Source organism: Strix uralensis, chromosome 14, assembly GCF_047716275.1.
Source record: "Strix uralensis isolate ZFMK-TIS-50842 chromosome 14, bStrUra1, whole genome shotgun sequence".
Classification (NCBI taxonomy): Eukaryota; Metazoa; Chordata; class Aves; order Strigiformes; family Strigidae; genus Strix; species Strix uralensis.
This window is the reverse complement of record NC_133985.1, coordinates 10,249,775-10,475,000: the sequence shown is the minus strand read 5'-3', so window position 1 is coordinate 10,475,000 and position 225,226 is coordinate 10,249,775. Positions and strand designations below refer to the sequence as shown.

Genomic DNA, 225,226 nt, shown 5'->3' with positions numbered 1-225,226 from the left:
TGTCCAAGTTTTATAAAGTAATGATAATCACACTATACACCAAGCACAAATAACAGATTTTCCAAGGGCCTTTTCTGAGCAAGTTAAAACTGTGGACAAACAGAAAATAACAGATGATACTTAAAAGAAAAAGAAAAGCAAGCCATTTATGCATCAAAGTTAAAGTGGGTCACTGCAACGTAAAGCACATTTTTAGTGGATATAAATTTAGCAGCTCTCTGCAGCATTATGCGTGACAGCAGTCTTGTGATATTTCAAGTACAGAACAGATCCCTGGAGACACCATGCAATTTATAATGGACTAACCATAATAAACTGTAGCAGTCAGAAAAGGAGCTGGTTCCAATGAAATAAGGCATGTTGGTCTATTTGTCTTATAGGAATGTCCTGTTGAAGATCTAACTTATCTGAGATCAGATAGAAACAATGGGGAGGTTGGTTGGTTGGTAAAAAAAATGCCGAAATGGAAGCCCTCCTTCTTTGTCTTTCAGAGAGGAAGAAATTAAAGGAAAGAAAACAAAGGATCACAGTACACTTCTTCAGTTGACTAATAACTAGCAACCCTTTCCTCCAAGTGCACAGCAAATGCCTTACTGTTTGTTGTGCTGGCAATGCTTTATCGTAATTGGTGCAGTAACAAAATCCAGCAATACCTGCAGGGCCATAGACACTGTCTTCCTCAGCTTTGCTGCAAATTAATTAGGCACCAGCTGTCTACAAAGGCACTCTTTATTTTTGACATATCTGTTACTTCATTATTTCACACAGTCCTCGCAGGTAGACTGTGGGTGTCTGTTTGCTCTGTTCATAGCTACCGAGGACTGATACCTAACAACGTGCACAGAAATATGAGAAATGATAAGAAGATTAAAGGTGCTCATTTCCAAAACACAGGTGTATTTAGCATATCCACTCAGTGCAGGGATCTACACACTCTACAATTAATGAAAAAATTGTTATTTAAGGCCCATAAACTTAATTTATAGACCTTAACTTCTTACAGACCTTTGATGACCTGAGAAACTATAAAAGACATTATTAGCTTGGACCTCTGAAGAGAAAGTTTAACATTCTCCTGTTCTGTCACTTGGTCTTTCAAAATAACAGCAGAAAAGATGTCCAGTTACATGATGTTTTCAGTTATCAGTTAATGATATAATTAAGGCACAGGTATTACAATACTATCAATGTGATACTTAACATCTAATTTAACAATAGTTGAGAGGTAAAGGGCCACAGTAAATCTTGTAGGACCATACTGTTGCAAATTGTTAGCGGGTATCAGTGACCTAGGCAGCGCCACGTCCTCAGTGTGTGACTACAGGGAGTTTGCTACCTTCACTCTGTCACGTAACACCCAACCATTTGGGGACAGCAGCGGGGCACTTCTCTCTCCAAGGAGAGAAGAAGAGGGATGCCACATGATGCAAACCTGAGGCAAATCCCCATCTGACAGCAGGCTTATTATCTGACAAATGTATTTAGAAACCCCAAAGCATCCTTCTAAATTCACAATATGCAAGAACTATGGTAATCTTAATTGAATTCCTCAAAGTAAACTGAGCTGAATGCAACAAACATAGTGCAAAGCAATTGATTGTTTCACAGACATGCATATTCATGGATCCTACCTGTTGCATGTAGCAAGCAGAGTTGAGGAGGCCAAGTCTGCAGAGACATCACCACACAGGAACCTCGTAGTCTCACTTTACCAGGTCTCATAGCTATATCTTCAGCATATCTCAAGTATGAATTTTAAGCTTTTAAATGAAATACCAGCTAAATCAATCAGAAATCAGAAACTTTAAAAGTATGATCATCAAAGCATGCAAACTTTGAAAGTCTAAAAAGATGTCAAATCATTGCTATTCTTGTCTTTTTCTGTATCCTGATTCCTCATCATGCCAAATCTAAGTATTTCAGAGGTAAGCCGACTGCTGAGCTGATGTGTTTAGATTTTATCTTTCCAGACATCTTGATGAAAAAAAATTAAACAAATTTTTAACTCAACCCCCAACATTTGACATGAAAAATGAAAAATATTTTAGTTGAAAGGAAGAATGAAATCTCCCAGAAAAGAAAACCATTTCCACTAGGATATAAAAATAGTGTTGAAAAAAACAAGTGTTAAATAATGTACTAACATGAAAACATCCCTTTCGCACTATGAAAAATACAATTTTGTTTTTTTGAAAAATTTCTTTAATTATTTTATACAAATTTAAATCCAAATATATTGCAAGAGTTTACAATAGTATAAAATATCCACATAAAACAAATACCACGTTTTAATGAGTAAATACCCACAATACATATATTATTCCATACATAATTTTGATAGAACTAGACTCATCTTATTGTAAAAAGAACACTGTGTTTTGTCCATGCAGTCACAACTGAGCAGTCCAATTATTTATGGGGATATAAATTGCCTAAAAGAAAATAATTTTGTGTCTTCAAAAAACGAAGAGGTATGCGGAAAGGTTAAATTTAGACATTTTGTTAATGAAACAAGATCAAAACTCTATTATTTTATGTATTATGAATTACTGACAAAGACACGCTTACCATGTGCTTTTAAGTTAGACAATTACTGGCACACAATTCTCATCCTCTTTCAGAGATGGATCTCAAACACAGAAACTAGTAAGAGGCATTCTGCATCTCTTCCCTGCTAAAGAAGAATGGTGCAGGGGCATTACAAAATGACTTTTTATATTTTCCAATGTCTATATCACTCTATTTAATTAGAAATAAATAATTCACTTTAATTCTGGCACAAATAAGCAAAGCCAACTCTGTTCTCAGTACTGTACAGATTTTGCACACAGTGTAGTTTCCAGTTCAGCAATATGCATGAGTACTTGCAAAATCTAAGCAAAATGTTTGTATTTACAGCCCAACAGATTTGTCTTGTTATCTCACTTATTAATGGAGAAGGATCTTCCCTCCCCTCCTCCAATTGTTTTAACCACTCAAACATTTTTCAGGGTGTGCGCAGTAAATGGAAATGCTTATTTTTCAACAAGGTGCTTAACACCTTGTGAAATCCTTTGGGCTCGAGGCTGCTCACCAGAGTAAAGGGAGCAGAATTTGGTATTTGTTTTCAAGCATTGTCAGATGTAAAATGCGCACCTGGGGAAGAAGTATAGACGTATGCTGGACATCCTTTCCTTTCATCAACACCAGGAGATAGTACCTCATATGACTTTCCTGTAAGCAATCTGAAACAGGAAAACCAGGTGATGGATGGCTAGGCTGCAGTTAAAAGACAGAGAAACATGCTATGCCAGAAAAGCAGCTTGTATTTACTTTAAAATCTTACATCATGAATGACAAAACATCCTTTTCTTTTCATCTGCCTGTTCTTTCCATTTTTTTTGTTAAATTTTTGTTTGGATCTCATATAAAAGTTTTTTTTTTCTTTCTCTCACCCTTAATTAGTTTTAATGTCAAACCTGTTCAGTAATCACATCACTTTGGGTAGTAATGAGGGCAAATAAATAATGCTTAACCTTCCTTAGAGAGATCTGGAGACCCTTCCAAAACCAATTAAGGCTTGTATGATTCACTGGAATTAGCCAAGGTCTTCATGCTAAGTTTCCAAACTTGTGTAAGAAAACATTAAAATTATTGGGGGGGGGGGGGAAGAAGAAATTTGTCCTTCCTACATTCTTAAACCCTTCTAATTTTAAAGTATGTTATGAATGGGTGAAAACAAATTAGGCAATGCAGATTACACTTTGGTGCTGCTTGGGAGTTTGGGAGGGTATTAGCTGGATTTCCCCAAGCTGGTTTTGGTTGGGGTTTTTTTTTTCCCTCCCCTTTTTCTTTCCAATGATTTTTTTTTTTTTTCCTGTTTGGCACATATTTCTAGTTCAGACATCTTTTGAACAGTGACTAACAACAACAATAAAAAAGCCTCAATCTTTTATAACATAAAATACAGCAGAACAGCAAAAACAATCCCAATTTGTCTGCAAATCTTGCAGATAAATCTTGCTGTCCTGACATGTAGGGTTTGGTCTGTTTATTATCTACATTCCTCTGACAATGTTCTCTCACCTAAAGAAACAATTTATTTGCGTAACATGGAAAGGGAAATATGGTCCTTAATAATGGAATTGAACTGATCCTTCTATGACCAAATTAGCTTCTGTGCTGTGGGTTTATCACTGCACATCTTGCCTTTTTTGCTACTGTCAAAGAGCATATGACAGGACTTCATTCCATGTAACCTGAATGACATTGTATTCCTGTGTCTGCCTGTGATCTCTCTTTGCAGTTCCTTCATAACATCAATGCCATAAAATTTTAACAAAAAGTTGAAGATTTAAAGACTGACATGATGCAGTCCGAGTCTTCAGAAAAGATCTTTGGAAACATTTAACAAGGAGATCCCAAAGGACACAGACCAGTTTTACATGGGCTTAGAAAGCATCAGTCTTTAGACATATCAACCAAGCTTAGAAGTGTATGTGTCACTATACAGATCCATAGATATACACATATCTGTACTCAAGTACCACTAGAAAAATAAATAGCACTGAAACTGAAAGTGTGCACAGTTTACATTATTTAGTTTTTAAAGCATTTGTAAGGGAACCTAAGTAAGTGACTCCAAGACCCAAAACTTCAGGAAGATTTTGTTTCCTTGGCTATATTCTTTCTAAAAAAGAGAAAGTTCTTAAAAAGTGGTCTCAGCTGGAAGCATGCCCTTAGCCATTAGAGTGCCAAAATGAATGCAGTATGTCAGCTCTGACAATCTGTCAGAAAAGAGAAAAAATACTTTTGTTCCAAGAATAAGATGTATTCAAAAGTTTTGCCCTGAAATTAAAACCAAAAATGACAAACCCACCCACGCACAAACACCTGCCTGGGTCAGAATCTCAGTCAAGGCAAGTATATCTCCATTTACATAAGCAATTTACATTACCTGAATACCCAACCCCCATTTCTGTACATAACTCTATTTTTTTTTTAAATTTATTGCTTGCCTAGACTCATACGAACATCATAATAAATCAGTCACTCCAAATATCCTTCAAGAAAAAGAAGCATTACGAATTAATAATGTCATGCTGGTCATTAATTTTGATAACCAAAGAATTTGCATTAGTGAACACACTTGTTCTAGTTGTTAATGTTACACTTATTTAATATGCAAAGTTACAATGTGTTCGAAGACAGTTCCCATTATGTGATTCTTTCACAGCTGTTCAATATTTGACAGATGCATAATTTCGTTGTTTAAAATATTTTCCTTTTATAAGTTCTGAACTGTGATACTAGATAATGTCTGACATGTTTTGTTAATTTTAGATTATCAAGATATATTCAACAGTACAATTTACCAGTAAGAAATCAATATTAATATTTCTGATTTGCAGTCAAGTAAATTAAATGAAGGAGAGGCCATGTTACACAAGTCATGAAGTAAGTGTTAAAGCTCAGAATAGAAGAAAGAGAATAAATTATTCAAATACTCTGCAGCACTAAGTCTTATTTTTGTGTCAGTGGATTTGATATAACACCTATTAGGATGTGATAACATTAAATGAATTTATAGATACAGACAGATGAAAAGGTAGATAGACAATTTGCTCTATTTTGATTTGGAGATGACACTCACCAATAAGTATATATAAATATTTTTAGACCCTAAAATCACAAACCAGTTTTAAAGTTGAAATACTTCGCTTTGTAGCTTGTAACAATCTCCGAAAATAAGGGCCAACAGTACATCACATACTTGTAACAAAGTAACTGTGCTGACATTTTAGTCTTTTTTCAGAACTTGGATCTACTGTTCAGAAGCTTCAGAAGATGATGTGATGTATTTTAAACAGTGAAGAGATGAAGTCATACTTGAGTTTTCCTTAACGGTCTGGAATATTTTACTTCTTGTGTTCTATGTCTCCTGATACAGAGCCAGCATCCTGCAAACAGCAGCGCCTCACCTTAGTACCCGCCACAACACTCATGGGTCTTCCCGTCTTCAATCTCTGCTCTTTCTCTGCAGAACTGGTGCTCTTTATCCGCAGAAAAGCGAGACAGAACAGACCAGTCACTAAAACAGTGCTGTTGTGGGGCTGGGAACAAAGAGTAGCCAGGTGGATAACTTCAAAAGGAATTACCAACAGCTGTCTGCATTTCTAGACAAAAATGAGGATTTTGCAGTTTTAGCCTTTGACAACCTTTTGCCTGTCAGCCCTTTGTTCTCTTTTCTGGTGCTCCATCTGCTCTCACTGGTTGGATCAATCAAAAGAATCAAGTTGTGGCAAAAACTTCAGGTATGTACAGCTAAGGCTACTAATAAATACCCCGTCATCTCCCCCACTTGAGGTTTGGAAACACAACTATGAATTCCCTTTTATTAGAGCTGGGCTGGCATAGAACAAGAAAAACTATTAGACTTGAACTGTTCCCTCATCAGAGCAAACAAGTCCACTTCTGAAGTCTATTTAATGTTCAAGATCTACTAGGATAGAAAGAAGCAAGAACAGAACTGTATCAGTGGACATTTTACATCTTGGGAGCACAAGAAGCAACCCAGCTTCCGGTCCCTGCTACTGCCAACACAGTTTTGTACAAAACACTCAGCAGATGGAGTACAGCAATACAGATGCCTCTCATGACGATGCCTGACTGCGCTCTCCTCCTCGTCTGTTAATCTTGAATTGGTTTTTGTGCAACCGAACCACTCCAACAGGAAAATCTGCTAAGGTCACCATCCTGAAAGCGTCAATAATTTGGTCATTCAGAATCTCTCCTGTTAGATGTTAAGTAGGAAGAGGAAGGAATGGAACCTGGGTTTTCCATATCTTAAGTCCACATAGACATACTGAAGACTGTTTAGACCTCTTCCTGTAAAAGGAAATACCATCCCGCCGTGAACAGCTGCTACCATATTTCTATAAAGAGGACACCAGCAACTTACCATCAGTAACAGATTCACAAGAGTTGACTCTGAGAGGGAGTTACTGAACTTCTGAGATGTTCAGCTGTTCCCCTCCTCTCAGCATTTCTTACTGGCTAGCACTAAGCATCTCACTGTACATTGCTTATATTCCCCAGACACGCAACTGCCCCTGACTGCTGCATAGGCAAATTAACACCATGTTACAGCTACCCTTTTGCATTTAATATGCCTACACTTCAGGGGCCTCAAGGCCCAACTTCTGGTGTCCTTTTCTGACCCAAAATCACAGATATTCACTGGAGATGAGAACTGTAATCTTCTGCAGCTTTGAGAAAAGAGCCTGCCCAACATAACACAATTACATATACATCTTTTAGGTTTTCTTTATTTATATTTTTTTAGTTCAAGAATTACACACTAGCCAACATTATTATATATTTACATGCTGAAACTGGCTGCAATAATTTTAAATTCAAGAAAATATCTCTTATGTGCTACTCATTTACAATCATCATTTTACTACCTCATATATCCCAGAGGTTAGCAGTCCTTTTGAGAAAGACATGAAGATCTGATGCAATGATATCCACTAGTATTTTGCATTTTCTAGCCATTGGAAAATGTGCATTATGTGCATATAAGAAAGGCTACAAGGTCATTAGTAAGGCTGATGATTACTACATTATGAAGTAAATAGTACTAAGTAAAAAAAGAGAAATCAGAACTGTGCAAAGACAGTACTAACAGAACCATTTAAACACCCATGCAAATAAAAACGTGATATAAGTCAAATCATAGTCAGCTTATTAGAATTAATCATGTTTCAAATGTTCTTTTTGTCTTCAACTGAAAGTAACAGGACAGACCATGAACAATACAGCCTGGTGAGTATCTGTCAAATGACAGCAACAGTGAAAACATACAAAATGTTATCAAATTGGAATAGATGACCTCATGTCTGAAAAACATTAAAAAAATACAACCCTTAGTATGAAAGTAGAGGTGAGATTTTTCATCATTTAAGTTTCATTTTTTGTCAAAGCACTTACAAAGAAAATAATTTTATACTTATGAAATGTTAGTGTTGCATATTCTTGTAGAGATGATGTATTTCAATTTTATATTAATGGATATTTAAATTATTACTATTTTTACAAAGTAGAATAGGGCAGTATTTTTGATCAACATTCCATCTGCTTCTTAAAAATTTAGACAAAGTTCCTAGTGCATTTTATTAAGCTTTACCTTTGGTGTTAAGCAGTGACTTATTAGATTTCCCTTTTAAACGATTTCTGGGGTGAAGATTCTTTGGCTTTGGGGGACTACGCTATCTAACGACAGTCAAACATCCTTTTTTTTTTTTTTTAAAGAAAATATAAGTCTACTACTAGATACCGTAAGAGATACAGATTTCAGAAACAGACAGACGCAATATGCAGGCTTTCTGTAATGAAATCACCAACAGTCGAATTCTCACTTACCCTGGATTCCTTCACCTCTCCACTCACTGGAGCAACATAAAGGTGCCTTATTGTAAGTGAAAACCAGGCCCTATTTGTTTATGCTAATCTGAGTACTGAGTGCCAAGCTACTGTCTTCTGTTGGCTGAACATTTTAACCATACAAAAGAATCGATTGTGCTAGCAGTAACATTTCCGCAATGGCTATTTTACACCACAGTACTTTCTGTACTTTTTTTATATCTGGAATCCAAATCTGTTTATGCAAAAGGGTGTTTAAATTACTCTGCTAGAGCACTGCAATTATTGTACTTAGTAAAAAAAAGTCACTAAACAATTACTGTATCTATCGACTGCTCATTTACAGCTTATTTAATTATTTACATAATTTTAGGACACATTAACCTAAACCATAAGTAGAATTAGCTTTTTGCCTTACCATAAAGTACAAATTAGAAGTTAAAAATGTTTAAGAAATCTGATAATATTTACACACGTTCAGCTTAAGTTATGGTTGCTCACACTGTATGTTCTATGTACACATAGCAAAATGTTATGATCACTACTGATATAGTATTGTACCCTGGCCATCCCACCCTAGATTATTTTCTAGAAATATTGAATATTTTTGACTTTTTTTTCCTTGTTTCCCTAAGGAATTTGTTGGTTTTGAAAACTTACTAGTGGACAACGCTGTTATAAAAAGAGAGAGAAGAAATAGGCAAGCAATGTGAGGACTAGTCTAATTTCAGATGCTAGGAGGTACAGTACTATCATCATGTCGAATGGTGCAATGCTCCATACGAATTATAAGCACTGATCTGCTGATATAGAAATGCCCAGTTACCCTGTATAGTAAGTTGTTTTTTTTAAATACACTAATAACTTTTTCTCAAAAATATATTCATACACTGGTTGATGGTAGAAACAAAACTATTATTAGCTTATTCCTTTAACACGCCAACATATGAATGTGTGTGCATATATATACTCAGTATGTGTATATATACACACATATGTCCATATAGACATTTAGGTATATGTCCATATGCACATACAGTTGGATAATGTTTAACATCCGTTCACTTATGTTTAGTACTGTGTTATAGTATAGAATTGGAACACAGTCTAATAATTATAGTGAAAATTAATTGAGCTTTAATTTTAATGTTTATTTGTCTGAAATAAATAGGATTTTTTCCCCAGGTGTAAGACCACCACTCATTTTCTCTATGCATTGTGCTTTTGTACCTTACAGATTTTATGTCCTTTTTATTAGAATGTAAAAACTCTCTGAAGAACTCTGCTACATGCTGTTATCTAAGACTCCTGTTTTCCTCCCCTGGGAATGAGAAAAGAAATGGTCACAATGTCATTGCTTGAGTCTTTCTTCCCAGTCATTAAACTGCGATAGGATAGAAACATAACATTCCTTATGCAAACACAGAAATATGTTGCATGAATTTTCAGTTCTGAAAATGTGTATCATACTTACTAGCAGTCATGTACAGTACATATTTACAGATTGATCTCAAAGATTTCATTAAAACTGTGCCATGTTATAGTCATAATTTGCCCATGAATTTCACAAAGATGAAAAACACCTTAATTGCTGGCTATTACATCTAATAAAACAATAAAATGTGCAACTATAATTATATTACAAGGTTTACCTAAATTACTAACTTTGATATTTTGCTTATTGAAACCAACAACAATTAACACAATTAAAAAAGATATAGAATATTCATTTTCGGTCAATTCTAAAGTAAAAGCAAATGATTATTCTAGTTTACCCGGAGGGTAGCACACATAGCAAATCCCACATCTCATGTATGTTGGCATAATTTCTCACTTTCACTCTAGTATCTCAGAAGAGGAGTAAGCGCTCACCTTGAGCTCAAGTTATACTTTTCCCTTGACAGTGCCTCGCCAGTCTTTCTCACCCCCATCTTTTTATATCACAGTGTTAAGCCTTAGTACAAAATGATAGAATCCTTCTCTTTCACTAATTTTATACATCACATTAATAGCCAGAAGAACATAGTAAAAGCAAAAGTGCCCCTTCCCCCAGACAATTTATCTTTCCTAGTGACACCTGAGCAGAAACCAAACATTTTCTTTCACCCTCTGAATAGTGACATCAGAGAGTATTATGGCTTGTACTGTAACTTCAGATAAATTAATGTGCAGTTCTAGGATTCAATCTCTGTGGTTTTCATAATAGCTGATGCAGTAAACTGATGCAGAGAGTCAACATATTCTCTGTAAGGTTTTATATTTGATGTGTATCAACCACAAACGGGCTGTGAGCTCTCTGTATTCACACTACATTTCTGTGGAATAAAAAAGGACTTGGCAGCAATTTGTGAAATGAAAGAAAAGCTTGTACAGAAGAATACTATAAGACTGCTTTTATTTATGATAATTAATACCATTTTTAAAGAACAGAGTTGGAAGAGAAATACTGAATTTTGAAGTGGGAAAGTTTTCTTAGAATTGGGAAAAAATTCCAACATGATTCATACCTATCAGTTGAAATTCCAAATGCCTCTACAAAGATTATTGCGTTATGCATGAAATGCATTCAGAAATTAACTATGTGAACAAAAACCAACATTTTGACTTCGGAAGTTAATTGCATGATGAAAGCCTGTGTCTACATATTGCAGAGTCTGAACCTGGAGGCAGTACGTGAACGTACACACAACTCCCTTGAAAGCAACAGGTGGTGTGTATGCCTTGGCAAATCCCATTTCAGGCTCAAAACTATTCTCTCCCATTTGAAGCAGAAATAAGCATTTGATATGCTCAAAACAAAGTCATAAAATTGGCCTGTTAGTTCCCAGAACTGTTTTCCTCCTATCACCGTCATTTCACTGTCAAATGGGGGAAAAAACCCAACAGATACTTCTAAGAAAATTACTCCTTTAAAGATAGAACAAAAAATTAAAATAAAATATTTTATGAAAAATATTCTCAAGAACTATCTTAAAGTATTGCCAAAGGAATACTTAAATGGGGGAAGAAGTATCTGCCTGAAAAAATTCCTTTATTATTTGGATCATACTTGAATTCTAGCTTCTTTCAGAAATTTGTACACAGACAAGAGGTAGCATAGATACAACAGCTGTGGCTTCTGCTTCATGAAATATTTTGTGTCAAACAATATTGGGGATCTGATTTAGTAAAAGCCATCAGGAATTTATACTTTTTATATAGCTCTTGAGAATTTTTTTCATTACAGAAAAAGGTTTCACAATGGACTAAATGGTAAACTCTACTTTGCCTGTAAAATTCTATTTTTTGTCTATTTTATTTTGCCTATAAGAGTAAAGCTCTATGGAATGAAAAAAACCCATTTATTTTAAAAAGTTTCATAAAGCAAAACTGAAATTTGCTAGTTTTTCAATGGAAATCACCCTAAAGCAGGAAACATTCAAGAGTGTGATTAAACTCTTAAAGTAATGGTTACCAAATTTTTCCCTTTAAAACACGGCATTAGGAAAACAAAATAAAAAGTGAAATGGTATTGCCTAATCCAGACTGAGAAAATACCCCGTTAGTATGTTTTGTACTAAAAGACATACGCTCAGATCTTTACTGTTGAAAGAGGTACGATACCTTCAATCAAACTGGATGTAAGGTGTTAAGCGTAACAAGTGGCAAGCGTAACACTGGAAAGACTGCAAACTTGGAAGAAATCACGCAATTCCACATGAGTATTTCAGACTAAGGTATGTACTGTAACTGACAACATTCATTTGCACAGTATATATATATATATTTGTGTGTATATATATATATATCTCCATACACATACACACATACACTTTACAAATATGTAGCCTTCCAACTCCTTGGCCCTATATTTTATAATTGCTCTCTAGTTCTGTCTACCCTAGAAAGGCAGGGCACCATTGGTTTCCTTCAGCCACCTAGAGAACTAGTATTTGTCCAGCCCAGTTTGGCACTTTGGACAGATGATTTCCTTTCTCCAACACAAAACAGCAGCATATCTACCCATTCAGAGTTGATGCATTTTTACACCATTGCTACATTCCTCTGTTGATCACAACTACAGTCACTGTGACTGTGAGCATATGTTCTCTCTTTAAAATCCCAACAAAACTAGTGCTTTTTGCTTCAGCTTCTGTGCAAACACCCAACCCTAATATTATCAGTCAAAGGTTTAGTTCTTTCAAAAAATAACAGAAAATACCTGAATATGGTTGGGAAACCTCTGACCATCATCATCTTGGAAAGATGATAGGCACTACTTGTTTTCAAGTTTACACATTTAAAAGGTAAAATGTATATGTTTCATGAGCATGATAACAACTTAGTACACTCTCTTAAGTGTAGATGCATGTCTTGGGTATGCAGTTTCCCTGGAAATGGTATGTACTGCTGCTGAAACTAGAACTTGTTTCTCAAATGCCGCTCTGTAATTTGTATCACTGAACTCAAATGGCCATTTAAAAAAAAAAAAAAAAAAAAGGAAAAAAACAAGAGAGAGTGAGAGACAATGAGACAGAAGTGATTGTCAAAATCCAATTTGCCTTCACACTCAAAATGCACTTGTATTTTGGTAAGGGGATATGTCAATACTGCAACTTAACATATTTATGATTTAGCAGATACAACCAAAATGTTATAAAAACAGACCATAGAGTGGGCCAGCAACTAAGGTGTTTTAAAATAACTTTTTGTCCTGAATAGAATTTTTCTAAGTCCCACTTTTGGCTGTACAACCGCTTTGAAGAGAAATCCAGTTCTTGCTTCCTGTGTGGCTTTGTGTCTTAGTTCACATAGTAAAGCCAATAGACAATATTGAAGAAGGAAAAAACAACAGGGAAGAATATGCGCGACCATCGATCTATGGCATTTACATCAGTCAAGTCAGGAATGGTAATTTTCAGTTGAGATGCACGTCTCCGTAGCCTACTTTTCTTCTGTGCCACGTGTCGCTCCAGGGCGTTGCGACCAAAGCTGTGTCTGGGTAAGCCAGCTTTCCGGTACTGGATGCTTGAAGTGTCATAGGCCAGCATAGTGCTTCTAGGGTCCCCAAGCCCCATCACAGCCTCGGAGGCCGCCATCTCATTTTTAATTTCAAGTGTGCTCAACAAAATATTTTCGTGTGGATCCATCTGTAAAAAATAAGAAAGTAGATTTAACAGGAGAGAAAGGAAGCCCAATCAGTTGCAAACTGAAGCCATGCTGACAAGGGCTAGATCTAACATCACTAATTCACTGGACGGCAGCCTGTCTGAAAGACTTTAAGCATAGCCATGACTATATTTATTGTCATTTATTTGTGAACTCAAGGAGCAATAAGGCCATTATAGTAATGGAATAAATGGTATTTCCCTAGACTCCATGTTCAGTGAGCAGAAGCAACACCTGTAAATGGATCACATGCTCAGCTCCTGAAAGTGGGATTCTGCCACTGGGAAGGATATCTGGGGCAAACATTTAACTTTTTGGGCGTTTTGGACGGAAATCAAATGGAAAAGGGTCTGCTTTGTTGGGTTTTCTTCTTTCAAATGAAAGCTTCTGCTTTGACTGTAACTTCAGGTATTCACAAGGTCTCCTGCCTCTAGAAAACAAGGCCCAGAGCACTGCACAAGAGAATGCAAATTTTCAGTCTCTATATTCCAAACAGGACTGCTGGTTACTTAGGGAAAGGCACCAATATAGTCTAATGAATACATATGTGAAAACTCCATTCCCCAGTGCTAATGAATTTCATAAATACAGTGCATGCTGTGGAGACCTGAATGCTGGAATAGCGGAGATCTGCAATTTCAAGCAAGGAAAAACATACAGAGTGTAATCACATCAAATGTACATTGAACAGTTGTTTCAATGGGTAGGTTTAGCTACTATTTTTTTTTAAAAGGCAGTTCAGTGAAAAAAATTATTAATGCATGTTGTAAAGAAACCTCTTCGAAACAATCAAGAGGATTCCAAAGATGAGGAACTAAATTCTACTCCTAGGCAATCTGGAGTAGATACGAAGTACGGTAGAAGAACTTCAAAATAATCCATTTATAGAAAACAAATATAATGTTATGTAGGAGGTTCTAATTCTCCTCAGCCTTCCCTGTAAGTATACACATTGAATTGCGTGATTACAGAGTATAATTAAAAGCAATAATAGCTAATGAGCAGCTAATTAAGTACACTGACTTAGTGATGCTATGTAGTGCAGATATACCCCAGGCCAAATAAGAGATGAAACTGCCCCAGAGCACCTTTAAGAATAACTCAGCCACATTATTCATTTATCATGTACATAATATACACTATGATTATTAATGAAAGTGCACAAACTGTGACTTTTGTGGATTTCTAAACAATAATATGGCTTTAGTGTATTCTGCAATATTTAGAAGCCAGCAGTCAGCACCAGGTACCTCACCGCACTACACAATATAGCACTGTATTTGCCATTATTAAAAAAACCCTTATGTAGTATTTCACACGGCATGGTGAGAGAACTGGGTTGAAAACAGTTGCTTTTTAGTAGCATCCACTGCACATTATGAACTGGGAAGTCGGATACTCACAAAAGTACTTTGGACCTACTGAAACACTGCCATTTGAGTGATTACATCTGTTCAAGCGATGCATAAGAACTGGCATCGCTGAGATGCCAGATTTCCCTCTCTTTTTTTTTTTTTTTTCCAATCTATGTGAGTTTGCACCCCTCTAGTTTCATTATATTTTAGTTTTAGATTAAATGACTCAAGGTGAGTAGCCAAAATCATCTATTTTTGCTTGCTTTCCATTAAAGTCATATCACATCTTTGAATTTTCTAGTGTGTTAGGGAAATCAATCTTTTTTGAGAAGCACTGAAAAAATGGGAAAGTTGAGCTGGAACTCAAGAAAAATTCCTTTAAGAATTCTGTAGTATGATACTGAGCATGGTGAGGAAACACTGTGTTCTAGTCAGGAAGGCAATCAAATCAGTTCTCAACTGCATTAGACAAAACTAAGGCAAAAAGAGTAGTCTGCTATTGTAATACATACAAAAACTAACATGCAAAAGAGCTTATTTTATAAAAGAAGCATATTTCAAATAGATCTCGGAAACTTCTCAAAAGAGCTTTCAAACATTTTCTTATAATGAGTGCAGTTATTTAGAAAATTCTTATGTGATTTTTTGGGTAGAACAAAATTTGCTGTCATTTTTGTTACAAGATCTCAGACAATAATAAGACTTTCAGTATCCTGAAAATAAAAGTAATTATAGACACTTGGCATTCATTGATCCCAAGAATGTCTAAAAACAAATAGGGGAAGTATCTTACAAGAAGGGTGCAAAGCCATTTGGAAAATACACTTTCCATAGTTTCACATAGCCTTAAGAAAAGAATAGACATTTTAGTTCCAATGACATCAGGGGAAAGTTTGACGTAACATCCACTAATGCAACGCTAATTTTACCCCTTAGCACAGAGCCTGGGTTATTTTCACCTCAACTTTGTGCATTCTAATATACTATCTTTGGAAAGATTTTAGTGCCAACAGATTTGTACACATCTTAAATCTTCTTAGAATGAATCTACTTTAAGCATTTTATCCTTTTGATCTGCAATGATATTAGAAATTTGAGTGCTCTTTACATACTCGTATACTTTCTATGCAACACAAATGCAAGAAAAGTTTTTAGTCTACTAGAGTTAGATTCAGACATGTTTTAGCGACATGATATCACTCCTTCAGTTAACTTTTTGCATGGATTCTTTTGTTACTTCTGTTTTCATTTCAGTAAATTTCTTAACACAGCAAACTGCTGCAGATATCTGGTAATCTTGGCAGTAGTTAGTAAGATTAGTGATGCTGGGCAGAAAAAATATTTAGCAATATTCTAAACTATCTTCTAAGGCAAAGTGTCCTCTGCATATATCAGACTGATATCAGAGCTGGAGCACAGCATTTTTCAATATTCCAAGAATTCTTCAGAAGAAATAATGCAAAATACAGTAAAAATTAGTGATGGGCGAACCTTCAAGTGTTAGAATAGCCAAGAAAGCACTGCAAAGTTCAGGTGCTTCTCAAACACTAATTTGACTCTCCTGCATGTGGAACATTGGATTGACCATAACAAGAACTGCATTTTTCATGGTATTTTGAATTCCCAATCTGAAGAACTCCCTAAGTTTCAATCCAGAAGTACAAATAAATGTGAAAATAAAAGAAACAACCAACAACAACAAAAATTCAGAAATAAATTAACCTATCTTTTCAACCTTTGACAAAAGGATTCTTGTCAGATTAGAGAGAGCTGGGAGTGTTATTTTCACCAAGTAGGTTCGCCCAACTCTAAATAAAACATGCTTTTGTAACTAAGTGAAGCCTGAGATAGAATGATCATGAATTACATTTATTGCACACAGCACCGCCCATTCAAAAGGATCCCAAAGCGCTTTACAAGCATTAGAAAGAAGAACCACTTCACTTCCCAGTGAAGTGCAATCACCTCTAAGGCAAAATGTGGTGACTGAGAGTGCAGAACAATATACTATATTTTAGTCAAGGAAATGGAGAATGCTGTAGCCAATTGAAACTATGGGGTGGGTGAGTGGTGGTGGGGAATGTTAGGTAAGCAGAACAGTTACATAAATTGATATTTGGCCAGATGCTTGGTGTTGAGATGACCACAGTATAAAAAAGTGCCATGGGATCTTTAATGACCGTAAGTGGTCAGGACCTGAATTTTTAAGTCTCTGAGGATAAAAACATTAGAAAACAATGAAAGATACCTTTGTTGAATACATTTCTGGACAATGATATGTGCCAATTATTCTTCTGTCCTGTAAGTTAATAAAATCAAGACCAGTTTCCTTAGAGATAAGGCAGCTATTATCTTTCATTTAAAATTAAAGCACTCTAGGGTAATAACAGGACAACTAGTTAAAAGATATAGGGACCTCTAAGCCAACAATTAACAAAAGTATATTCTGGCTTCAGAGGTGCTATTACTGCCTTGCTCTGCTCCTCGAGGTAACATAACATTGTGATGTAAATGTATTTTTTCCAACTGGTCACTTGACCAAGGAAGATATGATGATATGAAAACAATTGTTAAAATTATTCTGGGGGAAAAGTAAGTGTAAAAGTGGTTTCAAAAGGAGGTGGAAGAAGGTTAAAAAGATCTCTTGGTGCTGAAAGATTGTTCAACCATAGAACTAGACTCTTTATGGTGAACAGGAGAGTTCAAACTTAATGGAGATAATTCCCAGGGACAAGAAAGGAAGGGAGGATGAAGATGAAGAAGCAGCAGCAGCAAGTACCATGGAAATAAAAGGTGAAAGCAGAAGTGGAGGAGAAATGACCAGAGCTCAGCAACCATGCAAGAGGATGAGTTTTTTATAAATCAATCTTAAAGATGGATGACAAAATATATTATGCAAATGATATTCACTTATAGGTCCAGGTCAACTGGAAGAAAAGCTGACTCTGGAGCCCTGGACGAGGCCATGACCTTTTTGATGGCCTCAAACAAAGGGAATACAGAGGAAAGTGCAGAAATGTTACCATTATATATTCTTCCTGCTACCTAGAAACTCCAAAATGATGGCTTTCTTGAGGAATTCCTCTTATACTAATAAATTAGCAACTGTAAAATACAAAGAAATTATACTCCCACACACATACATACACACATACGTACATTAGGAATCCTCCAAGGATGACCAGATCTCTGAAACTATTAACATCAAGTAAACCAGCATCTTAGTGATTATGCTCTACTGTTATGCTAAACACAGCTTTATAGTACAAGGGAAATCTATATTGATGAATTGAAAAGATATAATATTGAGCTTTCATTCCTCATATACTGTTCATTTTCATCTATAACTTTTCATTACAGGCATGTACTGATGGCTCATTTTATGGCAGAAAAGCCATGGATAAAATAAGACAGTAGGTTTGGAATTTCTGATGGAAAAACCTTGTGAAACAAAACAGTTGTAAATTTGAACTAAATATCCTTTTGTTAAGCAGGGCCATTAGCCAAAAGCAAAATATGGTGAGCTCAACCATGAAGGGAGAACAGAAGTACCCAGTCTATTACAAAGATTAACACCTGAGATTAGGTTTCAGCATTTATAGGTCCTGTGAGCTGACATTCTTAAGAACTGAAGACAGAAATAAAGACTCCTTTCACAATGAAGACCAACTTGACATGACTAGACATATAATTTAATTTGTTAGAGATAAAGACCTTAGTACTATCTATAACATAGTTTCCCAACTCTTAGCAGGTGAGCTTTGCTTGGAAAACCAGTAACATCCCATTCCTGACTAGTCACAGTAGCTCTGGCAAGAATAGGTGAAAGTATGAAGTGCATTTTACAAGTAATAAGGATCTCCCATCTCATCAGCAAGGTCTGACTTATTGATTAGGAACCACTGATCTCTGGGGACTATACTGACTACACAAGGTAACGTAACAAACATTGCGTTTTCATTGTCTGTACAAAATCGAATTTATTGACAGCATTGCAGTAACTGTTTATGAAACCACATTAGCATGCATTGGCTTGGATTCTGTTATACACCTAAGATTTGGGTCAGGCTGTAAAGCATGCAGTTAGAGGACAGTAAAATTAGGTTGACTTATAATTTCAGGTTCCTTTATTTGGTTTCAGGTCAGAAAATCCAGAGAAACTCTGCAAATTATATCAGGATTTTCTTTATGTTCTCGAGCTTTTTAAAGCCTAAAAATCTATGCAAAAAAACCAAGAGACCTGTAAGAATTTAAAAAAAAAGAAAGTGAGAGAAAATGCAAGATCTGGACACAGAGCTTTAACAGTGCTCTAAGTACTTGCAATTTGATTTCTCGGCACCCAGTTTTACCCTCTGATACATGTGTTTTCTTGATCATTATCTTTAGTAACACATCAGTAACTTAGTCATAAGTATTGTAGGATTCTGGATGAATGGTTGAAAACATTTGCTTTCTTTCGGCATCCATTACTTACAAGATTCCATACTTAAGACATTGCAGAATAAGTACTCACATAAAATGAAAGAGGCTAAAGTATCTTTGGCTTCATGACATTTCAATAAAAATCATGAAATACGAACTTGCTCAAACTGCTGCACAGAATCCAATGCTCTAAACCAAAAGCCAACAAGTGAAATAGGCAAAATCAGGACTGCTGTTTGAATTATGGCACAGAATAGGAAAAAATGGGGAAATGGCTTACTGGTGTCCTGTCCTCAGCTTGAATCTTACACCGACATCTTCTAAAATATTGTAAAAACAACCCTGGGGTTTTTGGAGTAAAGGGGGATAAATTGCCTTAGCCAACCAAGAAAGAAAAATAGAGAGCACGCTATGATTCTGTAGAGAAACATCTTCCACCATTTCGCTTTTGGCCAAGATAATTTAGTCCAAGGCAATCTCTAGTAAAGTGGAAGGAACAAATTACATAAGGCCTTGATGTTGTACATGCAATTTCCATTCCAGTGCAGCAAATATAGTTGACCATAAACATTAAACAGGTATCTGATTCAGGAAATGAGCTTGTAACTTTACTTAAGCAGAAACATTAATGAGATTTAAATAAATATTAAGGTTAGTCAAGTTTTCAAGTGATTTCCTGTGAATGACACTTTCACTCTCAATCCAAAACCACAAATAATGCATGTACACTTAAGGAGGAAACAATTTTTTTTTTAACCTGCAAGGACATATCATAATAGTGGAGCTAAATAATAGTTAAGGAGAATTCTAACTGAGAAGTCTTCATATCTAAATAAGCTTCATATTGATGATATTTAAAGGTAGTTACCCTCCCTTCTAGAAATTTCAAGTACAGACGTCTTTTTTTTCTACAAAGATTGCAAAAGTCATCACTAAGATCAAAACAATTCTTTGTAAGTGGTTCTATCTTAAAAATGAAACACTTCCATGAAAGAAGAAACCTCTTCTATGTTAAAGATAAGTGTCAAAATCTTCTCTAGGAAGGAAGTTGAAAAATTTAAAAATTAATCTATCTGAACTTCCTGAAAGCATTTATTTTTACAAGGCACATTTTTTAAATACTAAAATGGGAAAAAATAATCTATCTTTGACTGAAAATAAACATAAAAGAAGCAATGTAAGTAGAACTGGCATTTTTAAAATTTCAGTTACAATTTTCTACTACTGAGACGTGTAGGAGGAAGCCAAGGCAGGTAATTTGGAATAGAAGTCTTCTGGGGTACCAATTAACAGCAGCTCTAAATTCTACCATTTTGCCAAGAAACAAGGTGTTAGGCAGCCCAGAATCTTACTAATACTGGTCTGATGCAGTATTTGTTATGTATTTGTTAAAATATCATCCCGTTTACATGTATACATTTAAATCTCTTGCAGATAATAGAAATGAATAACACATCAGCAAGAACCCACATCCTAAAAGGTGCTCTCTTCCATCTGTGATAAATAAGACCAAAATTTCATCAAACTTCTGCTATGCCTATAAGCTGTTATTACGTTGTCTTACAAAATCTACTTTAACAGCTATACCTAGCACCAAAAATCTACTACTGAAACACTGCAAAATTACTTATATAAGAAAGCTTCATGAAAAACACATGGAACATTTGACTATCATCACAACAGGCAAAATTTCTAAGGTATGATTTGGATATAGTTATGGTTTTGATATATGAACTAGACAGTAAAAATAAGGCTGATAAAGTTGCTCCTCTAGAACAGACTTCTGTAAAATACATAGATGTTATTTTTCTTGTTTGAAGTCAAATGCAACATGCAAAGAGCTATACAGTACAGACTTGTCATGAGAGTGGGCGGACTGTATGGCAGTCTACCAGCATTTAATCTATCTGACCATGATATACTCACTTGTCAACAAACCTAGGCTCGTGATTTTGGGGAAGACGAACAACGTAATTCATGGGCCCAGCCCAAAGATTAACATGGCCAGAGGCAGCACGAGGTCCAAGGAAAAACTCTGGGACAAAGGCCAGATAAAATACTGAAGAGAAATTGCAATTAATTCAACAAAAAAATGGAAAGAAAACTCTTGAGATTTTTCTATGTAAAAATCACTGGCAAGTTTTCATTATAAAGAAAATAAAGATGAATTTCTAACTTTTGGCAACAGATTTCCAAATTAAAAAAGATCTAGAAATGTACTTCTTATGATCATGTTCAGTGCTGATTTAGAAGCCTGAGATACTGCCAGTTTCACAGTTCTAGATACTGCAAGGATCAGAGGACTAGTCCTGACAATATTAAAATGAAAAGCATTCTGCTTTAGAATAAACAGAAAATCTGAACTTGCTGACTGAATTAGAACATTCCTGCATGATTTACTCATACACTGATAGTCTGCTGTTTTGGGGAGAGTCTAACATTTTGTCACTCATTTAAAAATGAGTGACAAGAATGAAGAAAATTTGCTGCCAAGACATGGTTAGTCATTTCAGATTTGTTTCTAAGTAAATTTCTGTGTATGCAGAACACATACCAGTATTATGTATAATTTCAAATTTTGTATTATACTTAAATTGTTTTTGTGTATGCATTAATTCTAGAGAAAATAAAAAATGTATTATAGTTTCCTTCCTGACATTTTGGTGGCCTTCTGTGCTTGTAAATTTAAACCAAACTTGAGTTTGATTAAAGTTATTATAGTTTTATAGCAATATATCTATATACACACACGTATAAAATATAAATATATGGATAGTAGGAGAATTTTAGAACACATTTATAATGAAGGAAAAAAGACTTTTTTTCTGGCAATAGCGTGCAGTTTGTTCTTGACATAATTTTATGGAGATGAGAAAAAAATAGTTTACTAACATGCAAACATGGTAGGCGTTTATGTAAAATACAATTATGTTCAATGTTATAAAAGTTTCATAAGACGCATTTTAGGAAGGGTAATCTACTCACAACTGAGAAAGCTATTAATGAGCTAATGAGGCCAAATATAGCCTTATTTTTAATTTGAAAGTTGTTATATACTGTATATGCCTCACAACACAGAAAGGAAGAAGAAAGAAAAGCTGAAGAATCATCCCCCACAACAGCTAGCCCTCTTCAGATGGTACCTACATGGTTTTTAGATCTTCTCCTTCAGCTATATTATCATGTATTTTAATAGACAAAAGACCTTCCACGCAACAATTGAAACTTAAGTTTTCCTACCCAAAACTGCTGTAGCTTGAAAGTATAAAATCTCAGAATTCCACCTAGCAAAATGTAAATTAAAATCTTCTACTTCTGAAGACCTTCATTTCCAGTTACCTGCAGGAACCTTTGAATACTCAAAAATACACGGACAGAAAGTGGCCCAAACAAGACATTACATGAAAATAATCATGCTGATTTAGGCTGTGTGACCTTTACTGTTGCATCCTTCAGGCGAGCCCAAAAGCATTACGTTTCTGACAACTAAATTACCAGAAAGTTGAGTTCATTTTGAGGACATGAGTAAGGACAGGCATGCAGGGCTTTTTGTATGTAGCTTTAAGATCCATTAAGTTTAGGGAGAAGGCTCAACAAGCGTTTTGTGGGGGGAAGAAAACTAATTTCAAGTCTCTCCCACTTCTAAAAAGAGGAATGGAGACATAAGAGTAAATAAGATTTAGGCTTCTATGTTTTAATATAACTTTATATCATTACAAAAGGATTCTTAAAAGTAGTATCTAAGGAGTAAGAAAGATATATTCATATATATACACATGTATGTTTGTATATATACACACACATACTTAAATGTAGGCATAATCGTACCAACCTCCTAACCTTTTTCCTAGGTTCTGTGAGAAACTAACTCCTGGTATCTATCTTTCTCCGTATGGGGAATTCTGGGGAACCAGCTAGTATCCAAAAGAATGAGTAACCAAGTGAACTTACCGATAAAACACAGGTCTTCACAGTCCAGCATGACTTTCATTAAATTGAACATACATGTATGCAATACAAACCCTAACATCATTTTAAAAAAATATATATAAGAAAGTATACAATTTCTACATGTCTGAATGGATGCTCAGTTCATATGCTACATCAGTAATATTTTGTTACGAAAACTGCTAGATATGTCATTCCTAGGTTGTTTGGGCTTTTCTGCTCATTAACCTTGCTCTATCTTTATCTTCATGCAAGACTAGCAGTCTCTGTGGCATGCTGCAGAGTGACTGCACCATGTCTCTCCTGGGAATTATAATGTTTCCACTGGTGGGAAAAAGAAAAAAAAAAGATTTTGATGAAAAAAGTATTTTTGAAATATTGGGAAAAAGTCTTTAGAATGTGTTCTAACACAGCAATTTTGAGGGTTTTTAATAGTGTTCAAAGTATTAACTTGCTTCCGTCTAGGTAATCTTACAGAGCAAATGACGACAAAGGTAAAGCATAATTAATAGTTACCAATAGACTAAAGATGGGTAAAAACTATAAAAGAGGGTTTTGAAATATGCATCCTCCTTCTTAACAGTTTGGGATACTATCGTTCTGATTTTATAAACAGATTTTGGATCACCTGAAATAATTTCCCCTAAATTAGATATGACAATTCATTGCTATCTGCAAAAAGAAACCAAACATGATCATTATAGACACTATAAATAAAACAAAGGGGTTGACAAACAGCCATCTACATTATAATAATATTTATACCACTTAGTGCCACCCCAGTGTACACAATCCAGTGATCTCAAGATTCATGAGCACAGCTAGGTTATATCCCCTAGCACATAACATTTACAGTTACAACTTATTTTTTGGATAGAAATCGGCTGACTCATGGCCATTCAATTAAAGCTTGGCAAACTCTTTAGAGCTGATCTGCTTTGGGAAATCAACTCACCAAATTCACTAGCCAGACATGCCTTCTGGACTGCAGCTACATACATTTCTTCTACCTCACTTTACATCATTTGCCTTTTTTGTGCCTTATTTCCCCACAATTTGAAATAATGATATAAACTGCATGAATAGATTTTTTTTTTTTGCAACCAAAAGTGTATTTAATTTAGGGTCACAGGTGGATGGCAGTTTTGTAGATGCACTACAAAAGCAAAAGGGATAATGTGCTTTAAACAACACACTGGTTTTACATGAATTAAACATGGCATTTGAAGGAGCGCGGCTGCAAAAAGAAAACCTCACGCAGTTGACTTGACCTTTATTCAGATGTCATGTGGAATACCACTACGGATTGTGGAAATAAATCACCTTCTGATGGCTTCTGCAAAGTGCTCTGGGCTAAAGTTGGAACTTCCTCAAATTTACTCCTATCAAACCTCTGGTTTCAAGAAGACATGAAGAGGCTGGCCAAGCACTTTGTGCATTGCTGATTGTTTCATATGCAAGTTGCTCCTTGATAATGCATGAATGTAAATTTAGAAGAAAGGCTGAGCTTTTATAATCCATGCCTACTTTTATTACATGTCCTTCGATATACTTCTGTGTAAGGAATGCCTCCTGACCCTGGATCAAGAATCAGTCCGTGTGCAGCTTTACCTGTACAGCAAACAAAAGAAAAACTCTCCTTGGAGGGGAAAGAAAAAGCATGAGTGCTTTCACTGAAATCTGGACAGTGGCAGCATTAGTTCCAGCGATATAAAGAAGTGAGGATTTGAGATTTTAGACTGAAATTTTAAGAGCTTCATGTTGCCTTAGTGTTTTAATGTCCTGTTCAGTTTATTGAGTCTGTTCACATAGCCAGTTTAAAATTCCTCTTTTTTCCAAAAGCTTTTACATCTTGTGTGAACATGTTTTACATGTTTACTCATGTTTTATACTGGAAGTATCTCTACTGCATAGGGAATAAGGTGCAGTTCTATGTATGTAATAAATACTGACTGGTTTTAGGTACCTCTGCAATAATTCTTCCTCACTAGAGGTGCATGACATGATTTCTTCAGATAGAAATGAACAAATATTGCTGTGAACTGAAAAGGCCGGAGGCAAACCAGCAGTAAATCAGAGGGGAAATAAAGGCATTAGCCAAGCCTAAGCTAATGAGCGTTGCTTTGAAGCAAGGTGTATTATCACAGGCCTGTAGCCCTGTTAATGCACCTTTACACCTTGTCTGTTTGCAGTGTGCTGAAAGCTATCACAAGTGGGCCTGCAAAGGGCCACATGTATCTATCAAAGGATTCACCTTGGCTCAAGTTAACACACTCCTTCATCTAATTCCACCCCTGTTTTTCAAAAGAGACATCTATGGACATGACAGTGAAAAAAATGCACAGGCTCTTCCACTTATTCACTAGTAAAGTGGTGAAAAGAATTTTGGAAGATGTCATGGGAAATGGCAGGTAGCAAAGCAATACCTGAGCTGACTCTGTGCCATTTCCAAGTGTGCTACTGTGACGGATGGCATTGCTGACACAATGAAACAAAAAGTGTTCAGTCTTTGTGTTCAAACAGCACACATACATAAGCCAGTGATTCTGAAAATGGGCACCTAGAGGAGGAGGATGCTGTGAGAGCCCCATTTCCTTGCTAGACCATACAATGGCCAGAAACTGTCCATCCTCAGCTTGTCCAGATGCATAGGTGAAATAATTAGGTGCAATCAGTTGTGAAATAGGTAATTGCGTGGTCTTGTTTGTCTTAAAACTCTGACAATGCAGTGGAGTCTTCTGAAAATGAAAGATCTGAAGGGACCTATTCAACTTTTCTGGTAAAACTCGGTCAGACTCTTTTCCTTGGTCAAAAAGTTGTACGGGAAAAACTCAGCATCTGAGACAACTTGAAGGGGAAGAAAGTTACCAAGTTAAGTGCAGCTGAGGGCAGGTTAAGCTTCCATCTGTTCTTTCCTTGCCATCCCATCTCCTGTAGCAACTGTGTGCTAATTTGGATATAACAACAGTGTGTCAGGAGGGCAATGAATTGCAAAGATACCTATATTTGTTCAAACCTTCTTAGATCGCTATTCATTCTTCAAGAGAATATTTCTATTGTGATTCAAATCTATTAATATGCTGTTTAATCTCATTATCATATTAAAATTATGTGTTTTCTACTTGGTATCCAAATTTCTGATACAAAAACGTCATTAGTCTGACACTTTCACTTGTTTGTTACTTGGCACTGTGTAACAGCAATGCACTGTGACTTTCAGGCATGTTGACTGAATGCCTTACGTAACACAAAGACTACTGAGTAAAGAATTACTCATTGTTTTAAAAATACACTCAGTATATTTAAAAAAAGTCTTTGTGTTCAGAGAAAAACCCTTATATAAACATACAGAGGTTAGCAATGTCAGTTCACATTTATTTAAAAAAAGTGACTGAATAAATCTGTATAAACAATTGTATGAAATGTTGTGTAATATGCTGACATTTTCCCTCTCTTTTCCAGAGGGAAATTGCTTTATTAATGTTCACAGGAACAACAGCATGATTGCAAAATCAGAGGTAGTTTTATTTATGTGACTTATGTTATCATGTACTTCAGGTATATAGCCTGTACACTTACAGCACCTCTGTGCTTTAAGCTAGGTTGGAAACATCTAGGCTTCAATCATTACTGCAACTATATACATTCTAAAACCACATTCAGTGATGTATGTACATTATGCACAACATAATGCCACTTCTGTGAAGTGGCAAATCAGATTACTTTGAAAGAATTTAACAAACAAATTTTATATAAGAAATGTTAATTTGCAGTAATAAACTGTTCTAAACCTAGATGAACTAACTATAAAGAAAAAAATTAAAATAATTTAGAAATAATTTAAACACTACCTGAATAACATGCATGTAAGCATTAGAAAGATAGGACTAGAAATGAAAGGCAAGATGCAGCAAGATGTACCATTGGTATCTGGGTTGACAAAATGCAAGTATCACATCCTGTTTCTAGCTAATATCCTGGTAAGGAAACCATACTGATGTCTAAGAAAAGACTGACAAAGGTGGTCCATCAAGGGATGGATCTGTAGCCCTTCTTTTAACAAGAGCCTTGATGTAGGAAGCGATATCAATACTCACAGCGAGTATCATCTCTGCTGCCTGACACACTTGCAGTCTCTGTTGCTTTAGAAGAGGATGGCATACAGCTGCTTTTCCATTATTATCACCCCTTGTCAAATGTACAGATGGCAAGATGCAAGAAGCACTTCTTTACAGAGGAAGAAGAATCAGCCTTTCATTCAGCCCAGTACTTTTAACATGGTCTTTACAGTGACAGTTCTGGTTTCCATTAAATTACCACATAGCTGTAACGGAGTTTTCTGATCTATCCAGAATAACAAATACACAGATATCATTGATATTGAAAAGCATTTTCACCTTACTTACACCTCCAAAGAAGTCAATTAATGCATGTTGTAGTCTGAATCAAATGAGTTACACAAGCAACTGTGGAAAAAAAAGCAATAGAATCCAAAAGATGTAACAACAGCATAAGCAGCAGGTTGACTGTGAATTTAGTAATGCAGGAAAATATACTGAAAATACAGAGCTTGGGAGGCAATCAGACCACAAATCCTGAACAACACAAAGACTAGAAGATGCATCAGACACATCACAGTGATCAGTGTCAGCAAGCCCATCTAAGCCACACTTCCAAGATGGAAACATTCAAGGTAAAATTACTGAGCCTAACAATGTAAGGGAAAATTTAAAAATTAATCAAAAATACCTTTGCTACTGGATTCTGGAAGAAACCTATGGGGAATAAATCAGTACCAAGAAAGCACCAAGAAGCACATTATTTGAACTGCCTTAACAGAAATTAAGTATATTAAAATGGCTGGGGGTCTACATCAGAAATTATTTGCAGTTGTACCAGGCTCTACAGAGATCCTAGTTAGGCTAATCATCTCCTTGAAGACAAAGCCAGGCTTCATAAAGGAGAAAACTTGAAGGGTTATATCCCAGTAGCTTGTTTCCCTCCCCCTGCCCCCTTCTATCCCAAAAAATAACCATTAGAAGAAAAAAATGCCTCATAGAGGCTTCTAGACCAAATACTTCCAGACCATTTTTATGTAATTACAGAATTAATAGATGAAAGTTACATCTTTCATTAAAGTCTTTGACATATTATCTTAAAACTGAACAGATTATATGTCCCAGATATATGTATAAATACCCATAGGAAGACAATCAGCTGAACAATATTGTGAAGCCAGAGGTTAGAATCTGGCCCTACTTTTTAACATGTCTGTTAATCATCTGGAAAAGCACAGCCAATATATTAGATTAGTGCCTTGAGCCTGAAGAAAGATAGTATGAAATATGCCCACAAAGGATTAGAAGGATGTTGATGACTGTCAACATTCCTATTTGAAATAGAAAAATCCACTGAATAAAATGGCGTAACAACAGGTTAGAGTATATGTACCAGACTTTATGACATGTATTAGGTCTTCAAGCAGAAATACAACACTCCCAGTTTACCTATGGCAGTACTATGCTATTCAGAACAGAAGAGATTCAAAAACTTGAGACTATAAAGATAATAAAGGAATAAAGGTATTTGAAGAAATTAACATAAGACAATAGGCTTGAAAAGCAAGGTGAGGAAATTATGTGAACGCTATCTCCAATAAATGAATGGTGTCTAGAGTAAAAACAAAGCCAGTGATTTACCTGTAAGCAGCAATGCGACCATCTACAGAGAGAACAATTAGCCTTGACAAAGTTAACAATGAGTTAGACTAAAGGAATAAACTGCTGAATGAAGCTTGAGAAACTTCAAGAGTGGAACAATCATACACACAGCCATTTTAACCTGAAGTCACTGTAAAGAAAATTAAGCATGTCCAATACGATTTAACAAGTCTGTGATAGTGTATCTGCTGCTAACTGAGTCTGAATCTTCCTTGAGTTTTATGTTCTTTAAATTTCTTCATGATTTTATTACTCAGGTTTCACAATTCAAGAAGCAAATCAAGATATAGGCCCAAACCCTTCTCTTCCTTTCCCTTACCCCAAACAGGGCCAACAATCTTTGAAATATATTAGATTATTACTCCCTTTGAAAAAGGGAGTATATGAAGTTACAATCTTCTGTGATGATTCAGACTAGATAGAAGTATGAAATTTTTTATGATGAGAGTGGTGAAACACTGGAACAGGTTGCTCAGATTGCTGGTAGACACCCCACCCCTGAAACATTCAAGGCCAGGTTGGACGGGGCTCTGAGCAACCTGATCTAGTTGAAGACGTCCCTGCTCACTGCAGGGGGTTGGAGCTAGATGACCTTTAAGGGTCCCTTGCAACCCAAACTATTCTATGATTCTATGATTCAAAAAAAACCCAAACCAAAACGAAAACCACCATACTGGGCATATGACATGAATACAGTATGAAATTTAAAGAAAGATTTGGCCACAGTTTCATCTGGAATAGCCCAGGGGAAGCTCTGCAGCCAGCCTGATGGTGTTTGCTCAAAGGGAAAAAACAGGACGTTCTCCTCCTGAGTCACCAAAATCTCCAAGGGTTTACAATGGATTCAGCAGATACCACAGTCATGGAAGAAGAGCTTCTGCTGTGTTTCTGTACTGTTTTGTAGGCTCTCTAGTATATTCTGAGTAACAGAGAAAAATAGAGAGACTATCAATGTCTGTGCCTGCCCTGGAATCTCTCCATACCAGAGAACAGGGAGTATGTATTAACTTCTACTTTGATTCTGCAAGTAGTTGTGGATGGAAGGACTAATCTATTCACTGCTTTTTGTTCAAAAAGTTGTAAGAGGTGTTACCAAAAAATGCTGTTGGAATCTGAAGAAATCCATTACAGATTTGCTGGTCTATAATATATAAACAAAGATGCTGCACTACAAGCAGCAGTTCCAATAACTATTTATCCACCTTTTTTTACAATGTCTATACTAAATGCAGTAACACAGCTGTACAGACATTTTCACCCTCGTGTTTTGAGGTTTATTACACATGGCATTAATCTTTTCTCACATAGTACCCATTTCTGATAAATTCATAATATTCCATATAGTGATACAAGAGAAATCTAGTAATATCAGAAAAGAACACTCATACTTTGTAAAATTAGTCCGTCAATGTCGGATCCTAACTGAAGATGGAGTGTTTGTTTGATCCCATTTCTAAAATGGGTTTTTACAAAAACCTGCATCTGAACCAAATTCAGCAGTTCAGGACCATTTCTGGTTCTTGTACATGAAAATAATTATATGATATTTGGCCCCCTTTCATACATAAAATATTCACGTCCATTAAATATGAATCTGTTTTCTCGCCGCTGGTCAGACAGCAAGAACAGCTGTCAGCTCCTTTCCTACTCCCCAGAGCAGTCTACGCGCAGCAGGACAACGTTCTCTGATCACTTCTCTTTTCTGATCCTCTCCTATTTGACTCTCTATCTATTGCTTAAGGGATTGCAAACCTGATAATCAGATCAGAGTGTATCTGGCTACCAGAGCACAACTGCCATACACTATGAACCACGCTGGCCTGCTATATTAAGCAAAAGGCTCAGTATAGAAAAATATAAATAATGTAAAGTTGTTCCCAGTATACTGTGATAATCCTGTAGGCTGGTGAATTTCTGCAACAGTTACTGGAATTAATTTACTCTGTTTACTGGATTGGATTAGTACACTAGTTAGTGCTTTCAAATTCTAGTTCATGATTAGCAGTTTGCCACTGGTTTGCCACTTGGCTATTCTGTTACATGGCTGAAATATCTATTGTATGAGTAAGTATATAGAAAATATCACAAGTGAGACATTATACAAAAATACACCTCAGCTAGTGGTGACACTATGACACGTATGGACCTGAAATTTCCATTGATGTTAGAGGAAAGACTTCAGGTCAATGCAGATCTACTCTCATAAAATTACCTACAAGATTTCTTAGTTAATAACTTTGATTGTTTAAAGGGAAACAGATTTTTAAAAAATAAACTTCATAAATTAAATAAAAGCTTGCAGATTTTTCAAATTGCTGAAAAATCACCAGTAGAAAGAAAAAGATTTTACAGTGTCTTCATGAACTTTACAATGGTAAAAGATGATCTATGGTACTATGACATCAAAATTAATCTCATTATTATACATTTGCCTTCATTCATTAAAACACATTTCTCTCAAGTTAAAAAGAAAAAAATAAATTAATGAACAGGTGAAATCTGAGCCATGACAATATAATCCTCCATTTTAAAAGACTATAAACTATAACCTATAAAACTAACTGTTTTATGTTATTGACATGTGATGGATTTTTGTTGTTCCAGCAAATACAGAACAAAATGTTCTTCTGTCTGCAGGCACACTATGGTAGTGCAGAAGTTCTGAACAAACGTGAGAAATTCCACTAGAGCTGTATGAAACTTATGTTTCCACTTCACAAATAATCACTAGGGGTTTTTTCTGATTTAGATGATTTCTTTTTTAAATTCCAATTTATTTTTTTCCGTTGGAGTATCATGCTGAATTACAAATTCCAAAAGGTTCCCGTGCCAAAGAAAAAATAAATTTAACTTTATTTAACTTTCCAATTTTGCATGTCTGTGAAAGTTTATACATTTCACACTGAGTACATTTTAGCATTCAGCCCAGATTTGCCACTGTGTGAAACTCATCCAAAATGGTCAAAGTGAAAAATGACAAGTGCTTTATGATAAGTGCTCCATTTTCATTAGGCATAATGGATACTTTTTCCAAAAGTGTGTATCTTGGCAAATGTATTTTCTGCCTCAATTCTCCATCCCCAGGGAACCATTTTTAGATTCAAAATTAAGTGCACAGCAAGTTGATGCTTTATTTCTGAGCAGTTTCTCATTTAGTCAACAGTATCCTGTGCCATTATATGTTGAAAATATGCAAACTTTTCAAGCTTTAAACACTTCTGAGGCAAATATTTCTTATCCGGGTCATCTGAAAGATTTATGAAAGCAGGTTAAATTTAGGTTTTATTTCCAACGTTCCATACAGCTCTTACTAGAATATCAGCTATAGCCATCATTTTGGATTTCTTCCTTTGGAAACAGATTAGACATGTTTAACTCTACATCCTGACTGAGAAAACATCTCACAGTAAAGCTTCACTGAGTTTATGCTTTAGAAAAGAGTCATTCAGTTTTCCAGGCTAGAGGGCAGCATTCATTGCTGAGGTGGCTAAGTACACTGCTCTGAAGAGCTAAAACAAGATCATAATAATCCCACTCCACTCATTTTCTACAAGAAATTACGTTTTAAAGCTCTGTCTGGCAGAAGTGAAAGTCTGTCTTTCTGGGGCAATGCTAAAAATGCATCCCCATTTCAATTTACCTTATTGACATCCATTCGCAATTTCTCATTGTTGGCACTGGCAGCTTTTTCTGCTGCTTTCTTTTGACGCTGAGGTCCCCTGCCAAAGAAGATGTAGTTGACCAATGCATACTCCAGCAGAGCCATGAAAACGAAGACAAAACATCCCATAAGGTACATGTCAATGGCTTTCACATATGGAATTTTGGGAAGAGTCTCTCGAAGATGGGTGTTAATTGTTGTCATTGTAAGCACAGTTGTGATTCCTGGAAAAAAGAATTGACAAGTCTATTGATTGAATTAATTTTCATTTCCTAGCATAATGGCTCATAATATTCAAGTGCTAGAGCGAAGAAGTCTACATTTTTTTCCTGGTGGAAAACCTCTGTCTATATTCCTTATCTTTGTCTTTAATTTTTTGTACAGCAAAGAAAATTACACGTGTAATAAATCATGTTCAATCAAACAAACAGTAGTTGAATTCTATGAGTATGTTTTTTACCAGATAAGCTGTAACCTTCTCTAATGAGTCTCAGTTACAAATTACCAGCCTAGAGTCACGGTTATCTTGCTTCCTCCATAATTTTCAGGATGTCTGCAGTCTTGAATTATGGGAAAATGCTACACAGAAAGGTCTGGTAAAACTCAGTGTTCTATAAAGTTAAAATGTCAGATTTTCAACTGTATCTTTTATGGTGATTTATTTATTTTATCTCTACGAGAGCTGTACTGGCAGGAATCGGTCTGATTTATACAAAATCTGGCAATAGATACTCATATTTATTTTTGTAACATGCTTGGATCCTCTGATGAGGGGCACAGTATAAACAAACACACGTGGGATTAGTGATATAAGAGTACTCTAGAGATTAATTAGGGAAATGGTTTTGCTTTTAGAATGTAAGGTAACATTAAGGAAAAAAGCCCTCAATTTAAGGAGGAGTTAGCTACACAACCCTGGTAAAACTTTATTGAATTCATACCTGAAAGGAAAAGCAATTTATAATCCATAACAGTGTTGAATGTGTATTCTGGACTGCCATGGGCAAAAGCAAACTAAATACACTCTCTTGGAGAAAAAACAAGCAGTAAACCAACAGAAAATGTTTAGACAATTAGGCTAACTCTGGTTACAATGATTATACAGTTAGCTAATTCAGACATGAAATCACTTTAATTTTTATTTAAATTGTAATGATTTATATGCTGATTCAAATAATACAAAGCTTAACAAGCCAGACATAAAAAGATCTAACAGATTTATTTTTCAAATCATGCACTATCCACTAAGCCAGAAGCAAGAAAAGGCATTCAGCTAATGCACACTGTATAAGATGTGTAAAAATGCCTACCTAAAGCAACTCTTGCAGCTGAAGCATCATAATTAATCCAGAAGGAAACCCAGGACAGGATAGTGATCAGAATAGAAGGCATGTAGGTCTGCAGAATGAAGTAACCAATGTTTCTCTTAAGTTTAAAGCTGAGAGACAGCCTTGGGTAGGCACCTAAAAGAGAGTATTTGGTATGGCCATAATTTTCTTGTATAAAGCCTGAAAACATTTTTCTGTCATTTTGGTTTTATTGTTTCATGCAACATACTGTACACACAGAGTTGAAAGATCCAGGATAATCAGCTGCAGAATTTCTAGCAAGAACTAGGATTAAATAATCTTTTATTCCAAAGTACAAGGATGCTCTAGGTGCATATATGCTGGTAATCATAATATTCAACAATCAACAGCCAAAATACCTTTCAGAGCATCAAAGCATAGAAATGCTTCTTCCTGACAAGCTGTGATATGCCTACTTCAGCATAACCCTTATTCTAACCTTCTCTCCAAGTGGTAAGACGCTCGCCTTTTGTCACTGGAAACCAGAAACATTTCGATGTATGAAACACTTGTTGAAATGGGTGACTAGAGATCACTATTCAAGTCCCATTTCTGCTTGAATAATTTGGGATGCACAGTCCTTCTATACTCTCTCCAAAGATGATTTTATCCATATCTAGAAAGTGAGTTTTGAAGATTTTTTTTTTTTTTACCACACCTAGCAGCTTTCTCAAGGAGGTAGAGAACATCGCATAGTAATAGCCCAACCCAACTCTTGTCTCTATTGAACGATCTGTCATTTAAATGTTCTAGTTGTTTCTTGTTCTGTTTTTTATGAAATCCAAACTTGTTTTCTACTCCTCCTCATGACGCATCTTTTCAGCCTTCAGAAAGTCATATGCTTGCTAGCATAAGCTAAACTATAAATCCTGCGGAACAAGGAATTTAAAGGTTTTACAGTGAAGACAAAATAATTAGTCTAATACATTTACAGCTTGGCAAAAGGAATATCTAGAAATAGCAAGAGAAAGGCTCCTAAATTTTCTACAGGCTGGGTTACTTCTTGTTGGATTTAGGGCGCTGAGGTTGTATAAGTGGCTTAATCAGTTTTCACAGGAAAACAGAACATACAGCTTATTTGACTGAGCCTTAACATTTACTACTGTATCCTCTTCATATGTTAATGAGCGATGCCTTATACACTATGAAAGCTGTAATAAAAACTGCTTTCAAAATTTACAGTTGCTGCTCTAATTTATTCCTGGTTTTAAAATTTTTGCTCAGATCCTGAGCTGCGTGCTAAGAACTAACCCATTTCTAAAAGTCTTCCCAGTGAATTCCCCTTTTAGCTTCCCCTCCACAAACCTGTAGAGAAAACAACATTCTTGGTGATAAGCTTGTAGTCTACAATGGAGAACTGTGGCAGTTCGATCTTTGTCACTCCTGTGACTGCATTATCACCCCCACGCCAGTAAAATTCAATGTCATCTGTTGTATAGCCATCTATAAAAAACAGGAGTAAACAGTTAAGATACACATCTCTTCTGAAATCATGGAGAACAGTCCAGAGAATTAACTTAGAAAATGACTTCAAAAATATTTCTAAAACTAAACTGTTAGTAACATAATAGATATAAACATACAGACAGGCACAGGTCATTCCAAATATAATTTCAAATGGTAATCCTAGGTGTATTTTAATCTTTGTTTTTTTTAAAGATATATCAATATATTAATAAAGCAAACCTTTAAAAACAAATTAAGACTACACACACCCCATATATAGATAGTAACTGTACATTCAACTTAAGGTAACTTCTTATCCCAAGGCTGGATAAAACAGTGTGGGTCTGCTGTAATTTCAGTCCCTGGGCTGAAACAATCAGCACCGGTAACAGAAACATGACCAGGTCACCAAGAGATGCCTGGAAGAGATGCTCTTCTGTCTTGTGCAACATGATCAGCATAGGAGAGGACAAAGAGAGTAATGTGGGTAAAAGAGAAGTTAGGCATACAGTTATCTCATGGCATTTTCTTTGTATGCTATGTAGTTTATAATCTGACTATGGATGAAAAGTACAAACTCTAGTTCAAACCCATTTAGATTTTACTTGCAAACCCAGCATAATTCTTTTTCTGAAAATGGCTTGAATGCAATAAGACAGCCATGTTCAGTGAGGCCCTTGTAAGAAGCAGCTGTAGCAGATGCAACAGCCATCCATCGCTCTGGATGGCAAAAAAACACCCACAAAAAACCAAACAAAAATATCCTACCACCCACAAAAAAATGCAGAAGAGACACATGTTCACACAGTCATGAAACATATGCATGAAATATGAATCTGGGTTTGCCAAATGGCAGCTGAGCTAACTTGCATACTCCAGAATTGGTATAAAAAACTGATCAGTAGACATCAGAAATAAATCTACTACAAAACCAGGAAATAAGACATTCATGAAGGTTTGCAGCCTTTTAAAGGGTTTTGTTGTTGAAAATCGAAAGAACAACTCAGAGATAGAGTAACAACTATGACCTTATGGGAAACTGATATAATAAAATTATATATATATGACCCTGATTTTAAGTTCTCACCCACAGACAAAGGACAAAATTTTATACTAAACACGATTTTAGAGTGCTCAAATAGCCCTTAATTTCAAGGAATAATGTGGATTATGCATTTTGTGATAACCTAGAAACAAACTGTTTCCATGCATCATAAATTTTTGATAATTTAAGTATAATCCAGGTGTACAGCAGTAGCAGAAGGCAAGCGAGTTTGAAGATATGAATCCAGTAATCTGTAAAAGCACTGAAACAACCATAAAATCCTATCCAACATACAGCAAGTTTCAAAGTATTTTGGTAGTTACATTTTTATAGCATATTGATAGCAAGTCCATTTTTTTGTATATGTGACTTTTTTGTTCTCTTTTTCATGAGGCTAGCAGCAAATCTAAAGTAGTTTGAGGGCAGAAAATGGAAAACTCATTTCAGGAATCAGAGTTATCTCATTCATACAGGACAGATTTTGAACAGCTCATCAACATCAAGAATTCAAGATAGAACTCGCTCTGCTTTCAAAGTTGCTGACATTGACAGCAAAACTGATGAGAGAATAATTTTTAAAAATTTTGTGAAATAAGTTCTTTCTTAATCTTTTCATCTACCCAAAGGTTCACTAACTGTAGCTGATGACATCAACCAAAACAAAAAGAGGCTTGTATCTTCTAAATAAGCTTCAACAGTTACAGGAGGAGAAGCTCTACAACGTGGAACATGATATGCTTTTGACATATCCAGAACTTCTTAAGAAACAGAGTTTAAATTCAAACAACAAATAGCTTACATCAATGGTCACTGATTTGCTTCCCCTCATACTTTCTCTTGTTTCACCAAGAGAATCATCAAAGGAATAACTGAATGCAATTTGGACTAATAACTTCCTGTAATATTTAGCTTCCATCCTCTGTTTGGACAGTGCCATCAAAAGAATCTCATAGATATCATAATCTTTGCATTTATTGTATGTTACTTGTTCAGAGTCTAAAACATTTGAGGTCTGAAAAAGAGCCAAAATTACTGCTGTCAGCAGAAGGCCTATCCTCTGTAATCAAACAAGCATTATCTGTGACTCCACAATCATACTGATGCTTCTTACACACTTTGCGATACAACAAAGTATGTTCAAATCTGCATTTTTAATCATCAGAACTCATTAGCTTTAAAGTTGTCTCACGAAGATCAACATGTGATAGACTGAACTTTGCTTTTCGTTTACTGCATCTTTGCATAGGAAAACCTTTAGCGCCCCACACAGAATTGTCTCAGATGAAATTTACAGCACAAAATTGTTGCATGTTGACCAAGAGATGCCATATTTAAAGATAAGAATAGCTTCAGCACAACGATTTCCAATAGCTAAGCAAGGCATCCTTAGTTCAGCCAAGACTCTTGTTAGAACTGATTTTGAATTGTTCTATAGTATCAGTTAAATTATTTTAAAAGAGTCAAATTACAGACTTACCCAGAAGATTGGAATTGTTTTGTTCTCATGAGAAAATAATGTATTTTGCTGCTTAATTATGATTTTCTGAGACTGCCTAATTATACAAGAGCCTCCCTCCCTACCTCTCATTTCTTCAATTAACCTTGTTCTATCTCCTCCACAGTATAAAGATAGCAAAAGGTACACAATGGAAGAACACAATACTTTAAAAGTTTTTTTCCTTTCAAAATGACCTGAAATACTGAGGCACTTCTAACTATTGAACATTTTAAGAAATGAGGAATCCTTGAAAACACAACTTGAAAACCTTTGACAATATATTGTAATCTTTAATTTAGCTTTTTAATGTTCATTACTTCTTGTGGTAAAAGTCTGTAGCAGGTTCTGGCTCTGACACTATTAATGCAACACCTTGGTAACTCTCCTCATCTTCTCTGGTTCGTGGGTGAATGTCTCATTCTGTCTGGCTGCATCCTCTAGTTTTCCAGTGGATACTTGTAAAAGCTGTATTCCAGTAAATGGACTTTGTTTTTGCAAATTGTTACTTACCACTTGTATCCGTTAATAGCAAAAGCTGCTGTCGTGTTCTCAAATACTGCAAGGAAAGAAGGCTCCCTGCCCTTTCTGGGATGTACATCAGACCATTACACCTATTGGTGTACCTTCTCTCAGTGAAGAAGGAGTTGTTTGACAGGATGGGAAATTACTGTTAGTGTTGGGGCACTGGCTGTTGACAAGTTGTTTCTGCTCTCTGCAGGACACTAAATTTTAAGTACCACTAGATCTGCTTCATTTGCTTTAAAATGTACTTTTCCAGGAAGATCAATGGTACATGGACGGAGGTCATTAATGATTGTGTTCATGGCAAGACAGGCCCACTTCAGTAAGACATTTGAAGGAAACACATTTGTGAAGCACAAATCCTTCATTCAGTGCAGCAAGTTCTTTGGTCATTTTTCCAAATGTTACATGGGATGAGGAATATGTGCAGATTCTGCAGACCTGAAAATCATCAGGTTGTCATGGTATCCTTTACTTTTGTGGTCACAAGTCTATCATCAGAAAAAAGGCAGACAGCTTACTTATGTTTCCGTGCCTATCACCACTTCATATTTGTCAAGTCTTACTCTAGGCTTTCGGAGAGAATAATAAAATAAAATCTAAAAAAAAAATGAAGAAAAATCAATAAATTGGCTGATCTTGAGATGTAAAAGCAAGTATATGTTATGAAAAATATAAAAGAACATCCTTAGAGTTTAAAAAAATAATATTACACACTTTGTTGTGAGGGCTTGCTCTTATTTTGTGATATTGATGAGGTTTGCTGATATTCTATCTCAAATCTACCCTGCTCTTCAACAGCAAGTTCCAGATTCTAATACCATTTACTGAACTCGGAGGGATTAATCAAGGTAATTTATTTAATTTTGAGGCAATTTAACTGTTAAACTTCATCACTAATAAATCTTTTATTCTTCTTTCTGGCAAAATAAATGCTAACGTTAGTTACAGCAAGAAAAAAACCACTTTTTTAATGTAAGAGAAAATATGTTTATAAAAAGCCCAAATGGCTCTTTATTTTACTTTTTTAGACCTGCCTATACATGGTTTGGCCTTGAACCACCTAATCATACCAGGGTTCATGTAGGAGAACTCCAGGATTTATGTTCCAGCAGACCGCCAAATGCTCCAGTGTTTCCTCTCTACCAGGAAGATGTGGTTAAGCTTCTCCCTGTATTCTCACAGCCTTAATACTAAGCAAATATTGACAACTACTTCTTGAGGAGACCTGAACTCCTTTGAAAATCTCACCCAAAAGTTCAAACCAAAGATTCCAAAATAGGCAGCTCTGGGCTGCTCTGGAGAGACTGTGCAGAACTCCCTGATGCTTAAGGTACTTACGCTGGGGAACTGCTAAGCTGAAACTTTGACACTGAATGACAAGACTTGTTAGTAGGTATCAATAAGAAGAATTTCAGGAAGTCTCTTCAAGCATTCATTGACATAATTCTCTCTCCTTCCAAGAAGGATAAATTATCCCACTCATTTCATAACATGGAGAAGGAGAGAAAAGAATATCATAGTCATTGGCACATGAATGCTATTTTGTACTGCTAAAGTACCCAAAGATAATTGGATATAAGTCTAATATCTGCAAAACATCTGCCAGAAACAAGAATGGGCCTATTCATGTCTCTAGGGGATGTTTTACAGTTATTAAATTCCAATTACCTGTGGCTATAATAAACTCCATCTGCAGGTATTTGGGACTCAAAACAACTGAACTTACAAGTTAAAATTATTTAAAGACCAACCAATTTAATATAGTAATAAGCAGTCTAGAAAGAATCATCTGTGTCTCTTGACAGGATAAAGTCAGAATTAATGTCAGCTCAATATTTCTAAATTATCAGATCACATGTCAGTAATGTAAAAAGTAAAGCATACTAAACCCAAAAATACTGCAAGTCATTTTTGCAAGAATCTGAGTTTAGCACAGAACACTATTTAGATTGTAAAAGAACTGTTGTTTTACTATATATAAAATTGTATGTAGCACTGCTACCAGCACAGAGAATCTGATTGATTGCTTTCTCCTAAATCATTTATATATCATCATCAGCACGATTTACTTCACATTCAGAAAGTTCAATTTCTCATTTCTGTCACGCATCACACATCGGCAGTCAACCAAATCAATACATTGTCCTGGTAATATGGCACCAATCCTGAGAGAAGCAAAGCAGGCTCCCATTAACATGGACAGGGAGTTTATCACTGTCTGTACTTCAAGGAATGACAGATGATGAAGCACTATAGAAGAAAAACAAACAACCAGTAGAACATAAAATAAAAGCCTCTTCATGCAGAAACTACAAAAGCACCTATTTTCTACCAGTCTATTTAAGAGAAGTGAAAATTTGGGAATTCTTTAAATATGAACAACTTAAAATGAAAGCTGTAGCATTACTGGCTGAGCATGAGAGTATTTAGACAAAAGACAGTTATCAGAAACACTACACAATAGAAAAAAGACGACAACTTTTCTAAAAACCAGGATTTATCAGTAGGATTCACTGCCTCACAATGCCTTTGTTTGTACATGACAGCTGGGCTACGTTTCAGATTGATACGTAGATACACATCCACATCCACAGTGTGCACACTGTGTAGGAATTCAAGTAGTCCGTATTACTAACACTATGGTAGCACCTGGAGACTAAAGATAAGACATTTGTTGATTTGTGGAACAAAAATAATGACATAACCATGCATAACAGTGAAAATGTGGACAAAACACAGAGAGGATTCTGAGGCTGTGCATAAACCTTCCTCTGCTCCAAACCATCAGCAAATTGTCTGAGCACAGCTGGAACAGCATTGGGCAATACATGCATACATTCAGCATCATGCCCAAGCCAAGAAGTACTTCAGCATTAACAGTGAGACAATAGGATCCTGTTGGGAACTGCCTTAATCCTAACCCCATCTGTTTAAGCTTATCCAAAAGAGCGTCCCTCTAGTTACATCTTCTATCAGCAACTCTGGATGTTGTCAACATGGAGGTACAATGAAGCACAATTTGGCCACTTCAACAACATTTTTGCTCAGCAGGTGTGAAGGCTCAGTGAAAGCTAACATTATGCAATCTTTCTGATCACCTGAGGTACTTGTCTTTTGCTCACCAATACAAAACAAATGAGAACTCGGTTTACAGCAGGTTCTGGAATTAAATACTATTATAAAGCAACAATTTAAAAGAAGAATAGCATATACATTTTGGAGAATAACACAGTTGCATTATACACATGGTATTATTGAAAAGAAATCACAAAATTACTTTAGAATATACAAAAATCCATGGACTCATAGGTAGAGAATGAGTGTACCAAGCTACCTAATCTCTCATATCTCTGCTGCTATCGACTGGATTTTCTTTGCCTATCCATTCACAATATAGTAGCTTCTCAAAATAAAACGGAGAGACCTGATGCACGATATCTATACCAGACTGAATGTTTTTATTAAGAATATACAAAATATTCTTAGCCGACAGTCTTAAGACATTAATTTATTTAAATGCAGGCCATAGGCTATCAGACTAATTGAGAAGGTTGACACCTACAGGCCCTGTACCATGAGATGAATGCTATATGGAAATATTAAATGGTTAATCCTGTTTATATAACAGATCGCAGAACACCTTTTTCAGGGATTTCTTCAGCAGTTTTGCGTTTGCACGGAGTGAAGAGCAAAATTACTTATAAAATCTTAAGCAACATGCAAAGCATACTTTGAAATTCCAAAACCTTTCAGAACACTAAAACTTGGTTCACTGCATCATTCTTCAGTATCCACTTAGTTCAAAAACACAGCCACAAAGAGTAAGTTAGAAGTGTTTCTTTGAATTTGCAGAGATCTTCAAAGTTGAGGAGAATACAAGTCACCACACACTGAAATCAGTGGAATAATATGAAGGGGAGAAGAAAAGTCAGAGTTTGTGTGCTGCTGAACACATCTGGCATCAGAGAAACTGGATAAAGCACATCGTACTTGTTTCTCTCTCCTCTTTCTCACTCCCCCAAAGTTCTGTTTTTCTGCATAAAACATTAAAATTCGTTTTACATTTCACTTCAAAGACTTTTTCCCCTAATGCTTTGCAGATCTAGATACAAAAGAGGACGTACAATTTTCTGACTACAGTGAAACTCAATTGATTTTTAGATTAAATTGGTAACATTCTCAGAAAACAATCATCTTCAAGTTGTACCAATGGCTCCTTACTGGAGAGAGTGGGGTAGGGAGAAAAGAAGGGAAGAAGAAAATGTGACTCCATATTTACTGTAGGACAGTATACAGCTATTAAGAAAAGGTGTTTTGATGGACAAGTGAAATTACAAATTGATTCCAGGGTTCAGAGTAGACTTTTCACTGCATTAGCAGAACCAAGTTTCATTTTCATGGTTCTTGCTTACGGTAAGCCTGGTAGTGGTAACTTATGGAATAGGTGTCTTTGGCACAACCCATTAAGTGTCATTGCTGGGTTTTTTCCTAATGATTTCAATGAAAACCATTTGTACTCTAGGACACTTGCTGCAAAATGCTTTCATAAGTGAATTTCCACTGTTACAATACTTCTAGGAAAAGAGAGATCAGAAACAGATAGGGAGAAGAACTGTGACAGGGCAATAATATTCAAAAACCTTCTACCTCCTTGAACTTGGCAATTTCTTGCAATCTTTCTGCTCCCATAAGCTCAGTTACTCCCACCAGTATGAATGATCTAAAAAGTTATTCAACACCATGGAGATCCTGCAAGTCTTCCTCTACACAACAGAGTATATGCACCACAGTGGAGTATATGCACAACAGTATATGCACCACAGTGGAGTATATGCACAACAGTATATGCACCACAGTGGAGCCCGGTGATATGAAGCTAACAATGCCTAATTAGCCGAAAGCAGATGCCACATCAGAACCATATTCTTTCTGAGACTCCATCAACAACTGGGCACCACGTCATCCAGTACTAGTCTCTGCAGTGCTACACACTGGCACTTTCTGTGTAGCTTGGAGTACAGATCTTCCCCAGATCTGTGTGAATTCAGAAATCACATGCAAGAATGCTCCTTCACCTTCTTCTGATCTCCATCATTCATTTGTGCTTGGTGTTTCCTGCAGATTAAGTGCTATGTTTATGTATTAAGTATATCCCAGAACACAATAATGTATAATATATCTGGTCATTTTTATTTAAATATCTGCAGTTCAGGGATTTCCATCACTATTGAAATTACATGTCTGATTTCTGTAGGCAAACAAATAATGTTAGATAACCATACACATTTTATACAGTACCTAGAAACATCCTATCTCATAGTTCTGCCACAGTTTATGTTATCTAATCCACTTACTTCATTTAGCAGAGGACCTCTTCTGAGAATAAGGTTGACGATATGTTGGTTTTGGGCATTGATTAAGTCTGGATCATCTTTGAAGGGGATTTTAGTGTAGCATGGATGACATTAAGAAAATGTTATGTGAAGAAAACATGGGTGGCGACTGCTGCCAATATAAAGACAGCACTAAACCTACTATTTCTCACACTAATAGTAAAATTGTAAAGAAAAAATGCCTCAATCTTTAAATTTCAAAAAGCAGATTAATATACATAGCAATTCTGCAGTAAAGTTTATTAATTCTCTGTTAAACATATCACATAAAAAAAAGAGTTCCTGAACACACAAGTAATTATATTAAACAAATCTGTCTTATATGTAAGACTTCTTAATGAGCAGGGGAAAAAAAAGCTAGTTTAATTTGTAATTAAAAGTAGACTATGGTAGAATACTGGGAAGCTGAATATTAAGAAGCCCAGGATAATGGTCTATCTTCTTGAAGCTCAATATGATTATCAGCTATACAGAAGAACCAAGAAATTTACTTTCACTTCTCATAAGAGTAGATCTTCAAAGACGCAGTAGGAAATTGCAATATACAACTGTGAGGATGATATCAATCATTGCTGAGGAAAGCAACATTTAGGCAGAAATAACAAATTGCTATTTAAATGTGAACTGCAGCTGATGTAAATATGATAAAAATGAATACATCAATTCTAAAGTGATCTATTTCAATGCCATTAAATCACAAAATGAACAGAACTCAAGTGAAAATATCCATTTTGAAAAGACAAGTGCAATCAGGTATACGCAGGGAATGGGTATTTTTTCAGATTAATCTACAAAATGAAAATAGTATTTACTATGTTTCAAGACTTAAGAAAATGTTACTGCATCATCCATAACTATTTTCTTCCACACTTAAGTCAATGAAATCAAGTCAAATAAAAAGAATATCTTCAAAATCAGGCTTTGGCATCAAAAATTGCTTACAGAAAAACGTTGTTTGTTTCACCCAGCTCACAAGATTTAACCTTAATAAGAAACCAAGAACACCTCTGAGGAAGCTTAACTGTGGTATACACATTGAAGGACTAACTCAGAATGCCAAGAGACTACTCAAGGTCTACTTGAACCTTCTACGATACCCACAAACCTCCAGTGTAAAAAGGATGATAACTATGTGCACATATTTAATATACAGAGCTAAAAACTTTCACTTGAACAAAATTCAGTTAATGAGTCATGCATCTCTTAAATATTAATTGACTATATAAAATCCATAAATAAACAGGTGGACAAGAGCTCTGTTTGACTGTGATACTTCCAGCGGATTTGTGCAGTGTTCTATTAACTTATTTCCTAAGGGACTGAATAATTAAACATGCATAGTATAAAAAAAAAAAAATCAAGTTTATAGATCTTTTAAAAGATCTGTGGTACATTTTTTAGCACAATTGGATAATCTGAACATAGTGAGAGCAATATCATCCATGAGAAGTCAGGGGTGTTTGGAATGAGTGAGAGGAAGACACAAATACCTGAAGGAGCAAATACCATAATTCTGGTCCTATACTATTACCCTGGTCGTCTTGTTCTGTTGACAGCACATTTCCTCAACCAAAGCAATTTTGAAGACCTGCCAGTATCTTGAAACTAACCAGCCTCTTTCAGCCTCTGCTTAGTCTTCACTCGGCAAGTTTCTTATGCCATGCTTGCGTGTACCTGCGCAAATTAATTCTGCAGTATCTAACTTGCAGATTTGAGGAAATACCTGTATTAATAATGCCATACTTGCAAAATAGCTAAAAATGGAGTAGATTTTGCATTGGTAGTCTCATCAATCAAAGGATCAACTATGAAATCTCATGTGTTTTTAAATGAGGGATATGTATAAGTAATGATTCAGTTTGAAAGTAGTTATCCTTTTGCATAATATTAAAGATCCAACTTGGGTGCAGAGGGAACAATTTTTTGTACTTTGATGCAAATATATACTGAATTTCTCAGCAGATAGTTTTGAAGATTGATGAAAATGCCCTAAACCCCAGCTTTTTGCATAAAACTGAAGACTGTTTCTGATGTTTGAAAACAATTATTAGCAACTGTCTTCTACTCTTGAATAGGCCATGTTTCCAGGAACAGAACTTTTATAGTAAAATGTACATCCACACTGAGTGGGTGTAAATGACAAATTATTTTATCCTCCCACCTTTTATTAAGAACAAAGACCATGTGTGGAAAACAAATACTTACATTTGCACCCTACCATTGATTTAATCATTGCAACCTGTACTCATCCTCATGTTTTGAGCTGATCCTTACACTTTTATCTCATTTGGCTATATTAACTTGAAATATATACAAAGGAAAATTGGTGTCCAAAACAAATATATATGCTCTGGAAAAGATGAAGGGGCTCAGACATTGAATATTGTTTTCTAACAGGTAGATAAATTTCCCAGTTGTCTTACTTAAGAGAAGACTTCATTGAAAGATTATGTATGTTGGACTTTTGCCCTTTTATCTGGATTAAGAGTTGGTCTTTTCAAAACTGGAAATAGAAGTGAGGGGTATATCCAAACAAATGAAATCAGTAAAGCATCATCTACATAAGCTCAGTTTTTAATACCTTACAACATTTGGTCTTACATATCTAAGTTCCCCACAACCCACTATCAGCCTACATTTTGAATGCTAAAAAAAGAGAGAGGAAAAATGAACAACATCTGGCAACCTTAACATTATTTATAAAACTGCATTAATAGTCCACTCTGCTTAATTATTCCATAGCTGTATTAAAAATCCAAGGCCAGAAGGAGAAAAATGTAATTTGTAGAAGAAAACGTTGCTGTCTGATGCCTGTGCCATTTGTTCAATTTAGAAAAATATTTATCCATTACGATACGTTAGCTTGCAACACAGTGTGAGGCAATGTTCTGGAATATTATTCTGTCCTTACCTGCGGTATTCAGAACATCTTAGTATCTAATCCACTTCTACTTTTAAGTAAAGATATGGTTATGAAAGAATAGGAACACTGCTCTCGTTGACTGTCCAACACAATATGCTAAAACCTGTTATTGATGAAAGCTAGACATCATCAGAACATTAAAAAAACCCACGTTTTCACACATGTAGAATTAAGGTTGGTTTTGGACACTTAACTGAGCTTGCAAAAATTTATTTTCTTTTAGTAATGAGTAAGTTATAATGAATACTCTTCCTAAAGTAATTTATATATAATTTGGGAACTTTTTCTTAATACAGATTCCTATCTGGATAAGTCCTCTGTCTTCTAAAAGCTTTTTCAAGGATAATTACCTGTAGCTTTGTTGAGGAGAATTATTTATACAGTACCATGTGAATGAAGTTTATAGGAATGTTAATTATAGACCCTGATATTGACAGAACTACATCAGTATTTCCTAAAAATTGCAATAGACCTGTAACATTCCTAAACGTCCTTCACATAGCCTGGTTGGTATCAGAAACCACATTGCTGCCTTCCCAAAATATTTCAGTGGGAGTTGTGTGCCTCAAGGCACAGAGGACTTTTCTGTAGCAAACTCTGTTGTCACACCTATATCAGAAAAGGCAGCACAGGTTTGCTGGCAGTATCCCAAATACCTTCCTAGGATGCTGAAAGAGGCGAGAATTAATTCTTTTAACACCCAACCCCCTCCAGGTTGTACAAATCATATACAAAGAAAAGTTATTTGGCGGGTAACAAGATGCTAATGGTTGTGGATGGATATGCACAAGGTGGCAGGAAGTGGAAGTGTTTTAACAGGAGATGGGACAAAGCCAAAGAAGGAGGAAGAATTCTACTTCAGCTCTCTGCATTTAACTGGCACAGAAGACTCTAATCCTGAAGACCCCCAAAGACGCCATTAAATGTCTGTGAAATCATTGACAGAAGCAACCTCCTTTCACATTTTCCTCACTAGAAGAGTTCTCTTACTCTAGTCCAGTTTAACATTTTGGCTTTTATGTACCAGGAAGCCATGGTAAATCCTGCTCTATAGGTAATATCCTCTTCTATGTGGCATCCTGCATTCACCTCTGGTTTGCATTGACGTTCCCAGGTATCATACCAAGACTTCATCACCGCATTTCACATTTCAGAAGTTTTTAAGTTAACAAAATTGTTTATAACTTTTCTAACATTCACTTCTGAGTAGCAACTCAAGGCTATGCCTATTTCTTGAAGTAGATGTGACTGAGACAAGATAATGCCAACCCTTAAAGGAGCTTTTCCGTGCAAGTAGATTTTAGCGCACTCTGTTGACTTTTATTCTGTTTTCCTCTAGCTCTAGTATCATAACTGTGTCAATATGCAAATATGTATTACATAAGGTTGTCTCTTGGGCTGGAAAAGCAAGATATCTGCATGTAAATGTTCATTAAAAAGAATCCAGTACAGTATTTTAACATACATAAAAGGGAATCAGCCTCAAATACAAAAGTTAAAGCACTAATCTTTATGCTGAGAGTCCCATGTGGACTGCACCTCTCTCGTGCCTTTGAAATAAATACCCTTTTTCAAAAAAACTAAAGAGAAAAACACATGAATAATACAATAATGTATAATACACAGTGCAGCAATGGAAAATGCTATTCTTAGTACTTTATAATCACTGTATTTTTCTGACACAACTGCACAGTTTCATTCTTGAAGGAATTATGACTCAAATTCTGTTCCAAACTACTAAAAAAAAAAAATCAAGCAATTTGACAATGTTTTCACATGAGCCTACAGTATTCCATACCTGTGCTTCCTGTGCCTATGTGTTCCCTATTTAAAATGCTTTCTTCCTTGTACAGTGACATCCCTAGCATATCCTTAGAACACAAGGTTTATTTGCATCACAGGTGTCAGTATCTACATTTATATTCCTATTTTCTAACTTTGTCCTTCCTTTGGAAAGTGTTATCCTGTATGTGTCTGTGGGATTCATGAATCAGAAAATTATCATTTGCAGGGAACACATTGCTTCTGTGTAGAAGCAATAAGCTGAAAGTACAGTGAGCTCTGTTACTGTAAACATGAAAATTGGATTCCTCCCCTGCTCTGTAGCATCCTCGGTCTCCAGGAGGCTGTCATGGCTCAGGAGCACACCAGTGCCGCAGGTATCTAACAACCACCTTGTCAACATGTTTATTAAGCCATTTGCCTATCTGTGGTGCTCCCAACTTAGTATAATATTTGAATTACTGCTGCAGTCTGTTTATGTTACAAGTACATATATGCTGTAGTATTTATTAGGAAATATTTTATTATTACTACTGTATAAGGTAAGTATTTGTCTAAAGCTTAGAATGAAAGGCCTCTTATGAGACAAAGAATAAATGGGAATACAAAACACATATCTTTGGAAGGCACTGAGTTGAAGATACTGATCTCAGAGTTTTATCATGTCATTTTGTCACAAGTGGGAACACTGAAGAGCTGAACTGTCCCAAGTGGCTTTTAACAGCCACTTTGACTTGGAACATCTCATGGAGCTGTTAGATGAGTGAAAGGCCACAAACCCAATGTTTTCCTGGGCACAAGGTCTGTAATTACATCCAACTTGTGTGTATAGTGGTGAAGTGGCTAAAAAATACTTTATTAGCTTCCCTGTACCAAGCACTCATATATAAACACAGACTGAGTCTCATTCTTGCTTTGTAAAGTACTAAGTGTTATTGAAACAAAAAATGTTGCCAAGTCAAAGGAAAGTTTCTTCAAGGAAACCAAAAACCATCCCGGTCTGCAAACTTGTAACAACGCAGCGCTGTTAAACAACTGTCAGTAAAGATACATACAAAAATAAAACTAAAAGGACTGAAGTGAAACAGCTCTTACTGGAGGACCACAGGGGCTAGACTCTTCATTTTGATGGAACTGTCTGGCCATTAACAAGAGTAAACACTAGACTAATAAGTGCCATAAACATAAATGCATGTGAACATAAAGGAGAGGGTCATCCTCAATCCCAGAAAAAACAAAGTATCCACATTCCTGTGGTCACAAGCACAGTAATCAGCAGAAGCCCAGGAGAAGGATGGCAAGGAGTATCTCTCACAAGAGGATGCACCACTGAGCTTTAAGCTACATACTCAACCTCTGCACCTCCTTGGGTATGCTGCAAATTCTCCCTGCAGTCTTACTGCACATATAGCTGGAGATCACTGATAAAAAAACCTTTCAATGTCAGAACTATAATTATAAAATAGATCAGTATCTGTAGAACACTTACTATGACAAGTGGGGGAAAAGGGCCCAATAATACTAAATTCTAAGTGGACAGTACTTTAACCGTTAACTTTCCTTCCAAGTTTTTTTGTTTGGTTGCTTGGTTTTGGGTGAAATTGTATACACAGAAGGCAGCCTGCCAGCTTAATTAGAATAAATAAAATAGAAATCTATGTTGCACTGATAAAACTGTTGTTCTCTTCACTAACCCAAATGTATTCATGACCTTGTTCGTTATAACTATTTGATGCATCATTAAATAAGGAAAATAGGACTATATTGTTATCATTTTCTGTAGGATCATCAGCACACTTGAAATAAAGTCTAGATATGGAATTAACATAATACCAACATTTAAAGAGTCTACTGTCAAACTAGCAAGCAATCCATTAAAAAACAGCAGAATACAGGAAAAAAGACATGGAGATCTTTTTTCTGAAAACATATGTAAAAATATGCTGTATTTCTTTTTAAATATCCAGATTTTGAAATGTTTAACCACCATGAATACATGGTCTAATGCATAAAACTATGCATACAAACATACACCTAGCTACATTCTCTAAATAACTTGAATATCAAATATATCATGAAAGATCCCATATAAATAACAATGAGTATCAGGAAAAAAAAAATAAAAGAGCTCTCCGAACTGTCATATTTGTGGTACATGATAATGGCAAAATTGCTGAGGACTTATATCGGAACTGCATATCAGGAATGATACCTTCTTTGAAGAAGAATTTTCACTGACTTTGTTGAGAATAAGCTTTTAAGTGTGTACTGTTTTACCATAAGCAGACATATCAGAAGTCGCACTTACATCATCTGTGTTCTGCAGAGTTATCATATGTCAGTATTTCAGAGTCATCAGTAACTCAGAAACTGCATTAAGAATTTTTTTTCTGAAAAAAGTTAGTCATACAGTGGCAGATGCTCAGATGGTGCTGATTGTCAATAGAGTCATGAGGGTTTATACCTGTTGAGGATCTGCCAATAGATGTTCTTCAGCCCAGAAAGGTGATTGGGGAAGTCAGGCTAACACTGAGTACTTGTTTTCAGTTGCTTTTACCATCATGGCAACACTAGACAGCACTAGACACTCAATCATATGAAAAATGACATTATCAAGGGAAAAATAATTCCATTTTACAAAGACTAGAAGTATTTTAGCACTTAAATTACAGGAAGGCAAAAATCAAACCAAATTTGGAAAAGAAAAAAGAAAAGAAGTAATGCAACAAAGAAAGGCCCTTCTTAAAAAGGAAAATTAATTAGAAGCATATTAGGAAAAACCCAAGGGAAACAATTTTGCTTTCAACCTGTCTGCCTTAACTTCACTTTGGTAGACTATAAAGTGTTATGGCTTATTATTACCTAAATCCAGTTCAAGTATATATTTAAGGTATGTGCAAATTAATCCACAGTGTGTTATGAAGTGCTAACTTGTGAATGGTCTAAAGCATAGAGAAAAACAATTTTTGGTAGCATACTTCCAAAATATGTCTGCCTTATGAGAACAGTGTCTCTGCTTAGTTCATTTTACAATCTGTCTTTATACTATACTCTCTTTTTAAATCTGTTCTCAGCATGGATGAAGTTGGGTTGTGAGTTTTTTTGAAGAAGAAAACACTTTACAGTTCTACCTGTATATTCCCTTGAGACAATTCTCTAACGCCGTTTTAGCCAAATAAACCCACTAGACTAGGGGAAACCGGGAATAAACTCTGCCTGATGAAGATTTTGTGGATTGTAGCTACCAGCAGTAATAAATTTTAAATCACTTTACAAATTAGAAGACACTGTATTAACGGATAAGGAGAATGTCACCTACCAATTAAATGAAGCCATTTAATAGCACAAAGCAGCCTTACACAACAATTTATGGCATACAGTGAGGAATACAAAATCCAATTAAAATTTCAGGGGGAATTTAGCAGGGCAGAATTTAATTAGCAAAGATACAATTTTGCCAAGAGACTGTGGCTAACACCTGTTCAGAAGTGTAAAGTGACAAGGAATATGTAGTAACAAACGTCTGGGTAATAAGTGATGTTACTTTTACTAGACAGCTCCTCTAGTCGCATTTAGATCCTGGTTTCCCTTCGACTGAGAGAAGCACTGCTTTCTCAGTTACCAGCGCTGCTTACAGAAGCCTCTGACTCATTCCAAAATCGTAATGCAACCCAATCAATACCATTGGAACACTGAAATATGCTTATTGTTAACAGTATTTCTGCACACAGTTTAAATCCCACTTATTAGCATCTTTTACCTACCCTTTGTGAAGACCTACAATGCTTCCCATAGGCTGTTGTGAGTGGCCACAGAGATACAAGGATTGTGCCTACACACATGGCAAGTGGGCAAGGAGGTGGTGTGAACTGTCCTGAGGTCTTGTTCCCTTCGGCAGAAAACAAGGTCAAACAGGCAGGAAGATGATCAGTGAATGCAACCGGCTTTCTCATTGTGATACAACTGTAATGCCCCATCTGAGAGGATGGTCAAGAGCACCTTCTCAGCAACATATGCAGAACCAAGATGACTCAGATCCACCGTTATTTCTAAAGTTGACTTGATCTGAGATTTTCTTAAATCCCACTATTTATCTTTTGGATGCCCACAGTGGCAATGAGAACACTGATTTACTTAAAGGTATTAGAACACCTCCTGAAATACGGATCACTATTTTTTTTTTAAGTGTTCCCAACAGTAGAAATCTTAACAATGAACTGAAACAAATAATGAACTGAATCATCATCATTTTCTGTAATATTATTTTGATATTTTTTACTTGCTTAGGAGAAAGTTGGTATTTACTTTGATATGTATGCAAAACATCCATGGAAACAGACCCTTCATTCACAGTTCTAGAAGTGATTGATATCTTGCAAAGTCTAATAAGAGTATTTTCTATATCTGGTAAGTTGTTACAGTTACCAGTTTGGTGAATTAAAATCCAAATTCAATTCTACTAAAATGATTGCAATTAATGTTTTTTCTCTAGATTCACTGGCAACTTCATTAGCATTAACAGCAAGTCACTGGTCTACCTCACTGATGAAAAGACGAAGTCACTTATTAAGCCATTCATTACATCCATCAGCATTATACTTATGAGTTAAAATCCTATCCTATGAAAGGATGAAAGGAAAGGAATAGATATCAGAAACCCAGCATTAATGAACCCTACCGTTAGTAAATCCACATGTAGCTGCAGTGCAGGACAAATAAAGCATCAAGATTAAAGCTTTGAGCTTTGATAATTACATAAATAATGAGAGAGAAAATAATTTTGAAAACCTCACTTAGAAATTCTGGCAATGTCTTTCTAAGTGGAAATGCAAGGAGTGTTTAAAAAATGTTCATCTTTGCCTCAAGGCTGTCCTTTGAACAACAGAAGTATGGAACACCATTACTTTAATTCTCACTCAGCCTTTTTAATTCAATATTGAAAATATAACTTTTCATCATAAAATGAAGGTGTATGCTTTGTATTTCTTACAATTACTTTTATTGAAAGGGAAATAAAATCTCATGATTTGGGAAACTGTGAAATAAATCTATATATTACTGATTCCCCAAGTCAACTGCTACAATTTAAGGCTTTAATATAAAAAAAATATATATATACTGAAAGGTGAAAAAAAGAATTGAGAACTTATGTGACCAGTTCAGCTGTGTATGGTTGAACATGATTACTAAGATTACTAGCCAGATTACTAAACTCTCTTTTTTTGAAAAGTGGAAAGGGAGAAATATCTGGTATTAGATAACCTGCTGTTTTAACTAAAATGTTCTCACTGCATAAAATAGTGCTGTTGAAATAGAAGGGGATGGTCATGCTGTGTATCATGAGGAAGGGTAGAGGTAGTCAATCCTTTAGCTGAAATGTACAAAGTCCCATACGTTAATTATGACAGTGAAAATTCAGTGAACATCTGTAGAAAAAAGTTTCATAATTATTCAGTGCACTAAGAAAACTTGAGGGCGCTTTATATTCTTCTAGCAAACAAAAGGATATTGAAGATGTCAAACTATCTGGTTTTGCCTTATATAAATAATTTATGTAAAATGCATTATGGTCTGACATTTTAATAAGAAAATGTGGATAAAGTGTCAAAGTGGAGTAGGAATGACTACAGACAAGCCTGTCTATGGCCTATCTTTGCCCTACTGTCTACAATATGACACTAATAATAATTTTCTTAACTGCTTTTCCTGGTGGCATAAATAGGGAGAAATAATGCAATAGCTTCTTGCAGAGGGGAGAAAAAACATGAAGAACCAAGCAATAATAGGGGAAAATGTTTAGAGTAACATATCTAATTTGGCTGGAATACAAGCGATCACTGGTACAGATGATCTTGAGTGAAAACAAGAATGTTTTGGAAGTCCATCTCACAAAATCATCAAAACAATAGAAATTACTAAATTTTCTGTAGTGGGTTTATTAAATACATACAGCTTTAACAAACCCAATTTATTTTGTAAACATGTTTGCTTTTGTAAAGTTGCTTTTACACTGGCAAGAAAGTCTCCAGGGCATGATGTGCACTGTGTGAATGCTACTTGTTTGTGCACTGTGGATTTTCTTCCCAACCCACTTCTCACCTAGAGCATTTGGCTAGCCTAGCTCAGCTCTCAGTCAGCAAGTGACATTAATTATCCACTGTAAAGTGGCTGTGAGCTGTTGATTAAAGAAATGACTCAATTCCTGTGTGTGCACCTAGCATCAATTATAACCTGCATCTATAAAATCAGGTATTTCAATTCTTCCCACAATATCACTGCTTTTAAATCTCTGCACTATGTAGGAATCAACACTTTTAAGAGACTAAAATATGACTTAGGATACCTTAAAGGGAGTTTCAGTTCTAAAAGCTTGATTGCTAAGGAACTTCTGAAAAACAGGTCCTGTCTGAGACAGTATCTCAAAAGCTCTGCAGGGTATAATCTGTGAAGCACAGTCCTTAGGACAATGCTTCCATCCTGAAACCTTTACACTTTCCATCAGTCACAGTAAGAGTGTATTTTCCACCTAAAATATACAAGCAGTGAAGGAAGAATGAGTGTAGCAGTCAGGTTTTGAGTAAAGACAAGTATCTAGCACTGGCAGTCCTTCTGAAAAGCTCTTCTCCGGACTTTTTTTCCATTTGTCTATTGCAGTTGCAGTTTTGAGTCCAAGTTTGCTCCAAATCTGTCTGACAAAAGACACAATGAATAAAGAATTATGGTATAGGCTTGAAACTCCACTTTCTGTTATTGCCTTGGCTCCCACAACAGAAGATTTAAGTCTATGTTATGCTGATCACTATTGCTGTCCTTTTCATTGAGCTCCCACTCTGTAGCCACCTGGGTCACAAGTGCTATGATAGTAAAACAAGACTAAGATTACCACAGAAATTATCAGGGGGTTGGAGCACCTCCCTTATGAGGACAGGCTGGGAGAGTTGGGGTTGTTCAGTCTGGAGAAGAGAAGGCTTCAGGGAGACGTTAGAGCGGCCTTCCAGGGGCTACAGGAAAGGTGGGGAGGGACTCGTCATCAGGGGTGTAGGGATAGGGCGAGGGGTAATGGCTTTAAACAGAAAGACTGTAGATTTAGATCAGATATAAGGAAGAAATTCTTCCCTGTGAGGGTGGCGAGACACTGGCACAGGTTGCCCAGAGAAGCTGTGGCTGCCCCCTCCCTGGAAGGGTTCAAGGCCAGGTTGGACGGGGCTGTGAGCAACCTGGTCTAGTGGAAGGTGTCCCTGCCCACGGCAGGGGGTTGGAACTACATGATCTTCAAGGTCCTTTCCAGCCCAAACCATTCTATGATTACTACTGGTAACAGATATGAGAAATTCTAGTGTGTGCAACACACCATTCTTGTTCTGGGAGTTGATGTAACTCGGAACATATGTAGGTACATGGAAGAAACATGCTTCTGGTGCTTTGTCTGGGACTCAATCACATGAAATCGTTTATACATTTTGCTGTGTAATGATTGACACATATAAACAGATTGATAGAGGCATAATCAGAGAGAAACATACAGTATATATATATTTTTAAGTGAGAAGTAACTTCAAGGGGAAAGGTAAGAGCATACTTATTCTAACTTTCATCTAAGTTCAATGAATATAAAATGAAAATTTCTGGAAAATTCTCTCTTCTCTAGTTCATCTTTCTTATTTTAATAAATTATGTCTTTCTTACATGCTTTCTGTCTTTGTTGAAGATGGCTGGTGTTGATGCTACCTGAGAGTGAACCTTTTATGCTTTTAATTGCATGTAATGACAAATGCAAAATGATAAAACAATCTGTAAGCAGCCATTCCACCTTTTCCATTGATTTTCTGTACTTTACCTTTCATAACTAAAAACTAGATTTGTGTATTAGTACAGATACCATTTGCCTAGTACTTTAAATAGGCAACTGATGCTTTAGAAGAAACAAAAATGCTACCTCATGTTAGTTTGTATACATATATGTAGATATATATACTCTGCATATCTTTAACAAAGACCAATTTAAAGGATTTCAACTTATATATATACAGTTTTTTCCCATTGAATATTTACAAATTCCTCTTATTTTCTTAAGACATATAATGAACTCTAGGAGTACATTAAAGAATTTGCAATCACTGAGAAATCAACAGTCCCCCACACTCAGCTCTCCCCACTCCATCCTAATGATGTGCTTGGAAAAAAAACACTAACTCAATTATAAAAGAAAAAAGTACTAATTCCAACTGTTTCTTTTCTGTCTAGAAGTAACCACCACTAAACTGGATTGGCTGTTACTGAAGATTGGAGGAGTTCCACCACATTGGCATTTAGACAGCTTCAATGAATATGCAATGCTGAGAAGTCACTTTAACAAGTTATTTTTTCACATATTGTTCCTTCTTCCTCCTAGTAACAAATTCCCTTAATAATAAAAGGTTTAGCACTGAAATGGGGCAAAGCAGCTGTAAGAAAATTGAAAAATGTGCAAAGAATATGCTTGCACAACTTTGGCTTTATCCATCACGTACTTACAAAACTATCAGATTTAAGCAATAAAGAAATGGATTGATTCATGATGCAACTTACTGACAAGTACTCTATTCCTTTTGGCTTTACTCTTGTGACTCTTAACATCTGTGGCTTTCACACAGTGAAGAAGCCAGCTATATCAAATTTAGCCTCTCTCTGAAATCAAATATTTAAGTATCAGTGATCTCAAGTAAATATGCTTCACACATTCCACATTAATATTTTACTCAGTAAAAATGTAGATAATAGCATAATCTCATCATTTAAATCTGTAACCCAGTATCGAACAGAAAACCTCATACAGTATCTTACCTCCTCTATACCTTTAGTCCTGAATTGTTCTGACCTCTAACCTTTGCTGTCAGAGTTTACACTACAGGAGAAGGAAAATAAAAAAACCCACCCAAACAAAAAAACCAAAGCCCCAACAAACAGCTCTCAAACCTATCCTACAAACCAGATGAAAGCCCTGGCTTGTAAAGATGACAAAATAATTGCAGCATCGAAACCAGCATGACTTTGTTGCTCAAGTTTTGCTGAAAAATCTGACCTGAGGGTTCCTCCTCACTGAAATATTCTAGATCCTCATGTCTCCTTGAGCTCTGCTGCTATTAATAACATGTGCAGCAGGGCTTATTCTGGTCTCTGTTTTGGGGTTTTTTTTGGTGGCTTTTTTTAAAGTTCTACAAAGGAATGTCCGTTTCCTGTGACGAACATTTATTCTCATACTTGATTCTCTACAGTTTTAAAAGAAAAAACATAAAATTCTGTGTCCTCATTGAAGATTGGTTGTGACACAAAAGCATTTTTTCTCCCCCCTGCACTCACATTTTTATGTGCAAATGTCCTCAATGTTCAAAGTGTTTAGTTTTAGTCAATGTCAACCTCCTCTACAGTAAAAACTAAAATGCACCACTTGAACCATTTCAGATAGAAGGAGGCTGGCTTGAGTGTTTCTGAATATTATACTTTCTTAACTGGTATTCAAGGTATTTCTCTGTTTTGTAAGAGAAGAAAAAAAAAAAAAAAAAGTAGTCAAAGAAATAGAGAAAGAGGACCAAATCAGGAATTCATGCATATGTTACATGAATGCAATCAGGTGAAGTGCATTTAAACCCCTGGATTTCAAGATACCTGATCTATTTTTCAAATCTTGTTGATACTGAAAATCTCAATTACCTGAAATAATTTATTTTCCTTGAAAATACACACATAAATAATATCAAATTCCTCTTTTTTAATGCTATATGTGAATACTGATAGGATACAAAAAATATTTTTTATGTAAATGTATCAAAAATATAATACAATCCCTTACTGTGTTCAAGCAGGACAGACACCATATAGCTAGTAATCTTCAGGGAGAGACAAATCAGATTAGTGTACTCATATATTGCCTAATGCTATCAATCTCTGCTTGGAATCTGTAAGAAAGGCAATAAACAATCATTAGAAAATTAATGTGTAAGAGACTATAGCATTATCTTATTATGTGATTTGCACTAATGGGGCCAATCTGTATACAGTGTTCTTTCTCTTGGGGAATCATTAGATGTCTGAATCATAAAACATTATGTGGAAGAACAGACAAAGCTTTACAAAAACAGTTTTATACAAAGAGGTAATTAGATGTAAAGGGCATAATGCTGATAGCAATTATTGCTGATAACCTGAAAATACAATGGACTTCAGTACCTACTCCACAGTAGTACAATTTTCTATTAGAAGCTACATTATATTTCACTTATACCTCTCTTAGTATGAACAGCTTCTTCCTAATATTCGATACTACTAACAACCAAATCATTCTAGATTACAACAGCTTTAACTCTTACACAATGGTTTGTTAGCCAGAGAAATATTAATATAGTAGAAAAAGAAACTATAGCACAGAGAGATGCCACTAGAGGTCACAGAAATGACCAAATTAGTAGTAAATGTAGAATCAGAAATCTGTTTCCCAGTCTGGTGCTATCCCACCCCAGATGCTCACCCTTACTGAGACAAAACTTTCGTAAATGAGTTTCCTTTGAGAGGTACAAGATTTTTGCCAACCTAGTAACTAAAATTAGTGACATGATCCATACAAAGAAATGCATCTTCTCTTACACCTTACAGCAGCACTCATTAAATGGAAACTTTCATCAGGCACAGTCTCCAGGAGCTGGTATCAGTGTGCACTACTTTGAAGTGGGTTAACATATCTGAAATATTTGACGTTTCCTGCTCCTTTTCCTTGTAACAATGGTACTCACATATCAATTAGCATTTATTCACCAATTTCGTCTACAAGATGGTAGACATATTACTAGTATGGCACGATGTCACCAGGTTGGCTTTTAATCTATAAACCACACAGGAGCAAGCTGTAAAGGCTCTGCTCAACACAGAAGAAACAGTGTTGAGTGATGGCCTGTGTTCAGATAGCCTGGAAATTAAAAAACTATCAAGGGGAAAGTGCATGCCTTGCACTTCCAATGTTATTGTATTAGGTCCTTTAGCCCAGATGACCCATCATCATTCTAAAGATGGAATTTGGAACTAAGAAATTTTCTCTGAGACAATCTAGAGATATAAATACTTATAACATAAAAGAGGGGTTTTTTCCTGCAATACAAGAACATGACTGAAGAAGTACAGTCCTTCAAATCATGATTATACCTAACCCAAAACTATTCTCATTTTGAATAAATTACCATGGCTTTAGGATTCAAATATACAAAGGCATGTACTCATGGGCAAGCATTAAGATACACTTTTATGAGGCATTAATGATACGTTACAGCTTGTCACATTACAAATCACGTTCACCAAAAAAATAGCTGAATTCAACAATCTTCTGTAACACAGAGAAATATTTACACTTAGGACTGATACTAGAAACTCACTGTGACCTAAACATTTTTTCCAAGTAATAGCATTTCGATAAAACCAAGCAGCACAGTAATCAAACCCCTAGTTTATAAATTGCAACACACTGAAATAGTTTAGGATTTTTCTTCAGCATCATAAAGAGCTTTTTAAATTCCAGTTCCACTGGAAAAGACCTTCACTTGATTACTCCTATATGAAATTCTTTCCCTCAGAGTTTCCTTTGAATGAAGTTTTGTCTCCCACTTTGGCAAGTCAATTTCATGGTTTTATATTATATTTCTATCATGTCTCTTTGCTGGGCTACACGTGCTAATACCCAGAGCAGCAAACCATGATAACAGAAGACAGCAGCAACACAGATTTCCATACAGCACGTTGCCAGTCTTCAGCATGCTCTCCTTCTGTTTTCATAAATGTATACAAGAAAAAGAAAGTTTTGATTCCAGCACTGATTGCTTTTGAGTAAAACTTGTTCTTTGCATTGTTCTAAAAAGACTGGAACTTTTATTATCCTAATAAATTAACTAAAAAAGATATCTCTGTTGCAATCATGTTACATAAACATCTCACTGATAGAGATATATCATTAGATTATATTTAAAGCTCCCATATGTCACTAGAATTCATGCTGAAACGACCTTACAATGCAATCTTTATGACAGATTTTTGTGGATTAATCAGTTTCCACTTTTCTCTGACATTTTGTTAAAACTTTAATACTCTAAGCACCATCGTTTGACATGCTTTCTGCCACTATTTTTGCCAAGCATGAGCATACATTACAAAACAGTACATGTTGCTCTTTGATTTACATCTTTTAGCTAGAAAAATATTTTGCACTGATACTGCATATTGTGTTAAAAGTACTAAGCTGAATAGCACTTTATTTTATACACGTGCGACTTTGTTTCCATGTTTTGCTACTTTTATCACAATCTGTTTAGATAGAACATGTTAAAAATATGAAACTTACTGTTTAAACATGCCACTACTACCTTTCCCTGTCATGAAAGAAATCTGCTAAGGTTAATCACAGGAAAGACTAAGGAGCAGGACAGAGTACAACACATAGCAGAGAGAAATAAAATGATGATGTTTAAAGACAGAAAATGGACAACCTCTTTCCACTTTCTGGGCATAGATCATAGATCACACCTTATGCAAGTGCACTGGCCGAGGAGGTCCCTGGCATATCCATGTTTGAAGAAATAGTATTATTCTGCCTTCTTCTTGAAAGTTGAAATTTTTTCTTGGAAAATCTTAGGTTAAGAAAGATGAGTCCCAGATTTGAAACAATGGATAATGAGAAACCACATGGCATGAAGAATCCAAAACTAGATTTCTGTTTCATCCCTACATGTTAATCTGAAAGATCCTGGAAATAATTGCTGCAATATGGCATCTTTAAACGATGCAGCATGGCATTCCCTCCCTTGCTGAGTCCATTCTGCAAAGAGAAGTGGAACCACAACATCACCATTTCTTCTTCACGCTAGTCTCCTTTGGGAAATTAGGGCCAGCTATAACTATTACCTGACTCCCAAAAGAATGATGCCTATTAAGAACTGAAAGAACATTAAAGGGAAAAAAACTAATTTCCAGAGCAAAACATTGGGAGCAAACCAGCATTAACAGAAATATATTAGCTCCTAAACAGCATCCCAGCACATTGCCAATTTCATGAACTCCCAAAAGCCAGGAATACTGACAAACTGAACTTGCTCAAAACCAGCAATATCAGTGTTAGCTCCAGAGGACATTAAACAACAGCTTTCCAACAAGTCCACGCTTCCTGGATTATAACATCACATGTTTTAATGGGTTTTTTCTTTCACTGTCATAAGTAACAGAAACAATAAATGAAACACACACAGTACTGAAGCCAGATCATGCCTGCAGGTAGTAATTTCTCCCTCAGAAAAAAACCCAACCAAAACCACTAGTTTCTCTTTTCATTCATTCTCTTTTAAGCTATTTTCATAGCACAGAAATTACACACACAAGATAATTGAGACATGATACCTACTTCCCAGGGCTATTCTGGAGGAAGACCCAACACAAATTTACAAAGTCAAAGGCTGTAAAGCTCAACCTGTTCTGCAGCTCCAATACCCAAAGATGTCTCCTTTATGCATACTTAAATACCACCCAATAGGAACAGCAATATACTTGTTGTTTACTGATCCCTGTATGCATCTCAAGAGGAAGTATACCCCACCACATGCAGAAAGTGTAGATGACCTTCTACTAGAAAATAAAGCAAAACAACCTTTACTCTCTTGAAATCTGAAAAGGGAAAGGAGGGGGGGAGGGAAAGGGAGAGGAAAGGGCAATGATACAGGTTACACTCAGAGATACTTATTCTAGCTCGGCTTCAAACTGGTAGGAGGGAAATGCAAATACAGTCCTTGAGTAAGACATGTCAACTTCTTGAACTGTTTGTCAAGGCTTACTTTTGATTTTTAATCAACTATTTATACAATGATAATTTCATGCTGGTATATCCATCTGCCATTCATGCAAAAACTATTTATCCGCAAGGTTAAGGGCAACTGTATCTCCACAATTCCTGTCAAAGTGGGTTTTTTTGCTTGTCTTGAAAGTCCTCCTGTGGGTGGGCTACAGTGGGTGAAAGAGCCACAGTCTCTCCCTCATCTCACTATAGTTATCATTATTCTTTCTCACCCCCGCCATCTTCACTTTGAACTTTCACTGCTGCAATTTAAGCTCTTTACTTCTTGTACTAACCATCATAGAGAACAGATTATCCTCTTCCTCTTTGCAGTACATTTTGTATATTAGAAGACTTAGCCCATCTCTTCCTTAGATTCCTCTTTACCAGAACAAACCCCATTCAATCTTTCTCATAAATCATGTTTTCCAGATCTTGGATTAACTTCATTGATATCCCTTAGGTATTCTCTAATTGACACAAATCTTCCTTGAGCTGCAGTCCTTGGAAGGACATAGCCTGACCACCGAGTGCTCGCCACTATGGAATGAACAGAAAAATTACTGATTTTACAAATAGCACTTCCATTTATAGATCCTGATGTCAACCTTACCATTGTCACAACAGGCTGATAAGGAATCAGTGTCACATTGCAATCCATGGTATCTCCCCAGGGTTGGCTTTTTTATTTTGTATATTTATTTTCCCACACCCCTACCATGGACTGCCATCTACCTAGTTATTTCCCAGTTCTGAGGTGCCATTCTTAGGTGTAAAATTCAGAATTTCATTTTTTCAGACCACCTCTCTAGCTAGATGAGAACCTTTAAAACCTAACTCTATCCTTTCAAGCTACTCAAATGTTTAGGCAAGTTTTGTAATTTTCAGATCATTAAATGAAAACACTGAAGATGGACTTGATTCAAAATTGTTTCCTTCCAGTAAACTCAATAATCATGTTCATTCTGTTATTTTCCAAATGTGGTTTTATCTAATCTGTGTTTCCCCACCTTGTTTACAAGAATGTCATTCAAGACAACATCAGGAACCTTATTAATGTAAAAATATAGGACATCTACTGCCTCCAGCAAACTACTCTGCTGTTCAGAAATGGTCCAGGCACCACCACATGGGATCCACTCACAAAAAGGGGTGTTAGGTTCAAAATGAAAAGACAGTCACACAAATAGGAAATATTTGCACTGTGGCAGGAGGAAGATATATACAGCTGGCCAGCTTTTCAGACTAGAGTTTTAAAAATAATAATTGGGCAAATAATTCTGTTGCTCATTTAAAATCATTAACATTTCCAACTCTTACTGTGACTGCCTAGAGATGATTTTTCTCTGGAGACTGTGACTCTAATGGTGCCATTGTGCTGGCAGCAGCCTCGAGGGCTCCTCAGTTGGCAGCAGAGGGTGCAAGGTCTCACTGTGCTGCCAGATTTACAAATACTCTGGTGCATGTTTTATTAAAGAAGGTTTGGAATAAGGAGAGCAATCCCTTGTTGATGATTCCAACACAGGAACTCAGAAAACAAATAATCACAGGTTCACCACCAAACTGTCAGTAGTAAAACAGATGACACTCCCCATAATGTGGCAGGGTAGACACGCAGACTGCATTAACTCCTAACATTTGTGCCAGTGCCACTGAGCAGGACATACTGTTAAAGGCAGTAAGGAAAAACCTAGAAATACCTTTTCTGAGTGAGGCATGCATTATTAATCCTCTTAATAGATATACAGGGAGAAGCACGTGTATGCATTTACTCCTACAAAGGAAAATGGTGACAGAAAACAAGGCAGAAAAAGACAGGACAATCAAAAATCCAAACAGTCTAGAATTCCTTTTATGACCAAAAAGGCCACTTGCCAATTTTCTATAGGTAGGAATCCTTTTAGGAAAACCTCCAAGAAAATGTTTCAGGTTTGGTCAAATGTATGGACATACTTCAGAGGACATTTAACGTGTCTGGAGTTACGACACAGGTCACAAGGAATTTAAGTACTCAGCATATCTAGAAATAACATGGGACCATGTGAGTAATCAATTTGGTTTACAGTCGATGGATAACAGCTGCTAAACTGGTGCTAGGCTACCATCCTGACATTGTGGGCTTTATTACCAAACTGTTGGGCTGTGAGTTCACAAGAATGTGGACTTTGTGGAGCTTTAAAAAAAAAAAACAAAAAAACAACAACAGATGCTTTAAGAATGGGTGAAATTTTACAGATACATGTGAGACTTTTTTCACTGGTCTGTGGTAACCCCAGCCTTCTTTTATATAAGAAAAAACAGTGGTCAAGACAGATGTTCCCCCTCATTTGTAGACTGAAGATTAATAAGAATGGATACTCTTAAAAATCTGAGGTTCTAAGGCTGGTACTCTGAAAATAGTTTAACAGAAGAGATGGAAGAATTAAGACTGACCATGTGAAAAGAGTGAAAATGAAAACTGAATTTAAAATGTAAACTTGGGACCAGGGGAAAAAAACAACAGCTAGAGCAGAGGGGAAACTCATGCAGGCCCCTGAAGCAGGGAAACTCCGTAATCTGCATTAAGATCCTAAAAAGCATCTTCTGTGTGTAAAGAGCACGGCAATGAAGCATTAAGTATATGACAAAAACTGACAGAGTGAAATTCCTCCTTGTTATAAACAAATTATGACAGAGTGCTGCTGACATAGGGCTCTCCTCTTGTTCACACAGCCTGCCTCATGACCCTTTTCTTCCCCAAATATCCCAAAAAGAAAACAGAAAACTTGTATTTTTAATTCAGATTGAAAAAAATTATATATAAATTACTTTCTTATATTTGTTTTTAACAACCTGAAAATTCACATCATCAACATCAAGCATACATAACATGTGAACTGGCTGGGCTAGTCTTCAGGAAGATGCTAGCTTTTCTTCATGTTCCAAAAGGGGAATACTGTGTAAGCCATCAACTCCAATAGGCCACCTTTTCTTTCTTAAAACATCCCCAAACCGACAGGACTTTTTTCCCCATTCTTTACTATCATCAATTTTCAGAGAAGTCATACAGAGCATACAGATAGGTAAAAAATGGATGAGGAATGAACAATAACCCTGTCCTATAGCTGAAATATTCAACCATTAGGAAGATTTATAGGAGCACAATCATACTTTCATAAGACAGCATATCTATCCTTGCAAAACAGAAATTTCTGAGATATCTGATCACACACATCCCAAGGTCTTTTTACAGTAGCTTAAACAACTTAAAACACGACAGTATGTAACTGAGCTGCAGACACCCAGTAAATAACACCCAGTAATTTCCTCATCAAAAACAAAGTTACAAATAAAGAGAAGTTAAATTATATTTAAATACGTTTAACTAAATTGTTACATTTATTCTGAAAAACAGACAACACAGTTTTACAAATTAGTATTTATTTTTGCGTTTCTTCCCTTAATCGTAATGCTGTATTGTCAAATGTGGCTATGTTGATCAATTTAGAAATGTCAGTCAAGAAGGATTTCATGCTACGTACACTGAAGCACTAATGCCAAAGTTAGGAGCCTGCTCAGACAGTCACAGGAGACAGGTCCCTCTTGAGGACAAAACAAAGCACCAAAACCTGCCTTGTCCAGATGGCAGCTCAGGGCAGACTAACCTCCCAACTTTGACATCTAACATTAGCCATCATCAAGAGACTGCACAAGTCCCTCTCTGAACAGTAAAAATCTCATTTAGCCACTATATCATACCGATGACAGCAGAATGCTTCTGCGGGTAAAACTCAGTACACTAGTGACATTTTCCCATATTTCACATTCTCATACAATAATGTGGAATACAAATGCGTTTATTAAAGGCTCTAGGTATTACCACACATCAAGAATAACTGGTATTATGAGAGACCAGCAACATTCAGCTCAGAAGAGGTACACACACTTTCAGACCATGTGTTCCAGTTGCAACAATGATGTCTTTAGATGAGAACACCTCTTTTTATAGAAATGTCTTTAAATGGCCAGAGCTTTTAGTCAACATTTATTTGGTCAGATTTTAATGAGAGATAAGGAGTCTACCTTTTTCTGTCATGAACCCCTCCGTTCATATTGATCAGGCATCAGCCAGAATTTTAAAGTTCCACATACACTGTAGGATGCACTGTAGAATGACACTGAATTACTACTGTTAGATACTCCTTTTTGCAGACAGCTGCAATGCAGTGGACAGATACTAAGATAACCAAGGGCCTGAAAATAGCCCAGGTTAAAGTACACAGAGCTCCACATCAGCTCATCTGCCCTTCTTTGAGTCTGCAAGAACAGATGCACGCTATCTGCTAATTATCTTCCTCTGTGCAACTGATTCCGATATTTTGCTCAGATATTTTTACTGCATACTTTGATATTTTTATCATGATTGGAAAAACAATTTAGATAAGGAAAGATCTAACTAAAATGCTTGCCTACCCATCATCCTCATAATTATTTAAGGCTTACATTTATCCTTCCTTTGGAGGCAGTTTGTAATCTATTCTGAATAACTCACCAGGGATGATAGTACTCATGCTGATAGCTGAGCTTACTTCTTCGAAGGTCAGACACTCATGGAATAGCCAATATTCAGAAGCAAATTAGGAAATTTGGAGATATATTTGTCATAACAGAATGATAGGCCCTTAAAATAGCACTTATAGCAAGGTATTATCTCATTTTTAACAGACTGAGTTCATTTTTGGCTGGTCAAGTGGTCTCCTGTTAACTCAGGAACATGTGGAACCAACAATGCTGTATTTTCAGTCCCAGCTGGAGTCTCCCTAGTGAGCTTTGCTCTACCTTCTGGCTAAAATACTTTCCACAATCATCCAAATCCCTGAAGGGAAAAAGGATTAAAAAAAACCCAAACTCAAAAACAATACCATACAAAACAAGCAGCTGCTCTAGGTTGCCTAAATCACTGTATTTAAGGAAAACACACTGCATTCAAAACCATGGTATTTTCCCAGTAAGAGCAAGTGATATCACAAAATTACATTGTTTCTATACAACCTGAGATCCTTCTTATCTCCAGAGCAGCCATGTTAATATCACAGTATTAATTCAAGATAATGCTTTTCTATTCCAAGAAGAAACAAACTTACAGAAGTGGTCACAAGAGCTTGACTCTGTGGGAGGTGCTGCCTTATGCTCAAGCAGCAGACAAGTGCACCAGCCCTTCCAAAAGTTCTTCTTCCAACAGCAGATTTCATACCCAGAAAAAAAGTGCAGTACTCTTCATAAAGCAGAGACAGAAAAGCTGCTTAGCATATAGTTTTACTGGATAGTATCTCACAGGTACAGCAATACAAGAGAACACTTTTTTTTTCATTAGCCAAGTAAATTTTTACCATATCTAACTGCCTGCTTTTCAGCATGATCTTCATACTCATTCTACTTGTAAACCAGTGACTTTATGCACTGAAGAGTGAGCAAAAGTAAGACCACGGTTGGTTCTACCCGACCACTAACAGCACAGAAAGCTAAAACAGCAGGCATTTTCCCTTAAAGAAGACAGAATGACACATGTAGGCTACTGAAACTAGTACTGTGTCTCGAAAAGAAGGAACATGATGATAAATTCCAGCACGTTTCTCCTTGTCAGGAGTAACATTTCCTACTGTTGTCATCAAATCTTACCCGAATGCAAGACTAAGATCACTTCATGCTAAAGGTAGTAAACCAGATAATAATTCTGCTCTATGTTCACAACCAGATTTGAGACAATTACTACACTGGAGTTATTTAAGAGAAATACAAATAACCCCTCATGAGATCCTTGAGCACTGCTGTACAATGAGAGTTGCTACATTTTCCTAATCTCATAAGCATACTCTCAAACTAACTGAGAATATTCAGATTAAATTATTGCTTTTACCATGCCAAAGTCCATGAAAAAACATACACCAGTATCATGTGCCCAGCTCTTCTCTAGTTTGTCTCAAGAGAGAATATGTCTCTAGACATTTAATACTGGGCTGACTTGGTTTTCCTTAAGCATACTGACCAAGAGAGATATTACAGCTGATTTCTTTTGCTTCCAAGACAAAATGCCAAATGAGTTTTATGTTTCAAAGACTGTGTCTGATAGGTACCTTGTCTCCGTACTCCACCTTGGAAATGAGTAATTCTCAGAACCACACATGCCACCCCCCACAACAGTATTTCACCTTCAGAATTAGCCTGTGACACAAACTTGGTTTTACAGCTGAGTGTCAGCTGTAAAAAAGACAAAATGAATGCTGCTGTTCTCATGTGCTTCTGTAGGGAGTGGTGCAAGTTAAATAACTATTCCTATTCATTTGTGCTGATGAAACCACAACACATTTCAGGACTCTACATAGTTACTGTACATAGTTAATTTTTCCTCTAAATATGAGTGCTATGACAATGATTCAAGAGATTAACTTAAAGAACATCTACAGGCTTTTTTTTGTACAATAGCACAGGTACAGTCACTAATCTTTTTTATTAAGTTGTTAAAATATTATTTAGATGAAGCTAAAAATCTTGAATTCATTGTTATTTATAGACTATTTAGCAAGATCTCTCTCTCTGTATCATACAACAGAGTTTAAAACAGAACCAGTATTGGAGTATTTTTAAAAAAAAATGCTTCAGGGAATACTTTTTATTCATTGACTGGACCTTTCAGAGAATTTGAGTAGCTCTCTAATCTTGCTGTCACTGAAATCAGTTGGTGATATATCATTTATTTATCATTTCAGAATATCCCAAAGTACTTTTGAACATTGCCAGAAGGCCAAAGCTCAAGTTTGATTCAGACTAGAGAGCTCCCTGTAAAAGCAAGCAATTTTAAGATACTTTAAAGTATGAAAACGTGTTAAGATGCCTGTTCATATTTGGCCATTAAAACTATGAAAATCATCCTTAAATAGTAATTACATCAATGTATTTACAATTTGATATTTGGTAAAATTATGACCATACCATATGTAACAGGCATAATGACCTTATTTATCAAGTATCTTTTTTTTAATTCCTTAAAATCAAAAGCAAGTTGGCATCCAGTCACAGAACAAAGTGTCTCTGAGTACAGTTTCAAGGCCAAATATGAGCTAGTACATAGGTAAATATGTGCAAATAGCAGCCCACTGTTCAGCTGCAAAAAGATTTATCTTCAAAAAAAAAGTGACCGTCTGTACATGCATCATTCAGTAAACCAAATTGACAGGAATGTGCACAGTACAAATGCTACTTATATTTACATCACTTTCAAGATCTCCCATCCAAAATAAAGATTTTTTTGAAAGATATATATTTTATATAACAATTTTTTATACTTAATTTTTTGTATTTTTTCTATGTAAAAATAGAAAAATCAGCTGCCAAGGATTCCAATCTTGCAGTCATCTTGTCTCAGCAGACTTCAGAAGTTTCCCATGTTTTACTGTGTTCAGAATTCCTTTATACTCATAATGAAACACACAGATACAACAGTTAAAAACACTTTTATTTCTTTCAGAAAGCTAACATATTTAGCAAAAACCTTGTAATTTTATAATGAAAGTAAGTTTCACACACCCATACAATCAATTCCACAGTATTACCAGCAACATATGAAGAGTCATTGTAAAAGAAAAAGAGAAGGCTATGCTGTATCTAGCACATTATAGGATACAATGCAAGTTTGGACACAGCGAGGTATAGGTTTTTCTGCGCTCATAGCAAAGTGTAAACTCCACTTCTTTACTCCCATCTTTCCATAAATGAAGAAAAACAGAAATTAGCAAAAGCTAGTTCTTCTTGGCCAGCAAGTGAACAAACTTTTGATAGGAACTTTGGTAGGTTTTGCAGGAGAAAAGTATCATGCATTTACCTAATAAGACTGTGATCTTTCTGGACTTGCAGAAAATTGTCCTTGGATCCTGAAAGGAAAATCATACTCTAGTTAGTACATGTATACAGCACCACCAACACCAAGTATGCTACAGCAACATAAGCTACTTACAGCATAAATGTATTGCACTTGCAGCACTTTGATGCTCATCTGCTCCCCTGCACGTTCACATTAGCTGTATGTGAAGAATGAAAAAGTTCCTTGGCATGGATACCATCCCTAGGAAAATAATTCTGACAGAATAGGAGTCACCAATGTTAGTGTTTCTATTACTCATTTTGCGTATGCAAAGAAAAGGAGATAGAGAGGGACCATAGGTAAAAAGAATCTACTGTTGTGTTCTCTGCCCCTTTCCAGAATTTCCCCAAAACACTGATAGAACATGTGTCAGGTAACAGGTTATAAAGGTCCAGACACAAAACCCCAAAGGAATAAAAGCAAAATTAACAAGCAAAAACTTAACTTACCAGCATTTCAGTATCACTCGGGTTGTCTGTGTAACATTTTGGTACAGATCAGTCCTCCAATAGTAAGCTGCTAAAGACACTTGACCATTCCAGAAAAAAGAAATTCCCGTTTTCTTGAAGATGCCCTGATATGCACAGATGAGCTCACACACAGTAAGATGCAGGCACCTGCTCTGCTTTTATGAAACTAGATCTCATAGCAGTCCACAACAGGTCTTTGCCTTGCACAAAGCTGTGTCTGCTATTGAACACATGCTCACTTCTAATACATGTTGATTGTCAATTAACTGTTTCAGACAAGAGGATAAAAGCAGTGATTTTACCAGAAAATTGTTGTATGAGGTTATGCAAAAACCGTCACATACTTGGATAATCTCTTTCTCACATCAGTAAAGAACCTGAGTTCAGCACAGTAGTTGATTCCATTCATAACTGTAAAATACTACTGTTACAAGTTGTTATTTCCAATATTACATAGTCTTCTCTAGAGCACAGTACCTGTACACATAATTTCAAAGCGGAAAGGTATGTTCTTAGACATATGGCTGAATACTGACTTCCATCAATTCCTTGTTTTTTCTGTTATGTCACCCTGTTGTTATGTGAGATTATTGCTTAGGCTGAGGTAACATCTCAAAGTATGGCTACAGTAACACATCAATCACTAGATGAGAAGCTTGTATGATAGCAAATGTAAGCAGTGTATTGCCCTGCAGCTGAAGAATAGAAATGTGACATACCACAATTTTCAGAGCTGTAACCTAACCAAATGTATTTCCAATATATACCTGTAAAGCTGACTATTCATATCTGTGCTCCGTACACAAGAAAGATAACTTATACATTGTGCAGTTACTGAATACAAAGAATTCTTTTAGATGTGTATAACAAGAAACATGTTACATTGCAATAAAAATTCTTAGATCATTATTCAGATGAAAAGAATCCTTATTCTGAGAGTTTTGAAAACTTAACAAGAGATTGAGAATGACAAGGTATACAGAGATATTTCAATCTATACAGTGGGAATAGTATCTGTGTAACAATCAAGAGATATAGATCAGATTACATCACACCAGAAGATCATAAATAGAAGGAAAACTATATAGTTGAACTCATTAACTCAAAGATGCCTTTGTCAAATTATGGGGCTACTTGTACAATATATTTATTCAGAGCGTTCTCATGATAGTGTCATTCAGTTATATGACTTACTTTTTTACAGTACAGGTTGCACAGCACTTACATTCTATTTCAGATTAGTAGTGGTAAATACTTATTTCTGAGGCAGATGCAGCATGCCAGGACAGGATAAAACAGATAGACAACGTGGCCCCTTTCCACAATTGCAATGAAAATTCTTCACTGTTAGGAGGGTCAGGCACGGGAACAGGTTGCCTAGAGAGGTTTTGCACTCTCCATTCTTGGAAGTTTTCAAGACCAGACTGGACAAAGCCCTGAGTGACTTGGTCTGACCCCAGAGCTGACCATGTTTTCAGTAGGTTAGACTAGAGACCTCCTGAGGTCCCTTCCATCCTGAATTATTCTTGAAGTATGTCTTGAAATATAAGCACATATTAATAATCTACTTAGTGACTTCTCTTTCCCCACATAAAAAGCAACATTGAAAACAATACACCTAAATTATAATGTAAGAAAAAAAAGCAAAATGCCCCCAACTTTTTTATAAATACAACATAAATGATTGAGACTATGATAGCTATGGTTTCTTTCAACTACTTAGATATCCCTTCCTTTATAAATGTTCTTTCACAAAACATATTTTTGAGGGCATCTGAGAATAACAACAGTATTATTTGCGTTTAATTTTGACTCAGAACAGATGCACATCATGAGAAAGTTTATCTAAGAGAATTTTTCATACATAAAAGATACAACTCTCTTGAATTTCCATCCAAATAATTTTGGAGACTGTGTCAAATACATACTGAATACTATGAGTGGCATATGTAACAGGAATATTTCTAAATCTAGAATAATTTCCTTGTGTAGTATTCCTTTCATGACTTGCACACCAATGCAATGCCTTAGCAAATCTGCAATCACACTTTCTCACATCAATTATAGTAGCATTAGACTGATAGAAGATGACAACTAATTCTAGCACTGCCAAAAGTTGCATAATACTATGACTGAATTCTTTTTAAATGAACTACTACTATGGTAAGCAATACTAACTCTGAACTCAATATATAGATTTAAGACATAGGAAAATGGTACTGCATTCAGTAACGGAAAGTAGCTTTTATTTTCTAGACACAGGTGGAATTTGAACAGTCTGAGCTACCAGTACCAAATAACATGAGCAAGTGAACAAAACTGACTTTGTTTCACAAAGCTCTCATCATTAGAAAGGTGAAATATACTGATCAAAAGAATGAAAAGGTTGCGATGTTTAACTTTGTCAACGCTTCTGCTAGTTCAATTTCTTCTCTGTTGTTCCACCAAAGTAAAATAATGTTTCCCAGGTTTGTATACTTGAAAAGTCAACCCTTCTTCCACTCAAATTCAGTGACATAATCAAAAGATCTTATTCACCTTGGCTTCTATTTGCTGAAACAAAAACAATGAAATTGTTTTCCTTTCCAGTGACCAAAAATGAAATATTTTGCATTTGAGCACCAGTAAGAAAAGTAAAGGAAATTCAGAGTTTGGGAAAAACAAAACAAAAACACCCCCAAAACCACCCCAACCCTGCTGGAGACTACAGATATTTCTTCTCTTTAATAGGAGCCACTGAGGAGGGTTAGGCTCACATTAAGTCCCAATTCCTATTCTAGAAACTTAGGCCAAATAGAACACTATCAATGGAAAGTGACCCAATACAGAGCACACTGCAAGTCTGGTCATTTGGCTTGTCCCTGAAGCAGAAAATTCAATTCTCTTCAAACAGAGGAGTAACCTGAATGAGCATTGCAACATCTCTGACTGCTTTCAGTGGGGAAAGAAGGGATACTGTTTCCCAGTGTAGGGTATGAGTTGTTAGTGTTTTGTTTGCTGTTGTTTTGTAAACAGGCCAAAACTGCTTGTCAAATTTCATCTGAATGCAGTTTTATGATGACTCAAAAGTCCTTCCCCCACTGAAGTGAATCAGCATCAGCATAACTATTTGAATTGCTGTCAGCAGTGGCCAAGTGCTAATACAGATCAGACTGATAACAAACAACTGATTTTAAACATACGTAAACTAATTTGATAAATGAAGGACAATTACAGTTACCCAAGAAAAATACTTCTCATTGCTGAAACATCCTGATGAGTAAAAGAGTACTGGAAGCCACATATAGTACTGCTTATTATTTAAATTCCAAAATCTAAGGTATCCAGACAAATGTTTGTCTCGGTCCTTAAAATTAGGGATAAATACTTAATAAACTATTTTTTGAGATAAAAGGATCAACATTTTGAAACTATTTCTTTGGGGGAGAACCATCAGACAAAGGGGTTTGGGCCATCAGCTACACCTTCATTTGTTTCTCAACTGACTACTCTTTGCTTCTTTGTCTCCAAAAGGTGTCAGGAACTGAATATCATTTGATCAATAGGTAAAAGTGAATCAATGGAGTATATTTTGATTTCTCACAATGAAAATGAATTTATATTTATTTCCTGTAAAATGGTGAGAGAGATGCTGGGAAAAAAAAAAACAACACAAACTATCTTAGCAAATAAAACGACTGTAGAAATGTATTTCAATTCTTTTCACAGGTATGTGATCACTATGAGATAATCACATTCTCTGTTGCCTTCTAAAGCATAAGACCTGAGGTCAAGTGATTCCAGCATCTGATAAATAATACTATTTCATAAAAGCTACACCACATTGAAGAAATTATTTCATTTTGAAAAAGATAATTGACTACTTAAGTAAAATGATACTATGGAGGATTAGCTATTACTAGCTTTCAGAGCCACTTCCATCACTTACAATGCTGTAAAAAAAAATTATTTTTAAAAGAAGAACCTAACCTTTAGAAGTTTTTTGTTTTGTTTTAAACCCCTCCTCTCATTTTGACTTGCCTTCAAAACACAACTTGAGACCTAACATGGGGGCACAGTAATTTCACCTAGTAATTTTGTTTTCCGTGAGAGATGAAAGGATGGTCTTCTCTCCTCAAAGAAGAAACAATTCTAGCTTTTTCTCCTCTGAAATGCATAGTGTACAGGAATCGCAAAGTGAAGGAACATTTCTCTAAATGTGTGAATGAAGTAAAATGACAACTCAATGGGAATGGGGAAAGAAACCACCAGGGATTATTTATTTATTTATATAAAACTTTCCACATTCAAGGTTTCCTAGTATGAAAAGTAAGTTAGATAAATTGCAGTAACTATGAGTTTACCACAAAGTGTTTTAGTTTTGTAATGAGATATGAACTTAGTTGAATAAAACGCCCGTCCAAAAATGTAGATTGTCTGTTTTTTTTAAAAAAGCATAGACTAAAATATTTTTGAAGTTTGCTCCTCACAGAAAGCCTGACAGATATTCTCAGTTCATCATGAATTGGACACATCCAAAGAAAAAATAGCTTGAAAACTGGAAATGGTTTTAGCACTACATATGAATGCTGAAACATTTCACTCTTCCACAAAAACATAACGTAGCAATTACACATTACCATTTCTATCTGCGAGACAACTGCCACATACAAGTTTTTTTTGACAGAGGTTGGAGTAAGTGCATTATTTACAAATAGCACTTTGCTATTTAAATCATTTCACTAAGTCCCAAATAAACCTTCATTTAGCACTAAACTCTGCAATCCAAGTAAGGCACGCATTACAGGGCAGTAAAACACTGTATGTCAATAATGCTTTTGTTGGTTAAAAACAGGAAAGGATTATTCTCACATCCCACTGCAAAGTCAAGTATGTTAGCTATTATGAATCCAATGCAAATAAGCCTCACATGAGTCCATAAAAGCTGTAACATAACCTACAGCTGTCACAGTGATACAAAAAATTATGACAAATTTATGTGTCATTAGGCCAAACTCAAGAAGTACTGCCACCTTAACCCAGCAATCAGAAGATTGCTGTATTGCCAACTTCAAAACAATGGCTACTCATTATCAGGAAGTACAGCCTCTGATGTAATGCAGCTTCTTGTTGGCAGGATGACAACACATGCCAGCACTGATCGTACTTTTTCTGCCCTCTTTGGGATTTCTGAGTAGTTGCAACTGTGATTCTAGAGATAATAATGATTGGGTCCAACACTTAGAAGCACCAGGCAGCAAGTGAAAAATCATAGGTGAGCAAGATACTGCTCAACTAAAAGCAATTGCTTTTGTGCCTAAACCAAAATAGAACTTGGCAGAACAATGAATATTACTGATAGACTCAATATACACCAGAGATTCTGCCTGAATTGCCTACTGACTGAATCAAGGCTTTAAACCATTTTAAGTACAGCAAACTTCTAATAAAAATATTGGTACTCCACAGAAAATAATAAAAATCAACTATAATATCAGATCACACACTACATAGACTAAGATATGTAACAGCATCATAGATGCCCTTTTCAATAGCACTTTGAAATACTTCTTGAAGAAATCACCAGTTACAAGGTGTTTGAAAAGAATACTACACCTACAGAAAAACATTTGCCTCAAGTATGAGAAGTTGTAACAGACCCTATTACTCAGTTTAGTAAAAAAAAAAAAGTTAGTATTTACCTTGTAAAATGCACACCTTCTGCAAACAGGACTGTAAAGTGCCAACCAATCAGCTCTCCACATTTCCACATAATTTATTGCATGTAAGATTCTCAGAGTATTTGTTAGAAATATATTCTTTTCTCTCAGAGGGCATCTTTCTACAGCATCAGAGATGCCTTCACGGACATTTAGTTCTTCCCCAAACATCTAACAAATGAATCTGGCACTTTCTAAATATGGACTCTTTGAACTGTGCCCCTTTGTTTTTTTCCAATAATCCCTTGATAAAAGGCAGGGTTATGTGCAATAAGGACAAATGTACTCTAGCTCAGACTGGATATAAAAGGCAAAATGCTTCAGAAGTTTTAAAACCATGTGCATTTTGTATTTTGTCTCTGTATCTTTATGATTCTATATATTCTCCATATTCAACTGTAGAATGATTAAAAAAATTAGCTTCAAGCTATGAATTTCCTTCTGGAAATCTCCACTGCCTATACTGTCCGGTGCTGATAAGCAGATATTGGATATTAGTATTTTGGATTCCCTTTTAAAGTTAACTCCAGGTTGCTTCAAAGCATTAGGAAGCTTGTTTGTGTTATGAGAGTGCTGCAAAGATGCACTGCGATATAAGGAAAACAAGAAATATACTTCCTTCTTGCCTATGCATAGGGTAATATATCTTGGATGTTACTTGAGTTCCAGTCTGAAAGCCTGACCAAAGTACCCAGTTGGTTTTTGGGGTGGGTATGTTACCAAAACCTTACAAACACTGGTTCACTTGTACACAACCCGCCCTGACCATGTGTGCTGATGGTTAGTCTAAATTTCTGTCCCCTCTTCAGACTAGCCAAAAGAATCATCTGCTGTTGCGGTTATTTTTAGCTCTTACTGAATCATCCTATCTACACACTGAAGAGGAGTCAAGGATTTCCTGTTCATTGCCAGTGTGCATTATGCCAGTGAAATTATACCTCTTCTCGACATACTTGAGACAAAATTACTAAGAACAAATAAAGAACAAAGTACCTGTTCCAAGGAAGCCACACTATTAGCTGATGTTGCTGAAATGGGGGTACAGAGGTGGAACTCATCACTGTTTGCTAACCAGTCTATGTCTCTTCCCCCCACAAAGGGCTGTGCAGATTGAATTGTCACAGAATCTGAATTAAGACATCCAAACATATAGATGATGAACAAGGAAGAAAAAGGGGCACTTTGGTAAGGTCAACTTCTACTGATGTAGGAATATCCTCCCTGTACAAAGGCCACTATGCAAGACAGACTTAGCTGAAGGGACAAAGGGGACAGGACGCATGCTAAACTTGATAAATGGAAAAAAAAAAAAATTAAAAGAAAATGAACCACTATTAAGATTCTAACCTTCAGTGGCTCAAAAGTCACATATTTAGCTTTCCACTTACTGTGTAATTGTAGGAAGTGACGTGCTCCCATGGTATCCTCTTTTGCTGAACACCCCACTCCCTGGGGATCGGTAGCCTTTCGCCTGGTATCAAGCACATTGGCCTCTAACCCAGAAAAGCCTTGCCTGGTCGGCTCCTGGAGTTCTACCATTTGTTGTGTGTGACCTGATTATAGCTTTGATCGATGGCCAGAGCAGCCATCTGCAAAGTACTCGATGCCTCAGCAAAAGGCATCTTTGATTTCTTTTCAGTGCCTTAAATGTACTTGTAAAGTCACCTTGAGCACACAAAGATGACTTCTGTTTCTCTTGTTGATGAGCTTTCAGATGATCTGATTAGACAGTGTTTGATACTGGGCTGCACTGCCACTGGGAGGAATGATATTCTTTAACCTCTGCTCTTTCTGGCTTTTTCTAGATTCTGTTATCAAAAGGAAGTTTTAACTTAGTGTGCTTCTGTGGCCTTTTTGTCATGAAACAGAAAAAAAAAACTCTAATGATTTCTGATCCAAACACCCCAGACTGTTATATAAATGAAATGTCCTGAAAACAATTATTTCTCATTCATCAGCAAAGCAGTCCTTCCCGTCTGTGCATGCTGTTCTGACTCTGCCCTTTTTCCCCGGTCAGTACATCTAAGTGGCAATCTCCGTGTTTGCTAAGGTTTAGGACAGCAGGGCTTTCATGCACTTTTTTTAATGCCACATCTTTAATACACTATGGAAAATGTTTCTGAGAATATGCTTCTTTCTAAGGAGAAATTCTGCGTTCTTGTTTGTTCCACAGCAACAAAGAAATGGAAAAAAAAAAAAAAGCAACCCACTGTCATAAGGCAGGCAGTTTCTGAATTATATTTCAGTCTAACATAAATATAGCTACGCCAAACACATTATGAAACCAGATAAGAAGGAACAGAAGTAAATTTTTGTCTTTATGTGGCACCACATAACTGAAATGGACAAAGCTCCAAATGTACCAGACGAATCTTGAACAATTACATTAAAAAATATTCAAAAGAATCACAATCATTTTTCTGTTATGCTACAGGATGTGCAATATGATATTTTATTTGTTTATATGAATATGAAATATTCTTCAAATTCCCTTGTACTTCTTTTTGCCTCTGAGCCCCCACTAGTCTTATGGTTGATTAGCTAAGACATTCCTTTCAACAGTTATAACTCCAGAGAGGCAGGAAACAGCAGAGAAACAAAATTATTCTAGAGCATCATCAGAAACTCAGCAATGCATACTGCAGTAGCAGAGGTAGGGAACAGAAAGGAGAGGTATTTTACCAAGTCAAGCCAATACTCAACTGAAAAGGAAAAAGCTCTCTGTTGCCTGAAAGTTGGGAAACTAAGAAATGAATACAGAGGAAAAATTATTTCCCTCTGGTATTACAACCCTGCTATTCAGTGTGTTGGGAAATAACAAAAGAAAGGGGGAAGTAGAATAGCTCAAATTAGACCCCCTTGGAAAAGAAGGCCTACAGGTTTAGAAGAATCATAGTAAAACCAAACATTCAACACGTTTCTGCCTTTTAAGGATGGGCAAAGCAAAAAATGATCACAGAGATGTAACTAGCTATATATGAAAAAACAGAATTTCAGCTCTCAAAACTGATACTCTTTGAATTAATGGGGAATAGTCCTCTCTTACACTTCTAATCTAATCTCACTAATACTACCTTAAACTGAAATAGGAAAAATGCTGTCTCTTGTATCTTAATAGATTATACCAACTACCCCATTTCATTTTTTTATATTTTACATACAATCCTTTTCCACCATAACTTCTAATTTGCAAATTAATCTAGATTTAAGAAAATCTAGAGTAACAAAAATTTGATATTTCAGTAAACACAATGATACATGAAAAAAGTAACCCAGGCAGCGAAGAAGCCAGTCAACTCTGGCATCAATAACAGGATGAGGCGGGGAAAGGAAGGAGGAAGCAGAGAAAGAATAGAAAGACATTAGAGACATTAACATGTATGGAAATGGGATAAAAATTTATCATGACTTAACCCAAAGGATCTGGCTAGATAGTAACTCCTTTTTTAAACAACGTGTATTTAACCTGGACTTTATTCAAACTTTTTATATAGGACTACCTAAGAACAGACAATTAGTAAAGATGTATGAAGGTGTGAGGAAATTGTACTGCACTGAAAGAATAGATCATGCTCAGTACAGAGAATGATTATAAGGAAAGCTCTTCCTTCTTGGCATTAATATTCTTTAGTATTTGTGTGTTAATGAAATTTCTAATGAAATAAATCTGCAGGCACTGTTAAGACAAAGGATGATCAGAACAAAATATAGCAAGAATTGGATAACCTTGAGGACTGTAGCAATATTAAGAACATTGATTTATGTGAACAGTGTTATGAAATGCCAAGTCATGCGTTCTTCATACTATGCAAAAAAAATTCTGTCAAAGCCTAGAACCCACTGCTGGAAAATGAGTGAGGATGGGAAAGACCTTACTGTACTGTTTCTGGAAAGATTATCATCTGTGAAAGTTATGCAGTTGTGAAGAAAGGCAAAGGTGGCTCTTTGAAAAAGTGAATAGAGATTTCATCTGGGATTCTGTTTATGCTACTAGTTACCCCTAGTGAAGAACTAGCCAGTTCTGCATTTCTCTTAACATATTCTTGTATGAGAAAGGTAAAAGAGACAGGAATATCCGGTTTCATAAAATGAAGCCTATGAGAAACTATGTCAGCTTTCTTTAAATGTGTTATGAAGGTCCCAGAAGGACTGGGGAAGATATTGAACTAAAAAAATAAAAATTGTTGACACAAGCAGTGGGTATAATTTCATGCCTTCATAGCCATGAAAACACTTGGGGTAGAATTTAGAGAATTTCTAACCTTCACAAGAGAGCAGTGGTAAAACAGGCATCCAACAGGATCAGTAGGGCAAGAAACCCAGCTACTTTCAGCATGTAGCTTAACCAGTTTAATGAAGCGATTATGACTTGAGTACTTGCACTGAATGACTCAGAAAGTCACTTTCAATCTTATTCACTCTACCTCTCTACCTACCAGCATTTTTGTCTGAAAGGATTCATAAATATTAGACAGACTCAGGTTTTTACCTGAGCAGAATGACATATATAAAGAGCAATAATTTTCTAAAGCAGCATGGAAGTGTTTCAAAACACAGTTAAAGTATTGCTTCTACCCACGTTCTTTAATGGCCTTTGTTACTGCAATGAAGACAGGCTAGCTACATACAGTATCCTGATTTAAATCCACTTTACTTTTCTGATGCTGCAACAGAGTTAATAGATCCACAAAGGAGCTCTCCCACAAGCATCCTAACTGCTATGGTAAATTGAACTCCTACCCTTTCTACGATACAATGAGCATCATACCAAGCAGAACAACAATTTTGAGAGCTCAATACCCCATTTTCCAGGATTGTTTCTTGAAAGATAACTGGTCTGGCTTCAAACTTCTTTGCTAAATCAGACAAGAGGGAAATTTCAACCTAGATGTCCCACATTCTAAGTCTGAACGAGAACAAGTGCTCTCATTGAAAAGAAGGGACATAATTTAATTTTCAGTTTTGCAAAAGGACTGACCTGGGAGGTATTTCCTGGGAATATTTCCCAGAGTGGGTCCTGCAAGCATGACAGGCAGGGGATACCTAGTTTGTGAATCCCAAGAAGATTCAGGCATCTCAGCAATGCAGAGAGATGGCAAGACTTTGTTGACTGTTTAAACAATGCTGTAAATAGAGAGAAAGGATGTCCTCTGACTCTCTAGCTTTCCACCTTACACGCACAATTTGACAAAAGATAAATTCCAGTTCCTTGCGACAACAACAATTAAAAGACACTGGCAGAACAAGCCACATTCTCAGTAAAAATCTCTGTAAACCCAAATACAGTTATGCCAGTAGTTTTCTTGCACATTAAAATCAGCCTACTATATTGGTAAAAGGCTGCAGGTATGAGATTTTTGAATCAAATATCATTAATAGAATTTTTATTATGAACTGCTAAAGAAGAGAAAACAACAAGATTTGACCCATTCTCAAAAGAGCAAAGTCCCTCATCACATTTGCTGCATGTGTATTTCAGCACACAGAAGGGGTGAATAAAAGACGCATTTTGCTTATTTTACATGTGTAAATTATTTCAGACAGCAGTGTCACAAGTTTAATGCAGGAAAGAATTTTGGCATATCTAAAATGAATGAAGCCTCGACAACAATTTAAAGCCTATTCTTAAATGCTTTCTAGAATGGGAGAAAGAAGTTCAGCTGTACAAAGTTCTTACCAGCCTGTAGCACAAGTTACTGGCATTTTGTACTTCAACGCACACAGAAATCCCACATAATCTTTTATAATACAGAAGTTACTTTAAAATACACATGCTTTTGTTTACTTTATTTTAAAACATGCTATTAATTTCCATTTTGCTTGCCACATTCAACTTAATGATACACCCCAGCTGAATTACCTATGGTTCTTCTGAAAAACAAAACCCATCTTGAAGGTGCTCATATGATCTTAATTAGAGCGCCAAATAATGCATGCTTACAATATTGTCTTTATAAAAGTGATCATGAATTTTCTTCTCTGATGTACTTAGATTTCCTAAAGATATTTCAGTGAAAACAGATTTGAAATTTTATTCCACTTTTATCTACATAAAAAGTTTGATAGAGACACCAACTATTAAATTCAATATATATAACAGACTGCATTGCATGCGTTTAACTACATACAGCACCGGGGTTGGAAAAAATCCCACAAAACGCCTGTTTCAAGGACAATTCTAACGTCTTGCCGTCATTTATAAACGGAAACAAGCTGCCACACAGTTCAGCAGTAAAGGAGGATAAAGGACTGATAATAATCCTCGCGCTCCTCACATGAACTCCAACAAGGCATTTGAATGAGACTTTTAAAGCTGTAAATTGTCCATCAAAACACAGAATAACTTTTGCTAATCCTTGTGCCACAAATTACTAATCCATCTGGAAAGCATGTGTTTTGCATGTGTTTACAAGGATCTAAATGTCATCAGGCGGAAAGACAACTAGGTTAGTAGCATGTTAAAAAAGAAAATTTAAAAAAAAGACAAAAATACAGAAATAAAAACTCTGGAGCAGTTGACCACAGAATAAGTAGGATTTGCAGAAGTACTTACAGCTCTCAATCTCCAGTGTGCAGTTCTGCTCATCCAGCGGATATCTCCGTAGGTCCATCATACAAGCAGCTGTTGTTGTAATTCTAGGAAGGAAACAGAAGAGCTTGTTAACGTGTCTTGTTCCAATCTTTCCTTGATCGCACATAGCTGAAAGAAGAATAAACACCTCTACATAACTGACGCTCTTGCCTATTTTTACTGAAATACTGCGTCTGCTGCTTACTTGTAACTAATACTGTTCTAAGAAGGTTATGCCAGTCTGGTGGGTGAGCAGAGAGCTTCCCCTTTACACACGACTATCACAGTACTGTAAGCTTTAATTATTATCAACGAATTTATCCTGACAAAATGAAGCATGAATTAGGATAGCAGTATTTCTTTCATTTTACAGTGGAGGACTTCAAGCCACAAAGGAAAAGCTGAAAGAAGGGTGGCAGAGGAAATCTAACGAGGAACAGAGAAAGATACGTAGTTCATATCCTAGGTTAATACCCTAATCCCTTCATGAAATTTAATTCTTCTTTCTTCTGTTCAATAGTGCTTTGTAAATGAAGTATTAGTTTATCTTCACATTAGAAAGCAAACATTTTCAGGACCATTTTCACAAAACATTTAGACCATATTTGTGCCTCCAGATTTCACCAAACCTACTAACATTAACTTTTGCCAAACGTGCCTTTTAGATGTTGAGAGAAATGTCTGTACCGTTAATAAATCTTTTGCTGATAAACCTCATGGAGAAATATGACCCTGAGATGAATATGAACCAAGGCACAATTTTCAGCAGCATTTAATTAACTGTGTTCCCATCAAGTCTTCTTAATGTGTAGACAAAAATCAATTCTTAATTTATTGCCCCCCCCCCCCCTCCCACCTCCAAGAGACCATGCTTTATAATTCTGTAGTAATTAATGAATATTACAATTTGGAATCTGCCAACAGTCAAAATAGTATGTCCTGCACACACTCCACATAGGGCCAGGTGTGGATTTAGTGTATAAACTGAGAGGTTTCTAGCCTTTCTTCTCTTCCCCTCTACCTGATAAGAGCCCAGCTGCTAGAGCCTGGTGATTTATACAGACTCCTCAGAGAAAAGGATTTTCTCCTGTGTGTTAAGTACAGCTGACTGGCCAACTGCATCTGGGGAATCTGCTTCCACACCAGTAGAAAAATGAGAGCATTGCACAGCAGCTAACTGTACAAGCTTTCTTCAGGCTGAAGGCTGACCAAATGATTTAGCTCAGATGATAAAATCCAAGATGATGTGGGTGTGCCTCCAAAATAGGAGCCAAGTGGATAGATGGAGTGCCTACAGCACATGCAGACACTGCATGACCCAACAGGATCACCAGCTACATCCTTCCACAGTATTCATGAGAGACTGGGTGACCAACAGTTTGCTTCTCAAAATTGTATCGCCCTGTATGAGGGTTACTGGCCTTTCATAGTAGATACTTAGACTGTTCAAACTTCTTTTACATCCTTCAATCTGACTACAAGACAGAGAACTCTTTCATTTGATGGACCTCATTTTTTCTCCTTAAATACCTAATAAGAGTTCATTAGAAGCAGAAAACTACAATTGCCTGAGAGAGGCTCAAAATTCACTCAAAACTGACTCCAGCAATCCCTTCTGCAAGGAACTTAAGAAATGCTGAAGTTACACAATCTTTCATTATTATTCTTACTGTCTTATCTAACAATACTTTATTGTCATTTCCAGAAGAAAAAATCCCTGTAATTTTCTTCAAAGAAAAGAGAACAAAAGTAGGGGCAAGTTAGTCCTGTAAACACTTAGTAAATCCTACCTCCTTCTTGTCAACCTAGACAAGATCCCTTAATTTTACATTTTGACCATTCATATGTATTGGGCTCTCAGAGAAAAGGAACACCTTTTGTCACTAAGTTCTTTCTTCAATCACTACATGACTACTCACAGAATTGCTTTTGAAAATATATTGTTTTCAATCAGTGTGGGTCACTGCAGATGTTTCAGAAGAAAGCTTCCTGGAGTGGACAAAAGCAGGGGAAAGGAATCCTTTGGCTCCTCTCAATGGTAGTCTTCTAGCTTTTAACAAAACCAAACTGCTGAGGAGTATATATTTGCTGATAGCAAGTGCAAATAGAACAATCAGCAGCATATATTGATAAAAAAAAACCAAACCCTCTTTAACAGTTTATACTTGATTCCTTATTTTAAAATTTAGAGGAAAATCAAATTGCCCTGTTCCAATATGAATGTAAGATTGATTATTTTGGGGAAAATTTCAGGAAGGGTGGAATGATACCAAAAAAAAAAAAATTACAGCTCATGTTTTCTGTTTGTTTGTGTTTTTTTATTTTGGTGGGGAACTTTGTTGGGTTTTTTTGTTTAATACCCTCAGTATTTTCATATTTTTGTGTATATTATAGTCACAAATTTTAAAATTTCAGTAATTCACAGAGGAAAAGGCAGGAACACAGATTTACAAACAAGGTTTAAGTGCACAAAAGAGTTGTGGTAAATACCAACCTGGTTGACTACTAAGTTTTCTAACACCCTTCTCTGCACTAAACACATTTTTCCTACCAGAGTCTACCAGACCAGGGGCTTCAGCACAGAGACCAAACCACACCTTTGCCACCCTCAGCAAAAATGTCTGTTCATACTGATGGTGGAGCTGAGCACACACAATTCTGACATATCTTCAGTAGGATTTTTGGGTGCAACAAATACCACAGAAGAGGACAAAGAGTACAGCCACCTAGGGTAAGAGCTCTGCAGGGAACATTACAAATCATTAAAAGACACACTGCCTTACCTCATCAGAAGTTAAAGAAAAAAGAAGTGGCACATATTGAAAATGATTGGTAGAGCAGAGTTTTAATCAAGTCAAAACAGCAGTTTTGAATAATGTATTTAACTCACTTGTTCATTCTTATCCATAACACAAATACGTTGAAATAAGTCTGTCCTTTCCTCATATTTGTACCTCCCTCATATTTTTACCCTGACTTTTTTCACATTTACTGTAAAATAGAAAAAGTTCTCTTTCATCTTCAAATTATTTAAACAACAAATCTACCTTTTGACAAATCTTAGTGGTTTGCAATTTATGAATAGCTAAACCAAATTACCAGTACAAGAGCATGCAAGAGTTACCAGCTTAGAATACTTTTAAAGCCAAGACCTATACCTTTTCAGACAGAAGAAGAAACAGCAGTTCATTATAGCAGTTAGGAATGCTTGAAACAGGCAAAAAGTCTCTTCCCCAGAACAGAGCTGTTTCAATTTTCATAAAAGAACTAAAAATACAGCCTGGACTAGCGCACAAAATATAACATTGTATTTTGCATAATGTAACCTTGAGAACAAATAATGAAAAAGTGAAAGATTTTAAAAAACAACGCTGTGACTCAACGCATTACAGTCATTAGGGACGGTAACAGAATAACAGTGCTCTCAGAGAAACACCATATGAAATGAAACACATTACAGAACTGTCTCATACACTAATCTTTTCATCTCCCGTTAAAGAAAGAGAAACCTTGTAATATTTAATTTCTAACTCCTAACAATGCAAACCAGCCTTCAGCTTCCTCTTTTATGATCTATATTTTGAATGTAGGCTGATCGTGGAGCACACTAAAAAACCCAACCCTGAAGCACTAAACTGACTAAATAAAGTATTATGAAGTAGAGCAAAGGAAAATTTCATGTGTCAAAACAAGCATAGCTACAGCGCAAAGAAACCTGCAGCACAACTAACTTGCAGGGAAAGAAAGTTTGCTGTCAATAATTCAGATAAACTATTATTTCTGAGAAAGCTGAAAATCTGCCCTTGTCTCCAAACCTTTGGGGAGGTTCTATGATTCAAGTAAGAGCCAAAAAATTGGCACTGCTCCTTTCACAGGCCAAAGTTGAAGGCCATAAAGAACTTTTTGATAACACTTTCAAACTTAAAGTGATGCAGAAAATAATCCTATTCCAGCAGTGCTAATAGTTCTTATTTTGTCAGTGCTATGTAGGGGACAGTTTTTCAAAATCCCTTAGATTTTGCTCTTCTGACAAATGGAATCTGATATTCAAAACAGCAACTTAAACAGTTCTGACATCACCAGTGATGGAAAAACAACACTGGAAGACAGGAGAGTAATGATAATGATACAGAGAGATGGGCAGAATCCCATTCCCTCTCGGAGCTGCAGTGGCTCTGCAAAGCTATGGGGAATAAGCAGCAACAGAAGCTTATCTCTGCCCTGGAAGGAAGCAGCCCTGACCTGTAATTACAGGATTATAGACACAACAGAAATGATGAGCAATAAGGTGACAATTTCAGATAGGTCCTCTGAGTAGAGTGGTAGTATAAGAACTATATAACACTCTCTTAACTCTAGCAGTGACAGACTGTGATCCTATAGAGTCAAAGACAGAGCTGAAGCCCAGGAAAATGCAAAGACTAATTCCTTCTTTAAATGTATGCACATACATCCTGTTGAAAGTGATGCAAGATTCTGCTTCAGATTTGCATATCTGAAGGCAGACTATGACTCCCCATTAACTATATCAGGAGCAATCCAAAGAGCTTGAAAGGATACCATGCTCTGTAACAGCCTGCATCTCTATCATGGGCTTCATATGAATCCTCTGCACACACTGACTGGGAGTCACAAACTCTCTGAATTAGTTACTGAAAACATGTACTCCAGCTAAACCCACTGTTCACTTCTGCTTCCTGGAAACAGTCCTGCTGCGTGACAGTTGGAAGCATCAGTGGCAGCAGCAGCCAGCAGAACCAATTTCAAATACGTGGAAATCTAGGAACAAAACTGTAATGTGATAAATGTCTCTCCTGAACAATAATATTGGATTTAGACATATGCGTCAAGGTTGTTAGACATACTAACAGATCTACTTTTAAATTAAAATAGATTTAGTGCTATTTATAGACTTCACGGAATTTTTCCTCATTCTGCTTATTCACATAAAAGATCAGCTTTCCTTCTATGATCATAGGTTAAAAGTTGGCTTTAGCAAAGGATAAACAATAGTGACATTTCTGCAAGTCCATCATTAAATCTGAACATTCAGCTACTGACTGCTATAATCTTTCAACTGTAAACTACACACACAGTTTCTCCATGTAGTTTTGTAGGAAAAAATTAGCAATTGTTTTATTGATGTTGATGTCTCAGTTTGAGATTAAACAATATGCTCAGGCTACCCAGAACCTGAAGCCATTTCTCGTATTCCAACCTAAATTCCAACTTAGCCCATTTTTCTTACTCCATTTGGGAGTCACTGTCTGATGACATGTAGATATTTTCCCCTTGTTTGTGTTGTGTGCAATCCTTGAATAGTTAGGTACTCTCTGAAAGCACTAAGTGTATTCATTAAAGCTAGAAGGCACAACCATAAAACAAATTAAGGATAAGAAGGATATGATGCTAAAGCATTTACAAAATCTAATACAAGATAGGAAAAAAATTTTGTAGCTGATAAAACACAGGGAGTCAAGTCAGAACACATACTCAACCTCATTAAGTTTTGTTGTTGTTTATATTGCTGGTAAAAGAAACAGACAAGATTTACAAGAGGAAACTAAAATATATATGCCCCTAGATCTTTCTTGGGAAGAAGCTCTGCATTGCTCTGGTGAAGGATAGCCTGTTGTGCCATCTGCATGCCAACTGGAAAGAAGTCATGGAAACTGGAGAATTTAGCCATTACTTCATGGTAAAGGAATTTTGACTCAGAAGAATCAGAATTTTCCTGCAGATTTCCATGCAGTGATGCCCAATTTTCTGCTATATCATTCCACATATAGTTCTCTAAATTGTTCTTTAAATTAGATAGCATTGCCTACTATCCTGTCACTGAGTCCAAAACTCAGCCACAACATCATGTTCATAATTTAAATCCCTGCAAAAAGCACGCATCACTCTGCAGCAAAATCTTCCAGTACAATAACCTCAGCTTTAGACTGAAGTTATTCAACCCTCTCTCTGAAGTAGTATCTGCTCTTCTAGAAGATAACACCCCTATGACACAATGTAGCAGCTATGGCAGAAGAGCTCAGAGGAGCACTTCATAATTTTAATATTTTATCACTGGGAAATGTATCCTTGTCTTTCAGAGTTCACTTCTCCCTTCAAAAGAAATAAAAATAAATAAATGGGAGAATGCTAAAACACTAAAGGACTTACAGAACAATGAAACAATATGAGCACGATGGCTGAGTGACTCAGTATGTGACAACCAACTTTGGAATAAAGAGCTAGTACATCTCCTCCAGTTAGAGAGTTCATACTCCTTTTGCTTTATGACCATCACTGGAAAACGGAAAGTTTTACTTTCAAAAATTTTGCAAAACATGTCCCTTACTCTGGTTGTGAAAACTGCATGTCTATTTCACTCAGATAATGACAGCACTGAAATAAAAAGTGCCTTATTTCAGCTTCTTTCTCTTAAAAATTGATATTGCTACAATCCAAGACATGTTGCATGTTCTAGTAATTCAACTTGATGTACCTGAGTATAAGAAGATTAAAATTTATTGCATTCTCTTTAAAACTAGCTAACTTACAATTCCAATATTACATTTAATACAGACTCAAACTATGGAAGAGAGCTAGAACTTTCTAAGAAGACACAAGGATTTGGTGTCAATTTAATCAATTCTCAGTGCCTAAAATAACTGGTGCTTAGTTCTAGTGAATATGCTGGACTGTAAACATACTCTACATTAACATTTTTTATTCCAGGATGATAAAGATACAATGTTTAATTAAATAATTGAAGAGCTAGGGAAGAAAGGGAGTACTTTCTCCACAAAACATGCACTGCTTCAATGCACAAATGGTGCAGATAATACTGCCACTAAAAACATAGAAATAAGGAAGTACAGATAATCATAGGTAAAATTGTATGAACTCTGCCCACAGGCTACCTTTTTATGCCTTAAGAGAGAAACAAGTACAGTAGCACTACCATCCTATAGTGCAACACTCATCTTTGGAAGAACACTGTCTTGTTTCCCTCTGCATCCTGTGGCTGAATGTTAAACCATGTTGGTCTTACAAAACAGCGTGTAGCCCTCTCCTACCCACCACTGAAATGTCTTCAGCAGTTGACCTCCAGCAACTGTTGGAAGCTCCTCGTGGAAACCACCCTCAAGGTAGATGCCAGCGGTGTTTATACAACCTGCAGCTCCTGCACCTTCCGCTGTTAGTGAAGAACTTGTGCTCTGGATGCTGAGCTCACACAGAACTTCATTCACTTCTTCGCTACTTTCTTAATCTATACTTTTCGCGACAGAGTCACTCCTGCAAAATCCCTTCTTCTTACAAAACACCACCAAGAATATTACTAATTACTTGCCTATTCAGGGAGACATCTGAGTGGAAGGTATTTTCACCATTCTGGAGAAAGGAAGTTCTACTCAAGTTAAAAATTAATGTGAAAGTCAAAACAATCTTCAGTAGAGAAGGCATATTTAGTTTTATGATTGCAGCTTATTTAGTAATTCTTACAGAAGTAGTAAGATAAGAGCCCAAAGCTGCTGTGCCTCTGGCTTTTCTGAGTCAGAAGGCGGCAGCTCATTTTCCACAGGGAAATGTCAATAGAAATAATAAATTTAAGTGGATTCTTCATAAGCAGAATTACTCTCAGATCCAACGGGGTGGAAAAAAGTCCGTAAAAACCCTCCAACGCAGACCTGAAATTATTATTTCTTTCAAGAACCTTTACAACAAAGCAGTAACCCATAAAATTCTAACCCTCACAAAATTCTGAGACAAAAGTAAAATGAACTCTCCCTGTCCAAAAGCAGAAGTCACACTTTAAAAGCAATCAAACAGGGAGACAGTTAGCAGTCAGAATGAAGGCAAACTGTGTAAAGCATAGTAGAATAATAGACACAGGTTATTACTTATTAATTCAATTACGATTAGAAATTTTCATCCACGCAGACTGGAATGCAAGAATAGTTGCACTGCTTATGTGACTGTAGGATTTCAATTAGACCATTTACTTTCTATGCTTTCTTTCCCCACATTAAACGATTTACTATATACCTTTCTAATTCTAGCAAAAAAAGCTCATAGACATATAATTTCTTTACTCTCCACTCTGTTTTAACATAACTTCACCAGTGCTAGGAATGAAGTATTTTATCACCTTCTCTTCATTTCTACTTTCTGTCTATAGACAACCCTGACAAAATGCATCAGAAACTTTTTCAGTAGCATGTCAAAGTGACTGGTACAAACAACCATGGGTGGTAGGAGAATGGGTATGGGAAAAAAATCCTCCTCTGAGCAGATCTGCAACCACAACACTGTGTGCTAACACTGGTGCCTTTGAGTAACCACTATTGTCCAAGTTATTTCTATTGCCCCATTTATGTAAACTTTCCAGATAACATTACTCCAGGCTGCCTCTATCTATGACCAAGTCTTAAACAATGCTGGGTTTTTTTTTTTCCTTCTTTTACTGACGACAAAGAGGATGTTCTCCCATTCCATTCTCCCTGAATAGGTCTAAAAAACAAACGGCCATTCACCAGATACTCAGATTCAGAAAACAGAGCATGCTGAGTGATCCCCCAAAATAAGAGCCACAGCTCTCCTGTGCCACAAGGGAGCTCATCCTGACTAATTCCACCCACTGCAGCACAGTTACCTCACCTACTGCAGCTGTAATGTGCTCTGCATGCCTTGAAGTACTCTTGCAAATTGGATCCCCTTACCTCTGGTAACAGATACCTCTCTCGTTCTCTACCTAAGAGAGGTCAGCCACTATCAAACAGCTGTACAAAATAAAAAAAGATAAATTATTTCGATGAGAGCTGAAAGCACAGGCAGTGGCTAAGCACATCAGAAAGGCCTTCATGTTGATGTAGCTAAAATCTCTGTTGTCCCCACCTTCCCTCTCCCCTCATGCTTCTTCTAAGCTTAACACAATGCAACCAGCAAAAAAAAAGAATGAGAAACTGCCCCTTTTTGTACTACTACTGAACAAGTTGATTAAATCTACTATAATCATGCAGTACAAGAAATGAAATAGCCTTGTAATTGACTATTGTTATAAGATCAATATCTCTTCTTTCCAAATAAACATTTCAGCTTTGCTCTGGTATTTAGGGAACTGTAAGAGACATACCCAAATATGTAATTCTACCCTACTGACATCCTTTCAAATATCACTGTAATATCAACTGTCAATAAAGAGAGAATACAAATAAATAACACCGATGATCTTAAAGCTCCAAAGCATCTGAAGTACTGCCCTCAGACTTTACGCCTACTATGCTAACATATTAACACTATCATTGGCTAGATAAGCACATTGACACTAACGTATCATTTCACTTTTCATTTTAGTGAGCGACCATTATTTGCTTCACCCCCCTGTGGCAATAAGGTGGGGGGTGAAGTCCATGACAGATTTTGCAGGGTCCAGAAATGCATATATCAGTGCCACTGGTAAAACAAAATGTAAAGTGATACTCTATTTCAGTGAGGTTGAGCCTGTCCATACTACCATTAATCTTGTATCTACAATGTCAATGCAGGCAATGCTAATTGAAAGCATGTTTGAGTATCCCCACCTGACCAGCATCTCCAGAGGTTGTGTACAAGGTTTTAAAAATAAACAAACAAATAAAATTACACCTATAATGAGAATCCTGCTTCCCCTCCTGCCCCTTGTAAGCACTGTGATTTGATATTTTCAAAACCACATCTTTCAGGACTCAAATTCAACCCAAAGACAAAGGAAAATGGGAACCCTATTTTTAAGTACTTCTTGGAAGTACCTATCTTGCTATACACAGTGGGTCTCAAAGTGTATGAAAGCATAATTTAAAAAGAGGAAAATAAAAATACCTATGAAACATTTAGAGCAACTCAATCAAGTTCACAAATGAACATCCATATCAAAACCCACTGATTTCATTTTCTGTTCACATGCATCATGAATGAGAAGCAACATGAATACACACACACACACACCCCTAAAAACATAAATAATATATGCTCCTTAATCATCCTTCCTTCCTGCTTCTGATTTGTAGGGCTTCTCTCTTTCTTTGCAGCCAAATATTGTTTTCAATCCCTGCCAAACAGACTAAGAATTGGGTTTCAGTGACCGAGAAGTATTACATATCACCTAGTTTGTAATCCTTGATTTTACACAAATCTTTACCATCAATAAATGAATTCTACTTCACTGCTGCACCACCCAAGTCAATTTACAGATTTAACACAGAAAACAAAATCTGACCAATAGTAATGCCATGAGACCCCAATTAATACCTAGCACTGATCAGTACAGTTTCATTCCTAAGAATCTTACTTTTTACCATGATTTTTATCTAATTTCTTTACACTGTTTGATTTACTAATTCCTGTAACTCTTATGTTAAAACCAAATCTATAATCTTATCTGAAGTTTTTTTAAGTTTTAGTTTTTATAGCAAAAAGTTACCATCGTATGACCAGAAAAAAGTAATAAATATTATTTGACTGAATTTTTTTTTTTTTTTTTTTGACAGCTCTGATGTCAGCACATCATACCCACTGCATACAAATATATCACTGGCCAGTTTCCAAAACCATGTTAACTCATGCTCTTAAGAGTGTAGGCAAGAAGAACTGAAAGCTTGATAAGCTATACAAAACACTGAACATCGGAAATCTAAATAGAAAAGCTGCATAGAGGCTGCTTTTTGATATTCAGTTGGTCCTTTCATGTTTCTGAAATAGTACCTTTGAAATATCTCAGTAACTAGATCTCATGGGCTAGAACACTAATCCACACACTGCAGGAACTGTATTTTGCTGCAGACTATGTTTTTAAATAAATGAAATTTGTATTCATTTAAGACAAGCTTCAGTAACCTTACCAATGTCCCTTCTTTTCCATTTTAATGCTAGTGAGATCCATCAGTTTCTATAGTCAAAGTTATTTGCCTTTATGATCAATTATTTATTTGGAAGATACTTGACTCTGACCTGCAGAATAGCCTGAGATGATTCTGTTCACAATGCCATTATCAGATAGCGTATAACCTGAGTCTCAAAGAGAATCAGAAGAGGTCAACTGATTCTAACCAGAGTTTAATAAGGTCTCTGCTTTCCATATACTTATGCAGACAGTGGGTATCACTTTTAGCATTTTGTATATCCAGAACTGCATTTTAACACTTCATGCTGCAGTGAAAGTTGAATCAATACACAGGCTATATATGAAGGATTTCTTTGTACTGTGTACTTTTATAATTTCACTTAGAAAACATGTCCCCCATTGCTTTTCATGTTACCTTGGCTATACGGGAGACCTTCTTTTCTCCAAGAAACAAGTTATGACTAGTTCACATTGAGGCGAACGATGAGTCAGCTGAAAAGTATCAGTCCTACTCTGAATACAGCACATATGTTTGATGAGAAAATAAATGCTTCTCTGAGATTTGTCAGACCTGTCCTGGAGCCATTCCCTGCATTCAGGGATTTTTTTTTAAGTGATCATTTTACTGTAAAAAGTACATAATTTTTCTTTTTTTTAAACAATCTCTAAAATTACTCCCATGCTTTACTTAAAAATCTTTTATACATAAACAATAGGAAAACACATGCTGAAACTCAGTAAATTAAATTCAGAGCATGAGGAAGGCATTTACTTGATTAAATGCACAGGTGCTTTGAGGTGACTGAAAACACTGGCATAAACCCACAAGGTGAAAGCATTGCTTTCATAGCACATTCAGTCCAGAGCCATCCCAGAGGCACTGGCAGTGAGTTTGATGGCTGCCAGGTCCTCCTTGCCCACTCCTGAGCCCAGGCATGGGAGCAATGGCCAGCCAGCCACAGCCCTTCAGCAAAATGTGGACGACCTCTCACAAAACCAGCCTGTTTGATAGACTTTAGAGGAAGGAATTTCTAGCAGCAAAACAAATATTTCCTAGGATTCACATTCATAAAGTAGAAATGTTAAAACTCGAGTTTGAGTTTGTTCCCCTACGTCAAACCTGATGTTTATCAGAGGCATCTTCACTGTGAAGAGCAATGAGCGTCTTTTTTAAATATTATTTTTCGTATTATGAAAGTCCACGTGTCAATACTTAGCTGATACCAAATGATGGTAAGAGGACATGATAGTTTCCATCAACCACCTGGCAAGAACACCTTTTAATTTTCTTAATGTACATGGATAATAGTTTGCTCCACTCGCTCTGTGAGGCATAATAGTTACGGGAAATGTGCTTGAAATTTTTTTAAAAATAACAACTCAACAGAAAAGTCTTAGCAGGGATGTTGACTTTAAGTCAGCCCTGCCTGCAATATGGGGACAGTAGGAGAAAATGCTGTATAATGAAACAGCCACCCTTCCATGGGCAAGAAGGTTTCTCAAGTGAGAAGTATGGAAAGGTACATGGAAATTATCTCTGCCATATCTTGAATGGGTAAGATAGTTCTGTACAAGCCAGTCCCAGCATTCTTGTTTCACAATATTTATTTCAAAATACATATTCCCAAGTGTCTAGTTAAACGCTGCATGAGGAGAAATACCCATCTGTTTGGTTTTTGTTTGGTTGGGTTTTTTTAATTGTCACAACACTTCAGTATTTCATACACAAACTTACTTTCAGATATTTCAAGCACTGACCAGAATTCACGGCTACTGTCATGTGTTATATATGTTCATTTAACCTAAAGCTAGAGCTAGTGACTACAAACTCTCTCTTACAGGTTATAAGTCTCATTTCTCACCCTAGACCAGAAATTTAGCAAAAAATATCAGCAGTTTAATAACTTTAAGGTTAAATGTTTTTCCCCTGATCTTCCTCCAAGTTGACAAAAGAGAAGACTAATCATATGAACATCAGTACCGCTCTAAGGAAGCAGGCCTTCAGAAGTTAAGATACAGACACTGAGATGATAACCAGAATTTTCAAAATTTTCAACAGTCAACAATCTCAAATTTATGATGCTGAAAGCATGGAAGTATGTTTGTGGTGCAGTGGATGTCTCAGCTTTTCATTTACTCAAAGTAATTTTCTAGTCAACTGGTTCAATCATGACTGCAGTGCCTTAACAATATCTTGATAACTTCTCTCTTCTTGGAATAGCAGAGAGCCTCCTAAATTCAGAATACCAGCACCTCCGAGGGCAAACTACGTATTACACAAAACATTTGCATCTTCTGTGGTAGGTAACAGAAACTACACACTGCATGCAAGCCTAAAACTCTGTATGTAGGAAAACCAAGTTCCTTTCAGGTTTCTTCTGCTCCTTTTTAGGTCACTTCTCCATTCACATTTCTGACTCTCTGTATCTCAAGAACTTTGATACTTGCCAAACACATCTCTCAAAGCCACTCCTCTGTCTCAGCATCACTCCCGTGTGACCCAAAGGCTCATTACCCCCTTGACCCCTCCCCCTGCAAGCAGCCTCGAGTACAGAGGTATTAATCCCTGTATTGCCATAGACAATATATATACTTGATAAGGAGACACCAGAGGTAGAACTCGCATTGACGGGAAAAATACTGTTCTCTCAGTTTGCAAAAGTAACTTTTAAAGAGCAATCCTGAACTTCCTTTGATTGTACCTGCAACACAGGATCTTTCCTAAACAAATGAAGAGCGAAATAAAGCATGAAGACCAAACCCAATTGCCCTAGTATTTGCAAATAATGATCAGGAACCCAGGAGTGATACTTAAAAATAAACAAGCCTTTAAATTATGAGTAAAATATATCAAATCAGTGACTTTTGTGAAGAATAAACCCAGAAAATGTTTGAACACAAGAAATGGCAATACTATTCTGTGAAAGAAGCAAGAGTAGACAATCTAGCAAGTAGGATGGCCACGACAGACAGATGATATGAAAGAAGAAGAAATTTTAAGGAATTGTCTTTATTAGTTGTACCTAAAGTATTATTTTTCCTGTTGTTTCTTGCAAACCATAAAAATGTATAAATGTAAAGCAAAACAATAAAAAAAGCAGTACGAGTATTTACTTCCCACCTGTCACATACAAATCACACTTGAATTCTAGTAATTTGAAAAAATGTTTGCAGTGAAACTTAAATACCTGTAAATCTTGGCTTAAGTTTTGGCTAGGTTACAGACTGAAAAGTCTGAATCTTCTGAATGCATAAGGAATGACTTATAGTTACCCACATAAAACAGGCACTGCAAGTTTCACATGTTGTCAGTAGGAATGAAGATGAAAATTCAGTGCTTCTGGCTGTGATTTGCTTGAAGGTTTCAGGCAAAGCTTGGCACAGGTGTGCTTAAAAGAAGAAAGCGCACATCCAAATTCTGCCTCTTAGCAACAAGACATAATCTTAGTATTTGATTTAAAAGGCAGGTGGTGAATCACAAATCTTCATAAATAAGGAGATGGCAATACACCCTCTTTGCATGGTGTAAATGTCATAAGAGGAGGAGATGGAAAGCGAACTATCACATAGCTAAACCACTACCATCTGCACAATTAATATATGTTCTAAGCAACGAGGGAGTAGGAGGGAAAAGCATCATCACTTATGACTATGTAGTCATTAGCCAAGATCCTAATCTTCATTAGACAAACAAATTAAAACTCACCATTTACTGAAGCTGTCACAGTGGCTCCAAAACAATACTCTAAAAATGGTCCCACTGGAGTTGGATGAAAACGATGGATTTTGAAGTAGTAGTTAGTAAGCAGAAGCATGACATCAAGATAAACTGACAATCTAATGCTATTAATCTAAGGCAACCCTCCTCCCTTCCCCCCAATTCAAGCAATTTTTACAATAAGGAGGAAAAGAAAATAAAGCACGTCACAAATTTTAGAGGAAAATGATGACTCAGCAGATAAACAAGGTCTGTAATTGAATGAAAAACTGACCACAAAACCACAACTGGCTTTCCAAAAGATTTAGAGATTGTACAGACTTTACATTAGGAAATTGCTGAACAGAAAGTGTGGATGAGCACACAGTGATGAGGCAGAATAGTATAGTTAAGCAAAGTCAGAAGGGGAGAGGATAATGCATTTTCAAATCAAACACAAGGAAGCTGGAGAACTTTGTCAGTGCCAACAATATATTTGATCAATTACAAATTGGGGGGGCCAACCTCTCACACTGTCAGTCACAGATCTCAACTTACCTATACAGTTAATTTTCATTACTACTCAATATTGAAAATAATACAAAAGTAATGCTCAAACAGGGAAGGGGAGGGGGAATGTTTTTGCTAACATTGAGCCTTTTTGCCAACACTGAAAGGCACTTGTTTATCTGAATGGAAACTCTTCCATGTTCCTGGCTGCAAAATGGCTTAACTAAAACTTTTTAAGTAGGTGAATCTTCCGATGCAGAGCTGACACCCTGTTCTCTTACATGATACCACACGTTCAGGATGGAGGACAAAAGATTATTTGTTACACTAGGCCTGAACTAACAATGTCTTTTAAAAAGCACTTTGAACACCATGTTTTCCCAGGCTGGTAAGAACTGCCGAAAAACAAATAACTGCAAGGAATACAACTTTTCACTTGCTCATCCCTGTCAAAACTAATCAACACAAATGAACCCTCATTTTCTGCTCACTTCTCTCAACTGAAATGGAATTTTAAAAGTCTGAAAGTATGAGGATACCTTATTTCTATAAATACTTCTGGTTTTCTGCCATGGGCACAATACTAAGTTTGCCACATTCTCACTCCATTTTGAAGGGGTGGGAAATTCAGGAATATGGTAGTGATATTGTGAGATATTTGCTCAGGCCCAGCAAATTCTCTAGGTTTATCAGCTTGGCCATCAGTCTAGTATAAGACAAAATGCAATATACAGATTCATTACTTAAAAAAGCAAAACTAAAAGCTGTTTTTGCTAATTAATGCACTGACAAATGCAACTTGATAAAAAAAGAAATCTAAGTGAGAAAAACTGCTTTATCAATGCTTTTTTTCTTTCATAAGCTTAACTTATAATTATCTTTCCCTTCTTGAAGCTATGTACTTCAGGCATTGCATTGATTAGTCATGTATTTCCTAATTGCTTTATATTGATCTAGTATCTATACCTTGCTCTGAACAAATTACTAATAAGATTCTGTACTAACTATAATGAATAGCAGAGGTAACACTTCATATTTACTTTCGTTCTTGACATCAAAAAAGTATTACTCTCCATGCCCTTTTTCTTGTGTTCAATTCTGTGGGGTAGTATGTCCACTGCTAACAATCTCAGTGCCTTTATTCAGTCTTACCATTATTTCTATGACCAGGACACAGTGTATTTTCCTAGTAATCCCACAGATCACAGATACAGACTGCATTGAAATTAAAGCTGTATTGAAATAAAATGAAAAGATGAAGCTTAAAGAAAATTAAATGAGGTGAAGCAGACGAGATCTGATCAGATGAAGAGTTGGAATGGGAGTCTGTCTCCTTCAATACATGAAAAATACCTTCAATACTCGTGGAAATACAATATTAACATAACACAGTATGAGATGCTGAGGTATCCCTACACATAATTTTTTAGATGGGTTTGGAAATAATTAACGACAAGTGTTTGATATAACAAAAGAAAGAGTGCCATGATATATAAATACATTATAAGCTTTGGGTCTGTACAGTTAAACCCAAGGAGGAGCAGAAAACGGATGATGACAGGAAGCCTGACTTAAACAGCAAACTGCAGTTGCTGTTGATTTACCCAAGTGGACCCCACATGCAGCATCAATGGGAACCTACAGAACCACCTGTGCATGGCAGAGGTTTCTTCCTAAGCCTTGTGTACAAAGATCTTTATACACTCAAACAACGGGATTTTCATCTCTTCCGGAACTGTTACTTGTACTTATGCCTCCTCAGATTTTTCAGGTGTTTGGTTTGGTTTGTTGCATTTTTTTAAGCTAACTAAATATTTTTAAAGCATCATAACTGAATGCTGCCGGACAGGTATCTAAAAAGAACTTCAGGACCCTTCAGAACCAGGGTAAGTTTTACTTATTTGTATTATTAAAGACATACATTAACTGCAAACCAAGATCACCTTCCTGGACACCACCATCCAACATTTTATCAGTATCCTTCAGTCTTAATGACATGCAAATAATTTCCCTGAAATTATACTGTGTTTTCTCTATGACATAAAAACATCTTACATCAACAGCTGAACACAGAAGGCTATGAAAAAGTCATTAGGCTTGACTATATCTTCAGTATCTCTACCTTCAAAAGGAAATAAACTACTCATTTTGCTTGGAGGGGGAGGGGTTGTTTAATACACAGGAATGCCTTTACACAATTCTTTTTCAGATAAATATTTCAGCTGTTGAATGTATTTTCTTGAAGGCATACCAAAGTTATATGAAAATGACTAAAGGCATATCTTTCTTATGGCTACTCTATTACCTCTTTAAATTTCCAACAGCAACAAAACTCATCTCCTCTCTGTCATACATGCCATTTCTCCAGCAACACTAACACTATGAAACAATATTCAGAGGCGTTTCAGGATAACAATAATGTAGCATTCATACTTTAGAATTATATGTGCTATGGAGACCCTTTTGTTGTAGAAACAGCCCACAGACTGATGTTTAAAGATGCACAGTGCTTTATTCTCAGTTGTTAGCTGAGAATAAAATGTAGTCTGGGATGTAATTATGAAATAAGCTTCTAATGTGTGTAATTAAAAATAAAAGGAAAGAGGGATGAATATTCAGTATGCGCCTCCTTGCCTTTGTCTTGTTTCCCATCTTATGCACCGATTGTCATCTCTGTTTTTTACATACAGAAGCAATTGGAGCAGGTATGAGCCATCTTTTAGAGAGAGAATGATAACACAGGTGATAATATCTCACTGAAATGACAGAGCTTATCAGCAAGGTCCAAAAATGATTTACCTCCTCAGCTGACCAGATACAAACATTCTGTAGTCATGCTTACTGCAGGCTTTCCAGTACTTAAAGGGGGCATACAGGAAAGTTGGGGAGGGACTCTTGATCAGGGAGTGTAGGGATAGGACAAGGGGTAACCATTTTAAACCAAAAGAGGATAGATATAAATTCTTCCCTGTGAGGGTGGTGAGACACTGGCACAGGTTGCCCAGAGAAGCTGTGGCTGCCCCCTCCCTGGCAGTGTTCAAGGCCAGGTTGGACAGGGCTGTGAGCAACCTGGTCTACTGGAAAGCGTCCCTGCCCGTGGAAGGGGGGTGGAACTAGATGATCATCAAGGACCCTTCCAACCCAAACCATTCTATGATTCTATGATCTGAGTTCAGGGGATTTCTAAGGTCTTTCCAAGTGTTTTTTGTTGCCTGAGACTTGTAATATTTTGGTAAAAATATCCATGAAGTAGATTGTGAGGAGCCTTACGATCATGGTAAATTAATGGTTTTTTGCTCTCCCACATAAGCAGAAGCATTCAAAATTTTGTTGGAGTGTCTCTTCCTATGCAGTATTCACTATATTGCCTTGTTAAGGTACATGGCTATTATTCTAAAACACATATATTAGTTTTAGATTTTTTTTTAAAAAAAAAAGAACTACACAAAGAACAATTATTTTTAAGTCATTTTTGCTAGCATTTCCACCAGTAACAACTGCTGTAAAAAGTGTCACAAATAGCATATAACAAAAAAGGGGACAGAATTTATGGATGGCAATATTGTAATGAAGAACTCTTTTCTTCTAGCTCCAACATTTCTGATATTCACCCAGAGATCTCCAAATGGGGATAGGTTCAGGATTGACAGAAATAACACACTGAAGTGTTAACTTAGAAACGTTATGGTCCATGAGAGGGAAGCCTGCAAAATAAACACTAGAACACTTGGTCCTAACCATACTGCATCAGTTTCAGTTAATGCAAATGAAACAGCAATCTCAAAGTGTTTCCCCAACAGCTACTCATCCCTCATTTTGTTTCATTCTGACACTGAAGAGAATGCACCATAACATTTTTCAATATATACTGAATAAATTTTCCATAAGCACTTTAAACGGGCAAAGCAGTGGCATGCAACACCTTCTACAGTAAAACTAACTTAGACTTGCAGTGGTTGTTAAGGTCTATCTCTATTTTCTAAGTGGAAACAAACATTAGCTGCATAATCCCCTGTGGCTTTACAACCCCACACAGGGCTTTGGGAAAAGTAGGAGACTTTTTGCATTAAAAGTTCATATGCTTTTATATGCCTTTCACTTTCCAAGATAAATTGTTGGAGCAAGTATTTTTAAATGTCAGTTTTAAAATACAGTCCCAAGAGAGAGACCTTGTCAGTAAATGAAAACATATATATAAGCTGTAACTGTTTGGGCAACAAACAGGAGGAGCTGGAAGCCATTGTGCAGCAGGAAAACTATAATACAGTTGCCATCACAGGAACACGGTGGGATGACTAGCACAACTGAAGTGCTGCAATGGATGGCTATAAACTCATCAGAAGGGACAGGCAAGGAAGAGGAAGTGGTGGGGTAGCCCTGTATGTTAGGGAGTGTTTGGACTGTCGGGAGCTTGACAATGATGATGATAGACTGGAGTGTTTATGGGTAAGAATCAGGGGGAAGGCCAACAAAGCAGATATGATGGTGGGAGTCTGTCACAGACCACCCAACAAGGATGAAGAGGCAGGCAAAATACTCTGTAAGCAGCTGGGAGAAGTCTTACAATCACTAGCCCTTGTTCTCGTGGGGGACTTCAATTTACCAGATATCTACTGGAAACACAATACAGTGGAAAGGAAATAGTCCAGGAGGTTCCTGGAGTGCGTGGAAGATAAATTTCTGACACAGCTGGTGAGTGAGACAACTAGGGAAGGCATCCCACTGGACCTGTTTGTGAACAGAGGACTTGTGGGTGATGTGGTGGCTGGAGGACATCTTGGGCAGAGCGATCACAAAATGATAGTTCTCAATTCATGGAGAAGAAAGGAGGGGGCGGTCAGCAGAACTTCTACCTTGGACTGCCAGACAGCAGACTTTGGTCCATTTAAGAGACAGGCTGGCAAGAGTGCCTTGAGAGGCTGTCCTGCAGGGCAAAGGAGTCCAGGAAGGCTGGACATTCTTCAAGAAGGAAATCTTAAATGTGCAGGGGCAGGCCATCCCCATGTGCCAAAAGACAAGCCAGTAGGGAAGACCACCAGCCTGGCTGAACAGAGCTTTGGCTGGAACTCCAGAAAAAAAGGAGAGTTTATGAACTTTGGAAGAAGGAACAGGCCATTCAGGAGGACTGCAAAGATGTTGTAAGGTTATGCAGGGAAAAAACTAAACGGGCCAATGCCCAACTAGAACTTATCTTGCTACTGGTGTAAAAGACAATAAAAAATGTTTCAATAAATGCATCAACAACAAAAGGAGGGCCAAGGAAAATCTCCATCCTTTATTGGATGTGGGGGGAAACATAGTAGTGACAAAGGACGAGGAAAAGGCTGAAGTACTTAATGTCTCCTTTGCCTCAGTCTTTAATGGTAAGACTAATTGTTCTCAGGGTACCCAGTCCCTGAGCTGAAAAACAGGGATAGGGAGCAGAATAAAGCCCCCATAAACCAAGGGGAAATGGTTTGCGACCTGCTACACCACTTAAGACACACACAAATCTATGTGGCCAGATGGGATCCACCCAAGGGTATTAAGGGAGCTGGCAGAAGTGCTAACCAAGCCAATTTCAAACATTTTATCAGCAGTCCTGGCTAACTGGGGAGGTCCCAGTTGTCTGGAGGTTAGCAAATGTGACACCCATCTATAAGAAAGGCTGGAAGGAGGATCCAGGGAACTACAGGCCTGTCAGCCTGACCTTGGTGCTGGGGAAGGTTATGGAGCAGATCATCTTGAGCGCCATCATGTGGCACTTACATGAGAACGTGATCAGGCCCAGTCAGTGTGGATTTATGAAAGGTAGGTCCTGCCTGACTAACCTGATCTCCTTCTATGACAAGATGACCCACTTAGCAGATGAGGAAAAGGCTGTGGATGTTGTCTACCTAGACTTTAGTAAAGCCTTTGACACCATTTCCCACACCATTCTCCTGGAGAAACTGGCTGCTCGCGGCTTGGATGGGCACACGCTTTCCTGGGTGAAAAACTGGCTGGATGGCCGGGCCCAGAGAGTTGTGGTGAATGGAGTTAAATCCAGTTGGCGGCTGGTCACAACTGGTGTTCCCCAGGGCTCAGTACTGGGTCCAGTTCTGTTTAATATCTTTCCCAGTGATCTGGATGAGGGGAATCGAGTGCACCCTCAGTGAGTTTGCAGATGACACCAAGTTAGGCAGGAGTGTTGATCTGCCTGAGGGTAGGAAGGCTCTACAGAAGGATCTGAACAGACTGAATTGATGGGCTGAGGCCAACTGTATGAGATTCTACAAGGCTTAGTGCTGGGTCCTGCACCGTGGTCACAACAACCCCACGCAACACTACAGGCTTGGGGAAGAGTGGCTGGAAAGCTGCCCAGCTGAAAAGGACCGGGGAGTGTTGGTTGACAGCCAACAGAATATGAGCCAGCAGTGTGCCCAGGTGGCCAAGGCAGCCAATAGCATCCTAGCTTCTGTCAGAAAGTGTTGCCAGCAGGACTAGTGAAGCGATTGTCCCCCTGTCCTCGGTCTTGGTGAGCCTGCACCTTGAATACTGTGTTCAGTTTTGGGACCCTCACTACAAGAAAGACAGTGAGGTGCTGGAGCAGGTCCAAAGAAGGGCAATCAAGCTGGTGAAGGGTCTAGAGCACAAGACTTATGAGGAGCAACTGAGGGAAGTGGGGTTGTTTAGCCTGGAGAAAAGAAGGCTCAGGGGAGACCTTATTGCTCTCTACAACTACCTGAAAGGAGGCTGTAGCAAGGTGGGTGTCAGTCTCTTCTGCCACATAACAAGCGATAGGACAAGAGGAAATGGCCTCAAGTTGCACCAGGGGATGCTTAGATTGAATATTAGGTAAAATTTCTTTAAGAAAAAATTCTTCAAAGGGTCATCGAGCATGGAACAAGCTGCCCAGGAAAGTGGTTTAGTCGCCATCCCTGGAGGTACTTAAAAGACATGTAGATGTGGCACTTGGGAGACATGGTTTAGTGGTGGACTTGGCAGTGTTAGGGTAATGGTTGGACTTGATGATCTTAAAGGTATTTTCCAACCTAAACAGTTCTATGATTCTATTTTCACAGCATTTGTGAATTGACATTCACTGTCAGCAACAGCCATCAAACAACAGAAATTGTAACCTGTTGAAAGATGTCATGCATATTCATTAATCTGCATTTATTGCAATTTTTTTTAAGAGTGTTCTCAAGAATGACGTGTTGTACCGTATTAAGATGGAAAAAACATAATGATTTCTCAATTCAGAAGCTGGAGCATAATGCACTCTGGCAAACCCTCCCCATCAAATGATGAATGTGGGTTTACAGTTCATATGTGAGAATAATTTAGGGACCTGAACATTTTTTCTTTTCTGGCAGTTGCCCAGAAATGAGAGTGTCCACAGAGTATCTGCCATGGGGATCTATATGGTATCGATTACAGCCCTGTGAAACCCCTTCTGCTATGGAAACGGCAATTTCTGAGGGACCAGACTGGGTCACGTCACTGAGGTAATCACTAAGGTCCTTTTTGTTCTGACAGTAGGAACATGTCTGCATGTAGTTCTTTCCTTGTGATTTGATCTCACAGTCTCCTTCTGGCCCTGAGACATTTTTCCCATCTGCTCATACAGATGGCACATTCAAGTGAATTTAAAAGAATGGTTTTCCAAACTTTTTCTGTTCTCTCCACAAATTACATGGTTCTAGACTAGCAGAAGCAGGGAGTGTTCTCAGGATGTCTATTCAGAATGGAAAAAAACACTGGGGGGGGAAGTATTACTTTCTTACACAAGTGATTTAGAGGAGAAAAACAACTATTCACTGAGTGGCTAATGCAAACGCCTGCAGTATAGCCTAAAGATCAGTGATAAGAACAGCTTAAAAGTGCTTTTCTGCAGATGTTTACAGAGTCTGGAGAACTTATCTGGAAGCACAGAAACCCCAGAAATTCTTGCAACTTATCCTAGTTTCTCTCCTCCTAAGCAAGACTGAGTATTGTTCCAAGAAAAGGTCTTCTAAGCTGCTTTGCACAGTGAAGGCCGTAAGAAATCTAAATTTTCAGAGGAAAAAAGAAATAGAAAATAGACCCAGAAGATATGGGAAAACCATTAAAAAAATAATACTTAGATTTTAGGAGTTCAGGCAATTCTTATTTCTGAGAAACCATTTTACCATTTTGTAAATCTCAATAACAAAATATGATAAAACAGTGGGTGAACAAATCAGCTACTCTCTTCACAGAAAGTGCATTCAAAAATAAAGGAAAACTTTTTGGAAAACAAATCACTAGAACTAGATGTTTAGCTGGAATGAAAAATAAGCTCAAGTCCTTGCACCTTCAGATAAAACATTTGCTAGGGAAAAAAAAAAATGTTCCTTTCATCTAAGAAATAGTATTCAACAATGTCTTACAGTAATGTTCATAAAAGTGTAAAAGAAAAACTTCATCTGTACAATCACAAAAACAACTAGAAAGTGAGTATTTGTGACCCACAGAGACAGGGGAAATAGAAGAGGTATTATTAGTTCTAAACACAGTGTCATAACATTTATTTTTCTTACACATGCAAGGCCTTAAAATTTCACTCATAAAGCTCTCTGACCCTACTTATGACATCCATCTCAGATTTTACCAATTTTAGACAAAAAATATGTACAAGTAGAACTTTATAGCTATATACATATACTATATTTATATATCAAATACATATATAATGTATTTAAACATAGGTGTTATACACACATCTAACATCCATCTCATTAGTCGAGCCTTGATCAGAGCATTCTGAGAGTCTATCTGTGTCCTTCCTATATGAAAATTTCCATTGTCAGGATGGAACTACCAGCTGAAAATATATGATAAAAGACATTACAGAAGGGAAATAAGATAGATTGATGCAATTCTAAATTATGTTAATATTTAAATTTCAATTCAAGATTAAATGTTTGATGACCTCTATTTGTATTTGGAATATGCAGTACCCTTGAAGCAACTTAAACTATTACATGGTTCTATAGCTGATGGAGATTTCTTGCTAATATAGAGCAGATACCACAGTCTGTCTGCTAGGCAATAAAACTCAGATTTTTTTTTTTTCACTTCATTGCAACGTAATAATCTTGGATAATAGGGCTTTTAATGGAAAAGATTCCTGTGACTTAAAGCTTTTTCCTTATTAAGCTTAATTGAATTAATTATTCACATACTAATGATTTAACAGCCGCTTTACATAAAATAAAAGACCCTCTTGAATACTCATCCCATACTTAAGATCTAATAAAGCAACTGAAGTAGAAAGATATCTTTGTTTTCTTTCAGATAGGGGAGGTATTTAAAATCCAACTACCCTCCCTCCTACTGTGGATGGAGGTGTTCTGAAATGATACCATTTCCAAATCCTACAGCAAAATGCATCTTTAATCTACGAGTCCTTAATTGAAAAAGATATTTATGACAGTCAGTGATTTCCTCTTTATTCCCAAAATTGTATCTTTCCTAAAATTGGCTCATTTTGTGAATGGGCTGCTATGCAGGAAGAGTGAAACAATGTGATTCTAAGGAGAATGAAACAGATTTGTATCTATAAAACAGCTATCCCAAGGTGCATATGAAGGCTGGCATTTTATAATTCTTCATAATAATGGCTGGCATTTATGTGGTGTTTTATGGGATCAAAGCACTTTATAAACTAATTAATTAATCTTCACAACACCCCTGTGAGAAGGTAGGTTTTAGTATTCCAATTTAATAAATGGAATAACTGAGGTAGAGGAGCTGTATCATTTGTTTCATGTCACAGAGAGAGCCCAGGTCTTCAGTTTATATATCATTAGAAATAACAGCAGTAGTATTTCTGTGCTGAATTCCTTGGGACCTTCAATGAAACTATTTGCATAAGTAAGGAAAACAGAATCTGGCCCATACCTTGGGTGAGAGCTGATACCTTGTCTGGTTAAGACAACAATTAATTCACTTAAGCAACATGTTGGGATTCAAGTTCCTTTCCTTATGCTGGATCTATATTCACTGTGCAAGACAAGAGCTGGTATCTGACTTGTCCCACCCTAGGATTGGCAACTAATGAGATTGGGGTAGTAATGATTTCTTCTTAATGCAGATGATGCTTTGTAGTCAGAATTCTACATAATTGTGCATCATTCTTCATAGGTAATTCAAAGTTTTTGAAGTCTTCACAACAGCTACATTACTTCAATTTGAAACAGTTTTTTACTAATTTGCATTTATATCTGCCTGTTTTCAAAAGTTCCTGCTTTGAACACCTGCATGCAAGATTTAAGGGTTCTTACAAGTACGTATGTATACTTGAACAGCCTTGACAATTTGGACACACAAATCCAATTCACCTCATTTCTCATACAAAACTGAACAACTGCATGTCAGACTGTGCATTAACTCTGGCAAGTGCTGGCAACTGAAAGTTCAGTAATTGCACCTGTAAGTATGAGCACTAGCATAAAAAAAATTACCCAGTTAACATGGAAACACCTGTTCACAGTACTGAGATTCTCATGTTCAAACAAGTCTTACCCAAACAAATTACTTCTCACTTACTCTTCTCAATGCTTGTCTATGCCCTTATTGTCATATCAAGAGATTTAGTGTTATATGTCTACATGAGATAAAAAGAATGACAAAAAGTGATACCCCAAATTAAGAAAACTTTAGCTATTTAACTGGGGCAACACAAAGCTATTGTACCGTTTAATTTCTTATTTTAAGCAAACTTGAAACTTTACATTCAAGAAAACATTTTCAATCTAAAGTTCTGTGTCATTGCATGACACATTGTCTTTCCACTGGGTCAAAATCACTCGAACGAAGACAATAAAGGGCCTAATGTCTAATATGGTTAACAGTTTTCAAATTGGCATTTAACATGTACATTTTTGGCCCTCAAATTCATATTATGCTTTTACTGGTGATTTGATGCCCCTGGCATGACACTTGCAACAACCTCATGAAGATATGCACTATGTTTATACATCTTTTTATGAATGGCAACACTACTTTGAGATGCTATTGAAAGAGGAAGCTGGTGCTCAAGCTGATATACTAGAGTGACAGAACAGCATCCCACTGTAGGGCTTTTTTATGTCCCTACAGGCTACCTCACTATAATGTTTATTACTTTTTCTCCCCTGAGGTTATACAAGGTCCCAGTTTGAGTGGAGGGCTGCACGGCCAAGAGAGACATCAGTGTGAAGGAACCATAAACACCTGCCCCCTGGAGAGTTACCAGGATCAGGAACACAGCGTCCAAAACAACATCTACCACTCCAGAAAAGAAGCCCAGGTCCTTTTCATCCTTTCTGAAATCCCAAAATTGAGAAAGATGAAAATGCTCTATTTTTGAGAATTTTTTTTGCTTAGCATGAAAGGGCATTAAAAAGTCTTTAAACACCTTCTGTCCACCATCTGGAAATATATTTTTGTAGCAAAAAGGTAGGACAGATCTGTCTCTCTCTTGCGGAGGAAGTTTGGAAATTACGAGGATATTTGAAATTTCATGTGCAGTCCAAAGATGTAATTTTAATTCCAGCTAGCAGAAATTATTTTATGGTCCTGAAACTGAAAAATGGAAATTCACCTCCAAATTATGCTTAGCATTTTAATCAAAAACTAAGCCCTATAGGGGGAGGGGGAAAAAAAAAAAAGAAAGGTAGCAAGAAGTAGCAAAATAAAGATCATATGATTTACTGAAGGATGTCTGGCATGAACAATTCACCTCTCAAACAGTATGTTCTGAGAACTACAGGCACTTAGAAAGGCAATTGCTTTTTAAACTGTCCATCAGATGTTGTAGATAACAAGCTGTATATGAGAAGTTAAATTGCTGAACAAGTCTATTAATACAACAAAAATGCCCCAGGCTATTTTAATAGAGCAAAGTGTGGGAGAATCTATTTTACTTGCAGCAGTGAAAATTTCCAAGCAGCTGAAACTGAGTGAGCAGACAGCAGAAGGCACAGCTGAGACAACACAAAATCCAAGCATCCAGGACTATTTTGAATTCACATGACTCAATGCTGGTAGCAAGAAATAAAGGGAGGACAAAGCAAGACCGTCATACACAAAATTCTCTCATTTACAGGAGATTACTGGGTTATATCAGTCAAATAGTTAGGAATTATTGCTGGCTGGGTTGTAAACTTATAGTTAGCAATGTATTAAATAATGCTTGACAAGTAAAACTGTTTAGCTTTCAAACCAGACAGGTTTTTAATTTCTGACAAAACTCCTCTGTTCTACCTAATTTTGGTTTTCTTTTGGCTAAAAAGGATGGAAATGTCATCACCTCACAGGATTTAGCCCCTATCAGCAGCTCTGCGTATATTCTACTTTTCAGCAAAAATACACCCACAAGCTTCAGATACACAAAGCATAAAACCAGCCTACTGAAGAGATACAGAAGTATACAATACTCTTCATCATATAAGTATCAGTCCTCAGTGACCAAACCACTGTCACGGAGTTCACTTGTGAGGACTGTTAGCAGAAGTGTATGTAAGAGTAAATCTCTCTAAAACCAGCCTGTCAATGGTGCAAAACCACAGGAAATATCTTTGTCGTCAGCCACATCCTCAAGTATACTTAGTCCTAGCATTCTAAACTTCATTTCCTCCTTATTCTGACACACAACACTCAAATGTCCTCTTCCAGCAAAGAGGTGAGAAAGTTATTTAAAGAAGTAGCAATTCCAAATTGGCAAACAGAAGGGTCCTGTTTGTCACTCTTCTCAAATCTTGCATTCCAACCCTGGAAAAAAACTCAGAAAACTTCCAGTGCTTCCACAGGCTGCAAATCAGACAACTGATTCTTCCCCAGAATTACACAGACTAAACCAGAAGACAGTTGAATTTCCTGTCTGTGTTTTAGCACAGATTTGATGTCAAAAGCCAGGGGAAATTTTTTATATGTATATTTTTATATATAAAAACAAATTTAAGAAACAACAAATCTTATCTACCATAGCAACTGTATCTGTTATGTGTATTATATAAACCAGGTATTTTAACATACAGACGTTTAGTTAAAGCCTTATCTTTTCCTGAGTTCTGGCTGCATCTTATTCAAGCTTTGCTCAACCTACTGTAAACTGATTGTTATTCTAGATTTGAATCTTGGTCCTCTAAGTTTACTTTTCTATATACGTTGTCAAATCACTAATATCCCATTGCAAGTCATCTTAACTACTAAGCCATAGTAATTTGCTCTGTAATGACTCTTCATTTAAGACTGTATGGTGCAATTTTCTACCACTTTAGTGATTTAAGTATATCATCTATTGAATGTTCTGGTCTTGGCATCAAAGAAGCATCTTCTTGCCAGATGAAATATGAAAATAATATGAAATGAACCATTTTTTTAAATGAAAAAAAGGAAGTTCAGTCATATTTGTAAATACTGCAACTGGAATGCAAAAAAAGCATTTTCCCAAAACATAAATAGCTGGCAGCTATCCCTCAAATAAAAATCCTTCCAAACCTAGAAGTAACTAGTATGTCATGTCCTCTGTAAAAAATTGGTCACAATTCAGTTATGCCCTTAACTAATGTCCTGTTGCAGTGAACAGGGCAGGCTATGAGGACATCATAACTACCATCTAGATGTCTACATTCATTATCAGCCATTTCTCTCTCTCTCTCTGCTTTCAGTGACAACATAAGCCAGGTGCTTACAAAACTGCCTCCTAGTCCTTCCTGAAATTTACCTTCACAATGTTAAATCTAATCAGATCTGACATGCATATTGTGTATGCATTCTGTTAGGAAAAACAAAAGGAACGAACAACATTAAGGGATCATCGCTTGCTATATCCAAAACACAAATTATAGGGGCATAAAAGAATGGGACAGTTACATTTATACATTACCATTTTGGTAATAAGATCACTTGTAGTTCAATGAATTTGGTTACAGCAATCAAGGTAAATGAAACAGAAGTCACAGAAACACGTATATATGTGTTTGCATGTGTATACACTTATGCATACATGTTTATATATAGATGTATGGGGAGGCAAAAGTAAAAATTTAAGACTGATATTTAGAGGAATCTCAGTTTAGTAGAAGCATCTCAAAGTAAGAATATGCCACAGTAGATGTAAGCTAAAGGAAATTAATGCAGCAATAGTGATCTTCAGAACAGTAACAGTGTACAGTGGTTTTTTGAATTATATGTCAAAATTAATATTAAGCAGGCATTTTTAAGCTATGTGGAAATTAATACTACGCAGACATAAAATATATCACTACTGTGGACACTTTAAATCAGATTAACTTTGAAATAATTTTAGATGAAATAGATAGTTAAAGCTATTTAAAGCTGTAAAACCGAACCCTTAACATTAGAATCGTATCATTGATTGCCACATGGTCCAGTGAAGGCAAAAGCAGAATATGGCCAATCATGTAATTCTGTTGTGCTACCAACATGTGTATTTGCCCCATCCACCCCAGTGTTTGAAACACATTTTAGCCAAAAAGCCTTTCTGAGACCTACTCAGCTGAGTCTGAGGAGGAGGGAGGATCACCTACATTTCATCACAAAAACTTGTCCATGGATCATTAATAATTAGGACATATAAGAAGATGTTTTGATGGTAATTATCCAACTATGACAGACCTATATTGATATTCAAGTTTGTTTCTTGCCCTTGGCAACTGCCTCTGCAGTCCTCCTTGGAAGAAGGCTACATCCTGACAAGGACAGGAAGACAGAAATCTTACAAACTGGAAAAGAAAAGATAAAGCTAGAAATAGACATGCTTCTTTTCAAAATCATAATAACATGGCCTTTGCAACATGTTCTTAACCAGTGTAACACTTTGATTCATATATATTACAAACATACACGTACACAGATGCAGTCACGATTTCTCGAAAACAAACTTACTTATCCAAATAACTGAGATTGAAGAAAAATTCTTCATCCAAACCTACTGTGCCTTAAAATCTTTTCTTTTTTTTAACCTGCATATGTCACAAAAGCTAGAGAAAAACCCTTAAATGTAAGTTTCTTTTTTTCACTTGAAGAACAAATAGGGTGATGCTTCCTCCAACACTCAGAACAGAGTGTGTGTGAATTTATATAAGAGGAGGAGAGCTATATGGTGACCGATCTACTGTATCCGCTCTGAAGTGCACCTTTCTAAATGCAGCAAGGAGCTTCAAGGACCATTCCCCCACAGGTTTCAGTACAGCATAAGGTACAATGATGAAAAGAAAGATTTTTATTATTAAACTGGCATTGCTAGGTCCCCATTTCCATGCAATTAAGAATAATAATTGTTTATTTCTAATAATAGCTGATAACTTGAATCTGACAGTCCTCCCAGGACTAGAGGCTATTTAGTCACTCTTGCACTAGAAAACAAGATGGACTTTATTAATATCCTATGGTCAAAAGCTAGAACTTTTCTTGCCATGTCCTCATCTATCAGGTTTCTGTTCAAAAGTTGAATAGTCTCTATACCAGGAAATGCTGCCTCTCCAAGAAACAAGGGGTGTCCTTCCCCTCTTTGCTGTTCAGGTACATAGTTGCAGCTGGACCCAAGACAAATGCAGTCCCCAATCTTTTGCGATGGGTAGGGGGAGTACAGGGTGACAGTCATCTTGCTACTGCCCTCAGTGTACAATTCATTTCAGCACAACAAGGGAACGAAGGCAGAATTCACATCCATCACTCATCTTGTACCCACTCACAGGGCAAAGAGAACACTTGAAATGTACCAAGCAGAGTCTTAAAAGGGATGTAAGAATTGATAATCACAAATATGAGATTGCTAGGTATACTGGAATACTAGATAATTACTTCCTGATCTGAAATTCTTGACATAGGAGAAAATTATTCTAAACACCTTTCTTTTGGGCGGTACGCAAGTTCTACAACAGAAACAACATAGAGAATTATTCTAAAACCATTTTGGATACCATATTGTGATTGCAAGTATTGAAAAAAATAATTCTGGGAAATAAAGGATCAAAGCATTAATAATGTTTCATCTAATTACATTAAACAGCTGTAAGTAAAAAATATACAATATTTCACTTTATCACATCATAGAAAATATGATTTGCTATACATGCTCAATGAAAAGGAGGAATGGTTTCACCCAAGACAGTGAAGCAGTACCAACACCAATTCAGCTCAACTAAGCTCATTCTTGTAGTGCTCCAGAGTATTTTATGCAAGTATTTTCAGACAAAGTTACCAATTTTTTTAAGCCATTACCTTGTTTCCTTTGGGAAACAAACAAACAAAAAACCCAAAACCTTAGAAAAAGTATTTTTCATTAATGGTTTTAAAGTTTTGAAAGAAAATCCTTCTTTTACTTGATTCTTGCATGAAACAATTTTTTTCTGAGCTCTATTTACTGTTTACCAACATTTTCAAAAATAGACATTATTATGGATTGCTAAGCAGACAGAATGAAAATGATTTGTCACAAGTAGCAACAAAAAGTCAGAATTATTGAAAACATTAAACATGGTATTGATTTCATAATTTATTCTGAAAAATAACAATAAACGATGATTTCAGAGTCTTAAATTGAAAACTATACCAAAATCTTTGTTACACTCTTATTGCTCTCACTCCATTAATGCAAATGTGTGTTAAGTAGTTGTTTTATATTTCACTTTACTGTAAATAAAAAGTTTCACCATTTTAAGGAACCAAATATCTGTTGTTTCATCAAACAATAACAAAAACCTCCAGACTTGCTCCCAGCCATAGTGCCAAAGTCAGAATTGCTCTCACACAGAAAACACAAATGGACACAATACAAATTGGTAAATATAATAACCAGCACAAAAGAGCAGAATCTGTAAATCAAAATGAATTCCATTTAGTTATATATAAAAAATGTTTATCTACAGTTCATAAGAGAATATCTGGGCTGTGTTACAGATCTAACAATGAAATACATTGTTTCAGTTTCTGCCAAAAAAAATATTATTTTTGCATGTTTTAACAAAATGGTCTCATGTTTCATAAAAATTGCCATGCTGCTGCTCTTAAATTCAGTTACACACTTTCCTACTGTGGTTGTACTTCAAGAAGGCATACTTTTGCTGTGTACCAGATGTAGCTAGTTAATTTTATTTCTTTTAGTAGCTATCACAGCCCTTTATTTTTCTTCTTTTACTTTTTAAGCAGAAAAATAATCTCTCAGCCATAAGAGGCAGTGCTATTCCTTAAACGCAGAGGAAGCTAAGGAGTCAGGAAAAGCCCACATCTTCTCCACCAAGTGGAAGATGTTCTAGGTTCTACAAGGAAGGATGAAATCAGCATCTTGCACATTAGGAGAGTGCCTCAAAACCATCAAGTACCTGCTAAGTGAACATTTTCACACTTTTCACCGCCCTTTTCTGGAGGGGAGTCACCATGTGGCACAGACTGCAAGAGTCCAAAGATCATCCAGACCGGAGGTATTTGAAGTCTGACTCCAGCATAGTGGTGAGAGCACTGACCTAGTCTCTCTCCATCTCAAGGAGAATGGTTTCAACCGAAGAGCTAGAACCTGCCTATCCTGGGAAAGGCACCTCCTGGCACAAGCGACTGGCTGAACTTTATCACCCTGGAAATTTTCAGGTTTGGGTTTGAAAATTGAAGTTAAATACCAAAAGTGTTAAGCCTGAAGTCCTAGGACAGCTTAGGATGTCTGAGTTGCAATTTAGGGAGCCATGTTCTAAACAAAAGTCTCTGAACAGAAACATATTAATACATATCAAGATTAGTTATATTTGCTGAGCTGTTTCATTAATCTAAGTAGTTCATGGTAAAGATTTCCAGAAACACCTGCATGTTAAAACGCAACAACAAAACTAAGGGCATCCAGATCAGTGACTTGTAATAGATCATGTTAATTAGATATGAACTTCATAGTCATGTTTGTTCAAGTGACAGAACTAAATATGTAAGACTGTGTTGCTTTCCTTTACAGCTGGGTAAAAACCAACCAAGTTAAAAGTGCATGCTTCTTGACATCATAGTTATAGGAAGACAAAAACCTCACTGAAAATAGAAGAAATACACTAATAAAAGTTATAAGAATTAGCTTCCCCAAAATTATTATCCTATGTTATATTCAATATGAAAATATGAGACATTTTAGATTTAAGTTCTGCAGCAATTTTTTTAAACCTAGTCAATGCTTGCTTTCTATTTTACCTACTCATACCATATTAAGTCAGTCATCTTTAGCAGGAATATATTTAAATCACTTTCTCAGTAATTATTTTTTCTATAAACACTGCTAAACAGACATTTTCCCCCATTTTCAGAACTTCAGAACTTCAAGAGTGAAGTTCTGTTGATTTCTCCAGTCACCACTCTCCATCCAGTCACACACAGTAACAACATAATGCTGAAAAACATTTCAAGTCATACCTCATTTTAGTGAAAATCAGAAAACTGGGTAGCATACAAAGCAATCTAATATTCAATCAAAAAAAATCTAAAATATATCATTTAGTTAAACTATCAATTCAGCTGTCACATACATTCTCCCTTTTTCCCTCTAATCCTCGTTTTGTATTTCTTACTTCAATTCCTTTGAGGAAGCAGTTCTAAAACTGGCTTTTAATCCAGAATGGTATTAAAAATAATATTTACAGTCCTATCTGTTCCTAATAGAAATGTCTGAACTGTACTAAAAATGGCAGTTTATCTCCAAAGTTTATATTAAAAAAGTTTTTTAAAAAAATCTTTACTCATTTTTAGAATACTGAAGTTCAAATTGTTTCTGGAATATCATCAGTTATATAGAATACAGCAATAAAAAGAATAGCATCAAAAAAGACGAAGAATGGGATTTAATTTGAAGCCATGATTAAAAGACTAAAAATAAAAGAGTTAGAAATGGTTCATACTGACCTGAGTCCATAAAGGACTGTACCATCTGGATGCAAGCGGATCATTCTGTTCTTCACAGTGACACCATGTACAAATGACTTCTTGTCATTCAGAAAATAGGTATCAGGAACCCACAGCTGATCAGCTACTCTGTTGTCCAGAGTAAGGTTTAGAGGTATTACATTATATGACAGCCTCTTATCCCTCCAGGCTTGCTGAAAGTACATTGTCAAGGTATAGTCCTGTGATTATAAAAAAAAAAAAAGTTTGCATTGAAACAGACAGCATACATACGCAAAAAAATAATAATGCAAATACACATTTATTCATTGCAACTGTTCTTAAAGGCAAACATTTCTGTTCAGAATTTTCATAAGTAGATTTATTTATTTTTACAGTACTGAACATCTTGTGTATACTTAATAGAAGAAATGAGAATACAGAAAAGATGGGATATTTACATTTTATGAATGACTTGGGAGTTCTCATTTCAATATTTAAAAATAAAATGGAAACAAATTTGTAGACACTTAACAGTCTGTAATTTCTGTAGCACTTCACAAGGCTGGGAGTTCTAGGAAACAGGAACATTTACAGATCTGAATTTCATCTCATGGTCTCCACTGTATTCAATAGAGTTCTGCATCAGGCCTTGTAACTCTGAAGATGCAGTTACCACCTAAACACTTCTCTAAATTAAAATCTCTTCAAAGTCTGTTAACTTTCCCCTGGGCACTGAAATCAATGGGAAGTCTCGGAGGTTTCTATTCTACAGAGTCTTAGTCTTCTACTTAATTTTACAGATGAAGTAACTCTGGTTACTTCAATGGAACAATTCAGAGAGCACAATTAAGCATCTGGGTAAATATTTGCAGTATTATGAGACTTGCTTTGTTTTAATGCAGACCACTAATGTACAGTACTTGGGAGATATTTTGATCTTTTGATGTTTTAGAGAAAAATATAATTACAAAAATTATATTTGGTAAGACCTGTTATACATAGGTATAACATAGGTACATAGGTAGAATATTAATTAATTAGAATACTAATAAAACTCCATAAATAATACACAAAGGAGCTGTATATCTGATCATGGTCCACAGGGTCAAGGGCTGTAAAACAATACTGAAGGAATACGAAAAGGAAGAATATTCTAAAGCCAATATTTTGTTTAGCTTGTTCCACAGAAGTCATAATCAGGCCTCAGGCTATTTTGATTTAGAATTCATATTTAACATGGACTTCATTAAACAGTGAGAACTGTTAGCTTAAAAAAAAGAGTCCTTTCAGCAGAAAATCAACAACAGCTGCTGTGATTATCAGCAACCCCAGGATTCAGCCATGTCAGAGTATGAAAGTCTGTATCTATGCCTCAGTCTGAGGCACTTGAAAACAAGAAATCCCACGTAAATTACAACAAATAATTAACTATGGTGACTACATCTCTCAGACTATTTTCTAGCACTTCACAACACAGAAAAGCATGAAAGATATGAACATTTTATTGCATAAATTGCAGTATTAGTTCTCATTAGCTACTTTAAAGGAGAGACCACTATTGAAACTGGTTTTATTACAGTTGGCAAAGCAACATTATTCTTCCTGTTGAAATACTTTAAAAGCATCTGCAACAGCTGTATTTTACAAGCATTTTCATTTTAAAAAATATTGTATTTGACACATGAACACTACACAGACTTTCGCACAAAACATGAAATAATTTTTTTATTTTGCAGTTAAACAGAAGAAACTTTCCAAAAAAAAAAAAATCTACAAAAATGCCCCCGTCAGAAATCACTGACATTTACTTAAAAAAAAAAAAGTTTTACATTTATAGAAATTATCTTTTCACACGATAGCCAAGGACTTGATAAACACCAAATCGCACAAAAGGTATATAGAAAAGTTACCTTTCTCAGTGAATGGGAAAACAGTCACACTAAATTTCTTCCACTGCTATGCAGCAAGGTGGGATTCATCCTACTTAACTTCAAGCCTTGGAGACATATCTCTCTCCACTGATTTTAGAGCATCTATGGCAATCAGTCCTAACCTATGAACAGCAGTGAAGCACCTCCAGTTACGTGAATTTAAGCCAGTGTCAATGGCAAATTGAGAAGATAATCAAAATCAGATATAACTTTTATTACCACTGAGTATCCAGAAAACTGTTTTCCCCTTCTTTATTACTGAAATTTTTTTACACATACATTAGGTTGGTATAATTTTTCACTTTAAAATGTACACGGCCCACCCTTAAATCATGAGTTAGGGAGGGCCTGTGACAACTATGGCTATTCCAGCAGAGTTCTCTAAACAGTGACACAGCACCCAGAAACTAACTGACCCTGCCTCTTCTGCAGAAGAGTGTGCATTCATATGAATCAGTATAAACTGTTTTTTACAGAGATATGTATTTCCATGGTGGAAACGCTCTTTATTTTTTATGCACCTTTCCCCAGAAGAGCCTACATACATGAGCTTCAGAATGCCTCTTCAGTTTTCACTGAAGTGGGGAGAAATACATGTTTCTGTTGAGAATAGTTACGGCATTTCTTCCTTGTCAAAACAAAACCAGAATTGCAGTGCTGTCTTCTTCAGTCTTCTTCCTATTTGTGATGGTTAAAGGTTAATCAATCTTCACCTGCTATGCCTTCAGCCCTATGCTGCAGTCGCTGATGGAAGCACATACACCCAGCCTGTACACAGAACACTGCTCAGCTTTGGCAGGGTGTCACAACATTAACAAAACTGCAAAGTTACAAGTAGGTAAATACCAAGTAAGTTTTTCCACTTATTTTATTACCAAATATAATTACCTGGTAACTATTCTAATCTGTTTTTATTCTAATCAGTTTTAATGATATGAAATCTCTTCCCCGCCCCACCCCCCCCAGGATCAGGATGAGAACCTGCTTTCAAGAACGTTCTACCTACATCTGGAGAATTTTACTGTTATGCTTCATCACTGTTCTGCAATATTTGATTCATAACCAGATACCAGAAAGTGTTCAGTAATATATTGCCAGTAAGAAAATGTATTAGTCTTCATTCTACTACTATAACACAACGTAAAGTAGATGAGCTGTAGCAATTCCTCCCCTATTATCCCTGGAATGTTGCATTTTATTCCTACTCTAAGGAATAATCTAGATGTATTAATATATAGCATATATATAGAACATGCTTCCCTCTTTACACCTCAGTAAAAGAGGATAAGAAGAGGAGGATGAAAACGAAACATGCATGGTTCAGTGCATAAAAATGAATCACATCAAACTGTAAATTTGGAGCACTGGTATAGCTGAAAGAAAAGCCAAGTCACCAGGCTGGAGCTCAGAATCAAACACTGTGTTCCAGAAAGAGAGCTGGTGTTTCAACTAAAAATTATTTGTCATCTGTTGGTCCTAGTTTTCAGATGTGACTGGAGTTTCTGATGGTCAAAACAAAACACCTTAAATAACTTTTTATAAAGCCCTCACAACCTTTCAAATTTAGTTTAAAAAATTACTATTAAAAATAAATGTGTTCCAAGCTACATATTTCAAAGTATAAGTGATTAGTTAGGAAAAAAAGGAAAACCTGTCACATAAGCCACAATTCATTCCTTAAAAAGGAGGGAGGCATCTGTTTTCACAATCCCAAATGAAAACAGTAACTCAAAAAGATGATGTGCAGGTACAAAATGTCCCAGAAATATCCCAAGACACTTTATACTTTGAGATTAAGAACATGCTCATCTAGCTAATATACTACAAGAAAATAGTCTGTTAAACTTACTTTAAATATGGGAATTCCGCTTTATTCTAAGGATAAATACCTAAACAAACATGCAAATATCTTGTCTCTCTAGGAAGACAGGCACACAAAAGAAGTAGAGGAATAGAAATGGCTAGTAAAGGATGGTTTTGCTTTATTAAAGCCTTAGCACCCTATAAATTCACAGGATGGGATTGTTAGAAGCTTAGTAAGTACGATGATGAAACAGGAGTGACTTCGTTTTAAACGCCTAGCACAAGGCAGTAATTACAATGAGTTGAAAGAAATATGAAACCAAAATGATGACTATGTCTGTATATACCATCACACAGACATAAACAACAAAGGTACAGACTATTTACAATACAGCATACAAAGATACAATGTACAATAAATAGGTTCATCAGTTACCCTGAGCACTTGAGGCTTGAAATGCTGTACAAAATTTTATTAATATAAAGTTACAAGAAAAACCTAGAATATAAATAGGCAAATACTGTATTTTTGTAAATACACAAATATTATCATTTCGATAGCTTTATTATTCCATTGTTCACACAGATTTCTAGTTAATAAACTTTTTTACTCTGTCCAGATGCAGAAATTTAGGCAACAAAATGGATGGTTACTTATTCTATCCCAATCAAAGTCCTCTTTCCTTCACCAATTAAAGTTCAGCTTCCAGTTTTCTTCTATTTCACACAATGAACAGAAGAGCAGCAGATATGAGACAAAGTTAATCTTAATGCAAATTTTGTCAGATGAATAAAAAAGTAACAAACAATTTTATTACTATTAGCATATTTACGAGTAACTTTTACCCTGAACGTTATCTTTGTGCAGTGGTTGCGTGCAAACACTTTTAGCTGCTGGAAATGTATATATGTTGGAAAATTTTAAATTTAAATTTAGATAAATAGAATTGTTACAGACAGCCAAGTTGTCAGTTAATGACCATCAACTTCAAAGATCTAAAGGAAGATATTGCACAGGAAGGCATCAACTCTGAACATTGGCACTCTTATTTACATTCTCTCAATTCATTAATACTCTCAAATAAAAGTTTTCTTAAGCCAGAAAAGAAATGCCATCTTTGGCCTACTGGTAGCTTAAAAAGATTATAACACAGGTCTTAGCTAAATCCACCCATGGGCCAGTAACTGTGAAATGTATATTGCTGGTCCTCTTCATATTGGAAAAAGGATCAAGGCAAAAGAAGAAATAAATTTCAGAAATTTTACAATGGCAGTAAGTGTCTAATGTAAAAGACTGTGCCAGATGTAAATTTTTTCAAAGCATGAGGATAAGGCCCAATGTGAAAAAAACAACATTTAAAATGTAGCTCGTTTTTCCACGTTACACACAACAGGACTGATTCACAGTGAAGCTCAAAAATGTATACCAGCACTTCTATTAAGAGGGATATAACACAGCTAGTGACACACTTTGGAACTAATAAAATCAGGAGACTTCAGAGAAGAAAACAAATAAGTAAAAGGAACATACTGTATATTATAAATACAACACAGCAGCATGGAGTTGAAGAAGCTATTAGTCTCTACTCATCAGTAATGAATGGAGAACTTATTTGTAGTTTGGCTTAAGTCCACTTCTCATCATTTTCCTGGTTATTCCTAACTTGCAAAAATACTACATTTTCAAGTTTGGCATTTTTAAAGCTTCCAAAAATGCTTGAAGCTGAAGATTTTGCCTGAATGCTCTTTATTTACCACGTACATATAAAAAGCTGTCTGTTGATGACATACTTAAAAGTGCCATTAAGTAATTTACTAGAAGTATACATCTACACTGCAAAATGTATTTTAATATATCAAAAGCTATTATATACTTAAAAAGAAAGGAGCAAATGTTAATTCTACACCCTCCTCAGACTCTAAACAAAGTTTCCACTGATGTGTGCAGTTTCTACTGCGGGAAGCACACAACATGTTTCACTACTTGAATGGTATATAAAACAATCCAAAACAAAGGAGATTCAGTAGATTTATTTCAAAAGCAATGTCTTTCCCTGAGTGCTGATTGAAATCCTTTCAATCCTCATTTAATTTAAAATCAACCACTACAACATGTTCAATTTATAATTAACTATCTCACACATATGTCAAGAAAATTAACATAAAAAGTCTGCTCTGTTAACACTGGAGACACCACTAAGTGGCTTACATAAAAGTAGAACAAACTGTCGAAAAATGGGTGATACCAAAGAAATGCCAAAATAAATTATTTTTCACATTCTGTAAATCTTAAAAAAAATGACAATAACATCAAGAACCTTACACAGAATTCAAGTTGATCTCTCTCTCTCTATTGAGTCCCACTATCTCAGGCTGGCCTCAAGTCCACAACACACTTCTGGTTAACTGTGTCTCCTAAAACTTACCAGGTAGTTTTTCTTGACACGAATTGTATGATCTAAAGTCTAAGATCTTTCCAAAAAGGAAAAGCTCCCAACAAGCAAACTTAACATTTATTCTGCAGCAACTATCGCAGAATTATTCATCAGCAATTCTCATTTCTCAGCTGAACAAATAAGCAAATACGGGCTGATTATCTCCTAGAACAGTTCTCAGAAAACCACAGTATTACTGAATCAAGCAAGAGACTTGTGTATGAAAGCCAAACAACTGTCAGCAGTGCTTGACTCCTAGACATAAAACTTCTTACCACTGATTATATGAAATCTGTTGTAAGAGACTGCTTACCATTTCAGCGACAAGATCATGAATTTGTGTCTCCTCAGCACTACTGACAGTAGCCAATATTTATACTGTTTCTACACGGTGATTTATATATTGCACTGTGATGCAGTGTCATTATATTTCATGCACTGAAATGAAATAAAGCAGATATGGCTGTTATGTTTCCTGTAATGCCAATTGATTTTAATTTCTGACAAGTCACCCAGACTGAACCATGATACTGCACTTTTACCAAGCCAGCAATCTGCATGTCATTCCAATCAAAAAGCATCTGCCATATATGTCTTTTAGCTCTCTGAATTGCTATCTCTTGATAATAAGAGGAAGACTGATTAAAGGGAACTTCAACTGAAAACTGTAATCTACTTGCTTAAGAGAGTCACGTATCTTGGTATCTTCAGATTTTTCTCTTTTGAAAGGGTCTAGTTCTCCTTATACAGTGTTGCTGGATTCTCAGACGAACAATGAAAATGCAAAGTAATATGAATAAATTCAAATTATACTCACTTTATAGAAAAGTTATGTAAACACTATTTTTCTGCCTTAGACAAAATTATGTGCTATTATTATTTAGTCATGTCTCTGAAGTAGAATATTTTAAGCTACAAAAAATATCAAAAAAGTTTATTTACATTTGAATTTCAAATTTTCTTTACTCGTGTATCACAAGTCATTTCCCAGAGAAGGGAGAATACTTCTGAGTTCACAGATCATTTCCTATGCAATTGTACAATCCTACAGATCTTCAGAAAGGTAAATACCTACAACAGAAATCATATTTATAATGCTTTTATCACTATGCTTTCCCTTACTGTAGCCTATTATTAAGAGTACTACAAAAGTAAAAGTAAAAAGTATTATTGAAAATACTAAACAACAACAAAAAAATCATAACTTTTTAAATAGAGTGGAAATAAACTGGTGATTAAGCAAAACTGGAGATCCAACTGGAAAGTCTGATGAGAGCAGAAGGTGGTCTAAGCTATTGTTTTGCAGAAGAGACGCAAAAGTAGAAAACCAGAAACAGCTACTAGAAACCTGTGTCTCACTGATACTTTTAATGAGGGGGGAAAAAAAAAAATTTCCAGGATAAGAATATAGTAAATGATATTGAGATTAAATCTGACTGAAACATGAGAATTCAGGTTGTGCTTAGGTGCAGAACTAAACTGGCATAACACCTGGATAAGTGCTCTTTTTCCTGATGCTTTACAGTTTCCTGAGTTGCTAACATATAAACAAAGCCTTAAGAATACATTTAGAAACTGAAAGAATTGTCAAGTCAATGCTGCTCCATATCACTGTAATTAACTTCTGAACAGCTTACAAAATTAGTAATAAAACGAGTAGGTGTTCATTTAAAGCATATAATACTTATTTTTAAAGTATTTTGCAATATTTTTCAAGGAGAATATTGAAATGAATAAACATTCCCAGAATTTATTCATTTATTTATTTTTAAATATAGCCTTACTTCTTTCGACCAAGAAGATGTCAGTCCATCAAGGCAAGGAGACTCCAACGACAAAAGTGCCATTAATATGCCTGTTATTAGCTCTGTCTGCCTTTTTGCATCTAAAAGGATGTATAATAATCTCTAAATTCCCAACTGCAGGCTTTGGTCCAATAGAAACTGAGACTTTATTACTGAGTTTTTATAACTGAGATTCTACTACTAAAAAAGGTTGTTTATTTACATCCTTCACAGTTTGCCAAAACATGAGGCTGATAGCAAATTTGGCTGCCCACTACAAAACCTGTTAAACCCTCACGGTTACAGTTCTTCCCTTTAACATATAGCCTGCTGACATTTTAAGAAGTCCTGTATCACCTCACTTAACCTTACACACCAGAGTGTTCATTTTCTCTGAACTACTAACAATTATCAGTGATTCAAAATACTTCAACCTCAAAAATTAAAATCTGAAGTGTGTAAGCGGAGCATTCTCAGTACTAAACTTCCAAATGTTACTATACCAGTAATTCCCAAGAGTCCAAACTAAACCACAAGCAAATTCCCAGTTTATCTCACTAAGCAGTCACTTCTGCTGCTTCAGTCTTGCAAATAAATGGTAGCATGTTTACGTTTTAGGATGATACAGTGAACCTCTGAGTTGTTTGGAGTGATGAAGTCACAGGAACACTCTAAATGCTTACAAAACTATTGAATACATCAATAGCAACACTCCAATCACTACATTATTAGTGACGACAGAATGCCCCTTTCAGAAATACTAAAACAAGCCACAAGGTTATCTCCATGAAAAAGTATTAAATTTAATTTTAATATTAGGAAGAGAAATAGCTGTCAAAAATTTGATTATCTGAGCTTCAGACAGAATTTGTACACTTAGTGCTGTTCAGAAATGCAGTATTCTCACAAAAATGTCCCTTCTGTGATCCCATTTAATTGGGCTGCCTGAGGATGCACTGCTTGAAAAAGAAAACTACTATATGAATATTTTATTGGAGCATTTTTATAGGCAAAGGAATTTACTTTGCTATATTTAGTTTGTTTTACTGAGCAGATTATTTTGCTAGTGTTTCCTTTCAGGTAAAAAGCTAGCTGCCTCCTCAGTTAGCAATGGAGGTTTCTGCAAGACAACTTCCACAACACGCTAAAGAAAGCATATATATGTATATTCTTCATTTTCCTAAGTGTGCTCAAGTCATTTTTTCTATTCTGCTGTTCTGTTCTGGCATTACTGCTATTCTTTGTCAAATCTATGTTGTATTCCCTCTATATCACAGAATGCAAAAACAATTCAGGTGGCTTTTAGATAAATTTTCTGTCCTTCAAGATTTTTCTCCTACGAATTCTTTCACAGGTGAGAACACTATTAATTTTTGCTTTGCTTGTGATATAATATCTGTGAGATCAAGATAAATCAAATCTTATTAACCCATGTGAAAATGCCCTTTGACTGAGAGGGCCAAAGACAACATCTCAGATAGCCTTACTGTAAGTATAACAGTTCTTACAAAATGATGGAGTAAGTATGACTATTAATAATACTAAGGCAATATTTCAGCAGTCTCAGCATTATGCAATTACTAAACATCACCTCCATTTTAAAGACAAGAAAGTAAAGAGAGGGCTGAGAAGCTCAGACTAAAGTATTCAGTCAGATTTTAGGAGGCATCACAGTGATATTATTAATCAAGCTGGGCAATCATTTCATTTTTTCAAAATTTAACTTAAATTGTACGTAGTCAACAGTCAAGAAAACCCTGTTATGTTAGCACTGGGAAAGTGGACAAAATCAGGGCGCTTTTCTAGATGTTGCCCTAAACAAAAGGTCTGAATCTAATATAGATAACTCATTAGTTCATTAAATGATTGCTTTATTTAGTGCTTCTTGACACTGGAAACTGTCACATTTTCTGTTCTGACTTGGAACATCCTTTTGCAAGATACAGATTCAGTTATTACACAGTTTTGTCAAGGCAGTTACAATTATATCTGTAACACTTTAAATCATCAAGGATATATTTAATAATGAGTTGAAATTTTATGATCAGGCCACAAAGCAATTTTTACACTCATTAAACAACAATCTCACAGGGAATACTGATGTAAGAGAGACAGTGAGAGCAAGAAAGTAAGTCTGAGGAAAAGTTTTATTAAAAAACCCAAAACATTTCCTCCAAGATTTAGAGTTCATCTCAGAATTATAATAAAAGAGGATACATAACACTTCCTTTAATAATGTACCATGTAACTGAAATAAAGTTAGATCAACTGATTTCATTAGCTTATTATAGTCTCCAAGAGCTGTTGATACTTCACAGAAATTTACAGGGGAAAAAGAGCCAGGTATGTGCATGATATACCCTGATCTTATTTTAGCTCTATTTTTCTTCTAAATGCACTCAGAGTCCTTCTCCCTCTGCCTCTATGTATGCATTTTCTCACACGTTACTACTAATCATGCTAGATTTCTACGTTGTTTTTCTTGGTATTTTTTTTTTTCCAATAAAAAAAGAAAAAATGTTAGGTGGAAACCCCAAATACCTCCCTTGCTTTTATCAAATGCACCCACTTTGAAAACACAAATCGAAATGGTTCTAGGCAACTGTAATCTGCCAGTTATTTTTAATACCATTCTCCACTCGCATACCAGGCACCAGCAGCAGTTCACTTCTGTTAAACAATGCCACCACAGATCCTGCAACACTTCATCTCTCTGGCTTGCTGATTCCAAGAAGTTCTCTACAATGGTTCATTAATCTGTTAGCAACAAACTGATGTCTTGAAAGAAGCAATGTACTCTGGAGAGTACAAATCTCCCACAGATACATTCCTATAAGCATTTATATATCATGGTCTAATACACCAGAGGCTACACACTGCACTTCAGACTAATGTGTTTCTTCCCTGTTTACATATAAATCTTGTGGGAATAGACCAAACACCTTGATTTAGCTGCCTTCCTTGGCCAATAATCTCTTGAATCCTGCGACTTTATGTACAGATTTCATGGGGTTTGAACAGTGAACAGTGTGAAGATGAAAAAAAAGAAATAGCGCCACATCATGTAGGCCTTTTCCCGTATTTTAAACGCTCTCCTGCCCGTAACCCAAGATGTGACAGGCTGCTTCTCTCACAAAAATGTCAGGCATGCAGAGAACTGCCAGCACTGAAGTAAAAGGACAATTTTAAATAAGTACATATAATTTCTTTCATAGTGATGACAAGCCTGTGGAAACCAAAAGTCCAATTTGCATGACAGCCCAACACTTCAGTGAAAAGAACACACTTAGTAGAGACACTTCCAAGAGAGTTAAGTGATGTATTCAGATGAAAAAGAAATTAATTTTGTTATGTTTTAGGGAGAAAAATCTGAAAAAAAAAATTCAGGTGGAAAAATATTGCATCTTTAACATTTATCGTACCTGCATTAATTATACTTTTAATTGTTCATGGTTCAGCAAAGCCAAAGCCTATTGAAATATCTCACAGGGAAGAATTTCCATTCTTAGTGCCTGAATTACAAAGGTGTATTTTCCTTGACAGATACAGAAAACTTTATAGCAAAGAACAGCTGCAATGCCCACAACAACAAAATACCCCTAGTTTTCCACAACTGATCTGCATATTTTATCTACAAGAAATCAACAGGAAATTAATATTGGAAATACTTGCAGGGACAATGCTGTATTAGTATTTTCATAGGATCACAGGAAAACTCAGGCTAGAAGAGACCTTAAGTCTCTAGTCCAACCTCCTGCCCAAAGAAAGATCAGCTGTGCGGTCAGACCAAGCTGCTCAAGGCTTTATCCAACCTGCTCTTGAAGACCTTCAAAAATGGACATCTGACATTCTTTCTATATAGATTAGAACAACATTTTAATAACAATAAAAATGATACTTCATTTAGAAAGAAACTCCCTACACTTCAAAACAGAAAAAAAAAGGATAGCCACCCTAATCTAACGATGACCGCAATTTAATTTCAGTTTGATTTAAAATCACTGTTGTCCGATTTTTAGAGCCGTTGCACACTACTGCTTCTATTTATTCTGTTTAGTGTATTATTATTATTCCAGTCTTTTTGTGTCATTTGCTCAGTAATTCCCTCCACTGTTTAGTCTCACAACCATTTGAGCCACTTAGAAATCAACAGGATTCATTTACCATTGAGTTTTTGAACACATATATTCAGTATTTCCTGTACTCTTCAATTGTCACCAACTTCTCATTAAACTATTCCCTGTTCCTATACAGTAGATATATTTTGACAAACTTTTTTTTTGTACTCCCTCTCTTTTAATCTTAACCTTCATGGCTTCCCATCTGTGCCAGAGAACTTTCTATGCATTTCAATAATTCATTTCCATTTTCCACAACAGTTAATAGTTACTTTGTAAACAATCCTGATTGTACTTTGTCAAACTGAAGCTATCATGTCATCCAGACCTATTAGTTTAATGTCATTACACTTGTAACTATCAATTCTCAGAAACATACTTCAAGAATCAAAAAAAAAAAAAGGATCCAGCATCGTTCATTACTGAATGATTTATTTGTCTGCCTCCTACTAGACTAAATGTCTCATCTCATCAACCTTCAAAATTTGTCTCCTCCTTTGTGGTCCACTATTTCTGCCAGAGCTGAACTCAGGCTTGTACTTCAGTGACCAAATGGAAGTAACTGCTGTGACAGCTGGAAACATCAAGAACAAGACAGAAGCCTGCCTTTTTTCAAGACATGAAAGGTAAATGGTTAATGGAAATGACATGAAAAGGGTTTCTTACTTGGCATTAATACAAATCCAGTGTATGTTAACAAAATAAGGATACCATACATCTTTTTCAGTCAGCCTGCTTGTTGTGGAAATGGTAAAAGTATTACTGGTCGCAGACTTTTACCCTTTCTCACAAATTCAGATATAAGTGTAGCAGGAAATTATTCAGAAAAAAAAAGATCCATTTTTAATTAAGCAGTTTCATTATAATTGTACTTTGAATGTATATGATTTGGCAGACTCTCTTCTGAAAGAGTTTGGATAGTTTTTAAGCAATTTTCAGATCTTGCAAAGAGCAAACTTTCAACTTATACAGCAGGTCCCTCTAAATACTCTTATTGGAAGGCGTTTACACAGCTTGCTGGGACTCCTGGTTTTACATTATTCCTTCCATCTGGGCGTCCAGACTGGCAGTCTGGATGCAATCTTTTCTGTCTTCTCGCTACTTCAGTCACTTAATAGTTACTGAAATTCCTGGAGACAAAATGCCTAGGAAATCGTGAACTCTATGAATACGTCAGAAGTAACTGAGAACAGAGCTTTGCTTTTTTATTCACCCCTGAAGGCACACTAATCCAGAGCTGGCAAGAGCAGTAGCCATTTTGCAGAGGTAACAGAAAGCTATGCAGTTGCTTCCTTTTTTAAGACATGCGGAATTCCATTATTCTCACATCTTTATATATTTGGAAAACAAAATTGATCAAGTGAAAGTGCTCTGCTAGAAAAAAATGTCTCAAGGACACATTCCCACTTAAGCCCTCTCAACTTTTACATTAAGAACTCTTTCAGAAATCTAATACAAACCAATTCAGGGAACAGAAACAAACACTATATTTGCAGGAGCAGAAATCATCAAATGTCCTTCAAAACTTACACTAAACATGTTTTCACTCACCAGACCACTTGGCAAAAGAGTTTCAAGCCCTAAATTTGTGAAAAAGCTGTTAGGAACTTTCCCTCCCATACTCAGTAGATGTCAAACATATTTTGCAGTTCTATTGCTGGAATACTGAAGACAAATGAGAAGTGGTGATTTGAAACTAATTCTTAAAAAGTTCCTCAAGGTTGTCATGGAAAGTACCACGAATCTGCCTCCACATAGCAGTTTCTATGAATGTTATCACAGACTGATCCACAGGATACTTTGCAATTAAAAACACACCAAATACCTTCATCAAGAAAATAGGTATTTTCCCCAAAATGCACCAAATCTAAAGAAAAAAAAAAAAAGTGTATTTTTTTCAGCCAAATGCTTGTATTTCCACAATAAAAACAACTTCCTCTGTAACGTGAGTTTGTGTCTGCCTGTCCCTTTTCAAAATTTAAAACCAGGTAAGAAAAACCCATAACTGGCTGTCACTCACTGAAGCTCATATGTATGTTCATGGTTCTGCCCTGCCAAATAAACTGCCATTGCACTGTACAAATTACAGTTCCATAATGCATATTGAATTCCATACAGTTATACTGTATCCATACAGTTATACAGTTCTGTAACACATACTAAGTGCATACATATATATTTGAATGTAGACACATTACTAAGATTATCCATTTTGAACAATTCACACACACACATACACAAAAATAATTAATAAGTTCTGTCTTGACTCCACTGAGATTGTCCTAAAAATAATGACCAGTCTCCTGGCAGCTTGTTCAATCCTGATGAATTTGTAATGCTGGATTTCTGAAGTCATTTTGTACCTTCAAAATAGAGATTTTGTTTAATATTTTAGTCTTAAAAGGTTCAAAAAAGACATTAGCTGATGTGCTTTGTTTTTTCTCTCAAATTATTAGACTTTAAGCCGTTGCAGTAAGCACATGGCTTTAGCAGGTGTTAGACAAGCAAAATCTCAAGTAGTTCATATATTTCTAGCCACAACCTCATGTGCTTTATACAGTATTTCTGCTTGAGCTCACTACATGTTAGTCAGCAAGCAGAACACACTGATTTGAAATCTACTAGTTAGTAGCTGGTTAATTCATGCATGAAATGCATTTATACATCAGTTCACTGGCTCAATTTATGACACATCTATTCTTTTAAAATAACAGCATTGTTTCTCCCTCAAGAGTGACAGAAATGCTTTACAACATATTCTTATATTGCTACACACTAGTTAAAATTTAGGATTTTTTTTTAAAGAAACTCTTTGAGATGCATTCTCAATCATGTCCAAATGCTAAAGAAGTTTGCTAAAATTTTCCCTTTAAGAATAGTTTTGTTCAGTTTGAAAAAGTGAAATCTCAAGTAATGCACTTATCAAAAATGGTATTTCACTGAAGTGTCAGTAATCTCATTCTCTTCCCAATTTTCCTCCCTCCCATTAAGAAAGCAAGAAAGAAAGCAAGCACAAAACCCTCAGTATTACTTACAGCCTACAAATTTGTTACTATAGGGCTCTGCTTATCAACGCTCTATTCTTGAATTCTGATCATCATCTTTTCCAGAAAGTCACAGTGAAAATGAGAAAGCACTCAGATTCATATTTCTAAGGAAATGCAACAGAACAGCATTTGATACCAGCACCACTGAAAAGGAGCCCTGCATTCCATTACAGTTAGGCTTTTTTTTTTTTTTAAATATTATTATTTCCAGCTGGTCCATAACCAACCACTAAGAAGCTTGATACTTTCTTTGCTATGAAATAATTACAAAAAAAAAAAAAAGGAATTAAAACAAAGAAAAAAAAAAGTAAATTCCTGAGTAGTACCCCATATGCACTGTCCTATTACTGAGGAGATACTAGCAATACAATTCTTTTGAGACAAAAGTGCCATACCTTAGATTATTTAAATTTAAGGTATAAATGTAGCTGAAAGTTGCATTGGAAAATGAGACTTGTATAAAGGGATTCTACATGCAGTTCTCTCTCTTGTTTATAGTGCTTTCCTGGGAGAATCACTGTATCTAAAATCATTATAATAAATAATATCTACAGTATATTAGTTAAAGGTTGTAAATCTTAACAGATGCTGTTATACTAGTGAAAAGTACTGGTGTTACCTTCTCATAACAATATTCCTTCTCTCCAAATGTCTAAGAATCAATTAAAGTACAGATAGAGGATAGATAGATGTGTCTCACATCAGCACAATGACTAAAAATCATTAGCATGGACTAAATAACTTTTTTGCTTTGACTTAAAACCTAAAATATATTATGGGAATATACCAAATGTTTTCAAACACCAATTTAGAACTATAAGCATGCAGAGGATTTTGAAAATCCTACTCAATAGATCTTGCTATTATAAATTATAAGACATTTATATTGCCTCATGGCATTACTATCCCAGTAGTTAAATCAATGTTAATATGTTAAACAAAAGTTTGCCAAAAAAACAAACAGTAACTATTAATTTCAAACAGCATTTCAAAACCATGACTTAGACGCTCTTCCTGGAAATGTCTTTATGGATTTTACTCAAAGTGGCTTATTGATTGTCACTTACGACTTGCATAAAAATTGGTTTGAAGTTTTGATTTATAACCCTTAATACTAATTCTTTATTGTTTGCTTTTTGTTTTGTTACTTGATATAATACTGCTTTACTACCTGTACCAAAGCTCTGCTCCCCTTTACTACAGTATATTAGGGATTCTTGGAGTGTATTGTAACTGCACTGATAGCCCAGGCACAGAGACTCGTATTCTAACTCAAGATCTTACCTACAAAACTGCTGCAAAATTTTGAGGGTTTTTTTCAGCAGGGGTGCAGGGGAAAGAACAGGAAATGGAGGCAAGAATGTTTGACCTTTCAAGGTCCCTTCCAACCTGGGCTGTTCTACGAACAATTTGAGACAAGTACAACCTAAATTAGTTGCTTAATTTCTTGTGTTAGACAAGTTGCTATTAAAGTCACCAAATATTAATGTCACCAAGTATTACAATTAAATACTCTTCTTAAATTATCTCCTCATCTCTGCAGTGTTCAAAAAGTCAAGCTAGACCTTAGCTGGCCTACAACATAATGTGATTATCTACAGCAGTTCATAATTAACAAATTATAGTTATGCTGCATGCACTCTCAAACACACTTATTTAGGAACTCACTGAAATATGAATCTTAGTATCTGCTTATTTGAGCTATTCAGCAAGGAAAATTTACAACTGAAGATGCTCTCAGAACCTGTGAGAATTAAAGACTCTTTAGATGAAATAGGAAAAAACCACTAAAATGAATTATAGCAAAGTTTGCACAAACAGAAGGGAAATACATACTCAATACTTCATGAAAGCACCTCTCCTGAGGAAAGTGTTAAGTGCTTAAAACTAAGCATATCCTTCAGTGCCTTCAAAGATGCTTTAGGCACTTTACCAAATCAATACTGAGAAGGGTCTTAAAAAAACCCCAACAAACCAAACAACAAACAGGTAAATTCACAGGCAAAAATAATTCATTTTTGCATTTTCATGAAGGCACAGAGATTTTAGGCACAAAATTTCACATAGGTCTGTCTGCTAATCATGTACCCAGTGAAATCATGGCCAAACTTGAGTATAGGGCTTTGAAAAAAGCTGAGTAATTTTAAAAATTTTGTCTGTTAATACAGACAGTCACAATCCTGAGCTTCCCTGACTGGTGATACAGGCAAGCATTTATAAATGGATTCTTCTTAAGATTCTATTTGATTCTGAGATTCTATTGAGATCCTTATTTTTCTAGATCTGGGTGCAGGAAAACCTCTATGTACTCTATTCCATTTCTAGTAACTTTATTTCACTTGCATTTTATTTACATTGCTGTCATACTGTGTAAAAAATTTAACCATTAAACAGTTAAATAAACAGTAACTATCTTTTTTTTCCCCTAGCATAAGTTCATCCTAAATCCTTACATGTGATTCCTCTAATATGACTCAAAGGAACACAAGGGTGTTACAAATAAACAAAACCACAGCACTGCCATAAACTTCTCAATATGCTCTCTGCACTCTGCTGTATCAAGATGCGTAACTGTAAATAACTATTTGGATGACTTAATCAGAAATGTACAACTCCATACCATAGACCTCAACTTCTATGCTCACATCACATTGATTTAGTTAAGTTTTACCCTCCTCTTCTACCCCAATGAAGTTACAACGTAACAGACAGAAGTACTAAATTACTAAGTATATTTCTTAAGGACACCATGACACTTTAGTACTACAATATATGGATTTTCTTTGCTTTGGAACATGGCAATACATCAACTGCCAACTCAATGACTTAGATCTAATCTGTTAGAACAAATTTTTCATCTGTTATGCAGTCTTATAGGGTGCTCTATATGTTCTGGTAGATTGTCCATCAACAGTAATTTTAAAATGAGGACATGACTCCTCCCTCATCGTTCAGAAACTATCCCTCTGCATGCCAATGGAAATCTGAGCAGCCCTTTGAAGAAGTTCTTCCCCCCCATCAATATATGTCAGATGTTTCAAACCATGTGAAAGAACCTTAAATCAACCACTGTATAAGAAGTTACCTGCTGATAACTTCTGCATACCTTCATAACCTCTTTCAGGTGTTACAGTTTGGATTTTGTGAGAAAACTTCTTTGCCCTCTCATCAGTGTCAGATGTGGGGGGAGAATTTATATTTTACAACTCCTGTGTTCAAGAACAATGCATTCTCACAGGAACCCTCTACATGATAAGGAAACCTCAGTGTATTCATTAGTTCGTGCTTACTTGTAGCACAACAGCAACTTTCTACATTCCTCTTAGTTCAGTATAATTAGCTATTCTGCTTAGAAAAGAACAGACAATGAAATGAAGGGGTAAAATCAGGCAAAAGAGGACTCAAGATTCCAACCAATGGATAATTTACACAATACCCATACATATTATCTATTATTAACACTAAAACTCACACATTTAAAAAATTGGATGTTGAAATCTAATATTGCTGGCTGCCAGCCATGCATAGAAAACAGACAGGGTAATGCTAAAGAAAACAAATTTTTATTCATTTACCTTCTGTGTGAAATGAACTGTGTAGTGAATTATTTAGAAGAGGAAAATTGTAATTGCATGTGTAATAAAGCTGAAAATTAAGGAGAAGCAGATGGAAGACTAAAAGTTCTTTTTTGTAAGTGATAAGAGGATGATTCATAAGTATTTGACATTAGTTAAAATTACTTATGGAACAAATGTCTATGGAAAAATGTTCTTCTTAGGACAATGTGCCATCACATAATGTGTCTGTCACAACCAGCAGAGAATTATCTGAATTGAGACCCCTAATCAAAAAGAGAAAAGGAAATAGGAAGAAGAAAAGGGACAAAACTTGTTCCCTTCTCCTGAACTTTAGTGACTTGGGTCTTAGTGCCCTGAATTCTTCAGGTAGAAAGCTATCAGAAATGTCACAGATCACAAGAATTCAATTAATTTGTAGTTTTCAGGGTACTTTATACTGTCACAAAATGGTAACGCACTTCCTGAAGTCAGCTCAACAGAACGTGGGACGGGATAAGTGGGATGTAAGTGCAGGAGATTGGTGGAGAAGTTACCTCACTTGGTTGTAAGCAACCCTTAGAGAAGGTTTTTTTAAAGTCTCCATCTAGTTCTAGAGAAAAACTGAAATGAAAGCCAATGATCTTACTCACACTTACACTGTTGCATATGACTTGAAATATATTAAGTGAACATTTTCATATAGAGTGAAATATTTAACCTATCAGGAATAATTAAAAATACTGAGATTAATGTCTTTTCATTGTTTTCCTAATGTCATGTCATAAAAAAATGCAGCTACCTTACAGATGATCCTTCAGTGGTTTTTGTTCATAGTAAATAGGCCAGCACTTCCATTATGCAGAGAAGGGTTCTCTTCACTGTAACATCAGCACACATTATTTCCATGCAGTGCAGAAGCCAGCCTTGCTGTAGTAGGAGCAGGTGGTGCAGAACAAGACTTCACCTGTTTGCTGTGGTCTTTCAGCAGCATATGATAGCTGCCCTTCCATTCTAATGTCAACAGTATTCATGCTTTAACCCAAATCTTTTTACATAGCAGACAACTGGAGTTTAAGGTATCATTTAACTTGTGCTAGAGTTGTGTGCATGCAAATGCACATACATACACTATGTTAATTTGGAGATAAAATTCAAATTATACCTGGAGCTAATAATGCTGTAAAGCACATCTTAATTCTTCTATGAAACCTTTGGTTTAAAATATACAGCTAAGTGTTACTGTCTCTTCACAGCACATCCTCTTCTAGGTCACATTCTGAATCACTCATTGCCATATATTACTATTCATAGGTATTTCTTAAATATGTTAATCATGTCACATACAGAAGAGTTTGCTGAGAATTCGAGTAAATTAGTCCCTAACCTCTATTAACTGTTAATAAGTATTTTAAAAGATCTGTAAAGGCAGCCTGCATACTGGTCCTCCTCTTCCACACTGGCCATTTAAATCGATTACTGATAATACAATAGGACCAATTTGCTCTTCAGTATTGTTTGGAGACAGAATATAAATGACAAAATGATAATGTCTGTCACCATTTTGCTTCAAAATAGCAAGCCACTTAAGCTGCACTTTCGGTTAAAAACTAGAAGAGAGAATAGCAAGAATAATTTGTAATTTTGTAATTTTTAACAATTTTTTGAAGTACCTTAATATTTCCCTCTGTTTTATTGAAATTTCATGCCATGACATGAAGCTGTATTAACCTGCACAAGTGATAACAGTGGTCTTATTTTGCTCAAAGAACTTTCTCATTTTATTCTCAAATTGAAGAAAATACACTGGCATAAGAACATTATTTCCTTCCTGTTAGAATACACTGTTATGAGACAGGTTATGTAGAAGAACTATTCACATTTAGAAATGGTAATAGAAGAGAATTCTCTTTCTTCTTAAAAGACTAACAATTTTTTACATCCTTTTACACCAAACAGTGTTAACTGTAGAAAAATATACCTACTTAAATCCCACAGCACTGGCAATATATTCATTGACACATAAAAACTGAGCACTGAAACAACTGACAGCTTCACACCTAAGGAAAACTGATTGACAAAAAGAGATGACAAATATTTTTTACTTTTGACTTGTTCTTAGATACTTTTTCTCCATCTTCATGCAACATTTTGAAACACTGATATAATTTGCTTCACGCCCACCTGGTCAACCCAAGCATCTCAGACCTATTTTTTGTGGTTAATACAGCCTTTCAGTTTATATTCTCAAACTATCTAAAATGTACCATTCTTTCTTCCCATAAAGGTACCCCATAGCCCTTGACAGTGTTTTGAGAATTCATCTCATCTGGCATTTCAAAGAAAGAGGTATGTTGACTTTGATTCCCTTGGATTTCTCCAATTCACTTATCTGTCTTCCAGACAGGGTTATAGTTTACAGGATTATTCTTAGCTTAAGTATTTATAAAGTGTCCATCTGTTTAGTTGTTAATATGGCCATCAGAGACGCAGCATTGATATTTTTACCACAGATATTTTAAGATCTCTTATAGAATACCCAATACAAGTTTACAAGATACTGCAACCAAACAGTCAGAGGGTCTATCGGAGCAGAGGAGCTTTGATTCAGGTCTTGTTCCACATTAGTGTACACCTAGTCCAACATGCTAATTACAGCACTTAGGTTCACCTGTCAGCTGCTTAAAATTTTTTCCAATCTTTTACTCTGCCTCTATTGCATACAATCATCTTAAGAATATAGGACCTAACCTCTGGGAAAACCTCTACCAGTAACAACCCTAAGGAAAACCCTGAAAAGTTCTCCCCTCTTTTCCATTGATGGTCTGTATTAGTGTACAATAATACTTCAGTCCTTTTTTGTTTAATGCAAGCAACAGGCATTTCATATAAAAGATAATAGCAACAGCATAGCCTATATATATCATAACCTACCACAATTTCACAATAGGTAGACTCAAGGGCTCAGTAAGTTAAAAATAATGCAATATTAACTGCACAGCTTTTGATATAGAGCCAGAAAGCTCTTTCAAATGTGTAAAAGAAACCTTGAGATATACATATCTAACAGCAAATTACTTGTCTGTAAAAGTATCCTGATTTTATGAATTTCTGGTTCTGCAGGACAGCATTTTCTATCTACTGTTCTAGATCAAGAATAACGTTATTGAAAATATTTAAGTGAAGCACATATGTCAAATCAAAGTTGCTGAAATTTTCTTGTGACAAAGCAACTGTAACAGATAGCTTTTAGTATCTAGGGAAATCAAACCATGACTCAGTTTATTTTTCTGCCTAGAGGGGTTCAAGGATATTAAGCAATTCCTCCAAATACACTGATGTTTGGATGCTTCTACATATTCATTTTAATTAGTTGTTCACTAATTTTGATTTTTATTTGTTCTTGCAGTGATCCATTTGCCTACGTAATCTCTTGTTCTTTTTTCTTTCTTCCCATAAAATGGGATTTCAATCACTACATCTTACTCTAACTGAATCATAGAGTCATAGAATGGTTTGGGTTGGAAGGGACCTTAAAGATCACCTAGTTCCAACCCCTGCCATGGCAGGGACACCTTCCACTAGAACAGGTTGCTCAAAGCCCCATACAACTGAACAGGCAATCCTAACCCAGCCTACAATATCCCACACCATTTATGTAAAATTAGTGTGAGAAAACTGAGAAAAAGTCCAGACTACAGCATAGAACAGAAAGTCTGGAGTATAGCAACGATCTGAGGCAACCTAACTGCAAGTTTCAAAATTTCAGTTAAAACACCTTGTAAAAAGGTTACATGTCTTATGAAAAAGAACCCTATATCATACATAAAACTTAGTAAAAGACCACTCTGAAAGGAGTAGGTGCTGTTGTTATACATGATCAACAAGCTTAAACGCCAACATAACTAAGCTTTCAGAAATCACTTTGGTACCTCCCTTTAAGCAGACTGCTTCCAGCCTTTCACACATGGATTTTAGTGGCTGTATTGCAGACTTAACATCTGGTGTTCTGCATGCCTATTCCTTAAAGATGTTATTTTCTTATGCCAACCAAAGTTATCTGCAACTAGCTGAAGATACCCCACATTTGGACAAAATATGAAAGTAACAGGACATGAACAATATCAGTTCCAGAAAAGCATACCACATATTTACAAATTCAGGGAAGGAAAATGGCAATGAGGCAAATACAGGAATAAAAGAACACAAATTTTGGCTTTTGAGGATATAGGTCATGCTACAGAGACCTCCAGATACAAATACAGTTTCTGCCATGGAACAGGCTGAGCAATTTATTCCCTGACTTTTTTTTTTTTTTTTTTTACAGTCTAGTAGATGATTTTGCGCTGACTACTTTGACTTTGGTGAAAGATAGAGACAAATAGCCCAAAAAATTACTGCAGAAAGTGGCATGCTGGTATCATACAACATATGGCAGAATCCAGAACCTTGTGTAGTGAGGAATGACACCTCTGCCAAAAGCCTGGCTGCTGTTACCAAGGCTGAAGTCCAAAAAACACCCCGAAAACACACCACCAAAAAGAGGCCAACAAAACCAACCAATCACATATCATGTCTGCCAAAGAAGTTGAAGGTTAGCTTGTGTGGTTTTCTAATTAAAGTTTTAAGTTTCACCCCCTTAAAGCATTTTCAAAAAAAAAAAAAAAAGATTGCCCTTCTTCATTTTGTTCAAACCTAAGAAAATCTTAAATGTTCCCTATCAATAAAACACCTCGAGAACTGTCCCTGCTCACAATCCTATCTCAATGAAGGGAAGACGAAGAAGACCAACAGAAATTAGCTGCATGAACTAACATAAACTTTACATTTACATTTTGTTTTCTGTGTAGAAGGAAACATGCCTAGACAATTTCCTTCTGTAATACTGTGTTATTTAAGAGATAATGTCAATGAAATAGTGCATTGTTAGAGGATAATGGTCTCCTGCTGCTCTTAAATGCCAAGGCACAGCTAAGCCATTTTTTTGCAAAGCAAGGGACATTAACCCTATGATAATATTCTACTATAAATGACATTTCTATTATACTGAATAGGGTATGTTGATTCAATCATTTGATCTGATACCTGCTATTGTGACAGAGCAACTGTTGCTCCAACACGCTGCTGCTCTGAACTTGCAGCATTTGAACTGACCCCCTGCAGAACCCTGCAGCATTTGCAACCTTTAATCCAAGCATATAAACCTCAGCCAAGTCTCAAATAACATTAGATACATATTTTTATGGCCATTTTGTAGATAGAGAAACTAAGACTTGCCCCACCTTACAGTACAGCTTAGCACAATGACCAGAATAAAGGTGAAATATTTACGACCAGAGAGGGAGAAATATTTACCTTAAAGGAGAGGTGCACCTTTCTACTTGGGTTTGCAACCGTTCACTAGCATGTAAAAACTTGGATGTGTTCTATACCAGCAGCATGAAGGGTTGGTCTCCTTTCAACCTTCAGAATGAGGTATGCTGTATGCCAAGAAAGAGGGCATGGAAGGCATGTGGGCATCATATTTCAAAGATTTCAAGTATCTAAAGAAAGTAGACGGCTTTCTTCCTTTGACTCATTGTTCATGCACCACTCCTGCACAGTGGTGGTCTCAAAGCAGTAATAACTTAACTCTGAGATTCATTCAAAGTCTCAGAAGCATGACTCAACTTTAAAACTACCTTAAAAACATTTGTTTTCCGAATTTCTGCACTGAGATGAACAGCAATTCCTTGAAAACGCTGTGCAATCCTTCACCTGATGGAAAAGCTGATTCGAGCAAGGTTTAACGTGTCTGTGGACTGGTTGTATCTTCACACATTTTCCATTTTCTTTAGGTGGATGGAGATTTTGGAATGGCCTGTAGGGCTGTCTAGTGTAAAGGAAGCAAGAACTACGATGGCAGGGCTTGTTGGCAAGTGCCTTGGTGCCTGTCCATAGGTCTTACTAAGACCACACAACACCAGTGGATAGAGCTACTGCAGCCAAAGTGCTGGCTCAGCAACAGCCACCCCAAAATGTATAAAGAAGCAAGGAAGTTGTCCCTAAGTGTTGGATAATGCTGTTGAAGAAAGAAGTGCTTACACAACATTTGAAGGCAGTGCAAAGACTCTTCATATTAAAATGGAAACCCATCAGGGAGTCCAGAGCCAGATGAGCTAAGATCCTCAGCAACAACAGTGGTAACTTGACTCTTTGTTGCACAAATGACTGCTAGTGAAGAAGGTGTGCTGTGTGCTACTGGCTGGTTCACAGCCCACAAGTGAGGGGACAACAGCATCTCTCCTGAAACACATGATGGCTTGCACACTGATGATGCAGCTGTGGCCGAGGCTTTTCAGAGTTTCCAGTATCAGGAGATGCAAGCTAAAGAATCTGAAGCTTTCTGTGTGTCAGTTTGTAGCCTGATATTTCAGTGCTGAATAAGCATCTCCGGATTTATGAACGTACTACACACTGGCTGGTTTCCTTAACACAACTTGACAGAGTGGATAAGCACCTCAGTGCAACACAAACTCAACCATGATTAGCTTACGGGAAAACATAACTGAAAAGCAATTTACTAATTAAGGCAAGGATTCCCCTGGGGTCTAGCTGAATATAGTAAAAAATTAAACTTGCCTGTAACTCAGACAGCAGGCACTTGCGAACAACAAAGGCAGAACAAAAGATCCATTTCACATGTTAACTACTAAAAATATCTTGAAATTTGGGAGCGTGAAACACAGGCATATCCACAGCAAAACACACATACAATCACTGGAAGGAGAAACGAGACTGTTCTAATTATAATCATGTTCATTTCAGCAACTAATGGAGGAGCTCTACAGTAAAAACTTTATGAAAAGTCTTGGTTTTTATAAACTTGTTTCCAATATTTTATTTTGCTTAGTATAATTGTCATCCAGCTACCTCTAATTATCTGTCATAGATTTCATGTTTAAAACTAGATGTTACTATATAGCTTACATGGTTCCTTTTAGAATCTTCAAACTTTATTGTATCTCACAGAACTCTATCGCATTATTCCTTCTTTCAATTTGTATCTGAATTATGAGTAACTTCTTAGGGAGTTTTCACAATAAAAACACTGGTTCTGTCACAAGTAAAACCATCCACATAAGTCAGTAATTCAGAAGTAACTTATGTCACCAGCACCCATACAGTTCAGACCAGGAAACCATACGCATGTAAAGTCAACTTGACATAAAAGCTTAAAATGGTCCTCTCAAGGAACTCCAAAGCATATAGCCTTGACCCTTTTAATTTTTCTTTCATTTTTCATCTAGAAGGTCAGGCTAGGCCCAGGGCATTTTTACCCTCCTCTCTCTTTATGCAGTCTCCCTTCCTTGTTTGATGGTCTAGTGATCGTCCAGCTATTTGCACGCTAAACCCTAGTTAAATTCTTCTTTTGTAATCAGGAACAAGCTACTAAAGACATTCTGTAAATTAAGCTATATTTTCCTGCTGGGGGAAGTGTCTAAGTATATTATTAGAAGACCTAGACATGCCAAAATCTACTACAATTTGACCAGAGATCCATAGATTCTTAAACTTACCTCAGCAGACACTAAGAAACCATTAATGCTGTGGAGGTAGACTCAAATTGCATGTGCTGCATGTTTGTGCTTATGTATGTCTGAATAAAGGATTGTTATTTGCTTCCTTATACTCCCTGTGGCATAAGGTAATGTGGTAGCTAAAGTAAACAGCACCAGACAGACTTAAAAATTGATCCTACAGTTCATTCTAGGTTTTTCCTAAAGGGCCTTTCATTAGCAGCACCCAAAGAGTGAAAGCATAATTTACCTTATGTAAGGTAGAGTTAATTATCCCACATTAGAGCCCCAGTGACCAATCTATAAAACAGCTGGTAACATCTTTTTTTAATTGCAAAACCATTGGCTGTCTACCTTTTTTTGTTTCCAGAATGCTATGTGCAATTTTTCTTGGTATTTTCTGCCTGCCTCATAAAAAGTTGACCTGATTATCTTCAGATAAATACTGCATTACTAATATCAGAGCTTAATAGATGCTAAGGAAGTGCAAAATTATCTTTTCAGCTTTGTGAAATCTAAACGACCTTACAAAAAAGTAACAATTTCCACTTCTGCATTAAATTTTGCACATGGTGCAAGCAAGACATTTTATAAATCAGTTTGTAAGTCATTAGTAATATTTATTCATAACAGATTAGGGCTATCCTGCATAGCCCTAACATCCTCGATCAGAAGCTTCAGATCCTGCTCTAACAAAAACATCCCAGAACAACCCCAAACCACAGACAACTCACACACAGACCAAAGGTGTAACAGTCCTGCAATAAATTTCTGTCCTGTAACAGAAACAGTCCTGTAATAATTTTCTGAAGACATCACACTTGCAGTGAGAGAACTGCGTATCTATAATCGATCCACATTCTCATGACTAAATTAAAAAAAAAGTGGTAATTTGTGGACACAATAAAACCTTAGCCAACTACAAGGCAAATGACACTCCTAAAAAACCATGTCTGACCAGCAACTTGCAGACACTTCTAATAATCATCACAGGACAAGACAATAATTAATTTAAAAGTTACATTTTAAGGATATCTGCTCTTTTTGGTTCCTCAGTATTTAGCAGAGCCATGTTCTATATAACCATGAGTAACATGTTCATCTTAAGCCATAACCATTATTCAAATATTTGATTTGAAATCTTCTGACATACTTTTTACAATGAACACTGAATAATACGGCTCTTTTTTCATTTCGCACTACAAGGTACGCAGCAGCAGCAATAACCCCAACACATCACTATGCTTTTCACAACCAGAAGAATTATGTATTAAAAAAATCAAATGTGCAGAAAACATATTTTATCATAATTTAATTTGCTGTCTAAAAACTTATGTTGCTTTAATCAAGATAATAACAGTTTCCTTTAATCAGGGTGTATCATGATCCTACTGTAAATAGAAACATACTTGGTACAGTACAGAGGTATCCACAGCCTACATGTAATGGCACTGATTTTTTAAACCTGCCTACCATCCTGGTAGGTTCTGTGACCTTAGTATTTTTGACATTTGGATATTAATGGAATAAACCAGAAGGAATTAAACAAACTAAACAGCTGTCTTACAGTTCAGTACAATAAAAATCTCTGTAAGAACAGGGGAGACAGCAGGGAAAAAGAAGCGTTTTTAATTATACCCCTTTGCCCTGATGATTCTACTGCTTTCTAATTTTTCATTCTCACCATCAGTTCATCCCAGTTGGCCATCTTCAATTGATAAGGTGGTTACAGAACAAAGCACCCTGCCAGGGTTCTTACAGAACCATTTCAGATGGTTCAGATCATAAACTATGCATAATAATAAACTACGCAGGTCTGCCTGTCTCTCTCTTTTTTCAAAAATTCCTTGTGCATATAACACCAAAACAGGCAGAAACCTTCGCTGATATTAAATACATGAATGCTACTGAAAGAGAAGAAAATTCTTTTGTTCAGAAACCTATCTTAATGTTACTACTTGCATGACTGCAGCTAAGGCAAAGCTTTCCAGAATTATTTTCTTACACGTATTTCTTCTGATGAAAAGAGAGCAATGATGAGAACAGAACTTCCTAATTTTTCCAAAACTGGAATGCAACACCTTTTTTTCAGTTTTCTGTCTCACACATTTTAAAAAGTCCAAAGCACTTATGATAAGAACAACTTAAAACCCGTCATTGCTGCAGAAATGTTTAAGTGATACTACCGGTATATTACAGAAAGAAATCCCACAATATTAACAGTATTTAATAGTCAAGAAAGGTGCAAAGTCAATGTCAAGTGTTTAATTTTAAAACATGGTGATATATATTAATGAGGTATTACCATAAATGCCAAATGTATAAACTTGAGCATTGCCATATACCAAAGGGAAAAAAAAAGTCAGAGAAGGACACTTAAAATGAAATTGGTGGCCATATTTATGTAGTCATAAATATGGTCATTTAATCTTAAACTCAATGCCAACGAACTTACAAGTGTAAAATAGAGCAGGATAATGAACAAGAATAGACCCTTAACACAGACAAGTTGCGGTACCATCAATTCAGATGTCTTCCCTCTGCTAAAACTGCTCTGAAACCACAGATATTTCCCTCTTTTGTTTTGATCATTTCTTATCATTCCCCCAAAACTCCCACTATGACACAGATGTGTTTTTCTGAGTGCAAAAGACTATTCAGATTCTTCCTGCTTCACGTTAGGTATGAAATTAGTGTGTAGCATACACATGATAATGTGGCCACTGAGAATCTATGCAGGTGAATAGAGAAGTGCTCTCTTGTGTCCCCAGTAATACAGAAATTACTCTCACATTTTATGAAACATCCTCAAAAGCTATCTTTGAAAATCAATTATATCTAGAGCAATGCACACAACTAATTTTTTGAGACAAGTGTACTTCAAGTATTTATAGAAAAACAGTGGTCAAAAATTCTTTTACCTATTAAAGTAACAGTATTTCAGTTAATGCTTTCTTCTAATGGAAGCCTTGCAGGAAGATGCAAATCTCTGAACATGCTTTTGTCCCTTCCAAAACCAGGTATCTGCTAACACAGATACTGCCTTGAAGCTCAAGGACTCACCCAATTCTTACCCTAGTTAACCTAACTGTAAATGTGCTCTGAAATGAGTCAAAGTGCCCAGCATACGACTAATTTAAAAAACAAACAAACAAAATCCCAAACCCTGTCAAAATGGTGCTGAAGTAGCTCCTGAGGTCCAAACTTCTGTATCTTGATCATTCTTGTGTGGCTAATGGTTGTTGCTTTGGCTTGACAAGGGACATTTGTCTTCCTGAGTCTTTTTCTGCCTTATGAGCAAGGCCTCCCATAAGCCATCTAATGGCATTTATTATATAAACTACTCTGCTTCAAAAACAAACAAAACTCTGAATGGAATAAAACAGATCTTCCCAACTGTAATTATTCCTACCATAGAGCCTTCTCAGGGGTTCAGGTAAAGGTCATTACGAGTTTCTCACTCTGTTGATTGTGTGAAGAAGGAGGGTGATGAAGAAAGAAGGGAAGTAAAAGGTAAAAAGAAAAAAGCATCTTTATTGCAACTGAGGCAAAAAATTGGGTAACCATTGCTATTGAATGCATCTTAATACCTCCAAAAGCATGGAAGAAGCATATTGATTCCTCTAAAATTTGTAACCTAAATGTTCCTCCAGACAAGCAGCAACTTACGTCAACCTGAAGATCTGACACGAGAGAAGAAAGAATACACAGTGAGAAGAATGCAAATAGTTGCACAAAAATGCATTCCTTTCTCAGCAAATATGGAAAGACCAGAGCTAACACTGCCAGACTACCCAGCTTTGGGCTAGGCAAAAAAACCCCCTACTTCCACACATCCAAAAAACCTATTATGAAATATAAAACTATCATAGACATTAAGAAAGTGAAAACAAATGGTAAATAAGCTTGCATAAATCACCCATCACGGATTTCACTTGGGTTACATCACTCAAGTGCCAAATCTTTTAACATGAATTTGACATAGTTGTATTCTTCCCCTACTTCAGGAACTCTGGAAAAATTACTATTCATTCCTCCATACTAACTCTTCATCCCTTTACCAGAATACTCCAAATGTCTTTTTTTCTTTGTTCAATTTATCTTCTTTTGTTTCCTACCTCCTGAAGTGCCTCTCTGTACAGACCCACTGATTTCCACATAGTCACTGGGAATCTTACAGAAAGGTGACTTGAACTCGTTACCTCCTAGCTTCCAGTAACCTAATGCATCTTTGCATCCCTGCTGCTATTACTAATGACTGTACTTAAATGTTTCTGTGTAGCTTTAAACACCTTAATATTACAAGTTAAATTGTAATATATAACGATAGCCCTGAAAATAAATCTGCCTGTAATTAACTGCTTTATCCATACAGTTATACAGTCATGCCTCTTCCTGAAGACCACCTGCTTCAGATTAAGTCTGACGGCAGTAACTGCACAAATGTTATTGCCTATGGTTAGCACTCAAAAGCTCTGGTAACTAAAGCCCCAATAGGTTTGGCACTGGTCAAAAGTAGAACAAAAGAATGGTCTCTGCCTCAAAAAAACTCAGCTGAAGACTACACCGTTCAGCTGTTCAGAGTTGCCAAAGCTGCACCTTCACACTTTCATCTCAAACAGAAATACTGGTCTTACCCCTTACAGCTGGCTTTCTCCATTGAACAAAATCATCAGTTCTGGCTGACTCCCCAGATGCCTCCTGTTTGTCCTCTCTCTCATGTTGTAGTCCTCGGTTAAGTACCTACATATCTTCTAAAACATGTCTAACTTCTTCATTCCAATTATTCTTTAAACCAACTTCCTCAGTGCCATTCCGCACTTTTCAGCACAGGCCAGATGACTTTCTACTTAGTGTAGTACACCTCAGACAGGAATGCACACAATTATGTACACAACAGAATGCTCCAGAAATCAGTCTCCCTCAGTAGAAAGTAGATATATTTTACATCTTAAAATCAACACTTTGTCCTTTGTCTGAACATGCAGTTTATGCAACAAGGTTCAGAACATGGCAGGTAGACAAGAGAATAACACACTTCTGGTTCTGACACACAGATACCTACTCATTCTACATACTCATCTGCTTCCGAGAAGAACCTTGCAAATTTTAACACACACGTGATCATGAAAACACAACAGGAAATCATTTCCCCTCAGAAAATCCTTAACAATCTATCCATGCAAAGGTGTGAGGACTCATGAGTAAAAAACAGGGAAAATGCAGGAAAGTAAACAGAAGCACCTGCAAATAAGAGAAAGCAGTCATCAGGTAACAGGCCCATACAGAATGGTGGGGTAGCAAAGGCAAATGAGCTGGAAAAGCCTAAATCAGAAGCTTAAAGCAAAAAGCCAATTCTTTGTTTTTCAGAAAGGTTAACTAAGGGGGTAAGGAAGAACAAATGGAGAACCAGAACCTTGCTTTAGAGTATACCCAAATTACATATTCTTCATACTCTACCAAAATAGACTTCATCCCTCCTATATACCTCCCAGCTTATAAACAAAACATGGCCAGAGAGGAAAAGGTGGAATTTCCCAAACAGGGAAGAGCTCCACTGAAAAAAATCCTCATCCCCAAAATATCCAAGTAAAATAAAACGTGAGGACAGAAAGGTAACACAGTTGGTGTGGTCAGTAAGACCAATTATTAATACCTAGAACAAATGGATGGCAAACTGAAAACTGAAATCTGTCTCCTTACTCTCACTCATCACATCATGAATCAGTTATACATTGCTCACAGCAAGAAAATTATGTTACTAATTCTAGTTTATTTTGTTCAATTTCATTCACTTCTTTAGCTCTTGGTACACTTACTGTCATAAAGAGTAAAAGCAGAATTAAGAAACAAAGCACTTTTCTGACTACTAAACATCAGCTAAGTAACACTGACGATTGACATAAAAGATAATGGCTGCTGCTCTAAAATAAGTATTTCATAGTTTTTGGACTCATCTGTTTTCATTCTTATTTCTTGAAAAATATTTTTGTTATTATGAAAATGAAGTTTGGAAATAAATACAAGATTTTCTATCCTGAGGACTATTTATGAAATGGAACCAGTCAACACTGAAGCTGAGAAGCGGATTATGGCATGCAGCTGTGGTCTACAGGAACGGTCCATTACCAAGAGCCTGCTGTTCTCGTATGAGCCACTTCAATTATACAGTGGATATTTAAAAAAAAAAAAAGTCCAAAAGGCCTTAAATCCAAAAGGCAATTATTGAGATACTGAAGCTTTCTTGAATCTCCCCTTTTCATATAATTGAGCTCCTTTTAAATGACAGTGATTTCTAATTGCATTGCAAACACTAGTTTGAATTGCATGCCCAAAAATTGAGCTTTCCAGGTGAAGCATTTTAACACACTACATGCTTCTGTCTTTCCTCTTTACTCTCAACCTGCAGTTCAGTCCTGAGAGGTGGGAAGTAATTCCTGGGAAGCCTGATTCCCACCATCTCCAGCACATGCCATAAGGTCCCTGAAAAAACATGGGGTTTAAAGCACAGATTGACAAAACCAAGTCAGTTCCCAGTGAGAATGACACTATCATCAGGAGTACAAAGCTGGAATTATTTGACAATTCTAAAGAGCCAGAAGAGGCCTGGAGTGCAAGAACTTTTCTGGAGATTATGTTATATGTGTTATACTGAGGTTTCCACAATACAGAAGCCAAATAATATTTCCTTTAATTTCTACCTTGTGTGGACTATTAATGGAAATTGTCTGCTGTCTGTCATCACATCACTTGTCAGCTGCACATTGCCCTAAACAATGAGCATGTGATTAGCTGGTTACTAATTTTAGTTTGTTCTATTTTCATTTTAGATCTTTTTGTTTTTTCCTTATTTACTGGCACAAAAAATAACAGAAAGTTTTTCAAGAGGCTTCTTTCTAATAATTCATGACTGCTTAAAGAATGAACTATCTTTTTTTGTTAGGTGGAGTACAGCTCCCCTGCTGACTTATTTCCTGCATTGCTTTCTACGTATTAAAATGTGTTCATATGGACATACACAGCCATGTAATCTTTCTTACACCCCAGGTTAATGAAGATAATCAGTTGGCTAGAAAACATTCAAAGAAATGCATTCCTTAGCTCAGTGAGAATACTATAGATTATTAATGTGTAAGACAGGAATAAGGCCTACATGCTATACCTTGAAATCAGAATTTGATACAATGTTCTTCTGAAAAAAAAGCCTACACACATAAATAGGATTTTACAGAAAGTAAGGTACTTCTCAGTGTGAGGTCAGCTATAGTGCACGCCTCTAAGTAATGTTTTGTGGTTCCGATTTTCTTATCTATGTTCCTGCACATATTCTTTCCCCATCAGAATGTAGTGACTCTAAAGGCCTACTTACGGTGTGTATATATGATTAAAGTGCCCTAAAATCCGAACTGGAATTACTTTAAAAGCACAGCTATATTTTCTATTTGAGGGATAAGACTAAGATAATAACAATGCACTTTTCAATAAACTTATAGAAAAGCAGATAAGATTCTACTGCAGGCAACTACATTAATTTTACCCATGCTCACTTCAATTTTTGAAAGTACATTAACTCTTAGACTGCCTCCTAAAAATAACTTGGCATTTGCCTAAACTGTACAACTATAGAATATTGCTATCGTGTTTATCACATTACTTTTACATGTCCATTATTACTCAACTGAATTCCCTCATTCACTTCACCATTTCTCTTTTTATACAACCTAATACATTTACACATATAATAAAGTACTCCATCAAAGACACATACATATCTTCTAGACCGCTCTGACTTGCCCTGTACTAGCATGAGAATAACCCCCGACTGCACTGAAGAAAAAGTCTATAAGTTACAGGTATAAAGGATTTAAACAACTCATATTCAGAGCTTTATGAAAATTTAAATAAAAAACTCTTCTCTGGAGAAATAGCATTCAGACATCAAAGGCACATTATCCTTTATTGCAAGTGTCTCTCAAGACATGTTGCTCCCATGTGACAGTTTGTTTGTGATCATACTTTCTGGTGTACATTAATAACAAGATTAATAAAATTACCTTAGCCATAGGATAGTGGCATGTGGAAAGCTGCTGAAGCTGAAAATTACGTTCTCCCAGCAACTTGAAAGATAAATTAAATCGCTGAACAGCAACAAAAAAGTACGACTTTAAGATAATCCTGCAGAACTAAGGCTCAACCACTATCCTTAACTTGTACCATTTTTAAAGCAACAACTTAACCATCATTTGTTGACCTAGATACTTGGCTTGTACTCCAGATGTTCTCACATTCTTTGCTGCTGAATTTGCTTTCTTACAGGCAGTATGAATGGGTACTCCATTTAACTTCTCCAAGCACTGCACAGTCACAGGAATACAGAAGTGTTTTTCATAGTCTGTCTTAATGTTCTTATCCTACATTTTTTTGTTTCAGTGTTTTTGTTTAGTAATAAAAGTTTGGGAAGTGTTAAGGAAAAAAGTTAAAAAAAGGTGTTAAGAAAAATGGGTTAACAGTAGCTGGAAAAGCTGTTAACTAATCATTATGTATTAATAGTACTTAATACATCATCCCCTCTTCTGTGAACACGGACTAGACCTAGCCTCTAATGTAAGTGCTATTACATTACTTTTTAGTTAAAAAGTGTTATGCTACTGATTCCCACTGTGCTACAGACAGCCTAGAGCCAGGACAGAAGCTCGTAATTAGACATTTAAAGTTAACTAGACCATTTATCTAATATGCCATTCAAATTACACAGGATAGACAGCAGGAATATGGCTAAAGGAAAACTGGGGTTCAGCTCCTATATTCAAAGGTTTTTTTTTTTACAGAACTGAGAGAAACCCCATGACAGTGCTGAGATGCTCCAATACATGATGCAGTAAAATCACCCTTAACAAATTGTTTTGTCAGCCCAGAGGATTGCATGCTGTATTCTAGCCATATTTCCTTCTTCTCTAGGCCACACACTGACATCCTTCTAAAGGAAAGTTTATAAAGATTCAAGAGGAAAACTGATCGCATAAACAGTGTCTATTTGATAAAAATGGTATCAAACTTTATCTACACAGAATAGATAGAAATGCATGCATTAGAAGTATCATAAATGGAAAAGGCAGCACTTACCTGGAGTTGGTACTCAATGATACTTTAGAGTGGTTACTTCCAAATATACAAAAGTTCTAGCTTAATTACCACTGTATGGATGTCACTAGTAAATTTCAAAGGCAGTCACTGCAGGAGTTATTTCAAATTTTTTTAAATAATCAACAAGTCAAAGTTTGCGGATAAACAGAGCTAAAAGTCTTAGGTACTGTCTGAAGACTGTTTGAGCTGTCAATTTGACATCTGAAACAAAGTCTTAAATTTTAATCAAAAAAGGGGCATATGCAGCCAGACTGCGCAGCCTCCAGAGAAAGCTGCTAAGTGCCAACAGAAGCCTGAAGGGGAAGGCATTAACAGTCTGGAGCTTTCATAAGTCAAAGTGCCTCTACTGTAGCATTATTTACTATAAAGAACAGGCTCCTAAGGAAATGTTTCCCATCATTATAAATACTACAGTTACCTCCAGAAAAATACTTGGGTTTAAAAAAAAAAAAAAAAAAGAAACAAGAAAAGCAACAACAACAAAGCTTCCTCCCAATGCTTAACCGTGAAGTCAACTGCTGCTATTGCCACACCTTAATTCAGAAAAGAAAGAGTATACATAAGATGGGCCCAATACTCAAACAGAAAAAACACCACACAAATATAAAGGAATGCAGAGTAATAGCAGCAATGCATTGAGGAGCAGTCAAAGAGATCACACTGGGGATTTAGTGTGGCACTGTCAGGCAGAAGGATTCCTGGCAGAACTGCAGCCCACAGTTTTGATTTGCAATGTAATGACAGCATAACCTTTTCTAGTAGGAGAGGAATACTTAATAGTATGCCTATAAAATCTTAGTGATGGTAACTCAAGGAATGCTGCTTTTAAATGGTTGCCCTTCTGTGAATTTCTTTACAGGTCTGAACAATGAGAAAGGTTTGATTACAATTTATCACTACAAGCAAAACACACAAAGGCAACAAAATCAAAGAAAGGACAGAAAAAATATGAGTATAAAGAAAAGCATTAGCAACATTACAGAGAAGATCAAATGCCGGTTATTTTATTTTGCCTGTGTCACTTTAAAAGAGTATTTTCATAAAGACAATAGTTATAGAAAACTGATACTGCTGATATACTGGAAAAATTGGCTTACCTGAGTTCCACCTGTTCATTTTAAACTTCCTTCCCTTCTGCTACTCTGGTTCACCTTTAGAGAAGTCACTACCTTTCCCTATTAGACAATGCTTTAGGCTGAAAACAGAGGAAGTGAAAAATCTTAGAAGAAGGTGAATAATTACTACTGTCTCAAAACCAGGTCTTAAAAAAGTGCCTCTACAGTTCGGTGCCTATGAACAGGAAACAAGCACAATCACTAGTCTCATAAAACCTCTATGCTGTACCACATTAAGCACATTAAGAACTATGTCTTTGCTTAAAAGGGCATTTCCTTATGAAGAATTATTTTCTTTTTTGCCAAGTTATGCTCGCTTATAAAATAAATGACTAATATGGTATTTTATTTTCTCTAGACATACTAATGCAGATGGCTCCAGAAACCAGACCGCTGTTGAGTTATATTTAGAAAACATGACAGAGAACAGCCCAATGTAGCAATTCTTTTCCACTGGTGAGGACTTAATTTGAGACGGAAGCAATATGGCAACTGCTCTTACCTTCATGAATAAAGATCTATGTAAATTCCAGCTGTGATTTAGCCATCAATGTTTTTAGAAGAAAAATATTTATTGTCAGTTCTTGTAACTCAGGTGTTGAAGGAAGGGAAAATTTTCTAAAGTCAGTAATCATGGTATGCAACCACAAAATTGAAGTCTCATTTGTAACGTAGCCACTTGTGTAAAACACTGTGTCAGAGGTGATACACTGAACAGCACCATTGTTCCACATCACTTAAAAGATATATAAGTAGCATCTTGGGAGCCCAGGCACAAGGGATAGTGGAACACAGAGAAAAGTCTGCTCTCACATAAGCTTACTACTATCAGATGATTAACATAGTCATGTTGCTAAAAGCCTAACAAAGAAACTAATTCAGCTGTCCGTAAAATAGGATTGGTAAGAGTTTAGTAGGATTGAGAGGCCCTCCTGAAACCCATGTCTTTCCAATATTTTTAAAGTTTTTATCATATGTTAAGATAATGATAAGCAACAATTGCTTATCAAAGGCAACAGACAATATAGTTAATGCCCATTCACAGTTAAAGTAATTACTTAGCTTCATTCTCTCTCCAATTCTTTCTTTTAAGTAGATGTAAGGGTAAAATGAAAGGAAAGAAAAAGCCAAGCCACTGCCCTCTACCACCTCAGCCAGCTGTAGATGGTCAACTGGTATTTACTATGCCAGATTTGAAATGGATGCATTTGAAACTGGGTAACAACAAATTACTGTAACATTGGTCTAACTCAAGAGAGAGTTCCAATGTTTAACAGCCCGCTCAAGTTCATAAAGAATGACCTTTGAGGTCTTCAGATAAAGGGATTAATCAAAGCCTTAACCATCTATTACACCATTGCTTTTTACATGAGTTAAGTCTCAGGTTCTTGGTATCAGGAGTATAACTACACAAGCAGAGAGAAAAAAACCAAAATACGTTACACACCCCAATAAAACTCTGCCCATAAAATGTAGCAACTCGAGCCATTTTACTTTTGCAAGCCATAGGTTACTGGAAAATAAGTGGAAAATTTTCTGGACTTATTCTTGGTTTTGTTTGTTTGCTTTTAAATACAGAAACACAATCCAAGTGTGATAAAACTTGGCCCCTCTAGTGGTAGATGTTTCTACAGTGGATAGTTTGCGAGTTTGCACTACAATACTACTGGTCCTGGAAACACTTTCCTCATCAGTGAACTTCAGAAGTAGAGTCTGTCATAAAACGCTGCATTTAGTGACAGCTACACAGTGTTTCTGTCTTGCTTTTTGCAGAAGCTTTTATACACATTTTTAAATTAATCTTTTGGGGAGTCTTTCAGATAGCAGGGGAGCTAGACTGTTGCTTACCACTGAGACAAAAATTGCAATTCATCTCCTTCAAGCACAAGATCTTTGTCCTTATTACAACAGGGTCATTACAAGGGCTGGTAGCTGCTACTGCAACATAAACTGCAACTGTAGCACTATATACCCCACAATTTGGAAGCTATTACTATGCCATGTGTGAAGAAACTCATGATACTGTTAAGCAAAAATTAAAAGCTGAAGTCAACTTCTACATGAATTGAATTAAATCTTAATTCAAATTTAAGCATTCTTTTTGTCTAGTCATGGAGGATTTCACTTCAAATATCTCAAAACCACCCCAGTTCAATCAAAATCCAAATCAAGTTTCCCAATAGCCAACAAAAAAATGAAGTATTTTGTTTAGCCAGAATAATAACAAATAGCAAATAAAAAACTAGACTGATTTTGGCCTAGAAATGTACATGAGATGCGATAGAGCACTTGTTCTACTGATAACACAGGATATAGTTAATACAAATAATTTTTCTCCCATTGCTATTCATATACTACCGGTGATTTCCATGTACAACTGGAACATCTTTTTTTTTTTCTTTTAAGACATCTGTTACGTTGTGCCACCAAGATCAAGCTCTCATCCTCAAATCAAACACCTTTCTCCCTTTTCCCCGGAAGAAACCAGTTCAAGCTTCACTGACCTCTGAAGGAGCAATTTTTTCACCTTGCAGTTCCAAGAGACTACATGGTGTAAATTCAGTAATCTTGAAAATTTTTTGTTTTGGTGCAAATGATAACTTGCATGAGTGCTTGCCTGCAATGGTGGAGGTAACATATTTCTGTTTTTTCTACGAACTTCCTATATCAGGCCACCACAAAGGCAGTAAATGGCAAGAATTGACTAAAACTTCCCATGCCAAGTAAATTATACCATCGCTTTTCTTTTTTTCCCCCCTCAGAAAGGTTGCTTTCCATCTTCCCAGTTGGCCTTCAGTGCACCTGGCCGCTGTTCAATTTAGCATGCTCAATTATTTAAAGCACCAGTTACATCTGGTTTTACAAATTGCTATACTGTTATATATTCTAAATGTAACACTTTGCAGCAAGGTAAACTTTCTAAAAATAAGAAAAATCATATAAAAAAAAGTCTATGAAATCTGATAACTATAATCAAAGTACTTCTTAAATCCTTAATTCAGGAATTGTGGATTTTAAATACATTAATTACTTTATTTCATATTTGCTACTCATGAGTCAGCTTTGATCTGCTAAAATAACATACAAAAGACATTCTTTCCCTTCTCAAGATTTTTATTTCTACGTTATACACAAAATGCTTCTTTTGTTAGTATTTAAAAATGACATTAAGATGACACAGCAAAGTGGTGTGGGTGAGAACGTGTGGGAAGCTGATCAGAAGCACAACTAACTTCTTGGATGTTCAGAGAACAGCTGATGCCTCAAGGGAAATTTGGGAAAAATATTCTGCATATAAACAATTCTGCCTATATATGACATTTTATCTTTCTTTCCTAAGGTTCTTTCTCACTGAGAATATTTCCTGGAAAACAGATTTTCTCTCTTGATGGTTGTCTAATCTGCCATTTACAACTCAAGACATAATCCTGTTTATGACATTACCATTAGTTACAGTGGAAAACTTCCCCACCTCCAAGCTATATTCAATTTTGCAGACTGAAACCAGGATGATCGAAAGGACACTGTTCAGCAAACCCCTTATGAGCTTAACTTCTAGCATATGCTTATGTCTTAGAGGATATACGCCCTCAGCAAATGAACATGTGAGAATGGAACATGCAGAATTTCTTTTTCCATCTTGGTAAGCACTCAGGTTGCCATTACTGCTACAGTCAGTGTCATGATATAACAGCAGTGCCAGCTAGATTAAGGTCAATGGTCAGACATTTACACACTACAAATTCACCTTCACATTTTTTGTTTGTAAATATGCTTACACTTGATGAGCCGTTGATGTTGAACCATTTTACTGTATTAGGCAAAATAAACATAACAGACCCAGGGAACTGAACGAATGGGAACAGTTACACATACACACAAGGGGAAGGAAGAGAGACAAGCACTGCAGAGTCAGGTCAAACTGACAGAAATCAATGAACAACAAACAGTAAGATGAAACAGTGGAGAAATAGATGAGCTATAATGAGGAAAGGTTTGCACTTCAGCTGGTATTCAATACAAAGAAGTCCATGAATGTATTTCAGCTTTCATATGTGCACTATTTGTGTGCCTGTATTATCCAACATTGTTGTGGTCAAACAGCAAGTAAAAAATAAGACAGGAAAATTCATGAAGGGCATAAAAGTCACAAGGGCTGACTTTATCCCAGGAGACTAGCCCTCCCTAAATTCGTTCTATAATCAGTAAGAAAAAAAGAGTTGCTTTCAAAATGCAGAATGGGCTCCCAGCCTGCAATAATGTGGACCCAACCTAAACTAGAGACTGGGAAGGAACAAATTATGTTATGGTTTACTATCCTACAGTAAAAGAATAAAGTAGCATCTGAAAACAGTCAAGGGTAGGGAAGCTTACAACTGGACTATTGCACAAGGGAAGAAAAAAAAAAAAATAGGGCCACAACTCTCAAGCAAATGTCACGTCTCTTCATGCAAAACAAGGGCACACTGGAAGAGTAGCATATAGAAATTAAAATTAAATCTCAGAAGTACTTTAAGGGAAATTTAAATAAGCCCTCAGTTATACAGTGGACATTACAAAGCAAATCAATGTTTCAAATTCAAAACCAACTATGTTTCATAGATTTGATATTACTGACAATTGAAGAGCAGACTGATGATGCTATTAAGGGTGCTTTAACGTAAGATGAAAGTTGAGTAAGAAGTGGTGTATTTAAAACAGAACTGTGTATTTTTCGCTTTAAAGATTCACAAGACCTATATCAAACAAGACTGTATTAAAATACAGAAATGCTGATTTACCACACCCTGTCCATAACCCACCTTCATCTGTCTTTCTCAGTTAAGTTTTCACTTACCTCTTAATTAAAAAAGGAAGGTGAAGGAAAATTCAAGGACATATTCTGCTTATGCAGCCCAAACAACAGAAGTAACAGCATGTGGTTTCTCCTGTTACAAAATGACATACTATATATCCATCTTTACCAAAGAAGCTGGTCACATAGCCATATACACTGGCATTCTCTTCTAGATCTTCAGAATGACACAAGTTCCTCCAGCCTACAAATATATACAGATAGATATACACACTTCTCTATTTGAGTTTTGAAGACACATTGATTTATCAACATTCAGAACAAACATAATTAAAAGCTTCTTACTGTATTCATCCTGTATTAATTTTAATATTATCCTTCTCACAGACCTTATGCACAGAACAGTGCAATTTGCTGTTCCTCACGCACCTTAGGATTCCTGAGTGAGAATCCTCCTCAAAAGGAAAGCTTAATATTAGCAGTAAAAGACCCACAGATCTAATAACCATGGACTTTATTTGGAGAACGAGTACAGAAAAGGTCCTGATCATAACCAACTTCTGCAAAGTAGGTTCAGCTTTTAGCACAAAAGATAAATGTATGTGAAAATCTGCCCTGATAATAGGCTTATATCCTTCCCCCGGAAGACACTGATCTTAAAAATCAGATGGAAAGCTGCATTCAAAAACACTTTCAACAATTCTAACCCACAGGCTCAGTGAGTAATAGCAAAAATAATACTCCCTGTTAAGTGACCTGCTACACTGATGAACAGCGACCTCAAGATTTACCAGTTCACAGCTTATTACAGGGTAGTCAAAGTTGTCTGGTAGTTAAAATAGATAAATAAGTAAATTTAAAAAAAAAAAAAAAAAAAATCAGTCCTTGTCCAGCTAATTATCTGACAGAGCTTCCTTGAACATGCCAATTCAGCCCCTAAATCCTACTTCTTGCACAGCAGGAAGGCAGAATGCCTTCACAGACAACAATCAAAATTTGCCTCCCCGCTTCTTTCTGCATGAGCAGTATCTTGGAAATACCCAACAGTAGAAAAAAGGAGTTCACCGGCATGTGATAGAAAGGGGTGATTGATGGAAACCACACAAATGTGGTGCCTCAGAATTTTTTGTCCACTTTCCTACTGTGCTTCTGTGATGTATTGAGTGACAAAAAAAGGGGGAAAAAAAAAGCCACAAAATACTAATTTGTTATACCTTTAATCAAACATTTATAAATGACTCATCGAAAGATTTCACTGAGCCTTAAAAAAGATCCTTGACCTTCCACAATACTCTCAGTAGTTTAAACCTTCTGCCTGTCTTTCACAGGCATTGGGATCTTTTTCCATGACTCTGTCAATGACTTCATGCAAGTCAATGATCTTTTACAGAACATTTTTTTCCTCCATGTTTGAATGCTTTTTTCTATAGTATTGTGTTTCTTCAAAACTAAACAAAGACAGACCAACCATCTCTCTTTGCAAGTCAATTTGAGTAATTTATTTCTCTCCCCAGCAGCACAAAACATTTAAAACTAAGGTTAGCCTTGCATTTTAAAGGTATCTTACACATATCTGAATCAATTTACACTAACAAAGACTTTCAAGGTTTGTGATTACAATTTCTGTTTATTTGTGGCTTAAACTGTTTCATATAATTTACTTTCTTTCACAAGTCTGATAAGTTGCCTGCTGTTAATTCACAACAATTATACCTCATATTCTCTACAATCTCAGATTTTACCAGAGTGCATCTTGTAAATATTTGGTTATGACTTCACCTAGGATTCTATTCTGTTGGTAGAACTGAGGTTGTGTTATGCTTACCAAATACAAGTGATCCTAAATAAACTTAAGAACATGGACTTTCAGAGCCATAGCATGTAGGCTGAAGCATCTTCCATGGTTACTCTGGACACGCTCTCACTTTATCACTTACTGTATGTTCCTATATGCTAAGGTTTAGTATCTAAATATATCAAAATGCAGGATCTCAAATATAAGTAGTCATTGTTTATATAATATTTCAAGCTCTTTGGAACACTGTGCACGTATGTATTTGCAAATGAGGTAACAGATTCCAGTATCTATCAAAAATTTGTCTGGATGCTGAGTAACTCTATTCAATTCCACTCAGATTTCAACATGAAGTCTCACATACATTATGTTCTAACTTCCTGTTCTGAAATTAAAGTTTCATAAATACATTTCAAGACTCCATAAAGAATATATTCTCAATTGATTATTGAAGAATACATGAGTAACTCAAAAATCTAGAAATGGGTGCCTCTATTAAAATACATATATATTGCACTAAAACCTGAAGATCAGTAGTAACTCAGAGACAGTTTAAATTAACATTCTTCTGAATCATAAGTAAACGAGATGTAAGAAGATTCCAGAAACAAGACTGCCTTCAACACACCACTGTGAAAGCCACCACTTAGGGACTGCAATTAACTGCAACAGTGGCAAAGAAGCCCTTCTGTCCTCAATAGCTGACAAGACCCATTCATTCATTGAAATCGAACTGCCAATTTCACAAAAAAAGCCTCACCTTAGACTGTCCCTCTCCTTAAACTGATTGATCAAAAAAAAAAGTTACACACACCCCTCCCCCCTCCCGACTATTAGTCTCAATGCACCCAGTGCTAGCCATAGAACATACCTCAGACAATTGCTTACACTGACACTAGCATTAAAAAAACAACAAACCCCCAAAACACAAAACCAAACCAAAAAACCACACCACAAACCACAAACAACAACAAAACACCAAAAACTCCATGTCAGCATGTTTGTAAATGGAATAATGATCAATCCCAAAAACTCCAGCCACAAATACTAATCAACATAAAAACCATACATTTCAAGGCAGGAAGCCTCCTTCCCCAGAAAAAAACATACACAATATAAATATTAACTTCAACAAAAACAAAGCCACCCTTACATTTTTGATCTCAGTGAATTCAACCCATGGGACACTCCAACTAGGACCACTGAGGTTTAAAGTCACTTTATTATTTCATAAAAATAAGGAGCCATGAAGTGATGTTTCCAAGTCACCACAGCACATGTGTATTTCAAAAAGTTTCTCAGAAATGAGTATTCTTGCATAGATGACTGGTAAAATCAGTAGGTATTTAACAATGTAACCACCATATTCATGATATCTGCTCAATAAGCACCAGAATCACTTGACTGTAGCACAGGCATATGATGGAAATATATGTGCTAGAGGTTCCGAAAACATATCAAAAGTAAGCCTGAAATTGTAATGTATAGTTTACACATTAATAACATACACAAATTCCTAAATTTATGCGGTCTTCCCTAATGCACTGACCACAGTGTCTGGTAAAGGTACTAGACTGAAACAACATTCATTCCTCAGTAGTTTAAAAAAAAAAAAAAAAAAAATTAAGAAAAAAGTCGGTTAAACTATAATCTGAAAGAAAATATAAGAATCACTTTTAGGAGCAAGTTTACTGTCTCTCCGATTTCAGGCGACATTATGGGCTCTCTGTGGTCAAAAAAAGTTATTCCTAGTCCATATCTGGCAATATAATACAATCACACAGAAACACAGATAAACACCGTTACACAGATGATACGGCACATAAAAACTTAAAAGACTTGGGTCCTTCTAGGTTCATAAATGCAAAAAATGTTTAAACTGTGCAAAATAATTGCTCATGATACGTTACCGTATGACCATATGTACCACCATAACTAAATCAAACAGTTTAATACATGTAAATACTGCCACTTAATTGCTGAAATTATTTTTGTTCTTACTGCTTTCGTACAGCTTGAATACCTGAATATCACAACATTCAGAAATGTAAACCAAAGTTTGTTTTCATAACCTAGCATAAAACTCTACGCTGCTATACTACAGGACCAGACCTACTTCCATATGTGTTTCTTCCTCCCAGGTCCTCTTGCTCAAGATTTTGCCTTTCTACCTTCCCAAACCAAGCTTTCCCTCTTGTCACCTCCTTTCTAACCAGGTCTAAGGAAATAAAAACCAGCAATTAAAGAAATGTCATCTTGCTATACATTCTTCTCTTACAGAGAATGTCTGTTGGTTTGTTTTTTTTACGGCTATCTTTACTTAAGCTCAACTATACCTTTCCTTATCTTAAGGATAATAAAAAAAAGGAAGGAAAGGTTAAGGGATACATTTTTGAGGCAGAAAGAGTGAGGAAAAAAAAAAGTCAAAATTTAAGGTAAAAATCTGAGTCATACAGATATAATTCAATTTGGCTATTCTGTTGATACATTACCACACTATTTTCCTGATTTGCCCATCAGATATACAGAATTATTTTCCAATTTGTGGAAAACAGTCTGATTTCAAGCTTGAGTAAGCAGTCTGTCATTTATCATCTGAGCTATGAAACAGCATTAATTTATGTATTAACAGTGGATTAATAGCACTAATCTATAAAAATATATTTAATATTCAGTTCCCCATTAACTAATGAAACACAGATATTGGCTTACCCCTTTATTTCATAATTAAGGCTACCCAAACACAGTTCTTTCCCATTTAAGATATCATTCAAAATAAACAAACAAAAATCTTTGTTTAGAATGCTAACTGTAATGAAGTAATGTATTTATGATGTAGAACTCCTGCTCTGCATTTCTCACTCCTTCCTTTTCTCCCAAGGTAGGATCAGCTAGACCTATAACCTCTCCAATGAAATCATAGTGGTTCTTTAAGAGTAAGATAAATCATCAATTCCAGCCCTCCAGTATTTGTACTACTAAAATTTTTACTAATATTTGACCTGAATCTCGATGCTGTGGTTTCAACACATTACCTCGCCTATTACATCCTGCAGCTTGGAATAGTAAATTTCAAAGTGGCAGAGGTACACACAGAGTCCACACCAGCCAAACCACACAGTGACACGTTACTTTTGACAGCCAATGTTCCTCAAGCACAGAACTCTGAGAAACAATTTTCAAAAGTCAAACAGCAATTTTACTACTGAGTTACAAACAGCCAGAAGCATACAGGGATTCACTTCTAAGGTGGTGATGTAAGAACGGTGGCTGTTTGTCATTCATCAACAAAGGCACAGCAGAGTCTGGACAAAAAAGGCAAAAAAAATCCTCAAGAGCTGTGGCATCCTATTAGATAGAACCTGAGAAAAGTGGAAATACTAATATCTCCAGATAAATAATACTTTGGTTCCTAACACCTACAAAGACAAAAAGGTTGTATTATTGAACTATAATATGATAGCCAGTTAAAAAAAAAAGGTGGGGTTTCCAATATAATTTGCTAATTGATATTTAAAGGAATAAATATAAACTATTTAAAATTACAAAAGAAAAATGAACAATAGTTTTACCTGCCACCAGTACTACATGCTTCATTTGAAACGTTCTTTGGTATCAATTATTTAATGAGAAAACATGTAGGCACATTCTTTGTTTTCAAAAAGTTTAACTCAAGATAATTTAAGTTACATAAAATATGAAATACTTCCTTACAAAAAAAATTGTTTACCAATAAAACTGATTAAACCAAAACCTTTTCGTATACAAGAGCAGCAATTTTGACTGAAATCTCTCATTCTGAATCTTTACTAAATAATTGCTGCCTTCATGCTTTAACTGTTATCTAGTCAGCATATTATTGTGGTATAGATGTCTAAAATATCAGATGCCATATCTAAAGTTCATACATTGTGTTCTCAAGAAGCCAATTCAATTCAGAAGTTAATCAAAATTAAATTCTACACTTAAGACTTTGCATTACCATCTACCTTACTCAAGATGATTTTATGATCCAGAACAACAAGGTTCATTTTTATTCATTTAACTCAAAGTGAAAAAGGATGCCAGAAAGATACTGAGGTAAGCTGATGCCTTCCATTTTATTAACAGGCAGTTTGGCCCTAGTAGGAACCACATGAGCCTCCTAATGCTGCCTCACCAATGCATTTGGTCATGGTACAAACTCAAGACTAAGAGTAAAAAAAGCACACTCCTTCTATGACTGGACCTGTCAGCTTTTAAATAACCTTAAAACAAAGCTGGCAGCAAGGTCTTAGAACTTTCTGGCCAATAAAAACTACCAAATACATCCCTTCCCTTCAAAAGAGCACCTACTGCACAGCAACAGTTTTGGAGACTACTGTCCCCATTCACACTTGATGTCTGAGACCTTATAGAAGCCATCTTGTATTGCACTTTAAGTCTTTAAGTACCCACAAATCTTCTGTAAAAACAGGGCAGAAATAGCCTCAGTGGAAAAATCAGCATCAGATCTAGACATTTTAAGACTTCAAAACAAGTTTCATGTGGGACTTGAGCTCACAAAAGCATTCTGCAAAGCCTATGCACATAGGTGGGTACTTTTAACTGCATTTTTGAATGCAGCCAGTTAACTAGAATTATGATGGATTTCTCTGTAACTGGTCACTTGTGTCACGTAATAGTAGATCAATGAAAACTGTATTCATTTCCAGGCATTTACACTAACAAGAATGATTATAGTTAAGGGTCTCCTGGTATTTCCATTACAAATCTATTTTTCAGGGACTTACACATCAGCTGTAATAATATATTTTTGACTGAAACTTGATATGAAAGGTCTCACCTATGCTTATCTCAGTAAATATTCCTACACCTTTGAAAAGGCTTCTTTCAGAATCGAAAAAAGAAATTAATTTTGAAAGTAACTTTTCTATCTACTTAGGTTGTTAAGCATTTTATCCTGAGCAACCTAAGGTGGCACATGTTACAAGATACCAACATTACATCTCTAATTCTATTAGGGATGGAATTCCTAAAAGCATCTTGCATCACAAAACATCAGTGAAAAACAGCAACAAGACAGTATAAGAGATGGAGCATTCACATAAATTTTAGGAAGATTTCAGACTGATTAAAAGGCTTCTTCGGTCATTTCTGGACTTACATGATTAGTGAAACAATGCAATTAGTTGCAAAACACTGCTTTTCATTTGTAAATATGATATGCATTATTTGTTCAATCTTATTTCCTTCTTCCCTGTATGTTATCTAAAAGAATAAATCATTTCATAATAAGGATTAATAAAAGAGTTACACTCCTAAATTATTTAATTTAGAAACTCAGTCTACTGGACCTTCAAACTACTTTTTTTTTTTTTTTTAAATTTCTGGCTCCTTCAGCACACATCTTGTCAAACATGGATTGTTACTCTGACACCCTTGAGGGAGCCAACAGAGCCTATTGGGTCAGCAGCCCATGAAAGAGGGAAAAAAAATTTCCACTATGCTTTACAACTCCTTTGGATCTGCAGGGTCTTTTAACTCAAAAATACACTTTATAAAAGAAACAAATATGGATAACACAGTGGACCATAACGACTTCTGGACTATTGAGTAATAACTGTTATGCAAATAACAACACATATTTACCCTTGCGGACCATAAGGAATTAACAATATTTCACTACTTCTGCTAAATGGATGCAATAGTGCATAATGTTTTTTGCAAAATACCTTTTTAAAGGCCTATACAGAGAACAAATAAGTTTGAACACTAATTTTACTCAGTTGAGCAGAAAGGATCTCTGTTCCAAGTATTAAAACCTAATTTAAACTTCCATTTAAAAAAAATAATTAATCTACAATACAAATTAGGATCAGATTTTTAAAAGGGCTCTGCATCCATGGCAGAAAATAGGTTTTCAAAAGGCTTCAGTATCTTATTCAGATACTTAATTATTACATGTTTTAATAGGTAGTTCTCACTGAGGAAAAAATGCCTTCAATTCCTTGAAAGCAACAGGAACTTCTGCGTACTTCACAGCCGTATACCATGGAAGAAGTTGAATGAGAAACACTTCCAAAAATCTAAATCACAAGAGTCACAGTTCTCAGATATTCCAAATACGTGAAAACCCACAAACTTTTCTGGAAGACCTTCTTCTCATCTCAAATGAGTTTAGCATGACCTTTACCTAACTCTAAGCTTTCTGCCTGTATTTTTTCAAAGGGTTGTATCTAAAAAAAACCCAACATTTAGGGCATTTTGCACATTAGGGCCCTTCACCCTATGTCATTCCAAAATAACTTTTTGAGAAAACTGTCTGCAATGACTCACCTCTGGAAAAGGTTACATTCAAAAGTTTCTGCCATTTTGACTATCTAGTTCCCCGATTCCTGAAGATCTGTACCGCGCTTCTATACAGGATAGGGTTTTTCCAGGTGAGCAGGCACGTTGTTCCTACTTAAGCCTAGTCAGACAGGTTTGCAGTATTTAAATCTCACGAAAAAGTAGATAAAACTAGTATGCTTAAGTCATGCCTAACAATAGCAAGTCATGGCTACTGTAATTCAAAAACATTTCCAGCAACGAAGGAGAAGGTAAAGGATGGTTTGAAGCCTTTGGTAGGTTAATTCATGACATGAAAGACCTCTAATTCCTGGTCCTCTGCAATCTGAATACTTCCACACACAACCACCATAGGCTAACAAGCTAACTAAGAATAGAGGTTCACCGCACCCAGGCTACTATGCAGCAAAGAATTCAAAACTCATGACCACAGGAAGGAAACAGTCAAGAGCAGCAGTCAAGACACTCAACTGTGAAGGAAAGTTCTGAGTTGTAATCCGTTTTCACAGAGTTGCTTAGGTAATGGAAATACCTATTCATTAAAGAAGAAAAGAAAGAAGAAACAGTCCAAAGAGCGGGCACTGGAACTAGGACTTTCCACTTCAAGCAGCTGGATTTTTTTAATATGCATTCATTAGGGCAATTTAATATACTACCCCTGTCCAAGGCCAAACTTCCTGTAATTTTTTTCTTCTACTTGTTCAAAATTTGTTTCAGCACAATCACAATGAATCAGTGGTTTGTCTGTAGGAAAATCAGTGGAAATACTCTGAACTGCTGTATCTACTACAACAGCACACACCTGAAATGTCAAATGCATCTTTCAAAAGATTGCTTTTTTCCACGTAGTTAAATTCTTGTTACTTGAAAACTAACAAATGAATCCCTCTGTCAGTATTTACAGAATAAAAATTAATATAATTTTAACCTTGATGGAGATACGCAAAAAGCAGCTCAAGATAGAGAGCAATAGCACAGTCCCCTTGTTCTTGAAGTCTGGGGACATGGGAAGAGCTCACACATCTAAATGCTTTGTCTGGCCTGTGATAACCTACATTGAATACGATCTACAAATTCTATATTCAGTTGCATAGATATCAACTTCCTGAATGTTAAACGTCTTTTTGTATTTACAACAGAAATTTTAGTTTTGATTGGGAAGTAATTATATACTTAGTTGCAAAACTCATAGAAAAAGGACATATGCAGTAGATGTGATCCCAAGTCTGGGAGAATCTTTGCATTGATTAGCTAACTAGCCAGACTATTTGCATGCAAAGATCTTCGTAGGCAAAAAAGAGCACTGCTACTTCACAACCTGGCCTTCAGACAAGTAAAACTATAACTGTAAATATGCCCACTATATCACTTTTCCTATAAGGCTTGTGTTATACTAGCCATTATATGTCCATTTTATATAGCAATGCTGTCAAGAAATGTGAGCAGGGTGGGAATCCCTGTAGAAGCATAGTAAGAGTAATTACAATAAAGCACAAAGGCTGCTTCTGTCCTGTTTATCTTTTTGTCAGCCCACAGTATGCCTACAATTTTAATGTAATTATGCACATTCATTTATTTTTAAATTACAGATTGCATTCACCCATAGTAGCCAATTTTTCAGTATTAATAACTCAAGACGTTTGAATATTTCTAAAGTTCTTAACTCTAAAAAGACAAACACGATGCTATCTTCCATTAGTTAAAAGAGACATTTCAAAAATTACCTCATGGACGAGCACCCTTCTTTGAAATGAAGGGACTAAATCTTGCTTACCTAATTCATACAAGCACTTGCAGAGACCTACAGCATTAACCATTAAAAGCCTACAAGGAATCTGGATTATTTCTAGAAAAATAAAAGAATTATTACTATACAAGACTGTACTTCAACATGGTTGTACACTAAAGGCTCTACTATAAACCTTGCAGAGGGCTGCCCGGGGTATGAGGATAAAAAAAGGGAGGGAGGAATAATAAGGATTTAGTCACGGTGCACTGACAGACTTTAGAGTCACCAAGAAGCACAAATACGACCACTGGAACAGCTTAAAATTGTAATAAGTTTGTAGAGCACAACATAAAAATCTTTCATTCTAATACATGGCTCATCTATAAAGATTTTATGTGATTTTCAATAGAGAAGTTATGAAATAAAGCAACCTACAGTAGGAGCTAACAAAGTACACTTCATGTTCATTCCCACGCTTTAGCACCAAAACACTGCCCATAAAACATACTGAAGATAAATATATCTTTTCTTCTATGGCAGGAGCCAAATTACTTAAATATTTATAGGTCAAGGCTTTCTAAAAACAAGAAGGCAATAATTATCAATTCAGTTGTACAAATCACCTCCAAAGCAATCTCTTTAAATTACTGACAACTACCCCCTGGTCTGCCGAAGGGAGTGATCACTTTGAAAAATCACCAACAACAACGGAACAAGAAGATTTTCTACTGATTAAAGCTTTGCAGCGTAGTAGCACCCCAAAAGTGCAATCCAATTAACCATCTACGTTGACCTTAAAAAGAAACAAGAATTATGTCATGCTTCTAGATATACGTAATATAGATAATATACATAATACATTATTGTTTCTGAACTAGCTTATAAATGTAGTTACAAACTCACTACACTCCTGCATACATGTTCTAAAGGAATAATTTCATACTGTGGCTACATATATTCTAACAAACCAACACGAAAACATCAATCCACATGTTGAGTACCAATAGGAATACTCGCTTAGGTGCCCAAGAATAAATATTTCACTTGAACATGGGATCTCTTTTAAAAAAGTTTTACATACCTTAAAGGTAAGAAAGAAAAACACCTGAATTAGAGGCATGCAGTAACAAGAAATGGAAACCTATACCAATGTAATTTACTCCAGTTTGAAAATAAAGGTCTTGTGATGCTATCCCAGACAATAACTGAAGGAACAGGTGAAACAGGGTTTTCAGTAAAATAAAGTTCTCACTTCTAAGATATCCATCACCTGTTCTGCATTCACAGGAGTGTCTGTAGACACTTCAGTATGAGTCAGTAGTGTACAAGCACAATAATTTGGTGAGAGCCAAAATCAAACTGTCTGCTGAGAAATGCAATTTTGTGTGAAGAAGCATATGCATCTATGACACAGGGGAAATAATAAAACCAACAGTCTCTAGCAGCAGGAAGTATTTAGGATTAGGGAAGCAACACCTTTCCAATATTTCTAATATTTCATTTTCAATGCATTTTCAGTCCTGTCCTCTCTTTATTCTCTCTATGGATCATGTACAACTAGAATGGATCAACAAAAGAAGATATTGCCAACAGGAACCATTTTCCTCATCTCCTTCTGTACCAGTGTATATAAGGACACTTTTTCCCATTTTACGATCTTCATTTTTCTTTACTAGGACTTCTCCCCTGTGTTCTCTGGTTTGGAACAGCTCCACCCTATTTCCTTACTGCCGAACCCCCATTTCTTTTTATATCACAAGCCATCTCTTCCTTTTTCACACATAAAAATAATTGCTGCTACTTAAGAGGTAGCCGCACAGTTCCCGTTGTTTTCATAATCTAAACCTATGTCTCTTGAGCCCCTACTGAAAATATCTCAAGAAAACATAAGAGATTTTAAGAAAACCAGTAGTGGGTCTCTATTATCAAAAGCAACTGAAGATCAGAGGTCTATCAGCAAATCACAGCTGTGCCTGTACTTTTTTAGAATGAGAATATTCTGATCTATGAGTATTATACTTACTATTTTATGTAACTTTGGCATATCTCAAACATAAAAGTGAAATATTAAAAAAACCTTATTTTTCTTTTTAGAGCTTTGAAGTTACTAGGTTGTGTTGTGTAAAACTTGGCATACACTAATAAGTAAACCTTTTCCTGATAGATGATAACAGCTCCTTTGTTTCTGCAACTCCCACTTGATGGGAGGATTATGCACTCAATCAACCCTAATGGCTCCCACTAAAACAAACCAATCTATTGTATCTATTTAACTCCATGTACTCCACGTGCCAGAATCTGTACAATGATAAGCAAGCAAATACTTTAAATTAAATAAACTTCAGATTCCTCTCTGCAGACCCCCAATGACCCACAGCACGAATACTTGTATTTAATTAAATATACAACCCATTACCTCAAAAAGTGTATATTTCCTGGGTAAAAAAAAAAATATATTAATGGAACATTTCTCTCTCTTTTCAAGACATCCTGTACTAGAATCCCAGAATAGCCACAGACCAAGGAAGGAAAAAAAAAAAAATAAATGTTGACCTATTTAATGGGGAATAAGCCAAGACATTGAAAACCACCACGTGACTGACATTATCCATAGAAATCCTCATCTTATCTAGACAGATCAAATGCACAACATGTTATGCACAATCTTCAGTGGTGTCAAGGGAAAAAAAATTATTTCTGTACTTCTTAATGAACCTGTACCAATCTTTCAAAACAGTTTATGAGGGAACTGTTGGGAGGAAAGGGGAGAAAATTAGAATGGAGAACAGTCCTAAGACTGCTAGACACAGCCACTAATTGCTGTGTTGTTAAGGGGTCTACTCAAATAATTAACTAAGGAGGTGAAAATGTGGAAATGTGACATCCCAGCTAGCACTGGTTATTTTAAATAAAAAAAAAAAAAAAAAAAGAGAGAAAAGGAAAGAGTCTATTAAGCTCTCTGGAGATATTATTTTTACAATGATTGGTTAGTATTAAGGAAAAGGAAGATAAGAAGAAAATTCATGTACAGTAAGAAACACCTGGAAACTACCTTGAGAACGTTGAATTAGACTCACTTCAACATAGCTAATCTTACATAAGATCAAATTCATTAGGCTAGAAAAACTATTTTAGTAGCTTTCACACCTCTTTGTGTTTGCTTTCCATTATTACCTGAATAAGACAAACCTTAAGAAGTCTACAGTGTGACTAGCATAAAGCATACACTCAACAATACTGGATGACCTGGTCCAGAGAGGTCAGTGGAATTAGTCACTATCATTAGTATACTGCATAAAATCATTACCTGATGTGGTTTTCTTCTTTGCAAAATAAAAAGAAAAAAAAAACGAGTCAAAGTAGTTATGACACTTGTCAACAACCACATATGCCTGAAGCTCTCACTTTTTTCCTGTGCATTCCCCAGAGCTGGAAAGAATTATGTTCACAAGTACCAGTACTTAGAAACCATTTTTGAAAACTAAGATATATGCCAGTTCAAGTTTCTTACTACAAAAGGTTAAACAGCTCACAGTTTCAGCTCTGTTGCATACAAGAAATATTTGGAAGGCAGCTGTAAAGCTTCTTACACTGTAAGTTTGTTATGATGTGAAGTATTTATCACCTCTTTAAGAATTCAAAGTCAACAATAATATTCTTAAAGCATCTTTTTACACATTTACCTTCTATAACAGCAACTCTAAATTCTCCTGTTCAACAAAGGAAAAACTTTATTATTTACTTCATGACACTGGAGACAAACCTGCTTGCAGCGCAGCACAAATGTATATGGTAGATGGAATGTGTCGAGACTGGAAGCGAAACGCAAGTACGATAACTTTAAGGTAAGTTAACACTGGAATTAACAGAAATGATCTCAGGCTAAATAACTATGATTATTTAGCCCTCCTCCCAAGGCAAAACTTTGATCCCGTTAGTGTTCATACATGACCCCAGGCAATGATTTGCCTTTATCTCAAGTCGGTGGTGTTTGCCATGACTACTGGCAAAGCAACATCAAGCCCATGGCTCAGAAAAATAGGCCCATGAATCCACAAGATTCTTCCTGTGTCTCTCATTATCTCAGAAGGCTTTGCATCAGCTAACACTCAATAGTACTCCTCCTGGTTTCTACCCCAAATTCTGATGGCTTTGCAAGGAAAAAGTCAAGGCCTTGTATACTAAGTATTTTGTTGTCTCCTTGCATGTCTCTCTTCTCGTTTATTTCAGGCCTACCAGGATACATCAGTACTTGTTATGTTATACAGATCATCGTAAAAAGAACTGTTACATTTTGCAGCTAAGCATCTTAGTTTGAAATCTCTTCTGAAACTGTAAGTGAAAAAAAAAAAAAAAAAAAAAATCACATAAAATGAATGCCTGGTTTTAAGAAATAGGTAGCTTCTTAGAGTAAAATAAGTCCAGAGCTTAAAGGCATTAGGTAAACATGTGGGACAAAATTGCCCATACATTCCACACACACTCCCCCCACGGAGTTCTGCAGATCAGTCTGAAAAAACTTTTCTCACAAAGATCGAACATTTCATTATAGAAACACAATAAACTGACTACACAATCCTAAAAGTCATACTCAGTTTTATAGTTAGTCTGTGTCAGATCACAGTATTCTGATATGCTATCAGCTTTAATGGGAGACCAAGCTTCTAGAGATCATTGAAAGAAACAAAGAAAAGAAGATTCACAAGAATCTTCACAATCTTTTCACAAGAAAAGAAAACATTTGGCACTACCTTCCAGTTTTGAAGGGATGCGAGGATATAGCACTGACCTAGTAGATGGCAGTTCCATCAGGAAAACCCTCATCATTCCCACACTGGTCATGGTGGTATAAGAAATAACTCTGTATGTGCATACCTCTCCTAGCCATAGTTCTTTTAATGAAAAACAAGTGCTTTAAAATACAATGCAATTTTCCTTCTTTGAACTTAAAGCTCCTGAAGGTAGCAGACTAAATTACAATTTTAGTGAAACAAAGTTTGGAAGCCCATTTTAGACGCTTGGAAATATTTCACAAGTAATGTTGCTCAAAGTGAAACTATTCACTTTTCCTGGTATCTTGAAAAAAAACAGCACCAAGCTCTCTGTCACCAAGACCTCCCAGTCTCACAGTACAACCCCCAGTAATGTCATCCTCAAATTAGGCCAAGGGTTATATTTTACATTAGGGGAAATCTCCTGTACATCCCATAATGCATCCAATCTGAGAACAAATGTTTGCCAATTCATTCAATGCAACATGTCTGAGAACCCAAACGTGCCACTGAGGAATTAAACAAAGTATTTCAGTAGTAGAATGATATTAACACAACAGGTAACACTCAAAATACTTTCAAATGCATCACAATTGTATTTAGAAAGATGTTTCCTTACAAATTCTTCAAGAATAATGGAAAGCTTTCTTCAAACAATAAACTTCTATCACTAGTAACAAATATTTCACAAAATCACATTTATTTTGTATCAGGTGCTGCTAGCATGTTTCAGTGTCTTTATTTTGTCCTTTCTGTATAAAACTCTAAGAGTATTAGCCCAAATTCTGTGTCCTTAACCAGATGTAAGTTAAAAACTTCAAAACTTGACCCCAAACATTTCCGAATAAGAACAGTAAATGTTTGAACAGTTTAGTCTAAACCATGAACAGCTTCTTCTACAGTATGAATCTGAGACTTCTCCCATTTTCTCCACACTTTGTTAGTCTCCCAGGTAGTGAAAGCAAAACACAAGGTGTTATTACGCTATGAACAAGTTCAGCATCTGAGCACACCCAGTTCAAACTATTTAGAGGAGAGAGACAAACATCTCGAAGAATTAAACTTGTAACATCGACTCAGTCACAACCATCCAGAATAGTGTTGAGCTACAAAATAAAACTTGGTAAGCTTTGGGTGCCCACAGAAGTAAAAACCGCCCTTTCCCCCCCCCCCGCCCCCCTCCAATCCAAAGTGGACTGCTAAGGCAAAACAGCAAATTATTTTTTTTTTAATATCACAATCAAAAATTAAACCGAGAAGGGCGTAAAACCAGGCTTGCCCTTAAAACCTCCGCTCCGCTTCCCCGCGGCCCCGAGGAGCGGAGCCGCGGAGGAGCCGCGGGCGGGGCTTGGCGCGGGCCGGCTGCGCGGGAGCGGCCCCTGCGCGCGGCGCCCCGCGGAGCGGCAGCGCGGCCAGGCGGCGGCGGGGGTGCCGTGCGGGCGCGCGGCCGGCAGGGGGCGCCGTTGCTCGCGGCAAGGCGGGCAGCGCCTCTGGAGCGCGGCCGCGGGCAGCAGCGCGGCGGCCCCGCTGCCGCCCCGGGGCTCCCACCTCCTCCGCGCGGGGCGTAAACTCGACACCCCCCCACCACCACCCGCCCGCCCCCAGCCGACCCTCGCGGAGGCGGCGCGCTCCGCCCCGGCGGCGCCCCGGCCCTGCCGGGTCCCCGCACGCCCGCGGGCACCGCTCCGCCTTGGCAGGGGCGGGGGAGGCGACAGCCACCCCCTCAGAGAGCAGCCAGCCCCCAGCCCTGAGCACTCACCATGTTGACTTCCGAGACCATGTCTATACTGGCGATGTCTATGTTCATGCCGACAGCCACTGGGGGACCTGCAAACCAACGAGACGGTCCGCACTGTGATCGCCGAGAACTTAACTCGTTCTTACCGGAGTTAGCGGGACTCGGACCGCGTAGGAACGAAACGACGTTTAAACAGAACCGGGAAGCGAGGAGGAAGGCAAAAAGTCGTCCCCGCAGCCTGGGCCCCCGCCGTCCCCACAGCCAGCAGCGCGGGCTCCCTCCCGCCGGGCCGCGGGCAACGCGCCTCCGCGCGGCCTCCCCCCGCGCGCCCCCCGCCAGCTGGAGCGGGGTTTATGTAACACGCGTGTGCACAGCGCGGCTCTGCGCGCTCCGCCGCGGGCGCGCACCCGGGCAGACCGGGCCGGGCAGCGGCTGGCGGCCAGCCGGGGGCTGGGGGCTCCCCCACACACCCCCCCCCCCCGGGCCGCGAAGCGCGGCTCCAGCGCCGGCCTCCGCGGCCGCGCCCCGGCCCGCCCCCCTCCGCCCTGCGCTCTGGGGGCAGGGGCAGCCCAGGGGACGGCGGGCAGTGAGCCCCGGAGAGGGGGGGGAAAGGGGACACCCCCAGCGAACGCGTCCGAAATAGGCAAACTAGTTCGAAGTAGGAACACGCGGGGGGTTAAATGACATTTTTGTATCAGTTAACAGCACATCTTGTACTCAAAAATAGTAACTGTGATCACAGGCACATTAGGCTGAGAGGAGCAAACGTTAGGTAAACTTGAGAGATTTGCATCTCGATGAAACCAGTTAAACAAGGGTTTAATTACAGGTTAATAAACTATCAGCACACGCAGAAAATGAGGGACCGAATATGCAAGAGATTTAAGTGATCGAATTAAGAGCATCCTGTGCTAAGAAAATTGAGTGATAATGGGCTTAACTTTGGATCAGCTTGAGAAAATGGCAACACACACACACAGCCCAAAGCAACAGCACCCTCAACACGTTTAAAACCCACACACACCGAAGGTACACAGCCCGTAATCTCTCTTATTCAAAAGCAGTCAAATTACCTCCAAAATCTGGCCTCAAGCGAATGTCATAGCCCTTCAGCAGTCTATCCACGGTCTCTTTTACCAGTGACATATTACTAGGGTCATTGACACTAAAGAAAAAAAAGAATAATACTGTATTATTTCTTATTTCTCAGACCCAAGCTGTGCATTCCTCTCAAGCAGCAGCATGCAGTGCAATTCAAAGTAAAGCAAAAGAGATACCTTCATCACTCACCTCTGTGCACACACCACGGCTATTATTAAAGGGAATGACCAAATCCCAAAGTAACCCTTTTTCCGGACTCTCAGCATCCCTTTAGCTTTTGATATGATTTAGGGTTTCAGTGAAGAGAAGAAGAGATCCAACTTATTCTGGCCAGTGCAGTAATTCTAATGTGAAGCGCATGCGCACGGCGTACCACAACATCAAAAGGAGCAGTGGTTGCTGCTGGAGATGGAGCAAATTTCCTTGCCAAAAAAAAAAAAAAAAAAAATTAAAGGGGAAGAAGGAAATGCATTATTTTCTTTTAAAAAAGTCATGCACAGGAGGATCAAGTATTTTTGTTGTCCTTTTTGTTAGTATAGAATATAAATCAGAGCAAGGAGAGAAGTTTTAGGAGTTGCAGGGTACAACGGCTTTGCAACCTAGTTTAAAGGGGGGGGGGGGGGCGGGGGCTGGACGGACTCGGATTAGACAGAGGGGGAATAGGTTAAAAAGGGGAATGCACAGCGTATGTGTGGTGCGAGGGGCAGGTGGGGGGGGGAAGGGGGCAGTTTAACTTTGTGGTCCCTGGAAAGCACCGCCTGAAGCGAGGCGAGGTGCGGGCAAAGGAGCCGGCGCTTGAAACGGGGGCGGGCGGTGGGGGAGGAGGGGAGATGGGCGCCTACAGTATTTCTCACGAAAAAAAAAAAAAAAAAGGAAGAAAAAAAATGATGACGAATAGTTTCTTGTAAGAGGGGTTTAGGCTGTTTCCTTCCTTACTGTGCTGCCAGGCGCTGTTCCAGGGGCAGAGGCACTGGGGACTGAGGGGGTCGCCGGTTGCCGCCGCCGGCTCCCACGGGGCATTTGCTGGCGCTGGAGGGGCGGGTGCGGACCCCCCCCGGGCCCCGCTTCCCCCCTCCCCCCCCGGGCCCGCCGGCGCATTTTCCATATATCGACCGATGTTTAACCCAGGGATGCAAGTTCCTCAGGTAGAACTAAGCCCGGCCACAGGGCTGGGAGAGGGCGGGGGGGGGGAGGGAAGGGAAGAAAAACACCACCCTGAAAGGCAGTGAAGCTTTTAGCGATCATCCAGACCCGGTACAGGTTCATAAGCCCACTTACCTCCGTGGGTAAAACACCCAAGCTCTTCAAACGCAGCGTGTGATCCAATTAATGCCTCGGAAGAAACCGGAGACGAGCGGAAAGCTGATTTGGGGATGCTTTGAATGACATTTAAATCCTGAGCAGAAAAAAAGAGAAAGGAGAGAGAGAAGGAAAAAAACCACGAACCCCTGAAAAACAACAAACACCGGAGTTAAATTATTCCTCGCAAATCTGCTTTGTGCTCGTAGCTCCTTTTACACCACCTCCACCTCCTCCTCCTCCTCCTCCTCCTCACGCACATACCCGCTCGGCCGCGCGGATCGGTGCTGCTTCGCCGGGCGGATCTGGGCGGGCACACGTCCTCGGCCGGCCCGGGCTGCGCGGGGAAGGGACTGGGAACACTCGGGGCGTCAATTAACAAAAGAAATATTTAAGTCGCTGCAGGAGGAGGGGAGGAGGGGAGGAAAAAAAAAAAAAAAAAGAAAAAAACCCGGGGGGTGGGGGGAGGGACAAGGGTGAGGGTGTTGCACAGAGCTCCCCGCACTGCTCGGTCCCGCACGCAAGGGCTGAGGCGCCCGGAGCTGCCTGCCCTGCCCCGGGCCGGGCCACCGCCGCCCGCACTCCGCGGAAAGCGGCGGTCGCCGCCTCTGACGCCGGGGCCGGGGCTGCCCCGGGAGTGCCCGGCCCCGATCCCGCACGCAGACGCACCCTGGCCCGGGAGCGGTGCGGAGCCGGCGGCTCCCCGGGAAGGGCGCGGGAGGAAGGGCTGAGGTGGGGGCGGCCAGGGGGGCGGTGGGATGCAGCCTCACCTGGGGGAGAGGGGGGCGCTGCCCCCGGGGGACGGCAGGGCTGCTAAAAAGGTGCCCAGCAAACCCGTAAAACAACCGGCAGCCCCGAAAAGCAGGCAGCCATTTAATACGGACCGGCAGCTACCTTGGCTGGCGCGCTAAAGAGCGGGGAAGCCCCGCGACGAGCCCCGCAGCATCCACCTGCGGCTGAAGCGGAGCCTCGGGGCCCCCCCGCCCCCCCAGGGGCCGCGTCCTGCCGCCGGGGAGCGGGGAGCGGGCCCCCCTCCGCCGCACCGTCCTCCAAGGCAGCACACGGGCAGCATTTCCATCGTGTCCCCTGTCGCCCCCCCGTCAGCGCCTTAAAACACCACATTGTGCCTTTGGGATCAAGTAAGTGTCTGCTTGTTTTTTGCTCCAGGAAAAAAAAAGAAAAAAAAGACATCCCTCTGGGGGGCTGGGGGGAATTCACCAAGACATATATATCTTCACCACCTTCTCCCATTTGTAACACTTGGAATTACACAGAGGGAGAAAATACACTTTTACAGATGAAACAGACAATATTTTGTGTGTGTGATAAATACAAAATGTCTCATTTATGTATTCAAAAGAAAAAACCTCAAACAACTAAGTTAAAGAACATTTAAGCATTCGTTAAAACAACAAAAAAAACCCCAATTTTCCAGCTTTCTGCTCCATGGCTGATGTTACAGAGCCACTCTCCCTGTTCACCAGTGGAGGTTTCTGTTCTCACACAGCTAGTCTGCTTCACTGCCAAACCTCTTGAAATATAGCCCTGAAAGGAAGATGGTGGATTCTCTGTGCAGTGAATCATTTTACTTTAGATGTATAATATGCACTTTTTCTTTCTTCTCCAATCATATGATTAGAATAGGTGGTGTTAAGGTAAAACACTTTAATCCTGCACTGTGAAACTCACCTGCAAGCACTAACTCGGGACTACATCTGACACTCCCGATTTCTGAGCTGTTTCTGAGTCTCTGCTTTTAATTACCATTACACCACAGAAAGGTTTCATTCACCGTGTCTGAATATAAAACAGATATCAACAAGAACCTGAGGCTGAAGGCTGGCAATATTCAGTGCTAGACTGACAGGAATTTTTGATTTACATATCAACATAAAATCAGGGGCAGAAAAGTACTCTATTTCCATGGGACTGTTAGAATAGTACACCCAAAGAATGCAAGCTACGTCAATATATCTAGCATTTGTTCTCCGAGCTGGTGTATGCACTAATAATCAGGGAACACCCGTTCTGGGCCCAGAGTACCACTGTGCCATGTGTAGTGAAACGTGCTCTCAGCGTGGCTATTCCAGCAAAAAGGAATGGAACATATCTCAAACAAAATCAATAAATATGGATGTCATGGTGCATTATGCATGGAAAATTAATGTATATGCTTGTTGTTTTGAAGCGTAAAGGCTCTGTTGAGCCATGCTTGGGATGATCTGCATAACTCATTATTCTTGCTAGCTGTAAATGCACTACTGCCTAAATGGGTCTATACCAGTAATGCTTGCCACCATTCCAGGCCCTGTGTGCCCAAACAAGTCTATGTCGTAGGGGTATCATCATTATATATTGACATAGAGTACAAAGTCATACAATACTGTTCCTTTTGCAAATGGTTTCATGCTTTGCTCAGCACTTTTGACAGTACCACTTTTAGTCTGACCACAGGGTTCTTTTAGTCTATCTCTGTCATTCAGATTTTCTCAGCACCTTCAAAATCTCCCATTTATTTTAAGCAACTTGTCAAAGAAATTGTTCCCCACTTTTTCTCACTTGTGTCTGTGTGTTTGATTGAAAAGGAGAGGAAATAACTGGTGTGAACATCAGTATTGGCAAGATGCAGAACTGTTCATGTAACATGTTTAAGGATTGCTAGCTAAGATTTTGGGTGTCTTACAATGGGGAAACAACCTGGTTCCCAGCTGGATATGATACTTCTAGCTCTAAAAATATCTCAATTAGGTTACAAGTACTCTAATCTTGCAGAGAACCCAGCAGAGATGGTTATATTTTAAATGCCAATTGCAGATTATTTTGATTCTTAGCTTTCAAGTTCAAGGAGTGCAAAAGAATTCCCCCTAAAATTGAACTCTAAATTAATGGCCCACAATCCTTGGTGACCAGTGTGTGACACTATGAAAGAAATGGACTATAAGCAACATCATACTTTGCTTGTCTTGTCAAGCCTTGACCGTAGCAGTATATTTCTGTCACCACAAGCAATATCCCAGGCCACGTACTGAGAACTGCTCTAAAGTGGTTTTCAAAGGGTTTGCTGTAAATGTATAGATTATAAAAAAATAAGCTTTCAGATGGAGTAAGAATTTCAAGATAGGTTCTCAAGTGATCCAGTAACTCAAGTCAGAGACAGAAGAGATGCTGATTTATGCTAGCCCAAGAACAATAGCCCTGTATCACAAGTAATGAGAGTAACAATGGCAAAATCCCATTAAAAAAAAATGCTTTCACTGCACCTCAACAGGCTGGAATGAATGCAGTTCTATGAAAGTGATGTTTCCTGAGTTTTTGAGCATTTGGGTAAGATGCAGTAGAGTCAGAAACACTCAGATGAGAGTTGTTTCCATGTATCAGATAAGATTTTATTCCCTAATTTACAGAAAAATGTTAGTAATAATTTATTTTGATACATGATTTCCATTTCTAACTCCTGTAAAGATATAAATTCATGTAAAATAAACCAAAATACAGTCAACCCTAGTAGAGATTTCCTGAAAAAAAGTTTCAATATACTTTATCTTGGTTTCATTTGTCATTTCAGGTCTCCAGATCCAGCATGTCACAGTCTATGCACCACACACCATCCCATTAGCAATGAGCCTGTCAGCATGAAGATCCTCATTACATCACACAGAAAAAATTATCCATGCAGGTATACCTTGATTCTGCTTCTCATGGGCAATGGAATTCACTTTTGCATAGTGACAATCTTCTGGAATTTACAAGTTCGCATTAGCTTCAACTACTGTATATCTAAAGGAATCCAAAGTGGTAAATCTATCAACAAAAGCAATAATGTATGACCTGTCAATTATACTGCTCTTGGACCTTAAAAATATGAAGTTATCAGTATTGTAGAGAAACTGAGTCTGATAAGTTGCTTAGGAAACGAGTATCACTTGATACGGCATGAATTTCACTTAATTGCAAGAGAAGAGCAGATGAGAGGGGCAAGCAATAGTCTTGTATTTGTTTACATCCTATGTAGGACATTTGCTGGAGCTCCTATTTGTTCATTCTGTGACTCACTGCATGGCATCTCCATGGGGTTAAAGACACTATAGGTAAGAACTTACCCCAGATCATGACCTAGGCAGTACTTTATGAGTCAAAGACCTGCTATATCTTTTAACAAAAATCTTTTGTGTAGCTTGGGATCAACAGATCTCAGATGTATATGGAGGAGAGTATTTTAAACTGAAATTGAATTACAGATTAAAAAAAAAAAAATAAGTAAAAGGTTGTGTGAGACATCCACAAGTGCTTTGATTGCAGACAATTGTTAGCAGCTCAATGGGGACTGGAGTGAAATACAAAATGTCTGGCACCTAGAATTATGATGGAATGAAATCTACAGTCCTCTTATCAAATCATGAAAGCACCACAAAAAGCCCTATTTCCTTCAAAGTGGTGGAATAAATTAGTTTAACAGCTATATAGACAGCAATTTTTGAATTCCTCAATTTTAGCTACATTAGCACTTACATAGCTAGGAAATATCTACAGTATACACATCCTTTGATAGGAAGTCAGGGCAGGGCACCAGGAGTGATCACATAGGGTAAGGATGGTGAAACACTTAAAAAAAGACAGCATAAAATGCACAACAAGATTATGTCACCCTGTGTCTAAATCTCCTCCATGCTGTTTGTGTAAGATTCAGCCCTGAAAGCAGATTGCAGAAACCTGTTATTAAATTAATGGAGTGGCATTTGTCTGCATCAATTGATTGCAGGATTTGGTCTTCCTTTCTAAGCTCTCTTGGACAGAGAGTTGGTTTCCTAAATTTTTTGTATTGAGTAATACATTCCAAAATACTGCTATAACAATCTCTGAGGGTTCTAAAACTGCTAGGTTGGAAGCTTTTGATGAAAAGTGAGAATTGTTTTCTTTTTAAAGCCATTTGGCTTCAAACATCAGTTCTGGGTCCTGGTGTAATGGTATGCAAGTTTTAAGAGTAAAATGGAAAACTACCTAGTTTTAACTGGACTTCTCTTAACTGGAAGGACCTCACTACTTCAGAAAACTCCTCCTCATTATTACCACCAACTTGACCAGGTGAGGGAACAGTGGGAAAAAAGGAGGAACTAAGACAGAGTGGAATGAATAAATTAACAAGGCATATGAACAAGTAGTGAAGGGGGAGAGAAGGAAGAACAGTGGAGGCAAGTGTTATGCCACGGCACAGTGAATTATGAAGAGAGAAGAGCCATTTAAGAGGGGCTCAAAAACACCCCAATTACTGCTCATTTAAGCTAACATGTAAAATGTGAAACAGTCCGTCTATTTCAGAAATCAAAACAGTTCCTACATCAATTCTTTGGTCTCTAGACAAAGGGAGATTACTGAAAAGTGATCACTGAGACTCCTGACCTCTGTGATACCAACTATCAAACATACTTTGATCCAGATGAAATATTTTGAGACTTAAAATTTATTTTTCCTGTAAATAAGGAAACTTCACAGGATACTTTTCATCTAACTTGCCATTTCTAGTTGTAAAATATATTTTTCACATGAAAAATACCTTAATAAAAGTAAACAAAACCCAAAGAAACAAACTGTGAGCGGTGTACAACAGCCAAAGCATAATCAGTGGGTTCTATTTTAATAATGCAAAATATTTGACATGCTTATTTAAAAAGATACCAATATTATATGCAATGTACATTCTCACTCAGACAAGCTCCTTATATGTTCTGATAAAGAATCATTCAGGTTAAAAACTTAGTAATAGAAAGAGTTCAGGGAGAAGTGCTATCAATGGATATAAGCAATACTCTAACTGCTCTTCAAGGCAGACTTTTTCAGTAAGAACGAGGAGAATACAAGTTTGTATCTTACTGTAAAACAGATTACAGCTGGCCTTTTACTGGTGTGCTAGAAGGGGAGATGAAACTGCTTTCTGCAAACATATAGCGTGATTACTTCAAGCCTTCTTGGAGAACAAGTGGAGAACACACACAGTGCTCCTTACTGTCTTTCACCTTCTTGCATCCCCACCCCAAATGTGCTTGTGTCAATATTCCTATTCTTTCCTTACTATCCTAAAACCTCAACTAGTCCTAGTGGGGAGGATAAGTCCCTCAGTGCTGCAGTTAAGCATAAATACATGTTTTGTAACACATTTTGACCCTGACAGATGCTTTCTAACTTTGTGCACACAGGCCGAAAGTCTCATGGAATCCATACTTGCTTTGCAGGTGATCTGCCTCTATTTACAGATGCTAGAAGGTAGAAATTTCACACACAGATGTTTCTGTTCAGCAGCAATTACTAAGTCTGAACAGGCTAGTTTTGCTGACTTGAGAGTGTTTTTATAGAGCTGCATTATCCTCTACAGAAAGGGTATTATTACTTAAATGGTATACCATGGAAATGGACCGAAGGCCAGTCAAGATGGCAAGGCACTCATCCAGCAAATGCTTATCACAGAGAGCACTTGAAGAAGCAACTTACACTTTATGGGTATGTATGCATCAAAGCACATCTAAAGCAGTGCAAAATAGGTAAGACCAGGTAAGTGAATGAACCACTAAAGTGGAATTTGAAAATGGAAAATAAAATTTACTTGATATGGAGTACACAGGTGTTACAAATCAGTCCTAGAGGAAATTATTATAATCCTGGGAAAACAATTCAGAATGCCAGGACAGAAAGGAAAAACAAAACCAAAAAACCCCACCCAAAACAACAACAAAACTAACTGTGGAATGATCCCTCTCAGGAAGCTATCTACAGAACAAGACTTAGTAATGCTGTCAGTATTTACCACTCTGTATCCAAGGTTCTCTCTAAAATACCTCCATGTTTCTGTGGATAGTTATCTTTCATTCTCTCCTCCCACCCCATTTTGTGCTCATAGTTGGTAGTTTACAAACAGCTATGATCTGGAAGAGATCTCATTCATGCAAATAAATAAGTTTCTACAATACTATTATGCCAGTTTCGAAAATGAGGTAGATGAAGCACACACTGGCTAAGCACCCGAGCCAATTCCTTCTGAAATTAATGGCAAAATCCACATTCAGCTCAGGAACATCAACATCAAGGCCCATCTTACAAAGCACTAAATGGTAGAAAACTGGAAGAGTGCCCAAGAGTCATGATTATCCAATAACTTCTTACCCATATGGTCTGTACCACATTTCCAGGGAAATTAGAAAGAAATACTTTGAAATTTTTAGCTAATGAAGTAATAGATGGAAATGAAAACATCCTCGGGTTCTTATATTTTTTGAAGCCAGAGCTTCCAAAACAGAGGATGTGTCTTACTGTAGAGAGATCAAAGTCTGGTACAGATATGCTCAGTCCTCAAGCAGTGGTAGGGGGAGCTCAGAGAGGGTCTGAATTGCCATTCTGAATTTGATTTGGGTGACCTCCTCCCTAATGTCCAGGGACATATCGTATTTATCCCCCATATGCTAACATAAGGTCACTTTAACAACTAATATTATTGATCACTATTCCAGACATGGACAGTTTAGTGAAATCTTAAACAGTGCAATAAAACTGCCTTCAGAGCTGCTTTGAAGAATTGTGAATTAACCAGTCAGACCAAGAGTTTGTCACTGGAAACAGAACAGCAGCTCTGGGTAGTAATACTAATCATGGTATTAACTTTGTAAATTTATTCTCACAGGTGAAAAAAGTAGCTGAGTTAATACCCATATTTGATGTTGTTACACAGCAGACTGAAAGTACTGCTCTGCATTTTGTGTCTTAAAGTGGCAATTTTGGACATCTCATGCCACTGTAAATCAGGAGTAACTCTACAAGTTTTCTATCATTACAAAAAACCCCCCAAAAGTAGAGTTTAAAGTAGGACCTTCTCTGTATACTAAAATAATTATGCATCTTTATTTATGTATTTAACTTAACTTTGATTACACCCAGCTGTTCAGCTCACTAAGAAAAATTCAGTATGCTTTATGTAACTTCCACAAACAAGCTTGATAATCCTAACTCTATACACGAGTAACTTGTATATCCATCATGCCTCAGAGCTGAAGTTCAAAAAGAGCTGGTCCTGTATTTCAAATATCTTTTAATTTCTCCAGTTACACTCTATAAATATAGATAATTTGTATCATCATAAGACAATCTAGGGTCATTTGCACATGTCAAGAAAATAAAAGCTGAACACTCTTCTCCAGTTTCTTGAAGTTTAAGTCCCATGTAAATTTTTTTTTTGTTTGAGTTTGACCAGCTTCTTCCCAGCATTAGATCCTATTATGACATTTTACATTAAGTAAAAGATATAGTTGACACTGTCACAACTTATTGTTGAGGCTATGGATAAGAGTTCTTATCTTTTCAGGGCAAGGCTGATGGATGTTGCTGTCATTCACTTGCAATTTTTTTTCCTGAACCCATCAGTTTTCTGACAACATTGTACGAGTCCATAACCCCACAAGGGAACATGCCATATGCACAGGAGATTTGTCCATTACTGCCACATATAATTCTGCATGAATAACCTCTTTTTTCTTAAGGTTATTACAATGTGAAGGTTCATTATGATTCTAATTTATACTGCCTCTACAATCAAAGTGATTCTTTCACCATTCCTTCACTTCAGACTTTGTTTTGAGGAAAAAAAATAAACTACCACTTTCCATTTCTTTCTCCTATTTCATCACCTTCAAACATTCTCATAATAAATTTATTTGCAACAACGAGCTTATCCCTTGCAAGGAATGCAAGCACTCCAGTGTCATTGTTTTGAATATCCTCATTAGTAACCCTGCCTTTCTTTTAAGAAAAGGATTTTAAAGTTCTCATTCCTACAGCCTATACCAGAACAGAAAAATGGTGAATAGTATAATAAATCCTTTTGAAATAAATGCATTAGTACTATAAATAAATAAATAACACAATCTGCAAACATGAGAAGATTTAAGGTAAGTTTCACAGGGTCTGGGAGAAATTTTGTACTTGTGAAACATGACAAGATAAATATTTTCAGCCAGTGACAAAAGACACAAATACATAAACATGTCTAGGTATAAAATCAGGGTCTGTATAAACATTTGGGAATATGCAGTGTGTTTACATTGTATATACAGTTGGACGTGCCTACACCATGTATCCTGAAAAGAAAAATACAAATTACAAGTCAAAGGTTGTTTATTAATGCTACCTGCATCTCTTTTCATTGCCCTGATGATAATGACTCTGTTGATGACTATATACATCCAATCCAGCACTACAATATTTTGAAGGTCACATCAATTTATATTGTCTTTTCACACGGCACTGAACATGCGATTCACTATCAGTGTGACACAAGAAGTGTGTCATGTCTGTCCTCCCCACCCCAACACTACTGCCTTGTTTTTCCTCTGCTAGATGGGCACACGACTGGTACATGAAACATATGGTTCTGTGCACCTGAGAGATAACTCTTATTCTAAGTTGGTCTTTCCTGGGCCAATTTAGAGATATTTTTAAGTAAACAATGTTGTATATGTAGGTCATATGTCAGAATCTAGATAGGTCCACGCTACAGCATGATCCAGATTGTAGAATACTCTTACAGTTCAGAGTGTTTGATGGTCTTCAGAGAGATTAGGGCAATCTGTAACAAAGTCTGGTAGGACAATTATCACACCAAATATAAATGAGTTGGATGTCACATCACAACATAAATTGGAAAGACAATTCTGAAAGTAATAAACAATTTCATCGTGAAACAGCTCATTCTGAAGCATACAAGAGCATAGGCTATTCTTGACTTTGCCTTAAGTAACTTTCTGAAATAATTCCTATAAATAAGTAGGATTGAACTGTTAAAGAAAAAACATAATATAATTAAATTTAGCATGTTTTGTGAGATCAAACTAAGTGGTAGTTTGTGACACTGAAATTCAGGAGCCAGATTCTCTTTAAATGAGCAGACTACAGCAGTTTGAAAGACTATGAAGTAAAAAAAAAAATAGAAAAATAAAATCCATGGAAAGCAGCCTGGACACCATCCTGTTAGACACTCAGGGGAGAGATCTGAAAACTCTTGTATATCAAAACAACAAAAATGAAGTGAACAGGGCAGGTACAGGTTTAAGTATAAAGTTTGTAGCCCTTCAAAGCCACTTTTTCTGAATGGAACTCACATTACAGCAGCAAGTAAGTTTCTAAACAATGGCTGGCTAGGAGGTTGCAGTTCCAATATGACTGCCAAAAAAAGAACAAAATACAGTAAAAAACAAACTTGAGAAGCTTAGCAGAATGCATGTGGGATGTCAATACCCCCAGAGATCTTGCAATAAGACAATCTTTTTTACTTAATTCTTTAGGCATAGTGAATAAGAGACACCTATATACAGAAGTGAAGTAGAAAGCAGCTTTTGAGGCATTCCCAAAGACACGGATATCAAAAGGTGTAAAAACAGTGGATAAAATAAGAGGAGAAATCAAATTGTTAGAATAATTACATGACTTTATCAAAGAGTTTTGAAAGAACTGACAAATGCAGTACAAGCACTATCAGACAATCTATGAAACTCAGTTAATACCTTCATGATGTGTATACACCAGACTAGGTTTTGAAAGACCTGTATTCCTCTAACTTCTCAGAGTTCTTTGGAAAACTGATAGCTAGTATCTGTAGAACTGCTCAAAGAGTAAGAATGTTCTTTCAGGTTAAGTCTGAACTGAGACATATATGGTCTCATAGGTATGTTAAAATTATAGTAAAAATCTCATGCCAAGATTAGTAAAATAAATAAAAAATAATATATGTTACCACTTCAAAGTATACCCATCAGTCAGATGAAGCATCTGAGAAAGGCTGAGACCTTCTCAAGAATAAATAGCTAGTCAAAAGTAGAAAGGGAAATAGCTATTGCCTTCTTTCCTGCTATGAATTCTGGACTGCAATTCATATATAATCATAGGGTAAGACCTCCAAATTAGTTGCCTCATGTGGTTTCACACCTTCCATTTAAGTTCTGTTGTTGACCGTTAAAGTGTATAGACTACTGTTGCAAGTTACAAATAGAATACATATGACAAAACCATTGGTTTGGGTCACTCATGTCTAGGTGCAATATGCAGAGTACTCATGCTGGTTTTAGTTCCTGCTAGCTTTGGAGTCAGTCCATGGCTTACTTTTCCTCATGCTGTATAATTCAGGACAGATTTCTGTTGAGTAATAGGGAAACTAAAATGTTTAGAGTGGGCTACAAAAAGGTCTGTTACACCTATCCCACTGAAGCCCTGTTTTCATCCTTCGAGAAAGACTAAAGTAGTGCATTGCCTCTGAATTTGTACCTTTCAAAAAACACATCTACACTACTGTATCTTTGGAGGGGCTTCCTGTGGAACTATATTTAGCCCAGGTATCAGGAGCTCAGCTATAGCAGCATGAAACTCAGCATGCACTAATTAGTCAAGCTTCTCAAAGCACTTGCAGGCCACACTGAGCTCTGTGACGCTGCAGCTTACTGCTGGTGTTTGAAATACACGTTAGCCTAAAAGTTAGCTTAGTCTTGTAACTGCAGGGTAGGAGACCCTGTAAAAAGATGCATTCTGCCCTTGACTGCAAGTGTCAATGTGCTTGAGAACAAGACATCAGGCAGTTGAGAAAGAAGATACGATGTACACATATATTATGTTATGTCATATATTAATTATGTTTTCTATATATATGCATATAGAGAGAACATATACCTATATCATGTATAATATTTTATACACTTCTGGTTTTTTTTTTTTTGCTTTGCTTCGGCTGAAACTTGTATGTTATGCACAAAACAACTGATTCATGAATAATAAAGGCATGTTATTTAATTCTCTTAGTGGAAACCAGCAGTTTTTATATACTGACTGTTCAAGGGTGTTATTTTTGTAAACAAGAAAGAAATGAAATGAGCATAGAATTCATCATTAGGAAATGGTCTCTTATTCAATTAATACACATTCAAGACAGCCCCATATGCATGTGCTCTAGTCAGTGAAGTGCTGCAGGAAAATAGGAAGAGATCTCCCAGGGTGCAGCACACCCTGCTTTCTCTACCATATGCCTTCTAAATATGTTCCTTCGTGTCACTATACTCACAAGACAACTTGATAATTCTTGGCAAATTGATTCTGATACATTAAAAACATTTAATTCCTAAAGGATAGGCTTTGCCTAAAAAAACCAAAAAAAGACACCAAACCCAAAAAAAACCCAAAACCACAAAAAATCAAAAAAAACCCCAAACCACAAAGCAACAAAAAACACCTTTACAGAAGTGACCAGTGAATTCTGGCAACAGATATATGCTTTCAAAATTGCAGTGCTGTCCATTACTTTCTGAAGTAATTCCATCTAATGACCCATTCCTTTCCAAGCTATGGCCTCAACAGGGTTCTGAAAGCCAAAGCTTGAAAACCTCGACAGATACTCCATGATGCATGAAACTTATTAGCAGTATTTATTTGGATGTACTATAGACAAGAGTTATAACTTTAAGGAGAGCATGATATAAATTCAGGGAAACCATAAACTGTTTTGAGGTTAGCCTAAATGTGGATTTAAAAAAAAAAAAGTAGTGATTTTTCAAGAAAACTGTAATATATTGCCCTTTGTTTTATATAAGGCTAGAGGAACGCTAAAGAGTTCAAATAATTAATAAGCTGCTGGTAAGTTACAGATTTTAAATCATATGCTAAACCTGATATCTACAGCGTAAGTCTTCAATGCTGTTTATATAAAGTTGTGCAACAAATTGCATAGAAAACTTTTATCCTAAAAAGAGACTTTTTAAGGCCCTCCAAATAGCCACAGAATAAGGAACTATTAATGAAGAGGAGATGGGGAGGTAGAGGATAGGGAGAAAAAAAGTTTGAATTTTATATAAATAACACATTTTAAAGGGGGGTGTGTGTGTGTTATAAAAAAAAAGATGAACTGAGGTGAAGTAAGGTTGGATAAAGGTAAAATTAGCAATAAATAAGCATCTACAGGTGCTAACTGAGATTAGAAATTCAAGGGTTGAAACGTTAGCAATCACTATTAGAAACTCTTTGATAATTGAAGAGGTATCAGTTGATTGGAAACCAGTGATTTGTTTCAGTACTTGGAATAGCTTTCTTTGAAATAGATACACATCTGCAAGTTCTGAATATCTTTACTGTGGGCTTTAGAAACACAAATTTCAGTTTGTGTGTTGTCTATTGGCTTCCTAAACTTAAAATGAGTAGGAATGCTTTTCCCAACAACTCGGAGAACCTGATTTTCTAACTACACAGCCCGTGGATCTCCTAAGAACTGCTTGGATTTGGAGAAAATAAAATGTTCTAGTGCTTAGTATTGCTCTGCCCAGCCATGAATCCCAGAATACTTTGTTCTGTTTTACCTGAACTTCTGCTGTCAGTAACATCTTAATTACTAACTGTTCTGAAAAGTACTCTTAAAACCAGGTCTATAAATTGACAAAGTTTCTTTGAGTCCAATGGGCAGAAATAATAAAGAAAAAAAAAAGAGCGTGTATAAATGTTCTGTATTATACAAGAGACAGACTTGGAAATAGACACACTCATACGACTGTATATTATGTGATATAATAAATATTTTTTACAATATGAAACAATTCATTTTTAATACAGAACCTTTTTACAAATGGCTGTTTCAAAATATGAGCAGAAAAGTCCATCTGCAAATAAGATAGATAAATCAGGGTACTAGTGAATATTCGCTGGGTAGATACAATTTATTTTCACTGTGTTCAACAGAATCCATCAAAACCCATCACATACAATGTAGAAAAGATGGGATCTATGTTAAGAAGATTTTAGTGTTTAGAAGGCTCAGTATAAATCTTTTTGCAAAGTAAATCAAAAGCTAAGACATTGCATGTTACAGTAAAGGGACTCTAAGGAAAATTTCAGCTAAATCTTGACAGTGATTCCTGCCATAATAAGTCTGAGAAATTCATCATGTCCATTTTAAGAAATTCAACCATGTTATAAATCACAGATAAATGGAGCTGTCTTATTGTATATTCATAACACCTCACATAATATGCAACAGATTTTGTTTATCTTGACTTAAATTCTAAACAAACAAGGCTTTAGTTGTTCTAAAATAATGTATAATAACAAACTATGCAGTGACCACTGATAGCATCAACAATATAGTGTGTTGCTGGAGAGTTATTTTAAATTTTTTTTCCATCTTTGAGGAATAGCTTTCTGTTCAGAAAAACACACAGTTGGATATTTGAATCTGAGACTTTTAATGTACCTATACAGATAAATCTGCTGAGTATTACACTCCTTTCAATAACTCTCCACCTATACTCAGGGTCTGAAGATGCATCACATTTATTTTTGTCACATATATTCACTGATATGCTGAGATCACATTTTATGTTACCAACACTGTTTTAACTTGCTGGTTTTGACATTAGTGGGTCCCTGGCCTTAAGACAGGTCCCTTCTTCAATACTCAAAATTTCTTAAGTAACAAAAATTCTCATTCAAACATTTTAAGAAAGTTATCACCTTTAAGAATAGACAACAATGTAAAAGATTTCCCATTACACTGTTCAAAGAGATTGGTATCTAAAGACACTCAAAATTGCCTTTCAGTTATTCCATGACAACATTAACACTTCGCATCTCATTTTTTCTTCCTCAAAATTTTTGCGCAATTTTATCTGTGCAGATCTCTTTCTGGCTATTCACATTTAAAGATCCTTTTGAGACCATTTTGAAAATGCAGCCACTAATGAAAGGGATGATTAAGAGGCCTAGTAGTTTGCTATTAGCATATGGAAAAGTGAAGCAGTTTCCATCTGCATACCTATTTTTATCTCTGTTTCTTCTCCTGATCCTAAAGTAGAACTATAACATTAGGTAATCTGCCTTGTTAGGGCATTGGAAAAGCAATCTGAAGTGGGAAGTCTCCTATGATTGCCGAGTGAGCCAGTCCAAAAAAGCAGTGGCTCATCTGCCCATTATCATCTTTGTGCTATAGTCTATCGTAGAATGAGCACTATAGTTGTGTTAACTGACATCTTCAAATTTAAATTAGTATTGTTTTGGTTAAATTCTTTGAGGATATTTCAACAATTCAGTATATCAGGCTTAATCTCCAGCATCCAAGGTTAAATATACTAACAGTTTCTTATTAAACAAAAGACCAAAAAAAAGTGAACAATTCCATCTTCCATTGGAACTCTGCACTTTATTATTTTTTTTTGTGACAAAGACTATCCAATGCTTAGGAGAATGAACAGATTCAAGAGTACTGATAATCTGAAATTCCAAATAGGGTTAATGTTGGGTTCAGTTTAAAGAAGACATTAACTATTCTTCAACACAGTAGCAAAGTTATAACCATTTCCACATTAAAACAATAGGCATACCACAAAACCCAAACTTAATAAAATTCTGAAGTACTTGCTCTGAATTTCTTGTCTTCAGCTGACCCCAGCAAAAAGTCAGTGTGTCAAATCTAGATGGCCAAGTTAGCTTTTGCTTTAGAAAAACCTATATTAGCCAGATGAGATAGAAGATTTGGCAGGCAAACAAGAGACCTTTTGGCAGGAAATTTTATTAAACTTATAAAGGGGGCAAGAAATTAAAATTTTAATAACTGGTCATTACCTGTCCACACTATTGTGTTGCCTCCTTCCTAAAAGGGCAGGAAGAGACCACGGTATGATACAGTATCTGCAGATGGGATCTTTCAGTGAGCTCCAGGAACATGCACTGAAGGAAGATTCTGAATTCCCTCAGTGTACTGCTTGACCATGCCCGACTCAGCAGAGACATCCTCAAGCCAGACCTCAGCACCCAGCATCAGACCAATTTCAGTCAGAACAGCCATAAGAACTTAGAGAAGTTTGAATTGTGTAGCCTTCCTACTTCCTACAAAACAATGCCTGCTCATTACTCTAAGTTATGAGTTTCAAATTAAAATATCTAATGACATTTCTTAAGCACAAGTAGTTCTATGAATTTTAAGCCACTGTAGATTATTACTAGTCTGAGTATAACTTTGGAAAGAAAAGGGGGAGGAGGCAGGTATCTTTTGTCTCTTCTATTAGCAAGTTTCTGCATTTATTTTAATAGATTTTAATAATATATTCGAGAAGTATTTACACAATTTGAATCAAATATTCTTCTGAACATCAATCTAGCAATCAAGCGTGTGTGTTTTCAAGGAAATAAAAAGCCACAAGCCAACAACAAACAAAAAGGAAGAACCACACACAACAGCCTGACCAATATTGCTTGCCTGGCAGCATGAATAATAGTAATTAGACAAAACAGTACCAAACAAAAAGCTACTTCTAGAAAGTCTAGCGGGCTGCATTTTTCTTGAAGTGCAAATATAACACACTGCAGAACAATATATATAGCACAGATACAATTATCGGAAAGCAGGCTTCAGAGTGGCTTACTTAAAGGTAGGAAATGATTAGCAAGCAGCTACTGAACTATTTCAGTATCTGAAATATATTTTAGTTAGTACAACACAGTAAATGAACTTGTCTAATTTCAGGTAAAAGGTAGATAAAACTGTGCTTCACCTCACAATCCCCATAGACAAGACATGGTATTTCTTATTTGATTCACCTATTTCCTCTTGGAAAAAATATTGCTATATGAAGCCAGTCACCATATATTTGCATTCTAATAATGCCTATCATCAAGTTTGGACTACAAGAAGCAACCCTGCCCTTTCTTATGTAAATGCAGTCAGGCAAAGATTTAGTTTCATTGAATTTTGCCTGTAAGCAGTCTAAACACAATCAAAACACGGATAGACGTTCATTGGTTCAACAGTGGTTTTTTGTTTTGGGTTTTTGTTGTTGTTTGTTTTTTGTAACCACCACCAGCTGTTACAGCTGCTCTGTATCTACCAGTTCGTCACAGTGATGTTTGCTGGGATGCAAATATGAACTGATGCAAGTATGATCAGGCTGAGATTTTTACAACAGATTTAACGGGGACATGACAACTGAAGTCAGGTATAACCTGCCAGTTAGCAACATTCCTAAATCAGCTCATTTTTGCCAACTGGTGAGATGGTACAGGAGACAACTGTATATTCAAAACACTATCTATTAAGTATTGTTGCATCCTCACTGCTTCACATATAGCCATAGTGACTTGTTACTACAAGCAGCAACTAATATCCTGTGGAATCACTTGGTAAACAAGCATGCTGTTTGAGAGCTGCATGGCACTGCAGATTTTTATCTGGGGTATATGTTTCAGTGCCTCACAAATCTCTAGTGCTTAACCTTCACAAGTAAATCTTTGAGGTGTGAATAAGGTACTGAAACAAAGGAAAAGTGTTTTTAACTGTTTAGGCATATAACTTTTTTTTAAAAAAAACTTCCTGATGTCTGAATCCCATTGATTTCAAAATGAGTTAAGAGCCTAAACATCTTTACAAATTGGCCCCAAGTGAGTTGCCACAGAATATGTAGATCAGGCAGTTCAACTAGGGTATGCCCAGTCCTATCTGCAACAGGGGCACAGTTGGTGGCACCACAAAACCTTAGAAACAGAACAATAGGAACATAATTTTATGAAGAAAAGCTGAAGCAGGAGAGCAAGAACCAGTGGAGAAGGCAAGTCTAGAGACTGTCCAGGAAACGGAATAAATGAAATAGCTCCATACAAGTGAACCAGGCAGCTGCAGTTCCTGCCATAATGCAGTATGTCAGGATTTCCTGTCAAACTAATGATACCTGAGGGTGCTACTCTGTGTCAGAATCTGACTTTAAACATTTAAATATCCGTCGGAGAAAGTACTAAGCAACATTCCAGGTCCTTGAGATACCATTAGGGAATTCTCCACAAGCATCAGGACTTCATCAAATTAGAGATTTAGAAAACAAAGATTTTACTTAGCAAACCAAGGAAAATTAAATATTTGTTCAGTTTGGTAAATTTAACAAATAAGAAGACTATTCCCAAGCAGATCTTAAGAGTGGTGGTGGTCAGTGCAAATAGTACTTTTATAGCTCTTACAATTGAAGGAAACCATTTGTTGGATGGTTGGTATAATGCTAATGCTATTAATTTGTATAATATTGAATAAAGTTTCCACGAGAAGGAAAGACTGAATGGAGCAGTCTGAATCTTTATAAAGAGGCTAATTTCTGAATAGAGAGCTAGAAAATCATCAATAAAGTATTATGTAACATAACAGTAACTGAGATACTAAGGTATCAAATATAAATAACAAGAGAAATAACATTTAATTTGTTTATATGTCCACGATGAAGACCGGCTAGCATGAAAGATAAGTTGGAAAGTCTCACAAATATATATATAATTGATATTATTGATGCTGGTAGTTACTGGAATTGAAATCACTGATTATAATTAATTTAAATTAGTAAGCAGATGGAAATTCATAACTTGTTTCAGAGGTCCAAGAAGCTCAAAATCATAGTTATAAATGCATATTTCATGCTCTAAGGAGCCCAGGAAGGCTCATCCCTGGATCAGCCTACAGAACAGGAAGAACCATTTCTTCAACACACATCTGGAGTGTATGGGCTCAGCAAGCATTTTAGGAGAACTTCATTATGGAAGACTGGTCAATGATCTCATACAGCCAGAGTAATAAAATGTTATTAAGTTTTTAAAACACAGAAAACACTGCAATTGATGCTATTCTGGACTTTGGTTGTCATTTAGAGACTAATCATCCTGAGCAAACGTGAACAAACGGCCAGCACTCCCCATCTTCAGTGCTTAAGAAGAGTCTCTTTCCCTCAAAATAAGAAAGCCATTGTCCGGCAAGAAAAACTTGCCAAATATTAAAAGTTCCAAATTCATGATAGTACTAGAAAGACACAATTTCATTTCAGTGATCAGGTGAAGGTGGAAATTGGATTAATAAAAAAAAGCAAAGGAGATAGTAAGTCATATAAGTTAAAAGTTACGAAGTATGGAAAATTGATCAGATACAATAGAGATAGTGTCTTTAGCCCAGCAAACCTTAAGATATTTAAGCATATTCTTATTTTTCAACTTTGATTTTAGGATTAGTGACACAGAAAACCTTTAATAAGTTATGTTCTTCATGTTTCAATAAGAAATATAGCTATTTCAATCCATTCTGTCTCAGTTTGAATATAGGATCCTCTCCCAGACAGTTGGACTGCTAAGATTAAGTCAATTCTGTCATTTTTAATTTGGTATAAATTTTGGAGAGGTTTTTTCCTCCCAGGCAAAATCAGCCTTAGCGTGCTGTTCTAAATAATTTAGTGTGATTTTGTGAAAAGGAGGAACCCCATATAAAGGAGAAAAAAAAATACATGTAGTATATATAAAATACCAAATTATATAATTCATAGCATAATAATTAGGGATACAATAAAAAATACAAAACCTGTAATGTTTTATATAAAAAAACCCCAACCTAATACAAAACCTAAAACCCAGGATAAGTTGTTGCAGAGGAAGATGACAAAAGAATGTATTGGCAATGAATTATTAGGAAGGATGCTAAGGAAAGCTTACCAAGGATAACATTATAAAAATCAGAAAGCCTAGAAGAAAAAAACAAAATCACAAACAAACAAAAAACCCCAAAGAGTACTAAAGGAGAAGAACAGAGGAAATATCTTGTCCGCTAGTGTTAATTTTCTAATAAATCATGGAAAACTGGAGAAACTCCAGAAGATTAGAAGAGAGCCAATGTTGTGCCCATCCTAAAAATGCCAAGAGGGATGAATCAGGTAACCACAGGCCAGATGCCTGACTTCAGTTCTTGGCAAAATAACAGAAAGCTGCTGCAAGAGTCTGACAAATTAAAGTATAGAAAAATACTTAATTCCCAGCTACATGATTTTAGAGACAATTGGTCTAGACAAAAACCTTGATTTTATTCTTTCAAAAGATTACAAATTTGGTTGATGAAGGTAATTGCCTATATGTAATAACTTAATTTTTGCAGGACATCAAAAATGAGTACAATTTGGTATTGTACTCCATCCATGCAGAAAAAGGTAGCTGATTGCTCTGGAGGGTTAGCCCTTGAATTCCTGGGGTTTCCTGTTTTGAAACAATGAGTGACATAGCTACAGTGGAGCTGAGAAATTGGAGCAGCCCTGCAGATATCTGTGTCTGGCTGTCTATGCTTAACATCCGACTGTCCAACTGGTGAGCAAACTTGTAAGAAATAAGACAGGAGTTTGCTTCAGATCACTTTTTCACAAAATAATAATAATAAAAAGAATAGAAAATGATTTGATCAGAATATTTCTGATTCATAACTTTGCTCAGAATATTTTTAACCAACTTGAAACAGGAAGGAATAGGTGACTTCTGCAGGCACCACTGAAAACTCCGAAAGGGGAATTCTGCATTCAGCTTCAATATATGCATTATAAAAAAGTTTCAGTACTTTTGCCTGATCCTGTCCAGGGTGAAGTGGAGCAAATGACTTACAGGGTAGTCAAATTAAGTGTCTGATTAGCTGCTTGCCTTGAAATAGACTGAGAGGTAGCTGGCTTGAAGTATTTAAGTATTCACTCACAATGAGAGAAGCACTAAGTACAACAGTTCTTTAACAGGACAAGGAGTAGTGGAAACCAATAGCTAAAAGCTACAGCCAGATAAACACTACCTGGAAATAAGACAGTTATTGTGGAGCTGGTTCATAGCATAGGATAATTCAGGCTGGAAGAGACCTCAGTGGTCATTTAGCCCAATCTCCTGCTAAAAGCCGGGTCAGCTGTGATGTCAGAGAGGATCACTCAGGGCTTTATCCAGTCAGGTCTTGAAAACTTATAAAGGTGGAGACTGAAAAGCCTCCTTGGGCCACCTGTTCCATTGCTATTAATTACTATCAGGGTTGAATATAGAGATGAAGATGTACTTTCTCTGTACATTATTTTCTGAATTGAAAAAATGACCACAATTATGAAGAAAAGTATTGGAGTAGTTCAAGAATGAAAATGAAATGCTACTCCTAAGAAAGTAGCAGCTGAAAAATAAAGATGGTAAGTATATCTCTAAATGGTATACTAATCTTACTTTACACTCATTCTTTCCTCCTAATGTAATCATATAAGCATCCTAGAGTAGTCTGGGACATTAGCTGTTTACAATGGGATACAAACTGTTCCCTAGGATCAGATATTCAAGTTTTTTGACAGTGATGATCAAGTAACATTAGATACTGAAGACAACACTAAAGTGTAGGGGAACTACGTTATAATCCATGATTTTCTACAGAATTCCTTGAGACAATGTTTTTTGCTTTATGCCATACAATTTGTCTTTTCAAAAGTCCCTGAGACAATTTGACATAAGGCAGGCCTTAGTCACCAGTGAATTTTTGGTCGAAAATAAAAAATGTGTTCCTATACTGTTGAAAAAAAATGTAAGCAAAGCACAGTCAAGGATACTGAATGCATCACTCTGTAGCCTATCAGTATTCATGAAGTCAGCAATGTGAGCAGGACAGGCTATTAAATAATTTTGACATAAATTCTTAAGACATAAGAAAGGGGAAGAATATAAGCAGATCAAAGGATGTCAATTGCTCCTATTCCTCTGATGATGTAAAATATAAGAATATATTTTGTGACAGTAAATAGTTTCTTACAAAGATCTGTCCTGTTTTCAGTATGTGGTTTTGGGATTGTTTGGGGGCTTTTTTTGTTTGGGGTTTTGGGGGTTTTTTTGTTCCTCCCTCTTACTGCCAGAAACATGTCCCATAGCAGATATCACCAGAAAAAAAAAAATAAATCAAGGAATAGGTCTAGACAGAAAATGAAGAGTTAGAAATGTCTATGGGGAGAAAAAAGAAAACGTAAAAAACACTATAGCTTCAAAAAAGATTAAATTTCCTACCCATTACTCATTCCAATCAAACTTTCCAGGCATTAGAGACATACTTCATGTGGCTTACTTCAAAATAAAAGAATCTTAAATTGTGAATCATTCAGTGCTACTTACTTTGCGCAACCTATGAGAAGTCTGCCACTTGAAACTGCCCACGACTTTAATAATCAATTGGAGAACGCAGCCAATCAAATTTCACCCTATGATAGTTTCCAAGGTAACCAACAAAGATACCGACATGGACTGCACGCAGTGGAAAAAATGCACAAAAAACGCTGCCGCATTTCCACTTTTTTCAGTACTTTGGATTGTATATTATAAAATGCTACAAAAACTAAATCAGTATTGACAAAACCAGTAGCAAAAAACAAAGCAGCATTAAAAGGCAGTGATGAAGCACTTCTGTCTTCAGTGACTCAGAAGGGCTACAGAGCCTTCTTGAAGCTCTGCTTCTCATAAGCTAGAGTATGGATCCCTCCCTTCACTGGTGAACCATGGAAAATGAGAGTGGCAGCTCATTATCACAATTAGGACACCTTCTCTGTTTTGTCCCTGTAAATACTTTATTAAATTGATATTTCTTTGTCAGTGATCCATGCAGAAGTGAACTGCCTTTGTCATGGTGCAGTATAAAACAGATTCTTACATAGATTTATGCTAGAACTTTAAGTTGTCAGCCAAAAAAAAACCCCACCCCAAGCAAAAAAGATCAATAGTACTTCAGGGTAAAGGAGGAGTCATCAAATTACTCATCAGAAAAGCTCTCCCTCCCCTCTCTTCTCTCATGCTGTCCTGTCATTCAAAGCAAAACATGCAGAGGAAAAAAAATGTTGGGGTTTTTTGTTTGTTTTGGGGTTTTGTTTGTTTGGTTTGGTTGGTTATTGTTTTTTCCTTCATGCTGAGACTAGAATTTCAGGTCCTAGTTTCTTTTAATTAAAATATATAAGAAAATCATGATCCTCGCAAAATGAATCTCCGAGACCCAAACTGAATTTCTATTAGTTAAAGACTTAAAATTGGGATTTATCAATACACAGGTTCTATGACAATAGCACTGGGCATTGTGCATACATATATTAGGACCTTTTTCAATGGTTAATAATAAGAATAAAGTGCTTATAACCTGATAATAGGCTCTGATACAGGAAGGTTTTCTTGAGCGGCATCTTGACACAGTTTCTCTAATTTTGAAGTTTTCCTGATCAGAGATTGACAGTCATGTTTCTTAGTACAAAGCCACATAGTGGATACACCTCAGATTTCCCAGAATCTAATATGATCCCGAGGCTTGGTTTTTCTTGTGAATTCATCAAAAACAGAATCTTTGATCTCCAGAAGAGAGGAATGCTTTCTGCATCAGGAAAAAGCTGCTTTGTCTATGAGGCTGCCTTCTACAAAAAAAACAACCAACCAAAAAACCCCTCACACCCAAGAAACAACAACAACAAAAAAAAAAAACCCACCCTGAAGAACCCAAACCAATATCAACACACACAACAGACTCCAGTCACTGGAACTATTTCTCTCTGCCCTTTGATTATCATATCTTACAGGGCAATTCTTTGGTGGTTAGAAAGGAATATTTCTTGTTCACGAAGACAAATCCTCATGAAGGCATTTAATTATCTTTTATTTTATAAAGGGCTGAATGACACAAGCTGTTTGTGATGCTTGTGAAACTGACTCTTCAAGCTCACAGATTGGTCTGAGTGGTTTGAAATGTACTACAGACTCAAATGATTTTTAATTATTTTAGTCAAACTGGTTAGGTTATTAAATTTAACAACTGTGCAGTAGCTGCTAAATATTTTTAAATGCAATAATACTTTTCAATTATTGAGAAATTTAACACTAGCACTCTAAGATAACCAAATATATAAGCATTAGAGGAGATCAGAAGTTGGCAATCAAGTTCTAATTTTAATTACATGTACTTCGTATTAAATCTTGCTGTAAGATAAAATGGTTTCAGAACATAACCCTAATTCATTTATATTCTACAACCCTTCTGAAAAAGAGGCACAGGGGAATCAACTTCATACATTATTTAATAAACAGCTCTGTAAATAAAATGAAGGCCAAATTTTGAAAGCAAGGTGCAGGCAATGAGACTGCAATAACCTTTGTTTGCACATGCAGACAGGATAACTACATGCTTAGCCATCTGTCTGCAGAAATACCAGCTTTTATTCTTTGACTCAGAAAATACAGTTTTGAAATTGTACCCTGAAACTTCATAGAATACAATAAAAAGTAAGATTTATTTTTATAGTCCTCATACTATATAGTAGTAAACAATAACAACATTCCTTGGAAATGTAAAGATGCAATTCTTCTAGCTTGCCCATTTACTTTATATTTTCCCATCTATTCAGACTGCATGAGGGGGGAAGTGTGTGTTTATTAAGAATTTGTATGAGAACAGATTGACCCAAATGTCTGTTACCAAAATAGATTATATTAGCTAGAATGGAGTGTGTTGCTTCCATGCAATCAGCAACAGCCTTATGAAAATGTCAACTCATATATATATTCTGATGCAGGATAAGTCAAATTCTTTTTCAAGTCTGTAAAATAAGCACATTAGAAATACTGTGCTTCGTACTATGAGCACAGAATGTAACCCTCCTAGAAATACTATTCTTGCAATCAGTTTCTTTCAACGCTGAGTTTTATTTATCATTCTTGGTAGACTACCAAAATAAACCAGCCAGTTTCAGACAGTCCTCTCAAGTCATTAATCACTGAGATTAGCAGATAGACAGTTGCTATGATCAATAGTGTCCTCTGACAGGCCAGTCCAGAGCTCCTTTGCATCTGGTCAAATCACCACTGAGCATAAGAGTACAGCGGCTCATTCTTGTAGATTTAGGATAATATATAGTTGTGCTGTAGATTGCAAAGGATAGGACAAGTCTTTTGCTCTGAAAACCATTGCAGTTCTCACATTTCATCTTGCATATCAGAAGGAACCCCTGGGTACCAAAGATGCCAAAACATTTAGGTCTATGAAGATGTCAAACCTGAAACATATTGCAATCTCCTCTAACAAAGAGGGTGCAAACTTGCTGTATTCTGCTTTAATTTTTTTCTTAACCATTTGTCATTTAGGTTTTCATTTAAATGTATCTCTATAAGGGCACATAGGGGAGAGAAAGGCCTATTTTAGTCTCAATAAATTACAGCTTTTTTACTTTTATCCACAGTCTTCTAATAATTAGCTAACACAAGTGCAGCAAAGCTGTAAGATCTGGGTTAGAAAAAAAAGTTACTGTAGAGTTGAGTGTCATCTTATTAATAATGATCTCCAGAATGTTTCATAGTGCCACAGAATCATTTGGTAACCCAGTAAAAGGTCATTCAATTCATGTTAGAAATTATAGCAGAGGAAGAAACAAAACAAAAAGAACCTCTTAGGGGCATAAGAATCCAATAGCAGTTTACAGAGTTAATAAGGCCCCTCACTATCTCATGTGTAAGCTATTTCTCTCATTAGAATCTCCTCCATACTTTTGTTTGCAACTCATACCATTTAAACTCAATTTTTTTGTGCAAGTGTTCAATGTATTGTTATTCCCTTCTAATAAAATCTTTTTGCAAGTCACAACTATTTAATCACCTTTTAATTGTTTTATATATTTGTATGCAAAAAAAATGCCACCGGCTCACTTATAAACTGGTAAGTGCTGTTTTATGTGTTCACCCTTTACACCTTTCAGTTAATTCAGCTACATCACTCAAGTTACCTGATATTTCTTTCACTTCCTGCGTAGATTATCCTAAAACCTACTGGGAAGCATGCAAGTCGGAAGCACCGGACATACTCACTTCTTTGCAAATTTCTTTCCTACCTTTTCATTAATAATCTTGCAAACAGCATTTCCTTACTAAAATGCAAGTACCAACAAGCCATGGATAATGTTGCAGAAATGTTCTGTGTTTTATATGAAAGTCATTCAGACACCCTTAATTAATAACGAAAAAACTCTCTAGTCTGAAAACTCAACATTAAAGAATGAATATGTTTTTGTAGGCTATAAGCTTCTGGTCTTTATATGAATTGATTCATTACAATAGGTGCTTAAAAAAAGAATAATAGTATTGGCCTGAGACCATATTAGCACTCTCACTAATCTTATTCTTCAGTCATATCTACCTTTTTTAGAGTGAAGACTTATATTTATTATGAAGCCATGCATATTTTGTGCACAGATTTAACATATTACATGATGCATTTGGAACCCTCTTCCATGCATTCAGTCAGATAATATCAAGAAAAACAAATGGTAATACCAACTGAGACTAGAAAAACTGTACATTCTCCCCTTCTGTATTCTGGCATGGAATCATAACAGACGGTTGTATATGAAGATATATTTCCCATTGTGTTGGTTATATGAGTCATCTGTTAAATAAACCCATCAAAGGATTCGGATACTTGTTTTAGAATTGAAACTTTGGCAGTGGGGGCTTTACTATTCCCTGGTCCATACTACTGTATAAGCTTAAAACAGTAGAAAAGCTTAGTATATATATTTAAAAAAACCAAACCAAACAACACCACCAAGCCCTATAATTTATGTCTCCTATTCTCTAGGAGCTTGTTACTTTAAAAATTAACAAAATTCTGTTCCTACAAACAGCTACACTTACTTTGATTTATGATTTGTTAATTTTACAAAATATTAGAATTGGTATTCAGCCAGGAATGTCTCATAGTTTAATTTCTGAATGAGAGGAAGAAAGGAGAAAAAGGAAAGCTGATGAAACTACTGCAGTTGTGGTTACATTTCTTACAAAATTAATCATGTTAGTGAAAAGTAATACATACAGATGTTTCTAACAGGTCACACTGACCAAATGTTACAAACAATTTTAATATCCCCATTGAACAACACTCTCCAAGGTTGAAACTCTTATTATGAGGACTAGCCTGAAAAATGTGATTCTCCTCCAGTAGTGGAAAACAGAAGTCTGCCCATAGTTTTAACAGATTTCAGCTATACAACTGTCTTTGGGCCAGATATTTAAAGTGCCTAAAGATGTAGAAGATACATATGGGATTTACAGAAGTGACTAAGTGAAATTCAGTGGGAAGTAGATACTGCTGTCTAAATTGCCTTTAAATAATTCTGTTAAACATATGACTGTATCGTCAAAGAACCTAAATAGATCTTCCCTTAGTAAACCCATCTTTTGGTCTTCAGCATTGCTGGACAATGTGCCTAGTTGTTATAGATCTTTTCTTTTTGTCTAGCAATCACACCAGCTTTGAGATGTTAAGAAGCAACGGGTCGTTTGGAAACACTGTTTGAAGTAACTAAAAAGTACAGTGTCTTGTAACCTGGAAGTCATATTCCATTGAAGTCTCTCAAATTCAAACCCAGAATCTTTTCAAATTTTGAATATATAGCCTACATTGTACAAAATGAAGTCTTTCTTTAGTTTCACTACTTACAAAATAAAATATCTTTCACAATTATTTGATTACATTCATTTCATCATCACTTTCCTGTGATCATGTAACACCAAGTGATGTCCCCAGGGGAAAAGAAAAAAAAAATAAATGGAAGAGGTGAGACTATCGTAACACATATCTGAGAGGACAGTTTACTTCCGATTTCTTAATTCAGATTCAATTTACAATCTAATAAGATGTTTTGTTATATTGGACATGTTTTCTTGAGAGAAAAATATGTATTAAGGCATCTTTCTTGTCAGGCTCTGCCCTGGGAGCTCTGACTTGCTGATAGGACATGTGCAAGGAGAATGGCTTTGGCACTCCTCCCTCCCTGCTACAAGAGCTAGATACCCATCACTCCTCTCTTTACTTCCCACTTCAAAGTCTCCTTCAGATCAGAAAATTATACTGTAAAATGGGAAACATGTAAGGACACATGCTCCTATCAGGCAAATTTGATGCAACAGAAGAGACTTTATTTTCCCCATTAACAGTACCCTCCACCTTGTGTTACATGACTCAGCTGTGGCCAATTACACTGGGACTTTCTGTCTCCAGCCACCAAAAACTTGTTTGAGAGCTTCAGATCTAAAGCTAGGGCAAATGCTGCTAAAGCAGCATCAGCCTGTGGTCACCCAGAGTCAACACTTCATACTAAAATGGTGTAAAAAAGAATCAAGTGTGTTACCCAGAGAAAGGACTACTTGCAAGACAGATAAAATAGACACTTAGCAATGAGTTGTGATTAACAAGCTTACTACTTTTCAAAGTCACCTGCCCATCAAGTTTTGATAAAAGAGATCAAATTTGCTATAGGGAGTTAAAGACAAGAGCAAAAGGCAGCAGAAAACTGTCAAAACTCAGTCAGGTGTATTTTTAATTTTTTAAAAAAAATCTTTTTTAAAAGATGTTTTAGTTTAATAAAAGCAGATTCTAAAATGCATACCCTTCAGGTACCCTAGTTATAATTTATTGCTTTCCCTTCCAAGGGTTTTCTTATTCTTGCTTGGAGAAAGGTGGAGAGTCATTTCTAACACTCTCTGAAACTCCAGAAGAAAGTGTTAACCATTCAAAGTTAAGTTCTGGTCCTACACATTCATCCAAAAAGCCCAGGTTTTTCCACTCATCTTTCTCAACCATAGATACTTCTGGCAGCCACGAATGGAATTTCTGCTTCCAAGTGAGTTGCTGGCCATCATCTGAGAAAAGAATGACTATATAGATCTAAGGAAGTGTCTGCAGGTTTTGCACACTGCCTAAATTAAGTAATTCCAACAAAAAAATACTGCCAGGAAGTGGTGATTCTATTACAGTTTATAAAACCAAATCTGATGAAGTTTTGCTGTCATAGGTGAATCTCTGCTATCAAACTTTCCCAATATCAAGAAAAAGATATTTGCTGTAAAAGTGTGAGTCATGAGAATGTTTCAAATAAAAGATCTTAAAACAACAACCTATTATGCACCAGAGCACTGGAGAAGTCTCCACATACTCACATTCCATGACCTTGTCTACTGATAAACAGTCTTGTTATTTACCTCAAATACTCTTGTGATGACATAATTGCAGCGAGAATTTAGTAAATCTGCGTAATGCTCATCTTAAGCCCATTAATGAGCTTTGTTAGTAACGTGGCACCTTTAGCAACTTACAAATGTGCTCTATTCTGCTCATGCCAGGGAGAAAAGTAACACTTGGAATTGGACACTTTCAAGCTACCACAATCTGGGGAAGGGAAGGATGATAATGTGTCAGCAATCCAACTGATTGATACAAGGATTGGAATTGTACTCCTGGAACCCTGGAACTTCAGGTTGTTGGTTTTTTTTAAAAAAACCATTCAAATCATAAGTATAATGGCAGGATAACTACATGCACAAAAAATCTGTAGCTTAACCTTTCCTATTACTAAAGTAAGAAAATAAACCAGTAGGGGAAGCATTACCTCATTTTTTCTAAGCAACAGGTTTAGAGGTTTGTAATGATCGGAAGAATCAAACTGGAATCTCAAACAAAACCTTTGTAAGATGATAGAGTTGAGAATTACAGTTTAATTACTGTAAGGGTAGTTTTTCGTTGAGTTACGATTTATGGAACTTATCCCATGTTAGCAGATGTATAGCAATTTTAATTGGGGTAAAAAATCTTAAACAAGAAAAAATATTTTCTTCTCTTAGGCCAAAGTATGTGGTAGCACTTAATGTGAATAAACAGTTAACTGGCATCTAAGAGATGGGTGATATTTAATTTTAATTTCAACATCCAAATACCCTTAAACATTTAGAAACATGTATTAATTAAAATAATTTTGAAACCTGAAAGCACTCAAAGTGTTCTAGATTTCAGAGTGAAAGACTCCTGTGTTCAGGACAGCACATCTTACATGTAAAATATCCTAATGGGTTTTAGTTCCTTTAACGTAGTAGCACTATGTATGCAATCTGGAGGGCAAAAACCCTGGATATTTATCACAGTGATAAATAAGTTTATGTACAATATTTACTTAAACTCCCATTTCACTAGGTACTTAAGCTCAACAAAGCTGTTTTGTTTTGTCTGGGAACAAAGCAGAAGGCTTTAAGCTTGTTTGCAGTAAAAGAAAATGGGAATTTGGGGAATTGACTTCCATAAGATATATTAAGGGTTGATCCATATTCTCAAAAGGGAAACATTTCAACAGGCTTCAAATCAGGCCATAAGCTACTGAACTTCCTAATAACCTTATTTCCTGGGAAGTTACTTGAATTACTGTGCTAATAAGTTTGCAAGTGAGTTCCTCTACTACACTCTGTTGGAAATGAGAACATTGAGAAACGGAGGAAATTTTCTATAAGCCTAAACTTATAATTTTTCAGTAATTAATTTCTTTGTGATGCATTATAGAAATCCTTCTTTTATTTGGAGACTAAATTCTTAGTTTAAAAATACATGGCATTTAAAAAACAAAAAAAATTAAAGAAAATTCTCCACTACCTAGCTGGATTTCTTCTTCTCTCCCTCCTTTCTCCTTCCCTCCCCTCAAGAATTTGGGATTAAACTTTCTATATAACAGTAAACAATATGTATTTACCTTACCACCTTCTGCAGTTACTCTAAAGGAAAAGTGAGAATCAGGTCACATATCAGATCCTATGTAATTCCTTATTTATTAAGCAGAATTATAGTCTCTTATTTGGATTTTGGCTTGCCAATTACCTTTTCTAAAACGCAAAATCCAAAACCTTGCTTAAAACCTTTTGCCAGCTTCCTGCTTTCTCTTGAATAAGATATATTAAAGGATTCATTACTTGATAAGTATTTCATAATAGTTTATAAGTTTGCTTATAACCACAGAAAAGCTGTAGACAGATTTTCAAACCTTTCACCCATTGTTTGAAAAATTCAGGAGTGCTGAACTTGTGTACACTGACCTCTTGAAACGGTTTGCTTCAACATCTTCACATTATGACTGAGTTTCTGAAGATACTGAGTCAAGCTAGAACACTTTTCTGAAAGTGACTGCATGTTCTCTAAAAAAACCAGACCATTTCAGCTTTCAGTTTGGACATTTCAAAGCAGAAGACAATTTTGATAATTCTGGTGATTATATTACTGAGTTCCAAAAGAAAAGCAATGCTAACATCCAATACTTGCTATCTTACCCTCATGAGTTCTCTCATAGGTGGTCTAGTCATTGTTTTAGGAATGAGGAAGAGATTTGTTAGGAGAATTTGCTTATGTTGCAAAGGCTCCTGAATTATAACCATTTTCAAGTAATGGAGGTGTTCTTTAAATAAGGAAAAGCTAATCTGAATTTTCAAGTCTCCTTTTGTCCCATTAACACAGTTTTAGAAGTTAAAAGCTTTCTCATTTCCCTCAAGAATGAAATTTCAGTACCTAAACACTATGTTCTGACAAAGCTGACTAATTTATCACTTGCAAGAAGCAAGAAAATACACTAAGCCTGAGATACTGAAGCTGAGAAAAATCAGTTAACGTGAATACATACAAGTATGCTCATTCACCTGTATTGAGCATAAATATATCAGTGTTCTGAAAGAAATAACTGTCTTTATAGGGACCAAAGTACGCATGTTACATAGGTGTAACTGTAGAAAACAACTATTAAATATATACCAAAAAGGTCATACATTTTTATTTCAGTCCACCTGTAACCTTCTTTTAGTTTTAATCATAGTTTCATGCACTATCAGATCTATTCAAAAATATCTGATTTTCTTCCTCAGTCATCACTGGCATTATTCAAGAAATGTAGGCATTTTATGCCCTAATCATAATCTGAATAACCGGAAAGATTAGGGGAAAACAAACCAAACAAACATCACCACCCCAGTTCTTTTGGTAGAGTTGTACTGAAAAAGACAAGGTAGTTCCTAAAAGGAGTCCACAGATGCCAAGTTAAATCATTATCATTTCATCTCTCTAGTGTAGATCAGCTAATGGTTTTACTGAACCGCATTTAAGCTCTGTGTTTAATGTTTCATTAAATTGGATGATTTATTCGTGCTATGATCCTGGAAAAATTTTAAAGACCCATTTCTTATTGGAAAAATTAGGGATGGTAATAAGATTTAGAAGAAATGGACAGATCAGAAAAGCTTACTAAAACCATTTTTGTTTCATTGTTTAAATGTTGCTAGCAAGGTAATCACAGAATTGAGAATTTGCGTGCTGAATGACATTACAGGATTTTAGGAATTACACAAAGGACAGTTTCAGGTTTAGATGGGGCAAGTTTTGCCGAGAGGGAGAAAATTGCCCATACCTGTCGTATACACCGAATAGCTCCTAGAAATGGGGAATATACAACAGATTTTTATTCAGATTCTGTTTTGAGACTTCTCCATAAAGACAGGTATCTACTAAAATTCAATTACTTTCCTCAGTGTATACAACTCAGTTACGTGCATAGATGCTGCTGTTGACTGACTCAGAATTTCAAGCCGTCGACAATTTCAAGTACGACTTTCAACATAACATGCATGAATTACACTCTGCAAAACTAAAAATCAATCTATAAAAAGTACCTCTGAGAACAGGAGTACTACACAGGTGTTATCCTTTCATACCTTGCTGATTTGACAGGGGTCAGATCTCAAGAGGGTTATCATAAATTTTGCAAATAAAATATAAATTATATAACAGAGATAATAACTAGACTTCAAAACACATTTCATGCTTTGCATTAAAGAAGGTATGAGCTGTCCTTCATTAATGAATTCCTGAACAAAACCCACAGTTCTAGAAAAGCTTTTATACTTCAGTCATATATTTCTCAGCTGTTGAAGACCAGTTATTGTGTATTATACTATGAATAGTTGCTTTTTGAATACTGGTTGGTCATTTTAATCTTTTGTTGTCTTCTATATTTGCATAAGTGAGAATCTCTAACATAGAATCAGAATCACAGAATCATCTAGGTTGGAAAAGACCTTGAAGATCATCCAGTCCAACCATTAACCTAACATTAACAGTTCCCAACTACACCATATCCCTCAGCACTGTGTCAACCCGACTCCTAAACCCCTCCAGGGATGGGGACTCCACCACCTCCCTGGGCAGCCCATTCTAACGCCTAACAACCCATTCTGTAAAGAAATGCTTCCTAGTATCTAGTCTAAACTTTCCCTGGCACGATTTGAGGCCATTACCTCTTGTCCTATTGCTTATAGGTGATTTCTTTCATATAGAAAAAAATAATCCGTCATACCTTATGTCATTGTCCTTTCAAAGGAAAGCCTCATTTTAAGCCTCCTGCTCAGTCAGTAGATCTGTAATTCTAAATTTAAAGGCATGGATTTCCTTTCCTTAGGAAAATATATTCCATACTTCAGAGAGCAATATCTGCAGACTTCATAGCCCTTCCATATGTAGCCAGATTTTTATATCTGGCTAGGGCCAGCTAAGATAAGTTGTAATATTTGGCATGAATTCTTGAAATACAATAGAATTCTAAACACAATTTTGATGCACATGAAGTTTTCTGGCCTTGAAACCAAGGCTTTATTGCCAAGTATGTCAAGAAACAATTATACATTAAGACAATCTGCATTTCAGTTGGTTATATAACATCCATCCTTCTTGATTGTTGAAATAAAAATAAACTGCAGAATTCAGCACAAGGCAATTAGAGACCAATATAATTTTCTACATATCATAACCATCTTTATATCATTGTTACTGAATTTGGATCAAAATTAACAAGTTTGTGTATATTGAATGCACATCAAAACTTCAGTTTGATCATAGTTCAGATAGAAGAAAACACATAAATAGTAGACTGATCATTCTCTTAAAATAAGTAGTAACATTTTCAGACTACTCCAATTTAAAAAAAAAAAATAAAAAATATCAGGATCAGGCCTCATAATGAGCAAAAGTTACTCATGTAACCATGTTCAGATAAAAGCAAAAATAAGCTGGGAAGCTCAAGCAAGAGTTGAGTCAAATAACTGGCTGGATTCACACTCAGTTGACTGAACATCTGTATACATAGTTTCTGCTCAGATAAAAATATTTTAGTAAAATATGGCACAGAGTAAAGGCTGGGTGTAAAGATATTTTTCTTGAATAATACACTACACTTAGTGAAATTGGGCTTCTGGTGTACCATGAAAAAGAAAACTTCAAGAGCAGCAGCTGCCCTGCTAGGAATTTCTAGTGCCTCCAGAACATGTGACCAGCAGTAATCATGCAGAATAGTCATGTAAATCTCAATTGGTCCAATGAGCTAAAGATGTCAAACCCTACTTTCTTTACTTACAAAAAAGGATTTCAGCACGTTGTGGATAAAGAAATGAGAGATATGACCAAAATTTCCACAGCTGTGGAAATACATAATGGCCATAAAAGGTAAAGTAACTTTGAGAAGGGTATGAAAAATAATACACATTTTATTAAGGCAATTTTAAAGCACTAATGCCTCTACTTTTAGAAAATTTACCAGCGGAATTCCACAAGATCTGCTGCTGTAGTCATAACTGAACTGTTAAACTTTGCAGACTGCTATTACAATGAACTATTTTTGTAAATGCTTTAATAGGTGCATATTACTACCTATGCAATTAATTAGTGCTATGAACAAAACCCAAATGAATAAGAATTGATGCCTTAATACTCATCATCAATATATTTCATTTCTATCGCTACTCTCCAAAACCTTATGCCTATGAATTATAGGGCAGAGGAATCTGAAAATAGGATTACTAACAATATTTTCAAGAAAAAAAAAATCTGATTCTTATGCATGTTATTTTAATTGGTTATTGCAGTCATTTAATATGATGCATAACAAAAATTTAGCTGAGTGCTAAAGTAGTCTTAAAGTCTAGGTAACCACACATGTTGTTGCAAGCAACTGTGTAATATAGCCTCCTCCCAGTAGATGGGGATAGGAAAACAAATGAAACTGATGCATAGCAATCAACTTCTGTTGAAATTTTGTTGAACTTTCATTGTTTTGTTAAGTATCTCCATTTGTCAAAACCATTGCAAAACCTACCAAGATCAGGGTTTTCTTTTATTAATGCTGTTTCTAAGAATACTTTCTCTCCCTCAGGTACTCTGAGTACATTCAATAGGAGTACTTTTGAAATTGCGTTGTGATAGAGCACTGTGGGCTAAAGAAGGCTTATTGCTACTCTGTCATTATTACACCCCATTCCCCTCCTTTCCCATTTTTATCTACAATTTCACATTCTCTGTTATACTCTGTGACATAGACTATTATTATTTCCTGTTGTTCACAAACAGTGTCAAATGCTGATTATGTAGTTGTATTACTTTCTGTCATTTCAGCTAACTTGGGCAGCTGGCAGCAGCAATATGCACGAGGTAGATCGGAGCAGGTGAGAAGGAAGGTTAAGTTTCACTTAGTAAGTACTCTTTCACAATAAGAGTTTCACTGATGACAGGACTAATCTTTGACGCAGTACAGGAAGACTGAATTCAAATCACACACTTCCACTTCTAGATACATTTTGTGTTATACATTAAGAAGATTTCGTTTGTTTCTTTACTTTCTGGTAAACAGTATTAATATACTAACATGAAGAAAACAGATACAAACTGCAAGAATGGGAATTCCAGCTAGATACAGTAATAAAATCTCACAGGAAAATAGTTCAAACATTGGAACAGACTACCCAGAAAGGCTGTGAAACTCCATCCTTGTAAACACTCAAAACTGATGTGGATTTAAATTTAAGCAAATTGATTTGACTTTGGAGCTGGATCCAATCTCTGAGCAGGGTGCTAGAACAGATGATCTCCAGAGGTCCCTTCCACCTTAAATTATTTTATGATTTCATGAAAGAACATTGCTCCTTTTCTTATCTCAGATATACCAAAAGCTATAAATATCATGATATTAGCAAAAGGAAAAAGTGACTTAGTATTTTTTAAATTTTTTAGGACATAATTGGAAATAATCAGAAGAAAGAGGACCAAGGTCTGAAGATATCTTACTCACAGATATTTTACAACTAGTATTTTTGTCTGTTGATAAAATGCTACTTGTCAGACAACGATAACAGGAATTACTTGGTAGTCTTTGGTTGCTGAAACTGACAGACATTCAGCAATACTCCCACAGAAAGATTTTTTGACTGGAATTTAGCTGTTAAAACTGCCAATGATTTAAAAAAATACATCATTGAGGAAAGCTGGCAATTCCCATGAGGTATGTGATTAATAATTTTCAAAGCTTCAGTAGATAACTGTTACCCCGTCAGTAAAGGCTGTCATGCAGTAACACCACAAGATCCAACTGTACTAGGTACTGTAGAAACTAAGATTATCAACAGACTTCTGCAAGCTAAATAATCTACATTAGTAAAACAAACACATAAGAGAAAGGAAGGATGAGGAAGGCAGTATCATCATTACCCTTGACTAGGAAAAGGCAAAGGTTTTTTGCAATGGATTTTGACATTTGAATTTATGACGGACAGCAAAATATACAAACACAGACGTTCTCTGCAAAACTTCCACTTTATTGCAGGCTTCCAAGAGGGCTTTCCTGATCTGTGGATAACCGAAGCCCAGATAATAAGACATGGCAAGTGGCCACCCTCTCCAGAGCTGCTGTTGGAAGGACAGAAGCCCAAAGGCTTAGATCGTGCTCCTCTATTTAACAGACAGTGTGACTGCTGAGGACCTGGGTCAGAAAAACTCCAGAACCCTACCGACATTCCTCGTAGGAAGAATCACGAAGTTCTCTGCAGCTGAGACAAAACTTAAAGACTTCCCTCAGCATATTTATTTTGACAAACAGATTTCAATATGAAATTCTATTATTGTCAGAATTTTTCCATCTGGTTATTACTATAATTTGTCCTTCATCACAAGTGTGGACTTTTATAGAAAGTTGTACACAGAAACAAATGTTAATAAGAACTGGGCCTTTATGAGACTATCCCATCTTCTTGTAAGCTGTAGTCTTCTCATGAGGCAAGGTTTATATATGCTTGTTCTCTCTCATGTATCAGTATTCTTGCATTTATGTGATCTTAAACATATCATTAGAATAGTACACATGAGTAAGGACACTACTAATAATTTAGGATTTTGGGGTAGCTAAGATAAACCAGAAGTAGCTGAGGCTTCAAAGATATAAAATTATGAGCCTTCAGAGAGCCACTGCGTTTGGCTGGCATATAAATGTGTACAGAACTCATTGGACACAAAGAAAGCTGGCAAAAGTTAAGTCAGATAATCTAAAATTACTGCTGTAGCATTTTTCGAATGCTATTTTTAAAGCAAAGGCTACTGGGAAAAAATTTAGAGTTTGGTGACAGAGAAATCTATTCACTTAAACTCTGGGTAACAATTACACAAAAAATAAGCACAGTAATACACTGTAGAAATAGCAGAATTGCCTTCTCTGTTGAAAATATATTGGGCAGAAGCTGTTCTTTATCCAATCTAGCTCCCATATATGTCACATAGCAAACACAATATTACAGTCTCATCAGTTCAGAAATTATATGCAACAGTTTTCATCCACTGATCATCAGTTTCATCATTGATCTCAGGGCATTTCAAAGGGAGTCAGTATCCTTCTTCCCATATACTCAAGCACTCAGACTTTAGAAAGCTTAATTTGTTAGGACCTTAAGGCCACTATGACCCAACACACTGATTAAACTGAGAGGAATAGCATCTGCACCTTATTATCTATAATTGTAATGTTTGCATAGAGAAATCATGTTTAAGATTCAGTTAGAAGTACCAATACTGTCAGAAAGGACTGACATGTCTAAATGGAACTAATGTGCTTACAAAATAATATAAGCATTAAGCAAGATTTTTTTTTAAAATGGTATGAATGCTTTTGTGAGGAATGGAGAAAGGGTAGCTATAAAAATTGGGAAAAACAAAATTACAGCAAATTACAGCAAAGGAAAAAAAAAAGTAGTGTATTCACAGAAGCCTGCATGCAGAAAGGAGGACACTGATCCAGAAATAATTATATTGGGAAATAGGATAAAGAGGATAAAAATAGCTGCCATTAAACTGTTATTTTTCCTCCAGTTGTCCTGTAACATAATGTTTTTTGTCCACTGCCTAAACTATTTTGTCTCATACATTACATGTATTAACACATATATGAAGAGATGGCAGAGCTGATTAAGAATACATATTTCTATGGATATATATAAAGATATTACTTACTATATATAAGAACTAATAAACATAAAGCTGCCAAAATAGTGGAGGAAATGGAAACCTTTTAGGTGAACCAATTATATTAACTTAAATCCATCTGAAAGTATAAGTTATTTCACTATTAAATTTGAATGAGGCTAAGGAAAGTAAATTACCAATGGTGAGGTGGAAGGAGTTGAATGTACGGGGAACAGACAGGCACCGTCCCATCAAACTGTAGGTTTGATAGCAAGCATTCTAATAAATCTGCTAATCTACAGCCTCACTTGATTGGCAAATACAATGTCCATGCTTATGCTACAGCCACTCCCTGTACAAATTAACACTGTGCAGCCTTTGGATAAAAAGCACGTGGTTTTTTTTCTGTTGTTGTTGCAAGTAGACATACCTGTTAAATTTGTCTGTTTGTGACATAATGCAACTGCTGACTTAAGACTTTCTTTCTCCAAGGCTCAAAGCAGCAAGCCAACTCTTTCAGTCACTGTACCTCAGGTCTAGAGCTTTTCTGCATAGAAGAGTTCACTGCCATCTCTTCATGTTCAGCAAAAACAAGAATTCTGTATTATGTCTCTCCCTCTGTAAGTCTATACATAAGAACCAATGTTTAGGATCAGATTTCATAATCCTTGTCCATGTTTCTTTATTTACAAGAGTTCTGATGATTATAATAGAAAATGGGAGCGTTCACCAAGTAATATGAACAGGGCTGGAGTATTTGTTTGGAACATCATCTATATGAAGAACTATCAAATATTCACTTTAATCCAGCTCTTCACACTGTGTTTATTTACGTATCTTTCTATTTCAAGACTGAAAGGAACAATTTTTCATTAAGATAGAAGTGTTAGCAACTTGAGAAGCCTCTGAGTATTATATTATAATAGAAATATTCTAGAATATATTTCATTCTTTCACCATATATCATGTCAAAGAACATCTGGCAAGTATTTGAAGCAAACAATTTCTCTATTTTCTCTCTCTCTGTGTCTTTCATTTCAGCCCCTGCCAGATCCCCTTTCTAGTAAAGGCTATAAATATCTAGAAAGCACTTATTCTAATTAGTGTTTCTGTATTTTATAACCAGTGACAAATTACTGATTCCAAGACGCTCATCTGAGAAGTATGATTGTGTATACTGTAAAAATACTAGTAAAGAATAGTATACGCAGTACCATAAATCTTTGAAGATAGAAACAAATCTGCAATAAATTGCAATTTTGAATGCTGTTGCAAAAGAGGGGCAGATGATTAAAAATTCTTGTGAGAGTGTTAAATAGCAAATGATTAAAATATTAATAGCTATATGGCTTTTCTGTGAAATGCATCATAAATTATTTTAGATTAAATATTTAGCAAATACATGAGCAAGCTAATAATCTTTTTGAGTCACGTAATTTTCTATATAAATAATTCTGCATTAATTTTTTTAAATAAACCTGCATCTTTAAATTATCTTCTTATTCAGGATTTCATCGGAAGAGGTTACTTATTATATTTATTGAAAAAAATTTACACATTTCTGTTGTGGTGTGGTGTTTGGTTTTTTTTTTTTCCCCAGCTCATGCTGTTGTTTTGGTTGTTTTTTTTTAAAAAATATTTACATGTAAATAATGCTTACTTTTTATACTAGGAGAGAGTGCAAAACCAGATATAAATTTGTGTCCTAAAACTGTATTATATTAGGCTTCATTTGAAGCCTTCAAATACATGTGTCAACGGACTGAGCTAGCTAGCTCCTGTTTGTAGTAAGGCATTTAGAGACAACCATTACAGAAGCATACGGCAAAGTAACTAAAAATTTTGTGTTCTCTAAGAGGCCTAACAGCATTTGTTAGAAAAGAAATAAATGCAGCACCTTGGATGTAAACATATAGTGATTTAACTGCAAGAAAGGGCATATAGATTTTTGCAGTAGGAGCAATTAATAGTTTGGTGCATTCATTTGATAGTCTGAAGCGTCTGCACCAAGTACACAAAATATTTGAGTATAAAATACCTCAGAAGGAGATTTACAAAGACGGACTACATTTTTCAAGACGTTTGGAAGGTTAATCTTTTACAATACTGTAACTTTGATGATGCTCCAATATAAGATTGATGTAAAATAACAAGTACTTTTCAATACTATTATGATTAATATGCAGGTTAGGTGAATCAAAGGTTGAGGGAGAGCAGAAGCTGCTAGCTCCACAGGTGAAATCTGTCATAACTGTAATTTGTATTTTTCTTAATATGTTGGGAAAGTTGAGAATGAAACATTTTTCTTATTATTTTTACTAATACAGAGCATTAAACATACATCTTACTGGTTTCCATAATGCAACCATATAATCTTTCTTAATAACTTCAAGCAACAGTTGAGAATTAATCTAATTAAGGAACACTTAACCGGCTTAACTCTGTCTAAGCAGTCAACAAGAGGGAAAGATTCACGTGTCAGAAGGGGTGTTTTATGCAAACATACAGTAATCTCCAACATGGGAGGTAAAAGAAATTTCAATATTGTGAAACAAAGGAAAATAAGGAGAAACCTTCAAGGATTACCAAATAATCCACAAGTAACAATTTGAGAAGTCTTCCTTCTCTCCCCCTCCCTTCTTTTTTTTTCCTGGGAGGGAGTGGGGAAGGAGGGGAAAGACTGACTGCTATAAATACATTAAAATTATTTGCAGCACTAAAAGGGACAATTAAAAATTTTCACTTCATATATTTATCTTAACAGAGTTCTTATAAATGGTGTTCTGTAGTTTGCAATATTTAAAAGATGGTTTAACTTGTGACTGCCAAACAATTTACATGAGGTGTCTGCTTTCTGTTTACCTGAGCAGGCAACTAACAGCACGTTCTTAAATGTACAAAGATACAAGAGCATGACTTTGGAACTCGTGTATTTAAATTACGTATTTCAATTCTATAACTTTCTGAGAGAATATATAAAACAGAGACAAATATAGATGAATTAATTTTACTAAAGTGCTTAGGTGAGTATCTACAGGGAAATGACATAAATCCAGTCGCTGATCACAGCCAAGGAGCGTGAGCTAGAGGGGATAATACTGGTTATCAGTGTATTCCACAGTTACTCCAGAGTGAAATATTAATGTGTTCAGTGTAATAAAATATATATTTAAAGCATTCTGGATCTATCATGTATTCATCCTATTCAGAGCTACTGCAATAAATTAACACTTCTACATTAGTTTGTTAGCTAACATACACCCCAAAAAACAGTGAACTCTAGGATTCTGAGAGAAAAATATGGATTCTCTAGACACATAAGAAGTCATGCAGGCAATACAGGGTTTAGGTGACTGAGTAGGAGGCAAACAAGCTCCCTCTCCCCCTTTTGTTGTATTTCACTCTTGTGTAAAAGCAAACAAACAAACCCCCTGAAAGATTAAATAGGAAGTTCATTATTTCACCTTCCTTCAGGTCTAAATTGAGTTGAAGGTTTTTAATCGTACTTTTGGAAGAAAAATCCAGTGTAGAAATATCCACATCTGAGAAGTAAATTTATAAGAAAATTACCTTTATCTAAAAATTATGTGAAAACAAATTAAAATTAATCCTAAATCCCTACAATAAAATATACCTCATTAGGTAACAGATTCATTAAATACACACCTGAAAAGTGGGTTTGTTCCTTTAGATTCATTTCTAAATGTGTACTCCTAAGTAAATATGCTCAAGGAGAGAATATTAACCAGCATATTACAATCTCTTGAATCACTTGTCTTTGTATCTTGTGCAGTCTTGCATATTTTTACCCAGGTAGCTTTATATCAAAGACAACAATAATGTGACTATGCTCTGTCTGTAAATCCTTGATAGTTTACCATCTACGTGACTGAATAGCAACCCATTTATCTACCACCACACAACTAATAGAAGGCCAGCACAGACTTACTGGGCTTTTTTTCACTGTGCATTTGGGATTAGCATTCTCTCTAGACAATATAGAAAAGGACTAACCTGTGAAAAAGCAGAAATCTTGAGACTTAAGAATCTGTGTTCACTGATTCTTGAAATGTGGAGAATGATGTCAGGCTAGAAACCATACCTCTCTTGTCAAACAGTTCCTGTTCACTGTAAAGACAGAATCACCACCATCATTACTGTTATATAATGACAGGGATGACTATTAGTTAAGACTGCTGAATTCACTAAGCTTCACACCAATTCAGGTGCAGTGAACCTGCAGTTGCCAGAGCCTCCTGCCCCAGGTGCTGCTGCTGAAGAAGGGCTTCCTTCTCACCTGGAGCTTGCACCTTACACCTGTGCTGGAAACACCCCCAAACAATCATAGGACCAATGTGTGCTGAGTTGACAGTCACATACAGAGTACTTCTAGATTAGGACTGGGACACTTGCCAATGCAGTCAAGACGGCAAAGTTTATGTAAAATTCAGAAAAATAGAGAATATACAGTAGAACCTGCTTTTCCCTACTATAACCATCTGTCCTGAGACAAAGGATACTATTCTCTTCCTCATAAATTAACACTAAGCTTCATTCTTTAGTTGTGAATGGCTCTGTAAAGATTAGCTATATTGAAATAATAATGGATGATTAACACCAAGTACAGTTAACATAACCTAGTGAATCAGATTTTTGCTTTCCATATAGTATCTCTGAGGTACTCTACAGAACATCCTCTTTTAAAACAGGGCTGTCTTCTGAACACACACTACTGAAATAGCATAAAAAAATTGGGAACCTGACTACATAGATGAGATCATCTGGAGAACCAGCAAGGTTTCAAAAAGTAAAGCATTCCTTCCCTTATTCCCTTCAGAATGGTCACTCAGCCATCAGCTCTACTGTTGGTGATGGTGCTTAAAAAAAGGTGACTGAAACATGTAGAAGCCCAGGATGACACAGACTGTTTAACAGCATTGCTATCGCTCCCCGATTCCTTTCCCTCTGCAACGGAGAATAGGAAACAGTTGCTCCCATTAACTAAGAGCCCTCTTCTCAGTCGATACGGAAAGGCAGCTAGTTGGCAGATGGCAAAAATGCCAACAAAAGGTCTTTCAAAAACGGAGGCAAGGGAGAACTACACTGCTTACCCTTATGTGGTTCCTACCATGTCTGTTTTGTAGTGTTCCACCTCTATACAGCAGAGAAGGAGCCTATGGGCTTCGGTTTGGTTTAGGTTATCTGTAGATGGCACATGTATGAGGCATCTAGAGAGAGCCATCGGCTTCCATAGCTTCACATTTCCCAGAAAGCTTTAATCATTATTATGACTGATAGAAATCTCTAAAAAAACAAAAAAACACACAGTACTTGTATCCATTTAAATACTACACAGCCAGTTCCACCTGTACTTTGAAATGTCATTTATATATACCTGCATGGTAGCTGGAACAAACACTAACTGAACAGCAGTCTGTCCCATATCCTTCAAAAATGTTTAATGAAGAATTTGTTTAATTTGCTGCCCAGTAGATTTGCCAAAAGCAAGCTCCCTTCCTTTACTGAAGTGTTTATGCTAGACTGCATATTGAATAATGTCTAAGAATCAACCTGAGATTTGGAATGATATGTTATGGTTTCTGTCTGTTTGGACCTTTGATTTTCCTGGATATAAAAGGAAACTAAAGTTCAATCTCCTATGCATACAGGCTCAAATAGTTAAGCATTTAATATGTAAAAATAAGAATGTATGTTTGTATATGTGTTTGCAGGTGCATAACTCAAATTTGTACGTATCAATTAGAAAACAGTTTTTCACTGTGGTCGAGCTTTGTACAGGACAATAATGAGTAAGACAAAGGCACCTTTACCAGAGTGTGCTCCCTCAGTTCTGAGAGCTGCTCCGTCCTGTGCCAGCTCCCCGTGTTGCAAGGTACCAACAAGGCAATCTGTGCACTAATGACTCATCCACACTCAATATTACCAGTGGCAGGATGGGGTGAGCAGCACAGGTAGCAATATGTGAATACATTCTCCCTGAAGATTTTTGAAGGCAGAGGAAATATACTGAAAGGGTAAACAGAGTAAACACTGTCCTTTGACAGGAAGATGACCATGAAGGAATAGCAATCTGGTATGTAACTCATTTAGACAGAACTGTACAAGGATGAAACTATTTTACCTATATCTCCACTGTATATTATCTACAAAATGAATTTCTTCTCTGGGAAATAAATAGAGCTAGTAAAAAAAACCCCAAAACCTTGAAATCCATGTTTTTTCCACAAAGTAAGGGTACTTTTAAAAGAAATTTTCCCTATATCTTCAATTAATCTAGTAATCATATCCACATCATAGAAGTTTATTTCATCTTATCTAGTACATAGACGCTGAGGAAAAAGAAATGGAGAGTGGGACAACACATCTCTGTCAGGGGCTGAACAGCTAGCACGTATCAGATTAATTGCAAATACCAGAGACTTAACTGCAGTCTTGTAGCTTTTGTGCCAAATCTGTCATATTTTAACTTGCTAGTTGCCACAGAAACTTATCTATTTTCATTTCAAAATTCCTCAGTTTCAAGAAGAAAACAAACACATTTCTCACGGAGTTTTCAGCTGTTGCAAAACTCATCTAATTTTCAGTAATAGTATTCCCAAATGAATCAGAAATATCATCTTTCATTCACAGTGCTAATGACATCCTGCAAGGTGACAAAATTAGCAGCTGGAAAGTGTAATCTTGCCACCACACTTCTCAATGTGCCATTCATGTCTTCCAAGCTGTTGTCCAGTTCATGCCACTTTCTCAACAAATTTCCAAATAGTTTGTTTGCTTAAATGCCTGAAGCATATGTTGCTGACAAGCCTTTTATAAGATAAACATTTTCATTATTCTCACGAGAGCTTTGTCTCCCAAAAAACTTCTCTTGTCTCCGTGATCGCTATTCCTTTTTAAAGCTTTCTCAGATCACTTATAAAATCATGATTTCCAAATAAATTTCTCAGCTATGTTTATTCTCAAGCTGGCTTGATAGCCACAGTCTCATTAAAATTTGCTGGTGGTTTGATCTTCTCTAATAAAGGAATTTGTGCATTTGACACTGTGAGCATTTCTCTTCATAATTAGAAAACAAACACAAGAGTACATAACTTCTTGGTGCAAAGAATTTGAAAACTGCTGAGAAAGGGAATATATGTTTCACTATTGAAAATTCCAAATCCAAAAAAAGAAAACATTAACTGAAAGTTCAAGATTGGATTAAAAAATCTACCCAAAGCCTATTTCAGCTCATGCAACCATCTAGCTCTGCAATAGACAGTAAAGACTCTTCTACTGCCTTTACCATGCAAAGATTGTTTTCAGCATTTTAGAAGGCAGGCTGGAATATTTTGAATGGCTTTGAGATTTTTTTTTTCCTGCCTCTGACCCTTCTCTGCGAATTCCTTACAAAGAATATTATCCTGTCATTTTCCTGCAGGGAAATCCCAGACTGAAATTGTATGACTCATTCAAACACTGCAGTCCACTTGCTCAAGTTATCTGCCTTGCCATCAGAGATCCATGCTGGCATGCAAGAATTGCTAGGCTCAACTCAGAAGTGAGATAATAATAGACAACTAAGAGAGTCCAGAGAGTGTTCAAGCCGATGCAGATCTATGCTTTCCTCTAGCTTCTTTAATACACATATTACAGTCACCTAGATCTGCTTTAAACTCTCATTGATTCACTGCACTTGGACTCACATTCAGGTCCCAACTTGCAATTTGCATTCCTTTATTTACAGCATTCATTAATTAATTTCAACAGTAGTATAACAACGGAGCAAAGCCCAGCGCTGCATAGCAGTACGAAAGCTAGCTCAGGGACTGAAAAGGGAATAGCTGTGTAGCACAGAATTTACGCAACGTAAATGATAATTTACCGTTTTACTCCTGTAAATTATCCTTTTCAGCAGAGCAAGCTGGCATGGAGAGGTGCGCTACACTCCTTACAGTAGCAATACTAAGCTTGGATAACTGAACAGGCCACTGCTAGACCTCACTTAGCTATTGGCTGGGATTCAACACAACAGTCCTGTTTGAGGCAAGTGTCATGATCTATATTTTTATTTTGAAGGCAAATACTGGATTGTTTATCTGTCTGAATCGTCCCTTTAGCTCGCCTTACCTTAAGTAAAAAAGATAAAGAGACCACAGTGAACTCCTAAAACATTTAAATGCATAGTGTTTCTGTTCTCTGTTTTCTTTGTTTTCTCCACAAAGCACCTATTTTTCAGTCTAAATAAGTTACGAAGTAGGCTTCCATGGATAGGCATATATCTAACCCTAAATTTCTTAGACCCTGCACTTACATAGATGCTTTATCTATAAGACCATCACAGATGTCCCAGAACAGCTGCTGCGCTGTAGGTCCAACCTGGTCCAAAAAGTACATGTATTAATCTCCCCCAATTTCCAGGGAAAAAAACCAAATATTCCATTTCTCTGACTCACATCCTAGTCAGCTCTTAGTGAATGAGACAAAATGTCTTTTTACGCAATAGGAGTCTAATTTGGAACAGGGTGCTATTGAACAAAAGGCAGTTGTAAATTATATGATTAACAGAAAATGTGTTCTTGTCTAATTCACAAAAAAAGCAAAGTGAAATAAAGGAAATAAAGACTGTTTGGTGGCCCAATGTAGGACTGGGTTTTTAATGCCCAGGAGATGCTTATTAAAAGAAGCTGCTGAAACAAACCTGTTAAAAGAAGACAAATTGGGTGTGTGTAATTAAACTAGGGGATGCTGATTGGACAAGGCATGTGCTTAATTTTAAAAAGTTTGCTCCTCTTGCACATTTTGTGAATTAAATTAGAATAGTCTTGCTAATATTTTGCCAAGACTTCTTTTTCCTTTCATTCAAAAAGGAAAAGGACATTATTCCAAGAGGAGACATGAGGTAGGCCACAGAACATAGATCTCTTAGCAGTGAATAAAGTCATCCAACGGAGCCAGAAAAAGAAAAAGATTTTAAAATGTGTTTACATATTTAATATTAATGAAAGCATATTTGCAAAAATGGGTATTAGTGGTGTTTATGTGCTAAATACAGTTTTAATGTTCTGTGCAGAGTGTTGCACACAAAGGCCTCAAATGTCTCAGTAAGATCAAACGTATTTGAAAAATGGGGTGAAGTTCCAAACTGGTAGGTTTTAAATCAGGACCAGATAGAAGAACATAACCCCCAGAAGGTTCCGATTTGCTGATTTTTCCTTTTTCTACCTAGTAGTTCGTATAAGCCTTTGAGTTTTCACAGATGCAGTGGCATTGTCTGTGAATAAATTCATGCAGATCAATGGATCTGAGTATCAACAAAACCACTGAGCTGTACTAGCTCATGACGAATTCACAGAAATCACGTCTTAGGTATATTCATAGAAATTTGGGTTGACAACTGTTCAAAGGCAGAGCCAGAGCTCTGGCTGTGTGCAACCAGCCCACCTATGTGGATTATATGACACTACTGCCCACGACAACAAGGAAAGGGACTCGATGACAGAGGATAGCCTGTATTTTTAAGCAAATTCTTATGTTCTCTGGGTTTCGTAGAGCACAGTTTCTCTTAAACACAAAACTTGAGCACAGAACCCCAGTGTTGGACTTCATCTAGTCTTACTGCTGAATAAATACATTGTTCTCCTAGTTTCATGCAAATACTTACTTTCCATTCCTTGATAATTAAATATATTTGCTTAGAAGCTGGTAATGCAAATGTGGTTTATGCAACAAAATTTCATGAAAACAGTTAATTTGCTTTGGTCTAGTTGTTTGTTCCTGTGTATTATGATGAAGAAAGAAAACGGACCTGATAGCTTTGTTTACAGTGTAGCTAAGTGATGCAGGTGCTACATCATTCATTGGCTTTATAAGAAGTAATAAGGTCACAGAAATAGCTGGAGCAGCCTTAACTTATTTTCCATTAGGGCTGACTACATTAACACACTTACTGAAGGAGGGGACAGTAATGATCCATTCAGTACTTATCAGGACAAAATTAGTAAAACATACAATCCCAGTGGTTTAAAGGAGCTCAAATTTAACAAAAGTTCTAGTAATGCCCTGGTTTAAAGTCCGAGTGAAATCTGTGTATGTAACCCTCCAAAACAGTTTAGTATTGAAAAAAAAAAAAAATCCCCAAACCTGAACCAGAACCAACTTTTACTGTTCAATGTTCATATATGAGTATGTTTAGATATTCAAGCCCTTTGTACAGTTAGGAAGGATTGATCATGAGGAAA

The 225,226-nt window shown here is 36.4% G+C and overlaps 1 protein-coding gene across 5 annotated transcripts; it reads right to left on the bottom strand.

Moving 5' to 3' along the window:
* Positions 1 to 7,287: 7,287 nt before the first annotated feature.
* On the bottom strand, positions 7,288 to 177,468 carry GABRB2 (gamma-aminobutyric acid type A receptor subunit beta2). 5 transcript variants are annotated; one of them, XM_074883612.1, is made up of 12 exons: positions 177,326 to 177,468; positions 177,041 to 177,210; positions 175,952 to 176,184; positions 175,735 to 175,826; positions 174,683 to 174,750; positions 117,031 to 117,251; positions 83,075 to 83,157; positions 35,312 to 35,449; positions 33,968 to 34,120; positions 32,637 to 32,881; positions 17,155 to 17,205; positions 7,288 to 13,532 (listed from the first exon to the last, which is right to left on the bottom strand). In XM_074883612.1, exons 3-12 carry the CDS (start codon positions 176,026 to 176,028, stop codon positions 13,185 to 13,187), a joined length of 1,476 nt encoding a protein of 491 aa, XP_074739713.1. In that variant the 5' UTR covers positions 176,029 to 176,184; positions 177,041 to 177,210; positions 177,326 to 177,468; the 3' UTR covers positions 7,288 to 13,184. The 5 variants fall into 5 exon arrangements, with proteins under 5 accessions (XP_074739713.1, XP_074739714.1, XP_074739716.1 ...); XM_074883613.1 differs by having other exon boundaries at positions 177,041 to 177,158; XM_074883615.1 differs by lacking the exon at positions 17,155 to 17,205 and having other exon boundaries at positions 177,326 to 177,467.
* Between the last annotated feature and the right edge of the window lie 47,758 nt (positions 177,469 to 225,226).

What these genes read in the sequence shown, in the direction of transcription:
- GABRB2 (XM_074883612.1), bottom strand. Translation starts at nt 176,028, where the DNA reads ATGCTGAGAGTCCGGAAAAAGGGTTACTTTGGGATTTGGTCATTCCCT. An exon ending in CTTGAGGCCAGATTTTGGAG is followed by an intron (nt 174,751 to 175,734) that starts GTAATTTGACTG and finishes GTTGGTTTGCAG; the next exon opens with GTCCCCCAGTGGCTGTCGGC. An exon ending in AGCTGCAAGAGTTGCTTTAG is followed by an intron (nt 32,882 to 33,967) that starts GTAGGCATTTTT and finishes TCTTTTTTCCAG; the next exon opens with GAATCACAACTGTGCTTACA.